This window comes from Enoplosus armatus, chromosome 7 (genome assembly GCF_043641665.1).
Source record: "Enoplosus armatus isolate fEnoArm2 chromosome 7, fEnoArm2.hap1, whole genome shotgun sequence".
Lineage (NCBI taxonomy): Eukaryota > Metazoa > Chordata > Actinopteri > Centrarchiformes > Enoplosidae > Enoplosus > Enoplosus armatus.
In genome coordinates, this window is record NC_092186.1 from 21,479,458 (window position 1) to 21,720,783 (window position 241,326).

The following is a 241,326-nucleotide window of genomic DNA, read 5'->3' on the forward strand; positions in this document are numbered from 1 at the left end:
GCCCATCACAGAGTCCCAGGTCTTTAAATAGCTCACTGTGTCCCACCATCAACCAAAAAAGATATTCAATTTACAATAATATAAGACAGAGAAAAGAGGAAAATATTCACTGACATTTTAGCTTTAAAAGTGACTCAAATGATGAATCGATTATAAAAAATACTTGCAGATTGATCTTCCATCAACGAATCATTTCATTTTTAAAGCAGACCAAAGTAACTGCTGAATGCAAGACAGTTGCATCACACATGTATGTAGGATGGTGTCTCCTGTATCTATGACTGCACATGGTGTATAGGCACAGGCGATAAAGCTTTAAAGGGTGCTAAAAAGTCAAATTTGCAGTGTCATCTATAAAAAGTGTTCAGGGAGAAAGTGTAGAGAATGTAGTGCCTCTCGTGCTATGACCTGCTTTCTTGGGTATAAATAAGGCGCAAATTATGAGTCTGGGCCCATAATAGAGCACGTATCTTACTTGAGTCCTGTGCTGAAAATTAAGGAGGACCCCGGGCCTCGTCATAATAAAAGATTCAAATAAGAGGAGTCTGGTCGTCAGCATTGCGAGACAACAGCACCATGCTTTGTCGGAGAAAGGAAACTCACCCTGCATCACAGGGAGGTTTCTTAGCCTCTACTCGACTAACAGTGGCCTTAAATGTTAAAAGGCTCTTTGTAATGTAATTCAAGATTTTTTTTATTTTAGCTACAAATTTGTAATTGTATCTCCACTATTTGTGTAATGACCCTGGATCCATGGAGGACAAAACGCTGACCACTGATGGCATGGCATGCTTCCTTCCTTGGCCTTGTCCCCTGGCAACGGAAACCCTGCATGGTTCTGAAAAGAGGACATGAGCCTGGGAAACTCTTTTAGGAGAGCAGACGGGAGCTCAAAGCACAGCGGGAACGGAATGTCCGAAAGGGAGGAACGATACCCCCACCATAACCGGACGCAAAGTGCTGCCGCTCCATTGTTGCAGCGGAGCTTCCTGGCTTGTTCCTGATCGTGCCTACCAATATTTACCCCCTGATGCCCTTATGAGCGTGACTGCATACAGCAAGCAGGTGCTTTAAGGACACCACAATCTCTGCCACCATCAGAGGTTTACACATGAAGACATGACAAGCCCGGACCCAATCAAAAACGTAAATAGAGCTAAGTATATTGATTATTAAGTCCATCTGCAGAGGATTCATGATCATTTATTTTGTTTGTCTGTTTATTATTCTGTTCATTTTTCAAGCAAAATTGCCATTCATTAGTTCCAGCTTCTCCAATGGGAAGATTTGCTGCTTTTCTCGGCCTTATATGATAGTGAACTGAATATCTTTGGGTTTTGGACTGTTGGTCAGACAAAACAAGCAACGTGGCTATGTCACCTTTTTTCACTGTCTTCTGGATGTTCTACAGACAAAAAGATGAATTGAGAATATAGTCAGCACATTAATCAATAATGAAGGTAATTAGTTAGTTGTAGCCCTGAAAGGAAATGTTGGAAACATGATATCTTCCAACTTGAGCAACATTCCAGATTTTGCATTAAAGAAAAGCTTATAGAATAATATTTTGGCTTGTACATCAGACTCTTGTTCCAGAAGTATTCATATTACTATTGCATAAAACAAAAAGTAAATGCCCACAGTAAAGCTAGTGCAGCATTTGCCTTAGCGACCTGTTGTGGTATCAGGGACGCTGTAAAACAGATTTTCTTACGTACAAAACAAACCAAAGACACAAACCGGCTTCACATGTTCCTTGGATATTGAGTTATTGGCATTGATTCTGTATTTTACACCAACATTGGAAGAGATTTTATGATGACTTTTGAGGCATTCATTTACATCTCTCTTTTAAGAATTCCTGAAAGGTCTTTAAATGCAATGCTCAGTGCCATTTTAATTGTTTTATGGCATTGCTGACCATGATATGACCATGGCCTTGTATCTTAAAAGAGGCAGTGTCACTATTTTCATTGGGTTTTTTTTTTACCACCACTCTCAAGGATAGATTGAGGATTAATGATTATCCCCATGGCAGTTAAAGCAGAATCCAGGAATCTGCTGGATCAGCTGTAGGACTCACTTGACAAGGCAGACGGGGGACTTGATTCTGTGGCTAAATCTGTGAGACTTTAGATCCTGTAATCCAAGGATTCTTGTTCTGTGTGGTAAAAACGGGAGCATAACAGACACAGGATCACAGTTTCTATCCTGTTGAAATGGTGCTGAGCACAACACAGATTCTCTACCTGTTTACCTGTCTCTGCCTTCAGCCATAAAAAAGGCTTAAACAGAGGCACTACGAATACAATAATCTATACATTTAGTAGGGAGATTCTACTTTAAAGACACAGTGAAATGCAAAAGCATATTTTTCCAAATCAATGCACCAGCAATTTTAATCCAGTTATAGAATATAGGCCACATTATTCTGAAATAATAGTTATGACGACGATTACTTTTGGTACTTTAAGTATTCCAACATTTTGATGCTAATACTTTTGTACTTCTTCTACTTACTTTTAAGTAACATTTTGAATGCAGGACTTTCACTTGTAACAGAGCAGGTCTACACTCTGTATGCATGTGCTGCTCCACCCCTCCCCTCTTCCTCCTCCTCCTCCTCCTAATCCTGACAACACAGGTGAGGGTAAACAGTGCTGTAGCTGCATGCTCCACATCTCTCAACGGCTGTATGCGATAAGCCACGCCCACTCTAGAGCGATCCAATAAGATCTGTAGGATTTTATCCACTGGCAACTAAACCCCGCCCATATGATGCGTGTTACTTATATTACATCACAGAAGACCCCTGACTTTCATTTCACTGCGACTTTAAAATTGTAATTTTTTGTAAATATAACAAGTCTGACGGGTAAACAAAGGCACGACCAGAACATGACACCACACCGAGCTGGGTTAAGCTGCTCACGTGCCGTGCGTGACGCCGGCGGTGATGTGACGGCGGACTATTGGACAATCCAAGAGAGGAGCTGTCCTCTCAAGGTACAGCCGGACCTGGACGACGGAGATGGTGGTGACTCTGATAACACTGACGGTCGAGATACAGGAGACCTCAATCACGTCCGCATGCCACACCACTCAGATTATGTTTCTGTCCTTTGAAATAACACATCGATTTGCAGATGTGTGTGCCCTTAACTGGTGTCCTGACACGCCGTCACCGAAATCATCAGCTGAAGTGGCAACCTTCACACTGTTCTCTCGGTCTGGGGATGCCATTCACAAAGCAACAGTTACAGTAACAATCACCATGCAGGAAAGACAAACCGTCTCATCACACAGAGGCGACGTTGAAAAAAAAAAGAAATAAAAATCGACACCTGAACGAAAATAGCCCAAATGATGTCATTCATGATGCTCGTGCGCGCATCTAGCCACAAGAGGCCCCGAGCACAGAGACGAGTTTGTGATTTTACATGAATTTGCCTCCTAAGTGAGAGCGAACAAGTGCATGTTGATGATAACCCCTCTGTCCGCCGGAGGGGGGGGGGGGTGAATTTCCAGAGGTAGCCTGGTATTATGTAACATCCACACACCGATCATGATGCTCTCTCCCTCTCTGCCTGCTTGGAGATGTGTGTGTGTGTGTGTGTGTGTGTGTGAGAGAGAGAGAGAGAGATGCCAAGCCAACATAACGAGCCTCATGAATCACATCAAATGAGTGGAAACGTGAAATCCTGCGGATGCCTTTACCTTTCAGACCGCTGTCTACCATTCTCCCGGGAGCCCCGTCTGGTGCCGTGGAGGAGATGCGCTCTGAGCCCCGGCTCCGCGCACAGACTCCGACCTTTGATTTGTCATTCGCTGCCAGTCAAAGGTCAAAGCGTTAAACGTCCCGTGAGACACACCGTCCTGCGCGAGAAGCTCTCCCCGTAAACCTGACGGCAAATTTACACGGGCGCAGCAGCAGGATACGGCACCATCACATAATCACATATTGGCATAGCTATGAGCAACAAACAAGGTCCCGCGATGGCGATTGGTAGATCTGTAGATGCTGTGGATGAGCCAAAGCGGGGCAGCACAAGGCGGAGCGGATGTTCGCGGATCTGTCCAGTAGAAACTGCGCCGCTCAGCGCATCCTGCCTGAGCTGCCGGTGCGGCTGGGCCAGCCTGGTAAAACCTGGGCTGGACTTCAGAAGCGGGCTGAATGCAGGAAAGATCTGTGCTGCCAGTCATCAACGGCGAACCAACAGGCGGTGATAAGCTCGCGATAGTCTCATACAAGAATTCTTTAGAGATCAGAAATATCTTTAAATGTGTTTGTATCGTGTCACAAAACGTCTGAGCACCGCTCGCCTACAGCAGAGGTCCCCATAGGAACAGGGATTGTGTTGGGATGCAACAGTGACCTCTGTGTTTCAGGTGTTTGGACAACAAGCGTCTTGTTGTGCAGGTGAGAGCAACGGCTCATCTGAATCCGCATCATGGTTCATGCGTCCACAAACTGCAGCAGCTGCTGTCAAAGGTAAACACGCAGCAGATGAGACGGTAATCCGTGACAGTGGAGCAGGAGTTCCACCCAAGCTCTAATGCACATGGGGTTTATTTACTGATCTGAGAGGATTATAGAGAGGCGATGTAGACAGCACTCCTATGTGCGTGCGTGTGTTTGAAATATCCACCATGGCTTTTTTCGTTAAGTGCAAGTTGGCGCGCCCTCCCGCTGCTTCCTGTTTCCTCACGTGGTATAAAAGATCAAGGGAGGAGCAAAGCCTTTCAAATATTTGGCTTTTGTTTTGTTTGCTAGAAAGAAAGAAAGATGAAGCTTGTTTTAGCCATAGATTGTAGTGAATATCCAGAGATTCTTCAGAGTTGTCAAAGTAAGTTTGGTGCAGTTTGAACAAGGCAGACTACAAATAAAACTCAAAACTTCACATATACTGAAACAGGTTTCAGGTATGAAACTAGGAATTAAATAATGTTTCTTGTTTTTGTTTTTGTTTGTTTTTTTTGTGGCTACTCTGCCCTCTTGCTGACGGTACGTTTGGACTGAGAAATAAATGTTAAAAGCATCCACAGAGAAATCTGTCTACACCCAAACAAATTAGTATGAATTAGCTGGTCGTCTCCCACAAAATACTAGCTGATCTTAAGACACGGTAAGTGACCAACACAGATGTGCACATGTACAGTAGGTACATTGTGTTGGGTAACAAGTGCGGGATTAATTACAAAACCACCATGAGAAAATAGTTTTATTGTTCATGGAATGTAACATGTTTGGACAGCATGGTTTAAAAATAGGGGGGGGAAGAAAAAATCCACTGCGGTGTTACACAACAGCAGCAGGGTGTGGTCATGTTCAACTTAACCCACCATGCCCATTCATTCAACAACACACAGTGAGCATCCAGGCGTGCGTCGCTCCCCAACACGACACCAAAGTGTAACTCAGACGCTGTAAGAAACACAACTCCTACAGACTCATCCTACTTAGACACAGCCCGACTTCATCAAACTAACATCTGTTGTTTTCATACTTTAGGAAAACGCCACGAAAAAAATGGTACGAGGCACTTTTTACCTCATAAAAGAACTGATTGAAAGTGTTTTTGCATGTGACGGGTTATTTTTTTTCCAATCCCTGAATTAGTGCACGTTGCTATTTCGAGGTTTCAAAATGAATTCAGATGAAATCATTTTACTATAAAGTTTAAAAACTGCAAAGCACGATTAAAGCCTATTTGTTGGCATTTATTGCACAGGTTAGTCAATAGTGTGCTAAAGTTATTTTTGTAACTTCAAATGATGGGCCACGAGCTATTCTGTAAGTTGAGAAAGTATTACAGACATTTACCAATCACTTACATAAAACAAATTAGAAACATTTTACATGTTGTTCACCCAGCAACAGTGATTTATACATTCAAACAATCTGAAAAACAAGACCTTTACATATAGGATCACAAAAGTGACCTGTTACTGACTAGATCTATATCCAGCAGTATTTTAAAGTTGAGCAAACACTGCAAAACATTTCAATTTATGAACAATAATCTGATTAGAGTCTCAAGGCAGCCTTATATATTTAAAGGAATGTAACAACATGGAAGGCACTCTATATTCTGTGCATTGGTCTTCATCGCAGCCACAGAGAGTGCTGCAGAGTGACTGTGAGGGCCTCCTACCGCCCAGTAGATTCTCCTGCATGTTGACAGTCGCATATTGCTTAATATTCTGCAGCACAAAATTAAAGAATAGCAGTTTATGCAGTGCACATTGTTTGCATAATTGATGGGTATATCCCGGAAACACTGAGCTGATAAAACCAAAGAATTAAAAACTGGTTCTGCATGATAGTGACCTGTAGGCATGTTATACAGCATATTACACAGCACCCAGGCTCAGGTTTCAACTTTCTGGAAAAAAATGGACCCAAATAAAGCATGTCCAAGACTGATTTTGGCTTTAGATGCGACACAATGCATAATGTCAGTATTGCCCTCAGTGAGATTAAGGCTGTGGTGAGACTGAAGCTAATAAAAATGACTTTGTTAAGTGTAATCTGCTCAATGAAAACTGCAACTCCTAAGTTTCAGAATGTCATGAAGTACTTGAAGGGAAATGGAAGAGTTTCACTCCAAAATTATTCATAGAGGCAACAACGTGATATTGTTTGCTTGATTATAAAGGTGTCATTTAAAGTGCAATTAATCAAATCTGTAAAGATAACTATTTAAGAAACATTTCCTATGTCTACTTTCATCAGTTAATACGCTTTATTTTCATGACAACAATCATTTTATAGAGCTGATAGAGTTTACACCTCAGTTGTTGGTCTCTAGACATAAACTCTTGATACTGGAGAGCTCCTTCTCTATTTACTTTTTCATTTGCTTGTAACCTTCTAACCGATTGTACCGCAGCGTCCCTGAATGAGCTATGATTTAAATTCAGTGTGTGGGAATTAGAGCAATTGCAGATATAAAAACCCAAAAGGATTGCTTGATGGTGAGTGCTTGTGTAAATTTAAGATTTATAAGAAGAAAAAAAACAAACATCCGTTTTGATAGTGCCTTGAAGGATCTGAGCATTTCACTATGATAATGCAGAAATCAACACAATCAATAAAGCCCTTGAAATAGTTGCACACGACCATTTGAGCATTTGAAAAACCAACAAGTAATTGAATCACAAATATGTTGGATGACGACGATCAGTGTCCATCTCTCTAAACTTCACTATTAGCGAGGAAACTGAACGCTGAGGCCAGCAAGTAAAAACATCACCCCACTTCCTGATGTGTCCCTGTGGTCTCTTCATTCAGAGTAGAGTCAGGGCGTCTGGGTTTGGAAGGCATCTGATGGCTGCGCGTGCATCTTGGTGCTGAGGAGAGAGTTGATATAAGGCCAAATCCGGTCCGTCTCTGTACCGGAAAATGAGTGCAGGATTCCCTGTGACCTGAGAGAGTTAATAGGAGAACCAATGAGAAGGCAAGATGGGTAAAAATGTAAATATTGATTGATGAATGTGGCTGAGTAATCCCTACGTGTTAAAGGAGCACTCCACTGATTAAAACAGTTTTTTATTCCACACATTCTTCATCCTTGTCAAAAACTGGCACCTACATTACGCACAATGCAACTTAACCGCCAACAGTTCGGTCGGAGATGCAGGTGTGCTATGCTAGTAGCGGCTAATGTAGCCCCGAGCCGCTAGCATCAAGCAGGGATGAGGAGCGGGCTACATCGGTCTGGTAAATTCACTTCTTTCTTAGTTATAAAATAATAAACTATTGGTCACAGAAAAACATTAGTTGAGCGTTGACTGCTGAATGAAAGCATTTTCAATGCATGAAACTACCAAATTCCCATGATCCCTTTCATGACACCCATGCTTTGTTATTGTTTGACATCTGGGTTTGATTTTCCATGAATGTACACGAATGTACTGCTACTTAACTACTGTAAAGACCACTTAATGTTTATTTTGATGGCTTATCCGTCTCAACAGAGTTTCAATCAGATATTCATAAAGTTGGCAGCAAGAACTGACACTACTGGCTGCCTGTAGGAAAATCACTGCTGAAGAATACTGTGTGTCGACTATCCCAAGAAAGGGAAGTATTTACTGACTTGTATAAGTTTATGACAGGCTTGGCCACATCTTTGTAGTGTCTCAGTCTGGACATCAAGGCTTCTGGTTTGTCATCATCATGCTGAATCAGTGGCTCCCCAGTGAGGTCATCCTTACCCTGAGGAACGCAAGACAGGGTCACAACAACAAAGGTCAACTCAAGACAATGCACTGAAATCTCATGGCAAAGGGGATTACAACACAACGCAGCAAAATCTAAATCACACTGCAGGTAGACACATATCTACAGTCGTTCCTGTGTCAATATCAGGATCTTTTTGTTCATATATTATAAAAATATCAACATTGGCCATGAAATTTGGTGTAATGGTGATATCTTGGCTTTAAATGCCTCCTTTGTCACATAAAACTGCCACCATTTTGTCTCTTTTTCTTTTCTGCATTGTGTTTAACAACGAAAAAATGCTGCAAAACAACTTTATTATGTGACTGATTTCCTGTAGTGAGGCCATGCAAATCGATGCCAATGGTACATGACCTCACAGTCAAGAAGCATGTGAGCAGTATACTGGAGACGGAGGACATTTGCTGTCAGGCCACCAAAAGCTCTGGAGTAGCTTCCATTGAATACGAGGCGTCCTCTTTTAACTCCACTAAAGACGTATTCACACAAACTGGCTTTTACTTTAATTGCAGACATACAAAAACACTCAAGACACAAAAGATCCAAATGCTAACCAGAATGTTTTAATCACTGTAACTATACTGTCGCTTCTAGACTTTTGAGACCTGCACTCGCGGCGGGTTGAAGCCCATGTTGTAGACTCTACCACTGGCTGGATGGATCCAGCGGTCGCTCAGTCTCTCCCTCAGAGTCTCGTAGGGGATGTTGAGGCTGATGACCAGGTCGAGCTGACACAAATCGTTCAGAGCTCGGGCCTGCGCCAAAGTCCGGGGAAAACCTAGACAAAGACCAGAGGGAGAAGGGGGAACGTGTGAGGCATCATCAACCAGGATCATTCTGAGTCAATAACACAAGGAAGACATACTGTACATGAATAATAGGCCATTACATGGTTTCTTACATACATACATACGTCCTGTTTGCTGTAAAAGTTGTCAGCAGTTGACAGCAAGTAAACTTATTATTATGTACATGTGAATGAACTTACTGAAAAAACAATGCCCTACATGACCTGGATGAACCACCAGTAGTAATGAGTCTATACTGGTCCTTGTAGAAAAGTCAGATGATCACCAAAGTTATCACAATTCATCCCGAGGGGGGACGTGAATGTGTGAACCAAATTTCAATCCATCCAATAGTTGTTGAGACATTTCACTCAAAACAACAAATGTATGTCAACCGCATGGTGGCACAATAGATAAAGTCAGGGGATCACTTCAGTCATTAAGAGTCATCATCTGGGAACCGTGAATGTCTGTATAAAATTTATGTCCATCCATCTATTAAATATTGAGATATGTACTGGATAAGTGAAAACGTTGTCTAATTGATGCCGCTAGATGGAAAGTCAGGGCATCACCAAGGTCAACAGAAATGATCGTCTGAGGACCATGACCATCTGTACCAAATTTCATGGCAATCCATCCAATAGTTGTAGAGATATTTCACTAAAAAACAAACATCTCATGGTGGCACTAGAGGAAAAGTCAGGGGATCACTAAAGTCAGTAACATTCATCCTCTGGGGACCATGAATGTCACAAAATTTCAAGGCAATCCATCCAATAGTTGCTGAAATATTTAGTAGTGGTAGTAGCGTGGTAGTAGATTCACAAAAGCAGAACTATTGTAGTCTTCTATTCCACTTTTGTTATGAGTTTTGTTATTCAGTGTCTTGCTGAAGGATGCTTCAGTGTGGTGGGTGTTCATATGGCAATCTCACTGTAAATGTAGTTCCTTCCGTTTTTCTCTCAAACCACAAAACCTTTTTTTTTTTTTTTGCTTTAGTATGCTTTGGAATTTAAGCCTTTGTGCTTGTCTTCAGTTTATTGCTTCCTTGTGTGTTAGAGCAGAAACTGGCATTCACTCTGTATGTTTCTTTGTTTGGTCACTGAAGAGCTGTTAAATCTCTCTAACCACCGGAGTGTCTTGCCGCCCACAAATGAGTGACAGGAAGGCACCAATCAAAAGTTACAAGAGGGAAAGAGAATGAGAGCAGGCAAGAAATTATGTCTATACAGTACTGTATATTTTGGGGGGATATATATGCGTAGATGTGTCTGTGTTGGGGGAGTGAAAATGAACAAGTATGACATGTACGTTTGAAAACTCAAAAACGTGATGAATACCATGCAAATCAATATGCTGTGGACACTTATAACCCAGCCTATCAGAGTCATGAGATAAACATGATGAAATTAGATAAAAGAAGGCAACAGTGTGTGTGTGTGTGTGTGTGTGCGTAACCTTGATTTGGTTGCCCCTTTCTCCTGCTAAACAACAATTATTTGTTTAGTGACCATGTTTCAAGGTCAACAACAGCCAGTTTGTTTCATCAATGTTTAGCATCTCCCTTGAAGATCCTGGATAATATTTAACTTGGAAAAGGACATCTCATATGTTACTAATGGCTCACACTAAATATGTTACCAGATAACATCTTCCACGCAGTTTTGCATTTTATAACTTCCTAACCCAACTCACTTCTGAGGCCATTTCCAACCAGTACCAGCGCTGGTTATGTGTCACATGCACAAAACCTGTGTATTGGCATGTAGAATGTAATAATATTGCTGCAGGTGTTGTTGTGCCTTAAAGAAAGAAATACAAACCTGTTTTTTATTGACTTACGAATGTTGTCACAGAGGTTGCTGAGTGCGAGCTTGGCACTGAATGTGAATAAATTAGAAATGGTGAAACTTGCAATAAAGATCAGAAAAGCACAGGGAGCCCTCCTGATATTAACAGCAAAAAAACATTTTTAAAGGATATCTTCTTTGATTTTGATCTTTGATTTGACCTTTGATTTGAATCCTCTATGACTCAAGTTGGATAACAGTCGAGAGCACGCACAGACCTGCTGGTGCTGGATTCAGTACCCCAGAGTACTAATTACCCCCAGATTTAGGATAATGTAGAGCATATTTTTCCACTTACTTGCTCCTCAGACTCAAGTAAAAGGAGGGACTGCATATGGCACTACGGGGGCCGTGTTGCTGAACATGCAGAGGGGTAAAATAATGCTTGCCTGATGGCCCTGTCTCTAACTTGGCAGTCTGGGGATTGTGGGGGTGGCACCTGGGGTGGCCAATCAGATTTGAGGGGTGGCTGGCAATTCCCACCACTGGCCATGACGCTGCATTATGAAGAGCATATTCCCTCACTACAAATGCTCAAGACAAAGGATGGAGGCTGCTGTAAGATGAAGAATGCAAAGCTGGCGCATCAGCGTGCATCAGTAGAATAAGGCACAGACCATGCACTCTGATTGTACCAAAAACAAAAACACTATTTTTCTTACCGTCCAGCAGCCAGCTGTGGCCACTCAGCTGTTCCAGCCTGGGCAGCATCAGTCTGGTCATCACATGATCAGGCACCAGCATGCTTCTTTCTACGTAGGTCTTCACCAGCACACCTGCCTCTGATACACAACAGACAGGTAAAGACAGTAAGTGTCATGTCTTGTGTCTCCCTCCTGCTTCTGAAATTCAAAAACAAGACAGGCCAGGGCCTGTTCAATTTATCCAGGCCTTGAAACACACACAAACAAACACTCTTTGTACCACTGCAGAGTATCTTACCTGATCAGAGATATCAAATGGTTAAAAATGTCACTGCAAACTCCTGCCTGTGACCTCTCCTCTCTTATTAATTTAAAATGACACTGGAAACTGAGGCCTGCTGTGGATAGTTCAATCAATATTCATGCCAAGTTACTAAATTCATTAAACACACACCAGTTTATAGAACACAAAACTTGTTTTAAAAGAAAAAAAGGGGGGGGGGGGCTTATTTATCCTCTCCAGCAGGTCACAACTTTACTGAAACGATTCAGTAACGGCAACCAAGCACACATGTTTCTACTTAAGCTGAACTCCAATTTTATTATCAGTGTAGTGAGCTTGGCACATGCTGGGAGTTAAATTAATACCAGTTGGATAGTCATAATGAGGAAGTTTAAAGAGACACAACCAGTGGTTTAAGGTGTGTAGCCTATGTTTTGGAAAGTAATTGTAATAAATGGTGGAGTTGATGGTGGAGTAACACTGAGTCTCTGTGGGGTTGGACACTTGTGTGCAAGTAGCTACACTGGACTGACATCAGATCAAGGAAAATGAAGTTTCCCGTCATCCATGTGTCTCACAGGTTGGATAGAGGGATGAAGGTTTACTCTCGAATGAGCGTCTGGGAAACAACCAGACAATGCACACTGCTCACTGAATTCTGCACACCTCCCATTGTTCTTCAGCTGTGACATGAACATTTCACTTGTGTTTGATGTTGAGACAATTCACGCATGCAGCACAGAAAATGACGCGTGTGACCAACTCCTTTCCTGCAGACTGGTCCGTCGTGGTAGTGTTGGGGTCTGGGCTACAGTACATGGGCAGATGTGTCCTACCTGTATTTGCCGTTATGCTCTCGCGTAGGTAGTGGCCGCTGGACAGATACTGCAGGCCAAAGCTTTGCGCAATCCTTTTGGATATCGTCCCTTTCCCTGATCCTGGTGGACCCATGATAGCAGCTCGGAATAACTTGGCCATGTCTTCCTCGAACGCAGGCTGCGACTGTAAAAGCTCTGGGGGTGCACAAATGTTGCTCCTGCTCCTTTGTGCGCGAGGGGACGACGTGAATTACCTCTCAATTCAACTCCCCAAACAAACAGTTGCACTCATGGGCGATCAAACAGGTCCACAGCCTGGATGGCTTATAAACTTGTCTTGCCAATGTCAATTTCAGCTTATCTCTGGAGTCTGCGGGTCTTCACGCAGAGCCCATCGGGGCTACGCTGCTCTATTACTGGGATCAAGTCAAAACGCCTTTTTCCTTTTTTTCTTTTCTTTCAGCTCTCTGATGGATACATTACGCTCGTCTACGTCTTTAAGGACAGAGACTTTTCCCTGCGAATGAATGAGGGAGTCGCCACAACGCCCTATTTTGCTGCGTACATCATCCAGAAAAAATGCGGATGACTGACTCGCACGAACTTCGCAGGGTAAACTGGTTACTGTAGTTTTTATACACGAGTGATGCACAACAACAGCAACTGCAGTTAAGACACTGGCTATAGTTTCCATTAAGAGAGAGAGAGAGGGAGCTGGGGGGGCTGTGATAATCCTGATTATATCTGACAAACACATGGATGTCACAGGAAAACGTCCTCACAAGAATATTCCATCTGTCTGTCTATCCGTCTACCTGTCTGTCTGTCTTTCTGTCTAACAAAAGAAGCAGAAGTTCTCAGAATGTTGTAATTCTAACTCATAAGTAGACTGTAAGGACAGTATGGGAATGCCTTACTGTACAGCAGGCTTTGGCTAAATCTTTCCAATTGCACCCTGGGTGGGAAGCCATTGGCTTTATAAAGTTATTTCCATGGGAAATCAGATAACCCCACCTTCAATACACGTTGGGGCTTGTTACAAAAAGCCATGCCACTCACTTAATCTAATGTCACGTGACCTCATAAAAAATATTGATATTTTGTTTGCAGTGGAAACAGAACTTAGAAAATAGATAAGTATCCCTCTACAGTAAAACAACTTTCAAATTATTCAAGGGAAGTTGACATTTTGAGACTCGGTTCTGCTGTACACAAATGACTCCGAGAGTTATTGTGGGCCTACATCACGCACGTTATCCCACTGATTGATAAAGTGGATTCCAACACTTGTTGACAGCATCTCTCTCAAATCAGAGCTTTGGGTTTTTTGTTTTTGTCTTTTCTCATGGTTCACGGGGTTGTTATTTCTTATGGTTTCGCACTGCTGGCAGCGGGCGCACAGAGAGCACATGAGTCGCTGTCATTCCGCGCAACGTTTGCGGACGGAGGGGAATCGAGTGAGTACTTGTTGCGAGCCATACGGCGGCGGCAGCGTCCCGGAGCTGTCAAATGTTGCGCACAGCCTTCAGTCTTCAGTCAGTGGAGTAACCAGACTAATCCACCAGACAAACAACAACTCGGAAAGATTAACCTTTTTTAGCCTCGCGAAACTAGTTTTTTTTTTTGTCTGCACACCCGGAAGCCTGTTTTTAGAACCATTATCAATTTGTCACATGGCTTTGGAGAATTCAATAACAACAAAAAATGGCGACAATCACGTTGCTCTGTGTGGTCTTGCTGCGTCATTAAAAATATTCATGTAAACACGGGGAATTGAACGGGAAAATTGCAGGTAAGCGAGCGAAACATTTGTCATATATTTAATGCAGACTGAATGTAATTAAGAATAAAAGATTATATTGGGATCCTACAGCATGCTGTTTGTTTTTGGCTAGGAAAGGGGTGTGTATGCAATGCTGGGGCGTTAACGTTTGGCTGCACAATATTCATTACGAACACTGCATTTATGTTTTGCCTTTAGTCGCGCTTTAAAGGGCACATTTAGCCAAACTAAAGCAGGTGTGTATGTAATGGCATAGATAACGGCGTTGTTTAGAATTGGCCAACTTTTGTTTATTTGTAGAGAACAGCAACAAGCGTTGGCACAGCCTTCCAGTTCTCGCTGTTGCCCTTATTCCCTGACATTAGTATCGGAGCCATTGGTCTGTGTTGCTGTCTGTTAGCTTCACTGTCAGTAGGTTATAAGACGTTCGCCAGTTATTTACATTGAGGGTTTATACAATATGGACGCGCTTTCTTCACGGGGTCTCTTCTTTACAGACACTGGTGACAACAAACGGAGCAGTCAGCCCTGACGGTGGGTTTGTCCTCTGACCCTGTTTAGTTATTTGCACATGTTGTTTTGCTTTTCACGTCCGACATGAACATTTTTGGCCAGTGCCCTGTGCAGCGGGGCTAATGGAGTTGTTTACATGAAGTGCGGAGGGCGGACTGACGAGGAGGAGGAGCCGCTACGTCGGCCAGCGACGCCACCGGACTGCTCGAGAAGCTGCTCGCGCCGAGGGGGGGGCGGAGCCCGCTAGGAGAATCATAACAAGTCTGACGTCACTCGGCCTTGTGGTTGGTATGAATAATATCGCCTACAGAAGTTTGTCTGTTTAGAGTTTATGTTTTGTGCCTTTTTCACTCTGACTTTATTAGTTAATTTTCTAGTCGTCTTGTTATGTTTCCCCAAAATGTTATGGAATTTTAAAGGTTTGAATGCCATGGTTAGAGGGCAAACGATTTCCTGCTGGTGACCACTGGCGGGAAGGATATTTCATAAACTATGAGGGATTGTTGGCTTACATAACTATATTACTCTGTTATAGTATTAGCTAATGTATGTTACTTAAAATTCTGTATATGGAAACAAATGCTGGACATGAAACTCGCATATGTTTTGTATGAGATGCAAATAAGCTGCAAAAATACAAAAGGTATGGTACGTATAAGGTACGTATTATCTTTGCACCTGTTGACCTAGAGACCTACAGATATTATGGGTGGACAACGAATGGAGCGCGAAGCCCCAGACTGCTAGATTTGACAGGCTGCCCTGGTTCAGTTATCACAGTGCTGATGCTGTCCCCATCGAAGGTACAGTACTGTGATAACTGAAGGATGGCTGCCAACTAGACACGAGTGCAGTGAATCAAAGCACGTTTGGCTAACGAGCCAGAGGACCGAAGAGAAGAAAAAGATGGTTGTGGTTTGTTGATTTAGAAAAGTTTAATGGGATATCCAAAAGTCCATGTGTTTTTATTTACAAAATACTTTTCCCTTGTTTCCCATGATCTGTCAGTAGTTTGTGGCATGCTCAATGACAAATCTATTAGGCTGTTATTGTGTATTTAAGTATAAGAAACATTCATCTCAAATTAGTTAGTATTATCTTCACTACTTATGTAACTTCTGCTTAACTACAAGAAATAAAGTGAATTTTCTTTTATTGAAGTGTGTACATTCTTTTATTTATCTTTGCTCTTAAAAATTCAGTGAATCTTAAATAGACAAGGTTGCAGCCATAAAACAGTCAACTATTGAGTGACAGAAGTTTCCATCTGATCATTTTTAAGATTCAATTGAATACTTTATGACAGCTTCTAAATTTATGCTACTTTCTACTATTGAATGGGAGCACTGGTACTGTATAATTTCCCCCTGGGGATCAATAAAGTATTTCTGATTCTGATTCTGATTCTCATTGACAATTAAGTTCCAGTTGCATTAAAACTAATGTAAACCTGCCCACATTCATTTCCTGCATTGCATGTCTTCTTTATAGTCAAGCCTGATGACTCCAATGCTTATGAACCTTGCATTGCAACATAAGTCCTAACCTTATAAATATCAATTATATAATAACGCTGTGTTCTTCAACTTATTTCTTGACTAAACTATTAGGATTTAGTATGTCCACAGGGCGTGTTAGGTAGTCCTTGGTTGCTCCACATTGTTGTCAACAGAGGGAGCTAAAGATCCATTATTGATGTGCTTCGTGGTCGACATGACAAGGTCCCATTGTGTAATCTGTTTCTGAAACCTGAATAATGAATATGTTGATGGCAAAGTTGTTAAAACAAATTAAGTGCTCCTTTGTCATGATTCATGTCAACTATAGCCTGAAGGCTTGGCTGAATCCAGTTTTGATAACACAAAAAAAGGAAGCTCTTATTTGTTGTTCTAGTTCTATGTGAATGAGAATTTCTTCCAATAAAACAGAAAAGTTGAACATGATCCAAGACGCCTGCAGTACGTACGATTCACACCAATGACAGCCACACTCTCCATTTTTGTATAAATTGCTATGTCATTGTTGTTTTAGTGAATCTTAGGTAATGTTCATTGTATAATATCAATATGTCAGATCAAAACACACTTGTACTGTGATCTGTGATGTCAATACGCTGAAATGAATCATATTTTTCAGAGCAGTGTTTTGAATAATACATGCACTGTTTGAGTCATGTCTGATAAACCACAGGTCACTCTGCACCTGTCCTTAGAATGTTTGCTACCGTGGAAATCCCCCAAGAGTCATGATACATATTTTGTTTTTGTCTCACTCTAACCTCAATCTGCTCAACTCCCCTTGAATCACATGTGTTTTTCTGACTCACCATGTGATATCTTGATACTTTGTGGTAAAGTGTATTTTTTGATAATAAAGTACGAAAAGTCAAGTGAGGTTTACATTTCTTGAACATCTATCTATATATGCTATCATATACATCTCATGATAGCATACTCAACTACTATTTTTGCTAACATCCAAAACACTTGCCATGGACAGCCATGATCATGGGGAATTTCTGCCATATTTCCTTTAATGCAAGAGAACAAGTGATTACTGGGATTTGGCATGGGAAGTCCCACGCTTAAAATGAACCACCCATTTTTATGTGTTACATAAACCTCTACATCCTTGTTCTTTCGTTGAGGAAGTAAGTAGTTTTCCCTTTTTCCACGCAGGTCCCTGTCTATTCCCTAAGCTGCTGGAACAATAGACTTGTTAGAAGTGACTAATAGTTGATGACTGCAGTGATGTGATTCGGTGCTGAAGGCCAACCCCTCTGTGTAGTACCCACCCACAGCTGGAGAAGAACTGTTGTTGACACTGACCACTGCACACTGGGAACTGATGTGAGGAAAAAGGGAAGGCAAGAAAATACAAAAATAACAAACCCAACTTGGGAACACTTCACCGTAACAGATAATGAATGACAATAAAGTAAAACACAACAGTAATAATGTAAGATATGTCTACAGTGGAGAAGTTATGCTTCCTGACAACATTAATGAACACTTAAAAATGTCCTTATAGCTGCGCACAAATACATTATCATGTATTATAAACCATTTATTTAATGTTTGTATACTACATGGATGCTACATGTAGCTAACCTTACTAATGATCATCAGTTATAACTCAACCATTTGAACTGTTTGGTTTCACATTCACAGAGCCATTTATTACAGTACCATTTGTAAACCAAATCATGAAATATGTATATCTACACATGAGAGAGAGAGAATAGGTCACATGTTTTTACACACTTCCTTGACTTATCTGTCTATGATTCCTGAATTCCCCTTTGTCACAAATGTCCCTTTAAAAGCAGGAACTGATGTATTACATGACTTGTCGCAGAATCCCTCAGTATGTATTATGAATTGTGGTGCACCTAAACACATTTATTAGGATATTGGAGCTGATGTGCCACTGGAATGTGTTCACACTGTTTCCAGTGAACAACCACATCCAAAAGGACAGTTATGCAAATTGGTTGCAGTGGTTATTGCAAACAGGCTATGACTACATGCCGTCAGGTTTGGAAACACAATCACAAAGATGTTTTAGATAGCTCAAACAGAGCCCTGGAAGGAAGGAAGGAAGTACCTACATTTTTGCCACTTACAAAATGTCAAAGATGAATGATAACCCCTGTGCACAACTGTGAAGTCCATGAGGGTGAAAAGTCCTCATTTCTTCCCCTGTCTTTGTGTTGTTTTGTAACTTGAGAGGACATTGCATTGACCTATGTTCATTCCCTGGAGACTTTTCTTCATCTAAGTTCTCCGCCTCTCAAAAATGTGTTTTGCTTATTGTTACTGCACTTGGATGTTTGACCTTCATATTGCAGAATGATGTATATGCAGAGTTTGACACTAAAAGGCTGTTTTCAAAGTCACCTGCTGAGGGGGGAGCGTTTCTCTTTGCTTGCCTAAAATATGAGTTAAAGACGTGTACCTGAAAGCATCATTTTGTGACATGACAACTTACGTGGCAACATAATAGCTCTAGTGCACATACACTGAGAATTGAATTTTAGAGTTAATAGAGTCAATAGAGAGACATCTTGTGTCCTTATAAAATTAAAATATTTGCATCTTCATAGATTCCAGATTTTCCAGTGACGGAGAAGAAGTAGTTGTAATAATTAATGTTAATTGAGCTTTTTTTGGTAGAAAAACCACATCAGACACAAACTATTGTTCAAAGCACATGCTTTTTTTTAAAGTCTTCAAACATGTCTGGAGAGGATATTTAACCATAAACATTACCTGATTTTCCCCAAACCCTCCCCAAGTCTTAACCTTAAAATGTTGTTGAAATTGAAAGGAAACAGCAGTTGACAAAAACGAATGCCACCACAAGGTCCATTCAGTAGATGATCTGGAGCTTTTGATCCTATCACACGGTCTTCCTCGGCAGATTGAGTTAGAATAGAATAGAACAGAAAGCCTTTATTGTCATTGTACACGATATTAGGTGTTATATTATTAGGAGCGCTGCTCTTGATCAGTGTGTTAAAAGACACAAGTAAAAGAAATAAAACAACCCCAGCAATAGAAATAACTACAGCCAACAACACAGGCTATGACATAATAAATAAAATAAATATATGATTTGTACAAGCTTGTACAAAGTTGTCCAGTTGTCATGGGTATGTACATGTAGATGTTAAAATTTCCTTTTTTTTTCCTGGATGCTTTAAAGACTTCTCAACCATGTTGGATTGAAAGTTGAGATTGAATGTTCATTCTTGACCTTGGAAATAGCATTTGACAAAGGAAATGTGTTTTAAATGGTATGGTTAATCATTTGGGCACCACCTTATCTCTAAATGAGTGAGTCCTCATTGCGTGAATACATTTCTGTCCCCACAACATGAGTAATACAAGTAAAAATGCACACATACACATAGTGTCGAACCTGAGTCCAATAGAGGGTTAATGTCGTCATCTTGAGTGACGGGCTAAACAGCCAATCAGCTGCCGCATTTTACACAAGGCCACTGCGTTGTTTTCGGGAAAGGGGACGTTACTTGTCAGGAAGGGCTAGCAAGAACAGAGGTGGACTGCGTCTCCGTTTAAGTTACCAAATATCAACAAATTCCGAGGAATTAACCCAATATTTCTTTCGCTCTGGATACTGGATATTTTTTAGAATCAAATAGCCGACAAGCGATACTTAAAATCCTTCGAGAGAGGATCTCCAACTTGGTTGAGGCGTCTAATGTACTAAACGAAACGGAAGTAACTTGCCAGCTGTCTGGCTAAGCTTGTGAGGTGAGTAGTTGAATACGCGTTTATTAAATGTTCCCATCGAAAAAAACGTCTGATTCTAGTCAGCTGAACACATCCACTTGTTTGTCATCTGTCTCCGTTGTTGTCAAGTGGGGGAATATCCAGCTGCTGTTTGCTTTGGCCAGCTAAGTTAATTGGCTAACAGGCTAGCTAATGTCAACCAACGTTTACCCACTTGGCATGATAGCAATGAGACTCCATCCATGTTCAGTGGCAAAATACATGTTAGACCAATGTACGGTGTGATTCAAATGTAATCTAAACAAGAATTCAGTCAGGAATTTACAAGATTACATTAAACAGACTGAGGATAAAATATTAGGAAGATCTTGTCATATGATGCAATCCAATACAACAACGCCATTTTATAAATTGTAAAAACTGTATAAAAAAGTTTCTCACCGTGCTCCAACACAGTCAAGATGGATTTAAGTAACACGGTTTGATTTTATTTTTTATTTTTCTGTTAACTGGCAGATTATGGCTGTTTAGGCCAAAGCTACCCCTTCTTTAATTTAGAGCTGTGACTATTACGTTAGTCGATTAATCCGTTATCCCATCCAGACAGAAAATTAATAGTAAAGATTTTGATAAGCGATTCAATATTTAAGACATTTCTCAGGCTAACGTGGCCAAAATTCACAGGTTCCATCTTCTCAAATGTGAATATTTCCTGGTTTTCTTTCTCCTGTGTAATAATAAATGGGATATCTACTTCTTCTATTGGGGTTTTGAATGTCGGGCTGACTAAATATGACATTTTGACCACGTCACCTTGAACTCTAGGAACTTTTCCTTCAATTTTCTTTTTTTTGACAATTTATATACCAGGCAATTAATTGATTAATTGACAGAATAGTCATAAATTAATTGATAATGGAAATGTTCGTCAGCTGCAGCTGGCTACAGATAATTCCCTGTTGAACAACAAAAAAAAAAAATTGCATTCATGAATCGAGCCACGGCAGGAGAGTCTCAAAAAACCCACACAAGAATGCAGTGAAGTTCACACATGACAAGTAGTTTGTAAATGCAGGTTCAGCTGTCTACATAAATGTGACAACATCCAAATATGTTTTTGATGGCAATTGCAAATACTTTTAAATAGCTTACATGTATTTGTTGATTTCTACTACTTTTGTTTAAAGCAAGAAATATTTGTGTGTGCATCAAAAAGACATTGTGAGTGCATTGAAAAATATTTTACCACAATACATTTGTGAATCCTTCTGTGCTAAATCATTAATATTGAGACTGATCTGACTCCATAGCCCTACCTGTAATGCAAATATTGTACGGAATAATACAAAATCGCGACAATGATGGCTTCACACATTTGAGGTCGACAAAAGTAGGTACTTCCTCCTGAGACCAACACACACACACACACACACACACGCACTCGCACTGTTTCTGGCCTTACCACCACTCACTAAAATTTTTTTAATTTTTTTTTCATAATTATTCACCCAAACCTAGGCTGTGGCTTATGTAAAATTTGTCCAAGGAATTGACATGTGAAATACTAAATGCTAAGCAGAAATGATTATTAAATTGGAATAATGCAGATGTGGATAAATAATCTGACATTTTTAATGTACTTTGATATGGGTTAGTGATCATAGTTTAACATTATTAGTAGTTTGATCTTCAAAATGTTTAAGCTTTGAGGTTTATTTCAGTTGAAGAAGAGAAATAGGCCTGCTTATTGGTATTCACCATGATAACTTGATATTTAACATGACATTTTTAATGTACTTTGATATGGGTTAGTGATCATAGTTTAACATTATTAGTAGTTTGATCTTCAAAATGTTTAAGCTTTGAGGTTTATTTCAGTTGAAGAAGAGAAATCGGCCTGCTTATTGGTATTCACCATGATAACTTGATATTTACATGACATTTTTAATGTACTTTGATATGGGTTAGTGATCATAGTTTAACATTATTAGTAGTTTGATCTTCAAAATGTTTAAGCTTTGAGGTTTATTTCAGTTGAAGAAAAGAAATAGGCCTGCTTATTGGTATTCACCATGATAACTTGATATTTAACATCAAAGAACACTAAATTATCACTCACTTGACCTTTTCTTGTAAAAACCAAGTGGCCTCTGTGATGTTGCTGTACCAGCCTACTGTCTGCCCACTGTATTTTCATTTTTTTTTTATTTCCTGCACATCCAGATTACAGCATTTTAATTTAAGCATAGCCCTCTTTCCCCTGCTTATATTTAAGTTTATAAAATTCAGTGGCAATGGAATGTTGAATTGACAGTACCTACTCTGAATTGACATTACCTGCAAAAAAAAAAAGGTTGAAGACTATGTTATTGCCTTCATAAAATGTAATTAAGATACCTTTTCACTTGGTTGCTTTTCACTTTGGTTAGTTTCTACTTTTCTGGTTTGAAGTAGGAAATCAGTGAAATTACTTGTCGCCATACTAGAATTCTTAATGCAGAACCAGTGCTTTACTGTAAAGTTAATATTTAGATTATTGTGGCTATGGTGAAATTAAATTATGTCTGGATGAAGTATCAGATGTTTATAGAATATGCCACTGAATTAGAATTAGATTCTTTTGCCCTGGAAACTCAATAAGTGCAGGGAATCAATAAGGAAGAGCCCATAATGAAGATAAAGAAAGTTTCAGTCCCTGTCCATTAAAGCACTTATTCATGCTTTTGTTAGTTTCATTTTCTTTTGCTGTAAAATAGTACAACAGAGCCAATTTAATGAACTTCTCTACTGTATATAAACAGTTTCAGCTTTTGAGTGCCTGTGTCCTGACTTTGACCAATCCACAGGGGTACACCAATAATGTATTGATAATGATTGAACACACTTAATGTCACTATGCTTACATGGGTGCTGAATTGTGAAAAACGGGTACAGAAAAATCCCTGGTAGGCTATTGTACTAATTCAATGATTTATTAACACTGACACCTTTCTGGGGATGTCCTAGCTCAGCATGCACCCTTGCAGCAGTGTTGCAGCCAAGCACTGATCACTTTTGTCACATTATTGCAGTGCAGCAATGTAGCCATGTTATGGACAAAAATCACAGAAACCGATCTGAACAAAACATAAGATCAAGAATGAGACTGATTTGTAATGTACTGAACATAATAATAAAATGATAAGATTATCATCCTGTGTCGCAACTGTCAGTGTCATGCAAGAAACACATCAATGACAAGGCGGCGCCAGGTGGCATTAAAGTACTAAGATAATAAGTCCAAACATTCTTCTTGTGTCTGAAAGTAAACAAACATGAACGACTAACCTTAGTCCATCATTCAGTGTAGCTAAATCCAAGTTAAATATCTATTTGTTCAATGTGTAAACTCCAAATTATCATCACATCAAACATGAGGGCCGGAGGGTGTGAAGGCTTAAAATATTTTATGAGTTTTGCATTTCTTCAGCCCTGATTGGCTACATCCCTTTTTGGCTTGCAAACAAGAGCAAATTATTATAGCTAATTGTTTACTTGGGTTTACATTAATACGTGGGTGAATGTAATTTCACTTGATCAAAAATATTTTTGGATCAAACCCAGCATCAGTTACGGGTGTGGTCACAAGTCAGAGTTAAAAAATAGCTTACAAGCAGCTATCATTGTACCTGAGTTCTACTCTTGTTTAAGACTTTATGAGTTTTGTGATGTGTTTCATGCTGCATAACAGAAAATACTTGTGTCATTATATGGCTAGTGCTGAGTTCTTCTCCTGGATGGTTTTGACTTTGACAATGTGAGAAGCTGACTGTCACCTTGTTTGCTATTGTCTCCCACTGTTGGGCACCTGAATGCCTGTGTAGCCTTGTTTTATAACCCAGAACAGGATAGTCATTGCTTACCTTGATTATTGGTCGTGGTGCTTTGTATATGGCCACTGTCTGCAGCTCTTCACTTTAGCAGTCAGTGTATGGAAAGGAAAAAGTGAACTCAGTGAACACAATAAAAGTCGTACACAATTGTCTTTGCTGGAAGGGTTTTATTGTGAAAAGTAGCTACAGGAAGTTTTGTATAAGAGAAGGTTGAAATGGGGAAAAGGAGGCTCATTCTATTTCAGTTTCACTTTCTTGTTCTGCAGCAGCACTTCATCCTCATGATGATTGCGGTCAGCTTTATTTTGATATCAACTTTTTTGATGGGCTACATACCTCAGACAGAACTCTAAGTGATGCAGAAGAGCTTATTTGTTTGTTGGTGTAATATTTATTTTCCATTGTTTTAGACCACCCAATCAACATGTATATACATTGTCCACAGCATATATTCATTGTATTCGGTCCATGTATGAAAGCACTAGCACCAGATGATGCATTTATAAGAAAAAACTACAAAACCCTGGAAAACATTCCTAGACTGAAGATTGTTAGTTTTAGGATCTAAGTGACAACAATGCACGTTTCGAAATGATGCAGTGAAAAGCTGAAACGATTAGATGATTAATCAATCCGTTTATCGACAGAACATTAACTACCAACAAGTTTGATAATTCCTTAATCATTGAAGTTATTTGTTAAATAAATAATGTAAGAAATTCTCTGGTTCCAAGTTTTTATGAGCATTTATTTTACTGTTTTTTGCAGTATTTCGTTCTTTATTTTTATGGAAAACATACGCAAATAAAGGCAGTATTCGTTATGTCTTTTGTGTAGACTTAATTTTATCCACACCTGAATCACCTACGCAGCTGTCGGGATCAGTTGTCAATCACTAGTTACATTACATTCTGCTCCAAGGTCTCGCTTTTGTTTGCCAAATATAATAATTACATTTCACCTTCTTCAAAACAGCAGCATGCAGACAAAGCAGGGTAGTGTCACTGAGGGGGAGAGGGAAGGACTGTCAACATCTTTTTTCAGCTGAAGTGGACTAATGATTGCAAAACGAACTCTAGTGAAACTGGCATTAGATCAATGCTGCCAGTCGCAACCACTCCCGATCATGTTGTTTGTAGCTTTATTAATATACCACACACAATTTATGAGACATTTTTACCCTTAACTATAGTACACATAACAGCTGTAAAAGTAGAAAGAGGAGGAGGGAGGGACATTGACACACAGGCTGATTAACTCAGATGAATCATCGAAAATCTCTTCTCAAGAAATTCAGCTGTAAAAAATGAGAATGATGACAAATGATGACTGTTAGAAGCTAGCCCACTTGCCAGGCTGACGACTTTGCTTACCCATGGTTATGTTTGAGAATTGGCAAGATGTGAATGATTGGAATGGGATCAGTTTAAGCTTAGTGTGAAACGGGATGAGCTTAGCAGGGTAGAGTGAATATCTGTCCTAAGTGCAGTAATTTCACAAAATGTCTTTGTCAGCTTACTAGGAAGTTAACAGGAGTTATGATGAGCAAGAAGGGACAGTGATGAAACGGATGAGCAAAGACTTATCAGTCAGACTGTCGCTGTACTGTAGCTATTTAGGTCAGAGGGCCCAGGATGTGTCTCTGTCTCTTTTTATGTTTGTTTATATACACTTGTGTATGTTTGGCATCAAGTGTGAACAGATGCCTACGCAATCATTCATTCATCATCATCATCATCATCATCATCATCATCATCATCAACGTTTGCTGCTAAGCTGTCAGGACATTGCATTGTTACACCTCATTGGTTTAAAGGAAGAACTTACTGCATAGTGATATGAAATACACAGTTACGGTAATGAATGGCTGTGTATGTGTGTATAGTTGTTGTGGTCCTAGTCTTTTCATATTGTTATGTTCATGAGTTCACTGTTGAAAGCCAGAGAGCCTTCAACTAGACTTAATGCTCACTGAAGTCCATCTCACCTACAAAAACTAGTAGTATTAGTCCTGCAACAGGCCTTAAAACCTGTGTGCATATTCCAATAACATCTGCCTAACATCTGCTTGCGGCTAAGGCAGAGTCTGTTCGGTACACAGAGATAAAGTAAACAAAGTTCTGTCTTATGTCAGTGACTTGCCAAGATTTTCCAATTGCCAATAACCCTTCTGTTCTTTTCAAAGTTGGTTTATCATGGTTAACCAGAGGCAGACAGCTGATGATGTTGAGCTGATGTTGAGTTCTCCAACGCAATCAATCGTTGAAATGAGAAAAACATGCCGGTCAGTTGTATAACGATTAACAATTATGATTACAATTACCATTCATTTATTATCATTTTAAAACTAAAACGCTGGCTGACCCACAAGTCACACACTGCATTATAGGACTGAAATTTGTGTCTAGCATTACTGAGTAACAGTACAGGAAGTCCAGCGTCAGTAAATAGTTCAGTCTTATTGTCTAACAAAACTTAACCATGTAAATGCTGCAGACTTTAGCTTCAATAAGCGAAACCCCCTTATACTCTGTACAGTGTAGCCAGCAGCTATTATTGTTTCATTGGCTCTTTTTGTGTGAAGATATAGAATATTTACTAAGTAGTGTGAAGGGTAAGGAAGGTTTACCTGCTGTCTACACCTGATGTGTTTTTTTAACTAGTGGCATTTTGCCTTATTAGACAGATCCAGTGGAGAAATGACAGGAAATGAGGGGACAGTAATGGGGAACGACATGCAACACAGGTCCTTAGCTGGATGTGAACTGGTGATGTCACAGTTCATGGTCGACGCCCAAGGCGTCGCATCTAAACCAATGCGGCTGTCTACACCGGCCAAATAACGCCTTGTATTCACATGCGTGAAGTGTCTTTTCTGGCTTTAAGTACATTTTTTTCACTTAACTACATGATTGTTTATTTAGCTGTAAGTGCTGTCAACACACCATTGAGTGAAAAGCAGTACTGTGAGTGAACGGGTCCAGTGTGAACGCTGATGAAGGACTCACAGCTGCTGCTACTGTGCTGCTGTTGACATGCTGCTTTTGCTCTGCAGCCGGCGTAGACAGGCTATTAGACTCATCTAGTAGTGAAGCCCGAAGTCCTCGTTCGCAGCCCCATGCGCAGCGATCATCTGTCTTCCATGTTGATGTCATCGGCTCAGTTGAGAGGCTGATGTAATTTCAGTGGGACAGCACTGTATTCTCTGTGCTTTTGTGTGTTAGGGCTCTGCACAGTCTTGACATGAGTCATCGGGTTAATGAACATTGAACTCAGAGTCTCAGCTGTTGTTTACTTAGCTCACTGCTCAATCAATACTTTTGCCTTACTGTAACATGCGCGTGCGCACACACACACACACACACACACACACACACACACGATGTTGATGTTAACTACACAGTGGTCACACATTTCCTCAGAAATCGTCGATTATATAATGATATAAGAGTGGGACAGGCTGACATAAGTGAACTTGGTATTAAAAGCCCTTGCCAAGTTTCAAAAACAGCCTTTAGACTGTAAGATAATAATATTAATGCTACTTAGTAGAAATCACTTCAAAGACAAGGTATCTGAAGTTTGATTTACCATTCCACTAACCATTAAAATACAGTAAGTTATGGGTAAGAGAAATATGAATTAGGTTGTTTCCCATGTTTATGTTTTCTCATTTGTCTAATTGATCCTGAATTGAATCAACTGCAAATATGGTACACAATACAGTGCTGTATGCAAGCCAAAAAACGTTGACCTTTAATCAAAAGTTGAATATAACACGCCCACTTCCTTCATTTCTCTTTTTCACTTCACTTATCCAGCGTCTGAATGCCAACTCTGTGGGTGATGGAGTTGAGCAGGCAACTCTGCGGGAAGATGAGGAGGTCCAGTAGGAGGACCCAAATCCCCTCTTCTCCTACTTCCACTTTAGGCCTGGAGATCTACTTTTACACACCGGATGTGCAGCAGCTAGAGTACCTCAAAGGCTGCTACACCGTGGAGGAGCTCTGCGTGGATGCTGCCAAGAAATGCTGTGAGTGACTGAACTGTTGGCTAGTTGGCAAAATCAAGCTGTGTTGTAGATTTTACTGTGAATATAGTATGTGGTATATGTGCCAAATCAATTGGAGATAACAAAATTATATCCCCACTCTTAAATGACATTGCATAAGGCTTAAAATTATTATTTATTATTTTTTTTTTTTAAAGCAAACAAACACTTTTATAGCATGTAGACAGAGAAAGAGAAATATGAACAGAGGGAGTGTAAACAGCTGGTAAGAGAGGTGATCGTAAATGACATGCACTGATGCAAGAACTCAGATAACGTACAAGAATACAGTTTAGCGCTGGCTTGAATCAAAGACAAATCAACTGATTACAACACATTCATTGTGGGTTATTTGGTGATACAGTAAACTCTGTAGTGTTCTGTAATGATGTTCTGATGTTCTGTAAAGATCTTATGTAGATAGGTTTGTCTCCTTTACCAGACTTCCTGACTAGAAATAAACTACTGTATCATTTGGATGTCCTGTTCTATAACAATTGTGTAAAAACCGTTAACGTCTTTAACAAGTCATTTTCTGCTGGGTTCTGCTCTTTTTCTGATTAACGTCATGAGTCTAAGTTAACTGTTGAGCGAGAGATAGGTGTTAAACGACACTCTCACCGATGAGAACTTCTCCCTGTCTGTTACTGTTCTCAAATCCACATGAACATGTATTACTGCCTTACCTCTAAGTGCTACCATTCGGCTGTCAACATGTGAAATAAAATGCATTAGATTCCAAAGATGGACATAGTGGTTACTAGAGAATAGATCGCTCATTTCATCATTATATAATCAGTACATGGCGGTACTGCAAATCAATTGCAATCACAGTTCGAAACCCATGAATCAGTTATTGTAAAACTAGACTAAGTGCCACTCTAGGGGCTCTTAGAAGAAGTGTCTCTCGATCTCTACCCAACCATTGGTCATTTTAACTGACTGCTTATCTGTTTAGCTGACTCTGGTGAACTGGGCTTAGATGAAAATTTTAATTTCAGGTATTTGAAGACTTACATTTAATGTAGAAATGTGCAAATGTTCTGTATAACCAGAGTCCTACCTTTCATCTATGCCTAGGTGTAAAAACATACACTGTAACCAAGTGAAATTGATATGGTGGAGCATGTATGTAGATCTTTCTGTTTGTCTTGTTTTATAAGCAGATTTTTTTGCTGTTGCTCTTAAATCCTCTTTTGGTAGAGCCTCTGTCCCAATCCAACAATTGATCTGAATATTGATCTTTTTTTCTTCTTTTCTCTTTCCCTTCTCAGCAATCTCTCCCTTGTGCCATAACCTATTTGCCCTGTACAATGAGACAACTGGCATGTGGTACCCCCCCAACTATGAGTTCAAGATCACAGAGGAAACCAGTATCAAGTTGCATTATCGCATGAGGTAAGAATGGCATCACAGCAGAGCTGACTACATTGGTGTTGAATATTATGATTTTCTAGCTGCCATATATCTCCATAAAGTCATTTCTTAAATTGAAAGAAACTGTGTTTTTCCTTATTGAACCCCTTAAAATGTAGTGTAGTCCAGAGTAAGAGCAATTTAAAGACCTGTATGGAACGCCCACCTCAGGAAAGAGTAGCCATATTCTGGACTTTTGATACTGGGGCACCTTCCTCAATCGAGCGCCTTCACCAAACCTGCAAGATTAGGTGTAGGGATTTGTGTGTTGCCAGTTGGGCAGCAGAGAAAGGCGGGTACCTTGGCATGCTGACTCCTGGCTATGAAAACTGGGTCCTGGGATGTGGAATGTATCTTGTCTGGTGGGAAGGAGCAGGAGGTGGAGCAATACCAAAGAAATCATGTCCCATGGCGAACCAACGTGCAGGCCACCCCAGAAGATCCAGTTGAGCTCACTTTTGCATAAAGCACAGCCTCTGGAGCCAAACTCACAGAGAGGGGCAGGGCTGTTTGCTTGTTTGGGGTTTTCCAGGGTTAGAGGAACCCTGGGAGAGTGTGAACAAGGACTCTGCCAGGGGATGTAGATGGTCATTTGGATGACATCAATAAAACTAGGAAGGGAGTGTTCGGGAGAAACGGCCTGCTTTGAACCCAAACTCTGATTTGAGCCAGGACCTCCAAGTCAGAGGCCATGATACTCTATGTAAGTGGGTGAGAGTTTCTGCCATGAGTGGAGAAGTTCAAACATCTTGCTGTCATTTCATGAGTGATGGTAACATGGCACGAGAGGATGACAAGTAGAGCCATGTACCACTGTCAGTGATGTGGGGTTTGTTGAGGGAGCTGGGCCTGAAGGCAAAACCTTTGATTTACCAGTCAATCCACATTTCAACTAGGGATGGGTACCGAAACCCGATATTACATCGACCCTGGGGCTAAATTATTATTATTGATAAGCTCCAACGTTACCGGCTCTGCTCACAGTATTGGAGGGAATGAGCAAATAGATTTCCTATTTATTTAGGCTGCATAAGGTCATCTTGCACCTTTTATCTCACCAAGTCTGTTTCTAAGTTGCAATAAGATTAGGACATTCGTTCTCCCTGGGAGCCTGTCATATGTAAGAGGCGCGGGACACACACACACACACACACACACACACACACACACACACACACACAGGTAGAGAAATGCACAATTTTTGACTGCCTCGTTGCCCCATCCACCTCAGGTATGTTATGTATGCTAGCAGCCTAGAGCTACATCTCATCCTGTCTCTCTCCCCCCTGCCTGTCCTGTCTCTCTACTTGAAACCAGGATTCAAGTGGTTGAAGTGTGTTCGCTTGAAGTGCTGTTCCTTTGTGTTGAAATGATCTGCTTTGGATCAGGATGATTCCTGTAGGCCTCCCTTCAGAGGAGACTGTGGGACTGACTGTGAATACACTAGAGGTATTACATATCCTACATCGATACATGGAGCTGAAAGGTATGGCAAGGTGTATGCCAGGGCTACCTTGCTTATCCTGCTGCCATCATGACATGTGCCACAACATTTGGTGGAAAATTAATGGAATATGGCGTCTGTTGGATATATATTTGTCTTGAAAGCAGTTTTCTAAAATAGACACATACTGGTCAAAAGGATACTTGGGGATGTGAAATGAATAAGAGAAGGAGCATGTCAATTAAAACCTCTGCATTGTGTGAAAGCAGTTTGCTGAAAATTGTGTACGTGTGTTGTAAATGAGCAACCGTGGGTCTGGTTGTAAAAGATCATAACATGGCAAAAGGCACTGGGTGGCTTGGCAAGCTGAGACACATTCCAAGTTCCTGCAGGCTAGTTGGATCTTGATTCTCGCTTTGGCTTAATGCGAGGAAAGACGAGGGAAAACAGCAAAACAAACAAACAAACAATGAATTCAGCAAAAGATGAAGGTTAGCAGTACTTCATAGAGAGCTGTTTTAAGACTGGCTATAAACTAATATAATCTCAGAATAGACATAGAAGACAATTAGAATAATTATAGAAGAGTCACTGATGTCTTACATCCTTTACAAGTGATGGCAAGAGTAGAGTCTAACTTCATACTTAACTCAGTGATATGAGACTAAATTGCTCATTATACCCAGTTTTATAGGTTGTGAGAAGTCTGGAGGGAAAGTTTCTTTGAGACCAGCAATGTAGTATTTGTACCTGACAGGATTACTTTGAAGAGAGTTAAGCCCCTCCTCAGATAATCCATTCTACAAGTTAGGTAGCATTTCATGCATAGAGGGGGAAAAAACACAACTGTGGTGTCAATTGCACTTCCTCTTTCTCTGTGTTCTGCTTTGACAGTAGCTAGTGGAGAGAAGAGGGAGTGTGCATAGAGTGTAACTGTGGTGTGTGTTGTATGTCTGCTTGTGTGTTTTTTTTCTTGCTGCAGCCTGCTTTGCGTACTGAAGTGCAGTCTGACAAACAAGCAGGGTATTGTGGTCAAGTCTTGATATGCACACAGTCTTTAGCATAAACAAATGTTCAACACAAACACACAGTGATTAAAGTGGCACCAGGATGGATTCCAATCAGATAAAAAAAAAAGAAAGAAAGAAAAAGGACTAACGACAAATAATAAAGAGAGAAGAGTCTACAGCCACACTAGCGGCTCTGTGAGGCTGTACTTAGGCACAGCAGTGCTTTGAGCTGAAGGCATGCTAACACGCTCACAATGACAATGCAGCATATTTATGTTCAGCAGGTGTAATGTTTACCATGTTTATTATCTTCTTTTAGTGTGTCACCATGCTGACATTTGCTAAATTGCACAAAAACACAACTGAGGCTGCTCTGAATGTTAACTAACCGATACATCGTCTGAGAGCCATGAGTGTCTGTGCAAAACTTTGTGCCAATCCAAATGTTAGGATGAGAGACCCCACTTACTGGACTTACTGTCAGTCCAGTAAGTGGGGTCCAACCGCCAGACAGACCACCCGTCATTACCACCCCGAGAGCCACGTCGCTAGCATGGCTTGAAAAAAAAAAAAGAGAAAAAGGTCAGCAAGGTGGCTCCTTACGGGTAACATTGTTGCCCCAAAATGGTCCTGGCTTCTGGTGGCCTGCCTTTCTGTGTGGAGTTAATATGTTTTCCATGTGTCCCATGGGTTTCCTACCACAGCCCTCACTCTTCCTGACATTGTCTTACAGAATTTTCTCTCTGGCCAGTAAAGTTTCAGCAGTCCTATCATCAGTATGTGCATGCCTGTTGGCTGAATATTATTTTTGTATTTTTGTATACCTTTTTGCATGTTTTTCAAATGTTCTCTTGATTTGGATTACCACATCACCACTTCCCCATGTGTGCTGCTGGTCTGGGGAGGGTATAGACAGACGTCTGTGACGCTGAACAAACAGAGATGATATACTGTATTTCCTCTGAAACGCACAGGCTAGCTGAACAATTGCATTATCTCATAGAAAACAGGAACAAAGAAAACCCTAAAGGAATAAAAACGTAGATGTTGCCCAGCACTGAAATTCTAACTGGCTGGGTGATCTTTGCATGAAAAGTGAAAATGGAGATGACAAAATGAGGGAAAATGGGCAAGTGTTTTTTACACTTTAGTCACTGCATATAACACAGGAGGCAGCAGAACACTTCCTGTTGTATTGTTTCACTGTGCACACTCAGGTGCATGACAAAGCCCATTTATGATTCAGGTTGGTGTTATAAAGCTTTTGATTTCACTCTTTCATCTTCACTACTTCAGACACATGTGGACCTTTTTGTGTAGTGGATACCAGTAGTTCAGCAGCACACATATAATGATCCAGAGTTCAGCTCATCTTTTCATTTAGAGATTCCACCACTGGCAGGCATCTCTTTCACTAAAGGCTGAAATCCTTCATCTTGTTATTCATAGAACCAACATCCTCCTTCCTTTCAGGCAATAATTTCAAAACCAAGTAGTAAATTGAGATCTAAATCGGTGCATTCAAGAACAAAATGGGTTTCTGGAGTTAATTAACAGCCCATGTTATCTTGTAATGCCACTCTGTATTCTTGTGCTTTTTTTTATTTTTATTTTTTTTTTAAAACCATGCATACTCTCTTGCATGAGCACCCTGTATTCATTCTGTTGCCTTCTTCCTCTCTCCTGTCAGGTTTTATTTCAGAAACTGGCATGGTACCACTGAGGGAGAATCTCCAGTTTGGAGACACTGCATCAGTAAACTCAGAGGAGGACTTAGCCCACAGAAAACACCAGAAGGAACCCCCCTACTGGACGCTGCCTCCCTCGACTACCTGTTTGCCCAGGTGAATAGATAATTGTACTCATTACTTTATATTGTCAGGGGAGCGTTTTAGGCATCGCTGTCTCATTGTTGCCCAGTTTTTGAAATATTTGTATTTATTATTTGTTTCTTTGAAATATCTTTTGAAATTACATTTTGATTAAAAGCTCAAACATCAACACACTTCACAATTGAGTTTCAAAAAATCAACTGCTGGGAGGAAATGTAACAATATCAGGAAGTGCAGCTTTAAGGAGAGCAGCAGATAATTCAATTCTTTTAGTCCATTAAAATATAAAAAGTCTGAAAGAAGTTGTAACTCAGCTGGAATTGATGTTTCCAGACTTCAAATAACATCTTAATTGTCAATTGTCTAAAATATAAGAAATCTATCTGAATTTCCAGTAAATAAGACAGTCTGCTTTTTCTTTTTAAGTTCTTTTTCGGTGTTCATGTTCATGTGTTCAGTGTGTCCATACCTGTGCTGAATATAAATGTGTGTTTGTTATGCAGGGCCAGCATGACTTTCAGAAAGGCGTGATTCCACTGAGGATGTCCCAGTCAGAGGCAGAGCAACACGAGATAGAAAATGAGTGTTTGGGCATGGCTGTGCTCGCTATCACTCACTATGCCACAAACATGGATATTCCTCTGCCCACTGCTTCCCATGAAATCAGGTAACACACAATATGGCATGGGCTTGAGCCATTCATTTTCTAAAGAAGTTTGGAATGGAGCGGCTTCAACAGACTTTTGATTATGATCTTAAAATAACAACATTGTTAAATTCAAAGCACTATCATAATTGCTGTCAGGAAAGGAGTGGTGTTGTCTTGTTTATAGTCACAACTGTTCACAGTTATCTGATTAGATTTGTTGACAAGCTAGGGGGCACTGGGTCATGAAGCTCCAGTGGTGGCTTTGATATTCTAAGCTCAAGTCCAGAAATAGAAATGCTCTCCTTCGATAGTAGAGCAGTGCAAAGTGTGTATTGAATGAATGGACACGCCCCAGCGTTTTTTTTGTAGGCTGAGAATATACCATATTTTTGATGTTCTGCTTCTGTGGCAGGGAGCTCTTTCATCCAATACTTAGCTGCAAGAGCTGGCTAACCTTTCATTTGGTATTTTTTCTTCTTGTCCTGTGGAAGAATTCATACATTCAAACACTTTAAAGTACATTTCCAAAGGAGGAAATAAATATATATATATATCTTTTTGAGGGCGATATCCATTATATGGATCGGTCTCTATACAGGGGGAATACTGCACATGCATGTGGCACTTCATACATCATCAGCCCATGTATCAGTTGTACAGTTGTACATACCACAGGAAGTAACTAAAGAATGATTGCTACTAATCGATGGCTACTCTTTAACCCATAGTTTCTGAGAACACATTATTTTTCCTCACCCTCAAAACACTTGCACAAAGCATAGGAAGTACGAACTGAAAGAAAGTGTTCATACATTTCCATCTATCTTTCCATCTTAATCCCACCAGCTACAAGCGTTTCATCCCAGAGTTGCTGAACCGCAACATTAAGCAGCGCAACATTCTGACCCGCATCCGCATCAACAACGTCTTCAAGAAATTCCTCCGTGAATTCAACCACCGCACATTCAAGGACAGCAACATCACGCTGTACGACCTGAAGATCAAGTACCTGGCCACGCTGGAGGGCCTGACCAGGGGCCTGGGCAGCGAGCTGCTGGAGCCCAACTCGCTCAGTGTCACGCAGGAAGGAGAGCTCTGCAATGGCGGTTACAATGGTAAGATTTCAGGGGATGCCCATGATTTAAAATTCTCAGGCACTGTTGCATGCCAGATTTGTGGCATGCAACAGCTTTGAGTGGGGTTTTGTTTGAGATGTAGTTTTACTAGAATTACAGATTATTATAGATGACTAAAAAAGAGAACTATTTAGATAAATGTTTGTTTGTTTTTGTGTTTGGTGCTTACATGTAGAGTACCTGTGATGTCCCCACAGAACTTTGTTGACATCCAAATATACCAAAACAGTGTGAATTTGTGCAGATGCTGAAAACCAAAAGTGAAAGGAACAAGATGTTTACATGTCACATTAACCCACTTATCGCAGAGTAGACCACACCCTGTATGATTCTAACCAATGTGTGAAGTTCTCAAGTCCTGATGCAGAACTGGATGGTTTGAGTAACCTGCTTAAGATCAGAATCTTCTTTCAATGTAAACATACAGTAGCCAAAGCCAAGTATACATTTCCCTGTCTTCACTCGTCACTGTTGTGTGAAACCAATTAATTAACGCGTCAATATTTTTTCAACGATCGCCGTGTCTACAGTTTATGTGTCTTGTAGCTACAGCATTACAATTTGGCTGCATGTGTAACTGCTGTGGTATACTGTTTGCTTGTTGTTTCTAGGGTACTACAGCCACAGCCAAAGGCAGAGCCAGAGTCAGAACATGGAGACAAGCCATGACATGCAGGTCCTGGTTACTGGCACCACTGGCATTTCCTGGAGGAAGAAACCCACTGCAGTGAGTGAAACTGTGTGTATGTGTGCAAGGCGGTGTGTTAGAGAGATGATGGCAAATGACAAATAACTGTCAGACAAATGTCTTTGCCATTATCTGGAGAGCCAGACACAAAGGTTATATAAGAAAAATATCATTAACACTCTGTGGAGTAGCTACAACAAAACACGTTTGTATATGGAAAATTAAGATTAATTAAGTTGGATAAAGTCACCTTTATTCAACTGATATCAGAGAAAGTTATCAATATTAAAAAAGAAATTAAGCTCAATATAAAGTCACGAAGTCACTTCAAAGCATATAATAGGAATATTATACAGAAATGAGAAACTAAGTGAACTAGTGATCTCTTTTTTTTTTATGTTTAAGGGGATGCTACTTAACAGTGTGTCCCATCCACATACTGCTGTCATTTTCCGTACAATCCTGCTGAATAACATAACACATCTCCTGCTGACTGTGTGATAAATATTTGGCATAATCAATAACATGTATCAAATTTCATGTGCAGAAATCAGATACTGAGAACACATTTCCTTATATTTTAATGAGGACAGACAGACAGAGGGTGAATTACTTTGGAAGAGCAGCACAGTTGTCTTCATTATGTTACAGTATTTCGTATTTTGCACTAGTGGTAACTAGTCCCAATGTCATGGTACTGCATATTACCTCGGGCAAATCAGACATGATTTGAAAATACTGATGGTTTCTTTTCTTACATAATTTGTGTGTGTTTATCTGCTTTGTCTAACTTTAAAACAGGCACCTGTGATCTCGAAAGAAAAGGGCAAGTCAAAGAAGAACAAGCTGGATGGAAAACAGAAAAAGAAAGAGGCGAACGAAAACTGGGTGGTGTTCTGTGACTTCCATGAGATCACACACGCTGTCGTCAAAGAGGCAATGGTCACCATCTATAGACAGGACAACAAGAGGATGGTGAGACAGACACACATACAAACAAATCAAATAGTGGTGTGTTTCATGTGTTTTTGATGACCCCAACTGTAACTTTGCATGCTTGTTTTGAGCCGTGGATTGTCATTCACAACATGTGGGTGTGACTGCATAGCAGAGTCATATTCTGTGATGTTCTCTGTAAGTATCCAAAATATGTTTGAATATTTGTTCTGAAGCCTGCTCATAATTTTAAAGATCAATTGTCAAGTTCTTCATTCATTCATAATTACGACCAGAATTTGCAATCATCGTTCCACAAATGTGATCTAAAAGTTTTGGTATTTAAAAAGGCATTTACTGTACAACATTCCTGTGGCTTTGTTGCTGCAATGGCCTGAAACCTACATGTCAAAGTAAATACCTTTTGTGATGTGTCTTCATACAGTCATAATCGATCACTCTCTTATTTTAGCAACCTGGACTACTGCCTCCACTTAACGTGACCGACGGCAACATTTGTTTGGATTTACCTCATGTTGAAACAAAGCCTGCTTCTCGCTACATGCTATTAGCTATGACTAATGGTGATATCATGCTTCATCATGAAAATGGATTTTGAGTTTTGTAATACATCACCACTCTTTTAGACAACCCTCTGGAGTATTGAGGCTTTCTAAGAGCTCCTATTCTGATCACCTCTTTCCTCCTTCCTTCTCGTCATCTCTTCTCCTTTCAGGAGTTACAAATGGCTTCTAGGGCTGAGGCTCTGTCCTTTGCAGCACTTGTGGACGGGTACTTCAGGCTGACAGTGGATGCCCACCACTACCTGTGCAAGGAGGTGGCCCCTGCTTCAGTGGTGCACAACATCGACAACGGTTGCCACGGACCCATCTGGTTTGTACTGGCAGATTTATCTATGGAATGTGTGTGTGCCTGTTTCCTCACAATAAAGCAGTGTTACTGGACACATGCTATTTTATTACAGATAGACCATCTCTTACTGAGCTTAATTTGTATTTGCTTATACCCTGTCTGCCTCCTACATGCACAGATATCACACACTGCTTTTAAAAGCCAGCCTAAATGAAGGTCTTATGATAAAGGCTACTGTCATCCTCATTGTTAACCTACCATTTTCAATCAACCTTTCCATTGTTGCAGTTTAAGGTTTGTCTAAATGTTGTTTTTGTGACTGCAGTCACCAAACCAATGTCTATGTGTCTCTGTTATTCTGTCGTTGTATTGTTTTGTTGTTCTGTCTTTGTATAGTTTCATTTTCAAAATGTTTTAGTCACACTAAATGGATCAATGATAGGCAGACGGATCACCGTATTAATCCGTAGAAACTGGTTTGGTCACCAATGTTCAGGGAAAAACAAGTAAGACAGGTTACGGAAAACTGCATACAGTATGAAAGACATGCAATACAATAGTAATACTAACAGACATACTGTCTTTCATTGAAGCTTGTATTTAGTCTTTTGTAGAACTTAAAACCTACTAAACCTAACTAAACTTCTACTTGATGATAGAACCCCTTTGCTGCCCCCACTTATTGCGTTTTCCCCTCCCCAGTACGGAGTATGCCATCCACAAGCTGCGTCAGGAGGGCAACGAGGAGGGCATCTATATCCTGCGCTGGAGCTGCACTGACTACCAGTACATCATCATCACTGTGGTCTGCAATGAGGTAGTGTAGACTTATTCATTATGTGTTAGGAAGTTACAGTTAAATCGGAAGTCAACAAATTAACCCCACAAATTGTTTTACAACTATCCCTTCCTTGTTGGACTCTGGAAATAGGAAATTATATGCATTATAGTATTGTAATTAATACATTTTAGTTGTTACGTGTGTTAGTAGTATTGTAAGTATTATTGTATTATTATACAGAGTATTTTCAGAGCCTTGTGTTCAGAGCCACACACACACACTCTCTCTCACACACACACACTAACATTCACAAAGCTGACCAACTGGATCAGCTTAGCCACTGTTTACAGACACGGTTTATGCAAGGAATGAAATATGGTTAATTTGTTACAGCATTGACACACGTGTGTGGTGTTCCGTGTCTCTTTAGTGCTTTAACTTTATAAACCTTTTGTGAAGAAGAAACTTTCTAATATAAATATAGTTTCTTTAATAAATGAACGCTTGAGTTCATTACTCTTTTACATTTCTCCTTGCACACTCCCACTCTCTGTTCTTCCCTGCTCCTTCTCCCTTTAATCATTTTTTCTCTCCTAATCTAATTGTTCTGTTTTCTCTCCGCCAGTTTCCTGTTCCTCCATGTTCTAGTCAAAAACTCTCTCTTTCTGCATCTAGCTCGACCTGAAGGAGTCTCGTCGTGTTCCTCAGTACAAAAACTTCCAGATTGAGGTGGCCCCCGATGGGTTCCGCCTGTACGGCACTGAGACGGTTCGGTCTACTCTTGAAGAGCTCTTGGAGCACCTGGAAGGCCAAAGCCTTCGCACCGAAGACCTCCAGTTCCAGCTCCTGCGTTGCTGCCCTCCACAGCCTAGAGGTAAACTTAATGACATGTGATCTACTCAAAGACACATGCAATAACACAGAATACCCAAATAGAGAGAGGCATTAAGCTAGAAAAGGTTCATTCTCGTCTTAAATAATAACTTGATACAAAAGAGCTGACTGACAGCAAAAATGTTGTATTTCTGGAAAACATACAATATGCACCCCTGTTCAGTTTATTCAGCCACAATTACACCAAATAATATCAGGCTGTGTTTCAGATAAAAAATAATCTATCAAACAATTTGCAATGCACATTACACATTACATTAGAGCAATAATGGAGTTTCTTGGAGATAAGACTAATAGAAATCAGTATGTCTGAAGTGTTGACTATTCAGATCCAAAGTGAAAGGCCATTTTGAATCCAAGGAGAAAATAGTTTTTTGCTACACGTTTAGAATAACATTTAAAGCTATTTAAAGCTATTGTGGTAGAAAGTGTCACAAGAAGTGTGATAGATGTGATAAAAGACTGGTTTCTGAGCGACATCATTATGCATTATGAGATAGAAAACAAGCCAGAATGATGGAGAACCCATGATGATAAACAGCAGGAATTCCATATATGCCAGTGTTATTTTATATGTTAACATTACTTGTGTGAGGTGGGCTTTCTTGATTTATTATACATAGGGAATCTGTCTGTTGTGATGGTTGTAAAAAGAACATATTCCTCAAACACCACATTATTTTTATTTTGTCAGGTCGTGGCTAAGGTTAATTGATACTTCGATTCCATGGTCCTAATTGCAAGAAGCTACCACAAATGCTTAAGAAAAATGCTATGATGAGTCTGCAGTGTTCGCACTTTTCAAATGCTAAAGCAGACTGAAAATCCTGCATGCTCTGGCATCTAGCAGTCTCTGCGTCCTCAGTCCACGCCCTGTGCAGTTCAACACTTCTCTGTGCACAACTACAAGTACAACAGACCACACCTAACTGTGATATTGGGTGGGGTTAGAAGTGCAATAGACCTAAACTTTTCAACCCTTAGAGGTCAGTGAAACACAGCTTTCTCTCCCCACAAGATTTAGAGTGGAGTTTCTCTTTACACTAAGTGTGTGTGTGTGTGTGTGTGTGTGTGTGTGTGTGTGTGTGTGTGTGTGTGTGTGTGTGTGTGTGTGTGTGTGTGTGTGTGTGTGTGTGTGTGTGTGTGTGTGTGTGAGTGAGTGAGTCTCACTAACTGAGGGTAAGTGAGGCTGGCATGAACAATGCGTGCGTCTGTGTGAAATGGTGTCAGGGAGGAAGAGAGTTGTAAATGTGGGTTTCCGGAGCCAAACTAGCACCCTTGTGTTTACTTCACTCAGGGAAAGGTGGAGCCATGTATTCAATTCAAAACAATTTTATTTATATTGCGCCAAATCATAACAAAAGTTATCTCGGGGCACTCTTCATATAGGGCAGGTCTAGACCGTACTCTTTATAAGATTAACTGCAAAGACAACAATTCAAAACTCCCTTTTAACAGCCTGACTGGTTTCGCATGCCATGTATGCATGTGTGCATGTGTGCATGTGTGCATGGAAGCTGTTTTTGTTTGTTGGGGTTGTGTGGTGTTGATTATTATCACAAGGCATGACTGTTTTGGGTTAGGGCTTGTGCTGTGTCTGCTTGAGAGGAAGATAAAAGACTGGAGTGCTGCTGTTAAAATATTTATGATGTATTATACAACATTCATGCTTCAACAATAACACAACGATATGCCCACATCCCGAGAATATGATACAAACAGTTTACTTTTACTTAGTGTTGTTTTGGGCCTATGCATGGTTTTTAACTATTATGAAAATGATGTAAAGTATATATGAGAGTGGCCAGGTGTGTATACCTGTGTCACTAGAATCTGGGTTTTTAACATAAGAGGTCAAGAGGTTAACGAGTGGGTGCAGTGTAATATCTGCCATGGTAGGTGTGGGTACGTTACATTTGGGTTTTGCGTAAAAACGCAAATTGCATGTTATGGAACAGTGCTCTTAACACTCTTTGGCGGTTAATGCAGGGTGATGCTGATAGAGTGGAGATACCTTTTTCCCCCTTAAACCACGGTGCGCTGGTTTTGTCACAACATTAGACACCCACAGACACGCACACACACAGACACAGACACAGACACATATGCATGTATAGTACGGGAACAGGCACAAAGACACATTTTCACTTCATCCTCCCACACACAGCTCCGTATATACAAAAAATTAACTGAATCAGTAGGGTAACCCAACCTGAATAGCTGCTCACATCATTGCCACATTGACGTAATTGTTGAGAGCCTGTCTCCCACATGTAGACACAGTTTTGCTTTCATGCCGAGTACCAGTGCATATATAAGCATCTGTAGCATTCTTGTGTGCCGCGAAAGACATTTCAACCCAAGTTTATCTCACATTGAACATTATCTCTGCTTTTATCGTTGTCAGAGTTCATTGTTTATTGTGTGAATGCAGTGCAGACAAATCAATCTAGAGTTTTGACAGTGTTACAATAACATGACCTTGACAACCATACAAGCAGACATGACAATTCTCTGTGAGGGATTACCCCACCCAAACAACTGTCAAGTCTCCGCAGCATGATTTTGACAAAGACGAATCTAAAACACTGTCATACTTTTGAAAATGCTCAGCAGTAATGTAGATAATATACGCTTTTAAAGTTTGTGTGTGTGTTTGTGTTGTAGAGATTTCTAACCTGCTGGTGGTCACTAAAGAGAGAGCACCGGCCCCTCAGACACCCATGCAGGAGAGTCAGCTCAGCTTCCATCGCATTCTCAAGGAGGAGATTGAACAGGTACACCTTCTCTTCTTCATGTGTGTCTCCTGTGTTATGATTATAATGCGGTTACAGGATATCTGTAGATGTAAAGATGTAAGATGTAAAACTCTCCATATAAATGATATGAAGTCCATATAATGTATTAATAAGATTTTGTATTAATAAACAAAAATGATTGTCGGTGCATTTTTTCTGTTGCAGTTTAAGCTTCCAGTGTGCTTCATGTTATATATGTAAATGAGTGGCGACAAAATATTAGAAACACCCTTTTAATATAATGCAGTTTTAAGTACAGCCTCAAAACATACCGCAGTTTAGTCAAACAGCTAAAGTGTAGCGCTGTCGCAGGCCATTGCATTTGCATTATCAAGGTGTTTTTATTTCAGAGATTGTACAGTATGCCAATTATTATTTTTATTCTCATACTTGCATTAATCCACTCTGTTTAACTTACACCCTTAACAATAGTTTCGTTTCATTTCAAATAAGGGTGCACCAGCAGATGTTGACTGTCCCCCATCACACATGGAATAGATAAAACTTAAACTAAGACTCTTTTTCAGGACAGAAATTTAATTTAACAATAGTTTCAGAGTCTACATAGCTGTGTTCAGCTGAAATGTAGTCTTTAATTTGGCTACAGAAACCCTCTTCTTGTAGTAGCTACAGTTTGGGTACTGGATGTAACAATTTCATGTAATACTGTGTTTTCTCTGCTCCCTGCTGTGTTCACCAGGAGGAGCACCTTGGACGGGGCACAAGAACCAACATCTACTCAGGCACACTGAGGGTGAAGAGTGAGGAGGAGGAGGATGCAGGTTACTCATCCTTCCAGGAGGTCAAGGTGGTCCTGAAGGTGCTGGGTTCTGGACACAGGGACATCTCCTTGGTGAGACACACTCACAGATCCTGCACATCCTTGTACACCTGTTCTTATGAAGACTTTGACTTCTTTCTGAATACCTTTGACTACAAACTGAAAGATGATACTTTTTAGCAGCAAGCTGGGTCAAAAGCTAATCAGACCATAAAGGTTTCTGTAATGTGCTATGTGTTGAGTCATCTTTGTCTTTCTGTTGACAGGCCTTCTTCGAAACAGCCAGTATGATGCGACAAGTGTCCCATAAACACATAGTGCTGCTGTATGGAGTGTGTGTCCGCCACCAGGAGAGTAAGTGCATGTTGAGAACTCTGTGTTTCCATGTGTATGAGAGTGTGGGGCTGTTTCTAACATCTTTGACACGTGTCTCCTTGTGTTTGTGTGGAACAGATATCATGGTTGAGGAGTTTGTCCAGCTAGGACCACTGGACTTATTTATGAGGAGACAGCAGAGCCCACTCAGCACACCGTGGAAGTTCCAGGTGGCCAAGCAGCTGGCCTCAGCTCTCAGCTACTTGGTGAGACAGCAAAACACACACACACACACAAACTATAAGAATGTAAGTATGTAGGTCCTGGATGCATCCATGGGATTATGTGCACCATGTTTGATCCATTTAATCTTTATGTTTGCCCTCTCAATTGTGAACTAAGGTTTGTTGTATTTTGTGTGTGTTTGTAGGAGGACAAAAAGCTGGTCCATGGCTTTGTGTGTGCTAAAAACATCCTACTGGCCAGGGACGGACTGGGCACCGATGAAGGAGGGCCCTTCATCAAGCTCAGCGACCCAGGAATACCCATCACAGTGCTCACCAGAGAGGGTGGGTACAAAGTGCACACATATTCACACACACTCTCTCTCTCCCTCTCTCTGTCTCTCTCCCCCTCTCTCTGTCTCTCTCCCCCTCTCTCCCTCTCTCTCCCTCTCTCTGTCTCTCTGTCTCTCTCTCTCTCTCTGTCTCTCTCTCCCTCTCTCTGTCTCTGTCTCTCTCTCAGGGTTACTAAAAGTGAAACCTAAATGGTTACAAAACAGCCACCATGGAAAATTTCACAATAACTTCGACTTTCCTTCGCAGTCAGCTGTAAATAACAGTGAAACCAAAATGAGAACACAAATGAAGTGAAACTAAAAAACTAGAATCATTTGTTTATATTCATTTCCATACATTTTTAAAACTAACTAGGACCCCAAAGATATGGTATAGACAATTAAAACGAATTAAAAAACTTAATTAAACACGTGAAACTATTTTGACCTTGACTCACACTTCACGGAAACAGAAACACATACTGACACACATTGACGTTGGTCTGAGTCTGATGATTGGCCACATCAAACTCATTTCAAAATATGCTTCTTGCTTGTCTCCTAACACTTTTAACTGTTACGTATAAACTAATAAAATGCTTGTTGTAGCTTCTTTGCTTGAAAGTCGTCATCTGAAGCCTAATTTCTTCCCACATAAAAGAAAAAGAAAAAGAAAAAAGAAAAAAAAAAGGAAGAGCATTTCCGATCAAGCAGAGGTTGTCAGTAATGGGAATCATATTTGTCACATGATCAATACACATTGCGCTGGGCGCATTTCCCTCTTGGACTGTAATTTGTCTTGTAAAAGCTAGATCTGGGTTCAGGGAAGATGGCACAACAAGGACATTTCTCAGATTGCACAGTTCCCCTCAAATGGCCGCCTCATGTTTCTGTTTGTCTATAAGAGTCAGAAGTTGTGTGATATAACACAGTGCGGCTGTGCAGATGGATCGGCCGAACCACAGTACAGACTGGAAATGTCTCTTTGCAAATGTCTATCACCACTGGCCCCTGGGGATGCTCCTCCCTCCCTCGTTGTTCCCAGAACTCTGAACATTTCTTCTTCTGTCTCCATCCCTCTGCAAAACAATCAGTCTTCCAGTTACACATCGATGTCCTTGTACATAGATTTGATTGAACACACATGGTGGATGAAGTGCTGAGAAACCCACTGGGAGCGCTCCTCTCTTCTTCCCAGCAATCTCTGATCACTTTACTCGAACCCTCAAATCCCTCCCTCACTTTCTCTCTTTTCTCTATTTCTTTTGTCCTGACACTCAATCACCTTCGTCCCAGCTCCTGCTGCTGTCTCCATCTTCCCCCTTCTCTCCATTCAGCCCCTCCACTGCACTCTTCCCCTCTTTACTCCTCCTCCTCTTTCCCCAAAGTCAATCAGCCCATGTCCAGTCTGAGCTGCATGCACTTACCATGTTATAGATTTATGGAGCCAAAAAGCCAACTGTGGAGGTCAGCCAATCAGTTAGCTTCTTCCAGTCAGAGTAATATATTTTAGCCAGTCGATGCCCAGGCTTTTTAGGTCCAGTGGATGCAGTCAGTCAACATTTTAAGCCAGCTAGCCACCCAGTCAGCCTGTCAGAGCTGTACTGTATTTTACTGCTGTTGTTGGTTCCTGGTATTTGGGGCATTGTGAGAGAATGTTGGCTACGATCCATGAGGTCACGCCCTAACCATTACTTCCAAATAGCGTTCAGCACTAGAGATTTGTTCAGCATTTGGTCAAATCTTTACTCTTTAGAAATAACAGTTCTTAGTTTGCTACTTTCTTTAAATAAAAGAACTTGTTTAACAATGTACTGTTGATTGATCTGAGATATCTGAAGTGAAGTATAGATAGTCTAGTCAAGTCAGTTTTCTTTAGATAGCCCAAAATCACAAGTTTTCCTTAAGGGGCTTTACAGTCTGCACAACACACATTACCTCTATCCTCAGACCCATGACGTGGACAAATCAGAGATTAGGAGAAACTGCACAAAAAAACTCCAACAGGGACAAAAAGGGGATAAAACTCAGAGGAGCAACATAGGAGGGATCCCTCCTCTAGGGCAGAGGGATATGCAATGGATGGTGTATGTAAAGAGAAACAACAATAGTACATAACAAAATTACAATACATAGAAAAAGGACAATACTAGGACAATAAAAAGCAAACAAATATGAAGAATATGGATCAGAGAAGACTGGAAGTGCTGCCGAGCACTGGTAGGACCTGGACCACAAAACTTAAACATATAGATTTAAGTATGAATGTTACAGCTTGATGAGGACAGGGCCAGTATGGTGATTATGTAGTTTATCAGTTATTATTATATTTCAGTCTGTTGAGGGCGTTTGGGTGTAAGAAGGTCAGTTGGATATGTTTTCTTTCGCTTGTTAAAAAGATTATGTCAGTATTTCACATTTGGTATTAATATTCCCATAGTCACGTCTTAAAGGGCAAGGTTTGCCTTTGACGGTCTCATCGCCCAGAGCATCACTTATCATCACTTTGGTCAAATTATTTTCCACTAATTAGGTCGAGCCCACGTTCCGTGTTTCATACATATCCAGTAATCATCTGTAGTTTTTACAGAGACACCCAGGGACTGAAACAAATCCTGTGCTGAATTGATTTACTGTTGCTAAAGTTGACTCTGTTTCTGCAGAGTGTGTGCACCGTATCCCATGGATCGCTCCGGAGTGTGTGAAGAGTGCGTCTTCCCTGAGCGTCGCAGCTGACAAGTGGGGTTTTGGTACCACCCTGTGGGAGATCTGCTATGATGGAGAGGTCCCCCTCAAAGAAAAGAGACTCACAGAGGTAGGGGGCACACATAAGAACTTCCTATGACGATGACTGCATATAATCATACATACAGCTACACTAATGCCTTTTATTCGAAATCTGAGGACTATCCTACACTTCCTTTTTATTCCTGTTCCTTTTCGTACTCCTGTTTGCATGCACTTTCTCATTCATTTGTATGTCTTTGTGCTGAGCAGAAGGAGAGGTTTTATGAAACAGAGTGCCAGCTGGCCACCCCAGACTGCAGAGAGCTGGCCCAACTGATGACCCACTGCATGAACTACGACCCCAAGAAGAGACCCTTCTTCAGGGCTATCGTCAGAGACATAGACATGCTAGAGGAAAAGAGTATGTACATGATAATATGTATACAGTAAATATGCACATTAAATGTTAGGTATTTTCATGTAACGGGGTGGGTCCAAATATGAAGTACAACCTCATTTTGTCATTTACCTCATTCTGCAGAACAGACTAAAAGCAGGTACAGGTTGAAAGTAGTTGTTTACAGCTGGAATATGATCTGAATGTTTTGCATGGTTTGTATCTCACCGAGCAGCAGCCCAGTAAGCAGTGAGAGAGAAAGAGAGAGAGGGAGAGTTGTTTACTCAACTCAGATGTTCATGAGGAAGTTCACTGGGTGCATTATCACTGATCTGCCCCTCAGCTGGGCCCCATGGCAACATAATACTCTGTTCTTCCATCTGCCGGCCAGAACTGGATACTGCAGTCAGGCGTACTAATGCTAAAGCTTATTTGACCATCTTATATTAAAATCCCAAGAGAGCCACAAACTCACCTTAACTTAACTATCAATCTCCTTATAAGTTGCACCTAAAAAGGCTTGAAAGTCAGATTAAAAACACAGTTTTGGTTAAATAAACTAACGTAAGTTATTTATTATAATGGTGATACAGAATAAGTCTTGCATGAATAATGAATTGTCTTACTAAAAGTAGCCATTTGTGTGGAAAACAGAGCAAGCGGACGGTTATGTAACCACAGAAAATTCTGGTGAGAACTTTGACACTGTCAACCACAATAGACTTCCTATGACGCAAGTCAGCTTATGTTGAAGAAAAGACATGTTTTACCCAGTATGTTTAATGTATTTGCTTCTTTTTCCATCTCTCAGACCCACTCATCAAACCCAAGCCCACACCAGAGGTGGACCCAACTGTGTTTGAGAAGAGATTCCTGAGGAAGGTCCGAGATCTGGGAGAGGTAAACTGTTCCTGCTGTATTTATGCCGGTTTTGTGCTTTTGGGTTAATCTCTGTGCAGCAGACCTTACCATTTGTAAGAATGACCAAACTGACCATTTCCAAATGCACAAATAAAACAACTTTTAGTTTACATGCACTGGTAAATGTTTTGTCTTAAATCTATGATTACCTTCAGTGCATTGCACTGTGAGTAGTGTGGTCATTATGGTTTCTTATTTTATAGTTTACTACTATTAAAAAGATGCCACCTGGGGTATAAAAATCCTTGTGGTGCTTCATGTCCTAAAACGAGCCGTAGGGATTTGACAAAATACACAAGACAATAATCTACAGACCAAAGATAAGCAAGAGCCAATGCAGAACTTCAGTAATTTAGGCAAGGATAAGAAACAACTGGTCCCCACACAGGAAGAAGACTAGAACTTGTTCACGATTGTCTGAATAACTCAAGTTTCTCACATTCCTCATGCAGGGCCACTTTGGTAAGGTGGAGCTATGTCGCTATGATCCTCGGGGAGATAGAACGGGTGAGCTGGTGGCTGTGAAGTCCCTGAAGCCTGAGAACCGGGAGGAGCAGAGCACCAACCTCTCGCGTGAGATCGACATCCTGAAGGCACTCTACCATGAAAACATTGTTAAATACAAAGGCATCTGCCAAGAGGAAGGTAAGATGGAAACATACACTGTATATATTTATTCAGTTGGCGACAGTTAGAACCCCATTAATACAAGTATTGTTGGCTCTGTGCTCACTGAAACGCCCTCCTGATGTTTGATCAACACAACTAAGATCTCATTACATCAGGTTATATCTTTTTAATTCAGGTGTAGCAGACATGTAGTATTGACATAGTTTGGTGCTTTTAGTGTGTAAAAGGCACATGCACTACAATTAACAGATATTTAAGTGTTAAACCAGCCATCTGTACCTATATTTTCATATATGACAGAAGACATAAATGCTTCTGCTTGCTGCCTACAGGAAGCCAGCAGAAATTAAGCTTGGGTGATTTAACTTTCAAAATAAAAGCATTGTAAACAAGCTGAATAAAATGTCACTTGGATGTCACTAGATTCTAGTTAACAACATTCGCGCCTGTTCTGAAGGTATTTCCAGAATCCTTCAAGGATTTTTTAAATATCTAGATGATAAAATATTCCATCCGCAGAACAAAAGAAAATGTTTTTTAACCTGTTTCCCAAGTTTTGTATTCACAAGCAAAATAGAAACGTCAATCATACCAATATTTTTTTTGATTTTGGTTCAAGCAAATTGAGCTATATGATATGAGATAGATAAGATATGTTGAGATATGTCATGTCCAGCTGGTCAGAAAAAAGAGGTGCAACTTGGGCAACAGCTTAAAAATCATTTTTATCGTACAGGGAACAGAATGTATTTTCATCCAGATGGTTAAAAGTGGTACAGTGGAATTTGTGCCCGTCTCTGAATGCTTTTATGTGTAAATCTGTTTGTAGGGGGTCAGGCCATCAAGCTGATCATGGAGTACGTTCCACTGGGCAGTTTGAAGGAGTATCTACCACGAAACAAAAGCAAGACCAACCTCAGCACCCTGCTCAGCTACTCTGTCCAGATATGCAAGGTAACGGTTTATTTTCCCTGAGCTGTTTCCTCAAACCAGCTGGTGCCGTCAGGCATCTTTTATGGCATTTAACTGACAGTAAAGTACCAGCCGTTGGCCTAAAGCATTTAACACCTGACCACTCTGTAGTTATTTAAAATTTTAGCACACGCTCAAAGTGTTTTGAAATGTTTTAACACTTCCTGTTACTGGTGGTGAGCTGCCTTCCAAAACAGTAGTCATGTGATTGTCACATGGTTTTAATAAAGGCATAAACAGGAACCTTCAAATGGTTGTTGTGAGTTCATGGTGTTGGTATTGGATATTGCTTACTGGCCAAAAACACTTCAGAAAAGATGACGTAACTCTTTGTGTTCTGGTATATTTGGCCAAAAAGCTCATTAAAAAATAGAACTTAAAGCTGAGGGGTTGCCGTTGATGGAAAGGTTTAGTGTTGAAGATGTCTGACAATTACTGAACCAACATGACTGGCAGTGTTTCAATTAATATATAATGCATCAGGTATGAAGTCGTAGGCTGTTCCTCTCCCACCAGGTGTAGCTTTGTTTGTCTGCATGTTGCATTCAAAATCACACAAAGCCCCAGGCTGCCTTTCAATCACTCTGAACCCGTTGAACAGTGGCCCTGTTTTTGTTTTGTTTTAGGGAATGGACTACCTGGGGTCTCAAAATTACATCCACCGGGACTTGGCTGCCCGAAATGTGCTGGTGGAGAACGAGAGGACGGTGAAGATCGGAGATTTCGGTCTCACCAAGAGCATCAAGGACAATGACGGATATTACACAGTCAAAGACGAAAACGACAGCCCTGTTTTCTGGTGAGTCAAGAGGAGGAAAGGGTGGCAGTTTGAACAGCACTGTAATTTTGATTCTTTCAGACCCGACTATGATAGCTGAGGTAAAGGAATTTGTGAAGGAAGGAGAGAATAAAAAGGGGAGACACTGTGAAGGAGAAATGTGGAAAAATGGTGATCAATTCAAGAAAAGGGTGAAGGGATTTCATTCAAAAGTCCTTTTCATCCAGGAGGTACTAAATTAAAATGGACTCAGGTGTCAGTTGTAGCTATAGCTAAAGGACTTGGTAGCATTGAGATGACAGAGAATGAGGTAACGAACGGAGAGGTTTGCATCAGGCGGTTAAATTACTAGGGTCTGTATGTATACTATATATATCTGTATATATATATATAGATATAGATATATATAGATATATATAGTGCATGGCACTGGTTTCCTAAAAGCATTTAGTGTTTTTAGAAAAAAATGTGCATTTAGTAACATTAGACAAAGACCATCCCTTTTCCATTGAGGACACTTGTATGATTTCATCACTAATATTTCTTGAAACAGTCACACACATAAGTTCCATAAGTTCTGTGCGGGAGCTGAGTAACACAAAAAGATGAATAAATACACTGCTGTTTCAATCCCAATCCTTCTTTTCAACCACAAATGCTCCTCCTCCTAATGTTTCTTTAAGCAAATATGTATTTTTAAAAATTAGACTTAAATCAGTAAGAGAGCCTGAAAGTGTATGATACTGTGTATTAAAGCGGTATATGTCAGTAACGACATACTGTGTGTGTGATATTAACATTGAAAGCCTGCCAGTGCAGCATACATGCCTGACACAGGGAAAGCATGGTCACAATGTTGAAACGGACAAGTCTTCATGCTCGTGCACTTTGTTTTTCAGGTATGCTCCAGAGTGTCTGACTCACTGCAAGTTCTACCTGGCTTCAGATGTTTGGTCCTTCGGGGTGACACTGTACGAACTCATCACCTACTGTGACTCCTCCAAGAGCCCGATGGTGGTCAGTATGCGCTACTCTCCTTATTATCTTCACTCCCACACAGGCATCCAGAAGTGCTTCCAATACTGGTTGGATATTTTTGGAAGCTTGGATAATGATTCCACATTAAATACATATAACACACAAACACACACACGCACACACAGTCATTTGTTTGTGACAGATGGTGTCGGTCTTTGGCCAGAGACTCCGCCAGCAGCTGTGTCCAAACTGCAGCCTGTGCCAACGCTAAGAGCTTAGTTTACCATGAAGATCTTTCATTTACATCCGGCTTTTTAATCTGCCACTGTTATCGTGACTGACCTACAACTATTACTGGAAGGCAATTAGTAATAAAGACAAGTGAAGTGAAGGTTAAAAATGAGACGTGTTAAAAGGACCTGGTGTGACAGAAGCTAAAAAGAAAAAGCTATTACAGTACAGTGTTGCATCTTCATTCAAATGTACTTATCACTGTCTTAAGCCCATTTCATGTCTAAATAAAAAGTATTCAGTATTGAAGTACGTTGTTCCTTTTGTAACCCGTCCTCATCCTCGCCCACGCAGCTCTTCCTCAGTATGATTGGTCAAACTCACGGTCAGATGACGATCATCCGATTGGTGAAGGTGCTGACAGAAGGGAAGAGGTTGCCACGTCCAGACGGCTGCCCTGAGCACGTAAGAAACTGTCTCCTCGTTACCAACATAACACAACACAATAATGACGTGGACATTATGAGGTGTGTTCTGAAGAATTGTCTTTATTTACAAAACGAGTGCAAAGAACAGCAAACAATGGTCAGGTTGAAGAAAGAGTAGCTTCTTCTGCACAATAGGTCTTAAGGTTCAAATAAACAACCTGTTGGAGAGGAAACGGGGAAGAACAAGGTTCTCTTCAAAGGAGGGCAATCTCCAACATCACTGGTTTCTGTAGGGACATCTGAAAATACTGTGCAACACAATCAGTGTCACTTCTTTGAGACCCTGAGTGACACAGTGAGTTATTTACCCTTTCACATGGAGCTGCTAGATCCTTAAAGTCTATCTTAAAATACTTCCTGATGGTCTTTGAAAAGTGTACATGAAACATTGCTAGTAATACCGGCAATCTTACAGTCTCCAGCACTCGTGGCTCCTGCAGGGAACACGTCTTATAGCTGCAGTTTTGTTTTTTTTCCCTTTGTCAGGTTTTACATTTTTACCACCTGTTATCTAACACAATTCATGTTCGACAGTTGTACGAGCTGATGCGCAAGTGCTGGGAGACGGCGCCCGACAAGAGAATCTCCTTTAAGCGCCTGATCGAGGAGCTGACCATCCTGCAGCAACTGCAGCAACCACGCAATGACCTTTAAGCCTCCAACTGTTCGAGGCTCTGGGAGTGAAGTTGACTTTGCGTGCGGACTTGGGACCAGATGCAAACAGCAAAACTGACCCCAGGTCAGCATCTGCTTGTGCCGCTTCATTGTACTGAGGGACAGTCCTGAAGGATCAGCACTTCACACAAAGCCATGCTCCTTCATACTCGCATATAAACCTTCCACGACTTTTGGTCATAATCAACTATCATTTTAGTCTGCCATATTATTCTAAATTTTTATTTGCCCTCACATTATGTATTATATATTTTTCTGTTGTTTCCTAATTTGAGTTGAATTTCGGCTGAAACAAGTCAATCCTGTCGAATGTTGTAGCCTTAGCGCCTCCTTAATGTGACCTTATATCTTACAAAAGGACTTCCAGGTGTATCTAACGTACATTTAGCTGTCTGCATTGAGAGAAATGTTAAACTCGCGTGGACTCGTCAGCCTTAAAGTTGTGTGGATATCACTGATGGACGCTTGTAAGATGGAAACCGTGCAGAGCAAGTTCAACGCTCACTTCCACGCAGTTAAACGGTTGCGTGGCGGTCTTCTTTGCAATGGACACCGAGTGGATCACTGGTGAATCGTGTCGAGAAGTGGATGGATGGGATGAAGAAGGTGGGACACAGGCATTAACACAGATACTGAAGATGTGTTTTCTTTGAACATTTTATGCCACTGCTGTTTGATTCATGGACTCCTCTGTTTGGGAGAAAGTCACCCGATTTGTGTTTCCTTCAGTTAGAGAGCCGTCAGACGATCTGTGATAAGTGTCTGGATTTTCTGTTCACGACGTGCAGATGTCAGCAGTGTTCCCTCACTGTCGTCATGGTTTTAGAGTTTGGTAATGGTTTCATTGTTTAGGTATTTTTTCCTTTGGTTTAGACTGTTAGTTGGACTAAACAAGCAATTTTAAGACATCTTTAGGCTGTAGGAAACTAATCGAGAAAAAGAATGCACAGATTCATCAATTATGGACGTAATCTCTGTTTGCAGCCTGCATTGTTTAAATGTGTAATAAAAGCCTGTCTTACAGTAACCAGACACCAAGGAGAATACTTTCTCTGTGAAGGAGCTGTTTGAGCTGTATCTGCACAGGAACAGAAATCTATATATTTTTTTCTTTTAGGGGTTATGGCTCTGTAATCATCATGTTCATGTTTCATCCTCTTCCAATCACCAGGAGCGGATCATTTACCCCCCCCCCCCCCCCCCCCCCAAAAAAAAATCACATCTGTCGCACGGTGTTAAATCCAATCTTGAGATTTTTAAGGTTGTGATCGTTTCAGGTGATTCTGTTTATGATCTCTGCGTTTTGTCATTTAAAGAATGTGACAGATGTTTTAATTAGGACCTGTACGCCTCTGATTTCATCGCGATATTAAATCCTTTAATATTCAGCACTTGTTGAACATGTTCGTTCAGGAGGGAGAGATTAAGTTTAGTACCTGTGAGAGACACTTGAGGGCAGTATTATGTCACTTTTCCTCTACTGTACACACTTCAAATCTGTCAAAGCCACAATTATTTTATGAACTCTATATATTACACATGCACATACATAATAATGCAAAAAAAGGAGCCACTTGCCATTGTTGCATATGGAAGGACTTCAGATGGTATACAGAATATGACTCATCATATGGCATTTTATGTTCATTTGTTCTGGAAAATATATTACTTCTATTGGTGACATGAAACCCTCATAATGATATATATGTGCATTTTATTTGTATCGATTACTTTTTAATTCTCCAATATTCCAGAAGTTTATACAAGTGTATTTTATCTGTGTGTGTATGCGAAACTGTTTGTGCAGAGGGCTTTTTTTTCTGTTTGAAATCCATCAGGAGATGTGAGCCGTGTAGCCGTAAAATCTCGCTCAGTCATATATTATCGCAATGAAATGAAATGATCAGCTCTACGACGCAATGCAACTGTATGGCTTTTACTGTGAATGTTGGCAGAAAGGCAAAAAAAAGACTGTCAAGAAGACAAAGTTGCGCTTCAGTCCACATTTTATTTAGGAATGTAAAAGACAATTCCTTCTGCTCAAATTAAGAGAAAAGAAATATATATATTTTTCAAAAAATAAGACGAAAGTATGACTTATGGAAGGTAAAAGTATCCATAAATACACGATGAAAAAATAAATAAAATCAATGTTTGTTGTGTTCTGTCCTTGTCAGTCCAAATGCAATATATTATTAACTACTGAAAACAGTTTGTTCTATATATTACAGTTGTAAGTAGGCATGCTAAAATTGCTCTAGAAATACCTTATTCACAGTAAAACAATAGCAATGTCAGTGTGATATAAAATGTTGCAAAATCTACAGTATATTTCAGGTCAGAAAAAAAAAAATCCACATACTTTACAAAGCAAGAAGCACAGCAAATCTAAATTTATCTACAGCCAGTACAATGTGTCAGAAAATCGTAAATACTTTAGTATTGCAAAGCTTTGTGATCAACACACTCACACACATTCACAGTCATTCACTATTGCAAAGTCCAGCCTCACCACTGACCTTGTGTAATATGCAGAATACATACTGGTACAATGGCAACGCACTGAAGCTTAGAGGCTCCGTTTACACAAGAACAGAAAAGTCTGGATTTTAACCTGAAGTGATTCAGCGGTTTCTGTTAATCCCACAAACAAAAAAAACGAAACGACACAAGACTACAAATACGATTTTCTGTTCTGATGTAAGTGAACACTTAAAAATCAAACCAGCTGCATTTTCGTGTCAGCATCATACAGTAGTTCTAGCAACTGAAGACCAAAACATGAGCTGGAGGCTGCATTTGCACAGAAACAGAATTTGTCCTGAACTCTCCGAGGTGATTCAAGAACATCCTTCGCTTAGTGTGTACGTATATGCAGGCTTTGCTTGTGCTCTGTTAATTTCGGGGAACCAGGCCCCGTTGTGTACAATCATCATGAGGACGTCACGTCTAGTTGTTGGCACAGAAAAAAATAATAAGAGATACAACCTTTTCTCCATCAGTCAACCACTCAGGAATACACAACATCCCCCAATCAAAAAAGGGCCTGATATTCTACAAAGGTAAGTAACCACAGACATAAAATATGTTGTACAACTATTGGTATTTCATACTGAAACTGTGGGAGGCAGTTTTAAAGATAATATTGCAAAATGACATATTCATCATCTGAAAAAAAAAAAAGAAAAAAGTCAAGGCTTATAAAATTGGCAACAACAACAAAAAAAAAACACGATGGAGACTGAGACTAGACTCTATTCAAAGAAGCAGACATGCGTTAAGAGAAGCTGATCATTTGGGGACTTGCAACCCAGAGTGACCTGTGAAACCAAACTAAGCTTGTACGACTTTCTCCTCACGTGACATAAAGCTGTGTCCAAGCCTGCGAAGGTATGTCCTTTTCAGACTGAAGGCTGGTGGGGCTCTACGCTGCACCTCCTTCCCAAATGACACTTTCTGGCCTCACCAAGACCAAAACTAACGGTGCCAGGAAGCCAATGCCAACATATACACTTGTCAAGTTTTCAAAGGAGTTTAACTCAGGCCTGAGCTTCACTTCGATACGATGCCAAGCATATGCCGAATCGATAGAATATCTAGATTAAGGTCTTCGACGTCTATATGAACACTTTAACATCTCTGCTGGTAAAAACGAAACACTCCTGGAGAAAGGAAGACTCCTAGTGTAAGGGACTGAAAGACACCAGATCAAATCTGCCCACAGCATCGACAGTGGACGGCTGGAGGAGGATCAAGGAGGACGTCCACCATCAGACACCAGAGATCGTCCTTGAACAGAGACACGGGTTACCATCAAACTGTTATTTTACAAGGTCAAGAATGAACACTGAACTAAATCGCATCTGTACGTCGCTGCCTGTGTCGAGAACATGTCCAGGCTGCTAACAAGAACAGCCAGGCTTTTATCATTTACATCCTGCAGGGGCCCTCACAAACAACTGCTCACCAGAGTTACAAAAAAAACAATCTGCAGTGAAAGGGACACAGAGGGACACCAACTGTCCTTCCAAATTCAGTAAAGGAAAAGATCACATTTCTCTTACGAGTGGAGGAGTCCTCTTGGCCCCTTTGGTCAATGAAGTATCCAGTTTTGAAATACTAATGCTAATGTTCAATCGCAGAGGCTAAACAGTGTATACTGATGCAGCTGTTCGGCAGATGTTATGGCCACATTGTCAGTCTGACTGTCCCAAAAAAAAAAAAAAAAAAAAATCCCATGAAAAGACAAAATCAACAAAGAACTGATCTGATCTGGAACTCATTCTGTGCTGTGGAGCTTTACTGTTGTACATAAGCATTACAGACACATCAATGAGCCACACTGAGGCTACATGTTCCTTCATTATGATGAACGTCACACATACATACATACTCCACAAAGAGCCACCAAATGTGGAATAATCCGCAGCAGAAAATAGTCCCAAACAAATCAGAATCAGAATCAGAATCAGAAATACTTTATTGATCCCCGGGGGGAAATTGTACATATTGTACAATTGCAACATGTACAAATGCACTAATTACTACTCCAGTGCTCAGCTGTTTTAGGAGATGTTTTAGGAGATTTTAGGAGATGTTTTAGGAGATTATTAAGCCGTGAAACTATATGATTGTAATCTTTACTCTTCAGTGGGAGTAAATGAGTTTGGGGCTGAAAACCACAGACAGGTTACGGACTAGCACATTGTTCGTTTTGGTCTTTTCCTGTAATCCCACTAAATCTGCACCGATCACATTCATTCTGCAGAAAGCCGCCCCGTTTGTACGTCCCACGACCGACGGGTTTGGAGGCTCGACGGCAACTGTGACCTTATGTGTCTGTATTTGAGCGGCTACAATTAGACTGCTGTCAGGATATCTGCTCACCAGGGACGGAGGACTGACGTTTGTCAGCTGGCCTCCGATTAAAATGCATACTGTGATTGTTTTTCCTCCGCTGACATCGAAGAGGCCGGACAATTTACTCCACAGGGGGGACGATAAGAAGCATAAAAAACATGAGGACAATAAGGTATTCATGTAGATTTGGGTCACACTAGGAGAGTTGTGTGAGAGCGGAGGGGGGAAATGGTCTACGAGAGTCCAACTAATACAAATACCAGAGCTGAGAGGAGACGTTTCCAGTGTGTGTGTGTGTGTGTGTGTGTGTGTGTGTGTGTGTGTGACAGCTCTACAGGTAAGTGCAACGTGCAGGAGTCTGGCAGACATAACCAACACTCCTCACTGAGCGAGCAGACAGAAGAGGAGAAAGCCTAAAAAAAAAAAAAAGAAATCCCTGCAGGCTGAGCGACAGCTGGAGTTGTTTTTCCCTTCCCCTGTCTTTCTTTCTGCCTCTCTTCACCCCCATTACCTGCCAAGAGCACACATTCAGAGAGCTACACACACACACACACACACACCTATAGTACCTACAATTACTGGTTCCAGCACACACAGAGAACCAGTCCAAGTAAACACCAGTTCAGCTCTCTTCTGGAACAATCCATTGTGAGCAACCGCTCCACAAATAAGAAGCTTGCGGTGGAAAATATGCTTTTGTAATAGTCACTCTCAACCTGTCAATAACACATCAAAGATGAAGCCCACAAAAATATAGGAGCAATTAACAGTTAATTAGCGTCATTTTTTGTTTTTTTTCCCCAACGTAAAAGCAGATGGACCACACTGGGAAGAGGAAGACAAAGTCGAACAGAGTGACACTTCACTTCCAGCAGAGGTGGTTCTGCTCTCAGTCTGTTTTTGAAGGTTGTGAAACCTGGTTAAGTGACGGGCAGAGGAAGGTTCGGTTACACTCCTGGTTTCTAGTTCTATGTTTAGGAATGTGTGCTCTCGAATCTGAACTTGCGAGATTAGAGCTTAAATTTGATCAATAGTTTTGACACACACACACACACACTGTAGAGTCGTGGCTCTACAGCAAGTGAGAGATAATGCAGAGAAAACGCTGACACAACTGTTGGAATACCGCTAAAATAATTCAGGCCTGACTGACTTTAGTACTTGAATACATTGTGGCAGACAGCCGGACTGGAACACAGGCAGTCAGGAAGACAGACGGGAAAAAGCGACGAGCAGACAGTGCCGTCTAAAGTCTGCTGCCTCAGCTGTTCACATCCACAAACACAGAGCCCCCCCCCCTCCCCTCCCGTCTCTGGTCCGAACACACTCACTCAGACATCTCCATGTTGCCCCTCAGAGAGGTGGAGGTGAGAGCAATCACCCGGCACAAAGAGAGCACTGGAGCCCCGCTGGCTGCTTCTCATCCACTCACACCAGAAAGCAAGTCAAACTGTGGCTCGGAGCCAGGTCAGTGGTCTGAGGGACACGTCGCCATGAAATGTGTCTAAGTGGTTACAGCGGATTCGGGGGGGGGGGTTGATAAGCTTGATAAGAGTGGTATGAAATAAAAAATCAATTAAAAGACTTGCTTAAGAGGGGAAAGTGCAAAATGGCCACGGATGTGGAGAGAGACGTTGGTGAAAGTAGATTACAGACACAGACTCCTCAGGACAAGCGGGGGCTCTGTCCCCCCTTTTAACACAGGGACGTTAGCAGGCCGGCCAACTGGATCTCTCGCCTTCTCCCCCAAAATGACTTTCTTTTGCTATTTCAAGACAGAAAAATCAACAAAGCAGACTGAGCACACAGACAGTTCAGGTGTCGGAGCAGCACAGCGGAGGTGGTGTTTGAATTACAGACCTACCCAGAACTACTGCAACATATTGATAATTTGTCTTTGTGCAATATGACAGTGATACATTCATTCAAACAGTTAATTCAATTGTGCCGTTATTTAGAAGAAAAAAAACTGAATTCGCAATATACATAAACTCAAGTTTTAGGTTTTAGGATCTGAGGGGAAAGCGAGACACCATCAACGGTCTGGATTTAGATTTTGCCCTCACACAAATGTCATGTACGAAAATGAGTACGAAAAACAGTGTCTGGGATAAGTTGTAATTTTGTCTATATCCTCCATGAATCCACGAAAAACAGTGCAGAAACGGGTCAATGGTAACATGAAAGAAAAAGGAAGGGAGCCATTGAATGCAAAAAAGTGATGAACTTCATTAGACTTAATATGTGCCCACAATGAACACAACAAATGCTCTCGCTTGTTTTGCAATCGAAGGCTCCCCTTTTCTTCTTTGCGTTGTTCATATCCTGCATAAAGTCTTCTATGGACGCATGCTTCAAAACAGTGTCACAGTTGCACGCTGAATACCATTCACTGTGAACTGAGAGCGACACTCGACACCTTGAAACGCGTCGCAGTAAAATCGAGTCAGAAAGCATGCAACTGGATACAGAGCAGACAGCAAGAGGTTATGGAAAGATACATAGAATAAAAGGGTTTTGGGTGTATTGCCCTCAGTTTAAACTGAAGCCATTTTATTAGTACTTAATAAGCGTACCTGCACACCACCACTGTGACTGTGTCAGCGCGGGCGAACGTCATGTGCATCCTGTTATCCCAGAAACTCACACCACATATGTGGACTAAACGGAACTGAGCTTACCCGCTATTGGGCTTGACAGTGAGTGTGGTTGCCATGGCGATGCAAGTGATATTCTGCTCTGTATCATACAGTCAGTCAGTCAGTTATAAGCAGGATACAAAGACACATACAAAAAAAAGAGCTTTTACTAAGCGTAGGAGTATATAATGCTGAGTGAATGGCAGAACATTTACACTAGCAAAGAAACACTTTACATTCAACTTTCTACAGTAGTAGGAGCCTTAGTTATTGCCGGTTTGTTAGACAAGAGGCGTGTGCACATAACAAACCTAAAGTCCAAGCTGTAAAATACCAAGCCCTCTCCTTAGTAATGAACAAACAAACCTTCTGGACATGAATTATAATTCAGTTCACAGCCTTTGCTCCAATATTAATAATGGAAGTGGTAAAAAAAATCAGCTCTGCAAAGATTAGCATGAATAGTTTACTATTCTCTTTTTCTGCTTCCCCTAAAAAATGAAAATAAAAATAAAAGGTGGGGAGATTCAACCAGAGGCCATAAAAAACACACGCAGAGTGGCTTGTTGTATAGTGGCATGTGATGAGCAGAAAACAACTAAAAGGCCAAAAGGTTTTTGATTCAGAGAATCGTACAGTCCCTCAAATGATAAAGACTGTGTCCCAGTCTCATACTACACACCAACGTATACAATGTATACTAATCTTTATAGTAACTGCTTTTTGCAGTCGGCATACAAAAACAAATCAACATATTTTACTGTTTAAAACGGTAAAAAATGCTTTTTTTTATCCTCTATTCCCATCAACAGCACGCTAAAAAAGATTTGAGCAATCTGTCTTTTGACACTTTTGCAAACACACTGCGTACTCAAAACCTGCTTTGAGTTAGCATGTAGTATGGATTCGGGACTCACTCCCGGTCTGAAACCTTTGTGATCCAACGGCAGCTGGAAATGGAAGGAAAGCTCCTGTTACAGCCCCACCAGACCAAAACACCCTAACGCGTTACAGCAGATAGAAGAGAAGAGAAAAGACTGTGCCCTAATATTTGGCTTGAATATTAAAAACCAAACTACATAAGTACATTTAAGTCAACACATTTTGATTCAATATTAATAAATGACTTGAATTGCCTTGGAATAGTATTATAATCATATTACAAATATATAACAGTATAGATTGAAAAAAAATCAGACACGTAGTAAATGCTTTCCTTTCATTCATGTTGTACAATACGCTCACAAAAGGAGCTGGGAAACGTCCATTATATACGATATTGTCTGTTACGCATGGCTTTATATATTCTGTATTACACACTGTATTTACACCAGCCTTTTATTTTCTTTTCTAAGAAAGGTCCATTCATTGAGAGAAGCTATTGTAAGTCACCACAATTAAGGGCTTTGATTGGTTCAGGCCCTTTTTTTCCTGATGTGCTCCCAAACCTTGGGATTGAAATGGCTGACACTTCCTACAAAAACAGCATATCAACACGCATAAACACACACACACACACACACGCACGCACTCTAATTCTCCGCGGGGGGAGATATAAAAACCTGGGCAATAAAAGGAAAAGAGAAAAGACACTGAAGCGGGAACAGAGAGACGTCAGTCCGACTGGCTAATCAAAGAGCGAGTGTGCAACATCAGACACATTTTGTCTTTTGAAAAGCAGACAGAGAGGGAGAGACTTGACTGTAAGACCAGTCCTAAGACAGTTTCAGCAGGCAGGCAGACAGGTCGCCTGGCTGCAAATACAAAAGCAGCTTATACGTACAGATACAGTATACTTTAGTTTACATTATATTAGAAAAGAAAATGTACAAGATAATATCAGTTAAGTACAGCTGACACACTGAGAACCAACAGTTTAAGTTTAAGAGTTAAGGCTTGAACAGGACAAAAGCAACACCATGTTTGTGTCTGTCTGTGTGTGTGTCTGTCTGTGTGTGTGTGTGTGTGTATGTGTGTGTGTGTGTGTGTGTGTGTGTACATAAGTGCCAGGATCAAAAGAGCACTATGGCTTACTTTCACTTGAGCCATTTGCAACCCCAAATTCTATTAAACTCAATACCTACTGTAGGGATGCAAAATGGCCGCCACAGAAAGGCCACTAGAGGGAGCCGTGACATCCAGCAGGCGCTGGGTGTGTGTGTGTGCCTCCCTCCATAAGCTTGAGGCTTTAAGGTGGTTTTGGTTCATACTAGAGCCTCTTCCTCTTAAAGTAGTCAGCGTACTGCCCTCCCAGGCCTTGGGAGTGCTGCCCGATGTAGGCACCATCTGATGATGTCACTTCCTGCACCGCCAACTGAGGGTACTCCCTCTTGTGGCCCCTCGTCTGGTTCTGAAGAGACAGGAATGAGACGAGAGGGAAGAGTTAGAGGTGAAGAAACGGCACGTCTTTCGTGTTAAAGGAACAAGATCATCTGCTGTTGCACTTGGAGGTCCTAGAGTCACATGTCAGGTCATTACAGAAGTCTTGTTTTTAGATCGTGAACACTGGAAACTCTTTAAAAGATGGTTCCATCAAACTTCTGTGCCTTTTTGGAAAGTTGCACATTCACAAAGTCGAGACTAATTAACTCTAAGCCAAACAGCAAACAGTTGTTAGTAGATCATAAGACTATCCTGGAAGAAAAGCATCCAAAACGTCCCTAATTTTACATTCAATTAAATGCACAGCTCTATTTCTATTTTTATTTTGTCCTTTTATGTTTACCTGTTTTAATGCAATTATAAAACTCAGATATATGTAAATAAAAATAATAATTTACTTTTTTTCATTTTCCGATGTTCAGTAAGAGAGAGAGAGAAAAATACCCGTACCACAGTATATTCCAAACATTTTTGTATTTGCCGTAAATGGAAGTTTGATGGATTTGAGGTCATTTAATGCTGCAAATCAAACGCTTGGTGTTAAAACATCTTGACAAAGTTCCATTCTTGCAATTTCTACTTGAAGGGCCTTTCACAGCCAAAGTCTTGCACTGACTTCAATTTAGTAAAAGACTGGTCACTTGACAACAGTGTTTGTTTTGTGGTGTGTAGCAGATTACTGACACGAGTGCACGCTGCTGTTCATTGCTGCACTGATGGACACCTTAAACTGCAGATAAACTGAAAAGAGAGATTGGAAAAAAGAAAGCTGGAAATAAAAAGTGACTGGCTGTGGAATTTGACAACAAAGCAAACTTCCTGTGTTTGCGTGTGTGTTTTTAGGTCCAACAGTCTAAAAGGTCTTAGCTCCAGTGAGAGAGGACCACAGAGGCTGTCTGTACAAACAAATGTAAATCTTTCTAGAGACAAGGCTTAGCTCAGGCGTCTGGATCCTGTCTGCTCACGCCATCATGCTCTCTGTCTCTCTCGCAGTCCTTCCCTCCTCTTCTTCTCTCTATTGATTTCTCAGCTTTAAACTATGAGGACGACATTAAGGCTGTACTGTACAGCTCTATTGCCGCGTGTGCTGTACATGTACATTATACTGAATTTGTCAAGGAGGAATCGTTGGCTTTGCATCGACAGCAAAATAAAATGGAGGCATATCAGAAAACAGTCACGACGTCCACAGTAAGACGTCTTTCTTCAGATATGATCAAATATACTTCAGAAAGACCAGACAAGGCCTGTCACTGATGTATCCCTTTTTAAATTACGACCTGCTTATATCTGCAGTCAGGCAAGCCAAGACCCTGGCCACTATTTCATAATTTACAGTGGTGATGCATTAACAGGAGCTAGAAATGCAATACAACACTTCCTGTTGCTGCAAACCACTTTCCTGTTTGTTTGCTTTTATTGTGAAGTAAAACAAAGGCTGATTTATACTTATACTCTCTCAGTTTCAATGACTCATTTTTTAACGATATGTAAGATAATAGTCTGTACTAATATTCATTACATTGCTTTGGCCTTTGTTATTACACATAAAACCATCCAGTAGTGGTTATTGTAAATTTCCCCGCTGTGGGATTAATAAAGTCTATCTTAATCTTAATCTTATTCTGAATTATAACTTTGAATTCAACGAGCTGAATGGTGATGTTCACCCCTGTGTGTGAGTGTGAACCTCTCGCTACTCACGTAGTAGTACGTGTTCCAGTCAGTGGCGGCAGTGTGTGTGTGCGTGACCGGGCTTGCCGTGGCTGCCGCCGGGTGTGGCGCCCCGAGGAAGCCGGGCATTAAGGGCAGGGTGCTGTAGGCTGGGAGCACAGCAGCAGCTGGCAGGACGGCCGGTGGAGGGGCCGCGCCGTTACTGACGGCGTGCAGAGAGACTCCTAGAGGCTTACACACATCTACCTCCTAGAAGAGACACACACACACACACACACACACACACACACACACATTGACTACAGGTGGTAAGTCAGGAAAACCACAAAGGAAATATTCCCCAAAGCCCTGACGCTTCCATCACGTCCATTTTGTTGTTAGGTGGCATATTGTTGTTGAAAGCACATTCTTTCATTTATTCATTCATGTTAACCTTTCTGCCCCCTAGTGGCTATAATGAGATGTACAGCCATCTACAGATGACGCACTCAACCAGGATCACTCACTCGCCCCCTCCTGGCTGCTGTTGCATGTTGTGTTCTGTTTCCTGAGGACAACCAGCCAAAACAAAACACTGCAACGTCCCGACGGCACATTCTCAGTTCAGTTTAAAGCCAGGAGGAAACTTTATGTCTGAAACCCACCGTATCATTTTTTCGGCCTACCGTGACCTCAGAATACCAGAATGTGACTGCCAGGCAATGAGATCCATGGCTGCATCTTCAAGCAAATACTTCACACACACAGCAGCTGATAAACCTGAACCTTGCTGCTCAGGGTGTGTGGAGATGTCTGGTATCAGCTGCTGGGTGCAGAGTGATGTGTTCCCTCTAACAGGGTATCAGTGTCTCAGAGAGGGGTCACTCCCTCCAAATAAATAAATACTATCTCTGAGGTCAGTGAGTGTTGTGTAATCCATGTGTGAAAAGGTCTACAGTGTGCCCTTTGCTGCTATGCGTCAGGTCACGGACAATCTTTCTGTCAAACACGACGGTGCATTATCTTGTATCGTACCAACTTTATCTTTGTACCATTTGTAGTCACTAATCTGACTAATTTGTATCAAACTTCTCTCCCTCTTTAGCTCAACTGCCTTTGTCTGTGATTTGAGTTCAGACCTTGAGAGGCATTTTGGCATTTTGTGCTGAGGGTTAAGACCTGGTTCTGGGGGTTATGGTTTTGATTGGGTCGGTTAGGCATGTGTGTGTACCTTAGTGGCGTAGGCCTGGTTGGCTGTGGCAGGCTGGGAGTAGTACTGAGTGACCGCCTGCATGTAGGAACTGTAATCCCCGTAGGTCGACACTGGCGGAGCCTGCAACACAAGAAGGTTGTTTGGTCATTGTTTAAAGTTTTTAATGTATTTTAAGTTAAAGTTAAAGTTTAAGTTAAGGTCCAGGATTGTATCTGTATTTATTATGAATAACTTAAAAAGGTTTAAAAATATCAGTTTCAGTTTTTTTATATTGTGAGCTGCTTGTCACCACCAGAGGATCCTGCTTTCTGTGACTTTAAGTTTCCCACTTTGGTGTGTGGGAACATGAAAAAACACATGCAAACCCACGCGGTAACACATGAGTGTGTGCGTGTTACCTGTGTGTGCTCCTTGCTGTAGTCTGCGGCGGTGCTGTCCTGTGGAGCAGCAGTGCTGTAGTTGTGAGCTTGTGCTGCTTGGTAGTGCTGGTACCACTGCTGCATGGCCTCCTATGACACACACACACACACACACACACACACACACACACACACACACACACATCAGCAAACATCAGGTGCAGAGCGGCTGGAGCAGACAGATGAATGTTTGCTCAGTAATTTTCTTGTCTTTGCTGATTTTTTGCCTCCTTTCTTTCTCTTTCTTTGTCATTCATTAACTATTGTTCCTGCCGACGGCCCTCCCCTGTTCCTCTCCTTTGTCTCGTCTTTCCAGACAAATTAAACAGGCCGTTTTATTGGTTATCTAATCATGATTCATTTGTTTGGATGAGTAGATTGTAATTAACATTTAAAATTGGGTTTGTATCACGCTGCAAATATCAGATATGTCACTTGCCGCCAGAGGAGGCATAACTACGAGAGAGAGAAACAGAGTGACACAGAAAGAAAGAAAGAAAGAAAAGAGATGCAGACTAACTGCCAGTAGGGAGGATTCATGACTTGTTCAGAGTGGAGTGTTGAGAGAGAGGAATGGAGCAGGGACAGATGGAAAGACACAGCGCTCTCTGCCAAATCCTCTCTCATTCTGTCTGTCCAAATATCCATACCCATCCTCATCTCTTCCCCCTCCCTGCCTCCTCTAGTCACAGCTCACTCCGACACTGCTGCACTCATCCATCCACTCATTATGCATCCATCCATCCATCATCTATTCAGCCGCCATCCGTCTCTCACACATTTCGGGCCGAGTAACACAATTGTGAACAGGCAGACCCACATCACACATGCATCTCTCACCATATTTCTTCATTTGTATCTCCGTACAGTGTGTGTGTGTGTGTGTGTGTGTGTGTGTGTGTGTGTGTGTGCGCGCGCGCTCTGCAGTACCTGTGTGTAGGCCTGGTTGTATTGGCTGTAGTCAGTGGAGGTATCAGTGGTGTATGGAGCTGTGGTTGTAGCTGCCGCGCTGTGGGAGAAGGAGGCGGAGCCCTGGGAGACGACGGGAGCAACCGAGGTGCCGTACACCCCGGAGCCGGGCTGTCCTCCCTGGGCTTTACTCCCCACTGACCCTGAACAACAGGGGAGGGAACCATGGAGGAGGCTCAGCGAGATAGGTAACATTGTGGGTAATCGCACTAATATGGGCATTAAGATCGCAAAACATATCAAAGGAATACTCAAACAGTCGTGCCCCTGAAACAGCTGTATTGTGTGTGTAGATTAACAACAGTTCCTGGAGCATGATCCCCTTCTCCAACGCTGACCTGTATCTTCAGTATGTACCAGACTATCCGCGCTCAGCATGTGGGAGAGCTTCAGAGGTATGAAGAGGTGGCAGTGTGACACAGCAACAGTGTATTTAGGATACTGAACATACAGACCAACATGGGATGAGTGATTCTGCTCCAGGAGGGAAGACTTCAACATTTTGGGAAAATACGCTAATTGGCTTTCTTCAGAGAGTTGGAGACTGATACCACTCTCAAAAAAAACAAACAAACACACACAACACAGAGGAATCGATATGCTTTTGCCAAAGCTAAGCTGATTGCACATACAATAGGATAAGATAACAACGTGTTTGCTTTCGTTTGTTGTGTGTTTGAGTGCTCACCTTGCAGAACCACCCCTGGCATTACACTGGCCAGGTTCAGGTAAGGATTGGAGGGCAGTCTGACTTCTTTAGGAGGATCGCCCAACAGAGAGCTCTGACCACTGCTTACCTAAAGAGAGAGAAGCAGATTCATATGGTATTATTCGCCGTATCAGTACGACAGTAGCAAAACAGACTTCAGTCTGTAAGTTTTCTGGTGTTTTTTTTTTGGGGGGGGGGGGGGGGGGGTAATTACTGTGGCCTGTGCTGCCAGCTAAGTGAATTCACTGCTACCACACCAACCTCGACAAATGTTTTTTAATGTCGCAAAGATTCTGATGAAGTGCTGAAGAGCTGGCAAGGCTGTGCTAACCTGGGAGGATTGTACTCTCGGTTAATCACACTTTCCCTCTATTAAAGAGACTTTAGAGAAGACAGCGCTGGGACTGGAAGCAGTTCCCCTAAGAACTTCAGCGCTGTGATTATCTCTGTACACTGACTTATTATGGATGATGATGTTAGAATAGCAGGGCTTTATTTAAACCAGGCCTAGTCAAAGACATGTAGAGGAGCACAAAAGTAGACAGGTATTCAGCGTGTACAGGAAGGCATACAGGTGAGCGGGCAGGTAGGCATGGGGCAGGTAGACGGGCTGACAGGGCAGAAGAGAGACGGCTGGGCAGGCAGAAAAAAATGTCATAAAACAATGGCCATCGTAACTGACCGCACACTAAACCCCTCCATCATCCAATCGTATGGAAAACAGTGACAATCTGCAGAGTTTGGAAGGTGGTGCCTTTCTACAACCAAAGACACAGGAAAGTGGCAGGAATGGATGAAACAGTGTTAGTGTTTGTCTGCTTTAATGTATACGCTAACTCCCGACAGTGATTCTAATAGTTACTTCCAGGGCCAAGGAGCACATCATTACCTAAAGACATCAGAATCAGAATCAGAATCAGAAATACTTTATTGATCCCCGGGGGGGAAATTGTACAGTACCGGTGCTCCCATTCAAGAGTAGAAAGTAGCATAAATTTAGAGCTAAAGTATGTACAAAATATAAAAATAAGAAATAGAAAATAAAAATATACACATTTACGTAAGTGAAAAATAAAATAAAAATAAATAAATAAATAAAATAACAGTAAAAAAAATATATACAATAACAATGTATATGTATATATATATATGTATGTATTGCACTGGAACATTTAAAGAATAAATAATGAAGTAGTATATGAACAGGTGAAGTAGGTCCAGATTTCCAGTCTGTTTCTTCTGAGTGTCTGACACTCAGAGGGAGGAGTTGAACAGTCTGATGGCCACAGGCAGGAATGATTTCCTGTGTCGCTCTGTCGTACATTTGGGAGGAATGAGTCTCCCACTGAAGGTGCTCTTGTGCCTGACCAGTACATCATGGAGAGGATGTGAGACATTGTCCAAGATGACCCGCAGCTTGGACAGCATCCTCCTCTCTGACACCACCCTCTCTGACATACATATATGGAAGTAAGTTGGATTCTCCTTTTAAAACAAGTCCACTGAAGTCAAACTCATGAAACGAGTGTTGGCTTAATTAGCTAGCTAGCTACAGCCGAAAGTGCAAGAACGCAGAGCTTGACAGGTGTAGCAACAGTAACTAAGGGGGGGCGGGGCTTAGCCATCAGTTCATTTCCAAGTCTTCCTTGAATATTTTAAATTGAAAATGTTTTTTCAACAGAGAAAAGCAGAGAGATCCAGAGACAGATAATGACACATGGAGAGTGGGGTTATACAGCACAGTGGTGTGTATTTGCTGTGTGTGTGTGTGTGTGTGTGTGTGTGTGTGTGTGTGTGTGTGTGTGTGGATTTGCGTTCGCTGTGCTCACCATGCTAGACATGGGGCAGCCATCTGAGCTGTTGTGCTGGCCTGTTGACGTATAAACTCCTCCAGGAGGGATCGGTGGAGGCGGGCCAAGGCCTGAGTTACTTATACCCAAGGAATAGCTCTGTCCCTGCGGATGGGCGCTCACCATGGTCCCAGGAGGTGCCGGCTGCCTGTCACAGGAGGTGGAGGAGGAGGAGGAGGAAGCACAAGGGTTTGTGGAGATAGAATGGGTGCTGTTTTGCTCTCCCCCTCCAGCTCGACCCTGGAGGTATGGCATCACACCTGCTGCTGATACCACTACTGTGGCATTGTGGGTAGATGACGGTACTGACTCCTGGCCCAACTCTAGAGGAGAGGAAGGAAAGAGAAGGGGAGAAGAAGACAGAGAAGGGAAAGGAAGGGAAGGAGGAGAAAGGAAACAAGAAGGAAAGAAAAGGAGAAAAAACACAGGAAAGTTAAGGAAAGGCATAAAAAAGGTAAGGACAGAGAAGGAAAGGAAAGCAAAATATGGGAAAGACATAAAATACAACAGAGGAAAAGGGGAGGGAAGGGAAGGAAGGAGAAGCACGGAAATTAAAAGGAAGGGAAAAGAAAGCAAAAGGATGTCAAAGGAAAGGAAAGAAAAATGGAGGAAAGACAGCACCGAGGAACAATGTAAAGGAAAGGAAATTAAGTGAAGGGAGATGAGAGCAAGGAGAGGAGAGATGCCAGATAAACACGAGAAATGGCTTCTACTGATGACCATCAGCGTCTCTGTCTCCTCTGGACAGAGTGGAATCACTCAGACGGATGGAAACTGAGAGCTCGGCCCGAGCATCTCTCTCCAGAGCCAGCTGTAATATTTGAGAATGGGTTTCCTGCTCATACATCATCACTTATCATGTTTATTTACAGCCCGGCACTTTGCTCCACACTCCACACATTACATATACACAAGCACAACGAAGAAAACACAGACATAGAAGCATGCGCGCACACTCACACACAGAGTCACACTTATTATATATCCAATATTGCTGTGACAAATGGCCTCCACAGCACAATAAGAGAATCAGCTCTAACAAGCCTTAAGCTAACAATCCCAGCAGACACATGCACTGATAAAAGCCTCACATTACACACACAAAATTGCAAACTCATGCGCACACACACATAAATACATCAGCACACTTACACACAACTGCGTGTGTTTTCTGCACACACAGTCTGTGATACGTAATTTCCATTTAAAACAACACAGCTTTTCTCAGCTGGAGATTTGAATTGGAAATGCTCTGCAGTTTCCTGGGTGTGTTGTACAATAACGTACGACTGTGAGACATTCAGGGATCTGCACAGAGGCAACTCTGACACTAACATACCCTAACATATTATGATTGAGGGTTATTGAGGTTTTTTTGTTTTTTTTACACCAGTTACTGTTCAAAAATACTCCAGCTGTTTCGTCCCCCCCCCCCCCCCCACACCCACTTTCAGAATAAGTCCTTTTTTTTATTTTTAAGACATACCTGAGAAAACTGAGGCATATGTATTCTGCACTGCTTGAAACAGGCGGTCTCAGTTTGGGTTTATGTACGCTTATTTTTAAAAGCAGAATTTTGGCTTGAGGTCGGATGTGCTCATCTTAACAGCCTTAACAGGATATTGGCCGTGAGTTGAGGCACATTCAACAACAAGGCTGTCAAGATTTAACCACGAGGGTAAACCTAAGAGGTAAACGTTCTGGGGTTTTTTGGCGGAGGTGAGAGGGTTACTTGCTTTTATTCCCCCTGCTTTGCTTTGACATTGACAAAAAGCAGTCCTCATTTATGTGCTATGCCCATGTTTGGTGAAAACAGTGTACGCCCTGCTAACTGTCACAAGGCTAACTGTCGAAATGGTGTTGATATTTTTCAAGATCTTATTTGAAATCGTTTTTTAACATCAGTAAATCATGACTACATTCATTTTGAGAAAATAAAGAAAAAGTAGGACCATCACTGAGAAGCTGCACAGCCACTACCAGCCTTGATCTGACATCACTGCATGTGCCACTTTACAAGAAGTCATGCGAGATTGTTTGACTGCATAAAACAGACACAGGGGGCTGATACGTACTGTAGGTCTCAATATGGTCTCATTAGTTTGCAGTAATTACACCGAGTCATTTGACGAGGCCATACTGTGATACTCTGCCCTGCTCACCTGTAGGAGAGTCTCCCAGGAGGCCTTTCCCCAGCGGCACAAGGCCTGGAGGCCGCAGAGACAAAGCTTTCTGCATCAGCAGCCTGGACGGGTCCCCGAGCAGACTGGAGACCTGAGAGGAGGAGGAGGAGGAGGACATAGAAGAGCATTATGTAAAGACAGAAGGAAGACACAGTGAAGGGAGAACGTGGGGAGAGAATGGCGATAAGGGAGAAGATGGCGGAAAACAGTGGAAAAGAATGAGCCAAGCAAATACACATTATAAAAAGTGGCGGAGGGTCAAAAAAGAGAGAAAGAAAAAATATACACAGCATTTTCCTTCTCTGGGTTCTGAATTGTCATCTTACAGTTTCTAAAACAGCATCAGACATTCCAAACATCAGTCACTGTGACTTTTAACTTTCACTTCAGCAATTAAAGGAAACAGCAGAGACATTTCTAAAATATGCAAATCAAAATGAGATTTCAACACCTCGAAGTTGCCTTTTGAACAGAAAAGAGGCAATTAGGTTGCCTGAGTTTGGGGCTGTTTGGTTTCATTATGCATCAAGTGCTGAAGATGAAAATATACGGGCTCATATGCACATGCCCACAACTATGTTTAACCCTCACCCTCACCTATGCAAATTATAAATCTCACACACACACACACACACACACACACGTGTGTCTTACGCTGCTGATGCGCTTGTCTTTGATGTGTAGAAGCTGCTGCTGTGCGAGCTGCATATGCAAGAGGTTCTGGAGGACTAGTCCATTCCCAAGCATAGCACTCTGTGAAGTGAAGGAAAACAGACATTATTGCAACAAACACATCCACACACACACAGACACGCTGAAATATCCCACGCAGATGTTGATGTTATTGTGACCTGGTGTGCTTTTCCCAGTGTGAGCAGAGCTGTGGTGAGAGGAGGTCTGAGGAAGGGCAGGCTGGCGTGACGCCCGTACTTCCCTAAAAACACAGCCGAGCAACAAATAAAAACATCAATCAGTGCTTTTTCTTTGTGACTTTCTTTTATGAGGTCTGTTTCCACTAATGCATTCATCAATCATCTTCTCAACAGGCATACACAGGCAGGATTATTAGTCAGACAGCCAATCCATCAGTCACTTACAGCACATTTCAAACAATCACGCAGCCTTGCTTTATAACAAGCACAAGTAAAGCAATATTGGGATATTATGTTAGCACAAAGCACATTACCTCCTTCAAAACGAACTTTTTCCAAGTTTAAATTACATTTTGATGCTGCAGACAGTTACGAAGAAGCTCGAACAAAAAAAAATCAATTGAGAAAAGAAAAGCAGTAAAATGCAAAATGTAAACTCTGTCGATGGTACTGACAGTTTCCTCAGAAACAACACAACTAACTTCAACAGCTCACTGATGTTTTTCTCAATTCAGAAAGTGTTTGTGTCTGACTTGTGTTGCTCACACGTCACTAAATTTACTGTTGGGGCTGACTCTTCTGTATTTTACTCTTTTGACTTTTACTCTTCAGGATCAAAGTAAAAAAGTAAAAGTACTCATTATGCAGAATGGCCCATTTCAGAATCATATATATTATAGCATTATAATTATTGATGCATTAATGTGTAGCTGCGTCACTTTAACGTTGCAGCTGGTGAAGGTGGGGCTAATTTTTATTACTTTGTATACTGAAAACTTAAAAATATTTCCTTCCGAATTGTAGTAGAAGTATAAAGTTTAGAGCAGTTATTTTCCACCGCTGACTTTCTACAGGCATTTAATGTTTTGTGCTTCGACAATAACAGTTTTACAGTTAATCTACACTTTTTTGAATCCAGTTTTCTTGTTACTCATTTATAAAAACACCTTTGCTCTAACTCTTGTTTATTGTATCTCATCATTTTCTTCATTTGTCGTCACTATTGCTGAACTTGTTGTCCAATAACATTCCCTGCTTCACGTACAAACCTCAAAGGCCAGCTGCTGCCTTTAACTTTCATTGGCGGCGCGTTGAGCTCGGCCGCGCGGCTGTGATAAGGACAGCCTGGTTGGTGAGAAATGTAATGAAATGGTTCCAGCTGTGCGTGTTTGTGCACCAGTAATTGTTGTCTTTTCTTGCACGTAATGAGTAAACAGCAGTTCCCTTCTGCTGTTCACGCTGATCAAGTCTGGCGGAAAGAAGAAGCATCGCCAAGTGTTGGTTTGTTACTATTTCTTTGTAGTGCTGAATAATTTGAATTGAACCGATGTTGAAAAGGAGCAGTTACGTTGTATTTTTCCCATCAGTGGACATATATCAATCCTCTTGCTTACCTAATCACCATGGCAACAACAAGAGGTCAATTTGTGTTGACAAGCATTTATTCATTCCGACTAATATGGTTTGTTGTTTTTAAGCTACAGTGGTTTATTCAATGGGAAAACCGTGTATAGATCTCCAAAATTTTGGTGGGTTTGCCCACATTCACACGCATTTTCCCTGTTCGGGATTCATATCAGCAGAATTGGTCACAGGGCGTCTCGCTGGCCTTCGGGCAAGTGCCACCCTACAGCTACACACATACAGTACACACTCCCTTTCTTCGGCTTTTGTGTGCGTGTGTCTTACTTCTCTGTATCACAAGGTCTCCTCATAATAAATGTAAGCGTCAATGCTAATGGTAGCTTCCACCAGATTAGGTAGAGAAAGTTTAACATTTAATCAAGGTCCTAATTTTAGACTTTAATTGTGCGTGCACTTCTTTAAGAGAGCTCCCCCACCTCCCCCATCTTCTGTCCTTCCTGTTCTCATTTGTTCCGCTAATGTCACACGATTTCATTTTAATACCTGATTAGCCATTCATCAAATAATGAAGCCGTTGAAGAGGTGATTACAGTATATAGGAGGGCCTAACAGAGGGGCAGACTCGTACAGTGGATCTTTGATAATCATCCAAGCCCCTCAGGAGGGGAATGACTACTCAAAAGGACGAGTTCAGGATGCTGATTTGCTTTAAAAGATTATTCAAAATGTGCAGCGCACATGCAAATTATATATATATATATTAGATATAATATACCATTTTCAAGTTGAAAGTTTTTAGCTGCGTGTTTCTAAAGGGAACTACAGGCAAGACAATTTATGAATACTAAAAAAGCATTTTAAGAGACGCCCCCATTTAAAAAAGTCTAATCACAGAAACTGGTGAAAGCTAAAGATTATGATGTTGAGAAGATTGAAAACAATCTGGCGCTTAAATCAATTTACTTGAATTCAGCAATTATAACGCTGTGTTTGGTTCACAAATTCAACACGAGGCGTTTTAAATTTGCTACCGCTCTGATTTGTGCCTCTGTCTGGCTCCTTTTCCATAGCAACAGAGGCCGAGGCTCATGGGTAATGTGGTATTTAGACCTGTCCGCCATTCCAAAGTGAAGGTCATAACATAAACCTATAGGATCGCAGCATTATCCAGAGTCCTGTGTGTCTGAAGTAACATTAGAACATGAGAGCATTATTTTTTATTTATTTTCTGACAATCACACTGCTGTCATTTCAGTGTACAGGCAGCTATCTGCTCTCCAAACCTTTAACTTGATGTGTGACGTCTCCTGCTGTGCCAGTCATTCTCTATCAACTCTCCTCTCCAGTGCACTCCCATCCATTTCAGCTCTTGATACAGTATGTTAGGGCCACCTATGAGACTACCACTTTTTCCAGCACAAGGTTGATGTACACTACTAGCCGAAGGTGTTGTACACAACATGATATATTGATGATGAAAGCCATGATGTATAACTCAGTGGGCTAAAAGAAATATTACAAATTCAGACTGCGTTAAAATCACGTATGTGTATCATAACTTCTGGGGTTTTAGGACTCGAAACCAAATGAAAAGCTGATCCATGCTTCATGCAGCAGCACATTTACAGTCGTACCTCCTCTTTTCCCAGTGTGGTACGGTCTCATGAGGATCTGTAGGGCAGCAGGATTGGTCATGCTGGTCAACAGCTGGGCCAGGTTGGGTTCTGGTAGCAGACCTTTCCTATTACTCAGAATCTGGAGAACAACAAAATACACACAAGTTAGAGGAAGAAAAGTGAGACTGTGTGTGTGTGTGTGTGTGTGTGTGTGTGTGTACAGTATGTGTTTTGATCTCGTCATTAGGAGTCCCTGATGGCTGTGGTAATCATTACACTAGTTTACATCATTGGGAAATGTCTGCAATGTCAGCAGCGGGGAGTCAATCTGGGAGACAAAAGAAAATAAGCAAGAGAGAGAGAGAGAGAGAGAGAGAGAGAGAGAGAGAGAGAGAGAGAGAGAGAGAGAGAGAGAGAGAGAGAGAGAGAGAGAGAGAGAGAGAGAGAGAGAGAGAGAGAGAGAGCTGTTAGAGAAACAGAAAAGGAGCAGGAGGGGGAAAGAGACAAAAAAATCTGCTGCAATATTGCCATCAGGCTGAGGTGTGAATACAATTTTTTTTAAAAAATCACACTGCGAGTAAAAGCACGAACAAGACAATCTTGTGAGGATCTTGCACACAACAGTTTAATGTACAAACCAATCACAAGAGGAAAGCAAGTGACACTTTGAAGCCCCTGAAAACATGGTTTCAAACCATTTCTCAAAAAACTGTACATTTGTTACCAAATTCGCAACAATCAAAGTTAAGTTGAGAAAAAACAACATTGTTAAGTATCATTTATTAGGAGTGTAACACTAATCTACTTAATAAGGACTGTGTGTGTGTGTGGTTTGATCCCATTTCATTGACAGTGGTCTGGCAACAGAGGCAAACAAGCCAACAACTGTCCTGTCCTTTTGATTCAAATACTGCTGAATCCCACTTCCACACACTTCAGACCAATGAGAAGAGCTCAGAAAAACCACAAAATACTGAAGTATCTCGTCATAAAACGGTTTGAACTTTGGCATAATATTGTGTGCTTATGGAGAATGTCATGGTTCATAATATAAAGAGGCTCACAGAGATTTTGAAAGCTACATAACGAGGACCTTTCCGTAAAAAAAACAACCAAAACACATTTTATAAGAGATGAACCCAAAAATGTTACAGATTCCATACTTGAACGGGGATACAGACTCTCTTCCAAGATGCCGTTTGAAATTGATCTCTGTGATCAAGGCGCAGCACTGTCAGCTTTGATCGTGTCTCTTGTGATTGACTTGCATACTGTGGAAGAATGTTGTAGTCTTGCAAAGCTACCGTTTTTATTGCATTTCTTAAAGATTATTCTTCACCTTTATTACAACAGTCTTAAGCAGGTCTTAATCATTCATCTACCAGGTGTTTAAAATGTTACTGGGTCCTACTGTAAGTAGAAAGAGGAAATACGTGTCTGTACAACTGCTGCAATAGATATTAACTTGTGTTTTCAGCTTGCAGCAACCTGTAACCTGACAGTATGTGTCTATTTAGCACTGCTCGCTTACTTGTGTTGCGCCAGTTTTAGTTACTTTGTGCATTTAATGTGTCCCACAGTGTTGCTGCAGCTGCATGTTCCATTTAATTCTTTTCTGAGCACACATGCAAGGCCAGTTTTACTCTTTGTGCGCGTCCCCCGTTAATAGCAAAGCTTACGTTTCATTTGAAATGAGCTGGATTTCCTGGAACTAAACGGATCTCCGCTGACTCGCTTTTAATCGAAACACATAGTGTAAGGCACGTTCCCAAATAAGAATTCAATCACCCATTACGCTGCGAAATGTAATTCAACGGACTCAAATGAAATCCTATCGAATTAGACCGCGTCCGATCGAATGGAGCAGCCCTTGCTCTGGTAGATTCTCCTCAGCACTGACAGTGTGCCGGCAGTACTCGCTGGCTGGCCCAAAGACACGGCTATTTAAAACAACATTAGCAGGATGGTGATATTTCCTCCTCGTCTGCCCCTGAGCTACAGCATGACTTCAGCTCAAGTCAACCTTGTTTCCTCCCTGTCACATCCTGAAGAGAGAGCATTACTGACGGGGATGGAGTGGGTCTGACTCCAGCCTGTCAGCAAGAGAGGAAGAGGAGAGAGTCTGGTGCACACATACAGTATGTGTATTTGTGTGTTACAGCAAGGAAAGCTGGCCTGTGTGTGTGTGTGTGTGTGTGTGTGTGTGTGTGTGTGTGTGTGTGTGTGTGTGTGCCGGTGATGAACAAGGCCAGTCATAGCTGACAGCGTCTTTCAAGGCAAGAGAGAGAGAGAGAGAAGGAGGAGGACGGCAGGAGGAGGAGGAGGAGGAAAGCTCTCTCTCCTTTCTTTTCTTTCTGTTGGGGAAAAATGTCATCATGCATCAGTCTGTTTGGCTACTGGCACAAAATCCAGCCACACACCCACGCACTGACACACACGCCAGGGAGGTAAGGAAGCCGCGAAGAAGGGAAGGCGAGAAGTAACGCGCAAGGAGAGAGATGGAGGGAGAAGAAAGGAGGAGGGAGGAGGAGGCCATCTGGTCCTCAGCGTTCACACTCATATTCACTGACTGGAGGAACAAGGCCTCAGAGGAGATCTGGAGCCAGGAGAAGGTCTTGATCTCTTTCTGAAGGTCTGATGTTTCTTTTACCAGCTGCTCACATTCACTGCAATAATCTTAAAACGGAGACTCGGGGTGCTAATGCAACCTTGCAGTCCTCACAGGCTCAAACGTTTTCTCTCTCTCTCTCTCTTCCTTGTCCTTCCCTTTTCTGGTCTCTTTCTCTCGGCCAGTCCAGTGTGTTCTTACCTTCCTTCCATCCTCACGTCTGCCTCCTCTTCCTCAGCTAATTCATTCACAAACACATTTTCTCTCAGTGTCTTTCCACCCTCTTCGTTGCAATTCAGACTAACTGTGATTGTCGCTGCTCTGCTTTTCAACCTGTCATTTTCGAACCCTCCATCTCAAGGCCGCGAGCGCTTTACTTGCACCTGATCTTTCTTGTTCTGTAACAGCTGCGAGTACAGCTGTCAGACATGTACGCATGTCAAACGTGGCAGTTTGAAATTTAAGATTGATTTTGACTTTTAATTGTAGCCCTCCATAAGCTCAATTAGTGTAACCTGAAATACTTATCACCAAACGAGCACGCTGTCATGGTTGTCCATGGCCTATGGGTAGCTCATAATGAACCATAAACCTGCAATTCATGTGAAAATACAATAACAGGAGCAACATTGTTGTATTTTGAGCCTGTAGGCTGTTCAAGGGAAAATATGCAAAACACAAATTACTACTGACATTATTGGAGTTTACTGGTAAAGCCATATTAGAAGAACTCAAACAAGAATCTACTAAATCCACATTTTACTGTATTGGCTATTGATAACAAGACCCCACTTTCACAATATATACATACAATAAATCTATCAAAATAATGTATAAAAATGTGAAATAATTCACAGTTTCATAAAACATTGTGTTAATTGAGTGTAGCATGACAAACTGCAGTCTATTGGGGGGTTTTATGGTTTGTTTTTTTCTGCCTTTTTACATTTTAACATCTACCCAGAGAACCAGCATTTATCAGTTGATTGGTGTATTAACAACCATCATCAACACTCGTCTAACCGGCTGGTGAAGAGAGTGTTCATTCAGCTAACTACTAGTTTCCCTCGCAACTACCACTACCCTCCTCTACAGAGACACTCAGAGACAAAGCGACTATGAGTCATGGAGAGACACAGAGCAAGAAAGACAGACAGAAGTGTGTGAATGCATTCAAGACATTGAAGTTCTTGTCCTCAAATGTAAGACAAACCTACTTTTTAAATGCAATTTCCATTATCCAATATTTTTGGTCAGTATGGCAGTATTCTTAAACCATTCACCACATCGTCCGTCTCTCACTCCCTTTCACACACACACACACACACACACACACACACACACACACACACACAGCATTGAGACTCAGCGTGAAATGTTTACCCTTTTTTGTCTAGATTTTGTACCTGTGAATATATAAATGTGAAATTACATATATAAATCCATGTACCCATGGAAACTAGCAAGTACTTTTCCTTTTCCACAACTGATTGGAACTCTGACTTGCATTGACATCATGTGTGTGTAAGTCTGCTGGTGTGTATCCATTTGAATGTCATTTGAATGTGTGTGTACGAGTGTCACACTGGGTGTGAGTTGGGTGTGAGTTGGGTGTATTTCAGGCAGCAGGAGACAGTGGAGGAGCCCAATCAGTCTATAGAACTATAATTATCATGTCAGTGCCTCTCTGCTACCACAGTACAGTGTAGGAGGGATACCACAGCTACAAAGACTATTTCAGCCAGCGAGAGTTCACGCATGTGCACCACGTCAAACGTCAGTGTATATGAACGCTGGATGAGCAGTTACCAGTTGGGACTGGCTTCACAGTGAGATGTGGCTGCGAGCATGTCTGCTTGTTTGTGTGTTTACATGTGAGTCTGGGAAGTCCGATGTGTTGGTGAAACAGTGTGAGGACTTCGAGATTTGAGGAAATCCAGTTTTTACGGAGAAGATTCTTTTTTTTTTCTCCCCCAAAGTCATCCCTGTCAAAACAGACATGTGTTTGCATGTTTTTACTCACACTTCTGTCTGAGGTGGAGCTGGATTTACCAAAGTCAGATACTGCTTTCACTGTTATTTTGCTAACACTGCAGCACGTGCACTGTATGCAACAGCTCCATGCGAGGCTATTCAGCATATAATAAGCTCTTCGCGCAAAGGCAGTGAAGTCTGCAAGCTTGTTAAGCCTGTGTGCTGCTACGCTCACCCATAACAAACTGTACTCAAAGCAACACACAGTATATCCAACGCACCCCCTGTAATTGGATGAAGTGATGCTGCCCTGCTCTTGTGTTCCTGTTTTGCTCTGCCATACATGCCAGATGCTACACTGCTCACCAGAAAATGCTGCTATAATTGCAACACTCACTTCGGTTCACACAGTATTTCATGAGCCCCGCCTCCAGCCCACCAGCACCACCCCCCTGTTGGCTCTACGCCTAAAGACCCCCTGTCAGGGAGGTCTGCTGTGTGGAGTGACGGGTTTAGTGCCGAGAAGCCAAATATAAAGCATAAATATAATGCATTCACATAATAATCCGTTCCGTGGCTGACTGAACTACTCTGCACTTTATAGGATTAAACCTCTGACCAGAGGGCAGCAGTTTGTCCTGGTTGTTCAGTGGGTTGGAGCCATCATGTGTGATTTGCTTGACCTTGCTGACGGCTGACGGTTCTATGGGCGGAAACTATTATTTGGCACGCATTACGACAGACCTTATTCGCTTTGTTACATTTTTTACATGTTTTTTTTACTCATTCTTTGGGAAATTAGACACTGAAAAATACCATCAACAGCATCAGAAGGTTGTTCCTTTTTGTGTTATAAGTCATCTTCACAAAACATTAGCAATGGGGAGATCCCACTGGAGGACATATTTGCAGTCCAACATGTAGATTTGGTGCCTGATGATTCCGTAGATTGATGATGAAGTAACCTGATGTCCTCTAAGATCACAATTTGTGGATTAGCACATCGGTCTTTGACGACTGAACTGGGACTGTTGGCACGGCCTGTTTGGAACATTTCATTGTGGGTATAATGCAGTATGTGTGGGTATGCGCCTTTAATATGATGGTTTGTGCCGCTCTTGCGAGCACCATACTCACCATACCCTGGGCGGCGATGAGTGCAGCCAGGGTGCTTCTCCCTGAGGTTCCGGGGGAGCAGAGGGACAGACGGACCTCCTGTCCTCCCACCAGTGTTCGGTCCATCTCTATCAGCACAGCCTCTGCCTGCTCTGCGCTCTCATACTCCACCACGCCGAAGCCTCGGACTGGGCTACCCTCATCCTGTGCAAGCTGGAAGAATAAGGATATAGCTTTTTTAATTTTTGAAATTCAAACATTTGTGCTTCAGGGCAAGAAAGACTTCACTTATTGACCATTTTATTTAACCATGAGGATTATTTATGCTTCTGCAGCAGCTTTGCTCCAAGAAAAGTTGAATTAAACCTGCACTGTTTCATGGCTTCATTTTCTTTACCTCTGCGAGATCTGTAGTTTGATGTGTGTTACTGGGGCACAGAATAATCTTATTATTACTTCATTATGTAACCCAAAGTTATGCACACAAGGCACTTCCTTTTGTCACTTACTCCCCTGCTCAAGTGTCTGGTTAAAATCATAGGACGTTGGTTGCCTCCTCTTATTTGTGAGCTGCTCCTGTTAGTTCACAGGAAATACTACTTCAAGGTTCACGGTTCATTCGTTTGTCATTTTACCACATACGGTTGTACAATGAAATTAAAGTTGTAGCCCACTTCACGCTACACACACAGAACATATATACAAAGATTTAAAATGAACTATTATTACTTAATAGACCTTCACTAAAATGTGGCATACTTGGGTTATTCCAGCATCCCTCATACCAGCATGTTACCCCTCTTTTGATCACGTTGAAGAACTCCTGACAGCAGAAAGGTCCTGGGTTTGAATCTGCCATTTCTGTGAGGAGTATTCATGTTTTCCTGCTGGGCTTTTGGTTGCCTCACATACTCCAAGAACATGTAGGTTAAGTGAACTGGAGTCTCTAAAGTGTCCTCAGGAGTGAACTTGTTGTGTGTCAGTCCAGTGAAAAGCTGGTGATCTGTCCAGTGTGCAGGATAGCTAGCTCCCTGCAACGCAACCCTGACCAGGATAGGCATGTACAGGTAATGGATGGATGGATGGCAGTGGTGGAAAGTAACTAAGTCCATTTACACATTAAAATGTTTGATAAGTGTATTACACACAATGCCTTGCTACAGGTTAAACCAGGGGCTCCCAACCGTTATGGCTTGTGTACAAAAAAGTTATACAAATGTGTGTTAGAACTTTGTTTTTTCATTCTTTCTACTCCCATTAATCATCTGACAAACCATCAGATTTATCTGGTGACCCTTTGGAGGGGCCCGATCCCCAGATTGGGAACCACTGGGCTACAGTACAGTACATTTACTTTTGATACTTTAAGTACACTTCAGTACTTTTACTTAAGTAGGATTTTGAATGAAGTACAATGTTGAACTGGTACTTTCACTGCAGTAAAAGATCTGTGTACTTCTTCCACCACCGCTCACTGGAGATGTTCATATTCAACAGCATGTGGGCCAATTGAAACCTGTAACCACTGTGGCTGTTTACAGCAACACCAATGATGCTAACTAACTAATACACCACCAAAGGCATTATCACCAAGAGCTGTTTTAATGGAGTGAATGTGCTTTAGAGTGGCTTTTTTCTTCAATATGCAAGAGGAAATGTACTCACTGATAATTGTAATCATCTAATATAAGCTGCATGCTGTTTAATAGAAGCCCTCTTTTTTTCCCTCACCAGAGAGGGCAAAATGCCTGGAAACATTACTTTAATTTATTCTATCTTTTAATAAATCACCGGGGCAGGCAAAGAAGGCCCCTGCAAACAGTCTCTTTTCTATTTCTGCATCAAGTTCATGGCTCTATCTAGGAATAGTAAAACCATTTATCCAGAAAGCTGACTGGAAGGGCACTTCACACATTTGGATTCAACGGCCCAAAAACGCAATCTCCTCCAGAGCAAGATATTTATGCAGTCGAAGTTACCATGGTGACGTGCTCCGCTCAAAAGCTAGTGACCGGCGTGAGACTGCAAAGCCAGCAACAAGTCCAAAGTTGCTAGCTCATTGCTAATTCAGTCATATTAAGCTCACAAATTAAAAAAAAAAAAAAAAAATCATCAAATTCATGCAAGCACGCCAACAAGAACTTACAAGGAGGATCAAAGTTAGAAATGTAACTTTGAACAAGAACCTATACACTTCCTCTTTCAAGTGTGTGTATATTTCTGTGTGTGTGACAAGGCAGTAACTGTGTGTTGCAGTGGAGGTAAAAGAGCTCGTCTCAGCTTCTTTTGTCAAAAAGGATAGATAAAAAAATGACATGATGTAAGAGATGCATCCTCTTCCTGCATTGCTCCAGGGAGTGACCACACGCACATAAACACACACACACACACGCACATACACACAACCAACGGCAAGTGTCCGTATGTGTGTAAAAGCAACCAAAATGGCGGCTGATCTAAACCAAGTAATCTCCTGCTACCAATTTAAAGGCTGCATCCAGTGAAACGCCTGGTCTTTTCAAACATGGACAGTTGACGGAACAATGTTGTGTCACATTTTCTTTACGGCTGCTGGTCAATAAAGGGATCTCTGCCGGCCAACAGTACTGCTGACCAGTAACATTACATCCGAAGGCGATAGACTTTTCTGTCAAGAGGGTTCAGTCATTTCCAGTGTGTGAGGAGCAGCTAAATAATGCAGGCAGGCTAATAGCTTTAAGCTAATGGATGATATTGGATAATGACAATGGCTAAAAGCTAATGGCTGATGGTTAAAACACACCACTTGACTTATTGTCGGCTGTGGCTGAATTCAATCAAAATACTGAAAAGATACACGAGTGTTTGATTTATCTTTCCGTTCAAAAGAATGTGTCCACTGTGAGAGACTGTTTCTGGTGCACGGATCAAAAGCATCTGAGCCGCTTTAAATGTATCCATGTCATACTTCCATATGTTTTCTTGTAGATTAATATTGAAGTGGCTAATTCAGTTGGAGACACTGAGCATTCAGAGTCAATTCAAAGCTGAATTTGTGTGCACCTTTTCTGCTCTTGAGGTTCGTTTCGCTTGTTTCTATTGTAGTCAAAGTACGCGCGGTCTGAAAAGTGATTGCCATTGTTCTCAAAATGTCTACTGTGGAAAGGGCCTATTCTGCCAAGTATGAATGCGCCTTACAAGTTCCAGACCAGACTGTGACTTTAGTGCTCTGCTCTGAAATAAGGTGACGCTCCATAAGCACAACAGGGAGGGTTCATAATATTTATTCAAGCTTTTAATGTGCTAACGTAAAGCAAAACATTAAAGAGGTTTATAGCAACACATACAGATAGGATGGTCCATGTTTTGTCCCTTTCCCCAATGCGTCTGATGTGGATGCTTCATAAGTAGACGAGGGCTAAGACTAACGATTATTTTTAATACAGATAGAATAATCTGCCAATTATTTTCCTGAGTAATCGTTTGTTCTATGAAATGTCAGAAAATAGTTTCTCAAAGGCCATGGTAATGTCGTCAAATAGCGTGTTTTGTCCAACCAACAGCCTTAAATCCAAAGATATTCATTTTATAATCAAAGAAGACCAAGAAAAGCACCAAATATTCACATTTGAGAAGCTTGTACCAAACAATTGTTGGTGTTTTTGCGTTTTTAAGAAACGTAAATGAATCAGTTATCAATATTCTGGCCTACTAATTCAATATTAAATGTCAATAGCATTTACAAGAAGGCCCAATATAGTTTCAGAGGATTTGTGATTGCAATTAAATATATAAAACTATCATATCATCACACTTATTAAATATAATCACATCAGACATTACGTATTATAAAAATTGACAGAATACGTATCAGTGGGAGAGAAATGTATTTGTGCTTTCTCAGCCTGAGCGCTGACGCCTGTTTCCATCAGCGCTCAGTCAAGTGGTCCTCCACTTTCTCCCTCCTTCCATCCCTCCTCTCATTCGTCTGCTGCTCCCTCCAGTCTGAACAGAGGAAGGATGGATGGATGGAACGAGGGAGGAAAATGGATGTATGTGTGGAGGAGTATTGTCGATAGGCTATTATCATCAGCACACATTAAGCAAAACGTATGGAAATGGCCTGAACCTCTTGAGAGATGGATGGATGGATGGATGGGTGGATGGAAGAGCAGGAGAGGCTGGGAGGGTGGAGAGAAAGAGAGAGAGGAAGAGGAGGAAAGAGGAGAAGAGGAGAAGAGAAACATCAGTGACTGAGTGATGGAGGCTGACGGAGGATATGAGCCAGAAAAGACAGAAAGGAAAACATCTAAAAACCTTTTAACAAATAAAACCGGAGTGGGAGTGGGCAAACTGCGAATACATACATTATATATTAAATTGGATTCAAATTAGATTGTGTGCAAATGGTATTCAAGCCATCATCCACTATATGTGCGTATGAGCATGCGTGAGTGATGATGATGTGAAGCGAGCCTCTCTCTACTCACCGACTACACTCGCACGACAGAAAATAATCAATCATTATTCAGATCTGCGTGGACACGTGCCTGCTGTATGTGAGCCTTGTATGTGCCAGCTGTGTATCCTCTAAAAAATACAGATAAATGCAATTTTTTCGGCGTCCCATCCAGGCAGAAAACAGCAGCTTCCGCACAGAGTGAACATGTAACGTTTGTTGTAACCACAAAGTAGCCTTGACATTTTCAAGAAAGGTTTGAGGACGGCAACGTATGGCAGGGAGAGAGTCAATAGAAAGTGATTGAAGCACTGTTCGTGAGTCGTTACAATGAGAAGCTTCCCTTTATTGGAACCCCTTCAGTATCACAGACATCTTTTACTTCTTATTGTAATGTCTGGCGGTCGCTCTACCGAGTCCTCAAGGAGTAATTAACTGCATGAATTTGGTACTTCAGCCTTCATTCTGTAAATGATCATTGATGTTGAATCAAAAACAGATCGGCCCTCCCCTGCAAAGTGTAATTACCATTAACAGTCTAATCGACAGAATATGTTTTTCATGCTTTGGCCAACAGGTAGTAAAGTTGGAATAACTGAACTAACCTACTGCAACATACGCATGATCATAGCTGGTTTTTCGGTCATGATGGATGTGGCTAGTATGTCATACTGTGGCCTCCACTCAATACTGTATATTACATCAACAACTATAATCACTGTACATGTTGTTGGTCATATGATGCATTGTGATTACTGCTCTCCGTCTCAACAGAGTGGCTTTTGTGTGTACTGAAGCTGATTAATGAGGCATTTGTGCAAACTTTGTTCAGCTCAGTTCTTTTAAACATCCCAACAACGTGCTTATGAATTATATTGGCCTTGTTTTTGCTTTTTATAGTGGTGTCCACTGTCCAGTGACTGAATATCAGCTATATGTATTTTACAAGAGAGAAAGAGGGATATCATGAAATAGACACTCATTTCATAGAAACTCTTTAGGCAAAAATACCAACTTAGCAACAGACCTAAGACCTAAAACCACGAAAAGTACATGCTCTTACATGTCGATGTAGCCTAAAGTGCATCTCACCTACATTTAAGTATTCCTGCATCAGAAGACACCATATTAATAGAGGTTCCTTGGCTGACAGTAGGAATAACCTTCGTCTATCATCATCAAGTACAATTGGTTCAACAGCAGAAAAATAAAGTGTGAGTGAGGACTCTTCTCCGAAGTCACCAAGGCCTGAAGGCTGTTTGATCGAAGACTTAGGGTGCTATCAACACAGTAACACATAAAAGGCAGCAGACGTTTGTGAGGAGAAAACAATCAATGTGTCAATATTCTGATGCCACAGCTCAGGTTTACAGGTATTGACGGATATTTAGAAAAACAAAGGAAACTTCATAATAAATGGTATTTTCCCAAATGCATTGTGTACAGTATGTCTCTGCATGTGTGTGTGTGTGTGTGTAAGAGTGCAGAAAGATGCTAAGCTAGCTATCAGTGTGTCTGACAGCTCTTGACCCCAAGTCGTGGTCCCCAGCCAAGACATGCTGACTGAGTCACTGGCAGGTCGAAGACTGTGTGGATCACCCCTGTGTGTTTGTGTTTGTGTGTGTGTGTGTGTGTGTGTGTGAGACGGAGTTTAAATGGCCACATCAGCTGTCTGAACTGAGTGATGAGGTCACGACAGCCCTGTCCCAGCTGTCTGTGAAGAAAGGTACATGACCTGTCACAGTGACAAGTTTAACTGTGAAGATCTTTATGGAAAGAGAGCTGGATGAGAGTGTGTGTGTGTGTGTGTGTGTGTGTGTGTGTGTACATGAAAGTGAGGGAGAGACTCAGTGGATGAAAGTTAAAGTATCATTAAAAAAGATCATTTAAAAGTGGAAGAAACTTGATAAAATAGTCAAGAAATCCTTGGTCTTAAGACTGGGTGATCTCGCAGGAAACAATTCCGCTAAATCGAAGTTGAAATTCACCAAACAACAAATGTTTGCGGAGGTTTTTTTCATAATCTTTGTGTGCTGCGCCGCCATGACATCTTTCTTCTTTGCAAGTTATTCTTCCTCTGAATAAAACTTTGAAAACACCGCACGTTTCACCAAAGGGGGGCAATAATTGTGTCAAGCATCTCAAGATTGTACTTTAAAGACTTTAATTAGCTGTGCGACAATCAGCGCCGATGATTTCGGAGGAACATGTTTTTCAGCGTAAATCACATTACATATTCAAAATCAGCTTTTCTCTGCTGCTTCTGAATAAAACAATGCAACTGTCTACGTTTTCTGGCAGCAAAATAAAGCTCATTATGTGTTTTTCCTCTTACAGCCTCTTTGGTTCACTGTCGAAAGTGCTGATTTGTACGGTGGTTTTTATTAATCTTTATATTCTTCCCTACTTTATGATTTGTTCTGCAATCCATGCTATGCTCTTAAGAGTTCTTAGTCCACCTATATTTACACGTATGTAGAATTATCTCTGATTCATCCCACTGTTTTTAATGCCTCCTTTTGTTTCCCTTGTTGCTGAGAAAAACATTGCAGGGCCTGTATGTTAGATTTAACTGACACCGTCTCAGTTGTCGCTACTATGATACTTTTTGACTGTACTTTCAATTAAACACCGTCGCCAGTGACTGGACATTACCACCATGGTGGCCGCTGTGCTACCTGCCGCTCTTGCTCTGTTCCTTTTCCAAACAAGCATGTCGACGACTTACAAGTCCTACACAGCAGCAGCCGCTGAAAACAGCGAATGTAAAAGCTCGTAATTAACTCAGGATAGCATGGTAAGAACTGCATACTGTCCTCAGTTGAATAAGAATTACCTGCAAGAGCAGCTCTACTCTAACTCCTCCCCCCCTTCCCTTTAAGTAGCTTCAAAGTGAAAAAAAAAAATGACACCGTATTTAATCACATGTATGTGCCTTCTCTTCCTTGGAGCTAAATAACACCTACAGTACGGCGCATTAGGTGGAATCTGTTTTTGTAGTGGCTGCACCATAATATCAAATGGAGTAATTCTAAATGTTTGGTGCATCGTGCATGTATATACATTATCATGTAACATGGCCAAATCTATTGTGTATCGTTGGATATTATAAGCTCTTTACCAGAATGAAGAAATGAAGTTATGTTCTTAACAGTGCTTGTCTGTGCGATATGGGACCATAATCTGCTGCACAAACGGTGGCGAAAGAATGCAGCTGTTGCTAAAGAACAAACAGAAAAGTAAGTCATTGCTCTAACATATGACATGGACAACCTTATTGAGCCAGACAAGCATAACCATTTCTGCTCAGTCTGCCATTCATTTGCCTTGTGCCCTGTAACATCTATCCATCCTTATGTCCCTCCCTGTTACGCCATCCATCCAGTTTTTTACTTGCCATCAGCCATCATTATTATATTTACAGTTGCAAATATGAAAACAATTGTCTACTGTGGCTGACAGTCTACCTCTCTTCACCAGTTCACTTCAGCTCTCCATCTCTCCCCGTCTCCCTCCCTCTATTAGGCCTGATACTGTCAGCCCTCTCCTCCCTCTAATAGGTCTGGCATTCTCAGCACAGCCCTCCCTCCTCCCTTCTTCCCTCCTTACTGTCTCCATCCTGCTGTCCTTCCCTCTAATACGGTTGACATTCTTTACCCTCTCCTCCATCCACCTCTCCTGGCTGACTCAAGCTAAAGTGCTGCCTGGAGGGCCCTTTCGTGGGTAGCAGAATTATAGCGCTCAGGGCCAAGGCCACAGGTTAAGTGCACTCTGAACAGAGGAAAAGTGACAAGAGGGCTGAGTTCCACCTGCGTGCACAGGGGAGGAAGAAGGTTTACGTAAGACAGACTGCAGTTGACGACAGCAAGACATTAGGTAATGATTTAAGACAAATGAAAATGCAGCAAACAAAGACCAACTTCTTTCTAGGTATCATAACTGTTTAAGTGTCCATGAACGATAGATCAATGCGAGAGAAAGAAGGGATGACGTCCAAATATATCAATCTTTATGGTGGAAAATGGTAAACCGGACAGACTGCACTAAACATAGCCGGGTATGTCCCTTAAAACAGAGCCGGCGCACTGGGAGTAACGCTTTTCACACAATGTTTGTATTTTCCTGCTTTGAAAAAAAAAAAAAAAAGTGAATCCCCAGCGGTATCACACTTGACTAGCTGACAGTATCTGCAAGCAAAACAACATCAGCCACTGTGCTTCCAATGAATGCAAACCTCTACAAAACCTTCCACAACCGCGCTGCCGTGTTTGCAGTCATGCAGAAATGTGAAAATGTTAATTTAAGTATATATATATATATATATATATATATATATATATATATATATATATATATATATATAAGCAAATGAGGCTGAGATTGTACATACAAAATAAAATAAAGACACATGTTCACAAAGATTTCCATGGACTACCTGCCCATAAATCCCACCTCTCAGCTATTTGCGAATTACAGAAAATCCAAACTGTCCAACTGTTCTGTCATTTTAACCCCTTGGATTGTGCTTCATAAATGAATGACACTCTCTTTCCCTGACAGCCACAAAACAGCGGCTCAGTGTATGAAAGGTAAAACAAAATGTACCAACGGGCAGGAAATAAAGCTGGGTAATAGAGAGGTAATGAAATTGTGATACAAGACTGGATATTCAGTGGCATGTTTTTCCGAACTTCACATTAGAATTGATTTCATTTCTGCATCCTGTTCATCGATGTACAGGGTTTCATAAGCTTTGTGCCTTAAGTATTCTAGTGCACACACATTGAAGAGCAGTAACACAGGCAAGCACATACTGTACGGTACATAAAAAAAAAAAGCTGAACCATAGGTCAAAGCCTGCTGGCTCTGTAACAGCAAAGCAACATGAGCTAAACACCCACAAAGCATCATGGGACCAGGATGATGTGGGTGTATTGATTTCTATGTGGGAGTGGGGCAGAGGGGTGGAGCTAAAACTGGAAATGCAGCAGATGACAGACACCCATTGAGTGATGTCTAAATGGGCATGTGGGGGAGGAGTGGATGCAGTGGGGCAGGGTGGTGTACAACACAGCTGAACTGGGCAAGAACAGAGCAGAGCGGGAGGGAGAGAGGGAGGGAGTCGAAGGGTGGGGCTGGTGTCACCTCACCATGGAAACAGTTGCTTGGTGATGCCGCAAGGTTGGCCAATAGGGACGGAGCTGACCCCTGAATTTTATATCAGCACCACTCACCTGGTGGTGTTCGATTGATAGTGTGTGTGTGTGTGTGTATGGTGTGTGTATGGTGTGTTGAAGGAGGGAACCATTTCAAAGTGAGAGCATCATACATATCATGAAGAACAGATCCTTGTGTGACATATTATGATATGAATAACATGCTCTTTACAGCTGCTGCTAGACTATGAGACTCTGAGAAAATCAAAAACACAATTTGGGAGCATTTATCTCTTACACAGCACGGACATGTTCAATCATTTTGCAGATCTGATCTTGCTCGTATGAGGTGTGAAAACTAAATGTTCACGTTTTTGTTCGGCTGCTATTATACTTATGCTAAACTGCCCGTCATATGCGGATGTCTTGGCTTCCAACATACCATGAAAGGCTACGAATTAATAACTGTGTGTCTATATGTCTGTATGTCTATCAGAAACACACACTCACCTGGCAGAAGACAGGTTTGTAGGTTTCAGAGAAGAGCTGGGTCAGTTCTTCAGAGTCGCAGAGGTCCAGCGGCAGCCGGTTCACGCACAGACACTTGGAGTGCAGGTTCTCCTCTTGGCTGAGCTGGTTGACGTCCATCCACTGCACCATCAACGAGCGGTCGGCCTGCACAAGTAGTAGTAGAGTAGAGTTATACAGAGTCAGACTTTTAAGACCCTGAACTAGCTTCACACTCCTAAACGACACAAGTACCCTCTAAAATCTGCATGTATTATGAATAAATATTTTCAAATATGGCTTTACTTGATATTATATATTCATGCTCTTGGCTCTCAAGTGCTGATTTGAAAGCTTGTCAGCCTTTCAGCTGCACTTCCAGCAACAGTTTCACTGCTTGAGATGATCACAAATGCAAGGTCAGACAAACTGATTTTGGTGCAATAAAATAAAATGAGGACGTTATTTTATTTTTTATTTTTTCTTCCCACAAATGTTTTGAAATTTTATATTTTATACTCAGCCAATAAACTGTCAGAAGCTGGCAGAGCCCGTATTTGTATGGATGATCTGTTCTCCCCTGTTTGGTCAGGTTCTATCAACCGAGACTGATGATCACTGATGAAGTTTTGTGGGAGTAAAAAACTCAATGAGAGGATGCGGCCAAAGACTCAATCATCATTCCCCTTTCTGCTCACTTTTATGTTTGAATCAAATCAGGCCAGCTGGTTGCAGTTTTGTTTGGAGCTAAATTAAATAAAACTAAATACGCACATAACCTGCTTTGTGTTGGCTAGTAGTCCAATCTAGTATAATCAAATCCTTTGTTACAATCTGGGAACTTAGAAATAAAATTTGAGGTAAGAGTTTATCAAATCACGAAAAAACACATACGTTTAACTGCAGTCAAATCGAGCCAATTCAAGTCAAACCAATAAGGTTTAGCCCAGGTTTGGCTCGGCAAACTAAAATGCATCCTTTGTACTCATCCCGTACTCATCAAAAAAGGGTTCAAAGAAATAGCCCTTCGACAGAGCTTCCTGTCTTACAGATAAACGTAGAATCATCATCATCAATAAATCAAACATGACAGGATTATTTTAACCGCCGCTCTAACGTACCAGCGGTCGGCCCAGCAGCTCAGAGCGGGCCCGTGATGCGGAGTCCTTCTTCATGTACTCAACGAACCCATATCCCTTGGAGTGGCCCGTCAGCTCGCTGTACACCAGGAAGGAGCGCTCGATGTTCCCGTAGGCGCGTACCAGCTCCTCAAACTGCTGGGCAGTAAAGGTGTGCGGCAGGTTGGTGAGGCAGAGCAGGGAGTCGGTGGGCTGCAGCGTGACGTTGATCAAGCGTCCCCGGACAGTGCTGTGATGGAGGGAGCGGATGGCATCCTGAGCCTGGTCCCCGTTCAGCAAAGTCACAAAGGCTGGAGGAGGGGACATTATGGAGACAGCGACGAGAGGAAAAGACAGACGAAGACAAGAAACAGACACAAAGAAAGTGACGCACAGACATAAATGGACGGGGACGTGCGAGAGACAAACACAAACATACATTTAAAGCGGACATTCAAAAAACAGGCAGAAAGCAGTTTGTGGCGAGTGCAAAATGGAGACACACAGTCAGAAAACATGCAAAAAAACAACTCACATGAAAAGCAAAGAAAATAAATGACAGGCCGAATGTGGCAGAGTGACGAACAAAAAAGGGATAAAAGAGAACATTTGGACACAAACAGCCAAAACCACAGACAGACAGTCATAAAGACAGACAGACAGACAGACAGACACACAGAGAGAAAGACATCACATTAGCTAGAAAGCCAATAGGGAGCCACTATGTAGGGGGAATCCACTGTGACACACACACATACACACTTTATCTCATTTAAAAAAGACAACCTGTCTGCTATATAGATATATATGTCAGAGAAACAATAATGCTTAAGTGCAGGTAGCATTTCTAAACAATTAAATAATACTGGCAATTTAATTGCGATACCTTAAGACAAATGTTAGCCTCTTTTTCATGCCATGAATAATATTCCTTAATGTCACAATTCAAATACACACTACTCCGTATGATTAAGAGTGTCTCTTCCAACCACTGCCCGAGTTTCATGATTGTCTTTTCACTTTTTCTTTCCAGAGGATGATCTATGTCCCTTTCCTGAAACTGAAAACGTCAGCGGTGTTCGAAAGAACCGTCGTATTTCATTTTAGTCCCGTAAAGCAACAAAGAAGATCACCTGTAAAGAGTCTGTCAGCCTTTTCAGGGAGCCCAGAATGAGAAAATCCTCCTTTACGTCCGGTAAGTCTATTACGAAGGCTTTGATATTTTATGATAAATTACAACCCAGTCAGCGAGGCCTTAGTAAAAAAATTCCAATAGGCTTCCTAGCGATACCTAACTCAATGCTAAAAACTTATTACAAAACAACATAATGTGTAATGTTCCATTAATAAAACAACACACACACACACACACACACACACACACACACACACACACACACACACACACACACACACACAAACTGGTATTAGGCTGAAAGGGAGGAACAGAGTGAATGTACATAGCATTAGAAGCCTATAAGGCTTTAAACAGCCATGAATGGATTCATGAGCTGTGAAATGAGGTGCTAATAAATTGATCTGCAATGTGTAGCTAAAAATCCCAATGTGTGTGTGTGTGTGTGTGTGTGTGTGTGCGTGTCTGTGACTGACAAAGAGAAAAAGAGAAAATGGTGTTGCACAGGTTGAGTATTTAAGAAAAACACACTACATGTGTAGAACAACAGGCTCAAAGGATTCAAAAAGACACAACTTAACAGCCAAAACCAAACCACCAAACTCAACATGGAGGGAAAAAACAGAGCTCTCTACCCAACACTGATCTACATGAGCCGAGGCAATGCCACCAAAGACCCAACACATAACGTACACAATGCTGAGGAGGCGAGTACACTGGACTCAACTATCCAATAAATCAAATGTACCTTCCAAGCAGATAACACTTTGTAACGTCAGGCGGGCGCTCGGTGGCTATAAACTCTAGAACTAATCTAAAACTACAGCACCTCCTGGCACCCTGAGTGCAAAAAGACTAACAGAATTAATTTGAATCGTGAACATCTAACCATGCTACATGATACTGAGAAACAACTTCCGAGGTCCAATGTAACCGTGGTGATGCAGTTAAGATGCTTTGTGATAAGCAACTTCTCTCAAAACCAGTGTTCAGATTTTTAACTGGATTGCATCACTTCTTAGTCCCCAAAGGAGATAAAATAAAATGCATTACTGATTCAAGGTTTGGCTTTCCATGCTGAACCAAACGAGAGATTTCAGGGTTGAGCTGGTCAAAATCAGGTCTAATCAAAGTGAAACAGGACAGGCTGTTTGTGTGATTTTGGAGAGATCCATTAAAGTGCACCTTGAACCACTGCAGACAGGTACGCCTTGCACTATGAGCTTTTGACCTGCGGGAAAATATCAGCGTGCCTCAGGACAATGCTGCGCCCTGCGGCCTCACACCTGTACGAGAGCACACCGTCTTCTACGAAAGCTCCAACCTCACCCGCTGCCGCCCTGACCCTGAAGTCTGCACGTATTGCTCCCAAAACAGTGTTTCACCACCGTACATCCCCACTCCCACCACGTAGACACTGACTACCTGTTGGGGAAACCACTGAGCCCATGATGGAACAAAGTTTTTCGTCAAGAGTGTATTTCAAACACACATCTAATACAGAGATTATTTCCTGTTGGTTGAGATGTGTTTTGTCATTCAGAGTTTGAAGCTGCTGCAGCCACTGCCTGCTCTGTCATCAGTGGGGCTGGCCAATCAAGTCAAAATGAAACATAACTATATATTTTTGTCCAAATACCTCGACATTAATGTACAGTATATTGATATAATGTGTTGACGATTTCAAAATGCCTCGGCGGTTCAAAGATATTTACCAAAATCATCAGTTATGTGAAAGGCAGGGTTTGATTTTGGGTTTTTTCCTAAACGTACATTACATATTAGTATCCTGATTATGGATTTTCATGTGACCCATTTCTGTGTTCCCATAATTATGCTACATGTTGGAAGTGAAAGTGAAAGCCTGACAACAGGCAGCGTGTAGGATAATTTGAGTATCACTTGAAGCTCTTTCCTTCCATTACTGGTGATGAGATTGAGAAGCCAAACCCAGCACCAGCACAGCGTTAAAATTCAGCATTGTTCAGGGAACTGAAGAGGCTTCATCCTAATATGCTGAGAGAAGTCCCTCTGTGGAGCGGATATCCAAGAGTCAGAGAGGAAACCTGGGTAACGTGATGATATGTATATACATAGAGACAAAAGGTTACTCTTACATTTCACACCCAAATGTGAATGAATATCTATTTTTGATCATTTTCTGTAATGAGGTGGAAATAAAAACATCTTGGCAGCTTCAGAAGGATATGATACGAGTATAAAATGATTGCATGGGTCATTGTGAATATTTAAAGACATTACTAGTGTGTGCACATCAAGCACAAAGTAAGCTATGCCCAAAACTGTCATCGTTGGTATGTTTTGTCTTGGGCTTGACCTTTATGGGGGCACTATAGTCGCCCTCTGGCACCATTTCAAGCATTAATCAGTGTGAAAAATCAAGGTATGCATATGAGTTTGCTTCGACACCCAAAGGGGACGAAATTGGGTATTTTTTGAGCTATTCCAGACTCAGCTCCAAACAACAGGTCATTTACCACCTACACTCTTCAATCTGCATAAATGTATGTGTTTGTGTTTGAGCCTGCTGTGTGTCAACGTGTGCACACTCCAGCAACCAAAGTACCATCACATAAGGCCAGGTTCTATGTCTGATCCTGAGTGCGCAACAAACAGTCAGGCCCCCGCAGGAAAGAGAAAGTTGAATGCTGGAGTTTAGATTCCAGGCCCACAAATCACTGAGCGATTGTTAAATTATTCAAATGAAAACATTGGCATCTGGTGTCTCTGCCTCTCATCAGGGGGAGCAGCACGGCCAGAAAACATGACAGCGATGAGTGATTTTTGGTACTAAAAAACTAGTGCTTCAATCACAAACTACGATTGATGAGTCGAAGCTGGTTACATATATATGTGACTTCAAGACAGCAGCGTCAGCGCCTTCACAACCTGAAGGCATGGCAAAAAACTTCAATAGAAACCTCTCAAACCACTCCTGATAATCCACTTGTCCACCATTAACTGCCTATGTTCGGTGTGTTCCAAACAATCCCCCCTTCACCAAAGCTAAATTTGCCAATTCAAACAGAGCTTCAGAACTATGAGGAGGAAATGGCACAACACAAGTATTGTATTTAGCTCTGTCGAGGAGAAACTGTGTTTGGAGCAAAATTAACATATGAATCAGCGGTGGAGAAGTGGATTATGCTGCAGAAGTGATTTGAGAAGTTTCTAGTGAAGTCTTCTGGGCCGTGACTCTGGGTCATTATTGAAATCTATTGTAGCTGCTAACAAAAGCAGCCGTTCAGAATCAGAATCAGAATCAGAAATACTTTATTGATCCCCGGGGGGAAATTGTACAGTACCGGTGCTCCCATTCCAGAGTAGAAAAATAGCATAATTTAGAACTAAAGGTATGTACAAAATATAAAAATAAGAAATAGAAAATAAAAAATATACACATTTACAGTATTTACAGTTCTCCACAGGAGCAAGCTACTAACTTTTACAGCCATCTTTCAAACCTAGAAGAGGTAAATATTTGATTCTCAAAAGGGAGATTTTTGATATCAGACTAAGATAGTTGGCACAAACCAGTTGCTAAAGCACTGGGCAGGCTTTACGGCGTCATCCAGTTTAAAATCAACCCACACAAGGCAAAAAGTCCAGTGGACGTTTTTATGGCATTGTGGAAAAAATCATATAAAAACAACTAGATTTGAATATATATATATATATATATATAACAATGCAGGTAGGTCTTCAGCTAACAGCAATTTACATTATCAATCAATCTGCTGCTTGTTAAGTCTATAAAATGTGAGAAAAAACAGAATTCCCAGGTTTACGTCTTCACATTGCTTGTTTGGTCTGACCAACAGTCCCAAATCCCAAAGATATTCAATTTAAAATGATATTACACAAAGAAAAGCAGGAACTCCTCACATTTGAGGAGCTGGAAACAGAGAACGCTTTTCCTTGATGACAGACTTCAACCATTAATCAAAGTCGCCGTCAGTCAACTTTAAACTACTCAGACAATCATTTAAATGAAATGTGAGTGAAAGGCAGAAAGCCGTTACGGACAATCGGGACATTGTCTCAACGTTGGCACTATATGTACGTTCCCTGTCAACTCTGGTGCAGGCCGTCAAATTACAATGTATTCCACAGTAAAACATACAAGACAGGAGACCTGTAATGCAGGACGCCCCCACTGACCTGCACACGAACACCACCTCTTTCATCTTACATCAGAGCTACAGTATCAGCTCCACGTCCTTTCAAAACCACAGTACAAACTGCTCCTCTACATGTGCAGACATCTCTGACTGAGTGTGTGCAGATCAGGTAGGCGCTGCATGGAAAATATTAGCCAACAAATGTTGAAATGAGCAACAATTGGGACATCTGCTCCACAGGCGTCTGACTTTTCACAGAGAACATCAATGTCGGCAGATCTAATGCAAAGACAGGATTGGGCTAACACACACACACACACAAAAAAATCCATCCCCACCATAGCCTCTCTGTATCTCTGCGTCTTCATCCATCAGCCTTTCTCCCTCTACTGCATCTGTACCTCTATTGATCTCCCTGTATTGTCTTTTTGTTTGTCTTTGAGTTTTCTTCCCACCATGCTCCTCTCTGACTGCCGTATTCCTTCATATCTATTGGCTTTATGCCTGTCTGTCCTCTCTCACAGTTGTTCCATCTCCATTTCCATGTGCCTCTGCCCGTCTTCAGATACAGCCTCCACCCAAATCAATTACCTCAAAGCCCATCTAATACTCTTACACATACACACACTCACACACACTCTGTAATGGATCTCTTACACTAAGCTGAGGGCCTAATCTGGTTTTAACCCGCTAAGTATGCTCCCTAACATTAGGCATTACAAGGAGATGGAGAGAATATGGTTTGGGTTTTATGCTAAAGCTCTCTCTCTTTCTATTGCCTCTAATGACACACGGTGCAGCCCAAAAAGCGGGGGCTGACGTCAAATCCTGCTCAATAGTTTCTCCAGCAGTGAAAGGGAGAAGTCTGACGCTCTTAAATAGCTTACAAAATAATCTCATAATTCACAGCCTGGCAACCAGTGAGTGGGCTACCAAATGAACTTTGTCAAAAAAAAAAAAAAGAGAAAACATGAGAAAAAAAAATTGCACAAAAGCGCCAACGTCCTAATTATGGGTCTCCGCTTCTGAACATGTCGATTATTCCCCTCGCTCCTCTGAGGAGTGTGTAGGGGTGCGGGAAAAGAAAAGAAATCTTCCGTTGAAATCACCTCGAAGGCTGCAATTCTGCTGCCACGTTCCCTGTTGAAGGAGCTAATTAAAAACAGGGGAGTTACGAACGGCGCGGTGGACCCCTTAAACCCGAGGGGCTGGTCCTCATGCTGTGTGGAAGGTGGTCCTGCTGTTTCATCTCGGCCCCGAGGCCTAGATGAAAGTCTCAGGTGGAGAGGGGAGAGTCTCCCGGAAATAAACAACTCAGTGGGCTGACAGGGGAACACGCTCCCGAAGTTCAATGTGTTGTCGCCGACTTAGTCATTTTGAATTTCAGGCTGATAACTGTGAAAGAAAGTATATAATGTTCACTTCTAAGTAAAACACAACTGAAGAGCATTCCTACGGGCTACCTGCATTCAGATAATCAGCACTAATCATAAAAACCATTCTGTGTTTTTGCATGTAAAGACGGAACAAAGTCGGACTATCGATCCACCACTTTGATCCAGACTGAAATCTGAAACTGTTGGCTGGATTCATTTTCACTGGGTGTAAGGGGGGGGCGGGGGGCACGTGCAGCCTCACTTTCACAGTTTTAGTTTGAGTCATTCACTAAAAGACGACTAAACCGTGCCCTCTTACTTACTGTCCAAACATACGAAAAAAAAAAAATACGAGCTGCCCTACCGCCTTAGTGGAGGTTGTTTGGGATTGTATATGCATCGTGTGAAGAAGCCTGCAGACACTAGAGTCGAGTCCCCCGACTCCTCTGCATAAGGTACGAAAAACCTTTGCCGTTTTCATTGACTGATAATTGGCCTAAAAAGAACCTAGAGCTGATTTTAAAAGACGGTGCTCGCTGCAGTAATGGTCGAAATAAAACATTTGACTTGTTGACATTGGATATGGTGGTTTGAATTTCTTTTTTATATAACAATATTTATAAAAAGGTATCGGGTCTCTATTAGGGAAATCATAGCCGATTATTGGATTACTGGGTTTACTTTGGTTTATGACCAAATACCTGCAAAACTAATTCCCATTCCCATTCACATTCCCTTCAGTCTCAGCTGTACTTTGTTTTTCGAGATAATCAGCAAATGGTAGACTATGTTCAGCGAATGAAGAGTCCCAGGCCTCTCAAACATTAGCCCTTCATGGTGTGAGGATCTACCAGACAATAAAAGTGAAATACAAATAAAAGATACTTGGACCTTAGTTTTTTCTGTTTTTCATCTGAGAGCTTCCACCTTGACAAGACGGGTTATTTTACCAGTAAAACTCAAAATTTTGATCCAAGGGAAACATTACAGAGCAAGTTAAATGAGAAATTTCACCAACAACCAGCCCGGAAGTCATCTATTATCTTTTTTGCGGTACCTTCATCCCTTACAGGCCATCATGTGATAAATTATAAAATCGTATCCATTTCACTGATCCTTCTTCTTCTCCGCTACAGGTGAAAAGTTGCTTGAGTAATGATGTTGAAGATTTCAATTTGCTTTCGAGATGAAAGGCAGATAAGAGGAAACCAGGCAGCAGAGGACGGCGTTTAGAAATTACATCATCATTGCAGCCTCAACCTGAACTGAGGTTATAATATCTGTGGGCTGACGGGCCGGGAAGGACGAGCTCTCTGTGGATCTGTTGCTCTTTCTTTACCAATCTTCCTCTCTCTCTCTCACACACACACACACACACACACACACACACACACACACACACACACACACACACGTGTGAGGGCACTGAGTTTCCTCTGAATCATCCTAACAATGAAGCCCCCAAGGATGTTCTTGACTGCGAAATGCAAAGTGTATAAATCCTCAGATCACAGCAAACATCATCTTTGAGAGGATCACAGCTGTGATCTGAAAGGCTGTCCAAAACATTTGCATTGTCTGAAGCACACACGTTAGAAGAGAGATTCCACAAATAAAGACAGAAAGAATGGAAGAATCACAAGTGGCTCCTTTGACAGACTTAGTGTACCTTCAACTATAAAAGCACCATCGGCAAGTATGACTACAAGCATAAACACGCACTAAAACAGCTATGACACAGCCATGATTGTGCCTCTTAGTTCTGAAACACCAATAAAATCTCATCCTCCTTTGCATCTCAGAGGCTTTCTATTCCTCTCCGCTACAGTATCTATGTGAGTAAACACTTCAGACGAGCTGCATCCTCCTCTCTCACCCCCCCCCCCCCCCCCCCAAGCGGTCCTCTCATCCTCAGAGCCCTTTGTCTTCCAACACGTCGGCCCTCCCACACTCTCCTCTCCATCGCCACCACCTCCTCTTCTTGATTCTGTTCGCTCTTTTGTCTCTCAATGTTTCCAACCATAAGCATCCATTTTTTGGTCTCTGTCCTTGGTCTCAAGCTCCATTTAAACTTGATCTTGGGTTGGGTTTGATCAGAAGAGAAGGGCCACATTCTTCCAGCATACATTTTTAAAGTTTAAAGTTTTCAAAACTGAGACACCAAAAACTCTCTCCAAGTCCTCATTCTCAAAGAACAGACACTTGTGCCGGATGCAGGAAACAGGGGAGTGAGAACTATCCTGAACTTCGAATGCAACATGAATAAGGACATACAGCACTTTGCAAACGTAACAAAACGTGAAATCACTTTTGAAACTTTACAAAGGAAGACATTAATATCTAGAAGCAGTGGCTCCAGAATCAAACATGATAACCCTCAATCTTACTATTGTGCTTGTTGTTCTCCTTGTTATCAGTTGCAGTAGTAGTATTTCATTGTTATAGTGTGTATAGCGGGTTGGTGGGTGGGTGTTTGATGTATAGACGGACAGAGAGACGGAGATATGAAGGGATGAGATGCATAAGAGGCAGCGCTGAGTGGATCTAACACTCGGCATCTCTTCAACCAGCCGCCCACTCTCCCGCCCACAGCTACATTGTTCACTCAGCCGCTCTGTCCCTCTTTGAAACATTTCACTCTAAAAATGGATGCAACACATCCACAAACATAAATTTGTGTGCTTATGTACAGTTTTGTAGTAATTTGCATCTCCAGTGGAAACATGGCCTTGAAGAGGAAAATAACCGATTCTGATTTACTTCTGAATTTAAACAAATGATCAAAATCAAGTGCAGCTACTCGAGCAGCCAGAAGAAAAAGCTCCAAATCATTTTGTTCAGTACACTAAATAACAGTGATAATGCATCTAAATTGTGCATGTAAGTCCTCCACTGCCGGCCATCATTAATCCATCATCTATTGATCCTTCCAGTGATCACTCCATCTCTCTCGCCATGCCCTCCCCCCGTCCATCTCCCTTTCTACCATTAGTCACACAATCTGTCATTTTAAGCCGATGCTCACCTTCATCTTCCACCCGTCAACTCAGTTCCTTAACACCCTGCCACCATCCATTCTGCGGATGTCTTTCACTCCTCTTCCTGTCCTTTCGGCCACGCCTTCCTCCTCAGTCGTATGCGTATGAACTAGGATCTGACCAAATGAAATCTAACCTTAAATCACAAAACTGGCTGACAGGGTATTCAAAAGCAGACGTGTTACTATGTGCATATGGACACGATGACACAACGCAAAAAAGCCAATTTTTTTTCTGGTTTCGGCTTCTTGAATTAGTATGTATTACAAAAAAAAGGCGTACTCATATTACTAAATAATACATATGTCGGATAAAACAAGGAATTTGAAGACGTCACTTTGGACTCATTCTGACTTTTTACAGAATATATTTTCAATATAATCTTCAGCTCTCGCACACATTAGTGAAACCATGCACCTGTGAAAACACACATGCAAACCAGTGAAACCAGAAGGTTCTGTTTTCTCAGGAACTGCAACCATTGCATCGCGTTATAACTCACTGGGTGTCTCACTCTCTTTCTTTCACTTTCTCCCTCTCACAAACAACAAAAAGGAAAACACTGGGACAAACAGCAAAATATGCAAATTCAAAACTACATCCTGACAATACCTCAGGGAGGCACACAAAGTATTCTTCTTCTCTTAACTCTGGAGACTTAAGACCAGCTGTGTGTGTGTGTGTGTGTGTGTGTGGTCAGCTGGTTATCATAAGCCCTTCTTATCTTTTCTGAGCATTTGTGTGCTCCTTAATCATAGAAAGCATGCTTGAGAGCCCCGATAACACTGTGACCCCAAGAATCAGACGAGAATCTATGTGCACACTCTAGATTTGTACAGAAGCTTTCAACCAAAAGAGTCAGACCATGTGTGTCCGTGTGTGTGTGTTTATGACATGTGCATCGGTGTGAACCACAGATAAGACAAACATCTGACACAAAACTCCTACTGCTGCTACTGAGGAGAGAGACTTGAGGGTTAACACACAGTAAGTGATTATGTTAATGAGACATCTGCATTTTTTCCATATTTCAGAGATGCCTGCACTGTTTTAAAAACATCTATTTGCCACAGCTGGTTTGAAGTCATTTACATGATTTCTACTTTTCCAGCTCTTCTTGGTTGTGTGAAGATAAAAATATGCCGCATTTTATATATACGGTCAATTATATACAGTCATTGCGGATCATAAATCAAAGACCAAGCTTCTGCAGTGTAATATAAGATGAATAAAAACTGCAAAATTATAGAAGGCAATAATGAGCAGGGAAAATTTGCACACCATCCCGCACAGCAAACGCTTTTAGACTCCACATTATGTGACCCCCTGCCAGTGGCATAAATATAGGTACTGCAGCCAGTCCAACTGCACTGGGGCCTGTGGCCTCAGAGGGTCCGTGCTTTGCTTGTTTTTATAAAATGATCGCCCACCAGTGAACACTCCTGCTATACCTGTTCCCAGTAGCATCAGCAAAGATGCACCCAAAGCGCGCACCAGCAGGACATCGCATCCGTGTCGCCGGGTCTCTCTAACTTGTGGATCACAATTCAGCCACATCTACATTCAGCGGTTATTGTCCATGACATTACCGTCACTGTCGCAACGGTGGATGGATCCTTTTCAAAAACAAATTAAAAAAGTACTTGCACCGTGGCAGAGGAGACACTAAATAGACTGGCTCTCCTGTCAATTTGGGAGTTTGATTTAACCTCCTAAGACCCAAGTTCTATCTTAATTTCTCTTTGCTATCTTGGCTTATTGGGACCTGATAAGTATAAAAACTAAGCATCATCTGTTGACATGATGTAGTTCCACATACAGGGACAATTTTGAATTTCCATATAAGCAGAATTAAGTATTATGGTATAACCCAAAATGTGATGTCCACGCATGTGGATGCCAGGTCCTAGGAGGTTAAAGGATATTTAAAGGTCCCATATTGTAGAAAGTGAGATGTCCATGTTTTATTATAAAGCAGGTCTAGGTGCTGTATAAATACTGTGAAACCCCTAACCCTAACCCTCAGTCCACGGAAAAATACACACAGCCCGTATTCAGACGCTGTGCCTTTAAATGAGCCGTCAGGACTTCCATAAGGTTGTGATGTCAGAACTACACTGTCACCGCACTCTGCCACGCCCCCCCAGCAGGTCATCTGCTCCAGGCACAGCACCACCCACCAAGTACAGAGACGCTCATCCACCCGCTCACTCACCCGTTATTGGAGCGCTCTGCTCAGGACTACTCTTCAAGTTTTTGCAGGCTGTCCAGTTTGTCTAAAACAGCTTGGAACTGAGGGGCTGCATAAAGGGCCAGTAGAAGATAAATAAGGATTTTTTTTGTACTGTGAATCATGAAAGCGACTCTAGTGGAATCCCTGCATAAAGACACAGTGCTGAAAAGAGCATAATATGGGATACTTTAAGAATTTTGCACAGAGCAAAGCTCGTCGAATGCCGTTCAAATATATTGGGTGGGTGGGGCTTTAAGTTTGGTTTGGAAATGTGTCACTGTGTTCTCATTCCCCACCGTGCCAGTGTCATGTTCTCATGGTGTTGTTTGTGTTTATATATTAGCAATCTATTTGGTGTGTGTTTGCATGACAGTGCACGTATCTCACGTTGAATCTTGCGCGTCATTACTACCTGACGCCGCTGCACCCGGCACATTACTGTGAAAGCACTCAAATGATGCAGCTCCAAGAAGAAACACTGACGTTCGCTACTTATGTACGCTAGCTAGCCTCTTCTACACTGACAAGCTCCAAATCTGACAAATCTCCCCTACCTCAATAATATCATGACATGACAGTTTGATATTATAATATGAATGGCAGTGAGGTCAGCCTGCAGCTATAGTACTGTTTTACATTTGTCCCAGAAACAAATGTGATGGACCCCATTACTGACAGTCGCTTTGAAATGAGCAAATACAGGGAACAATAATGCTGGTGAGAACCGGCAAAGGAAAGAGAGCCATCACAATCCTCCTCATCATCATCATCATGTGCCAAACCTGAGGAGGTGTTTTAAATAAGACGAGGCGTGTGCGGTACTTCATTAGCTACCCACAGTGCACTTGGCCTAACGAAAGTATGAAGGATTTAAAACGGGGAACGCACACACACGAAAAGGAAAGCACACGCACAAATATGAAGCATATTCAGTCAGCCTGAGAGCAAGAGGCACAGTAACAGGGCGTGTGTGTGTGTGTGCGTGTGTGTGTGTCACATTGTGGGGACTCGCCTTCCTTTTGGGGACAAAACGCAAATCATTAAATTGTAGGGCGAAGACTTGGTTTAAGGTTAGGTTTGGGTTAATGTTAGGGCAAGTCTCGAGGAAATGAATGTAAGTCAATGTAATGTCCTCTGAAGTGACGGAAACAACTGTGTGTGTTGCATGTGATGAAAGATAACAGCCGCATCACATTTGCGTGGTCTGTGCTGATTTACATTTAGTGATTCATAAGGAGACAGATGGACAGATGATGACAGAGAGGGAGAAAAAGAAAAGAAAAGAAGAGGGAGGGGTGCAGAGAGAGAGAGAGAGAGAGAGAGAGAGAGAGAGGGTGAGAGACAAGCTGCTGTCCAGGGAAGCAATTATATGGACTCGGCTGCTGTCACTTAAGACAGGAAGACGGAGAACAAAAAGTGAAAAATAGAAAAAGAGCAGCATTGAGTCTCATATTGGCTCTGTCAGCTAGCGTTGCGCAGTCCTGTGAGAACTCCAAACGCACACACACACACACATAAACAAAAAAAACACACAAACGCACACGTCTTACTCAACTGACCGAAGAGCCAAAGCCTCAAGTGCAATTACTAATGCCCTCATTTAAATAATTGCTCTTAATGTGCGGTAAAGCAGAAGCACAGTTATATAGTGGAGTGCTCACAGCTCTTCAGAATACTGTTCCCCTAAAATCTTCTTCAGCTCTTTCCAATTCTCCTCATATATTTATGAGTTTGAAAATAATCTTATTGTCATATTGTGTTCAAAGTAAGAGACACCTTTATTTTCAGCCGATTTACACATCAAAAACAGAAATCTGGCATAGATGACGAGGTATTTTGTGGCTCTTTCGGGTAAAAAAAGTACAATATTGATATTCACTTCTGCCTTGCACAAGTTGAACGTTTGCTGTTTTGCGGAGGCACCGCCCATGAAAGCGACAACGCAAATTCTGCAACATTTTTTATGATCGACTAAGTGGCTTCCCTTCACTCGAATTTTGAAACCGTGATTCCCAAACGATGCTGCAAGAAATGCCTCGTCAAGTCTGACTTACTTCCAAATCGTTTCTGTGCGGCAATTACATTTTGCTGCATCACCCCATATTTTTGTGAAGCTTAGCCACAAATTGACAACTCTATACATGTGCTTTGAGACACGCATAAGCACCAATAAAGAGGGAAGTGCAGTCAGACCAAAACTCTGCAATGAAAAGAGACTTTAAAAGGAATTCATGAGCATAACTGAGACATATTGAGCAAATACTTGTCCTTTTCAATACCCAGCCCTAGTGATGCTGCACGCAGCATGTGAGGAGCTTAATGTTTTTCCAGACATTGCAGAAACCCCAAGCAGTGAACCGCAGCCATTTCTCTGACCGTCAACTTCCGCGTTCTGCTTCTAAACTAAATGCACCCTTCCAGACATCACAATCAACTAACCAACTCTCCACTCAGCAGCGTCATTGCCAGAGAAAAACACAAACCAACAGCAACCCAAAGACAAAGATATTTGTCTTTGTGAGGAGTGGTGAAAACAAAATAGGGCGAGAGAATAGCTTATTGATGTTAACACCAACAGAAAAAAAGAAGGCAGTAAAGAACAGAGTGTTTTACTGTGGAAGTCACAATAAAAACTGAACAAGTGATGGATGGTGTTACTTCTCTGCCACTGAACCCATACTTATCCCTCGAGCTTGTGCATTTTATCCATACCATCACACACACACACACACACACACACACACACACACACACACACACACGTACACGCACGAAGCGTCAGGCCAATGAGCTTTTTGCCAGCATGTGTTGTTCTTTATCACTGGACAGTGCAGCGACAAACACAAAGGCCTCCATTGAAAGGCTGGGATTCCCAGGATAAACCCTGCCATTGTAGTCCCAGATCCCCGGTTCCGCAGCACTGCCGAATTAGTACGCATACCTCTGGACTTGTGGTGCGCTTGGGACTGGTGGCGTCAGGTGGAAGCGGCTGGCTCACTGTGGCTGGTTGGTTGGCTGACTGGATGGATGGATGGATGGATGGATGGTTGGTTGGTTGGTTGGTTGGTTGGTTGGTTGGTTGGATGGATTGATGCCTGCAGATTCCAGGCTGGCAGACAGCTTCATCTGCCTGTCTGTGGGTAAATGTGGGCGTCTGTGTGCCTGTCGAGCTGCCTGTCTGCCGTTCTGACTGTCTGTCTGAGGTTTCAATTCAGAGCCGGGTATCTTGAAAGTAAAGTTCACCCAAAACCTAACTGTCTTTCTGACCTGCATTTTAAATTGTTTTCAGATCTACAACATTTGCTCTTGAGAGAGGAATTATTATGAAGCTAAACTTCTTTTCGGCTGGTCTGTGATCTCAAATGAGTTGTGGATATAAATAATAATTAGTTGATTAACATGGATCGCTGCCTGAGGCCAGTGAAATGATTGGCAGTGGAAATGTTAGACAGAATCTGATAATGAGAAATAAATAATTTAAACTCATTAGGCTATGAATTTTGTTTTGGCATCTTCTGATAAAAAACCAAGAGATATCCACTGTATTAAAAGTAAACATGGACAGTGGACAGGCCAAATTAATGACAAACACACATCTTCATTTATCAAAGGCCTCTGGCAACAGGTGAGCTGAAACATTCGGGACGTGAAGCCCAGAATTTAAATCAAACGCCAACAGAGCTGGAATATGAATGTGCCAGATTTGCAGCCAACTCATAATCTGCTCTGATAATGAGATTTTATCCAGCGCTGGCAATCCCACCAGATAGTAATGTGAGCACGGAGACTGATAACGATGATGGATGCTTAACTTTTTGAACGCGGGCCATGGGCCAGCTAACAAGCTGCTGGTAGAGTGCCTCCAATTTGCTAGTGTTGAGGAAAGGACGTAAGGGAGGAAAGATGCAAGGGAAGGAAGGATTGAGAGGCTGCAGGCAGTAAGATGTGGGAGGCAGGCATAGGTCAAAAGGACGGTGTGAGGATTAGATACTTGTTGAGGGAATATCTCAGCTATAAAAAGCATGTTGGTGAAAGAAAAAAAACCACATCATGAGTGCAGGAAGGACAGAGGGAAAGAAGGACAGATAGGAAGCAACAGAGGTGCTCGTACTCTGCCTGTGTGTGTTATGGATGTGTGTTTGGGGGGGGGGGGTTCAAGAAAAAAAGTCATCATTAGCCGAGGAGCTGAAGCAGCAGCCCGAAGCAAAGCCGCAAATGGAGACACGGAGGTATGTATACACACACACACACACACACACACAGCAGGACACGCTTAAACACACACGTTAACACAGATACGTGCACTGCAGGACACACCGACAGACACAGACACATAAACACTCCCGTCAGTATGACCTAATAAGTCCAGCGGTGGAGGCCAGCTCAGTGAACTGATATGGTCATGAGGTGCAGATCTGCATGCCAAAGCTGCTCCGAGCAGTACGTTTCAATTAGAGCAGAGGCCCGGGACGAGCCGAGAGAGGTTCCACCGACTAGTTACCACACAAACAGTGAGGAAAACACCCCAGAGGATTAGAGGACAGACAGAGGACAGCAGTTTATCATCTCTTCTGTTGCACCCAGGAAATTCAATTAGAGCAAAGGCAGCGAAGAAATTGTGTACTAAGTAAAGTAAATTACCATGGGGGTCAATTACTAATGCATCCACAGAAAGAATGATCTCGAATGTAATTAACATCTATATCCCAGGAGAAGCCAGTTACATACAGCTCAAGGAAAAGGACTCTTTACACTGAAGTAACTTTATCACGTTTAAAAAACACTGACCAGACGGTGAGTCTTATTAAGATGACTGATAATTAGCAGCATTAGGAAGCTATAGGGGAGGTCTGGTAGATGAGAACCTTTCAAAACAAAGCTCCTCCTCATCATCGTTGTTTGCCTTCAAGGGGCATTCACACATAAGAGCAGTTTACCCGTCATGAGTATCAGGTTAGGCTGAGGGACTACAGATTTATAACAGAAAGCCTGCATTACCAACTAGGGGCATGATGTTTGAGGCAGGCAGGGCAGCGTCCATTGAAATGATGCTATTAGTTGCATGTTGTGGATCCTCCAACTTCTTGGAAGCGCAACAATAAGCATCCCTTCAATTGTAGTTACAGTGCATAACACGATGAATCGACGAGGCCGATTTATTGGCTGATATTGGCCTATCGCAGATATATCTGTTTGGGCGTTTTGTTGGCCAATAAGCAACAAGAGAGAAATTCCAAACATGTGCTTGAGGGAGTTTCGAAACAGTGCCGCCATATTACATACATATATACAAAAAAAGAAAATGAATATCGTACCTGGATGACTTGAGAATCTTCACAAATACTTTCAGCCGGTTATCATATTCTTTAAACTCTCTTGTATATTATTATATATATATATTATGTATTAAGGTATTGGCTTAAAAACCCAGTATTGGTCAGCCTGTACAGTATATCTGTCAAAGAAAGGGTAAAATAATTTCATATGGCCAGAGGAATAGCTGGAAAAACAGGCTGAAACCAACCAACAAGGATATGACGGCTCATATCTCTGAAATGGCCGCAAGCCGGTAAGTAAAACGTGTTCATGACCGATAAGAATGATCACCAAAACTATGAAAATAAAGAACAGCAGTATTTTCTTTTAACGAGAGTCTGTTACAGGTGAGTCTGTGCGTATTTATTCCTTTATTTGTTATATCTAATGATGATAAACACCAGAGTTTCCTAATTGGGTCCCTTGCACACAAACAAAGTGAAAATGAAACAGGTGGAGCGCCTTGGTAGCCGATGGTTACGGCGCATGCCACATGGCCGGTTCGATTCCAGCCTGCGATCTTTGTTGCATGTCACACCCGTCTCTCTGCCTCTGCTATCTCAGAACGGACTTGTTGCTGAAAGGAGTTCCCACAAACACACACACACTTTACCGTTTGAAACAAACACACTCTCATACTCCGCAAGTGACAATCTTAGCATCCAGAACATTTCTGAGTCCTGTGCTCGACTGTGTTGCCGCTTCTGCATATGTGACACACTCAGCTCAGGGAATATTTCACACCAATTATAAAAATCTCTCCGCACACAGTAAAACCACGTAGCCGTTTTCTGTTCCCCCGGGGAATTATGTCATTTTTGATCCACAGCTACTCGACAGCAGAGCCTGACCCATATGGGATTCTTAAATACCAGCTATTTATTTTAGCTCATCAGTTTTTGCAAAAGTGCTGTGACCAAAATTAGCATCTGTTAGCATATCTACATATTTCTGTGTAGTCTATGTCACAATTGTAAACCTCTATTGTCTATAAATCACCAAAAAAAAACAATATTTCCATGTTGGGCCACGTATTCAGAATAAAGCATTAATCCCATAAGCTTTGTGACATTACAGATTCATTTATCTGGTAACACTAAAACCTTCACAGAGAAAGTTCACAGAGGGAACTTTCATTCCCTTTGTATGATTAATATTTCATTGTGCGTTTATTACGGAGCCCAGGGGCTGATAACAGCAGAAAAATATAGAAAACCAATAGAAAACCAATTTCACCCTTTAAGGTAATTTGATTGATAACAGCTGTGGTCTGCTGTAGTTCCGCCTCGCAATGACAAAACACAGCTTCTTTCCAGCGTTGTGATATGAAATGTGCAACAGGGCTCAATATTTTCTCTATTAACAAAAGAACCAGTTGAACAGATTTTGTAGGGGGTGTTAATTCATTAAATTCAAACTGTGCCCGATCAAAGATCAACCACGCGGCATGTTTTGGAGGCAAATAATTCCACATCATAAGAAATTGAACGTCATTGTAATAATTCAACGTTGGGGGGGGTTGAGCGGATTCCTGGCTCAGAGCTCAGCAACGATATGAGCTGAGATCAATTATGCTCCCTCTGTCCATCCTCGTCTCTCGCTCTCCCCACCCGCTGATACAGCCTAACATTCTTTTTGGCTTGAACCCCTGCCCAAAGTCAATGTTTAATGTAAAAGCAATTCAGACACGAGAGGATTAGATTAAATTGTGCAGCAGCAACAATAGCAACTTTGCTTAATAAACAGAGAAGGTGATATGTGGGTGGCATGAGCAACAACAGCAGCCACCAACAGAAACTCAGGTGCATAAAACTCAAAATTCAATGAAAAGGATGCCACAGTACTACAGCACACACTCCAATTCACAGGTGATCTCTGTTAAGTGCAACTCAGAAATACCTCTGCAGTGAGCACCCTGCTCAAATAAACATCATGATCTCAAGGATGAAGCGGAGAGGGAGGGATACAAGGAAACCTTTGAGACACACAAAAGTAAATAACGAAGCAAAGAAAACCTCTCATATCACACTTTCGGAAATGAACAGAACGTGACAAAGAACCTTCAAAGAACAACCTTCCATTTTCCCTTTGCCCCGATTCTTCTGCTTCAAAAGATTTAAATTACCGTCCACACTCAAGTGGAATTTGTCAAAACACACACACACACACACACGCACACTGTGGATCTCCGAATACAATGTTGACATCTTTTCTCATTGGTAAACAATGGAAAATATACACACCTATGTGTTCCCAACAGTGCTGAGGGTCTCAGCACATTCACTTCAAGGCCTTCACTTTTTACACTGTTGCACGGTGGCAGAGACAGATAGAAGCATAACGCTTTGTTATTTTTCAAGCTGTGAGACTGGAGAGGCAGAAAAGGTGAACCAGACAAAGAGACAGAGGGAGAGAGGAAGGAGAGAGTGACTCAGACTGTAAACACTTGGTTGGGGTGATGTTATCCAGCTGCCATGAAAACTGATCCAATGGCTGGCGAGTTCAAGCTGACCGCCGTGTCTCACACACACACACACACACACACACACACACACACACACACACACACACACACACACACACGCTGACCAACACTACTCACACACTCATGACACACGTTAAAACACACACACACACACACACACACACAGGCATGTATACATAAGCAGATACATACAAACATACACAAAGATGTTGAGGTTGGATAGAGGTCTGTGTTTGGGGTAAGTGAAGAGGCGACAAGCCACGGGGTCACCAGATCATGTCAAAATATTCAATCCTTCAGCACACACACACACACACACACACACACAAAGTGCAAAGCTACAGAGGCTTGAAATCAATCCTCCACACCTCTAACTGAAGCAGTCGGGGATCTCCCACCACACACACACACACACACACACACACACACTTACACCAGCTCAGGGAACAGTGTCCACCCTGCCTGCTGAGACAGCACCTTAAAAACAACCCCATCTGTACTCATTTCAATAGGGTGAAAGAGTTAATGAGCAGTGTCACCAAGTTCAACTGTTGCTCCAGTACGAGCCTGCCCACATCGACTAAACAGAAAACGCTGAGAGACAGTCAACAGCCCAGCTCCAGCGGAGCCTATGGACTGAAAAGCAAAATAATCTCAAAAAAGACTGAAATGTCTAGAGGGCACAAAATGTTTTCTGTAAGTAAAATAAGTTACAAAACACTGAAAAAGCGTCTTTGTTTGCCATTTCTATTTAAAAAAGGCTCTCTAAAGTGGATACATTCGATACCAGAGGCCTTGCATTGTACAGTAGGGTTAAAAAAAATGATAATGCACAGCCGGGGTGGTCGGCAATGTGCCATGGAGAGTTAACGAGTTAGCAGTGCGCAGGTTTTCATTCCAACCGATCACCTCAGCAGGTGAGTTCAAGTTATTCACCTCTACCTGCAGGAGTGCTAATCGGAGTGTTTTGGTGAAACCCTGCAGACTGTTGGCTCTTCATGACGCGTACTGTTGGCCACAGTGTGAAGGTGACAATCGCACGCAGAGCTGGTCTCTAACGTATAGCGGCAGCATTAAAGGAACAGTTCGACATAATGGGAAAGACGTTTCTTCTTTTTTTTTTTTCCTGACTTGACTTGACTGAGAGTCAGCAGACGGCAGGTTTAATCATCTGGGGTTTATTTTATTTTGATTATTAAGTGAGCTTTAGATGTGCTATTAGACGGAGATTTCACTGAATTTCTATTTTTCTGGCACTTCAGGTTAAACAGCTCTTGGAGTGTGATCTGAAAACACTGTATTGCTGCTTCTCTCTCTCTCTCTCTCTCTCTCTCTCTCTGTTTTTCAGTCCCTCCCTCTATAGAATTAAACAGAAACTATCAGCACGTTCCCCAAACACTGATCGGCCTCGAGCTCAAATGTGAGGCCAACAAGCTGCGAAAGCCCCTGCTCTTGCCTTGGAGCAGACAAAGCCTCCCACAGCCACACTTTCCAACTACTGCAATGTTCTTAACATAGTCCTTAATGACGATATTACCTGGAAAAACAACTTCCTCCCTACGTATCTTGCTTTCACCCGAGGCGCTCAACACACAGGCCTCTTTGAAGACGCATGTAAATTCCACTTTAATCATTCTGCATCTTAATTCAAAGAATAATAATATTGAGACTCCCAGACATTACCAGATAATGTTGTCAGACTGATGAAATAAGTCCTTGATATGAAACGAGTGGTGCTTCACTGAAGAGGAAAGAGATGGAGAAAGGGGGGAGGGTAAAAGTGTTGAGGGAAAGGGAGAGACTGGCAGAGACCATGACAGTGACGGGTGAAGGTGAGCGAGAGATATAGAGACCATTAAGTGGGAGAGAGAGAGAGAGAGAGAAAAAGCCAGCATCACTATGGGTTTGTTAGGAAAAATTTTACTTTTTCCTTGAAGGAACCTCTGATGTTCCCGACGCTGGATTCCCGTCCCACTCCACCCACCTCAGTACGTCAGAGCCCAGCACCCAACGCCACAGCAGCTGCCTAATTAGTAGAGTACTGTGGCTGCCGGTCCGATGAGAGCAACAGTTTCATCAGGCTCTCATTTGCTCTGAAACCCCATTAACCTTTTGGGCAGGCGGGTGCTTTGATATCTCAGCTGTTTACAGCTCCCCTCTACTTTGTACAAGCGTTATGTTTCAGGTGCTTGGCTGACTGCACGGACTAAATATAGGCACTATGTGAGATTTCCCTGGAAAGGGACACACTCTAGGGGCATGGGGTCTGCTCTGTGTGTGTGTGTGTGTGTGTATCCTCTTGTATTTCCAGACTTATGAGGACCAAATGTACTCAGAAGGTGAGGAGGATGTGGAAAAGGAGACGCTCACTTTTTTAATTTACAGATAAGATTTTGGTCAAGGATTAAAACTATAATTAAAATGTGCCTAAACTAAGATTAAGAGTTCATTTCGGTATGTGGTGTACTATGAGTGAGTCTTTGAAAGTGTGCAAAAATATATGCCATTAAAAGTTGTGAACCCATCATTTGTGCAAAAACTATAAAACCAGATTTTACAGTTTGAATTCAGTTAATTTGAACCTCAGCCACCAAGTTGCGAATCAAATGCTTTATTGTACAACCACTTGAAGTGAACACATCACTGACTCCTCATGCAAGTCCTCTACCAGCCAGCTAGCCTGTTTTTAAGTATGTTTCACTGCCTGACGAAGAGACCAATCCTCTAAACTTCAACTCCAAGTGATGCGGTTACAGACAGTTTGATTCCCCTTCAGGGGAAGGCAAGGTGTGGTACAAAATCCGTGACTAAATAATGCAAGAAATGTTTTTGTAGAAGTCAAGTCAATCAAGTCAAGTCTAATATCACAAACTTGTCTCAAGGGGTTTTTCACAATAAAAACATTTAACAGGGAAAAAAATGGAAAGGGAATCTTTGAAAATGGTGTTTGCCAGTAATATAATCACCCTCACTGTGCTAAAAAGGAAACAGACCTTGGTCACTGGAGTCACAACAGCCTGACCCCAACACTATTTCTACAGTATGTAAATCTATTACCATCATGCCTCCAGATATCACTACGCCGCCACTTTCCATAGAACTATAAATACGAATTTGCGACGACAGATATGACATGGCTGTATGTTAAGGGTTTCGTTTACAAGATCATCTGAGCAAAGCTGCTTGTGTGTCTGTGTTTGTATATGCTCTTGTACATCCATCTTTGTGAGGACCAATTGGGAGTTTTAGCCTGAGGACATTTCGGATGGTCCCCTATTCTTCAAAAGGCTATTTAAGGGTTAAGACTTGGTTTAAGGGTCAGAATTAGGTTTAGTTTAGCAGTGGTGACTGAGGTTAGGGTCAAGGAAAGTATTATGTCAGTGGGAGTCCCCACAAGTACGGGAGCACAAGCGTGTGTTTGTGTGTCTGTATGTCTGGTTAAGTGAGAGTTTTACCTGTGCCTTTGTTGCGGTCCACAAAGCAGTACTTCAGTTCATATTCTTTCAGAATTTCATGGACTTCCTATAAAGAGACAGAAAGAGACACACAAGATCATCAAAATCCAAATGTTTAAAATCAACTGCAACTTCTGCATTCGTCAACTAATTTGCTTAATCAATCAATTAATTATTTAGTCCCAAAATGGCCATCACAGGTTACCAAAGTGACGTCCTCAAACTGTCTATTCAGCATGACCAAAATTCAAAACTTTAATAGATGAGAGAATCTCTGAATCTATCACCAGCCCGTGTTGGTATTTCTATGTGATTATTCTGAATTGTTATGAAAGTCGTCAGTTAATTTGAGTAAATCAAGTTATTCGTTGATCAGTTCCCCATTTTAGCAAAAGACAAAATGCATCACTTTTACTAAAAAAAAAGTAAAAGGATGTGCAATTAAATGTGGTCAGCAAATACAACACATACATACATTGCCAGACTTTACAGAGAGCCAACTCATGACAGTACTATTCAAACAGCAAGACAGTTCTTAACTAGCCAACTGCTTCCAACAACACGATGGGTATTCAAATCGTCACTATGACAACTTGAATTTAGATAAATCTTATAAAATTGATTTTTGCTCGTCACACTGATGAACACGTATTTTTCGACACTTGAGCTCTTTCTTCTTCATGATTTGATGGGAGACTTCCCCAATTGCAGTAATTTGTCTCTAACGGGTAATTATGTTCTTTTTTTTTAAAAAGTGTATTTTCAAAGATGAAAAGCTTTCCGTCGCCTGTCAGGTTTATAATAACAGCAGCCCACCACACTGCACTCAAATCCACATGAGGGACACACACACACACACACACACACACACACACACACACACACACACACACACACACCTGCAAATCAAAGTAATAAATCTGGACTGAAGTGAGACAGGAGAGGGAGCAAAGAGAGCGATGCGATAACACAGCAAGAGATATGAACTCCGCTGCACACCGCTAACGCTGTGAGCCCTGGTACCTTCCTGATGGGTTTCCCTGTTACACAGCCACACAAAGTCTCCACTGCACACAGGTAAATGACAGCCCAATCAGTTCAGAGTTCAGAGTTCAGGCAACAAGTGTCTTTATTTAGATATCCTCCTGTGATATGAGCAACCTTTGTGGATCCAGTCACAGTCAAACCTATCCAACGGCACAACTGTTTCAGATGGAAGAGGAACGCAGTGTAGGCGGCACGACTGAACAGTGAGCAACAAAACAAAACAAAACAAAAGAAAAAAAACCCACAGTGCTAAAACAACCTGCGAGCCACAGTCTCAACTCTGCAATTATTGTTAAGTGCCACCAGAGACGAGACTAATGGCAAGTCTTCAGTATGATGCACATCAGGCAGGATCCTCAGGTGCGGACACACTGAACTCACTACGATCATGTATGTGTTACTTTCCACTTCTCCCCACCCCCCCCCCCCCTCTTATAATCCTTTCCAATTGTATTAAAACTTTTGAAATGCAGTACATAAATGTGAATTGCGTGTACTTTCAATAAATAGGCTTCATAAATGAGCCTGAATGTGAACAAAAGAGAGAAAAAAGTGGAAACTCTTTTCAAGTACTGATTGGGATCTGGGTGAATGCAGCTGTTCTGTATTGAAAGCTAATGTTGCCCAAACCCTGCGCTTTTATTCACTGTCAGCTAATGCTAGACATGTTTAATGCTTCCATTCAAAACATGAAGTGAACTTTGCATTGTTGTAATTCACCAGCTCATGGCGATACAATGGCCACCTTTTTACATGAGTGAAAGCCAGGTTTGGCATTTCCGGGAGGCCGCGTGGACAGGCACACACAGCAAGCGTCACATTATTGCTATAAAGACACAACAGTGCTCATACAACCACTGAGGCTTTCTAATATGTGCTATTTTTTTCTCTTTTTCCATCTCTCTAACCACCTATCCGGCCCACTCGTGTGTGTAGTGAGCAGTAATGTTCCTCATCAGTGAAGGCCATGCGAGGCAGCCCACACAGAGGGTCAGCTCGCTCGCACTTAAAATCGGAGCGAGCTGTTATCGCTGAGGGAGGGGGGTGAGAGAAAGAGATTTTTGCTCTATATCTATCAGAAATCTATTCCTTTGACGGAATAAGGTAAACTGCTGCACTAGAATCCAAATAAATTTTACTCGATTTTTTCGAAAATACTCATTGATTTACTTTGAAAAACAGGTTGAAATACTTGTTACCGCACAGGCAAGTAAACAAAGTTTTAAGGGTCTTTCCAGACATTACAATGGCAACACGCACTTGTGCCATTAGAACACAGGGCTGCCGGGGATTTAACAACCAGGCAAACACAATAAGAGTAAAACAGGATTAAACAATTAGGATCAAAGCATGCCTGGACAAAAGTGGAGGATTTAAGCAAAGTGATGTAAACTGTTATTGCCAACCAAAGCTCTCCTCCTTCTTTCCTATTTGCTTATCCTGCCGTTTCAGCGCTACATGTTTCTGTTCTCTTAATGCACTGTGTTTCCACTGTATCAAATTTCTCTTTTTGTCTCTGGCCACAATGCATGTTTTCTTGTGGGATGAAGGCTGTGCTCTTGGAACAACTGGAATTCTGACATAAACATAATAGACTAAAAAGGAATAACTCATTTCCTAAATGCAAGAAATAATGAGAGGAGAGGACGAGCAACAAAACAAAAGGAAAACAAAGAGAGAAAACAAGCTGCACAAATAGCTTCCAACTAAATGACAGTTGCTGCTGCAGTGGACTCGGACATTCAGACAAGGTTGAATCATGCCACTCAGTGTCATTCTCTCTCTGGTGGTGTTTTATCACTCGTCCCTGCGCTGCTCGGCACTTAAATGGAGCTGAAAGTTTGTTTCTCAGAGCACTGGCACGTTACAAGACCATTTCTAGGAGTCCAAACTGTCTTTTAATGACCTTTTACTTTCACTACATCCCATCACGCTGCTCCACTTTGTTTCATTGAGATTCCCACGACACTATTGCAACACCTTTCTAATTAACACTGTCGTAATAGCTAAGCGATGCTCACCAGTGTTTCCAAACAGCCACTGGGCTCAGTAAAGAGATTACAGCAGCACACTAAACCCACAACATTCAAATCGTAAGACCCTGATTTTATGTTTTGAGTCAAATAGAGTCCCATTTTTTTGCCTCGTACCACTACAGAGATCAACATAGTTAACATAAACCTTGGCAGACTTTTAATATCTAAAAAAAAAAAAAAAGAAAAGACACCTGACTTAGTCCATTGCAAGTCTTTATGACCAACAGTGATTAGAGAGAGAACCTGGACAGTATGTGGGCAGAAGCTTCACTCCTTTTCCTTCTTCAGTCTGACATTGCCTCCACTCTAACTGATTGTCCCTAACCAATGACTAGAGATCAACGTATCCGCCTGAATCTTGACGACAGCTTGACAACAGCTTGACAACGGCATCAGTCCCGCCCGTGGCACTGATTTACTAATCATTAGTCCCGCCCATGGTGCTCATTGGATCATCACTTTTCAACCAAGGAAACGATGATGCCAGACCAGAAGCAGTCAACTCGGTGGAGTGGGCAGACTCAAAAGGTCTGGACCCAGGCAAGGCAGAAGCAGCAGGACAAGCTGCTATTGTGTTTCCTATTCAAGACCTTTCCACAGTATGTTGCTCTATGTCACGCTGTTCCACAATATAACTAAGCATGTCACTCTGTTCCATGCTGTGCTATACTGTTCCCTCTGCGTGTTTGAACGCTTCAAGAAGCTGACATTTCCAGCAAGTCCAGTCAGTACTCCAGCACCAGCCTCAAGCCCAGGGCCAATTTCTGTGTATGCATGTGTGGCTGCACACTTGGTGTGGTAGTAAAGCAAACTGCCCTGAGAGGATGGACTTGATAAGGAATGTGATAGCAGCCCGGTCTGACGCCTGGTAAGACTAAATGGAGCTCATGGGCGTAGCGAAGGTTCATGAAGGAACGTGAAATCACTCAAACAGCTGATCATCAGCTTGACACGCGCCCACATAACGAAACAGTGAGCGCTCAGCTCCATACTCTCCAAATACTGCCGCCAACGACTTTTGTTCTCTGACCAGCAGCTGCAATGCAAGCCGAAGCACAACACCAGCCTTCAGCTACCTTATGTTTATTTAATTCTAAGTTTCTGCTAACTGCAGTCCACAAGCTGACAGCACACACATTTTATTTGAGCTGATTCAAACTATTGTCTCTTTATGATATGCAAGGCATATTTCTATTATTTAGTATACTGTCTGTACCACACACACACACACACCACCCGGTGCATCAAACAAGCTGATTGGTTCATCCAACCACCTAAAAACAGCTCATGTCACTTGTCATTACTCTCCACTGGCTCCATGTTGCTGCCCACCTTAAGTTCAAGTCACTAATGCTCGCCTATAGAGTGGACACAAGCACAGCACCCACCTGGACTCCCTCATTCAGGTTTATAAGCCTTGCCGGTCTTCACGATCTGCAAATGAACGACGACTAGCCACACAGTCAAAATCTCAATCCAAACTCTTGCAGCTGTAGCAGCACTTGATCTACTGGATCTACCCTGGAATCCTTTTTTCCAGTCTTGTCTAATGTAAGTTGGGCAGGAAAGGTGCCTTGAGCAGATCCATTACGTGGAACTAAACTGCATAGTCGTGAACTCTGATAACAGTGTTGCGGATTAAAGCACAGCCATTAAGCCAAAACTTGTGTGTCTGGTGTGTGTATCAGCATCAGGACCTGCATCATCGCAAAGATACGCACGTTGCTGCGTCAAAGATACACCACTGTTCCACTTCCCAGCATAGGCACAAGTCGATGCTCCTGAAAAGCAGCAATTTCATCAATTTCTTATCCGCTGTGTGCAACAGGCGTCAAATGACACTGAGCCGTTTTCAGGACAGCAGTTTGGATAAACGGGGGCCTTCTTTCTAACATCCATTTAGCCTCCACCCTGCTTTAGTGTCTTAAGCAAGATACTGAATCCTTAGCGGCACTTCTGTATCGAACTATTTCGAACGTCCCAGTGTGTCAGATTACTGTAATTTCAATGCAGTGCCGTGTTTGCAGCAACTTTCACTCACACCTTCTGACAATGTCCTGCAAATAAAGAGCAAGCCATCTGTCTGCTTCCACCGTCTGCCACTTTTGGTATTTCTAATTCCCCTGTTGCACCCTAGAGCGAGTCATATTCTGTACAGTGTACAAGGTAACGTAAATGTAAGGTGAGAAAGCCGAACGAGACTGATTGATTTATTTTTTTTTTTTATCTCTCTCAACAGGCAAAGAAGAACAAGAGGGGAGAAAAATGTGTTTACTCTGACACCTGTTCATTCATTACACAAACACACACACATTCTCATTTTGTCCTGCAGTCATAAATGAGATGGCTTACAAACACAAACGGGGCCACTGAGGGAACGTGAAACAGTGGGCTATCATTTCATCTCTGTGTGAGAGAGAGAGAGAGAGAGAGAGAGAGAGAGAGAGAGAGAGAGAGAGAGAGAGATGGAGGGATAGGGGGATTAGGGGACAAACACACTCTGCATGGCCTCCTTACCGGCAGTAACTGTGTCCTTGACCTACTGATAGAGTGATATATGCTACAGAGAGAGAACAGAGGATGAAGCCCAGGTCTGCCATCAACCTGAATGCTACTCCCACACACAACACTACCATATGGTTTAAAATCAGAAGCATCACAACAACTCCATTATTACTGACATTTATATAGCAGTATTAGCAGCACTGCGTTCAAACAAGGGATTTTAGTGGTCCTGTTGTGGAGGTTTAGTCATTTTTCCACTGGTTTTATTTCCAAGTTTGCCTTCAGGTGTCACACACACTTTGATGGAAAACAGCTAATGTTGTCGATAATGAATCTATGAATGGGATCAATCAGGCAGAGTCAAATGTTTCCATTTAAACAACATAAAACATTTATAACAGCCAGTCATAAAACAGTTAAACAATGTAGTACATATTCATCAGAAATTCAGACAATGCATCTCTAATAGATCCAAAAATCACTGTTTTCCATATTTGGTGCGAGCCAAGCTTTCTGTGTGTGTGTGTGTGTGTGTGTGTGTGTGTGTGTGTGAGACAGGTGGCTCAAACCATGCACAGCAGAGATCACTGGACTATCAAATGCCTGCCAGGAGAGCTTCTTGGAAAAAAAAAACGTGCACACTCACATATTGAGAGCAGACAAGCATAAATACACACGAGTGCAGACATCTCTTTTTCTGTCATCCTTCCCTCCTTTCTCCTTTCTCTCCTTCTTCCGCTCTCAAACACATTCACACTCAGAGTCTTCTTCACACCTTGTATATGCTAGTTTAAAACACCCTCGCTCTGCACTGGCACTGGTAGAATTTCTCGGTTTAACAAGTTTGTTTTGATTCCTCTCCTCTTCAGGTACAGTTTATCATGGCTGTACTGTACCTAAACATACACTGACTCATAGAGAAAGGATCTGGTCAGTAGCTACACAGAAGTACTGCAATTAGTTTGGGCCTGAACCAGTGTCCATATATTAAGTGCACAAAACACCAAAACATACATTATTTATCATGTTTTATGAAATAAAATGACACCAGATTCATTGTTCTGTGGCTGATGCTTTCCCAATGGAGCTTGGCCTTAGCATCGATGCCATTATTATTATTATTAATGAGTTTCTGAATAAATGTTTTGAAGCCTGGAGCTCAGCATACCATTCGCTACCATCTTCATCAGCTACGAGAGTCAGAAAATCCAAATTTCAGGGGGGAAAAAATGGGGCAAGTGTGGGTGGAGCTGTGATGGCAAAAGCAACAAGCAGTTATCACCATTATGTGCGATCGACTCAATCTAACAAAACATGCCTCAAAATAGAATTCCCTTTATGCCTTAATAACTCCACAATATTATTCAAAATCACCACCAAGACACCAATTAGAGGAAATGAAATTACCTATTAAGACTTCATTTGTCATTGGGAAAAGGTACTATCTTTGTACTTCTTGTGGGAAGTTGGGAGCTTTTCCTGTCACTTCCATTCTGTCAGAGATACTGGCATCAGAAGAACTGCATCTTACACATCAGCTCCACTTCAGCATTTAGCTGCAGTTCTTCATTTTACTTTCGTCTTTCACAGAGAAGTTGGTTAATCTGATTTTAGAAAGGACAGAACCGGTGGGCCGAGGGAAGCAGGTGGCTCGCCCTGAGACAGGACCGATTCTGCCGTCAGCCAGTGTGACCACACCTCCCTCCCCCACCCACACCCACCCGTCTCTGCTGGGCTCTGGCCCTGAAGCCACAGAGCTCAGATTGGAGGTTATTTTCCCCACTGAGCCGAGAGTCACTCCTCACATATCTACAGAGTCCTGCGGACACTGGGTCAAAGCATAATTCGGAAATACTTGTTATTTTTGTTCGAGCTGGCTTGCAGTACCTGATGTGTGGGGTCTGCCACATAATATAAATTAAGAGGTGTGCAAGTGTTTACGCAATAACAGTGACGTATCTGTGCTTCATTTATCTGCAGTCTACACTTGTGTAACTGTGTTGAGATGGGGCAAATCCTCGCTTTCAGGTAAACTAAGAAGAAGATAAAACAACCTCAAAGCATTATTGTACGTGGGTGTTGAACGCTGCTGAAAACTTTCCGTCTATGGGCATCTATTTTTCGACATGGTCCAGCACTTTGTCTTAAGTGTGGCTTTGCATTAAAGTCAGAAAAAAAAACTACACTATGCAGCTGCAGAGATGTGTGGAGGCTGGCAGAGAAGCTCTCAGACATAAAAGCTGAATGGCCTCTCGGAGTCATTTGCACTCCTACACCAAGGCGCCAGTGAAAGCATAACGCACATCAACAGGCTGGATGTGCAAAGGTTAATGTACTTCTGCACTTACATTACACACATTTTTGTTTCATTACTGACTTTTAAACCGTCAAAAGAAGCTTCACATTACTGGACTCATGGACGAAGCATTTGTGTCCCAGCACGAAAAATGGTATTGCATAAAGACAGATTTGAAATATAATGTAAATATTACCTTTGTAATAGCTTTATTTAGAATATCTGTAAGGTGATAGAAAGATACTGTTTTAGAATGGATATGCAGTTACTGAAATATAAGCAGCTAGATCTGACCAAAATATGTTCAAAAGGTTCTTGATTGGAACATTACATTAATACTCTGTTACGTATAGCTAGTGCTGAAACAATCTCATAATCCAACACATTAAATCCTTATTTTGATATTTCATTCATTTTATTATCTAATACATTTGCAAGTAAACACACTAATGGGCTGCAGATCAGACTAAGCAGCACATAAAATTCTGGCCTCTTGTGTCATTTTACATACACTAAAAGATTAATTGATTCATGACAAAATAACTGGAGATTAACTGAACGCATACGTAATGGCAGCCCTACACAAAGTACATAAACGCTCCTGATTATTTCATTCAAGATATCAAGCTTCAAAGTCATAACACAAACTGAATTCTTCTCCTAGAATCTGTCCTGCAAGCTAATAGAGGCATTTTCACAGATGGACCTGATTAATAAAAGGCATTTTGGGAAAAAAAAATTTCATGAAGGCTTACAATAGTGACATTTTGTCCCTTTTCTATTTTTTACCCTGACAGAATGACATTGTTCCCCGTGAGTAGAATGAAACTCCTGAAAGCCATTTATGAAAATAATCCATTGACTCCAGGGAGGATGGATGGATGGGTTCACGCCGGTAACTCTGACTCGGCCACCAGCATCTCGCAAGAGGAATTCAAATCCATCAGACTGAGCTACGTGCGGTTTTTACACTCTAGTCTAATCACTTGCTGGATTTACTGTGTGCTTCTTCTTTTGTTTTTTCGTTCTTGGGTAACAAAAGCTTGTTATGGCTTACTCTTGTCATTCTTGTGTGACCTCTCTCACTATGGAGGTGTTTGCCCCCACAGAGCTGCCGCTGAAAACTGGATTTTATGTTGTTGACTCTGTGATGGATGAGGTCAGGTGTTCCCACTTTGGCAGAACCTGCACTTGGGACACTAAAGTCCAATTGTCCAAAGTCATTGTGCCGTCGTCTGTGTGATCACGAGATGTCGATCAGTGTCTCCGCCCACAGGAGGGTTAAAACATGCAGGTCAGACACATAAGAGTGACCTTCTCCCAGCTCATTATATCTCACTTCCTCTCTTTTGATTTGTGTATCAAAAGCATCAAACTCCAGTCCTCTGCTGTATGAACGTCAAGGATCCAGAACTCTAGCAAACAGGGACCAGCAGGATCCCGAACCCCTCCACCTGCTCCATCTCACACACACACACACACAAATGGCAGCAGTTGTGAACAGCAGGCGCACATAGCTTGCAAAGTCCAAACACAGTTTAACCAGCGCTGTGAGAAAGTCAAGAGGAGGAGTAATAATAGAACAGACACTAAAGATATTTTTCTTATTGGAAGTTAAAACGCTGTGTGGAGTGGAGTTTCAACCAAGAAGGTCACACACTCATTATTTCTCCTTAGCCTTTTATCCAATTAGTATACACCACATTCTTACTGTACTTGTCCAGTCAACGCAGTTCACTCTCTTTCTAGGTTTCTCCCGAACCTTTTATCCAGCTGGCGCAAGTCTAGTTTACTCTGAAACCATTTAACCAATCACAACCTTCCTGCCAAATGCATGCAATTATTATTACTGCCTGTCAGTAGCCTATTGTCCAAATGGTCTTGTATCAACTTCCAGTGGAATCATGTCAGTCTGGTTATTTTACATGTGATTATGCATACATTTGAGATATAACTTGATACTGAAAACATGTTATTGATACACTGATATTGATTTTAACCATATCACCCAAGTATATACAGCACAGCACTCCCCCATCGCTCTGTATTTCAACTGGCTCAGCATTTGAGGTCACGTTCAACATCTCACCGATATGAATTTACCTCCATGTTTGAGTCACTGCCAAATTATGCCATATTAAAAAGTAAATAAATAGACTGTATGAACTTGTTGGTCTGTCCTGGTTGTACTAACAGTAGTCCGTGAAACAAGTGTACCTTGAATGCCTGCGGGAAAACTGCGCCACAAACATCTGCAAAACTTCAAGGTGACTAATGCCACAGTAAACAGCTAAATCACAACAAGGCGTGTGTGCATGCAGGCTCTTGAGCGATGAAGGTGATGAAGGCTGCCCCACAGTCAGGAGGGGCAGATTTTACCAACATCTGCTACTGACACACACACACACACACACACACACACACACACACACACACACACACACACACACACACACACACACACACACACACACCCCTCACAGCGTGTAAAGTGAGACGAGGAAGTGGGTGGAAAGAGAACAGCTCAGAAACACACTGCTTTGTGACATTTACATGTATTTGTGTTTACCTCTACATATGCAAACCCAACTGCATGCATGCGCGCGCACACACACACACACACACACACCCACACACTATGCCTATTGTTCAAAAAGAAACATATAAACATGTGCACATACACATCTTACATCTTGTTTTTGTGTTTCTGAGAAACTCTGAATAATTCAAGAACTTTGCAGAAGTCCTTGGAAGCTAACCTCCTCCCCACGCACGCTCACATGCACACACACACACACAGACACACAGACACACACACACACACACACACACACACACACACACACACACACACACACACACACCTATTTTACCCTTCAATGCATCTGCAAATATGTTTTTACACTACGTCCTTGGTGAGGGAAAACGTCTAGGAAAGTTTTTCCAATAGTCTATTCCATTTTTAAATCAATTTTCCATCTACATAAACTCATATTCACTAAACTCTGACTCTCATCTCTTATTAAACCTTTCATCACTCTCTTTGCTCAAAGAGCAATGCACAAAACATTCAGGTGGCAGCTTCTCATTTTTGTAGCCGCCGCTGCATGTCTCCGGTTAAAATGCCACACAGTGCCCTGATTTTACACAATTTAACAAGTCTGTTTGCTGGCCTTGGGAAGAACTAATACTGTACATGTGGCTCCAGAGGGAGTTGCGCAAAGTCGGTTGGCGCTGAAGACGACAAGTTTGAAAATGCAAAAAAATCAAGGGGTGCAGAGTTAGAGAGAAGTGAGTTTACCAGAACTCTGAAGCCCTCTCCTCATCTCTATATACTCTATACAGCTCCCAGTTTAACAATTTCCTACCGAACTGTTGGCGGGCAACTTGCATTGTGGGTAATTCACTGTCCTTCAAGGGTCCGACGTGATGTTTCCTATTTTCTGCGGCTCATCTCGTTTACAGGTTGTAGCTACAGCTTTTGAACATGAATCAGGCTGCCACTGCGTTTCGGCCTTCTCAGCCAACAAAAGCTCATTACAGATCTCAACTGAATCTTTGAGTTTTTATATAAATTTAGTTACTTGAAACCTAAACTTAATTATAATCAAGAAGTTATTCAAAAGGATTTGGATTCATTAGTGGATTTGTATTCAGTAAAACGCTACAGATAGCTATAACATAAGAATCATTAATGGCTCCTATTTGAGAGGGATACCGTGGACATCAAAGAGAAGAAGAATCAAAGTCTGCCTCTCCCGTCCTCTTTCTATTCTCTTACATCTTTACATTCTTCTTTCATCCCTCCTTTCTCTCCTCTCACCCAACTCTTCTGTCCTCTCTCTCTCCTTTCACACTGCACCCTTCTCTCCGTTGCCTCCTCCCCCACACACTTTTCTCTCTGAGATGAAGACTATCAGCAGGGCCATATATCTGACACAGTGCACCATGGACTCTATACACACACACACTTATATATCCAATCTGCGATATAGTGTTCACTAATGGGGCAGTGGGTATGAGGGGAAAGGGAGATGGAGCTGGCTGGGCATTGTTTAGTCCATCAGACAGGTTATATAAGACAGTGACGAAGCCTTTCCTTTGTCCATAAATCTATAACCTCATGGAAGATACTTTAACATCACCACCAGCTCTATGAATATCTCTGGATTCCTGTACAGGACCAAGCCAGAGTAGCTATGGGTATTAAGCCCTCTGCACCACACAAGAAAGAAAATCAGCATAGATATAGATTACTCGACTGATGATTATTTTCATTTCTGATTCATCTTTAAATAGTCTTTAGATGAATCGATTAAATCATTTATTCCATTAAATGTCAGAAAATAGCGAAGATAACTTTAACTTTTTCTATCTTGCTGTTGATTAGACGGATCTTTTAAGCACTAATGCTGATATACGGACATTAGCTCAGGCAACATATCTCAGCAGCCTTTCAAACAGAAGTGAACGCGGCAGTAAGAGCATTTTCAACCGCAGCACACCACCAAAATAAGAAAATGTTAACTATCCACAGCGACGTTTTATTCTGTCAATGATGGTTATAATATTCTGGAGTGCCGAGACGTGGTTTAAAAGGTTTTTGTTAACTGTTCATTCCTGACGAGCAGCCTGAGCTGATGTCAATTCAACAGTATCACCACCAGTCAGCAACTCATACGGAGAAACGTCAAAGAGTCTGAACTGCTCCTTTATATGGATAAATTCATGGGGCATGTTCAGCAGCGCAGGCTTCATGCAGCTCTGCTCAGGCTCACTAAACATATCACACTCGTCCTGACACATGAATGATGTGGAAAATACAGAGAGAGAGAGAGAGACTTCTGCTGCTTCACCTGATCCAAGCGCCTTCTCCACTCTGTTTCTCACTTCTCACACACACCATGCAGTCGCACTCTTTCACACTCCCTCTCTCCTTACACACACACACACACACACTTCAACACTCAAACACCAGGCAGAGTGCTGGTTCTCCTTGGCAGTGTGCCTCTTTCTGAGAATGTGTGGTGCTACAACCCTGAAGGAAAACACCACCACCACCACCAGCAGCAGCAGCAACGCCTTCGACAAGTGATGAATGACACTTAGTAGGAGAAACCAAAAAGGTCTTAAAGTTATAAACAGTGAAGTCACTCTGTGGTCTTTGACGTGCATACAAACGTCTTGCGTATAAATACACAAACATAAAAGATAAACTGACTGGTCTGCTGATTACAGCGACATGTAAATCATGGATTCTACCAGTCATGTCTTGAAAGCGTAGTCTGACTTGGCTGAAGTAGTTGTAACTCTAATAAATAACACCAGTGGCATGTGTACAATATTTGTGTTGTATTACAAACTGATGCTGCAATAAGTTACAAGGAGGCTGAAGAAACAGCAGAATCACAACAGATGCTATCTGACAACGGCAAAAAAACGTAATGTGCATATCAATGCACTGCTCCATGCAGGGAAAATATCCAATAATGTTGTGATAGATGGAAGTGTGGATACACTATAAAGCCAAGCTGCTGTTCATAAGAAATAAGAAATAATCCTGCTTTCTGACTTGACTTGACCAATCTCATGTAGCTCACACGTTTTAGATGTTGCAGGGGCATCTGAATGACAGATGTAAGGGGGAGGGGGGCATCATCTGCAGTATCTAATAAGGAAAGCAACAGATTTGCAAACCGCGGACACTGGTTTGGAAACACACCATCACTTACAGACTGGTCGCATTGCTTTGGAGAAACACAGGGACATTTGTAAGTTGATTCAGATGAATAGTTTTAATCATGTTTTCTGATTAAGGTTTGTTCACGTCACTCATTTTGTCAATACAAACAGAGCCTTATTCAGTAGCCACACTTTATGCAACTATATGTATATTATAAATATGGTCGAGCAGTTAATTAAACCTTTAAACATGTCAAATGAGTTGGGGATCCCTTCCCTCACATCCATTAGACGGTATGCAAAGTTACATGGTGTTGAACAAACGACACTCCGGCTTATTTGTTTTAACTCCACAAGAGATCTGACACAGTGAACACTTTTCAAACTGCACATCGCTTGGGATCAAAATATTTCCTGTCACGGGTTAAATTAAGGTCAGACGCCGGGTCTCCATTCTTATCAAATGATAAACTAACATATTAAACGCATTTTAAAAGTGCGAGGGTGCGTGCAAACTAAACTATTGCGCACCATATGCGTGAAACCTGAAAACTAAGTGAACCACCCGACCTCAGCTCGTTTGTGGTAAACTGCCGTGTACCTGGTTAGTGGTGTCGGGCGGCAGGTTCTTAATGAGGATTTTCCTCCTGTTGCTCAGCTCCTGGCGAGTTTTGGCCAGCCTCCTCTCGATCTCCTCCGGCTCCAGGTCCGGCAGGTCTCGGAGGCTAATCCCCGAGTCGGAGGGCTGCGCGGCCGCCGCCGCCGCCGCCTCCTCATCCTCCGGCTGCCGGCTCTCGGGGCTGTCCATCTCCGGGGAAAGTGCGCTCTCCCCGGCCAGAGAGGAGTGAACGCTCGGCGGCTGGATGGATGACGCTGCCGCCATCTTGGGTAGCTGAGTGAAAAGTGTGAGGGGAGAGAGAGAGAGAGAGAGTGGGAGAGAGAGAGAGGGAGAGAGAGAGCAGGTGGGAGGTGTGTGTTAGTGAAAGAGAGAAAGGTAAAACATCCCGAAAACAACTCAAAAAAAGACTTAGTCGAGTCAAATAAACTAATTTATTCCCAAATGTGTGTATTCATTTTGGAGTCAAATGTCCATTGATGTATTTACTTATTTAAATGTATAGATTTGCCTTCATAATAAAAATTCTATCTTGTGCAATCTAAACTTGCGCAAGCATCTTTTGGTTTGGTTTGTAGCTCGTTCCTGTGTTTGCTGGACGGCGTGCAGCTGCCTCCAGAGAACAGGGAGAGCTCTATTACATACGCCATTTATTTGTTTTAAGGTAAGAGGAGGAGGACGCGGTGGCTGATAGGTGAAAGCACTTGGTTTAAATGGGGACTTTAAAACGGCACACGTGGTCTCTAGCGTGTGAGGCTGCACCTCGGACTCCTGGCGACCCCAACTGTCAGCTGGATGTATAGAAGCGCGATGAAGACCCGGCGGTGTCACCGTCAGATGTGGTGTGTTTAGTGCGTGTGCAGGCAGCTTGGGATCAACCACGCTGGAGGATGCTGGATTTGTTCCCTGGCATCAGTGTTTGTCAACCTACTTAAATCGTGTAATCTCCAGATTTTAGGCAAAAACAAGAGGGAGTGAGTTTATCATCGGCCACATGTTGAGTCTGACAAGTAATGTGTGTCTTGTAAACTATGTAGGCTACAGTATATTTTCTATATAGATATATGCACAGCCTCAAGCACAACAGAAACTCAATTAACACGTTTATTCTTTTGGTCAAAGAGAGGGAGGCATTCATTGGAGAATATCTCTACAGCAACCCAGCTTTCCTGTTCCCCATGTGCATAATGTGACCATGAATGGCTGTGTGCCTTCCCTCCTTTCTACCCAAGTCATCCAGTGAATGCCAAACTAGCAGCCAACCAAGCCTGCCTGCCTGCCTGCCTGCCTGCCCACCGTGGGTGGAAAGCTGCTCCTGGCAAACACAAAGGGAACATAGCTCCCTGCCGAGTCCTCACAATGCCTATGTAGCTTCCGCAGGCTGCATGAGTCGCTGACAGACACACACACACACACACACACACTGTATACTCACACTCGTAAGATGCATTCACACTCATGTAGGCCCACAAACATGCCAGCGAGCACACATCAACCCACCAAGGAAATATTTAGAGCGCGATTATGCCGAGGCCTGTAAGAAACGGTGAAATCAACCTCCATCATCCAAACTCCATGTTCTCTCTCTCTCTCGCCATCTGTGTGAAGCATTTCTTGGCAGATCAGACTCACAGACAATCACAGTTGTCAGTGGGTGAAAATTATCTCACATTGCCAAGTGGCTGAACCAGTGTAACTGAAACACACACGACTGTACATGGACTGTTTGTACGAAACGCTTCAGTCCAGCTTACGCTCAGTGCACTCCGGAGTGGAAAGGCCAAAGAAAAGGGCATTTTGGGTAACTTCAAACATGCAGTAGAGTACAATAAACAGCATTTTTCTTTGTCCTGTGAAAGACTCGATATGTCTTCATGTATCAGTTTGATTCTACTTAGTATCGTATGGGCTAAAAATCCACGTCACAAACATATGTCCTCCTGCAAATCAAAAGATGACAAATGCTGCTCCACCAAGATGAAACGCCTATAAAAAGGCAAAGATACCAGATCTCAGTCATTTTCCAAGCAAAAATGCCAACTTCTCGAGCTTCTCAAATGAGAGGACTTGCTGCTTTACTGTGTCAGATAGTAAACTGAATATTGTATCTTTGGGTTTTGTACTGTTGGTCTGACAAAACAACACGTTTGAGGACGTCCTCTTTGGGACGTCTGGGAAATTACAATGGGTACTATTAAATGAAATTGTATAGAAAAGGCTGTTACTTGATTTATCCGGGGTCCAGTTTGGGGCTTAACTTGGTTCCCGGTACATCAGGCTGCAGGCCCCTGATCAGGCGGTTTACTGTTAAGACTCTACCATGTCCTCATATATACGCACAGCATTACTGTACATGTGCGGTCACAAACTGCAAATCAACTGGTGAGAAATGCTCCTGACCGAGCATTCATCATATAGACAAGAAATGTTTTATGTCCAATTGCAATCAGCTGAAACTTAACCCTTTAAAAACATTCAGGAGAAGTCAGGTTTTGATCTAACTGCCTGCTGACAGATTGGGCGACATGAATCATTGAGCAGTGGTTCTCTGAAAAGACAGCAAGGACTTGTCTGTCACTTGCACAGGCTGATTTTGTAGACGCATGAATCACTCCACTAAGTGCTAAACAACGTTTCCATGAGAGAACAATTAATTTGTTCTCTCAGTCCCCCTGGCACAATCGCATGCCAGCGCCGTGTTACACTTAGAGACACACTCTACCACACACGTGCATTAACTCACGTCAGCCCACAGGAGCCCTGCACTGTTACACAAACTCTGTCTTTCAAAGCGTTTTACCTATGTGCAAGGCAAACCCCATACTAACGGGCTATGCTTCACAAACCAAGGGGAGAAGAGATGTTAGTCCCTCTCCATCTAAAAACACAAGAGCCCTGCTGGTGCTTCAGTGTGTCAGCCAGTGATTCACAGCCAGTTGGAGTGGGTGGGAGTAGAGAGGAGAGGAAGAAAGCGGGAGAAAAAAAAAAAAAAAAAACCCATAGCCGCTGCTCGCTGGGACTGAGAGTGTGAGGGCGTGGGTGGGTAGAGTGGCTGAACGGGCAAAGCAGGCACCTGGGATGAGCTCAGTAGGCGTGAGGATGGGAGGAGAGGTTAGGGATGAGGGAGGGGGTGAACCCTAAATGGCAAAGTGGTTCATTGCGCGTGGGAGTTGACGGTGAGCACATACACGTGTGTGTGTGTGTGTGTGTATCCTGTGTGATTCTGCAGTGTGATTATGGATATCTCACTCTGAAAATCCTGTCTTGGATGCAGGAGGAGATGTAAAAATGGACTGTAGGCTCTCCCTACATTTACAAGCGGGTGCTGTGCTCTCATAAATGAACACAGATGCAGTCTGGTGGCGTGGCTTCCTTTCTTTTGTAGCATAGAGGAGATTAAGGGACATGTGACCCACTAAAAACAGCTGACCTGAACCCATGGGGACAATATTCACAAGAGTTCCCTGCCCAATTCATGTCCTAATTACAGTGGTCGTAAGCATACCTCTTCACCAGAAGCTACTAATGTGGCCAGCAAGTGGATCAGTAATGAGAAAATTGTATCTATTTTAACATGAGTCCTCCCTGTCTTCAACCCATAAGCATAACTCAAGTGGGTAATTTTTTTTTGTTGTTATACTTTTGTTAATTTTGTCAACAGTAATAATGTACGGTTGAACGTTGCGGTCAAATCCCTCATGGCCAGATTTTGCTGGAAGGTTCAAGTTGTTTTATTCTCCACATATTTTTTTTAGCAAACCCCCATATGATAGGCTAGAAAGCACTGTCTGTCAAAGTGATTTCAAAGCACCATAAATTGCTTGCATGCAAGGCTTAAGATGATTACACTGCTAAGATGCGCTTGGGAAACCGGGACTCTGGACTGCACAAAATATGCTGCTAGTGCATGTCTGCTGTACCAGTTGGCAGAGCGAGGACTTACTGAAATGACCCGAGGGTGCTTGGACACCGAGCTCAGTGCTCTAGTTCACAGCGTTCGCCTGGCAGGGACCAGCAGACAGCTCGACAGAAAGAGGGAGAGTGGAGGAGATACAGTGACAGTGAAAAAGAGACAAAGACAAGGCCATGTAAGGGGGGGGGGGGGTTGAATGCTGACAAACTGATCAGGTTTGTGGGATGCAGCGACAGCTCTCAACAGTGCTGAACTACTTACCTGCTAATGATTAGTAAACTGAGAGCCCGGCGTGCCTCCTCTCCATTTTTGCTATCCACCTCAAGGAGAAACAACTTAGCTGCATTCTATGACCTTCTCTTAAAATAGACAGAGGTACAGTACATTTTCAGAAACCACCTATGCTTACCTATTCTATTATGCTTGTGATATCTCAAAAAATGAGATCAAATGAAATAATCTAAGGAGACTGACCCTGCAAATTCACAGATGCAGTTTTTCCTCCAGTTAAATCCTCTCCGTATGCTACAAACTGTCTAGGTGTCTCTTTCAATATTAGAATAACAAACGTATTAACTGCACTGATGGCTATGGCTCATATTGACATACCTTAAGTTAACAAGAGTCAACCTAACCAAAAAACCTGCAGCACAATTATTACGGTTTCCCTATGCTGAATTGCACAATCAAATTACAGCCATTACTGTTTGAATGTGACGAAAAGGCAAATTATTTAAGAAAAATGAAAAAAAGGATTTTTCTTATTGCTGATAAATTCCCTGAAAAGACAAACCAACCCTGTATTAGTCCCTCTACTAATACTTTTCCACCTCCAGAGCCCACCAGTGGCATTGACGCAAACCTTTAAAAAAAAATGGGTTCCTTCCAGCATCACGTTAGCCTCCGACAGCTAGTACAGTGGCTAGCTTGGTTTGCTGTAAACTAAATGAACAAATTACAACTCAATGATAACATAAAAGCTATAATAAAAATAAAAAAAAGATTACCTACAGAAAATGCTCCAACAAGGGCAGTTGGGGATTACGTAACAGATGGCTGTCGATACTTGACAAAATGGTGGACGCAACAAATGTCAGTTAAACTGCTATAGAGCTGAGTCAGTAGTGGTTGCTACTAGCAACAGAATGTTCAACCAACTGCTGCTGGCAGAATGAATAATTTCCTATAACAGCTGGTCACTGTAGTTTTTAGCAAACATCACTGAAACAGAAGTAGATTGTTTGTTTGTCTGGGACTATTTTCAGCTGCAGATTTGGTGCACTAGTGAGTATTTATGGCAGCAGGATGATGTGTGTGGAATTGACTCCAAATTATCTACAGTGCTCATTTTCATCAGAGTTACGGAACATGTCACCCAGTGCAGCAGTTTTAACAATGGAGGTCTGCGGCACAGAGGAATTAGATATATCAGGATTTGGCTACACAGACTACACTTGTTAGACGGATCTGATCACTGCTGGTTTTGGTCTTTTCATGGGATTGTTTGTTGACAATAAAACTAAATACAGAATGTCACCGGATTCATCCCGACACAAATGCTAAACTGGTTGACAACATCAGAGCGAGGTGAAATTGAACTTCAAATTGCATTTCAAAATGTAATAATTCACCCCCCCCCCTTTCTAAAAGTAAAAACCCATTAAAACACAACAGCATACTGCATACCCCCCCCCCCTCCAAACCAAAGCAGCCTCTTGTTATATTGTGTCAGGACCATGTTGTCTCTCCATCTGTGGTCATTTCCCAGGTCCCCTGGCAGGATGTACAGAAAGGCCTCATAAATAACTGATAGGGTCTTCCAGGCAGTATGTACCACTATTCTTCCTCCACCCACAAATGGTATGACCTGAGGACAACAGCTTGAAACACATAGAAAAACACACTTCTCTTGTGGAGCTAAGTGCAGACTGTGGCTGAATGACCATTTTACTCTGAAATGCCCCATTTCTTGAAGTAGGGGTCATGGGCTAAAACAAACTTAGGGGGGGGGGGGTGGATAGCTTGAGGTTTACGAAGACGGCAAAGAATGACGTTAGATTTATACAAATATAAAGTGAACTTCTCCCTCACTACAAAAGGCCACAAACCTCTGGTCTTTTCAGCACAAAAAAAACATGATTAAATAACTTTGTGTTCTCATCTTTGCAGGAAAAAGAAGCATGACTTTTGCTGACCCAATACTGGGATTTAACCATTGAGTGATAAATTACAATTGTAGATAGATCTCATGTATTGTTGTGACGGTATCCAGCGGGGTGGATACTGGCATACATGGTTCTTATTGCTGGAAATGCATCTCCTCAACTACTGGGTCAGACAAATATCCCCAGTTTGACATAGTAGCAGCCAGTTCTACATGTCATTAAAAACACTCCCTTCCAAACAAGGCCAAAAAGCCTCTGAAGAGCAGCTTTTTTGAAGTGTAGGTGTCCTATATCCCTGCGTGAACCACAGAGAATAATGCAGGCTGGAGAGGCATCAGACAATATTACTGTGGTGTCAGTGAGTGTGAATGCTGGGCCAGCTATGAAAACAACACACACAAAATCCCCTGCAGATAACTTACTGTACGTGAGGTGGTTTGTGGGTGACCTGGTCCATGACCTCCTACAGTAAGAAACCTACTGGCCCTACTGACAATAGAAAAGTACAATTATCAACACGTGGACCTTGATATCAACAATGACAATAATGTTTAGCTACGTCTATTTTATTTCACCTACTAACTTTATTCTAGTTACCACATGTATCACATGCAGGGGGGATTGGGATTTGTGAGGAGGGGGGAGGCCTTGTCCAATGAGGCTGGGGTGGTTTCCACAGACCACATGGTCTATGATAGACTCTCTCTATGCTAACTGCCCAGCAACAAACTATGGAGTCATAGGAGGGGGAATAGGAAAAAGAATAAGGAAAAATAAAAGAAAGGGATAAAAAATAATTAAATTACATTATATAAAAAGACATTTTTTAAATATATTGAAATAGAGCAATTTATATGCAATAAGTTAATATGTTTTTTTAATATATACAGAAATAAATGTGAAGATAAATCAAAATGCTTATAATTAGTCTTATATATTATATTTTGTTATTTATTTATATTTCCATTTATTTCCCTTTACAACCTGAGAGGCGAAAGAGAGATTAAAGATAAATGTTTTTCACATGAGTTGAGACCAAGACATGGGCTAAAAGGAGAGTGAATATTGGACTTCCATTCATCAAGTGGCCAGAAGCACGACTAATGATCTTGCCCCTCCCTTCAAGATGTGGGAATTGGCAGTTGTTGGCTCGCATGTTAGCCACATCCACTTCATAATGGATTAGCTGCCCGTGAGTTCTTGTGCCAAGTTTTAAAAAGTAGATAAACATAAATAAATAGCTGACTGTAGCTTCACGTGTTGCCTCAACACTGGATAGATGTTTTTCACAGCAGGTGAAAACTGATAACGTTGATGATGGCTCCATCCCATTGTAGTGTCCTAAGCAGTGCCAGTGAGGAAATACGCATGACCGCAGGTTCATGGAACTGGACCAAACAAAGGGAATGAAGCCAACATTAATGCAGTGAGCGTCGTCTGCACTGTGGGTTCAAACTTGAAGGCTTGCTGCACCTCAAGCCACACCCCAGTGTTTGCTGATGGAAAACACCTGTTGATATCTCTGAGGCGACCTCAAGTGCAAACAATTAAAAAGAAAAAAGAAAAAAGAAAAAAAAAAAAAAGACTACAATAATAATAAAAAACCCAGACAATTTAAGTGTAAAATGGACTTTATCACATTCACATTGCAATAAATCTCAAATTTGATAACTTTATATGATACATGAGGGGGGTGACACATGTTCCTTCAGTACATTAATTAATGCGATTCAGAGTGTTCTGTATAGACACACACACACACACACACACACACACACACACACACATATACTTGTTTACAACAGCTGGTAAATACTGTTTAAAAGTTCTCCAGAAAAAAAAAAAAAAGCTTTTAACAACAAACTCAACTTGGAGACACACACACACACACACACACACACACACACACACACACACACACACACACACACACACACAATCACACAATCACACACACACACACACACAATCACACACAATATACTCCCGAGACTGCATTTGATCTAAAGATTGCCCTGAAATGCTACCAAGGCGGCTTCGACTTGAGCTTTGTTTGTGTTAGGTAAATAAATCTGGTTTATATGGTCAAACTTTCAACAATGACTGGTCTGACGGCATAACTGTGATGATAAACCTTTCTGTAATCCAAGTCTTGAGTGGAATATTTAACCCACGACACATCCAATGAGTTCAAGAACAGTAGCAGGCCTACTTCGAAGATTTTCTAACATGAATGTGTAGCCAAGATAAAACCAGTTGTTTTTATCCCTCTGCTCTATCGGGTGTCAAATCATTTAGCACTTTTGCAGTTTAAAGTCTACTGAGCTCACACTTGTTTGGTTGTGCAAATGTAAATATTCTACTAAAGTGACAAACACGCTAAAATAACTGTAAATGAATGAATATGGCTGACAGTCTTATGTAGCAACAGAGCCGTAGCACAGCTTAAAGCAGCCTGCTGTAAACCCCGAATCCAGTACAAGGGTGTTGTTTTGGTCATTACTCAGTGAAAAGGTATAGTACCGTTTTCTTTTTGCAAATCTAAAATTAGTTCATGGAGCGATAAGCTTTCTTAAACATTTTGAAGACACGTGATAAAACTTTAAAAACTAGAAGTCTCTCAAATGTAAAAGTGTGTATTAATTTTTCCAAGTACTGACTTCCATCCAATATGGACCTAAAGAATAATAAATCTAAAAAAAAAAAAAACATCCAAGGCATCAAAAATATAGTGAGACGCCATGAACAGACAATTCAAAATATCAACCCGAATATCTGAGCGTCATTTGAAGCATACATCATGTCTTACCAACATAAAAAAAATAATATGGAGTGTACAGGTAATAGCTATTCTGTATTTACACTTCATAATGAATCTCTGGAAAAACAATAGACATTTTCTTTGCACCCAGAAATAAGTGGATGCCACGCTGATGTGATTTGACCAGTTGAACAATCAAACCCACAAAGCACAGATCGGGTGAAGTGACTCTTCATCAGAATAAAAATAAGTGGATTTCTCAATCATGATCATTTCGCCTATAATTCTCTAATACTATCTTGAAAAAAAAAAAGAAAGCAATAATGCACTCATTGAAAATGTTCCGATCATCATCATTCTTTCTTCACACACTCTGTACTCACACACACACACACACACTCATCGACACACAACAGTTAAACAAGAGACGTGTAGAAAAGACATTTTGAGTGGTTAACCACAGAGGAGCCGACAGATGGGTGTCACCTCTGTACAACAACAGCAGCATCTCTCCCTCTTTCACTCACTTTGATGAGAAGGAGGCTCCATCTTGGGCATCACTGGATAGTCAACTGGTTTTGCACCAAATCTAGAACACAGCCTTAACATACATACAGTATCAGCTTGGCCTCAGAGGCAAAAAAGTTGTGGCAAAGTGAGGGGGGGGGGGGGGGGGGCAGCATTCTGTGCTGGTTTTTCTACTCAGGCAGATAGAGGGGACAGCACTTAGTCTCTGTGAATCTCTCAGGACCTCTGTGAGGGTCCCCAATTATCCTCTCACACCAAATCCCCAGCAGCGACTAAAGCCAGGAATGTTTTGCTGGTGTGAGTTTCTCTCCTCCCTCCTATATCCCCAGGAGGCTGCCTCCTGATACCGAGGACACGTCCAGAATGAGGATGTTCTGCACAGCAAGTCTTACCTTACAAGAACACCAAGACCTCAGTGATTCAGGACTGTGAATACACAAAGAAAAAAATGTGCTATATGTCAAAGACCACTTCCTCCGACACAGGACGTGATTAAGGCTCATTGTTTTCGTTATTTTACCAATATTCACAGAAAAATGTATTGTTTTTGAAAGGAGCAGATTTGATTTTAGGTCCCTGCTCATCCAAAAATGCTTCCTGCTTGAAGAAGACACTGTTCACCTCTCTGTATAGTAAATGGGATCCTCTGGTGGAGAGGATAGCTCAGAATACGCTTCTGGTAATAAAGAAAGTGGGGGAAAAAAATAGAAGGAAAATCCGAGAGTCTCTCTGTGTGGAGAAAAATAATGTCGTATTACTCATATTCTTAAAATTCAAAATAAACACAACTGGTCACAGATTTTTAGCGAAACAAAAAAACTGAAAATAATGAGCCCTAAATATGATGCATTGGTTACAGGAAGTGGGTGGCTACGCATCACTCATCCTGACTACTTTCTTGTTTGTTAGCGGCAGCTGCTTCCTCATCTGTCCCGAAAATCTACCTCTTTAATAAATAGTAGAAAAATAATCTTTTCTTCTTTAAAGTGTTTCTTCCTATATTTATGTGAATAACTGAAGATTTTCTGTACTTTGAAGTTCACAGACACTCGTGAAAAAGTCCAAAATATCTTCCCAAACCATGCTGTGTGAGGCCAGCGGCTGCTCCTTTGGGCAAAGGCAGCAACTTTCAGAGAAAACCAACTGTGGGAGTGTCTCTCTGCAGAACCAAGGAGAGTAGAGCTGGAGGAGAATCCATGATAGAATCCCACATTAGATCTTGGTCTGTGTGGAAATACACATTTTTTACTCGTTTTCACAAATGTAAGGAGTGCTCTGCTCCCCAAGTGGGCTTGGTGGGGAAACAACCTGCGTGGAGGCTGGGATGGAGCCCTGAGACAGAAGGGGTCCAATCAGCATCTAGATTTCTATGGTAATTTGATTATTCTCTGGCCTTCTGCATGGAAATGAAAATGTTTGTCCTCCCTCGAGGCTTTCGGGTTCCAGTTGTGTCCTCTCTCCTCAACGACTGGGCTCAAACAGCGTTTTTGTTTGCTCCCAAAAGGTTGTTGTGTGCTCTTATGGAGTCCTGAATGCCAAATTCCTTCAGACCTTCAGAAAACAAACAAAATAATCTCATTCGGTTATTTTTACTGGCCCAGGTCTGGTCATTTTCAGTGTGTGTAAAACTGTGTACACCTGCCAGGGTTTTGGACTGGGGTAAAAGATAAAAAAAGGGGGGGGGGGCTGAGATGGAGATGTTGGCACAATGAGACCATGAGGCTAATACCCATGTTAAGCTAAACATCCATTCATGGAGGAAGTCCAGTGACACTGTGGGTTTGAGTCTAGCTGTGGCTTCTCTCTCCCTCCGTCCATCCTGACAGCACCTACCGTGTGCCGTCTAATCAAGCATAAATGTTTTTAAAAGTAGTCTTTAATAAAAAAAAGGTGGTTCCATCCTCGGCAGGAGGGCGAATGCTGAAGATCAGCACTCTGCGTCCACACTGTGCACGGTGACCGCGGCCTGCAGGTGGTGCGTGTGCGTGTGCAGCGGGTGGTGGTGTGTATGCGTGTGCCGGTACGGGGGAAACTTGTGGCTGAGCAACGCGGCCGTCTGAGGAGGCGTGTCCAGGTCCAGGTCGTCGTCGTGGTTACCAACGTCGACGCCTGCTGAGAGCGGGTCGTTGTTTCCGGGTGGATTCTCGCTGTCCTCCTGTGGACTCATGGTGCTGTAGCCTGGAGACAAAAATACACTGGCTTTACTGGACATGCCACAAAATAAAACCTTTAAGTGACGACACAGTCTTTTCGGTTTGCGCAGCCCTGTTGTAACCTAGAGTTTCTTAAACTTTGAGTCGGGTCCCCATGTGAGCCTTCCTACTATGCAGATAAGGCAATGGGAAATTTGTAAAACTGATATTTGCCTGATCATTGTCAGATTTAACAGGTTTGTATCAGGTTTTCTACTGTATGCCATTGAAAACAGAATACAAAAAGGTATGCCACACTCAAATTTACAACTTGAAACTATGTGATTGGTGGGTCAGGTTTAAGGTTGAAAGGTGGGTTATGAGCCGGAAATGGTTGAGAAACCTTGCCACAACCCCCAACGTGGAAATTGTTGTGCTCCATTTCTGGACTCTCCCCTTTTTCCTAACGAGGCTGCAAGTAATGATTATTTCAATTATCCACTGAACTGTTGACTATTTGTTTTAATACAGTAGCCCAATGAATTGTTTAATCTTTAATATGTAAAAAACAAAGAAAAAACAATCACAATGACAAACAACACAGAAAAACACCCTACTCTCGCATTAAAGAGGCTGGAACCTGTCAATGTTTTGCATTTTCGCCTCATAAATTACTTTTAACAATTAACTGATTATCAAAGCTGTTACCAACTCATTTTTATATCGAGTGACTCGACAACTGGGGCCATTAGAACTTACAAGCCTGAAAGTTGGGTCATGAGCCAAAGAGAGAAACCATACTTTCATTAAAAGTTAATACATAGAAAATAATTTTACCCTAAAAACTAGACTGGAAACAAAGAAAACATCCTTGATTTGAAGATTTTACCTAAAAACCCAACAAAAGGGCAACATAAAACAACAACATATTATATACTGTAGGATGTCGCATTTAGGAACTGAGTTGGGGGTTAAAGCAAATATAAAGAACTTAACATAACTGGTCCACATAACATACTGTAAATGTGTACCAGCTTAGCACAGCTGCAGAACATTGACAAGAAAAGGGAAGACACCATCAAAGAAACTACTCAGCAAATGACGCCCTCCAGTCATAGACATTCAACACAGGAACGTTCCTGCGAATACACGCTAACACACAATGTTTCTGAAAGCAGTACAAGCTCTCTGATGGCACACTGACATCTAAATATCCCCACCGGGCATTTTGTGCTCCTCGTTTTCAGCTTTCTCATACAATGTGAAAAAAAACCCCAAGAAGCATACATATTTATGACCACTTTCCTACACATCGTGCACATACGTTCAGCCTGAGGGGATGGAAACATGAGCCAACATGGCAGCGAGGATACATCGGTAAGTGGAGCAGTGGGAGGGCAGTACTGCCGTCATTACTGGGTCAGAGAATCAGTAGCAATAGCAGATTGAACATAAAGAGGCCAATATTTTGTGATACTACTTCTAGCGATGAAAGAAAATGTTTAAATCATCAATCACCAACTCAGCCAAATGCACCTCCAAGTTCGTGATGATGGAGGTTACTAATCAACGCTGCTAAATTTCATGAAAACCTTGTAGGCTCTGGGTTTATTCAGTTTGCTTAATTATTGGCTTTCACCACCTTCACGGCCATGAAATCCATCTGAAACAACTATCTGACTATAAAATGAAAGCATTTGGAGTTGATCTGGAAATGAACCCACTTTGCTCAATTCCTTTAGTGCCGTCTCTTTCAGATTCTGAAGTGATACCAGCAACATGCCGCACGACGGGGAACATCAGTCTGTTATTACAGTCGAGCAAATAACCCCGTAAGCCTGAGCGCCTCGGCGATTACATTTATAGAAAAATCACTACCGTTTTGGATGATGAAACATTAAACCTCCAGAGATACTGAACCTAGTGATTTCGGAGCATGTGTGTGTCAGTGGGGGTTCATATGTCTATGGCATGTAGGCAGAAGGCAGTAGGTTGGAGCGAGCGTGTGTGTGTGTGTGTGTGTGTGTGTTTGTGTCAAATGTATCTCCAAACAACAAACAACCTCCGACAAACATCCAACAGTTAATCATGTAAGCCATCAAGTAAACATGTCTGATCCCGCAGCATTCTTCTGCGGGCTTTGGGAGTTCATTTCATCAGGTTTTGTATTGGCTATCTAGCAAAATGCTGAATAAATCTTGCACCAAGCCAAACTATTCATAAACAAGACGAAGAGTCTAGCGGCTCTGTGAGGATGTAGTTATGCACAGTGGCGCTTTGAGGTAAATGCTAATGTCATGGCGTGCTAACAGGCTCACCATATAAAGGAGACATGCTGTTGCTCAGCAGCGATGTTTTGAGTACCACCTTTAGCGCGTTAGCATGCTAACATTTGCTAATTAGCACACAAGGTACAGCTGATGCTGGCGGTAATGTCAGCTTTCCGGGTATTTCGGCATGAACCAAAGTATTGAACAAATGAAAGTTTTGACCTGATGGTGGCGCTAGAGAAAAAGTCAGGGGACCACCAAAGTTACTGTAATTCCTCCTTATGGGGATATAAATGTACGTTTGTGATGTAAAAGAAGTAAATGCTGCATGTGTCCTAAAATCCGGTCCTAGAGTCAAACTGAGAGGTTTGCTCAGAAACGTCCCTCCCTGATCCTCAGAAGATTAGCCGAGCTTTGACACCAAACGAAAGAAAGCTGACAAAGACGAGGAGAGGCAGAAGAATGAGCAGAGGGAGTGACAAGGAGAGGAGCAGGGGAGAGGGACGAAGAGAGGACGGGATTAAAGGAAAGGGACGGATGGAGACTTCAAAGAAGGTGCCATCTTCAGCACAGTTTATCCCTCTTTTCCCCAAAGCAAGAGCCAGAGTTTCAGGCAGGTCTACAGCAAACTGTGTCCTGTTGACAACAGATGTGGACAGGCAGGGTAAACTACCATGGCATCGCACCTTGGAGACTTTTCTTTTAATAACAGCTGGAGATGAGTCCCGGAAACAAATCCTGGACAGTTTACTGACTGAGTTAAAATACAGAGTAATTAAGTCTGTGACAAGCTGAAAGACATTGAAGACGAAGACGCATCTATTTATAGGAATTTAAACATTTATTAGCCTTCTTGCCAAGAGTTTGAGGAGAAGATCGATACCACTCTCATGTCTGTGCATTGAGTATGCTACCGCCAGCAGCTGGTTAGTTTAGCTTAGCATAAAGACTAGAAACTCACTAATTAACACAGTGTATCTTGTTTGTTTAATACAAAATGTCGATTTGTGGTTTCACGGGGATTACGTGCCGCACTACGGCATTTCTTGGCCGGGCGGGAGCAGTGACTAGCTGAGCTAAGCTGAGCGGCTGCTGGCTGTAGCTTCAGATTCAGCATTGAATCAGTGGTATCTGTCCTCACATCTAACGTCCCACAAGAAAGTGAATAAGTGCATGTCCAACATGTCAAACCACTGCTTTAACTCATCTTCAGGATCTCTAAAAGAGTGCCCCAATCAAGAAATCATAATAAATGTGTCCCATTAAATATCCTCAATACCATTTCTCCTTTCATGTTTTCATAATTTGGTGTCAAGATTACATTTCTTTGTTATTTTGAAGGTGGAATGAATTATATTAGTTTGTTGCACAAAACAAATGATGATAGCTGCCTCTTCCTCTGTCTAGATATGAATTATACTGTACAGAGCAGATGCAAGTATCAGCATGAACTGCACAATGGTAGGGGGTAGGGATATGTATGTATGCAGTATGTACAGTACTCATTATTAAACGGGTAATTCAAGGCATTGCCTGGAAGCTAATATTGCAGCTCAAGCCAGAACTGCCAAACAGCACTCGGTATGTGTGCGTCACTCACTCAACAGATTTAATGCTCTGATCCTTCGGCGATCTGCGTGCAGCTTGTGTGTGTGTGTGTGTGTGTGTGTGTGTGTGTGTGTGTGTGTGTGTGTGTGTGTGTGTGTGTGTGTGTTATCATGCCCTTCAGCAGAACGAGTGAGTGGATTGTGGTAGGAGGGCACCTTTGACCGAGCAGAGAGGAGCAGCAACACTGAAGCGTCAACTTGGTAATGAATTTCTTTTAATCCCTGACGGACTAACACCCCCTCTTTCCATTATTTCAAACTCCTCTCTGTCCCTGTCCTCTTGCCCTTGCATTTCACTCTTATTTCCCCTCTTTCATCATGTTTGCATCTCTACATCTCTCCATTTGTCCTCCATCTTCAGTGTTTCTTTACCATCCCCAGCTACACAACATGTGATAGTCTTTCCTGTCCACGTATCTAAGGCTGCTCCTTTTATTAGCCTGTTCGAATCGCCGCATTCTGCCCTCTCTCTTTAAATACTTACAACACGTGATAGAGAATTCGGATGTGCTTCATAAATGGATTAAAAACTTTAATATATTTGGCACTTCTTCCTCAAAATGTTCCTTCGAAAACTGTAGTTTGTAAAAATAAAAAAAAAGGTACGTGATATTTAGGATTATCTTAAATTAATCTGTATTGTATACATATGTTATGCCGGAGATGAAGTACAGAACGCTGGCGTCACTAAAGATGAACTCTAAACAAATTTTTATCTCACATCTCTTTATCCACTCTGGTTTAACAGCTACTGTACATGCCGCTGACAAGCTGTTACTCGTGTCTTTGTTTCACTTTAGCCCACTCTCCTCTCTTCATCCTTGTTCTCTCTGTCATCATCGGTTATGCAACAAGTATTGGAGACACTCACTGCCAGGAAGTGGAGTGATGCCATATGTAGGTGGTAAGAGCCCGTGTGGGTTGAAACTGTCCATCCACGCTCATCGAGTGTCAGACTCACCGAGCTCTACAAGCGGTTACAGTGAACATGAGCAACTCTCCCGGAGCTAGAGACGAGAGAAAACACGGTTCTGAGCTGTGATATAATGAAAAGAACAAGCCCGGAGCTGAGCCACTGCCAGAGAACTGAGTGCTAAGCGTGGATTTGAGACTGTGCTGTAACAGTCATTTAAAATGATGATACCTGAGCCCCAAATATGATTTTTGATAGTGTAGCGAAATCTTATTATCTTGATAAGTTATGTTATGTTATACAAAGAGCCTACTTTTAGAGAAAGTAAACTTAATTTCATGTTCTGCCCACATCTTCCAGCTCTTCCCCGGGGATCCGGATGGTGTCCCCGGGCCAGGTGGGATACGCACACTCTTCCAGCATGTTCTGGGTCTACCCTGCGGTCTCCTCCTCAGCTGGTTTGCTCGGAAAGCTTCCTGATTAGATGCCTAAACCTTAACTGGCTCCTTTCAACGCAATGCAGCAAAGATCCCCCTGAATATCAGCGCTCCTCACGCGGCCCAAAACAACGAGCCCAGACAATCCAGGACTTTTGTTCCAGAGCCGGTGCTGTGTGTAGAGATGAGCCCCCCGTGGTTGTATTTACATCATCCTTTTAAATGTACAGTTATGTAGCTGTGCTTATGCTGCAGAACTCATGTGGTTGATGCTGTCATTTCATGGAGTGCAGGACGGGCCAGTTTTGTAACCAGTGCATGATTCATTTTCCAGAAAGCAGATGATTTTAGACGGAGCTATCTGTTGTGTAAGACTAACATGACATGGGGGCAGTATTTACAAGTATTTACAAGAATAACGCCCGACAAAATTGTTGGTGCTTCTTCTTTTCACTTAGTTGTCACTAAATATCAACTTCTTCGACAAACCACGGGGACTTCAGCTTGACCAGCAAGCATTTGTAAAGTACATTCAGTCAGGTTTGACAGGATGTCCTAACCTAAACCTACAGAGAAACCATGCAACCATTCCCGAGGAATTCTATAAATAGTTTTGCTGCACAGCATTACTGGCATTTCACATGCAACCTACTCAATTCCTCTTTCCATCAGTGCTAATGTACTGCATGACACAACTAGTGGCTTTGAGCCGTTTCTGTACATTTCAATGCATGTAGAGTGTGTGTGAGAGACAGGTTGTTTGCCTTACCATGGTCACTCTCTGTCCCAGATCGCCCCCAGTACCTCCGTCTCCGTTCGGGAGTGTGAGTGTGCCGCTCAATCACAGCAGCAATGAATCGAGTGTTACTGACTGTAAGTGAACAGAACGCACCAAGGCCATGTTTAGTAATCAAATACTTGCGCTGTCACATAGCAAGCCCACGGCAAATTAAAAACAACACTGTAACTGCTTCATCGTTAGTATTCAAACCCTACATTTAAATGTTCTGCAGCACGGGAGTTGTTTCTATCAATGAGATATCAAACTGTACTTACTGATTCCTCTGTCCTCATGGCTGTCGTCATCCCTCTCATCTCTTTCGTTATCCAGGTTGGACATTCTCACGGACATTTCTGAGGCAGCATGAAGGTAAAGGGGAAAAGAATAAGACAAACGCAAAGATGAGATAGATGTTCATATGAAGTATTACAAGCAGGAATGATATGTGAACAGGGTTTCTTTATCCGAAGCCAGTTAGTTTAAGATGGAGTTGATATCCGTGTGGGGGCTGCAGTTGATATTCCTTTTAGCTCTTTAGCCCAGATAATAACCTGTGCACATGGGGATATCAGCCAGAAGGAAGGCTTATTTGTCTACATGAGTGCATGCTTATATAAGGGTTCAGTTTGGAGAAAAGGGGTGCTACACATGTTTATCCTTTCCTGTGTGTGTGTTGCTGGCACAAGCTGCAGCTGCAGAAGAGACTGAAAATCCCCTCCCCACCACCACCACACACACACAAAAAGCGAAGTAGAGCGACTTTATGAGCCAATTCCTCAGCCTAATGCCTCGTGATAACGTAGCCAGTCTCTCCACCATCCATTCCAAGTTGTTTACCAAACTATCAGACTGAAAGTGACTTGGACGCAAGAGTTTTAATGAGGTTGTAATCTCGTTTGATGTTTTTGTCAATAACGCTGAGTAATTACACAAATCATGCAGCACCAGCTGCTGCCGCGTGATGCTAATGTCAGCTGTTTAGCTCCAGCAGCCCTCGCCACACTGCTCGTTAATCACGCTGCTTTAAAACTGTTTCTTCCTTTGATATTTAAAGAAATGCCAGTATGTGAAGGTTAATGCAACTGCTGTACCAGACAGTTTCCATTGTTGCTCTCACAGAACAAAAATCACAACAGATGCAGAAAATGATGCTGTGGGATTATTTTGTTCATGGTGCCGAAATGCATTAGTGACAAAAATGACAGTTAAAGGTCTGTTAAATGTCTCTGCCTTACAAGTTGTAAGGTTTCACTTTAACTCTATAAATGTGTGTATTGGAGTCCATCCATCAGTCTTACCCTGTGCTGCCAGCGGTGACATGTGCTGGTGCGAACGCCTGTGGATCTGGTGTCTGTATGCATACACGGCCAGCACCAACACCATGATGCATCCCATAATGCCCCCGGCGACTGGACCCACAGGGGCGCTCTTGATCATGTTCAGAGATGCCACCTCCTCGTCTGTGGAAGAAAGAGAGGAGAGGAAAGGATAGGCAGAAGGTTGTTTACAGAAGTTACAAAGGGAGCTCAGATCCTGACTCACGCTGCGACGCTGAGATGTTTTCTACTTCCCTTCTATTCTCTCATCGGAGTGAAATGCCAAAGAAAAATGATTCGACTGCAGGCAGACGACCAATTCTCCTTGTGAAAAAAAAATGATAACAGAACCAAAAGAAATAACCAAGCAGCAGAAAAGTTTCAGTCAGTCTGAAATATCAGTTATCTGTGATGTACAAAAGTAACGTTTCTGTCGTCCCAAAGACCCTGGAAATAATTACACTTTTGTTGTTGCTTGTTTGTTTCTTTGCTCTGCTCGCTGACGAGGTACACCACAGTACATTTAGGAAAAATGTCTCATAACTGCGGAACCAGAGTCTGCACAGACTTTGAAGGACTCAGCTGCTTTAATGCCTGAAATAAATAAATAAATGAGCTTGATTTATATCCGCATTTGACTCACCTAGGAGTCCCAGGCCATCCGCATAGGGACTCTTGGCGCCGACGATTCCCCCAAAACACTCTTTCTGCAGGGCGCAGTATGGCTTGTCGAGGTGAGTCTTACCATCACTGTCCACCATGCACCACTCACAGTCCAACACGCCGAAGCAGTCACTGAAACAGGCCGCAGAATACAGAGATCAAAATAAGATTGTTGCCGATTTTAAGAGACGGGCCAATAAATAATAATCTAAATAATCTTTCAGGGACAAAAGGGATCATTTTTCTGTCAAAGAGTATTATCAATATAAATGGACAAAAGCCTGTGATTTTCTGGGTGAAAATGTTTTCAGAGAAAAGGACACTCTTTACACTTCCCATTCATTACCACTGGGTGGCACTGTGCGCTTAATGTCTACCAATAACATTCTCATGGTTGGACACGCTCAAGGTCTGTAAGAGATTATATTTCATACATGCACTGGTTTATTCATTATACCCCGTGTACTGTGCATGTGTGTAGTTTAGCGTGTGTAATACCTGCTGGTGTATCTCTGGCTACAGCGAGTGTTGATACACTGGGGCAGAGAGTCATGCAGACTGGGATCAATCACATTCAGACTGACAGGCTCCTGATGCACCTCGCAGCTAGGGTTCCTGTACAACACACACACACACACACACACACAATCATAAAACACACATCTTCTTTGTCCAACTACAAACATTCAGCCGACAACATCCCTTCAAATCCTAGAATGAAACATGATTAAACTTACAAATACAATCAATTCGACATCAAAAGAAATCAAAGCATGAGGCCTCGAAGGACGGAGTCTTCAGCATGTCAATTTATGCAAAGCAGCTCTTAAAGGACAAACTTCAATGCGGCTTGACGCAGCACACAGAGGAAAATCTGACAGTGGAAAAAATGATAATTGCATGTCTCCCTGAAATAAAGGAATTGCCATTTGAAACACTGACGCGCTGTCAAAGGCTGCCGATGGTTGATGAAAGAGAGAGAGAGAGAGATGTGAGAGACACAGGATTAAGACGGAGAGAAAAGTGAGGAAACACCCACAAACTTTTACACGGCTCCCAGAAGGTTTGCAGGAGAACACACACATCCCCAGTCCCAGTGATCGTAACAGGGATATGAAAGGGACTTTCAGACACTGCCATCATGTGCAAGGACTACGGAAATGTGTGGCAACTGTTTTCACCTGACACTGAAAGATTAGTGCAAAGTACTACTGACAGCAAGTAAAAGCAAGTTTACTTTATATCTGAGAGATATCACATACTGAGCATGTGATGTTGAGGCTGCAAATAGTTTGTTCGCATTCATGATACGGGCAACAAAAAAAAATAATAGAAAGAGTTCAACGGAAGTATGTTTGTAATGTGAATGCTCTACCATTCAATCTGGCCTTAAGCACGCTAACTCTTAGCATTTATAACTAAAATCCCGATTGTGTGAGTCAAATAGCACATGCCAGAGGTTTACACCTGGATATTAATTGAACAGATCTTGAGCAGAACCCTTTTTATTTGTCTCTTTGCTTTTAGTTTTTAGGGTCATCCTATGGAGACTGTATCTACCTGGCGTGTGACTGACCGCTCGATCACTGCAACATGGCGCGACTTACACACCAAGAGTGGTAAGTTACAGCATTACTGTTTATAATTAGATAAAAAAGCTCAGCTCATTTTCCATTTCACAAGGAGTTTGAGTTGTTTTAATTGAATGTAAACTCCTTGTATTACCAACGAATGGTTTCCCTCTGGACTCTGTTGGAATGTGCACTCATGGTTCGTGACATGACTACACTTCACACCTTGCTACACTCAATGTAATTCACAAGCAATGCAGAATTGGTGAATATAAACGTAATGCAGTATGCGGCTCAGACATGTCTTGCACTGACCTGTTTTCAGCATTTGTGAGGTTGCCAGTGCACTCATTGACCTCCAGGGGGCACTCACATGGACACTCGCATTCATTTTGCTCCATTCTGAAAAAACACCCGACAATAACGAGTCCAGTGAGAAACATTCATCAAAGTTCACTGTAATGGCATACTATGAAATCCATTGAAGTTGTTTTTTTGGTCAAGTAATAACTATTTGCACACACTGATCCACAGATGTGATGTTTCATTAGCTTCTGTTTGATTATGAACACAATTCGTGCATTATATAATGACTCTGCTGCAGCATTATACGGTCAGATCTGGATCTTTACTAAAGTCGAGAGGTTTGTCTCGTGATCTTGTTACAACAGGGGTATCATCTTGTGTTGGCAAGACATAAAGCAGTCGATCCCTGATGGGTGTGTGGGTGAAGGAGAGACCTGTGGCAGTTGAGACAGAGCCGGTCCACGGTGCTGCAGGCACAGAACGCCAGAGAGTCACACGTCTCGTTGACGATACCAGCAAAGGCGTTGGTGCCAGGGATTCGGGTCAGACGGTACTTAGAACAATGGCTGCCATGGACCAGGTTGGTCAGGTCCCCCTAAGAGAGAGACATATCGTCAACATAACGTCCCACATGGTATCTTGAAGAAGTTTACATCCAATCCAATTTATCAAAAACAAGAAAAGAAAAAGGTAGATAATGAATAGATAAAGAACAGAGAACATAAGAATCAACCAGACATCCGTAAATTAACTAATAAGGGAGATGAGGCACTCAGACACACTCAGATTTGAATTATACTCATTCTGCTCCTTGTTTATTAAAAGTGGGCATGAATGAAATAGTATGAAATGTTGAAATAAAATGTACCTTAATAACTTTAAGCATTAGACCTTAAATTGGGACACTGTCAGACTCTCTGACTACACAAAAACACACAGCAGTTTTCATGAAATTACAGTATATAGGAATAATTCAAGGTTGCAACACCAAGGATCACCACAAGGTGGCAGTGTTATACAATCACATATTCACACATTGCTCAGTAAGGCCTGAAGGGTGTTTGTGTCCGTCTGTCTGCCATTGAGAATCATCTGTGTCCCTGTGCAGTCATTCATGCTCTTGTGCCTTACCATTATGCTGGTGTTGAACTTGTAGAAGCGCTGCACAGTGCGGTCACTGAAGCTGTTGCACAGGTTTTTCTTGACAAAGTTGGGATGGTTCAGGATGTCATTAGCCACCAGCGGCTCCTGCCATCAAAAAAAAAAAAGACAGGATGGATGGCAAAATGAGAAATGAAAGAAAAATAAACATGGAAAGAAGGAAGCTCATTGCGATTATTAAAGGGTACATTAAGTTGTGTTTTGTCACATTTGTATATTAGTCCCTGGTCTTTTACCTTGTGTGTGATGTGCTGTTGCTCTGCAGGGGCATGACCTTTGGGGTCAATGAGAGTGGGGTGTGCGACCAGGTATCCTCTGTCCTCCATTATGAAGCACCTACAATGTACACACACAAATATAAATAGACTGCAGACACAGTGGCTGTTAATCCATTGAGGGTTGATGACAGAGGATCAATTAAAACAATATATGCCATTAGTCATACTAGTACTCTCTCATTGACCACTATTTTTTACTCTGTTTCCCCCAGGGGTTAATTCAACTTCAACCTGCATAATATGGCTCCATTCTACCCCCCCGCCCCCCCTTTCCTTAAACATTCTGCCAAATACTGCTCCTCTCCGCCCCACACCCCCTTTGGGCTAATCCTGTTTTATATGGCTCCTGAACACCAACAGAGAGAGCACGAAGGAAGTGGAGAGAGAGGGAGAGAGATGAGAGAAAGACAGGGGAGGAAGAGGGGACTGGGAGAGGAGGGGGTGGAAGAAAAAGGATGAAAAAAAAAACAATAAGGGAGACATAAAAGCTGGAGAAAGTACGTAGGACTGAGACAGCAGCAACGTCACATCTCCTGCAGGAATGCCATGATAATAAGATTACCTCTTCTTCTCTTTTGCTATTCTTTTTCTCCGTCTCTCGGAAAGTTTAATTCTTGATCAATAAAGCAGACGTTTAGCCACCCTCCGAATAAATTGGGGGGAAAAGGCAAAAAGAGGAAACAGAAGAAGAAGAAAGAAGGAACGATTTGCATGAAGAACAGAAGATAAAGAACGACAACAAGACAACCATCCATCCTCTTCCTACCTGATCTTGTTGCCCTTGTCCTGGTTGCAGATGGGCAGCAAGTCCAGCAGGACCTTATAGAAGTAGCGTAGAGTGAAGTCTATACCCATCACTGCAACTGCATAACCAGGGGCCATCTGAGAGCTAAACAGAGAGGGGGGGGGGGCAGAGCAGAGGAAGACAAGAGACTTTTCTGTGAAATGGTTTGCTGTGATTGTGTGTTAAGCTGTATGCTGACAGTTCAGTTACATTGAACAGCTCACGACTCTACAGTCCTTTAAAAAAAATAAAATCCCAATAAACACATAAACATAAACACACACACACTCTTTAAACCTGTGTTTACAGCGCAATGCAATGTTATGCTCACTGAGCCGGTCATCAACACACTAATCCCGGCTTATCAAACACACTGATAGTGAATGTTTATGTGTATACTGCACATTTGCATGGACCATAGTAAACAGTTCCTATTGTACTACTGAGCGGTGTTGTGGCTATGGTGCATTTGGTGCTATGGTGGCAGTTGCATTTTAATCTCAGCCGCAGTTACAGGCTTCTTCAAGCGTCCGACTCAAAGAGGCCGCGTCCAAAACATTCCGCTGTAACGTCTATGAAACTTGGCCGAGGCGCCGGGTGTAACCCTCCACTCGTTCTCACCAGGGCTCGAGGAGGTGGTTGGAACACAGTGGCTTGCTTGAGGACACTGGAAGAGCAGATACTTGAAGACAACTGTGACTGAACCCGGAGCATTTGGTTGGGGGATATTCGGTCGCTCACTACGCAGCACTGGAGCAAAAATGGTCAGAGGTCTCCTTCAAATTGTCTCCCATCTTCAGAGGCCGTGCGCTTCCGGGCTGAGAGCCTAACGGCCCACAATCACGTCTTGGCTCATAACGAGAGTGAATCTGTTGATGAGTAATATCTCATACGCAGAGATGATCATTTTATTGCCATGGTGTGAAAATTCATATAAATGTGTTAATTGTGAAATGCTTAAACCTGCAATAACTGACTTTTTTTTGTTGGCCACTTGGGGGCAACGGAAACAACAACACTGACATATCATCACCGTTCAAGTTGATATGGTGAACGTGTTGGCAAACAGCTGTTTATTTACACATCCAGCAGTCACAGAGCAACATTGTCATTCATCTGGAGTCCATCTAATATTCACTCTCTTGCAGCTCAGTTTTTGGTCTTTAGCTGCTTAATGCTCCTCTAAGTTCACCAGCTGAGCAGGAGGGGCACAGTGGGTTTTTAAGTGGGCTGAAAACATCCCTATGAGGGCGGTGAGAGTGAACCAAAACAGTGAAGTTGTGGGTCGGACGTCTTAACAATGAGTTGAAACTCAAATACAGGATGGTGACACACACATTGCTCCTTCATTTCCACAGGTTCTCTTGAGACCGTTGCTTTAAAGACATCGTCCTAGACTGAGTCGAAGGCACACAGAGAGGAGCCATGCAGTCAGTGATGCCAAGTTTTGCATGTTTGCTAGAATTAGCTAACATTAGCCACCATTAGCTACTGGAGTGTATTCAGCTGAGCATGGGTAAGTTTTATTCCTGACGACTTCAACTTTCCATTTGTAAGAGGGAGATTATGTTATTTCTTCTTTCAAAAGTTATATAGCCTCGCTGTAAAAGTAGTACTTTTATTAGGCAGATACTTATTCAGGGAAATACTTGACTCGATTTCCTCTGGCGCAGTAAAATGGAAGATGTCAGAGAGGGTTTGCTGCGCACTTCTTCTTACCTGGAGGCATGGATGGTGTGGCTGATGGTGACAACGTAGCCCGCCCCGCCCACATCCAGGTACGGTCCCGTGAAGGTGATGAGGCCAGGGTTAGCCACAGCATGCTGGTACCTACACAACACATCACACAGGCAGAAGGTTATTTTGACCGTCTTCATTTCTCCTGGCTGCCGAAGCAACATAGTGACATGTTTTATCCAAACAGTGTAACTGTGAATTTTACTTTTTATCATCGACTGTATACATACACAGCTGTGGATTATATCGTCTTATTGACGATCACTACTTTGGAAAAGTTTGGATTCACTGAATATGACAGGAATTCTTACCTGATTAATCCAATTGTTATTTTGACAAAATTTCAGTCAAGCTTTTCTAGTCTGATTATATATTTCAAATACATTGCATCCAAGCTGAATGTAAAAACAAGTTTACATGTGTGTGGTTGATTTTTTCTATGTATATATTTGTTTCAAGAAAGTAGTAAAAAATAAATAAATAAATAAAAGGTTGAAACTCTACAATTAAAGCAGAGTTGACATCAGCAAAGCAGAACACGTGACATGGGCTGATCTGTAAAAGTGGGACTATAAATGTAATTTTTTAATGATATCATTAGTCATAACATGACTAAAAACGTTTAAAAAAACATTGTGTGCGTCATGTTGGCTATTTGACAACTCATCACAACAGTTTGATGAGAAATCTTAACTTCATTCAACTCCACTATGGCTGGTGGCCATTTTCAGCACAAACATGCACCTCCAGTTTACACACATGCTCATTCCCTTTAACTCACACCTACCCTACACACCCTACACACCCCCACACACACCCACACACACACACACACACACGTCTTCACTCATGTCTCCCACTTCACACCCTCCAAAGTAAGCCTCACCATTGTCTGCGGGTCGGGTCGAAGGCTTTGTCCATCAGTGATCCTGGGTAAATCCGGAGCACCCCACTGGGCGTTGCTATGTAACGGCGCACAATGTAGCAGTTGAGGCTACTCATTTCCATTAGTGTCATCCACTCATCCGTGACGTGACTGGTCGCCATAACCTCGTTCCTGACAGAGGACTGCAGAGGAGAAAGGATGAAGGGATGCAGGGAGACAGAGAGAGACAGAGAGAGAGAAGACAGAAAAGGAAGAAGGAGGTAAACAAGGAGGGGAGAGGAAAGTTGAGACAGGAGAAGAAGAAGTGAGAGTCTTAATCTGGGGTTGGCCTGAATTTAAGTTGGATAAAACTTTTGGCAAGTTTGCCTCCAGTCTTCCCACAAACAAATAAAAGATGACTCCTGCCAATTCAAGCACACCTAAAATGATTCTACCGTTTTGCTGCTAAAGATAGTGATACATCATTTTTAAAGATCCATTGTGAAAGTATAATCTAGATAATCACAAATAGCAAGGCTCAGGAAACCAGTATTTAGGAATAAGTGGGACTCGATTAGCCCTAAAGCCCTGAAAAACACCCTGAAAAATCACATCTCAGTCCCATTTTCAGAGAAGCTTGCAAGTTTGAAAGGGGTGATGAGGTCACTGGAGGGGGCCTTTAAGACTAGCCTGGGAATCAGAGCTGGGACTGGGGGCTTAGAGTTCAAACTCTCACCCCCCCCCCCCCCCCAGGACAGGAATGCACACAGACTGCCAAAACCACGTGCGGGTTTGTCCCCTTCTTAAAGGTGCAGAGCGTCATTTTAAAATGTGTGAGCTTGTAGCTGTAGCCTGAAAAGTTGCTTGTCAGATGTTGTAAGAAACAGAATTCAAGTTGCACTTAAAAAGTACTTCTTAACACTTGAACGATCTCGGGACGCCTTAAAATATGTGAATATTTGTGTACATGTCTGGGACGGGGCCGCAGGGCAACATGAACCCGGTGTGTGCCTACAGGCTGGTCTTAGCCGTGAGGTGCCTCTGTGTGTTCCCGTGCTTGTGTACCTTGAGGCCTGGGTTGGCTATGAGCCTGGTGTTATCACTCAGGTAGGCGGTGTAGTGCTCCACCATGCGCTTTGTTTCTGGCTGACTGAGGTGCTCGTAGGGAGAGGAGAAACTACCAGCTGCCAACATCACTGTGGGGGACTCTGGGAAAGAGACGGAAAGGGGAAAAAGCGACAGTCAGAGATGCTAATCAACGTTTTAGAGCTGACTACGGCTAAAAATAAAGTTTGTGGACTCATTTATAACTCCAAGATATCATATATTAGTCCAGTGCTGTGGATTTGGGGCTTTTTCCTTACCAACTGTTGCAAGCTGTTTGAAGTGCAGGCAGGAGCTGGGCTGACCCAGCAGGTCTAAACGATGGTACAGTAGCTTGGAGCTGGGAGCTGTGTTCAGGTTCTTCAGGTGCTTCACTGGGATCTCCGGCTGCACATACACGATGCACAGGATGAACGACGTGTCCTGAACCTACAAGACAAGACAGGAGTGGAGGATGAGGCTGATGACGTGCAGTGTTTTTGTTACTGTCAACATATTCCATGAGAAGACCAAAACCAACTCTGCATCAGTCCGTTCCTTAATACTTTCCAACTTCCTGAGCCTGTCTGTGGCTTTCAACCCCCCCCCAAGCCCATTCATCTTACTTCAACAAAAGACATAAATCTTTATGGTCCCAAGTATTTCCTTTCATTTTCAGTCCCTTAAATTTCCTTAAACTGCTGGACACTGTAGTTTTAAGCAAACACTTTTCACAGTAAACACAGCATTTGCCGGCGGATTAATACACTTTTGGTGTGCTAGAGAATATTTCCAGCAGCAGGACGACACATGTTGGATCGACTTGAAATAAACTACAGTGCCCTCAGTTTTTGGTCTATGGCACAGAGGAATGAGCTTAATATTTAGTACAAACAAACCATTGTTGGATTTTGTCTTTTCATGGGATACTTCAAACAATGCTGCAGAATTGAACTGGTCACAAGCACAATAATGAACAATACGATAAACTCAGGAAGGAGCCCCTGGACATGATTTGTGCTCCAAAAGGACAGAATCACGCAGGGAAAAAAAACAGACTCTTCTCGCTTTTTCTTTCTGGGCCAATTAACCATTTCTCTGGCTCTGGAGAGTTCATTTTAAAAAACAGAGACAGCTGCCAAACTCACGGCAAAGGTGACGTGTTTGAACTCTAGCGCCTGTGTGAAAAAAGAAAAAAAGAAGAAAAAAAAAAACAAAATGTCAAAAGCTTTTTAAAAAAAAGGCTAAAAGCGAAATGCCTAAATTAAGTGTGATATTTTTGCTCCTGCCAAAAATCTAAATGTCAGACAGCAAAAAGACTCAATATGGCGTGATGTTATTGCTGTTCTGTTGCCATTTGCTCCTAAAACATGACACTTCTGGGCCTGAGAGGAAAAGCAGATTCGAGGGACAGACACTTTCTGGGTGTGGGAGCACTTGGTTTTTATTACACCGACTAATTTAAGGTGGCGGAGGTTTGGTGGAGACATAAAGGCTGGGAGCATAAATCTCAACACTGCTTTCAGACAGCGGTGCAGTAATGATAAAGAGCTATGGACAGGAATGGAAGATAGAGAGAAAGTATATGAGATAGTTATTCTCCCACCGCGACAATGGCTCATTGGCCCAGAGCCAAAAGATCATCATTTGTCTCTGCTCTGACTGTGCAAGTAAGTGCTTGTTCTGCTTCAAATATATACGATCCTTTTGCTCACATTTACTCAAGACAACTGGCATTCAAGTGAGGGAGAAAAAAAAAAAAGACGCAATAGCCAGTTTATAATCTTCACGTGGGATAATTTACAAATGATTCTCTGGAAACTGCATCATTTATTTAACTCCTCTTTGTAGCCCTATATTTCTTTCCTTTGGGTATGTGTAACTGTAAGGACTGCAATTAAGTCTTGATCAGAACTTATCTCATCGCATTTATATGTATGTACGTTTGCTTATTTGTGTGAATCTACAAGTGTAAAATAGTCTACAGGATGTTCATTGTTCAATCTAGGCTGAGGGCAAAGTGCTGGACTTCACCAGTGAACACGTGTCGGATGTTTAGTCTCTATTTGGACACCTACCAGTTTCCAGGCGTAGCTGACGTTGTATGCGTCTTTGCTGTTGTCCCTGAGTCGGTTGGCGTGCCAGGACAGAGAGGAGTTGACCGGCACAGCGATGACCTGACTGCCCAGGGGAAGGCTGCAAGAAACACACAGCATTGAACGACAACAACAAAAAATATGCTATGCTACGTATGTATCCACGGCTGGGAAAATTCTGGTTTTAGATGGTGAAGCTGAAGTCAACTTTAAAAACAGTTTGCTAAAACACTTCCTGTCTTACCCGAGGATGTTCTGTCGGACAGCAGGGAACCCTGGGATATTCTCGTAGTGGATAATGTCCGTGTGCAGGGGAGGCTCGGTCATCAGGTAGGGCCGTGTCAGCGATGGATGCATCAGGGTGTAACCTGGGAAATCAAACAAGCAACTTTTTTTATCAAGTAACAGACAAAGACAAGTGCTGAATTTACAGCAGCCATTAAATGCAACACAGGATGAAGTGACGAGGTTTGATTCCAGGGGACACCACAGGTAGGGCATTGACGTATGCAGCTGTAGGTTTATATAAAAAAAGTAACTTTAAGTTTTCATTTTGACCATTTCTGAGGACACAGTCATGAAAAAAATATCAGAAAGGCTGTGAAATCCTTGTTTTTGCCACAGTGAACACACGCAGTGACGTTATATCGCCAAGAAGCTCAGCAGCAAACAGTACTCTGGTGGTGCAAAGGAGTGAAGCGCTGTGATAAACACAGCCCTTAACAGCAGCAGTAATCATTTCGGGAGAGCCAAAGAGCCCTGAAGACACTGGACTGAAAGCCCATCTGTTTTGAAAGAAGTAAACAAACAAAATAATGTGTGTGTGTGTGTGTGTTTTCTTTTTTTTTTTTAATGCAGTTCTAATACCCTGCGTATGTTTGAAAAAGAAAGTGTGTCATCTCTGTCCTCACACGGCAAACTGCAGTACACATAGAGAGGACCAGCATACATAAATCTATATACATAATCCAGTTCAGGTGCAGGCTTCTTACATACACACACACACACACACACTCAAAAATATTTCCAGTTTACTCATCTGCCATTTTGACGTTCCAGGTCCGGAAGCCTCTCGTCAGTGTATTTACCTGCACTGTAATTAGCAGCAGACGACTTGAATGCCAGCTCATAACTTTAATGGGACTCAATCGTCAATGTTTACCGAGTTGCTGCGCTAATAAGCACGGTGCAGTAATGAGCTATAATTTGACGGCGTATTTATTAGAATAACAAACATTTTAGAGGGAAAGAAAAGAGAGACTCACTGAACGGCACGGCCCGAGGAGCACAACTCACACGGCTATCACGAGGTTTAATAATAAACACTTACTTAAACCATCCAGGTGAGTAAATGTCAGCTGTCGTCTGCCCAGGTTTTATGTTTTGCTCCACTATACTTCACCTCTCTCCTCCCTCCCTCCCACCCTCTCCTCTACACGTCATGCAAGCCTTCATTTCGACTTCGTCTTGTTCCGGCTCATTTTAAAAATCATCCCTTCTTCTTGCCTCCTATTAGAATGGCACTGCCTCCCAAAACCACACGCGAATCAAGTCCTGTGTTGTGGTGCCAGTCGTCATGTCAGGTACACCTGTCCTCCCTGTCGCCTAGCTCAACATTTCAAGTCTAGTTTAATTTACCTTCAGGCTCTGCTGTGTTCAGTTTTAGTTGGGGTAATTTGTAGTGTTTTATGAGGGGCGGGGGCTTCTTAAAGGGTATTATGACAAAAGCGGAGGGTCAGTTACGTGCAAAGATGTGAGAATGGGCCGAGCTCTTCTCACCACATTGCTGACATTCCCACTTCCGCCACTGTCTGTTTTCCCTGCTGAACCGCACTGATGGCTTCCAGAAGAGAGAGCCATCTGAACAACAGCTGGGACATATATGAGCCGACAGATACTCTCAATTCAGTTGCACTCACATTTACGTTTTTCAATTAAACTCTCACCGCTGGCATTAGATGAATAAACAGCTTGGTAGGAGGACAATGTCACCAAGACCAATGTTATTGCAGCCGATACAACTCATTATAAGTAAGGGGAACCAATCCGTAGCTATAGCGCCATCTAGCAAAACCCCCGCTCTCCAGACCTACAGGGCACAACTTACCTGCTACACAGCACCAGCGGTTTAGTCTAGACCCCCTCAGCTAGGCCAAAACAAACCAAGACCGGACATGAGCACTACCGCCCTGTGTTGTGGCAACGCACTGAGGCATGGCTCAACACAGAATGAAATGCCAAAGAAGTGCCAGTGCTACCAAGAAGATGTCAATTAAGCCTAATAAGGGATAATGGCTGTGGGGGAAGTTGAGACAAAATAAAGCGTAATTCCACTTGTATGTGAAACAAGACCAACGAAATACATCCTTCCAACTGGAGTGTTTCTCTAAGGCTGTGATTAATAAAGACTGATACCCTGAATACACTCAGAAATGTTTTGTAGACCACTGGAGTCTGTTGGACCTGCAGGTCAGAGCAAGATTTATCCTGATTATTGTTTGTTTTGGTGCTGGCTTAGAAATCTAAGCAGCATGCAATGGGACTGGTTTGTGTTTCTGCTGTGTTTGTTGTATTACCCAGTAGACCTGTTAGTACTGCACACAGGGGGAAAACTTTATTTGGAGAACAGGCTGTCATGATTCACACAACCACAAGTTAGAGAAGGCACCATTTCCTGCTCACTCTTATGTGATGAATATGGGAGTGTGCAAGTGTGGGAGAGTCAAGAGGCCAGCAACAACGTTTTGCACCGTGCGTCTCTAAGTGACTGACCTTTGTTGTCGATGAGGAATGTGTATGAAGCCAGCGAGTCTTGGTAGTAGGTGACATCCTCCAAGATGTAGGCCAGGTTCACGTCCACCCCGACCACGCCCAGGAGCAGGTTACCGAAATAACAGGGCCGGCTCACGGTCATAATAAACCCTGGAGAAAGAACAAGACGCAACATCTGGGGTTAGTTTAAGTTTGACACACTAAGTTTATCTCTTTGAGCTCATTGTGTGATTGCAATTTAGTTCTGGTGAGCTCATTTCATAAATTTCTGTGCAGAATAAAAAAAACAAAACAGTTTTAGTTTTGCCTTCAGTAAAAGTGTTTATTACAAGGAATAGTTTGACATTTTGGGAAATAAATGTATTCACTTTCTCGCCGAGAGTTAGATCAAGATCAAGACTCCTCTCACAGCTGTACAATGCAAGCAGGAAATTGGCTGAGCTTAGCATAAAGGTAAAACAATCTCATAAAAGCTCATTAAATAACATGTTTCCAGGTTTTATGCTAAGCCAAGCTAATTGTCTGCTGGCTCTAGCTTCATTCTGGCCAAAAACCTTCATGTCATTCAATATTAGCGCAGACTGTCCAGTTGTGTCCAAACCACTCACCATCTCCCATGGGGTCAGAGTAGGGCAGGCTGAAGCGGGCCAGGTCGATCATGCGGTTGGGCAGGTTAATGTAGAAGCGGCCCACCGTCGTCTCCAGGTTGCTCAGCTGGTTTAGTACCATCATGCTGCCCTTCACCACCGGCATCATGGAAGCTCCTGCTGATCCAGACGAGGACGCCGCAAAGAAGCGGTCCCTGTCGGACGTTCGGTCGACGCCGTATTTCACAGAATTCTGCTCTGCAAGATCCCTCAAGAAGGCCAGCTCCTTCAGGCCTGTTACTCCCTCTGCAGGAGGAGGGAAGGGGATAGAGAATGAGTTCAGGACAGGGAGGGAGAGCCGATGACGGAATTTGTTTGATCTAATCAAGCAGGGATATTAAGAACAAATCCGTAACTGACGGCATGGCTAAAGGCCCATTGAACAGGGTAACTGTGCAAATGAGAAAAAAAAAAAGTAAACAGCTCCTCACTTAAGACCGCATGACTCAAATTCCTGTTATAAAAGGAAACCCAGTGTTCACTTTCCCCTCTAGCTCTAAAAAAAACAATTCCTTCAAGGAGCTGGAAAAAATAAATCACACTCCTGCCACCAAACCTGAATTCTTCAAGAATCTTTGAAATGAAAGATGTATTTAACCTCATACAGTTCACGTGGTTAAGCAGCGAGAGGCATTGAATCATAATAAGTACATACTATACATTGCCACATGGATTTCCCAAACTTACTTGGCATTAGCAGCAGAGATATTTCATACATTCAGGCCCTGACTTGTGATCCTGCGCCATGATCTCTATAAGCTTTATCCGTACAATCCCGTGCATCTGCTGAACCCAATTGTCATCTGTGAAGCTCAGAGATTATACGACATGAATAAATCCCTCATCACTTCAAAAGAAAATATGCAGCTGAGATGTTAATGCACAGCTCAGACTCTATCTTTCCGAGCCTCGTGAGGTCATTTCGGGGAGAGCGGCTAACCGCGGCTGGCCCCTACAGCTGTCACCTGGAACATTTGGCATCCCACAACCTATTGGGATGGAGAGAGCACAGAGTGTCTGCCAGTATCCAATCATTGACTGGATTACCGCAGAATCCCGCTTTAATGCCAAGGCTCTGCTCTGCTGATCATCACGCTGGGCAACTCGCGGGTGGCAGCGTCGTCATGGGTGGCAATGTCAAACGAACATAAAAGGAGAAGTTTTGCGGACAGCACAGGTTTCTGTTCACTTTAATTTATGAGGGAGTATCTATTCCCACTCTCTAGGATATGCAAGCCGATCCTTCATACCAAAATAATTAGCAATTATTACGAGTTTTTAGAAAAGTCTACCTCCTCAAAGATACCATGTGAGGTTTTCTTGTAAGTAAACGCAGTCACGTTCACAGTCAGTACATAACAACATAAGAACATACGCAAAGGTCATTTTCAGAATATTCTGAAACCTGCAGTGTGCAGGCTGGGAACCCCCGAACATTTGCCAGCCGCTTGCAAGGAAACAAATGTAATTTGCCAAAAAAAGATGAATATTAACTATATGACTATGTGCTATTATAAGGCTATTTTCGTGGTAATTATGTTGAACCTTGCACAGCGGGTCATCAGTATGCAAGGTCACCCGTCTGTCGTCACCCACTTTCTCAATCTGTGTGCGCTGAGTTTGAAAGTCACTTCTGAGGAGATAAAAGACTTAAAGTGTGTGTAATAATATCGAAAACTTCTTAATTAGCCTAAGTTTTATCTCAGTCATTTATCAAACACAAAAACACCAAAGATTTGCTGGCTCCAGCTTCTCAAAAGCGAAGATTTACTAATTTTCTCCATTTTATATACGATTATAAACATAATATCTTTTGACCGTTTTTCATATAAAACAATATGACAACATAGTTTTGTGCTCTGGGAAATTGTGATGGGGGGTTTTTCACCATTTTCTGACATTTTTATGATAAATCAAAAATACAGCTATATGCAAAATAAAAGGGGTAAGCAGGTAATGATCAGCATGTAGGGTAGAAATCATACTTAGCTGACAGGAGAGCAGTTTATTCAGGCTACCATACACTGCTTTGGTTGAGGGAGGTGGGCCTCTCATCAACACACACACACACACACACACACACACACACAAACGACTGTGCATTATACTGCCGAGGGACTGCTGATCTCCTTGAACAATCAGTACTTCACATTTGGCAGGGGATGCAGGGAATAAGACACACACACCCACACACACATTGGGCCTTTCAGCTGCGTGCAACAGTGTCGGCAACAAAACAAATGTTTTTTTGGATATGCAATGCTAATAAACTCAGATTTCTGCATCCTTTTCATCATGGAGCTCTTTAAACAGCCAAGGTCCTCTGTCAGTCACACACAGAGTGAGCAGTTCGCCCTTTGAAGTCTCACTCTGTCCTCTCTTAGATGTGCCTCATTTCCATTCTCAGATGCAAAAACCATTTGTATTAATGGTGGACTAATGCATGCACAGTGAGTGAGTGTGTGTGTGTGTGTGTGTGTGTGTGTGTGTGTGTGTGTCTGTGTGTGTGTGTGTGTGTGTTGCAGGTATTAGATGAGGCAGATGGATGGACAAGGACAATAAAAGAGGAAAAGGAAGCATACACACCAACACACCCACACACACACAAAAGCCTTTGAGGTTTCTGAGCACCTCTCTAACCTTCAGTCTTCTCTTGAGCACACTGAACCCAAGAACACAGAGAAAGGATATCTAACACACAGAAACAGCTCCCAGCAGAGCCAAAAAGGAACAAAGCTCTAGAGATGTGCAAGAAAACAATTAATCAACATTAATGTGGAGAACATGCAACTAAAAAAAAACCAGGATGTTCAATGGCCTTTGACTATTTTGTGCTTTATTCCTAAAAGATACGATTTTTCAACTGGGCTGCTGTTCATGTTCAATTTATACAAGTGTACAAATAAGTGTTGTAATATGTGAGATAACCTAGAAGGCTTCATTTAGTTTATTTTACACTGCAGATATTTAACAACACTGTGAAAATGAAATTGTAAGTAACATGTTGGTCTCACCCGTAGTTAAAGTACAAGTAGTATTTCTCAAAACAAATCTTGGACTTTATTTGGGTTTTTTGTTGTTGTGAAATTTGGATAAAAAAAACAGAGAAGTCTCTGTGATAAAGATATTTTACAAATTCCTTTCGTAGCTTAAAACGCAAATTTCACCTGTTTCTGTTGAGGGAAAATCAGCAGGTAATTTGCATTTTGTCATCTTTACTCCTTGCTAGATCACTTGCTGCAACTCTTTTTTTTATCATGGGGACATTAAATCCAGGTGAAAATCAATTCAAACTACTCCAAAAAAAAAAGAAAAGAAAAGGTGAATCTTAAATAAGAGAGACCTACCGTTCATGAGAGCGTAGGTGAGGATCATGACAGAGTTGTTGAGGTGTCGGTTCTCCTCTCTGACCACACTGAGCGTCGCTCTCTTCTCCTGCTCCGACGACTCTCGAGACGTGATACCAGACGACAGGTAGATGATCACCATGTCTGTGGCTGATAGGAGACAGAAACAAACACGGCGCGCACATCAGTTAACGCACAAGAGCTGGAACTGATCACTGGGACAACTGTGCACATTCCTAATACGCAGCGTCACCGCAATTTCACAATATTGTTTCCTTACTGGTACTCTGTTTGCAGAGGCTGCTGGTGTTTCGCAGCAGCTGGAAGGCTTTCTGGAAGCCCGCTGCGTGCTGCGTGGCTCCATCAGAGGCCTTGATGTTGGAGATGAAGGTGCTCATCTTCCTCTTGGTCTCACTGGTGGCTGGGGAGAGCAGACTCTTATAGCACTGGTCCAGAGAACAGGAGCGAACCGTCTCTGCCACCGAGAGAATGGAGATCTGGAGAGGAGTGATAATGAGATTAAATGGAGGGGAAAAAAAACCAAACATGACTGGTGTCACTAAAAGCTGGTGGCTTTTTTTAAATTTTATTTTCCAAAGCATGGAAGCATATTCAAGTCTACTCCCTTTCACTAACCTTGTCATGTTCGTCTATGGCGTTGAGGATGACCAGCGCCGAGTCCCTGGCGATCTGCAGCTGGGTGTCAGTTACAGACGCTCCGTGGTCCACCATCACCACGATGTGTTTAGACTGGGGACGCACCGCAGACACATACACAGGCCTGCAGGAATACACGCGCAAGCGTGCATGTCGAGATCAGACACTTGACTGCACAGCGATATGCATACAATCCTCAACCCAAGACGATATTAATGAATACTGTAACAGCATTCGGACAGTGAGTGTAAAATGTTGAAAGAGCATCAACTATGGAAACACACGATGCAGTTTTGGTGCAGAGTTGGGAGTAAATACATTTGCACTGCTAAGCAACTGTCTCACGTATGCGCCAACTAAACATTATGGCCTTGTTTTTCTCCTCGTCCCTCGTCTTTCCTGGGTGGCTTTTGTCAGAGCCTTCTTGTCCAGCCTGCACTCAGCTACAGTTTCCATAAGAAATCCCCTTCCCTTAACTGTTATTTTTGGTGGAGGTTCAAAACGTGTCTGTCATTGCGTAATTAGTTATCCAAAACCATGTGTGCACGACTTCCCACAGCTATATGGGAAACCTTCAAGCTTCAAAAGTTACAAAAGGGATTTTACCTTTCAGTTTATTCCAATGTGTTTTTGAATTATAAAGTAACATTTCAGCAGCTTTTCAGACCATGATCCTACATGGTGAGCTAAAAAAACGAAAGTAACATGTTTAACTTCCGGCTGAAGTATCTAACCCCCCCCCCCCCCCCAAAAAAAAGAAAAAACTTGACCTTATCATGGTCCCACAGTGTTAAAAAGACTTGTGATTTTAAAAAAGCGGACTATGTACTCACTGTCAGCCTGCTGTTGGTCTGATATATGTGGTGTATGTGTTAATGTACGTATATGATCAGCTTGGTGGGGGTATGGAGGAGTGCAGAGGGTAGGAGGGGGTCAGCGCCTGTGTGTGTGTGGTCTGCTGGACAAGGAGACACTAACACAGGGCAGAGAAGGGGAGTGATGTACTCACAAAGCCTCATTCACGCTTGAAGCAAGCCAAGAAACGTCGTTTCTCTCATGGCTGTATGCCAGCTCACTGACTTGAACAGCAAGAAAAAAATCCAAAAGACATGATTAAAAAAAAAAGTGAAGAAAACTGAGAAAATGGACCAGAGAGACAAAAAGAATATAGAGAGAAAGAGATGTCTTTCAGCCGTGGCCACAATAAAAACCCACAACACTGGAGGTGTGAAATTCCAACAGGCTTTAGTGGCACGGAGCCACATTCCTGACAAGGGCATGTGTGGCCAGGGTGTGTGAGGGGCGGCATGCCATCAACGTGCCCTCTGGGCCACCCCACAGCAACTGACAGGAGGAGGAGGGGCGAGGAAGAGGAGTAGGAGAGAGGGTGAGGAGGATGAGGGCAGGAACCTCAGCCGGCCTGTTCTGAGGCTTCGCTAAATGAGTGATATCTGTTGACAAACCGTGGGTTTGTAACTTTGAGCCCGACAATGAAAGGAAGCCGAATGTTAAACAAAAAGGAGAAGCTGGTGTGTACCTGCTGCGGTGCTCGTAACTGCCCTTGCATTGGAACTTGTGGGCGGGAAAGACCGTGAAGATGCCCTCCTCTGAGCTGAAGTACTGCCACTTTATCCCCGGGTTGGACTTCAGGTTGTCTGCCAACACTGCAGAGAGAGAGGAGACAGAGAGGGACATGTTGAGAAAACAGGGAAGGATAAAGGGAAAAGGCGGAGAGAGACAGGCAGAGGAAAGATCACACAAAGTGGGAAAGGCAGGAGGAAAGAAGGTACAATATATGAGTAAATAAGGACTTCAGTGCTACTGCTTAGATGTTAACCTTTAATGTTACTGACAACCAAAACCTCTTTCAGGAGTTCAGGGGTCAACTGTGATTCCTGAGTGAAACCACTCACATAACAAGATCAGGCCAAAAAAACAAAACAAAACACACTCCATGTGTTCATGCTCAACATTATAAGTTGTTTGTGGTTCATTTCGTCAATCAGACCTACAGTTTAACACAGACCCACTGTTTTGACAAGAAGGTAAATTTGAAAACATCTGAAACCTGGCAGCAATGCACTCGGTTCTGTTGTGTGTCCGTCCACCACGGGATGAAACTGCAGTGACGTGATGCGGTTTCAGACCAGTCCGATGAGCTGCAGCATGCGATCAGCAACGCATTTCTAATTAAAGGGTGTGTGTCGGCCGGGTAAAAGGCTTCAGCGAAGGTTGATCTCTTTTATCCTCACTCACGCCTCCTCAGGGAACCCTCCTCGCTCCTCAGAGCAGAAATAAGAGCATTGCAACGTCCTTTCCCGGTCAGGCGAGGAGCGATCAAATAAGGGAATTGTATTCAATCTCTAAAATTCGCTTCACGCTCAGTCTGAACACACAGTTGGAAATAACATGAGGATTACTGTTAAGGACAACTTGCAACATGTTTGAGTGAAAATAACGTCTACGACTTAATTTGGAGAATCACAATTCATTAAATTTGCGAGTTGCTGCACGCACACGGCCTTTTGTAACTTGTCTACTTTTTCGGACAAACATGAGTGCTTTGTTTTCTGTTATTGGCCTTTTAACACCTAATTCAGATCTATGCAAACCTTCCTATTCAGGCATGACAAGGCATTAAATACATCCCTTTCTGACGGGACATTAAGTATGCACATGCAAATGCTTTCCCCCATTCACACCTCTCACAGAATAAATTAACTCCTTGAAGAAAAAGAAGCGTGAACAGTTCAACTACTGGGAAGTATACAGTACATTTCTTTCATGTGGATACCGGATGTCGATATCTGCGTGTCATAACTGTGACTGCAGGTCAAGCTGAAATAACAGCCGTAACTACAACCTCTGCAGAGACACTGGGCCTGAGTATTTGCTCAAAACTAACAGAGATTTTTTTTTTTTTTTTACTGGGTCACAGAGTCAACAGTATCTTCACAGAGATCCCATCACAAAGCCAGCAACTTCCTTTCCGCTCACTGCAACACAAAACAGCCTTTCACAAAGAGATGGGGAGAGAGAGGGTGGGGGGTGGAGTTAGAGAGACACAAATAGAAACTTTGGGCCCTCTACCAGGCAAAAACAGAGACAGGGAGGGAAGAAACAGCAATCAAAGTAGGCTTTATTGGAATAACTTGAAACAATAATGCTGCTCTTAAATCTATGTTTTCGTTAAATACATAAATGCTGACCAACCATGGGTAAATCCAATCACATTAATAAATATTGATGGAGAATATGGCACAAACCAGATAGCAGGCACACATTTCTTAAATCCTAGTAGCCACACAAGACTACTACTTGTTTTTGAAATTAATCTATAATATTCAGTCTAAAGAGAAAGTTTGGTTGGATTTAGCCAGCTATTACAATGTTTAATTTCTTACTACTGATCCATTCCATTGTGGTTTCTGCAGGTCATTAGCAGCTGTATGCATTCACCGACTATTTTGCCATTTCGCTATTTGTTATTATTCGGATGGAGGTTTCCATAGACAGGGGCAGGATTTCAAATACCTTGTTAATTAAGTCTGCGGTCTTTGCCAGACATGCTAACCACCATCCGTGCATGTCAGCTGGGTCTAAATAGTCCCATAATGTGGTTCTTGGCTTGTGATCACATTGAATTAATCACCTGCTAAAGAGAACCTGTTTTGACCTTTTCCAACCTTCCAGCGATATTACGAGCCAAAGCCAATTTTTTTCCCCCCCTATATGTCAAATAAACAACTCACGCTACAATACACTAATAGTGAAGTTACAGAACAACTGTGCAAGCGTCCAACTGCCAAACATTATACACAGCAACAAAATGCACCTCTGGCCTCCATGGACGTTGCAACGAACTACTCAGAAAGACGGCAGGCTCTCGCACACCAAGGTCGCCCATCATAAATCATCCCTGCCCAGGCACCCCATCCATCTCTGAGGCTCATAAAAACAGGAAACACTCAGTTGTGTTGACAGTGGAAGAAGGGCTCTGTATACATCTGTCAGGCTCCAGTGCTCCACTCTGCCACCGATGTTTAGATCTTCCCAGAAACAGATGGACAAGCCAAGAACCCAAAGGACCCAAACGACACCCATTTCCTACAGCCTTAATACTACTGAGTATTTGTAATGACCTGCTTTGATACTTCTGCAACTACGTCCATACATAAACACACCATATGGACAGCTTTAAGTGTTACACGCTAGTAGAGAATGATCCAGATATTGCAAAACAAAAAAAAAAAGCCTGGAGAATTTAGTGCCACCCAAGTGTATCTTCATTCTGACCTACTTTTTAAAAAAGCTGTTTTATGGGTTAGCCTAGGGACTGCACAGTGGTAGCTCTCGCTGTTTCTTTCATTTCACAAAAGACAGTGTGAACATAGTCATTCAAACCCAGGGAGCATGATGTTCTTGACCAACTTCAATAACAACAATGACGCAAAGCAGTTCTATATACACATTTAACTTTAAAATACGGTCACATTACGTCATAGTTTCCTTCTTTTTTATTTCTGTCTACAGCCACGCTAGCTACCCTGTGAGGTTGTTCTCAGAAAAAGCAGTGCTTTGAGCTAAATGCTAACATCAGCAAGCTAATACGGCAATGTTGACTAATGTTGCTTAGCATGCGAGTTTACACCATCTTAGCTTAGCATGCTAACTTTAAACTTTGCACAAAACAGAACAGCTGAGGTTGATGGGAATGTCAACGGTTTTGCAGGTATTCGGTCAAAGTATTGGACAAACTAAAATGATGACCCAACAATGGCGCCGCGTGGAAAGTGAAAGGATAACCAGAGTTGTTAAAATTCATCCTGAGGGGCACATGAATGTCATGGCGATCCATCCAATTGGTTGTCCAGACAACTCACTGAAAACCAGCATGAACCTAACGCTTTGCCTACGGGAGAAGCCCTGGAGCATTTTGGGAAACACTCAAGACAGAAGATGAGATGTAACATAATAACAAAATAACATCTCTAAGCCACAGGAATGGATGAACTTGCTGGAAGAAAGAAGACTAACAAACTAGTCCTCTAATCACACCGCACTCCACCCGAGTCATCACTATCGATGCCTCCCACATCCACTATCTCTCTACTATCTCCCCCTTCCTCCCCAAAAAAAAAGTAAAATGGAAGATGAGAGGAGAGAAGATGGAAGGAATACAATACAGTCTTGATACAATTACTCCATTTCAATCAGCTCTCACCCCTCCTTTCATCATTCTCTCCCCCACAATTATCCCTCACTCTCTCACCCGCTCCCTCCCTCCTGCCCCTCTGTAGCTGCTTGTTTAGACTGGGCTGAGACAAATGGGAGAGAATGAATACGCTGGGAACGTGGGGGTCAAGGAGGGCTGAGTATGAGGGACAGGGAGAGGAGAGGGGAGGTGGGGGGGTAACTTGAACTTGCCATGACTGGCTTGTAAGGAAAATAAAACCCAGCCGATGGTGACGTGTTATGAATGGCAGTCATTATGAATGGTTTGCAGAGAGAGGAGCAGGCTGGGATGTCTGGAAAAAATAGGAGGGGGGGGGGGGGCAGCAATGGGATGGCAGAAGAACAAATGATGTTGGAGGTTTCCTGTAAAAAGGGAAGGAAAAGGGGGACAACTGCAATAACCAGGGTGCAATGAGAGTAAAGGGTTCAGTATGCTTCAAATAAACAAGTTCACATTAAGCGCCTGCGGAACACGTCTAAAGGCAAAAGTGCTTATCTTTTTCTTTTTTTTCAAATGGCCACACAAGGCGGGACAAAAAACCTTGCAGTCATAGAGGGAAGTCGTACACACTTTGAGATAGTCTGTCCTCAAAGGCAGCCAAGGCATTACACTTGGCTGTACACACAAAAAGAGAGCTTGAGTGGGAAGTCTTACTTTCTCACCTCCGAACACATGGCCAGTCACTATGGAAAGTGATTGTTGGATTGTTAAATTCTGATGGAGGTCTCAGGAGCCGCTCGACGATCCGACAAGCACTTCATTTGAAGCATACCGACGTCTTTAAGCAATCCCCCCAGGATCTTGTAGAGTTCTTTTGGGAGTATTAAGCCCAAATGACTCAATTTGCAGCATTTCTTTTAAAACCCTGAGCTATATTTTGCAACAATTTTATGTTATTTTACAATATACTGCGGTAAGTAAGCTGGCCAAGTAGTTGAACATGCTTGAGTAACTTTTTCCAGCTGAATTCAGTCTATAAGCTAACCTTAGTGCTTCCTTATAGCGCCAAATAGTGCAGTCAACATGCCCTGCAAACCAAATGGTTGGGTTTAGGTTTTGGATTACAAATAAATATGTTTTGGTGAGTTAAATAGCAGAAGTTTGGTTAGAGCAATGATTTGCACGGGGGCAAGCTGTGCCTGACAAGACATGATATAGGGAAACACAGTCCTTCCCTATGTAGTTAAAAGGAAACGCTTTCATGTAAGAGTTTTAGGCAGAAAACAGCCGTGCTTGGTAAAATAAGCAACAATCGTCCAATTTTCACATCTTCCTTGAGGACGTACACGATCTTCCTAGCAGATTTTACAGGGATTGGTAGAATGCATGCAGTACAGTTTGATATTTCTTCTCTGGAAGCAGAAGGAACACACCGCTAACCAAGTGGTGGCAGCAGAACAGAAAAAACAGCGGGGGAAAATTGGCCTTTGCCCGGTTTTTAGTCAATTTGGTCCATTTTGCTCCTAATCAAATGCAGACCGACATATGTGGTGCAGACACATGTGGGTTTTACATGGTCATATTCTGCAATGTGCTCACGCAATCTGGAGCCTCAATAAATGTATTGTGGGAGCCGTGAGAACACCATCAAACTGTTTTCCGTTGCTCTCTCTCGGGGACGACTTGTGAGGACGATGTTGAGGTTACACGTATGTGCTATAACAACGTCTGTGACAACCGATTCAATTTCCATTTGAGGTAAAGTGAGGACAGAAACAAAGAACTGACAAAGCCCTTAACAACAGGATGATAAAAACATATACTACCTGAACACAATTGCAGACAGTGTTCAAAGTCAAACAAAGTGCGTTTGATCTCAGGCTATAAAAATCTTTTTCTTTTTTTTTCTTTTTTTTTTAAATCAAAGGGAGGAAAAAAACAGAGAGGGGAGACAGACAGAGAGGAAGGGAAGAAAGTGTGAGTGAGGGAGCACAGGAGAGAATGTAAAAAACATCTCCTCCGACACGCACAGCTAATTATGTCCATCTCAGATCAATGTCCTCTCCTTTTAACATTTCAGAGGATAAGAAGAATAGAAGAGATAATACAACTTCTTAATTAAAAACCCGTTGCCATGGCAACTGCTGTAAAATTATTCAGCATTTGGAGTGCAGTCAACAGTATAAAAAAAAGAAAGAAGAATGAAATTGAAAAGAATGAATTCCTAAGTTTAAATGGTGTGTGTCCATGTTTCATTTGTTAAACCAGGTCAGTTTGTATACCAGCAAATTATTGTAGCTTCATCTGGTGTGTGTGTGTGCGTGTGTTTTGTGTCTAACAAACCTGAGTTGAGGTCCCGTCCAGGGTTGAAAGCGCGGCTGTTGACGGTGGGGGAAAGTCTGTCACAGCAGATGGTCTTGGAGACGTTGGTATTGAAGTTTCCATCAAACCTAAATACACACAAACAGGCAACATTGGAGACATTTATAGAGCGTGTCCGACTCATTTGTTGGTGGAGCAACTCTGACTTTTCTCTCCAGCACCAACAGATTTACGACTTTACAGCTTTACTTCCAATAAAACCAAACTCACAGGTTTCCAGATACCTCCGACTTTATGGTTAACGTTCACGTCAAAGCTACTGACTGAGATCTACACAATATACACAAACAGTGAAGAAATATATGTGAAAGCATGAAGTTAATCCAATTACGGGAAACATCTGTTGAAGCTAATAGACCCCGCTTGTTTCATTTGAGCTGAATTGTATCGCAGGCTATATCATCTGTTGCCCAGACCTCATATTAAAGTGGGAGTTATGGCAAGTGAATAATATTTTCCATGGGAAACTGCTTGAATTCTGCTCTTCTCCCAACAAAGCTAATACCCAGTTCCCTGAGTGCATCCGAGTGTCCGCCCGCTTAATTTGATTCAAATCATCTGTCACAGAGCCCCGATTGTATTGTATTATCAGTCTCTTTGTCAAATCTTCTACCCCCCCCCCCCCATTCCCTCAGTCATTTTCAACACGACAGTAAACTGACGACAGAAGATTTGCAGGACCATCGCTGTTTGTCGCTGAGCCATTGTTTCCTCAATGTTTCTATGAAGATCTTGCAGATGTTGAGAGTACGGCATATTTCAAAAACGATGTTGTTCATGTCGTCAGATTCTTATGTTGAGAAGACTATTGCCGTTACTAAATCTAGATAACATATGCACTCATTTATTAGCTCTTCCCATCTAAAATTACAATGGAGTCCTGATTGAATGGTACAGGACGACTCAGTCTGAAGATAAGGGCACTAAATACCACTGCTATGCAGTTCCTGAGGTTTTGACATTTAGATTACTATTATTCTTAACAATATATGTATGAATATGATGTGCGGGGCTGACATTTAGGGACACTTCTATTGCCCAATTCAGGTGTTAATCAGCTGTTCTCAGCCTGGTTGATGAGGAAGTTTGGTGAAAGGCTTCACAATATTTTCTAATATGCTCCTTCTCTCGTGTGCTGAATAATGTGACTGTTAGCACTGAGGATACGTCTCCTGAGAGTGGCTTGCCTGCACTGTAACTGGCCTGTGTAACCGTAGTGTAAAAGATGTGGACCGGTAATGCAGTGTTGTCCGTGAGTGTGCACACACACCCTAATGTGTTAAAGAGGTGTCATAAAGGTGAGACATGTCGGCACATCTTTACACGTGGCTTTTCTACGAACATCTTCACACATCGTTTTTCAGTAATTTGTTTTAGTGTTAAGCAGCAGCATAAGTTATTTTAAAATGTCTTACGTGTGTGTGTTGATGGTAAAGCCTGGTTTCCACAGCCCATATCTCTGGAGCTGACAAAAAGGGAGGTATGCAGAGGAGCAGCCTGCACTGCACCAAGCCTAGGTGCTTTGATCCTTCCATCCCTCCAACTAGACTGCCTCCCCCCCTCGCAAGATACAGACACACACGTGTATACATAAACGCACGTGCACACACACACACACACACACACACACACACACACACGCAACACACTCTTTGGCTCCCTCTGCACTGGCCAGGTTTGATTGACAGGCGCTGTGATGTACAGGCTGCGTTTGAACTTCACTCATTTGGAGTCCCATAAGGCCAAAGTCATTACCATTCTCCTTCAACCCACTTTGCATAGAAGGGGTGGGCAGGCCGCTTGGTAAAATATGTGCCAGATAAAAAATACATTTGCAGCCCCTTTGAATTCCACATCAAAAAAACATATGAGATGGAGAGAAAGGAGAGAGAGAGAGAGAGAGAGAGAGAGAGGGAGAGAAAGGAGAGAGAGAGAGCGAGAGAGAAAGGAAGGAGAGAGAGAGTGAGAGAGAAAGGAGGGAGAGAGAGAGCGAGGGAGAGAGAGAGCGAGAGAGAAAGGAGGGAGAGAGAGAGCGAGAGAGAGAGAGGGAGAGAGAAAGGAGGGAGAGAGAAAGGAGGGAGAGAGAAAGGAGGGAGAGAGAGAGGGAGAGAGAGAGAGAGAGGGAGAGAAAGGAGGGAGAGAGAAAGGAGGGAGAGAGAAAGGAGGGAGAGAGAGAGGGAGAGAGAGAGAGAGAGGGAGAGAAAGGAGGGAGAGAGAGAGCGAGAGAGAGAGAGGGAGAGAGAAAGGAGGGAGAGAGAGGGAGAGAGAGAGAGGGAGAGAGAAGAGAGGGAGAGAGAGAGAGCGAGAGCGAGCATGCAGGGAGGAGGGCTTCCATTCCGATCAGACATCTTAATGAGGGCAAAAAAAAAAATCTGTTTTGCCAAAAGGCTGGACTCACAAGCACGAACAACAATACAAGAGCTGATTTATGGAATATGAAGAATAACTGTGTAAATCCAAACTCTCATCCATGAATTTTCCAAATTGAATGCACACGGTGCTTTAAATAATTCTTCCACTGAATGTGCATATCAATAATGTATTGCAGGAATGCTTGCTTGATTACCATACCTCCCAAAAGGGATTGTTCTCTATGCAGTAATTGGAAATGATCCTGAAGGACAATTCAACCGATAGACCACTCCAGTAATGGGCCTGTGAGCGTCCTTGAGAAAGATTCAAATTACAATTTACCAATGTTTCCCTGAAGTTTGACTGAAACCTTACATTTCTTATTTGCTTTAAACCCAGATTGAAGTCTAACAAATACATACAATGCATCAGTTCTGAGGAACCACAAGGGGTCTTGCGGGGGAAATTTTCCAATTTTGGAAATACAAATCTACAGTAAGACACTGGAGAAAAGACATGGAGCCTTGTAGCACAGAGTGAAACAGGCAGACGCCTCTAAATAAGGCAGCACACCTGCTGTGTTCAGCAGTTACTAGCCATCCACTGTTTATAAAATCCATTATATTAAGCTGTACCCTGCTGCAGGAACCATATATATCCACAGAGGAGGCAATCATACGCCATTCAAAAAGCCCAGTGAGTACAATTACCTTGAAGAGGCTTGCTGTTGTGCGAGCTCCAACGTCAAGAGTAATACCCTTTCTAATGTGTTGGCAATCCCTCAGTGAATAGCAGCAGTGCTGCAGGCAACATGCTAGCTGGAGAATGGTGAGTGCTTTTAAAAAAAAAAAGCTCTATCCAAACACATTCGATTGTGATATCAATATGTAGAGTGGATTTCGCAGTCGTGTTTGGTATCCAGCAGCTCTTTCACAACAAGGGAGACACCAGAGAAAAAAAACACTTTAGTAGATTGTGATCCTGTGCTCTTTGCAATGCGTTGACTGCATTAAACTGAGAGGCGTTCCTAATATTCTGGCCTCCCTCGTGTGTGTTTAAAGGGGGCGGACGCTGGGTAGGGATTTCTGGCAATACTTCACCTACTTCCAAGGTGCATGGCGACAGGGGAATAAGTCCGAAGGGGTCAAAACTCCAGCAACGCTTAGTAGCATAAAGAACAACTTTATTGTTTGCTAAACGAGTGTGGACACAATATTAGCAACACCTTTCAAAATCACGCAATCTGAAACACTAACCTCCACTAACTAGGCCTCAACAATGTCTTGTTGTCTTAAATGTTTTATTGAAGGCTGCTGTACTGAATTGCATTAGATTGTGCAGCTATGCATAATACATCAATAACTCAGTCAAGACAGTTGGAAAGTACTGCCAACAGAAATGCCATACAATAGTAGCTGAGATAACGTCACTGAAGGAATGCTTGTTGCTATGTTGTGAAAATAACTGCCTCAAAACATCACCCAGGAGGTGTATCTGAGCCTGTTACCAGTTCCAGTATGTCATGTTTGCCGTCCTTTCTATCCCCTCCTTCATTTAGACCCTCACACTACTGTCCTGTCCATAAACCTACCTACTAGAGAGGGCAAGGGAGGATCAACTAGGATTGGAGTGGGGGTATCGTACAGGATGGATTACAGACTGGTCCAATGGGGCCGGAGCCCAGAGGCTTCTGACAGTAGGCCCCTCAGCCCTGGCTGACCTGAGGGCGACCCTTGCAGTCAGAGGCCCTTTAAGCATCTCAAAAGTAAAATGCCTATAAGCACTTGAATCTGGTCCAAGTCATTACACCACAATGCAAAATTAGTAAGGAATGTTGTGAGGGCTTCTGGCAGCTACCACTCAGGTTATTCTGCCACCAGCAGTTGGTTTCAGTTGAACATTCTGTTGCTGTTAGCAACCACTACTGGCAGAGTTCCGTGGCCGTTTAACTGACATTGTTACATCCACCATTTTGTCAGATTTGTGACCAAGCAAATATGGATAAGCATCTATAATCGAATCCCCAAATACACTTGTTGGAGCATCGTCCGGAGGGACTAAATTTATCACAGCTGTTTTTTCTGTGATCAGTTTACTGCTAACCAAGCTAGCTACTATACTAGCTGCCCGAGGCTACTTTGTTGCTAATACAACATGAGTAACTGTTAAATGACTGTATAACTGTTGTGTGCTTTACTTTTTGTACCGTTACTCTTGTGAATATGTTTACTAGATTCATTCAAGTGTTGTACTACCTGTGGACACATTATGTTGTTCTTTCACTGATGATACTTAGTTACCTTGTGCCAAGAAGGGACAAACGTAAATAATTTGAGAGTAGTCTATACTTTAGTACATCTAGTTCTCTTGTTTCTGTACTTTCATATTTACAATACCTTTGGGGCTCTGTTCTGTAATCATGGTAGGGTTGCTCACTCTTAGTCTCCTTGTCCAGGACGAGGCTTTTACGGTGAACTACAAAACCTTTTTATTTTATTTTATAGATTTATGGACAATTTACTGCATTACTCAAGCTGGAAATGTGTGCCGCATACCAGTAACATTTACATTTATGCTTGGGTCGTTAATAAGCACTAGATTTTAAAGAGATCTCCCTGCATAGCTGCACGTATGTGCTGGGGGACAATAATCCTGGAGAAACAATGTAAAAGATTTATTTTGTAGGTTAAACCAAGTAACCGATTAGTCGAGGGGATCCTATGACTTTCATTTGACTAAAAACGTTTGGATTGTGGGTGACTGTTAACAGATGGAAAGAGCACTATTAAACATTACGGTGCTGAGATTTGTATAAAAATAAATAAATAAATAAATTTAAAAAAAGCCTTGGTACTGCATGCATTTGATTGAGATATTGGATGATGACTGCTATTGTTTAGACTCGTCAAAGTCTGAATGGGTATGCAAGTACCGGAAACAGGCCAGACAGTGGAGACGCAAAGACTGCTTAACCTGTCCTTGAATATCAACGTAGGAGGGGAAATCAAAAAAAAGGGACGGATTTGAAGGAAGGTGAAGAGGAAGGGAGTGTGTCATGCAAGATAAACAGAGGCTGGAAGGAGGAATAAATAAATGGAAGCAGGGAAGGAAGGGAAATGTGTAAGGGAGGCAAGGACGAGGAGCGAGGTAGGAAAGAGGAAGAGGTTGACATTAACAGAGGCATGTGGGGAGAGAGAGAAAAAAAAGTTGTGATAGTGGCCCAACATTTACACCTGTTAAGGTCACTTAAACAAACCCCCTCCCAACCTGCCTGGTATTTTGGCATCTCCCTCTCTAATGTGCAAACAGAGGTATCATCATCGAGCTGACTGAGCGACCAGAAGATCAGCTTGATGTGAGGCTCTATCTCGGAGTAGCTGCTCACTCACGCCACATGTACTCTTGATCTGGACGGTAAATCTGCCAATAGCTCAGATAGTGAGAATTCCTCATCGGAAACAGGAGCTCTGTATTAGCACTATGCTGTCTGTAATCTTTATGTTTAATTTATGAGTGAAGGTATTGGAAATTCTGCAATATCATCCCCACATATGATATTACTACATATTGTATAGCAATCCTGTGATCACTGGAGTGGAGTTAAGCATCTGGGGTTCTGTTCAGCAACGCAGGTGCATGAAAAAATAAATGCTGGTGACTTTCTCATGTTGGGACACAGCAAAAAGGAGGTGTGCAACCCAACATGCGTATAACACTTTCAGCTGAGAAACCTGCAATTAATACATTAGATATTATCTCGGTTTTGTGGTACGAACTGGAGCCACACAACGCACATCTCAGTTGTCTCGACGATATACTGTCAAGACTGCATTCTGAAAGGTTTTAGTTTAAAAGAAAAAGAAAGAAATCCTCGATATTTACATGTATAAGTCATGAGGCTAGAAGCAAAACTCTTGTCATGATTTGTGATTCCAACTGTTTTTTTTTCCTATTAAAAGAAAATCTTCCTGTCCCAAACAGAGGTGGCATATCTTATGGTATTGGAGAGTATCTGTCGAGGTTGGAAAAAGTATTTCTTCAAATTGTTGTCAAAAGGTAAGTCATGGCAGAGGCTTTATGTGAGGCGGCACCATGAGGGTATTTTTGAGCAAAATACCTGGTGTGGGAGGGAGAGCCATGAAATTTGGGACAAACATTCATGTTTCCCTTGGGATGAAATGTAATAACTTCAGCGCCTTCACGTTTCATTTGGAAATACAGGTGCTCTTTAGGCTGAATCATGGGACAAACGTCAGACTCTTGACTGAGGTCAAACACTGTGATGTGGGCATGCCTGCAGGCATCTTTAGGGAGACCTTGCCATGCTTTGTTTCCCTCCACCTTCCCTTTACCTTTCTCTTCTGCTGCTATTTTGGTAAGACAGTCATTTGTTTACCTCTTCAGGATCATATGAATAGCATTTTCCTTGCACAGCTTATCTCTTCCAGAACTACTGGTGAAATGAGACCGCTAAGTGCCATCTGGGCTGCTCCCAAGCACACTTCTCACTTTTACAGCTGCATAGCAATGGGACTGTTGAAATGAGTTTGCACGTTAAAACCATAAACATACAGACACACATGCACACACACACCAGCTCTACCCGTCACAGACATTTGCTATTTTCAGGTACAGCCTGTCGCTGAGGCCGAGCAGTGATTAAAGCATACCACTGGGCGCTAAGCACTGCCCTCGGTGGCCTCCCTGTGAAATGATAGCCTGCTAGCTTGACGGCTAACAGACACGGACACCCTGTGAACCACCTGATCCCCCTCTAAACTGGCTGACCTGACCGAGACCCCCAGAAGCAGCTGATGCCTGAGACTAATGAAGGACACTCTGAAGTGGACTACAGAGAGCTTAAGTCCCGTCCCAATTCTGGCACAGGTCCCCTGAAATGACTATACTAGCCATTTTAAGAACAACAATGATTTTGTTTTTGCCTACAGTCAGTTTCAGACACACAGCAGGAAAATATCGAAGCGTAATCTAACCTAAGAGGTGCTTGATTCTTCAGCTAGCTTCGCTGATGCAGAGTGCTAAATGATTCGGCATACTGCTCCTAAAAGTATCTCACGGTCCTGCCTAAACCCAAAAAAATAAAAGCGAGAGAGCTCCGTGCCTTTTTCCTCCCCCGAGGAAGATCCTTTGAAGTTCAGGGATCCGTCAGACTCAGCTTCAGTTTGGTATGTCCACCCCCCGCCAACCACCACCACGTGACCTCCCCTGCATCATTCCATCCTTCCTACCTTCCTACATCCTTCTTATATAATCTTTTTCTCAACAGTTTCTGCCTCAAACTGTCTCTCAAAGCTGTAAATCCTTGGGTTTAGACTGCACATGTCAGGGCATAAATACAACACGTTTGCGTGTGAGCAGCTGCTGAATGTATGTACAGTATGTCGTGTGCATGATTCGGCTACAGGTGGCCGGCGGCCTTGAGCCAGGCAGCCTCCTCTCTGCACGGCTGGAGAAAAGACAGGTGACCTTGCAGCCTGTGAAGTCTGCAGCGCGAAAACTTCAGAGAGCAAAAACTGGTTACATCGGCTGATAAAGGGGGGGGGGGGGGGGGGGCAGAAATGGAGAGAGAGCGAGAGAGAGAGGGGATGAGGGGTAGAGACAGCTGCTGCTCTGTAGATTAGAACTGAAAGCAGCTCTCTCTCTTTCTCTCTCTCTCTCTCTTTCTCTCGGCTTTGAACTGCGTTTTCGCCTGCTGGAGTTGGTGATTGGCTGAAAAGCTGGGCCTACGCTACAGGCTGGGGCAATTTCAAACTCTCTCAGTGGAGGACTTCCATCTGACATATTCAGTCTCACACCCAGTTTCATAAAAATAGACACTTTTGTCATGTGGGCGCCCTTTTCACAAACCTCATTTTGGTCTGAAAATCCAATTTTGTGTCATTTTGACATTAATAACAACATGCGTGTTTCAAAAGGTTTAGAAGTTTTGACATTTCATGATGAAATCAATTATCTAGTGAATATGAGCTGATGCCATCAAATCTCCGGGCTTTCAAAAAAAACATCATTATCCACGAAAAGCCAATATCTCGCTGCCTTCCTGGGCTCCAGGTACCATAAAACGTTTTAATGTCAAAGTGCACTGCAGCAAAGCAGAAACTGGCACGACTACTGACTAGGTTCTGAAATAGTGGTTAAGTTTAACGCTGCCCAATATCAGAGCGTGCCAGCACCGCTCAAGGCTGTACATTATGTGATGTAATCCAAAGACGAACAAGGGAGGCATGGGGATTTGTGTGCGTGTGTGTGTGTGTGTGCGTGTGTGTGTGTGTAGTTGAAGCATAAAGCAATGTATAGGGAGCTGAGTGCAGGTGCTAACAGTGGGAGGCGGGTTCACAGACAGAGAATAAACCTCCTGCAGAGATTTTTGTGGGAGTGTTATGAAAGAGTATTATGAGAGAGACAAAGAAAGAGAGGAAAGTGTGTGTGTGTGTGTGTGTGTGTGTGTGTGTGTGTGTGTGTGTGTGTGTGTGTGTGTGTGTTAAGGAGAAAGTTACTCACTCCATCATAGACGCAGGTATGGAGCAGCAGTCCTGTATCGCAGTGAGTGGAGAGGTGAGGTGAGCGGTGTACGAGGCCTCCACCACCTGTTTGTTCCTGTTCACCACATCCAGGTAGCGGTTAAACTTCTCACGGATCTTTTTGGCCAACTGCAAAGGGGAAACACAGACGCATTATAGAGACAATGATTAGTTTAGTGGTGACAGGTGAAAGATCACAAGTATTGCATCAAAGGATCTGCACAAGGACACACACACACACACACACACACACACACACACACACACACACACACACACACACACGGGTAGATCAATGCCACCAAGCCTGTTCAAACTCAATTAGTACTGACACCCAATAAAAGCAGTGATTACAAGTTGGGTTTTGTTAACTGTGGTTCTAAGGTGTTGCACATTAGTAGCACATGCTGTGGGAATAGTGGGAACCTGGTGACACCGGAATACCAGAAACACACACCGCTGGCTTCCTACCAGGGAAGAGGGGATCAAGTTAAGCAGTTCTTTAAAATTATGGGCTATAAACATTATGCAAGTCTTTCTATAAATTCTAAAATTTCTGTAATTTGGTCAGCTCGTATCTTATGATTTATGTATATACTATACTATATCATTTTAAAAAAAAGGTTACAACCCTCATACACAATACTTCACTTACTACTAACTGTACTTTACATTACATTGATGTACGTCATATCAAAGTGAAAAACTGCAGTATCACCAGGTGCTTACAGAAAGGACACATAAAATACACACAAACACTTTGTGTCTGTTTATCACAATGTTAATATATTTTAATTGTGTATTTAACCGTATTTCTGCAGGTCAGAACAGTTTACTTTCAAGCCTTTCCATTCATTTGTCTTTTGTCCACACTGTATCTTATTTGCTGCCAACTCAATCTATTTCTATTTTTCTTTTTTTAAATAAATCTCAATTTATTTTCTTAGCTGCTTACTTCTCAAGCGCATCTCCTTCGCTCTTTCTTTTTGCTGCTTTGTTCTCAAACAAGCTTCCTTTCACTGTGACCCCTGCCTTTATTCTGTTTTTGAGCTTTTAATATAAATAGCTGACTCCTAAATTTAGCCCTCTTTCCGCAACAGTGACGTGATGGATCTTAAGGTAACACTAGAATTGTACATCGGTGCAAAGCACCCAGTGCTGTCTCTGTCCTCAGGTTGCCAGAAATTTAACTCTACAAACCTCAACACCTAAATTGTATCTGTGCTTATAATTTCCTCAAAACTACAAATCTGGCAAATGAGTGACTATAGACTTTTATATAGACACACACACACACACACACACACACACACACACACACACACACACACAATCAGTCAATTCTGAGCGTCCAACATCCATGCATACACAAGTACACACATACAATTCAATAATCACAAATGAAGCTGAGCAATATTAAAGACCTCAGGCTGTGTGAAATCCATCACTGTTAAAAGCAGAGCCGTGTGATGGATGTCTGAGGCTGCAGAACCAAAAATCACTCTCCATTTCCACACAGCACACCCTTCATCATCTTAATGAGAAAATCCACCCTAAAATACAACACAGGGCCAATATAATGTGAAAGTTGGGAGCGGAGGCATTGTAAATATTTGTGGAAAAGCTGTTTTTAGGTTATAACATTCCAGTTCTTATATATGTTAAGATGGTTCTACCGCCTGCTATCTTGTGTAGTGCATTCATGTAGGCTGTATTTCGTTTTGCGAATGCCTTGCACAATTCACATTTTAAATACACTATTGAGAAAAATCTAGAGAATCCTGTTTTATGGTGTAAATTACCTTTAAAATGCATGAAACCCAGGAAGGACAAAAATGGTGTTTCTAGTTAACAAAGGCATAACAGCTAATTCAGTCTGTGTTTACTCGGGCCCTTCATGCAGGCCCCTGGACATGCATACATTATACTTTGTCTTTCTTCCTCTGAAGGACTGGGTTCTGGTTGAGCACACATCTCACAGTGCTCTTTGAAAATGGGGTTCCAGCTCCTTTGGGGAAACTAATAACCAGCTCTGTAGCAGCCTCCTGGGGGACATTAATAACCAGCGCACCAGCAGCTCTTCACAACAGGTTCCTGTTCTTGCTTTCTTTTGCCAAAATGCCTTGAAAGGATGTTATGGGGAATTGTGAGGAACTCACATCCACTTAATCTGAAACATCACATGCATGTAATCTGTTACAGATTATCCTCTTAACTTGAAAACTGTCACACCATCCATTGGTTTACTCAAGATCTTTCAAAGAACTAATTACTAGTTAGAACTCGTCTAAAACCTGTGACATATTTCAGAAATGATGTGGTGAGCACTGAGTTGTGATGTTTTGAGACACCTTCATGCATAGAAAAGGAGTTATTATGGTTCTGAAAAAAATGGAAACTGGATTTTTTGGGGTACATAATGAATGTATCACACATCCACCTAATGTTTTCAGCAGGTATCTATAGCTGGACATCAGTGAAGTATATACTGTGTTCTGCCACCAGCAGTTGGTTTCAGCATTCTGTTTGGGCCACAGTGGCCATCCAATCAGCTTCTAAAGAACTCAGGGATGATTCAAGCAAAAGGGATGTATTGAGAAAGTCGCACCAAAGCGTCAGAATATGTGCAAATTTGCAAATGTGCAAATCAAGTTTCTTTCTTTCACAAAAATTCATCATAAAGGTATTATGTGTGCATTGATGGCAACATTAACAGAAAAAAATGTAGGAAAATGGCAGTGGTCTGAATACTTTCCAAAGCCATTGTAAGTTACCTACTCAGCCTAGTTGAATACAGAAAAAGGCTTATTTCCACAGTAACTAGACCCCCTTTGTTCACATCCCATAATTACCGGTGCCTGCAAAAGGGCTGCGATTCAAGCCAGGAACAGGGAAATGCACCGCGACCCACTGACCGCTTGTACACCTAATCACCCGTCCGCTATTCCTATTAGGGGTTTAACAGGGGCCTGAGGCACAGCCCACAATTACTCCTACTCCACCACAAGGAACACACACACACACACACACACACACACACACACACACACACACCAAGACACTAACATGTGCGCTCTCACACACGGACATAAAGTTAAACACATAAACGTGGTACTCCCCCACACACAGTACGGTCCATGCATGGCAGCATGGCAATTAGCTGCAGTGGACTTTGTATTAAAAAGGGGAAAATGGGCCAGTGTTCAGCGGAGGAGTGTTTCCATAGCCGGGGGAGAGAGAGAGGCAGAAAGGAGAAAGTAAGACTTGACTTTTAACAGAGCGACTAAAGAGAAACCAGAAACTCCGAGCCGTGCAAGTTAAAGCTTCGGTTACAGTCTGCCACAGTTCAACCAAAGCAAACCTGCGCTCTGCAGATCAACCACACTCTCCAAAACACGGGGCTACCTCTCTCTCTCTCTACTCTCCGACCCATCCAACCAGCTTTCAGGGTTTGCAGCGCCCAGTGGGGTTGGTCCAGCCGCAGAACGGGAGTGAGTCGAAAGGGCGCACCCTGAAATCTTGAGCTGGAGTTATGAGGTTTGCCAGCCAGCCTTCAACCACAGCCACTGGCAGTAGTGTTTATGGCAAGCCCAAGACCTACTTTGCAGTGCAGGGATGAGGTTATAGTAGGGATGCGTACGAACAGTGGGACACTAGTCGAGTTCTGCAGAGCTTGGAAGCTGTGAGCACACAAGCGGACACTTGACTGCACATTTTGTTATTTAATTAGTGCATTTTCACTGGTGTGAGAAGTGGACATGTTGCTTCCACTGATTGTCTAAAAGGTTTGTTAAAGTGCTGACGCTTTACCGATGGTGATGTAACTATTCAGCATGATTCGATAAAGTAAGACAATGTCTTTTAATGCAAAACTGGAAAAACGTCCTGCTAAAAAATGTGTCTTACAATAAGATAGATGATTACAGCTAGATACCACACATCAAGCTGAGGCTGTGGGTTGTTTGCTTAAATGTAATTTTATATGTTAAGAAAAACTGACTAAATGTATTAGATTTACAGTATATGGCAAGATCAGAAATTGCAAAGATGACTGCACTGGCTTGTTGTAGGTATTAGTGGTCTTATGCCTACAACTGATATCCTCAATGCAGGAATACATGCAGTAAAACAATAACAATGGTGGACACAACATGTCAGCAGTGTAGACCTGACGAAATGGTGACATAATCAAAATCTCATTTTTCACTTGAATGGAACCACTTTTGGTTGTCCTTTTCCTTCCATTTCTCTAAATGTCACCTTGTGAAGGCTGCATCTACCTGGACTGAGGCTGACGGCCGTAACACTCCCTCACACACAAAGCCGGAGTGGTAGACTGAGCTGATGCTGAATGCCACTCTGTCAATTTGAACACCTCACGTGGGTTCATAAACAACTAGTTGAACTGGTTCAGTATTACGTGTCTCTAAAATGTGTTGAACCTTTCTCACGTCAGACCACGGCAGGTGAAGCAAGTGCATCCAATTATTGAGGCATTTCCCTCTTTTGAACACAATTTCATCGCAATTCATCCTATAGTTGTAAGACTGACAGGCCCACATTGCCATTTCTGAAGCCACGCTGCTAACAGGGCGAAAAACTGAGCATGCTTCAGAACTAGCTGCAAGCTGCATTGCATGCATGTGAATGGTGGACCAGCACGGAAACATTAACAGTCAAGCAGTTCCCCCTCTGACGGCACATGTCATCGGGTAAAACAAGCAGAATAAATCAACAGAATAGACTGATAGACAGCAACAGACACAACGACGGAGACAGACAGAGAGAGGGACGGCTTGTGTCATTAGAGAGGGGCAGATGTCTGCGTGTCTCTCTGAATAATGAATTTCCAGGGGAGAGCCAGTGGCTCCTCTCTGCAGCCCCTTGCCCTCGCTCCCTGCTCTCTCCCAGCCCTCTCTTCCTCTGCAGACCCACTCCTAATTGAGCCTCACTTTGGCTCACGGACACAGCCCCTCTGCCCAGAGCTGTCATCTGAATTAGTTGGCGTCTCCCTCAGACGGGGTGCAGCTAGAATGTATGGCCACTCTTTGAGCTGGCCATGGAAATAAAATAGTTCAACTATTCCAACAAGGACGGACTGGGACGGATGCTTATTTCTGTGAAAGGAGATGTTTTTTGAATACGCTTATTCCATACCGAGTGAGACTTGCACCACAGGTTATGGTTATTGCAATGACTCTACAGCCTGGAAACACTCTACAGATTATTTTTGTGCAAGTAGGCAAAGAAAAGGCTACATTTCCATTGAGAAGAAGAAGAAGAGGCGATGCTTCGAGGCCAATATGAGCTAGCTGCCTGCCAGGCGAGAGATACTATACATTTCACACACCTGCAGTGACACAGATGGATACACTAGTGCACACACAGAAACACCGTCACAGGAGAAATGCAAACAAACATCAACCTGTCTGTTCTTGCTGGTGGCTGTTTACCAGTCTGGTGTTTACTGTCACTCTTCCAAGATCCCCGAGTGCAAACACACACACACACACAAATATACGCCATGCCTGCACACACAATCATGTTTGACTTGACGCCGGACGCCAGAAATTCTGAGCATTGCTTTTCCGATCTAGGAGCAATATGGCACACGCGAATGTTGGCCTGTGGATTTAAGGTCATTTGAAACAAATCCTCCCAATTTCTGGCGCTGCTCCGTTTGTTTCCAAAAAACATGCCATTCTCTCCTTCAAGCTCTGCACTCACATTGTGAGCCGAGGGAGAGAGAGAGAGAGAGAGAGAGAGAGACAGCGCACAGACAAGTGGAAAAACAGACAGAGAACTTCAAAGCCAATGAGACAGCAGCCGTAGAATTTTAATAAACCCCATTTTTCCTCTGATGTGTGAGTGTGAGTGTGTCCGTTCATTGCTGCGGCTGCTGAATTGAACACTACACAAGGCCACAAACGGACACCATCCACTGCACATGCATGCACAAACAGGCAGATACACACACACACACACACACACACACACACACACACAGGAAAGGAGAAGCCTTTGTTACTCACCTGCTGCACTTCTGTCTCTCCGTTTGATGTCTTCTCGGTGTACACAAACGAGTTGAAAATCCTCTGCAGAGAGACAGAGAGAGAAGGAAGCAGAGACGGTGAGGTTAGACCAGGAGGGATGCTGAACATTCGGATCCAATAACTGAAAACCATCACTTGAGGAAGAGTATTGGCAGAGTTCCTTTATAGAGATAGATTTTGGTTTCGGGTGTTGTTGAGCAGAGACCTTTGTTATCGACACTCGGGGATTACGTCGACAAAAGCTGGCAAAATTGGGGATCAGTGAAAAGAGGGCATTTGCAAAAGTCCCTGTGGGCATCTGCAAACGATTGTATTATTATCACAAGGTTACCAAAGAGTTCAAGCGTTCACACCTTTGCGTGTTCGGCGCCATGACTGCACTTCCTCACTTTTGTAAAGAATCCTGTCAAACCGGGACCTTTTTGAAGTTGCATGCCATTAATTCTAATTAAGCATGCCAGCTATAATGAAGCCGCCACCGGGGCTGCTGGGTACCGAACTTTGAGTGCAGAATGTGTCAATTATTCATGGGCGTCACAAAGTACCAAAAGTGGGAAATGAATGTGTTTTAATCAGTCCTGTTTACACTTTCTTTGCACAAATTGTTCCTGACAATTTTATCCTGTATTTTAGAAATCTACATTTATTATTTCTGACATTTTGAATGATATCCTGCCCTGTCCCAAAGCAAAACACACACAAACAAACAAGCAAACCTGTAACAGCACTTTCATGTAAATCAACGCTTTGCCCATCACACTTGAGCAATTTCTGTCAGACACAAGCTCTTTAAGGAAGCGACGGTGTCACCCTTGCACCCCCGCACAATCCGTATTTATACATGCTTCAGCCAGTGGTTTTAGAGTTATGTGTCCAAATGTGACAGCGAAACAGTCAACACACAACACGTGTGCAAATACATTAAAACATGTCAGGTTTACAACTGAGACAAATGATCCTCTGTAGTAGTGAAGAGAAATCCAGTGAAAATGGCGTCACTTATTTGTCAGTGAACTTTGCTGGCTTATAAATAACTACTACTACAACCCAAATGTGATGTATTTAGAGGTCCCCAGGGCGTGTGGGTGGTGTTGTATTATGATAATGCCTACAGGTAATTAATAACACCCAAACAGACTTCACAGAATCAGACGGAAAAGGCTCAGAGTTACCGCCTTGATTCTAGCTCCAGAGCGCGGCAGACGTTAGCATTTCTCTGCTCAGACAGGTGCATCTGGAGCCGTTTTATTACTGGTCCAGAGAGAATGATGCACCTAGTGATCTGCCAAAACAACTAACCCACAGACCCAGACAGCATGGTCCTGTCGTTTACATCAGCTCCTGGGTTGGGGAGGAAAATGAGTCACCTGTCGAAATCGGAGGGTCAGCCATAACACAGAATGAAGGTTTTCATAAGCCCGAATCACAAGGCGATGTTAAATTTCCCCCTTCACCTTCCAGACTGAAACATTTTAATAGTCCCTGATTTATATTGTTAGGTGAATGGGAAGCGGAGCAAATGAGTCCTGGTGTGACCTCAGCCTCAACACACGCTAAGAGAGCCCCTGAAAAACATTTTAAGAGCTGCCTGAATCAGACACACACACACACTTTTATTCAGATGGTCTCCGGGGCCCCATCAGCTAAACATTCTCTCTCTTACTTCCTGACACACAAACACACACACACACCCCTCCCAAACACAAGCAGCAGTACTGTGTGGCAGCTACAAACAGAGTCAAACTAATGTTTGTGTTGAGGCAGCAGGTAGGCAGGTGTTTCACTGTAAGCCGCCCCAATGCACACAAAGCCTTAAATTACCTGGTTCCCCACGGCAACCATTTCCCCGCTGCCTGTCCACACCTTTTGTTTGACACATTCCAGAGGACACCAGTTACCCAGAATGCACCACATCCAACTAACCTGGAGCTGATTCACAATAGACTGTTATTGCCTAGCCATGGATACGCCTTTCAACAGATCCCTACAAAGCATCGCAAAACAAAGCACGGTTTCACACCATTAAAGGGAACAGTGAGCAGTTCCTTTAAGATACTGTAGCCTCCTAAACATCAGAGGAACCTGACTTATACCAGGATGCTGAAAAAGTATATATAGTAGTTTTGCACCGCCTCTGCAACTTAATGGCACCATATTGAAAGTAAGGCCGTAACTACTGATTATTTCCATGATCCATTCATCTGCAGATTATTTTTGATTTAAAACTGGAAGATATACATAGCTGTTTCATGTGCTTCCGTCTGACCAACAGAACAAAACATACAGATATTCAGGTCATTATAATGCAAGACAGGGAACAGCAGCAGACTCTGACATTTGAGAGGCTGAAACCAGCAAACGTTTTCCCATTTTGGCTTGAAAATTGACTTTTATCGATTATCAAAAAAAGTTGCCAAACTATTTTCTGCTCATCAACGAACTGATTAGTCGTCGTAGCTCTAACTGACAGATACCTTCGTGGAATAAAACGGGGACACGCACACCAACACAGAGAGACACAAAGTCAGGCAGTAACAGATGCAGCCATGCGCCAAACTCTCCTTACAATGCCCTCTTCCGAGACATAATCTCAAGCCGGTCAGTTAGTGCTCTTGTAGAGTAAGTGTCAAACGTAATTTCTGAAAATTCAATTATGCCTAATGTGGCCCATAAACGCCAGCTGGCATGAAGGGAAACACAGTGCTAATTGTCAATCTGTCCTCCACAGAACTTAAACAAAGTGCTCAGTTTTAATCCTGATTGTCTAAATGGAGTCAGCGGTCCTTGTTATGACTGTTTTCGAGCATATTCCTTTCATTTTTACAGAGACCAACGCAAAAGTGCGATACAAACAGTTTCATTATGTTATTATGACACACACACACAGCTGCATATTTCACTACTGGGTTATTTACAAAGTGCAAAACCAAGCCCAGACAGTCTACTGTTCCACACCCTTCTTGGTGGAAAAAAAGCGAGAAGGTCCAAGATGTAGAACTGTCAAATAAACACGAACAAGCACACACACACACACACACACACAAACAGAGCTGCCACTACTTAGCAGGAGTCGTGTGCTTTCAAAACACTACACTAACAAAACACAGGGAATGGGAGGGGGGGGGGGCACTGGTATGGTGAAATCCTTTGTTCCCATTAAACCAGCAATCCTGAAAAATTGGGAACAAATCCCGAAGAGAGAGAAAGCTCCTGTTGTTGATAAGCCACAGGTTAGCTGTCTTTCCCCCAGTGCCTCGAGTGTTTGTTGTTAGAGCTGCTTTGCGGTTTTCACAGCTATGTAGCAGCCAGGGAGGAATGCTTGGCTCTGAAACCTGAGAGGCCTGAGGCTGCCTAGGCCACCGTGGGCCTGTGGCCTCCGCTGACCCATAATCAAACACTGAAATGTACACAAACACATACACACCGGCACAAGAGGCGCGCACACAGGCTGACTGCACAGTGTCAGGGGTGCACTCAGACTTCCGTACACAACACCTTACTGGGCTGGGCAGTATAGAAAAAATAAATATGAGAGATACCAGGAGATGAGAAAAATCAACATTTACATTATCCAGTGGATGCCCAGCACACTGATGGGAAGTCAGATATTCTGGTAGAAATTCGACTTTGTACATGTGTTTTAGTTTTAATTTCTTCAAAAAAAAGAAAAAAAAATGTGAGTCACAACTATAAAATAAAGAAATCCCACGAAATCTTAAACAATATATAACATACGTACATCTGTATATTCTCCATCTGTCTAACCCATAAGGGCAGCGGGAAACAACACTCAAAGGCAGGGAAGAAGACCGCACGCCAGTAAACATAGGATGTAAACAACACCGGATTTAAAAATCGGCTTTGCGAATGTTTTATGGAGGAGGGAGATGCACTCAACACGTTTGTTAGAACGCGCTTTGGCGAGTAACACTGAATGCCAACATGACTTTTGTTTGTTTACATGAAAACTCCACAATCAGAGACATCTTAACAGACCCTGGATCCAAATAGGCAGCTTTCTCAACGCCAAGCTCACAAGAAATGCATTCAAACGTCCGCCCATTGATCACAGAGCACCAGCCGTTGTCTCGCTGGGCCAGCTTTTGAATCCGTCCACCTTGGGGTTAACCTTAACCACCACAGACGAGTGGTTCACATGAGCGACTAAACCTCAGTGGAAGCTCAAACAGAGATAAATACCAAAACCTGTGTTGTTTCAACCCCCGAAGCATATTTGTTCTGACGATACAGGGTGGTCGGCTGTTGCATGTATTCGAGGAACTGGCTTATCATTGAAACTCTTTCCAGCTTTCTCCAGACTTATAACTTAACCTGCTCCCCCTCTCAATTATAGGAAAACAGGAGGATTAAGATTGAGCAGATTTACACATGACAAGAAAAACTTGAGCTTCAGTACATGCTGTTGATGTGTGGCTTCTCCCCCCCCCCCACAATCTTGTTACAGCAGCTTAATTCAGTGGTTAAACCATGGGAACCCTCCGTGTATGTGGCATCCATTTAATTGGGCCTGCCTCTTCAGCTCTTCTGTCAGGCTCTCTTGGGCATGCCATAAACTTCCCACAAGAGGCTCTTCTCCTTTAAAGAGACTTCTTTTGTTCTTAGTGGGGAATAAAATCCAGACAGATGACTGACGATACCAGGCCTAAGACAGAGACGTGTTTTTGTCAGGGGAAGCACGTGGAGAAACAGGCACAGCGTCACAGCGTAAACGAGAAGTGAAGGAAAGATGGAGCAGACTGTGGAGGGGAGGCAGGAAAGAGGAAGTGGAGGCCGACTGCAGTGGTGGGGCTGAATTGGGAATACACCTATTAGCAATTCCTCCATCTTCAAAGGCCAGAGTGGAGCCGTAAGCCACACCACTTTGGAATAGGACTGAAAAGCATGCATACGCGCACACACACACACACACACACACACACACACACACACACACACACACACACACACACACACACACACACACACACACACACACACACACACACACATTAATCCTGTCTTTAGGGCTTGTTGATCAGTGGTTCAAGGTTTATCTGTGAACACACTGGAGGGCAAAATGGGAGCATCAATTTGGGTGGGGCACAGCTCGAATGTGTGCGTGTGTGTGTGTGTGTGTGTGAGAGCCAAAGTAACAATGTGCCCATGTGCAGACTGTGAATGCAGGCTATGCAAAGGAAAACATGCACAGGCCTAGCGCACATATGTGTAGTTCATCTGCTGCTCGGTCTGTCACTACAGGCTTCTCATTGTAGGAAATTTCTGTGAATGTGAAAGTCACACACACACACACACAAATTTCACATCCACACATTAGGCTGCAGTGTAGATGTTTGGGAGCTGTAGGGCCAGAGAGATTGGTTTCCATACAACTGACAGATAAAAGCCTAAAGCCCAAGGGAGAGTAACTGCTGCTTCCTCCATGCTGCTGGTATACAGCTCAGCCTCGCTCCTTCCTTCAGTGCTTTATCCCCCCCCCTTGGCTTTTCCGCTCACCCTCCCCTCCCTGCCCCCAGCCAAACTCTCCGCTCAATGCACTACAAAGGGCTGGAGCTGGGGATGCAGCATCAGAGCTTCGCCTCTGATGTGCGTGTTGTTGTTTTTTTTCCGAGACTCTTTGCCATGTCTCAATCCCCAACCTCGCCCTCCCATCTCGATTTTTTCCTGAACACTACAAAGCAGAGTCAGGAAACAGGCACCTGGGAGTGGAAAAGCGGGAGAGGGGGGGGGGGGGGGGTTGATGGAGAGCACACTTATTTTTCGCAATACAACAACAACAACAAAAAAAGTCTGAAATAATTGCACCTGCAGTTTGCAGCTCCATGACTCATAGACAAGAAAAGAAAAGAGCATTTGCATTCATTTATTTTTCTACGGGGATAAACCTGGTGAACTAACCTCGAAAACTCAGAAATGCTTTAAAAGTATTCCGTGTTTCCTCTCAATTATAACTATGCACAACACAACCTCGGCTCAGTTAGACACCAGATAACAGATGCAATTCTGGTTCTGGTGAATGTCTTTTACTTCGCTTAAAACACAACTACAGTCACGCCAGGAGGACGCCGTGTGTATGGCTGATGAGTCTCTTTTAACCAGTGGAACATTTAGATGTGGCTATTGTAAAGTTACAGTTTTTACTACTACTACTGCAGTTCCCCTCAGCTCCACAGCTCAATGTTTTGGTTTCACGGCCTGCAACATTGCTGTTTTGGTTCAGTCTCTCTTGTTGTGGCCAAATCAATTAATGCAGGTTTAAGTTTCTCAAAACTAAAAGCTGTCAGTGAAGTTGTTTTATATTTATATATATATCTATATATATGTGTCTCTCTTTGTTGCTAACATTTATCATTGGACATAAAGCAGGTTTGTTAGCTTCTGCCGGGTCATTGGCACGTCCCTTGTTAGAAACACGTTTTCGTTAGCTACAGATTTTAGGGGGAATATAAAGGAATCAATATCTCGTCTTCCCATGAATTCAAACAAATCTCACCGAAGTTTGATTGCTTGCTTAATGCACAACACAAGGCAGGCAAATCCAGTGCAGATTTCCACAGCATGCTTTAGTGACTGTGGAATGAATCTGAATTCAAAGTTGTGACAATGGCACCATGACAAAAAGAAAAAAGACATGTCAAATGTGGATCTCTAAATGTCACTATGACGGCCATAGCGAAACCAAACCCTTGCTAATTAAGTGGGTCTCTATTTCAACCCAGCGGAGCAGGTTCGCTAATTAAATGACTAGCCGTCAGTGTCTGCCAACTGCTTGCTGCTGCATTTAGGAGGGTGCTGGGGGTCAATTTAATTAGCTTGAATCTAACTAACGGACAACCGGAGGCAATGGCTCCAAAGCCCCGGCCCACACACTGCGTTAGAGTGGGGAGTGCGTGTGTGTGTGTGTGTGTGTGTGTGGGCAGCTCTCATCTACTGTGCTCCATTTTCAATCCTCTATACGTGTGTTTGTGTGCTTGTGGACGTTCATGTGCACTTGGAAAAGTGGCAATAAAGAGGGAGGACTGCTGCCACATGCGGAAATGATTCCTAGCCTTTACATCTTCATGAAAAAAAAACAAAAAAACATAACTTGGTTGTCATAGTAATGTGCCTTAAAACTGTAATGGATAAAACAGTTCAATGTTCTAAATCCCAGGCTGCACTGGGTGCTTCACTGAATGATCACACTTGTGATGTCCATCATGAACCCCCCACTTTTACACCTCACTGTCATGCTGCTGATGCTGAACTGCTACTATGCTGATTTCAGTCATAGTACCACTGAGAAAGAAAGTAAAATGATTGGAGCTTCAATCAGAATCTGATGTGGTAATATGAAAAGCTGATGTGGCCACATTGATGTGCTCCAATGTGATCAATTGGCACTTAGGGGGGAAAAAGAATTAACTGATTTTTTTCTTTTTAAAAGTTATAACGAAGCACATTGCAATTGCGTGGGCCCTGCATCCAAGCACTGAGGGCGTGGTGGTGGTTTCAGCCTGCTGTCATAGTATCCAGCGTTGGGACATAAAGTGAAGACTGGGAACCCTTTCAACATCTGATAAGTCCAAGACCGTGAACAAATGTGTCACACTGACCACATATGATGGCTGTGCAATATGGAGCAACTTATAAAAATAAAAAAAAAGCAACACAAAACACACCTTCCAGACGAGGCACGCCACTAAAAGAGGAGTAAGTCAGTATTTATTTGACATAACAAAGCTGCTAGAAAAGGCAACAAGGAAAGAGACCTGGAGTTGCGAATCTATTTTAATGCTTCTGAAATATTTCTGGAGATGCTGTGAACCGTAATTTCACCTTTGATGCAGATATCAAATGAACCCAAATACAAAAACACACGACACAAACGTTCAAAGCAAGGATTTGTTCAGCAGCTGTTTGTTTTTTGGTGCGAAATTTCTTTCTTTCTTTTTGTATCCGGGCTGCAACTAACAATTATTTTCATTAAAAAATCAATCAGTTGGTCTATAAAACATCAGAAAACAGAGCAAGGCGATGTCATGAAATGTTTTTGTGACCAACAGTCCAAAACCAAAATATTCAGAGTTTACTATATTGAAAGACCCAGAAAAGCACCAAATTCTCACATTTGCGGGCCTGGAGCCGTCATATGTTTAGCTTTTTTGCTTGAAGACACCTTAAATGATGAATTAATTACCAAAATAGTTGGCAACTTCTTTTCCTTTTGATCGACTAAGAGTTGGGGGTTGCATTTATTTAGCTTGGTTCTACATATTATACTGCTAAAACCAACTACTTTTAATATTTTATTTCTGTTTGACATATTTATTGAACCAACAAGCCTGAAAACCCAAAAGTGCTCTCCAAAAAGTTTCAACAAAACAGAGTCATAGCACTGCCACATGTTAGCGACTGTAACCAACTCCCTAAAGGGGGACAAAGAGAGAGTTACACAAGTGGTTTAAACTCACATCTACAGATGCTAGAGATATTATTCATGCAGAATCAGTGCAAAGACCTCTAACTGGAGTTTCTTTATCTCCCTCTCCCTCATTCAACAAGGGTCTCGTCCAGTCCAATGTGGTGGGAGGATGAAGCTTGTCAGCGATCGGGTGCTGTGGTTCTGAAATAACAAGACCCCCTTTTGTCCAAACAGCATCAGAGCCAAGAGAGAGAGAGAGAGTCACCGCCATGCAGATCCTAACAGCCTCTCCACCACCCCCTACACCTACCCGAGAGGCTCTCGGTCTCTCTGCCTGGGATGTTTGCTCTCCCTCTCCACCAGACAGGATATAATGCTTTCCACATGTGAGAGAAAAAAGGGAGGGAATGCAGGGTGGAGGAGAGAAGAAGGGAGGACAGGGGGGGACGAGGGAGCTGTGGAAAAGTGGGGCGGGGTCTGACTCGAGCAGTAAAGAAAAGAGAAAGATAGCAGAGCCGTGGTCTGATAACTTCACCACACCAAAGTCAGACTTCTTGCTTATTTGAAGCTGTGAGCACTGATGTAAAATTGGAACATCCACTGGCCTTTATTTGATTGTCGGGCTGCGACTAACGATTATTGATTCTTTTGTCCAACAACAGTCCAAAACCCAAAGACTCTTCATTTACTATCATAAATGACAAAGAAAAGCTGCCAATCCTCACATTTAAGAAGCTAGAACCAGCAAATGTTTGACATTTTTGCTTGAAAAAAAGACTGAAACGATTAACCGATCATCAAAATAGTTGGCAATTCATTTTCTTGCGATCGACAAATCAATTAATCGACTAATTGTTGCAGCTCCAAGGACATCAGAGGTACAAATGATCCATCTTGACATCCATCATGATTTTAATTTATTTACTTTTTCCATCCATTTTCTGCAGTTCAAAATGCTGTTCTGCAGCCAACTCCAGACATTCATTGGTGTTCAAATAAAAAAAACATTAAGAGTAAACATGACCGTAGAAGGCCCACGTTGTGGACATTTTCCCTTCTTGTCTCCGTGAAATCAAACATCTAGCAATGTCTGGTATTGCCCCATTTAGCTCTCCTCCAGGACAAAGGACGGTAATGAACCGTCTGAATTGTGGCTCCGCTACAGTCCAAAAATAAGGCATTGTGACTCAAATGAGAGACATAATCTAGCAGCTTAGTGAGAGTAAATGAGGCCTCCGCCTTTCTCTCTCTCTCTACTATGAACACACTATGAATGTGTTTGGGCACTCAACATCAGACGGTGCAAATTGAGGGTAGAAAGCAGAGTGAAGGACGGGTGGGCACACAGAGAGACACTGTCTGAAGTCCTGTGACACAAATACAATCTATGTACATGTGCTGTCATAGGCACACACCCGCCACAGAGAGCACGTGGTAACAGGCATGGGCTTCACAGTTTTCCCCACACAAGCCCCTTTGATGTCAAAGCAGTTGAGTCATTAAAACAAAGCTGCAGGCCACAGTAACCATGCACTAATGACTCATTAGAAACACTACAACTTTATGAAAAACTCAGTTCTTAATGGTGGCATTCTTCATTTTTTATTGAAAGTTTACACCATTTTTTTAGCACAATGCAAAAATTCATGATCTGAAAACCCATTATATATATTGGAATATGCCATACAAGGCTCTAATGGAATATCAGACTGACTGTCTTTTTGGATTTTAGCCTGAAAGCAGCAACACACACAGTGTGCAGTGGCAGTAGCGCCAGCCCAGCGGTGCATTATGGGAATAACAACTTGCTGTTAAAGTGGAGCCAATGTGAAAACTTTCCAAAGACAGATCAAAGCTGCATACCTGAGCACCTCCATTAAGCTGATAAAATCTGGGAGTGAAAGAGGACGAAAACAAAACCTCACACGCTGCGGTCAAATAACTTCCACGCAGGAATGCAAGATAATGAGAAAATGCTGTGTTTTTATAGGGGCTTCGAATGTTTCTCCATATCAAAAAAAGGTCCGTAAATTGTGGTGTTTGTGTTCGCGCAACATAAGTGAGCCTGTAAAGCCAAAGGATGATTGTAGTCCATCACGCAGTGTACGGTGGTGCACTTTAAGTCATCGATGTGTAAATCTTGTAAATAACCGGGGACTACGGCAATTAGTTAAGATCCTAATGGAGTACAGTGCTCATTTCATATGACCAACTTCACATGAAGAATGCTAGTAAATGACTGTGGGGATCGGGGTGAGGGAGTTCAACCTAAAAAAAGAACCTCTGCTGCAAATCATGGCTGGCTAATGTGTACTATACATTCCTTTAACTATTACTTGAGGCCTGCGATACTTCATGTTTGCTGCTTCTCACTTAAAGAAAGCAGGGATTTACGCTTTCAAATTCTTAATGACAGAATTGGAAGAGGTAAAAATGTTTGATTTCAGAACATGCTCGGATCGTGTGCGCGTTTTTTTTTTTTTTTTTTTTTTTTTTTACAGCTGGAGTTGATCACGAAATGCAAAACCTCTTTCAGAACCCGCGGCTTAAAGTGCGATGACAAACGACATGAGTGAAGCAAACAGGCGGCACAGCAGTGGAAACTAAGAGTCTCACAAACACTTAACCTCTGGACTGGGCTTCAGCCACCTCAGGGCCCGATGCCAGCCTGCCAGCAGCCTCTGGCACCACAGGTCCCAGTCACACCCTAGTGGTACACCCTGCCAAGGCCAAAACTTCATACTGACCCCGGAGAGACGTCAGAAAGAGTGTGTGAAAGAACGGAGACTGATACTGACTATAAATCAAGGGGCAAAGAGAAGTACAGAGAAACACACAACGCAAAGAGCTGTTCACCCAGCGCCAATAAATTCAAAACTTGATATACGCTTCCTGCCAAAAGAGCCCCGCTCTCAGCCAAGTGAAAGGATGTTCAGATGGGGCGCCTGCACTGTCTGCACAAACTACCCGGGATTATCTTCACATTCCTGTGCTGTGGACTCATCCGTAAGGCTTTTACTCACAGTTTACAAGCATCACTGTGTACACACGAGCCACGCTATAGATAAATCAGCACAAACGCTGTCACCCTAAGAATGAGAAAACAAGACACTGTGTTCTTGAATATGTGACACGTGACTCAAGTTTCATTCACAATCAAGAGGAGCTGTGCTTTTCATACATATACAAATAAATATGACGTTGTGCGTGTGCGTCTCAGGAAGATGAATGTGAAGTGGCAGCAGAAAAAAAAGCAGACAGGCAGAGGAACGGATCGGAGAGATGGGCGAGAGATAAAGGAGAGGAAGGACGAAGGACGGAGGAGGAAAAAAAAAGTTCCCGTGGTGGTCTCCCTCTCAGGTTTCTGAACACCATGTGAGATCATGTCTGGCCACCGTTATAAGGTCTCTCTATAGACAGGGCGCTTTGTTCTACTTCGTGTACTCTTGGGGCAGTTACACGCACTGATTAATAGAGGCATGGGTCGCTCTGCAGAGGGGCTTAAGTTACATACGATACTGGTTTTGCCTTTGCCAAGCCAAACTAGTACGGCCTGGTCCTGCTGACCCTCGTGTTGACACCAATAACCCGGAATTAACCAGTGGCAGAATGCTGAAAGAAGTGGGTCAAATGTGGGTTGACGCACGTTCATCGTCGTGTGTTAAACATGGTTTGTGTGTTTGCCAGTTTATTAGATACAACAAATGGGGTGGACAAATATTAAAAGCAGTTTCCAGCATGACGCGGTAAAAAGTCAACAGCACGATAAATGTAGCTGCCAATATGACCCTGAAACTGAACCAGCACCTCTCTGAACATTATAACCTTCATGACGGTCCGATTTATTACAGGGCTGTTGTGTTAGACAGCATTAGATTTAGCGAGTTGTTTCTAATAAACTGAGTGTAGTTACCATGAAAGGGCTAATGCAGCGGCCTGCCGATAACCACTTTAACCAAATCGGTCTAGGATAAGTACAGAAAGCCTTGTTGAAAAAAATGTCCCTTCCTGTGTTCGTAGTAGTAGTCTCTAGCCATGCGGGTAGTTTTAGGTTTATTTACAAATGTACAAAAGATGTAAGAGACTTCTGCTGCCATAGACTACAAGTGAATTGAATTTATTTGTGGTTGCCAAAGCACAGACAAATTGTTTCTGAAGGTCTCTCTGGAAAACAATGTTCCAGTTAATCGGGATAATCCAGAGACTTCCCCATCAAAAGTTTACACTGGGACGATTTCCTCTATTGAAAATAGTTCAGACTGAAGTCTCCAAAAGACTGAGAGCCAACAGGTGTCTGCCATAACACGTAAATGACAACGTGGCAAAGGGAATTCTCAAAACACGCGGGTGACTATTATGAATTTAAAATGTCATTACTGAGCAGAGGAATGCACGCCGCAGCGTAACACAGCACAGCATTAATCTCCATGACATGAGATGATTAACTGGACGCAGGATTTGTGTTGGCTACTCGGCGTGCCGAGGGAGGCAACCTGGGAGCTGTGGTGAGGAAGGAAAACATCAGCCCATGCTTGGCTAATTTACAGAAATACATATACAAGCACTTTTATGCACATGCTCATCTAGACTCACATAAAACTGAGGCACTTACACAAATGCATCATGCATCTAATGGCAAATAATGGCAAATAATGGCTTATACAACATGAAACACTGAAAAACGTCTATTTTTTTTACACCTGACTGGTCTACTTGGCCAATACTGCAACTGCACGAACACACACACACAAGTGAATTATATGGGAGGACAGTTTATGAGTTGTGACCCTCACTTGCAGCAGGAAACCACGATGCCAAAGTACACACATAAAATACACGCACATACACAACATCTCCTTTTTCTCTGCGCTATCGTGCAGATGCAGTTGAGTAACTCCCAAACACAATTTGTATCAGAAAGCTGTTTCCGAAGTCGGCCGAACCACTTAAGAGACATACATAGAGATGGAGGAGGTGCAAAGGGGGGGGGGGGGGGGGGCACCTGTGGGTTCAGGTCAGCATTCCCACAAACTCACACATAGAGCTTTTGGTAGAAACTAAATCGTCAACAAGAGTATGGATAAAAAGGCGACTACAGTAAATACAGTTCAGTGTCTCAGTTTAGTAGGGGAAGCCATCATTACAGTTATATTACGTTCTTTCTTTCCCTAAGTGCACCTCTTGTGGGCCGCCACAGTGCTTTGCACAAGCCTGCTAGAAGGAGTGTTTTAAATATACAGGCATATAAGCACATTTCAGGTTCTCTTTAGTTTGAAGTTACACTAGAAAGTGACACATGGTAAAATAAATCCTGGCGGGCGGGTGGAGCCATGTGAATGAACACAACTGCCAGCAAGGACTACTACACTCAGGAGGAAAACAGGCGCTCCTCCCCTGCTATCCTGGGAAAAATGACTGCGCCCTGGACCGACTGAGTAAAGACAAAACTGGAACCACTGACAGATTCAGATGTTTCTTGTCACGGACACGGAGTACTAAATTTTCCCACTATACGCCCCGAAAATATGAGTTTCCAAGCATACTGTCTGCATGATAATATAAAGAAGCATGAATTGCAAGGTCAGATTTACAGAAAAAGACGGAACCAGAGGCATCGATCTCAGTTTCTCACTCACTGGAACTACAGGTCTGCAGCGAAGCCCAACAGCAGAGAGGCTGGTTTTGAAGTATCACCCTCCTCCCCTCATTAAAACACCACACCATTGAGTGCAGGGTGTCGCACACAGTAAAGCACAGAGCCATATGAGCAGCCTCAGCGCTGAGTGAAAATCTCTAATAAAAAAAAGAGCCTAAATGTATGATAACTTACAATTAACTGGAAAAGTTTGTAATAGGGCTCAAATCTCAGTTAGCGTTTAAAGGCACATGCACAAAAATACAGCGGGGAAAAAAAAAAGTATTGTTTACATTCATTAACACACACACACACACACATAGGGTCTGTTTCACAAACGTGTCAAGCTGAGCTCTCAGACAGCAGGCAGGCCTATGGAGGGTGGGGGGGGGGGGGGGGGCAACTGAATATGCATCAGGTTTCTTTCCTATGCTGTCTAAACATCGGAAACCTCTCCTATTCAGATTCATGAGTCGATCATCGCTGTGTGCAGAAGCTCAAGTGTGAATGCTTTCGAGAGGGAGAGGGAGAGGAAGGGAGGGAGAGAGAGAGAGAAAGAGAGAGTTCCCCAAGGACATTCACAAGTTTCTGGTATGTAAATGATGAGTGGCTTTGCTGCTGTGAGTATGAGGAGAGGGAGAGGCAGTGTTTCTGCTCTGAAGTATGCAGGAGACATATGACAGCTCCTCTCAAAAGAAGATTCTACCGTTTGGCATTCCTGCTGTAACGCTCAATCACAATGCCTGATCTGGGACCTCATTAAACCCTTAACGATATTCATATATTCACATTCACTGACGGCATGTCATTTTACACATAAATACACATTAATAGCATTATCCTAAAGAGTCCTATTTTCTTTTGGTACTTTGCAAACTATGATGATTTAAGAGAATACATTTCCCATGACATGGCTCGACCAAAACCCTGAAATACTGTGGCGTACATATTTAAAAGGCTGGAAAAGAAGGCAAGATGGAGTGTTTAACTAAAATGTACTCTTGATTTCTCCAGTATTGTACAGTAGATGTCTTTATTGCCTACAACAATTTGATTGTGATAGTTGTTTATGTTGTTTTTCTATTTTTTGATAGTATTATTTGAAACTGTAGAAACAGCACTCTGGTTCAGGCTAATAAAAACAATTACTTTTCTGGCGACTAAACTAGTGAATTAATACCAGATAAATGCAGGCACTTGTTCACACACTGATGCAAAGCTCCTGTAAATAGCAATACTACCATAAAGCGGCCCTGGTCTTTTGATTTGCTACAGTGTCCGCAGTGGGAGGAGTCAACAAGAGAGGGATAGCTCCAGCAAAATCACAGCCAGTTGACGGATTTCGATTGTCTCACGACATCCAGCATGTCGTCATTCCACGTAACCCCTATCACACATGCAGGCAAAGGAATGAAAACCAACTGACTGCTACCTGTGCAAACACACACAGGTTCCCGTTCCCACAGATCTCAGTATCAGTCTAAGAGCCTTTTCACACACAAGCCAAGACGCACTGGCGGATTAACGTTGCAGGAAAAGGTAAGAGATCTGGCTTGTTCACACGATCGTCAACTGCACCTCTCTTGACTGGCAGGTTGAGGCTGCTGCACCCTAACACCAGGTCCGGTGGTGCCTTTATGCTGAACATGTTGTAAAACCTGGATGCTGTTGAGGTCCTGTTTTGCCATTGTTTCAATTTTAGTAGCTGTTCACCAAGTGGTTCACGCTTGGTGTGCGTTTGTGATCATTATTGATTTAATGACTCTTCCACACATGCAGCTTCACCCAGGATTTTCTCCAGTAATCGTGAAAAAAGGAGCCAGAGACTGCAGGAACCTGATCCAGGAATTTCTGCCCTCAAGACCACTATAAATTCACACAAATGTTACTTTGTGACGCGACGGTGAAATAAAAACTGTGTGATTTCCACGGGTGGGACGTGTTTGGTGCTACCGAGTGTGGGAAAGTGTTCAAAACTGCTTGTAAATTGCAAAGATGTTGTTATTGTTATCCGACATAAGAAGTGACATCTTTAGTAATATACCAATTCATTCAAATGCTCATCATAATTTCCCAGAGCCCAAAGTGACGTCTTCAAATTGCTTCTTTTGTCCAACCCACAGTCCAAAACCCAAAGACTCTTCATTTAGTGTCATGTGTGACAAAGAAAAGCAGCAAATCCTCACATTTAAAAAGCTGGAACCTGCAAATGTTTGACATTTTGGCTTGAAAATGACTGAAACGATTCTGAAAATAGTTGGCAAATAATTTTGCAGCTCTAATACCATGCACGAACGAAATGTTTATTAGTAGCTAATAATGTAAATAGGGAAAGCCAGCATCGACACTTAAAACAGAAGATTCTATGTTTGAAAAGGTATATACGCTAATGTGGAACTTCACGTAAAAAAAAATACATAATTTTAATGCACTGCATGGCCAGAACACATTTTCTGGAATTTTCCTCGGCAACATTTATTCACAATAAGCCAGTTCCGTAAAATGTAGAGAAAAGGCTGAATGCGTAGACGGGGTTTGTCTCCTGTGCAGCTGCCAAGAGATGCCAGCAGAAACCCCAGCTGGCTGACGGTGCCAACGCCAGGGCTAGGAAGACTGAGAAAATCTGGCAAGGCAACAGCCGGCCAAACCTGGCAATGAGCAGGCCTTCTGGAAAGAAAGAAAGAAAGAAAGAAAGAAAAAAAAAAAGTCTGGGAGATAGAAGTTTGGAAGGATACGAGAGGACTGGATAAGACTGGACGGAGTGAGAATTTAGGTTTCTTGCAGAAAGAGTTAACTGGGCTTCTGCTCGAGAAAAACACAAATGAATGCTCAAGAAGTGAGACCAGCTTGCTATTGGCTGAACATTAGACCTCTCAGCGAGACGACCAGAACTGGTTTCAGACTGGACGAGCGCGCGCACACACACACACACACACACACACACACACACACACACACACACACACACACACACACACACACACACACACACACACACACACACACACACTGACAATGGGGTTTCTCTTGGACAGGACACAGGAGGGTGAAATTGATGCTGCTGCCAGAAACATAAAAAACACAAAATTTCCTTGGTGCTCGAGATTTTTCCCTGAAAATCTGATATGAAATGTAGGCAGCAACGATAATTGTTAAGAACACCTGGTTTAAGAGAGAGAAATAAAGGATTGATTGCTGCTCTACATAGGGAGCCCAGGGTGAAACAATGAGGTAAGAAACACAGAGGCCAGACGATCCTATCTGCCTTTTTAACCAAACAACCAACTGTTTTTTTGTAACTTAGCAGTGAAATCAAACCAGGGGCACCACAAGGAGAACCTGCACCCACGGACTGAGACCCTGAGAGAGAAGAATGATGGGAAAACTGGCCAGTTTCTTAAACAATGTGCTGCAACGTGATTTCAAGATGGTCCCCACGCAACAAGGGCAATATGTTTTTATGAGTCTGGAACGCAGCGTGGGACATTACGGTTATCATTTTGGGCACTGAGCTGAATACGTTTAAAACCGAAGCACTCAGTTATCATGTGTTACCTAAATGAGCTGTCTTCTCTGCTGGCCTGACGTCCCAAAGGGCAGGAAATGTCCACTGCGAAGCGGCGTTGCTTCAGCCCTGAGTGAAAAGCCACCACGCTCACGCGCTTTAAAAAGGTGGAGGTAGTGCAAGAGTGTTCCTCTGCATTGAAATAATAACGTCAAAATTATATTGGATCCGAATAAACTAAGATTGCAAGCAGGACACTTTTTTTTCTCCATTACAGCCAGAAAATTATGAGCTGTATTCTTTTGTGATCTGGAGTCGTGTTGGCATGCCAGCAGGAGAAAATGTTCGTCTTCCGTTACTTGTGAGTCAGTCCAGATCAAATAAGCCACTCGTTTGGCAAACACATAACTGAGCTCAGAGACACCGATAGCTAAACACAGCTGCAGCCGCTGCGTCCATGTAGCTTTAAATGAGTCTGTGTTTATGCGAGGTATGTGTGTGCATACATAGAGATAGTGTAAGAGTGTGACTTCGGGTGTTAACATGTGTTTGGAGCACTGCAAGTGTCTGAAGCAGTCTTCCCATTTTTTTCATCTCACACTCAAAAGCCCTGACACTCCTCCCTGCCTCATAATTAGCAAGCTGTATCACCCGCACCCCGTGCCATTTTCTCTCCGAGAATAAAAACACTGAATCTCTTTTCATCTTCCGACCAGCCTCGTCTTACAGAGACAGGGAGCAGAAAGTCCAAAGTTCAACTCATTAGCCCAGGTCACTTCCTGACTTTTCTTCAAAAGGCGGCGCACTGGCAGAAGACAAAAGGCACAGGACAGCTTCACATACCACCACCCACGGACACAATTACACAGAGAGATGGGAATAGGGAGCAGAGAAGATGAGAAGATGAAGATGAAGATGGCGGGGAGGATAGACAGAGGAGAAACTACAAACTGTAGCGCAGACAGCGTCGTGTCACGGCTGCTCAGAAGACCTCAAGGCACAAAGGTTCATTCATCTACCTTCTTTTAATATCACATCATACGATTACTTCCTTATCAAATGGTATGAATTACAGAGCTTGGGAAGATAGGCTAGCTGTTTCCCTCTGCTTCCAGCCTCTATGCTAAGCTAAGCTAAGTGGTATCAATCGCATCTAACTAGGAAAGCGAATAAGCGCATTTCCCAAAATGTCAAACCACTCCTTTCAACTCTTCAACCATCATTATTTCAAACTTCCTTTAAGAGTTGGAGGCAGCCCATTGAAGTCACAGTGAGTAACGTACCCACTAGTACAGCGTTAGGTGTTTTAACCAAGAGTTCTTCAAAAAAATGGTTGGAGGCAGACATCTGCAAACCTACACTGTCTAGCTCATATGACTAATGTGAGCTACATCACAGGCTGCTCATCTGTCTATCAAATACACCAACTCTACATCCGTATTCAAGCCTCCAGAGTTCAAAGCTCCCTCTGCCAGCGTCAGCCCCAGAAAGTGCTCGGAGAGTAACAAGCGCCACAGAGCGTCAGGGGGCGTTTCCCGGCAAATGAACCTTACGTTAAAACGTCATTGTGTGTGTGTGTGTGTGTGTGTGTGCACGAGACCCAACAATATGAGAGAGTGGCCATTTCTTGGCTGCCATCGCTGCACAGTCTCTCCCAGTCTCTGCACCTATTTTAGCATGTTCCCTTGCACTCTTAACAGCCCTCTGCCTCGAGGATATACTACATATTCAGTCAGATCTATGCCCCCTCCCCCCCCCCCCAAAAAAAATGCACCTATCCAAAATACAAAAATACTGCAAACAGGCATAAAAGCATGGATGGAAATTGGAGACAACTTCAGAAACGGCACTTCTTAACAACTGTGAAGTTTGGGTTTACGGCGAGTTTCTGTATGCAACCCAGAGCCCTGAGAGAGAGAGAGAGAGAGAGAGAGAGAGAGAGAGAGAGAGAGAGAGAAAGAGGCATGACAAACAGTCTGATCTGCTTCTCCACAGCAGGAGCTCCAACTCTCTCCTCATCGAGAATGCAAAGCCTCTTCTGCAGGAGTGTGTGTGTGTGTGTGTGTGTGTGTGTGTGTGTGCATTGTGAGGGGGATGGGGGCCTTACAAATGCAATGTGTCTGGGGGAGGGAGCTGGTCCCACTACTCTCCTTGCCCTCCCAATTGGGTATTTTGCTCGCTGCCCCCTTGCCTTCACCACAAGCCCCCGCCCCCTTCCCTTTCCCTCTCTCTCTCTTTCAGGGGAGAGTTCATTTTGAGTCTTGCCCATTGTGGCGAGTGAAGGGACCAACTTGCTAAGGGGTGGCCTGGGGTCCCTTGGCTCACACTGCCAGGTCAGCCCTGTTGGAGCTAACTAAGTAACACTGGCAGGAATCTGGAGGGGGGAAAAAAAACACAAAGCCTGGATCACCAATAAAGATCCTTTTCTCTCTCTCATTGAGTGCATTTGTTATCGCTTTGTGTGTGTGGAGTGTGTGTGTGTGTGTGTGTGAGAGAGAGAGAGAGTGAGTGTGTGAGGCGGTGTAAAGAAAGACCAGGCAGAGGGGGGTGATAGTAAATGGGAGATAGAGAGAGAGAGGTAACAGAGAGGGGGAGAATCATTAAAATAAAGTGAGAATGAGCTGATTAAACACAGCCAGTTAATTAGTTCTCCTGTTTAATAAGCAGAGAAGAGAGTTAGCTACTTTCACTGAAAACCTGGAGTCTTGGCTGTACGCTGATGCACAGAGCTCAGTTCAATACACAGAAAATGAGTGCGGAGAGGATTAGTTGATTAATCAACAGGCAGAAAATGAATCGATTAATCACAGAAGCCATTATATATTCGCAGTGAGGATTCGTTACTTTTCTCCCTTTTCATGTCATCTTAAAGTGAATATCTTTGTGTTTTATGGGAATGTATGACGCCATGTTTGACTATTATTTGACATCTAAAAGACTCAACGGATAATTGTAACCTGTGATTAATCGATAGTGATAATAATCATTAGTTGCATGTCTACAGAAAAAAACATTGAGCGGGCGCAAGCAGACAAGAATTGTATCATAAAGAAATCGTGCCTTTTCTTAACGGAGCGTGAATTAGTCAATCGATTAATCGTTCAATCTATGAAAGGTCCAAAAAATAGAGAAAAAAATGCCCATCGCAATTCCCCAGAGCCCAAAGTGACGTCTTCAAATGTCAAATTATTCTCCGACCAGCTGTCCAAAACTCACAGATATTCAGTTTACAATGATATGAAACAAGACGAAGCAGCAAATCCTCACATTTGAGAAGCTGGAACCAGGGGATGATTGGTGACCAATTGAGTTTCTGTTGATCAACTATTCGATTAATGGACTCATCGTTTCAGCTGTAAAACCATTTATCTTCATGTGAGGCACGTCATCTCCTTTTTTGTCTCACCAACTTTCCAAAACCCAAAGACATTCAGTTCACAATTATTTAAAATCAGATAAAGGAAGCAAATCCTCACATTTGAGAAACTGGAACTGGGGAGTATTTGGCATTTTTTGCCTGATAAATGAGTAGATCGTTTCCAATTAATTCAGCTAATTAACTCATCGTTTCAGCTCTGTACATCATTATGATACACAGACAAATGCATGCGTGCACAGCTGCAAGTAGCATTCTGATGTTTATCTCAGGTAAAACTGATGTTTGCAACTGGAGAACATGTTATTTTCCCTGATCTGACCATGTTTAACTCCAGTATTTTGCAGTTAGATAGCAGCCACAGAAACGTTCCGTCTAGATTCTTAACAGGAGCTTAGCATTGCCGGGCAGGTCAACGCGAGATACAAGCGGAGAGAGACTCGGAGCAAACAAAAGCAGGCACAAAAAGGCGGAGGCTGCAAATCACTGCAAAACCCATTTCAGTCAAGGCCAAACAGAAAGAGGCCTTCTTCAACTGGGAGATGTTGGAAACAGATCAGAAAGCGGTCAGATAAATGATCTGGCCACGACAGTACAGACAGATTTAAACCACAACAGCTGGTGGAGAAGGGGAAGAACATCAGTTTTATGCTCCGTCCTGACCGCAGTCCAGCAGGAGCCAAGAGACAGTGCACAAGGCTGTACTTACACAAGCAAAAAAAATTAAAGGGATTTGATTGAAATGAACGCCAGTCATGCTGTCCAAAAAGCTGTGGAGAAAGAAAGAAAAAAAATCCACACATCCCTGAAAATGTTTCTCTCCCCATGCGTTTCTTCCGACAGGCATCTAGCACAAGGTTAAAACATGGAAGTGGGCGGCAGGTAGATTCAAATAAAGACGAAGACATGATGCGTGTTCAGGTCTCTGTGGGGGTAATTTGGCACCTGACAAAAATGGACATGTCAGGTCAAAAGAAATTTCACGGGTGAATAGGAAATTTCACAAAATGAACTGTGACTTGTGCTCAGAACACGAGACATTTGCCAATGGAAAGAGCACGTTTCTCACTATTGTTGACGAAACAAAGTTTGCATGCCCTAAAGCTAACTTTTGTTGTTGTCACCTGGGATTAAATCTTTAAAAATAAGACTAGTAGGGGTGGGCAATGTGACCAAAGACTAAACATATTAAACCAACTAATGACCACTGCACTGTCATGAAGTCTTTTCACCATGAAGCAGCAATGTTTCCATCTGACGGCAGCCCTTGAATCCCAGTTTGGTCCAACAGGTCTGGGGACTTCTCCGTGCCTGCTGTGTGTTCAGTGTGGAGGTTAGAGACGCCGCAGTGCAGAGCAGTTTGATGCGAGGGGCGCCTGAGCCTCTCAGTGTCTGGATTCTGGCCAACACATACAAGCAGCTCCACATTTAATGAAAACGTGGCCCTTTGCTCTGCTCTCTCCTGCATTGTAGTGGGATGATAAAGGTAATAGTCGACAGGACTGGGCTGTTTCACCGGGTTTTGAACAGGCCAAGAATTTTGAAGACCGATATAGAAGCCATTCCAAGTTTTAAAAACATTGCAGATGTCGCTGCGGGACTTTGCAGCTGTTGGCAGAAAGCCCTGATTTCCCATGAATAATGGACTCAAGAAATACAATTCTTAATTTCAATTAAGAAATACGGTCATGTATACCCAGCTTATACAACAGCTTATCACATGAGTTCCCCATGTTCTTCTTCAATTCAGCTGGGATAAAAATGAAACATTAGAAGGACATAACACTAAACAAGCGCACACGCTAACAGAAAAGTATAACCTGGAGTTGTAAAGTATTCATGCATCAGCAGCAACTTGGGACCAAGAATCCAATAACTGTGTGAAAGCAAGGAAGTGTTAAAAAAAACACTCCCTGCAATAACAGTTTGGGGGGGGGGGGGGCAACAGTTAAAATGGAAAAAGAACAGAGGTGCAGATAGTTCAGCACAGCCTCCAATGGCTCATAAACCGCAGAGGCACATCGCGATTTATGGTCGGACTAAAAACCAGGAGTTGTGCCATCGCAGTGCAATGCAAGGCTGACTAATGCAAAGCACCTGCTGCTCAGACAAGCTGAACATACCCGCACGAGAGGGGACAGAGACACAGACGAAGACAGAAATCCCCACGACTTTCATACAACAACATGAGGGGTGGAGGTGGAGGTGGAGTGGGTTAAAGCAAATGCCAAACCACCAGTCTGACCATGCTCATCCTTGGTATGAAAATGTGGGTTACACATGTTAGTAGATCTATAGAAACTCTACAGTATATGCTCTCTGCTCTCTTCAAGGGCTCCAAAAACCCACTGTACACTGCTACAACTAGCTGGTGAGCATAGCGGAGCATAAGGTGATATTATGTTGATTTTTGTATTTACAACTTGTTGCGCTGGCTCAAAAGTATTGACCAGGAACCGAGAGTTTAGTTCGGTATCCTACAGTTTGAGCTTGAAAATGGCTGTTGCACTCATGACAAAAAGGGAGGGATGAAAGAAGGTATCCATCCACTGTGATTGGCAGCATTGGACTAACTGACTAGCATGTAACCTCTGTGCCCTGACGGGTGGACAACAAAAAAAAGAGCACATGTGACACCTAAGTGTTCATTTGGCCTTTGGATGAGTGTTATTGTGAAGAAAATTATTATACATGCACTCTTCTTTCACAGAACCGGGGTTATATATACACACTATAACCTCCTATGCAAATGAACGCGTAGTCAAGCCCTGCATGGAGTGCTGCAGCATGTCAGACTGGATGTACGCTGGTTCATACATACACTTAGCTTCATGTTATTCACTGAAAGGAAGTTATGCTTGGATATGCACAATGTTGGACAGCAAAACAGAGGAAGTCAAAAGAGAGAATGAGCGAGAGAGTAGTAGTCCCGCGTGTAGCAGAGGGCCTGAGAGGCTCTTAGAAACCTTGACTGTTTGAGCACACAGCCACGCAGGCAATGCAGTAAGAGGCAAGACGGCTTTGAAGCTGTACTGCAGAGAACCTAGCAGGAATTCTGATGTCCTGCTGCATATCCTCTAACCCCCCCCCCCCCTCCTCATCCTCATCCTCTCTGCTTTTCTCTGCAACCGATTCAACATAAAGTGTGGAAAAGAGAAGAAACACAGCATGAGCAGCCAAGAGACAGACAAAAGAGAAATAAAGTAAAGGCAGGCGGAAACAAAGAGAGACCGAAGAGAGAAAATATTTATATATGTTAAAAACGGGCCAAATCAAAATGTCTAGTCCAAGTGAAAAACCAACAAAGCAGGAACTGGGGCTCTGATAGCCCCTCAAACTGGTGTTGCCCTTGGACCAAACCCAACCCAGAAAATCGCAGCCTAATGACAGTGCCAGAGCTACCCCAATTTTCTCTTTTCCTGCACAAACCTCCCTCAAATTACTATCAGTATTCAATTAGGGGGCCGGGGACACTGGACGAGCCGGCCTCAACAACAAACCACGCTTCTCTGTGGATTAAGGCCCTTAAAACTAACACAGAGAAACGTCCTTTGTAAATAATCAGCCAACAGGATGTAAATACCCTCTCGGCAAAGGCAAGTGAACCGGACTCTTCACACTGCGACGAGTGATTGGCTTACCATTAGTGACAATCTATGCGTGCCGGTTCATTACACCTTTACGTTTCTCCTCGTTCCCAACAGCAACAACATCAAGCATGTGTTGTTGTAACTGCGGCTGGAAACATGTACCGTGGTCCTGGCTCCAGCGGGCGCCCGCGTGACAAGAGTAGCACCCGGCCCGTGTTTTAATAAAGGGAAAGGAGATTAAATGTCATATTTACATCCAAGGCGAAGTCCAGTTTGCCGTGTCAAAAACCTCCTGCTTTAAGCCGCACAAGATCTGACATGAAATGCTCTTTATTACGTCAGAACAGACTGTCTCCTCTCAGAAAAACCCACTGAGAAATCAGCTTCATAAATCATTCAGAAAGACGTGAAATAATTTCTGGGACTATTCTTAACTTCCTGATTTACACACTGAAAACCTGCAAGGTCTGAGAGACAAAGCCGGGCTGCAGCGAATCAGAGATGCAACAAATAGCACGCATTAGCAGCAACTCAGCAAGAGCCACAGTAGGGCTGTTTCACATAAATAACACATTAAGTATGTGTAAATGATGGAAATTGAATGCAAAACACTTCTGTGCTGACAAACAGTTGGGTGAATTGTACTAGAGACACACACACAATGTAGGGAAAAACTGAAATACGTCTCCAATACTGAAACTGCGCAGAAAAGCTGATAATTATAGTCGCACTGTTATGAAACCATCAGTAAAGAAGAGCTGAAAACATCAGTCGATCAGTCGACAAGTCAACTGAGAGAAGATTTATTTATTTGATTTATTGTTTCAGTCTTTTGTCAAACATTCACTGCTTCTGGCTTCTCAAATCGGATGCTTTTCCTCGTCATATATGACAGTTAAACACATTTCTTTGGGTTTTAGACGACTGATCGGACCGAATAAAGATGTCATCTTTGGCTCTGCGAAAGTTTTGATAAGCATGATTGACATTTCTTGGACTAATCCAATAATCAAATAATCGAATAATCGAGGAAATGATAGATTAATTAATAAGGGGAATAACATGCAGGCCCGCAGCAATATTTACAGTTTGCAGTTACAATACTCGGACTGAAATCAGCTGATTTCACAAAAATAAACTTCCTAAACTAAACTATCAACTTCAACAAAGTGTCAACTGTACACCCCCATGTCCCCTGATAATGGAGTAACTCAATGACAGATTCCACCCAGTGACTCAAAGGCACTGACAAGGTAAGCCTCAAATTACGCTGCCGGAGAATGAGGGGTGGAGCAGACGGGGGTAGAGTTACGTTTTAAATGGGGACGGCGGGGTGCTAGCTTGATAACAAAACCTTCAGATCTCGTCCGAAATGGTACAGCGCGAACTTCAAATGTTGACGTCTCTGTGCCAGAAAAAGAAAACACACACACACACACAGAAATGCAAAAAAGAGATGACGAATGTCAGCTGCAACTCCAGAAATCAGAACTCGCACCAAAGCCAATGGTGCTGTTTGGGGGGGACCACTGCCTCCCCTCACTGCACAGGGGAAAAGGTAAAAATGCCAAGGAGTCAGAAGGATGAAGTGAAATCCAGCTCGACTGACACACCTGCAGACTGCCAGTCAGGCCACATCTGAGCATCAGAGCAGGTGTCCACACAGACAGACAGCACGCAGACAAACTGCAACTGCAGTTGTTTTCATGGGCAGATGCAGACTGTTTTTACTGGACGCACATCTCTTACACTCATGGAAAACCGCTCTGACAAATCCATGAAACATACCACTTCAGTCTAACTCACATTAGCTTCGTGCCAAGTCCGATTTTCACAGCTTGTACAACAACATGATAGCCTCAAAACCAGTGAAGGACGCTGGATGCATATTTTCATGAATAATCTGAAAGGGTTATATGAAATCTGAATGGAGTCATGGAAGAGTGAGAGTGACAAAAAGCATTAATTACATCTCAGCAGCCGACAGAACCATTTCACTGTGATATGAGAGAAGACCAGAAACAAAGACTGAACTAAAGAATAAACTAGAAAAAGTAAACGAGGGGTGATTCATTAATGCCGCATGCACCAACAAGAGCAGAAAACAAGAATTTATTTAAAAAAAACAGCACCAACAGCAGAGAAAAGGGTGGAAAGGACAGGAAGGAGACAGAAACCGAGCACAAACTGGAGCTGAGGGAGGGATGAGCGGTGACAGAGGCGGATCCAGGGGGATCAGAGGGAGCCCTCAAAGCCGACTCCCAGAGCCGGGATGAAGGCGGCTCAGTGTGGAAGCAGAGAAGATGAAACACCATTTGGGGGCAGCAGCCCCCCGCCCCCCCCCGCGTCGCCTCGCCGCTGTGTTCAGGGCCTGAGAGCGCCTCTGCCTCTGAAGTGCAAAACACCCCCCCTCCACACACACACACTCACACACACACACACACACTCACACACACTCACTCACACACACACACACACTCACTCACACCCTGCAGCACCCAGCACTGCACCTCCTGCCATTTGGTGACTCAACGTAGCTCTGAGCGGACAGACACGGCAGCGTTTGTGTTCACATAGTGTGTTTAAAATCAATTAGCTGCAACCGATTATTTTCATTTACTACTAAATCGATTTGTTGTTTGGTCCATATAACAGACAATAGGGCGCAAAGCCTGCCCCAGTTTCCTAAAACAGTCTAAAAGGTGTTTCGTTTATTATCACGTTGGACAAACACAAACAGCAAATCCTCAGAATGAAGACGGTAGAATATTTGGGACTTTTTTCATTGAAAAATGACCCTCATTTCCAACATGTGTGTCAATTTTCTGTCCACCAACTAATCCATTCATCGTTTCAGCTCCAACTCAAATTGCTTGCTTTCTGACCAAAAGTCCAACACCGAATGATTTTGAGGCGGTTATCACAAAATACTTCGAATAAACCGGCCAAGATTCACATTTACAGGCTAGAACCAGGCACTTTGGCATATTTGCTGATCAGGGGCATCAAATGATCATTTTATCAATCATCAGATCGTGTCACGGTTCGTGTCAAGGTTCATATCATTTAAATATGGAAATACATGTGTGTTGCATGAACCATCTCGCCTCTAAGAAAAACAAAAACAAGTCAGCTGCAGTCAGAGCTGCAGCCATGAACTAGTCGATGACAGAAAATTCACTCACAGCTACTTTGACAACAGAGATCATTTGAGCCATTTATCAAGCAAAAATGCAGCTATACAGCTTCTGGAATTTGCTTTTCTCCTGTTTGTCATTGTGAGCTGAACATCTTTTTGGGGGGGGGGGGGGGGGGGGACATCATCCACAATCATCACCATGAGCTCTGGGAACTTGTGATGGCACCCTTTTCACTGTTCTCTGACGTTTCACCAACCACGCTCGATGGATCGATCACTCAAACCAATCAGCAATAGATGAACTGAATATAATAAGTTACAGGTCCACGTGATGTGCCAACGGCGTCTGATCTGATTCGCTGTTCGTATCTGATCGATCTCCTCGTGCCCAAAAGGCCGCTTCTCTCTGATCAACTTGAATGAAAACGGATTTCTTCCTGTTATTTCCTGTCGGGGGGGGGGGGGCGGCTGAACTACAACAATGGCACTTGTCCATCTTCATAACCAGCACTACACGACCACAGCACACAGTTCACTGCGTCAAGCCGTCGTTGTTGTTGTTTGAGGACACACGAGGGCCGGTTTCATTTGAAAAGAAGAATACAACGAAACGTTGCTTCACTGCAGGTGACAGTTTCTGCGCCCCTCCCGGCAGACAGCGCGCTGAAACAAGTCATCTGCAGCAAAAAGGCGTCTATTTAAAAACAGATGACGGGATGACGATGATGATGGCGGAGCAGCAGGCAGCTCAGGACCCCCAAACCTGCAGCGTGTTGATGCCCCACATGAATGCGTCCCAACTTCAAAGCGCCTGTTGTTGCGCTGCTCCACTGAGCGGCCCGACGCCGGCGACCGGAGAGCTCATTGTTTCATAACATTTTAACATTTCTGTTGACAAAAGTTTCCCCCCGTGGTCATTGCATTCATTTGGCCTATTTTGACAAGCCTCTCTGTGCCACTTTAAATCGGCTCTAACTCCCAAGTGGCACATGAATAAATACCTCTCAGCACAACAATGTTAGAAAACATGCCTCCTCCTCGTTGTTTACCTGCATAGTGAACACCCCCAGCTCCTGGGAGGACAGCTTCTTCATCTGCTCGGACAAAACTTGCGCCTCTTCCAGGATGGAAAACTCCGCCTCGGCTCCGCAATATCCACAAGAAAGAGCCGAGCAGATCAAGACGAGGCTCCACGGGAAAGCCAACGAGCCCCCGTGCAGCCGGAGGTGTTTATCCCGGAACGCAGCGCGCGTATTCGGCGTCAAAACCAGAGGCTTCTCCCCCGTCCGCCTCGCCATGATGGCCGTGGGTCTGCAAGCTGGAGAAACACCCGAGTCTGAACTGGTGGCGGATCGAGAAAAAACTTCAAGGGAAACTACTTTTACAACTTTGCAGCGTAGAGTGCGTGAGCCCTTTCTCTCCGGTACAAGTCTCCACAGTTCCCAGCAGCGCAAACCATCGCAACTCCCTGAAATCCCTCAAGAGAAGAAAGTAGATCCATGCGTGAAAGCGGATATGGCTCTTCTTTTAAAAAAAAAAAAAAAAAAAACCTTGTCGGTGTTCCGTCTTCGGTCGGTCGCTCCAACTCCTGGAAGTCTGGCAAAGTGTGTGTGAGCCGAAGATTCACCACAATGGGGGTGAAAGTGGGAGGCGTGGAAACACAGGAGTCGCTACCCGGCGCCTGGATCTGCGGATCAATGGATCAGGGTTTCGTGACGCCTTCAAATGCTGCTGGGACGAAGGCGCCCCGGGTAAAACGGCCGGCGTGGAAAGACCCTCCAAACAGGCAAATACGACGAGGAATGTTTTTATTCTTCACCCAGCACGTGTGTGCATGAAGCAGGCAGCAGGACTCAGCAAGGAGTTTAGAAATACAGAGAAGTCCAGGTCCCCTGAATGCACCCACCCACTATCGCCACCCCTCCAAAAATGTGTGACACCAAAAGGAAAGTCTCTGAAATGTTTGCAAACATTCTTGATTATTGTTGTATTAATTACATTAGCTGTAAATACACCTTCAAAGCCTTTACACTGCCAGGAAAAAAATGCTGGCGTGGAAATACTGAATTATTGATTCATGTTTAATTGTTGGCTTAAAAGTCAAGCCAGTTTTAATTATATGGCCAAAAATCCCACACTGGCTTCCAAGCATTCAACCCCCCTCTAATAAGGACAATCTCCTTTAATGGGGGGGGGGCAAACCTCATCAGAGGAGGGATCCCTCTTCCAGGAAGGCCTGATAAGCAATCCACATTCAATATATTGAATCTAAAAATTCTGGAATCAGCCAATAAAATGGCCACCATATGGGGAAAAAAACCCTAAATTCTCACAAATAAATACAGAGGACATGACCTCTGTGTGTCATATCAGTGACTGACCATCTTGTTCTTCTAAATGGTGACTTTTAATTCTCATACATGCACATAACTACAGGCGATTTTGGAACAAAGGCATCTTGAATGTAATTAGTGAAGCAGTTTAGAAAGATCGATTTGGCAGCCAAAGTGCCCTCAAAATCTTCTATTACCTTTTATATTGAAGCTGAGTTTCTATAGACACAACCTTTAGTTTTACAGCCGCTGGTGCAGTTCACACAGTCCACACAGGCGCACAGAGGGATCCTCTGCTTTTAGGGATTAAAGTAATAAACTGGTGATGTATGTGGGATCATTGATTTCGCCTGCAGGTACAACTGTGGGAAAAATAATGAACATGGATGAATGCAGCACCCAATGTGGCAACCCGGCAGAGACTCCACTCCTGCGAGAGTCCAGCTCTTGTTTTGGTTGCAGCTGCGATTGCACTTTGGCTGAGCTGCTTTGAGGAAGATCAGAGGTTTGTGTATTTGGGCAATTCACATGATGATTGCTGACTGCAAAATGAAAAAAAGAGAGAAGAAGAAACTATGGCAGATAGCTCATTTGTTAAAGAATCTTGGCGTCACGGCCAATGATGAGAGGCTTCGAATTGTACCAGCACTCCAACCCATCCAACAGCTGACCTCTAATCAGTGCTCTCTCTCGCTCTCTCTACTTCATTGGACTGCAGAGTGTACTTGGTTTGCAGCTGCACAACTGGCTTCTTCCCAGCCATCTTAAGGCTTCTTGATTTTCTGGTTAACCAATGTTGCATTCAGGCACAAAATATCTGTTTCATGGCTGTTTGATCAGGAAAAATTCAGCCCCCCCCCCCCCCTGTTTTACAAACAGAAAAAAAATCACATTACAAGCTGTCAAAGAGAGAAATGCACTGGTGCGTTTACTTCACACACACAAACAAGCACACACTCTACAAAATGAATGAATGTGGGCCTGCTGTAGCCACATCATATTAATTCTGGTTGTTTGCTGTGTGACTGTCAGAAAATATGAGCTAGATAGAAACTGTAGGTTTCAGCGAAGACAGAGTAAAATGGTGAGGACAAATTATTTACATACATTGCTGGGGGGTGACATGTCTCCGTGTCTGTAAAATTAAACAGTTAACAGTTAGTTAGATGCCACAGTTAAGCTCGGTACACATTTTAGATGTCCACCAAAGAAAATGTTATTAATTCTTTACCCAATCTAACCATAACTTTTAGAGACAGCCTGTGGAGATGGACGGATGGAATCGGATGAAAACAAACCTTCCGTCCAGCTCTGCCGGTCGTGTAATGAGGGCCCAGGTGGCGTTGTATTGCTTGCTTCATTCATTTGCACGTAGAATAGCCCACTTCAACTCAGTGACACAAAGGTTTGCAAAGTAGATGTCTTTAAGCGTCTGTGGAAGCTGTTTCTGGCATGTTAGGTTTGGTTTAAGATCCTGATGAGTAATTCAATTAAACTCAATTTTATACAGTGCCAAATCATTACAGAAGTGATCTCAGAGCAGTTTTCATATAGACAAGGTCAAGATGGCACTCTTTATAATATCATTTACAGAGACCCAACAGAGTCGCCGTAACAGCAGTCAGCTGTAAGTCCTTTTAACATCAACTGTGACTATTTCTTATTTTCGTTTCTTCATTGTGCATCACTTGCTGGAGAGTCAACATATTATAAATATATAGTTTTTGTGTTTTAGTCAGTCAGTCAACTGTGTTTAGTTATGGTCTTGATCATGGTGAGGATAGAGCAGCCTGCCTGCCACGATCGTCTCACACTGGAGCCAAAATAATTTCTATGCCTTTTAACTGAAGTATTTGTGGGGTGTGGTATTTGGAGAGGTAAAAGTCAAGGCTAACAACATCACATTGTTACATGGATTGCAATGAAGCTCAATGTTGCTGTGGAACAAGTCATTTTACTGAATATTCTACCATAAACAGAAGATGATTAGGACAAATGTTGATATTATGGCTACCAATGGAGCTTTTTCAGGATGCACCACTTCTTTCTTTTACCAAGAATGACATTTGTTTCTAATTGTCCTCTCAAGATTTAATTCGAATGGAAGGCTCTGCTTGTGAAATACAAGTGTGATTGATGCAGTGGGCCAACTCTTTGCAAACCAGGGATTTGCAGCACGAAAAGTGCTCCTGACTCCAGACTTTGCCTCGCTCCTGAATGGGTCGTCTGTCTGTGTCTTTGGCAGCAGACGCCATCAGATGTTTGCATGGCCGTCAGATTCTTTTAGACACTTACAAACACAAGGGTGTTTGTTGAGTGGTTAGATGAAGTGTGTGCACCACATACATGATCAGCTCCCCAGAAAACCCCTGTTTTCTTGTGTTGTTTCCCCTTCAACTCTCAGGCATTCTTTGACATGGCACAAATGGGAACTGTTTTTGGAGGGAGGTTCATTTCCTGTATTGGTTGCAATATTTGCACAGGAGAAAATATATAAAGATCCGTGTGCAAACATTAGACAGAATGTATAAATTAACATCATTCAAAGCAGACTAAAATAACTCAAAGTAAAGTTTAAATACCACAACCTTTTAAAACGATATGGTCAATTCCCGCTCTTCACCTCTCAGCCACAGAGCTGAGCTGAGCTCATCACAGCTCCGGTGTCGGTGAGAGAAGTGTTCGCTCCACACCTGTTATCTGTGTGTGCATGTGCATTGCTACCACAGGTGTACTCTGTTCTGAGCACTGATGCAGAGATGTTCAGAGAAAGGAGTCAGAAAACAGAGGTGTAAATGTGGCGCAAAATGATTCACACTCTGTCCCTCTGTCACCTGTTCCTTGCACCCAGAGCAACCAGCACGATCCCTCACCGGCTTCCCACCAGCAAACAGGTTGTGGTCCTTCAGAAGCACGACAAAGCCGGGGGGGGTACCGCTGCCAGGAGTCGTGGGCAAGTGAGTTGTCCCTGCACCACCCATGTGCCATGTTTAAAATGGTGTTTGATTTCTTAACCACAATAATGAGCTTTTCCAGTAAACACACGGTAAAGTCACGTTTCATTTCATTTGCGTCATTCACCAAGGTCACTAAAGAGCTCATGTTTGACTTCTGAAAAGGCAACAGCAGGCATGATTAACACAACATCTCCAAATCAATCCTTCACTACAGAGATCGTTGTCTCGTAAAGCAGTAAAATGTGACATTATTTATGAGCGAACACAGCTGTGGGTTCATGCCATGAAAAGCAACTGCAACACCAGTTTGACTTGCACTCATTGTTTCTTCACTTTATCTTTTGGATCGCTTTCAGGCTACAGCTCAGCCAAAGGAACGCGTCTGTCTGTAAAATCACTAATCCTGACTGGCTGTCAGACGGGCATATCTCTGTGGAGCGAGCGCTGCCGGTTCATTCAGAGCAAAATATTTCATTACACAAGAAAGCAGGCAAGGGTCTTCATTAACAGAGACAGAAGGATTTTGTTTTACAGGATTACCCCATTTGCATTATTTTAATTACTGCACAGACCCACAAAGCCACCTGGTTTGGGAAGATAAAGGGGAGAAGAGGAGAAAGTGAGGCTGATTAGTCCAGGATTCAGGATTTGTGAATATATTAAATGAGATTTGGGGTGAGATGCAAGGAGGTCCTGTTCAAAGCAAGACAGGAAGACTATGTGGTTTCACATCTGGCTTCAAAGGCAGCCCTGGCTGAGAGAAGGAAACAGGAAGTTCTTGGCTCGGGATCTAATATTACCTGTTACCTGTCGAGACTAGATTTGAAGCCCGACTCAGTGAGGTTACACGGCGTCTAATATAAGAATACCGTTGTGTTAGGGAAGGTGTCTGTGCGTGTGGGAAGTAGACAATGCAACAAGCATGCTGTGTAAATAAAGCCAAAGTCAAATGCAACTGACTGAGCTTGACAATTCCCCACTGCAATAATCAGTAAACCCAGGGGTTGATAGTGACACATGGAGGCTTGTTAGACTTTTAAGCAGCAACACTCCTCCTGGCACAACAAGGCCCTTACATAACATTAGAAGGTATGGTGCTCAAGTAAGATATGACAGGTAGAAATGATACACAAGACTATCCACTGGAGAAGTCACCCTAAAAAAGAATGAACACAAAATCGACTCTCTTTACAGCTGCATGTTACGTTACATGACGCTCTAATGTGCATTTTTATTGTCAGTTGTATGTTATATTGTATACAGACTTCCCTGAAGCTCTGGGAGGAAGGAGATGCTCACATAAAAAGCAGTATAATTTAAATCCGTCCCGTATAGGACAGGCACACAAATCGGAACGGCATCTTTTTATACAGGCAGCCCATTCAAAAAGGACAGGGTTGCTTTATTTCTGTGGGTTGGTCGGTGCCGCAGACACCCGTATTTATGTGCACAGGCACTGAAAAGGTGACGTAAATGGGATTTCAGTTTTTTAGGATTCCGTTTAACATCTGGCTGGTTTAGATTACAAGATTTTTTTCGACATTTTGGGGAATATGCTTATTCGAAGATTGATACCACTCACACGTCCGTCCGTCCGTTAAATATGAAACTAAAAAGCCAGCAGCCGATTGGCTGAGCTTTGCATGAAGACTGGAAGCAGGTTCAAGTTCAAAAATATGCCTGAACCAGCACCTCTAAAGCTCACGAATTAACACTTTATATCATGTCCATTTAATAATTTAAAATTGTCACTTTTTTAAAATACGGATTGACTTCATTATGTTTAACATGTTAATTAGTGAGCTTTAGAGGCGTGGGTTAACTTTGAACAGAGCCATGCTAGCTGTTTCCCCACTGCTTCCAGTCTTTATGCTAAGCTAAGCTAACCATCTCTTGGTGGTAGGTTCATACTGGTATCAATTTTCTCATCTGACTCTCAGCATGAAGCCGAATTGAAGCCTATTTCACAAAATGTAGAAATATTCCTTTATCTCTTGCCCTTGTAACATCTGTATCTGTTGATCAGTTGCTGTTGTCCCTTTAAACTAACCAACTGACAAAAAAAAATGGCATCTTTTATTAAAAATTGAGGTGATACTCTGGATTCACTGTTGTTTTTTGCTCTGTGGATCTTGCTGTCCTGTTTCTTACTACATGTACGGCATGTGGACTACAGCCCCACAAAATATCCCTTTGATGGACACAGTCTGGTTACGTTTTGCGTTAAAACAGATTCATAACACAAGTCACACCTCATGGCAGTAAAAAATACCACAAAGCACTGTCTGTTCAGAGCATAAACGATATTCATCATCATGAAAGTCAACCAGGCTTTCATTAATTGTTGGTAAGTTGAATGACTGGAGGTATGAGGTCACATGACATTGGTTTTGATACACTGCATGAATGTCCTCACCACAGCTCTTTGCCATCTCTTTCTTCCCAGCTGGTCCTGGGTCTGCCTCAAACCACTCGGAGGAAATGTTTCGGGTGCAGCTGCTCCTAATACTCCTCTTTGGTTTGGACAACAACATCATCATGTTGAGGAAAAACATTGTTCATCCTCTCTAAATGTCTTCACGGAGGGATGAAGGAAGGAGAATAAAAGCAGCACAACAAACCAGTGAGTTAGAATAAGTTCATTAATGGACTACTGTGACATATTGTTCAACTCTAAATCGTCCACATGCCTGTGGTTGATAGCTGTTAATATAATAAACAGTCAATAGAACCATTATAACAGTATCTGACATGATATATAGAAAATGACCCTCTCACGATCTATAAACAGCAATTATCTCTGACAGCATAAAAGCATAGAGGACTGACTAACCTGATTTTCTCTCTTGATGACCACGGCGCCTTGCAGATCACGCCGTGGTGAAAACAGAAATCATTTTAGACGTAAACAACCTCCCAGTTCCCAGCTGACATGAACTCACTGGCAGCATCAGAGCTTCAGCTTCAGAGTCTCTGGGCATCCGTCCATCTGCAGACAGGAAACGCTCCGGGGACAAACTAGCTAGACCCGGTTCTTCTTAATGCGTGACAGACCCTTGTGCTTCACATGGCCATAAAAGAACGACAGAGGAAGAGGGGGGGGACAAAACAAAAACAGAAAGAAATGGATAATCAAAAAGGCTCATATTGTTCAGGGTCACAGCCAGACATGAAGACACAGCTGTGCATAATGTTTGTTGACCTACGTGACCTTGAAACCTTTACAACATCATTACCAGTGACCTTCCTGATAACAATAACAATAATAATAAAATGTATCATCTTTGAACAGGGGTGTAGCATTAAAATTTGGGCCCTGTGCATATGCAGTCTCAGTGGGCCCCTTTACCTGCTTAATACGTTTATACTCATGCATGTACAATCAACAACTAAACACATGCATCTGTGGGGCCGTTATTAACATAATAAGTAATGAACTGCTTACATTACATTACATATTATATTACAAGCAATTTTTAAAAAAGAAATCCGCGATATTAAATACTGTCTGCACATTTTAGCCCTCATTTCTCAACATAACGTACAACTTTTATTATGAGGTTTGCTTTAAGGAGGATTATTTCCTCCATGCTTCTTTAATTCTGTATTATGCTCTGGGCATGACCCAAAGCTAAAAAAGAAAAAGACACTTTGCTTTTGAAAACACTGAACACGCTCCTTTTCAGACTGTCATCAAAACATTTAATGGAGAGTCATGGAAGTAAATTTTATTCATGGAGCAAATTCTTGTGGCTTTTACTTTATTTATTTATTTTTCTCTCCCCCAAAGTCTCAGTTTGTTGTTGGAGCAGCAGAAAACTGCCCAGGAAGCATATCTTGTTAAAACTGGACAAACGTATGGGATCTCCTGGACAGATTTCTTGGCCAAAGTGCTTAAACACGTGAAATCCTTTATAAACATTACAGTGTTATACGCAGGTTTATAAGTAAGGTGCTACGGCAGTAATGGCGGCTTCTCTACTTCCGCCAACAACGATATTTCAGTGTGGACCAACCAACTCACAGACTGACAGGCAGACCATCATTGTCATCCGTAAAGCTATGCTACTAGCGTGGCTAAAAATATGAGAACGATCGTATCAAAGCAGATCAAGTTATTTGACCTGTCCATACAACAAGGTCTGTGTCTTGGTGCTTTACCTTTGAAAGGATGAAGGTTTAGCTCCTGTTTAAGAACCCATTTAACAGTCCATAAAAGAGCAGCAACACAGAAAGAGGAGAAGAGAGACTGGGAGATGGATCTGATTACAGCTGGATTTTAGATCCACTGGCTATGAAGTGATAGCATGCCATGATTACAGGGAACAAGCCCCAAACATCAATACAGAAAAACATGAAGGAGCAACTGCCAGATAAGACGAAACCAGTGATTTCACACAGCGAAACTGTGCCGCTAACCCTATTGGGTTTTAATTAGCTGCAGCAGTGCCCATCACTACACACACATCAATACGATCTCTGCTGGATATGGAGAGCAACATGAAGAAGAAGAAGAAGAAGAAGAAGAAGAAGAAGAAGAAGAGGAAGAAGAAGAAGAAGAAGAAGAAGAAGAAGCAAGGGGTAGAGTAAGTCTTCAACCCGTACACACTCTACCCCTCTGCTGCCATCAATTTTTATGAATACATTTGCTCCACGTACGTCTGTGTGTGTCTGAGCAGGGGGTTGGGGTGGGGCTTTAAAGCAGGCACCATACAGTTACCATGGCAACGTGAGTCTTTGAAGTTTTTTGCCCCCATTTTTTTTTTTTTTTTTTTTACAGCTGGATATACCAACCAGATCTGCTCTGTTCTCCCCTCAGTTTTCTCGCTCCCCTCCCTCCCTTCTCTCACCCCTCTCCCTCTCACTCCCTTTGCAACATCAAAATTTTCTCTTTGAAGACTTAAGCCGATTCCAAGTCAAACCCAATGCTATTTCTGGCTCCATTCAAGACTGGGGCTGTGGCTTTGTGCAGAGCTGTGTTTGACATCCGTGTGTGTGTGTGTGTGTGTGTGTGAGACAGAAGAAAATATGACTCAGTGTGCTTGTGTATGAAAGATGTGTGTGGAAAAAACAGATATAGGTACACACGAATGAGCGTGTTCGCAGCACATAAACAAGCAGTCTGATTAACAAGCTGGTCGGGACCGATAATGAGAAATGTTGTTTCATGTGTTTGACTGTGTGTGTGTGTGTGTGTGTGTTGTATGCAAGTACAGACACAGACCTTTAAAAAAAAAGATATCAAAAGAGAAGGAGGGGAGAGAGGAGGGGACAAAAAGAGAAGGACGAGGAGATGAAAGGAGCAGAGAGGGGGAGGAGAGGAAGAGGAGAGAGACAGGAAGAGGAAGATGGGAGGAGGTGAATAAAAGACACAAGGAGCACTGAAATATGCCATGTTGTGTCATCATGTTTCCGATTCTGTGCCTCACACAGATAAAGATAAAATATTAATTTGAACACCCACACACGGCTCACACTAAACTACACCCACAGATTTTCAAAGCCTGGTGTCGATCCTAGACATTCAAATGGGCCCAGTTTGATTTTTAAAGCAGTTTGGTGTTCACAGTTAAACAGTACTAATATATATCAGAAGCCTGCAGCTGAAATTGCTCAAATAGCCTGCAAGATGTCCATGGAATAGTTCAACATTTTGGGAAATACACTTATTTGCTTTCTTGCTGAAGATTAATACGACTCATATCTCTGTGCTAAATATGAAGCTACAGCCAGCAGCCATTAGCTTAGCTTAGCATGAAGACTGGAAGCAGGAGGGGAAACAGCTAGCTTAGCTCTGCTGTTTTTTGTATGGATTAAACACATTAGATAAAACGTGCTAATTGGTGAGCTTTAGGGGTACTGGTAGGCGGGTTTTATAACTTTTGACAGAGCTAGGCTGGCTGTTCCCCGCATCTCCTGTCTTTGTGAGGAGCCAGCTCAATATCCTCTTAATATAACTCATGAAGGAGAGCTTTCAAAGGGTTTTATGTTCTCAGCGATGTTTTTTCCTCAGGTATCAATGTTTCCCTGGGTCAACATGTTAAAATCACCCACCTACAGCTTACAGCCTATTGATGTGGACAGTTTCCTTGCCTTTAGACATTGATATCTCCACAGTGGCAGAGCGGATTTTTACCATTCAAACTGCTTTTGAGATAACTGGGTGCTGGCTGTTCATCTTTTGTGTACAGACATGTCAATCAATCCTCTCATGTAAGTCTCAGCAACAAAGTGAATAAGTGTATTTCCCCAAAGTATTCCTTTAAACCATCAAATTCATTATATGGGCTTTTTTTTTCAGGCAATTCAAGCTATTTTCTTCTAAAACTATCTGCTGGCTATCTTCTCATGTTACTCTTGGAGGAAATAAGCACATTGCCCAAAAATGTCGAACTATTCCTTTTAGAATACACTGGGCAGTGCTGCCGCAGTCTCTTTGAACACTGCAAAGACATCCATTCACACCTTTATCACCAGGAAACGGGAGAGCGATCATAATCAGATGTGTGATTATGATCTCAACAGTGATTCTGCACAGTGGAGTTGAAAGAGACCATGGGCCCAATGTGCACAACACACTCACCGCCTTTAATCCAAATCAGGACTTTTCCACAAAGGCAGTTTTGTTGAGGCTGCAGTATTTGCGTCGGCCACAGTGTAAGATGGAAGATAAAAGAAGGAGCATTTCTCAGAGCACAGCACTGTATTGATGTCTCACTGCCAGCTATACAAAGCAAAATCTCCCTCAAACCATTTCTTCCATTAATTTGCTAAAATGGATGACTTTTGTAGCCACAGAATTACTGCAGAATTCCACCCTAAACAAGAATTCCCATACAATAGTTTTGTTAAAAACAAACAAAAAAAAAAAGTCCAGCTATAGTCTCATCATCATCATCATCATCATCATCATCACAGCCTCAAGTCCTGCCTCTCTTGCCTCCAGATCTCAGGTAAGTTCATGTTCACGAACTCTGATTAAAGTGTCCCAAGATTAAGGGGAACAGCATGAGGCTGCATTCAGTTTTGAGGTGGACTTTCCCTTTGATGGCACTAGTGCATTCCTCCACCATGACAAGATGTATTATACTGTTAAATCTCCTGCAGAGTTTGGGCTGCCCTCTATACAATTAGTCTTTCTTTAAACTCTGTCACCATCCACATGCCACATGTAGTCTCACTGGGTGGTCCGCGTCTCGCCCGCATCATTTATTGTACAGTACGAGCAGATTTATAAGGCTTTTTATTAAAAAACTGTCTGTTTTTCTGACACACCTCTCCCAAAATAAAAACAGCACTTACACTGCAGTGCTAGCCACTCACTGTAGAGTGCTTATGTCTTCTTGTTAACAATTATTATTACAGTTATTTTCATTGTCTGTTGTTTAACATGGATCAACAACTCATCACCATTTCCGAGCTGAAATCTTCAAAGTGCCTATTTTGTCTGATCAACAGAAATGATAGAAGAGTAAAAGAATAAAGATTTAAGATTTAAAGATTTAAATGATAAATAACTGATAAATTAATTATCTAAATTATTAACTTCGTGTGGACTGACTAATCAATGAATTGACTTTCCTATGAAGACATGGATGCAGGAGTTCTTCAACAAGTGTCTTTCTTCTAAAGTTTCAGTCGTTTTAGCCTCTTCCGTTGCCTGACACCCGATTCATTTATTGACTCATTCAAGTAAATGAAAACATCAGTTGAACCAAACAAAAAAAAAACCCCACATAAAATCTCGTTAAACAAATACAGAACACAAAGTCACCCTGAATATGACCAGAGAACAACTTGTGTCCAGATAAGATCTGTCATGAGATCAAGACAGGAAGTTTCTGTGAATAACATATGATCTGGATTTTTTTAAACGGTGTGATAGGAGTCATGCTTTTTCATATGATGTGAGATGAATGTTCTGATTGTTGCCTAGACAGTGCCTCTCAGTCACAGAAAGCTGTCTGTGTTATACATAATATTTCTGATATCCCATTCTTTCTTTTTGTCTTTGTTGTTTTTTTCTTTCTTCAAGACAAAGTGTTTGTGTATTGCGTTTGAGCAGTTAAACAGCTCTCTCGCCGATCCTCCGAACTAATCTTGTCATTTTCACACAATGCAAGCCTCATACTTTCTGTAGAAATCTGAGAACTGTCCACATACAGTCAAAATGAGACACTTCTCCACCTCTGGACTGATGTGAGGTGAGAGTAGGTGTGATTTGAAAGTTATGATCTAACTTCTAATCTACAGGTCATTAAAACATTTTTAATTTTGCTTTGCTTCTATGCAGAATGCTGCGTTTTGTAAGAGATGTGGGCTGGGAAACTTTATGTACGTGATTAACTGACTTGTTAATTCATTTCAGAGTGAGCCAGATGCTCCAGGATCCAGGGTCCACAGATCCAGGGGCCTGGTCGACCTCTCCCCTGCTGCCTCAGGCCAGGAGGGGCCCCGGCGTGCAGAGGGATCTTAAGACTTTAAGGCTGAGTGGAACCAGACTCGGGGGTTTTGTTGGAAAGGAGTTGAAGTGGAGAGGGGGGAGTGAGTAAAGAGTGGCAGGCCTTGCCCTTGGAGCCCCAACACTGACGCACACAGATGGAAAGCATTAGACCTCCATTCCAGCACAAAGACGGATGGATTATTAGATGGAGAGTCTGAGTGCAGTGGGAAGAGAGGGACGGAGGGTAAGAGACTGAATGGAGAGGAGAAGTAGTGTACACGAGAACAGTGTATGTTTGAGAGAGGAGGAATGAGAGCTTTACGCTGAGTCAAAGCCCAACATTTCGGCTTCATCAGAGGCCAAACGGAAGTTCATTGACATTAATTGTCCATGAACTTCAAGGTACAAGGTATCCTTTAGGATAATTACATTATTCAGTAATTTAGTCAACACCTGTGTCACTATCTGATGGGGTTAGGGTGCTTCTTCACTGATACTGATGAATGTTTAAAATATCCCAAAAATATCCAGAAAGCTGGTTTTACATGTTGATGACACATACAGGTTTTATTTTTCAGCCAAGCTAGCGGTACGTGGCTCTACTGAAATATCTCAACAACTACTGGATGGATTGCCGTTAAATTCCGCACAGACATTCCCCAGAGGATGAACCACGATGACTTCGCTGACATTTCCTCTCGTGCCGCCATGAGGTTGACAGTTTTTGAGTGAAATGTCTCAACAGCTATTGGATGGATTGCCATGAAATCCGTGTGTAGTGAATTTCATGGCAATCCATCCAATAGTTGTCGATGAATTGTAATAACTTTGTTGATCTGTTATCCTTGTCCTTTAGCGCCATCATCAGGTCAAGATGTCAAGTTTTCCAAAACTGACCAAATGCCTGAAAAACTGATGACTGATCAGCCTCAGCTTTACTTTGTGTGCTAATCAGTGAATGTTAACATGCTAAGAAGCTAAACTAAGATGGTGAACATGGTAAAAATGATACCTGCTAAACATGAACATGTTAGCATTGTCACTTTGAGCATGTTAGCATTTTGCTTTAAATCTGTGCTAAGAACAGAGGCATAGAGGTGCATGGTTGTAGATTCTTAGTCTTGTTATATTATATACTCTTTTTGTATGATTTCATGTTATTGACTTTAATTGGTATTTTCTATGCTGATATTATCAAAGATGATGCATTACAAGCTGTGCCAGTGGTATGAAATAGTCTACACTTCCTGCCTCCTAAGTGGGCGTGGTCACCTCCCCGTCGCCTTATTTTGCCGCTCGTTTTATTATTTCATCTAATAATATTGAGTGTGTTGCTGAAACAGAGACAGGTCTCGAACAAAGTTAATTTTCTCCTGATTTGTCCGTCTGAAAAATACAATTTAGTGTCAGAATGTTCGGATGATATGTGGCTTGTGAAAAATTGGTCCTATATTTACTTGGGTGCAGATGGGGCGAAAGAATCGGTCATAACAATCGGTGCTCACGTTCACTTCTCCCATTGGAGTGAATAGACTGAGGACCTGCTGCTAGTCAGAAATACGAATTAACGATAATGTTGCTCCATAACTGCTGGAATTGTAAATAAGCAACTGTTTGCTAACAACTTTAAAGGCGATGATATATCAGTGCTGTGTTCTCAGCTTGTTTCCACTGCCCCCAAGGGGCCAAAAAAATTGCAGCTTTAAGTGACCAAAACATATCTTATGATATAATTGAATATACGTGCTTTTTAGGAGAATAACTTTTTGTCATTGTCCACTCTACATTTATCTACAGCATGATACAGTCGGCTCTACTGGCACATTGTTGAGAACTTGCTGCGATGTTTTTTAGAATGTTGTGGAGAAATATGTGCACACATCCTCCTTTGTGTACATGCGCCATTTATAGGTATGGAACTGGCTGCGGGCTATTTATGTCCTTAATACCAGAACTATTTATACACTACCCCTCTGTTCATAAATACACACACACACACACACACTTTACTAAGATATCATCTCTTAACCAACAGATGTTTGTCCACTGAATGTGGAGTGCAGCATTTAACACACACACACACACACACACACACACACAGTTTAACGACCCATGTGGTCTCTCAAGTCATTTAAATCTCATCTCTCGCAATCCCATTAAGCTGTTTGGAGTGGAAACTGAACACGACTAAACAAATCACACTTACTCAAAACATTAAGGTCAAGTTGGTGCCATTACAGGCAAAGTGGGATCATTGTTATGATGTTACTGGAAAGGACAAATCAACGGATGAATGAATAAATAACAATAATAATACGAACATGTTCCCGAAGGTCTTCTGTCTGACTCATTGGACGTTCAATATCCACGAGATGCAGGACGTAAGAGTAGTAGTCAACTTCAAAACTAAGGAGTTTAATATAGCTAGGGAAACAGCAAGCCTGGCTCTGTTCAAGGTTGAATAAAATCAACCAAAAAATGTCTCTAAACCTTCACATGTTTGAGTCATCCAGTAGGAAATTTGATTCAACTCCACCATTTTCTTTACAGTAATAATCTCATCATTTGCTTCCAGCTCCAACACTCTTCAACATCCATTTTCATGTTAAGCTGATGTGGCAAATGTTATCACAGCACACACTGGCCATTTTGGGGAGGGGTCATGTGATCTCAGACCTGTGAGGCATGAATAGAGAGAAGGAATGTGGATCCATCTTTCACTCTATTGTTCTCCTCCCGTCTTTCCGACTCTGCGGCCGCACGAGTATCTGCCTGACAATGACGAGGACTGTTAATGTTTAAAACAGCCGAATGCTTTCGACCTCAACAAAGAGTTTCAGCTGTCAAAGACACGGCTAGCCCAAGGCCGTGCTTCAGCACGTCGGCAGATAGTGTTACTAGCAGGAAGTCAGGGATTTAATATTATGTCTGCAGCCTTGTGTGATTGGTTTTTAGACATGCTAGCAGAATGGCAACGTCAGTCTCTTGGGCCACCATTTTGGTCCAGACTGAAATATCTCAACCATTAAATGTTTTACAGACATTCATGGTCCCCAAAGGATGAATACTACTGACTTGGGTGATCCCCGGACTTTTCCTCTTCATCATCAAGTCAAAAGTTCAATTTCCCCAATACTTTTTTTTATGATGAAAAAAACGCAACACCAATGACATTCCCATCAGCGTCCCCTTTGTGTTTAGTGCTAATTAGCAAATATTAGCGTGCTAACACAAGATGGTGAACATGGTGAACATTATAGCTTCTATAGAAATCAGCATGTTGTGCGTTGTCATTGTGAGCACGTTAGCATTCAGCTCAAAGCACCACTGGGCCTGAGTACAGCCTCACAGAGCTGCCAGCATGGCCGTAGACTCCTTGAAATAAAAATAAAAAATGAATGACCCTAACATGAAAATAGATCCAAATGTGTGATCTGTTGCTGTGTTACCGCCATTGAGACTCGGTGATAACTATCTATGTGACACTATAATTCTTTAAAGCGTGGGTCGAATACAAAATGGGTGTCGAGGTGTTAAGAAGATTAAATACGTTTCTCAAACGATCCTGGGCAGATGTTAAAAGTTAATACTTTTCAGGCTGATTTTTACAAGCTATTTTAAATAAGATACTTCAGCTCAAGTACTTTGCTAATAAACTTAATTTACGGTCACAAGGAAAACAAAAATTGAAATATGTTTCTTTGGAAACGACAATTTGTGTGAACCAGGCAGATAACTATGGAGTCCTCATGACCTATCCCAGCTCTGTCGAGGCCCCCGGGGGAAATTAAACAAGGCAGTGATAGTTCACTTGACAGCGTTCAAAGGCTTCACTTCACTTCCCCTCTCCAAGGTCAGCATGTGGCAGCACGGCCATCAGAGGTCAAGCGCCTGTCAGCCCCTCAACAAAAACAGCTCGTGTTCCCCAACAATCAGGGGCTTGTTGGAGGTTCCCAGCGCCGCTACGACAGAGCGAGAGGACGCTGAAACTGTATCCTCCTCTCGGCCTCTCCCTCCCTCAACATGTATCTGTATCTCAGTCATCATATCGTCAAAGTGGACTTTTGTTTGGTACTTTTACTCAAGTAAAGTATCTGGATAATTCTCCACTAATACTGAGTACACTCAGGCTTAATGAAGTGCATTAAGGAGGTGAGGGGTAATCTTGTCGCTGTGATTTCGGTTTTTAAACCCACATTGATCACAGAGGAGGATGGACGAGGAGTTCCTGAAGTAGTTTTACACTTCAAGTGACAGTTGAGATAAGGAAAATGGAAGATATTCCCAAACATTTTGTTATGTGCTGTGGGTCAATTGTCAAGTAGATTTATATTTAAAGATAAGAGCCGGTGTGAAAGCCAAAAATTCCACTCTTGACAATAACAGAGTTGGTTTCTCGTCTTTCAGTTGAAAATATACCTTGTAATTTGGGCTGCAAAGAGCAATCTCCCAGAGCCCATGGTTTCCTGGTGTCTTGTTTTGTTCCACCAACAATCCTCAAGATATTTAATTTATTATGACATATAACTGAGAAAACGAGGAAATCCTCACAAAACCGGCAGATGTTTGGCTTATGCTTTATTTTCTAGGTCCGTAATTTAGTTCAACAAGTTTCAAGTTCAAGAAAGAACTATGTGGCTTGACACTCATTATATGGAGAATAGAGACAGTGTTCAATTGGTACACTTACGATTAATCAATTCCAAATAATTGCTTCCATCACTTACAGAGTCTTTAAGTCAGCTGAGCATGCAAAAAAATGTGAAATATGTTTACGATTCAATTCATATAATTAAGCGTGTGTAGAATAAAGTTTTCAATAATGAATGACTAATAAAGAAATACTTACTGAGGTTCAAGGGAATTCTTATTTTCCCTGGTTACTTCCTGAGAGTTTCCAGAAAGTTCACAGGAAAAAGCCTTTAAAAAAAGAAGACAAGAGAAAAGGCATAACCACATTTGTTCTTGATCGAAGCTGTTGAATAACTAATCTCTTTTCACTAATAACTCATTTCACTAATCCTCTGACAATTGTTTCCTACATTCAATCACATATCTTACCGCTCAAATAGTTTCATGAAGGGTCATAAAACTCACATGCGAGTACTCCAATAGTACTTCAAACAGTATAAACACCCGTGTACAGCTTGTCCTCAACAGGCAACTGTATCATCAACACCTATATTGCATGAATTTTGTGAAACAACCATGCCAGAGCTCTCTCTCTCTCTCTGACTCACTGTTTACGTGTTGTGTCCATGAAGACCTCACGGTAAAGCCGATACATCTCACCTCGACGACCCCTGACGCTTTCTGCTGTACTTTTCAATCATGCACAGCCCCTCTCGGCCATTCAATGCACTTTGCCTGTATCCCTCTCCTTCCACCCTTTATTTGTCCATCTCTCTCTCTCTCTCTCTCTCTCTCTCTCTCTCTCTCTCTCATAGCCAAATGCACGATCACTCCCTTCTTAAACCTCTCCTTTACCTTCAAAGCCCATTACATCCTGAACTCAAGAGGCTTAATGAGGCTCCTTTAGCGGAGGGCGCCCTCGGGCCTCGGCTGTCATCGGAGGAGAGGGAGTGGTCATCCTCAGTTACACGGTCTGGTCGCAGGAGGAAGCCTCGCTGGCTTTGAACCAGACCACACCCATCCCCACTACACCTATCATTCAGACTGGTCTGTTTATGTCCATTTAACAGTGGTGGAAAGTGCATTCACTCAACTGTACATGAGGTGCTTTTTATATATATTATCATACTTCTACTTCACTGCATTTAAGAGGGAAATATTGTACTTTTTACTCTGTTACATTAACTGACCGCTATGATTACTGGGTACTTCGCAGATTAAGATTTTACATAAAATGCGCGAGCTATATGAGTTTATAAAACACAGCGCATTATTACAGATTAAACCAGTGGTTCCCAATCATTTTGGCTTGTGACCCCTTATAAACAGACATTGTCCATTAACAGTTTCATTTTAAACAGTTTCAGGCCCAAAGATGTAAAACGCTCCAATATTTCACAAAATAGACAAGGATTAGAGGAACATGAAAAATATGAATACAACTTTGTGTTGCTCAACTTTTTGTGCTCTCTTCTTTCCCTACCCCATGTAAACGTCTCGCGACCATTTATGGGGGTGCAAACCCTAGGTTGGGAACCCCTGGATTAAACCACATAACTTTATGTGAAGTACTTCAAACTGTAGAAGAGTAAAATGCTGCCTACACATTGACGCCTCACTAATAACTTAATGGCAAAACACTCACAGGGGGCCGTTTGACTGCAGAACCAGAACTTTTACTTTGACATCTCGCTGGTAATATTTCTGCACTTTGACTGAAAGAGAACTGAGAAGGTGGACACAGCGTGACAATGTGAAAGGGGGCCGCTGGCCGGAAGTGTCACCTGAATCTGCAGCTCCTGCAGAGCGCACGCGGGGCTTGCGTTCATCAGGTAGGCGGGAAAAAAAACCGACTCCAAACGAATGGTAGTGTTTCTTATCGTGACCATCTGTAACGTCCCTATATTTTATTTGGGCCATTGGCTCCGCGATACAAACGGGCTTGCCGTTTGCAGGCCACTTCATCAGCTAACGTTACGAAGCAACCGACGTCAGACCCGCGCCTCGTGGCTACGTTACAGCTAGCTGGCGAGACCCCGGCTGCAGTTAGACCTGTCCCCTCCGGCCGCGCGTCGCTCCTGGCTGGTACAAAGCCAACGTTAGTTATAACCTGGGGTGGGCGGTATGTTAACTTTATCCAGCCGGATATATTCACGCAGGCGTGTGTGTGTGTGTGTGTGTGTGTGTGTGTGTGTGTATGTATGCTTATAGCGAGCCGGTGTTTCGGTTTAACGAGTGACCGTGTCAACTGGCGACTTTCAGCCGAATGCGTCAGTTGTTGAAAGCGACTCGCTCTCTTCCGGTTTTCAACAAATTCCGCAACAACAAGCAACGTTCAAAATGCGACAGAGTGTCGGTGTCAAACAAGACTCGGCGTGTTTTGATGAAAAACAAACAAACAAACAAAAAAGAAACTCTTGCTGTTTTCAACAGCTGTCGTAACTACGACAACAACTGAGGCATCCGGCTGAAAGTCGCCAGTTGACACGGTCACTCGTTAAACCGAAACACCGGTACTGAGCTGGCGTCTTTACATTCAGGCGAAGAAGGCCGTGAGACACTGCTAAAAGCTTCAGAAAAAGCAAGGGGACATTGAGTTTAGAATATTTTATCTCAGATATGAGAGATATATTTGGCTTTTTACATGGATGTCAAGAATCTAAATAATTGTAGCTTTAAAAGCATTTAAATGACAATCTTTCAAGGTGAATCAGGTCCTTACTATACATTGAAATACAGTCTGAGAGAGATCTCAAAAAACATCCAGCTTTCACCCATATATTTTAGATCCGTTTGGACGCAGATGCCTACATGTAGATGTCTTCTGACCTGCTAGTTCATGCACAGGAGGGGGAGTTTCAAATCCTCAAAGATTCAGCCAGGGCAAAGGAGCAGCAGCGGACTCAAGAGTCTCTGTGCTGGATGTGAGTGACTCTAGAGTCCCTGACATGGTCCTGACTTCTCACATCAGAACAGATGTGTGTTTTCTTGCTCTACCAGAGTCTATCAGCTGCAGATGCCTCATTTATTTCTCTCCTCCTTTCCCCTCCTCATCTCTCTCCCTCTCTCTCTCTCTGGCAGCACTCGCAAGCATAGCAAATGATTTTCGTTCTCGCCTTGGGAGAAATTACATCCAATAGTTTCAGAGCTCTCTGCCTCTGATGAAGAAGTCATGGGAGTATACTGCTCTGTTGCCGCTGCTCGCAGAACATTTTCATAAAACAAACTGTTCCAGAACGGCAGCAGAAAATGCTTTCAGGACTCACTTCAGTTTCACTACTAATAGCTTCTCTTCTCTTCTCTTCTGTCCTCTTTTCCTGCCAACACACACACATATTCACACTTCAGAAGAGGGTGAGAGGTAATGAAGGGCTCGGAGTCTTCGACATGTCTTGCACAGAGACTGAGCTCCATATTTTTTTTAGGATATCTTCACCCACATTTCAAAAAACAAAACAAAACACACAGTTTGTTCCCTCTTGTGGAATGCAGATAGTTTTGGTTTCATGTACCCAAGTTGTGAGATATCTGTCTCTTGCGATATCTGCTTCCACTCAAGTACAATAGTAAAAATGGAATTTCTTTTCTGAAGAAAAATCATACAAAATCACCAGTAGCATAAAAGTAACAGAAACAGTGTCCCAGTTCTTCTGGAACAGAGTACTTTGATTCAAATGAAACAATCTTTTCTTAAATTTTTTTTATTTTTTTATTATTTTAAAAGAATAAATGATCTCAGGGTCATTTTAAAAGGTGTCAAAAGCCAAGAAGGAAGCAGTGCTCTGAACTATTTCTTAGTAGAAAGTAATTAATCTCAAAACCTGCTGGAATGAAACCAAACTATCTGCATGGCTCGATACCATTAATAATAGTTCAGGAATATGTTCTCTTGTCATTTGTTTAAACGAAAACCAAATTATTTTATTTTGGAATACAATAAAATGATGTTTTGATGTGGTGTGTGTGGTGAAATGTGTGTGCAGACTTACCAGAGGGCCGAGTGCACATCAAATCATCTGAATATATGTACAGCAGTTACATCTTCTTCTTCTTCTTGGCATGTATATACAGACTCACAGCCATTCTGGTTCATTTTAAGCTGTTTTGGCTCCGTTCAATGTGCAAAATGAGAGTTTGAGCAGAAAATGAGAGAAAACACACACACAAGCTCACAGTGATACACACCAGTACAGAGGAACACTATACTAGAGTCATTTTTCCATCTTTTGCCAAATTCTGGTTGCGCTAATATTATTCCCAGCTGTTATGAAGCTCATACCGACACTAATCAAACAGCTAAAGGGCACCACCACCTGGTCAACAATGGTCACTACGATTACGAGGCACACAAGTTCAAGAAAATCCACAGAAATTGTGATTTGGTGACACCTAGTGGATTCACACTGCCATTACAAAGCTGATCACCAAGCCAACGCTGGGAATTCCTTATTACAAAAAAAACAACACATAAACAAACAAAACCCCACAGTTAATGATCATATTGACTTCGAAGATTAACCAAACAACATCATTTAATAAATGATTTTGCAATACAAAACATCTGTGCAAAAATGTTCAGACAAAATACAAAGACAAGGCCTCTCTTGGTCAAAAGGATCAGCATGTAAACCTTCTGTAATGGGTACACTGTTACTGAAATATACATTTACTTGTATTTTGTTTTTATTTTTTTAAATGGATCTTGGACAAAAAAAAGGCACAATAATGATTTTTTTTTCTCCAAATACAAAAATACCTAGACTTGATTGAGATTCACAGTCTTTGTGTACAAGTGGTTTTTGCTATATTAGTACACATAAATCCTTAACATGCTGGAGGTCACCTGCACAAACTCAGATGCCAAGGTAGTTCGATCTGCTTCAGAGGAACAAAAAATATGAAGCACCAAAGACAGCAATGAAATAAAAGCTCAATGGGAAAGTTCACTTAAAATGAATCTCGGGACTAGACTTGACTTGGGGAACAAATCTCTCTTCATCTTGCTAATGGAGGACAATCAGCTTCTGTTGACCGTATTTGGTTTGAATAAATTATCTCAGGGTAAACTAAAGCTCTAATGTAAGTCTGATTGATTTAGATTTTAGCCTACAGTGAACTGGAGCAGCTGCACGTTTTCTTGTAGTGACATCTGATAGTAGATTTACAGGGTCGAGGCTTTAAGGGTAGATTAACTAAATACTGAAGTGAAAAGATTACAGTCTTGTCTATCTACATTCCACAAATGTCATCTTAAAACTTAACCATTAAAAAAAAAAAAAAAAAAAAGCACTATAGGCAACACTTCACTGCGCTTTATGCTCTGTGCATCCACAGCGAAATGCCCTTGTGTCATGCTGGTTAGTCAATACAGCTGATTGATAGAGCGATAGTCTGTAAACAACAGCAGAGTGCAACACATGCGTACAGTCTGGGACACTTTTACGACCATTTGAAACCAATGACTGTCTACTACACAGGTACAACTAATAGGATCACAGACTGTTCTGTCACTGCAGCTGGTCCTAGATTATCATTCTTTTATAACAAAAGCTTCATATTTTAAAGCTTCTAATCAAACATCATCAAATAATAACTGAGGCATCATTTGCTTGATGACAGGACTGAGAGTGAATCATTTACCAAACACACAAATCTCTTCATATCACAAAGGGATATTCGAGTAAATGCATCCAGAACCGTGTAAGATCGCCTGCGACTGGACATCGGACATGTTGAAATACAAATACAGCTGTAACAAAATAGGATCACCTACATGTCAGCACAGCTGGCGGCAGGTGTTTACTGATAGCACACCTACCATTGATACCACGATACCGAGCATTTAGTGATACAGAACCAAACAAAAGCAACATAAATCTCTCTGCACACAGTGAAACAATCTGTCCCGATCTCATGAAGTTGATCCATACTTAGGTCGAACATTCTTCCGTTTAGGCATCATTTTAAGCACAT

The 241,326-nt window shown here is 42.4% G+C and overlaps 4 protein-coding genes across 7 annotated transcripts; 1 reads left to right on the top strand and 3 right to left on the bottom strand.

Moving 5' to 3' along the window:
- Positions 1–5,207: 5,207 nt before the first annotated feature.
- Positions 5,208–13,144, bottom strand: ak4 (adenylate kinase 4). Of its 2 annotated transcripts, XM_070908445.1 has the most exons (5): positions 12,653–13,144; positions 11,552–11,671; positions 8,854–9,026; positions 8,103–8,221; positions 5,208–7,428 (listed from the first exon to the last, which is right to left on the bottom strand). In XM_070908445.1, the coding sequence occupies exons 1-5, from the start codon at positions 12,792–12,794 to the stop codon at positions 7,302–7,304; spliced, it is 681 nt and encodes a 226-aa protein (XP_070764546.1). In that variant the 5' UTR covers positions 12,795–13,144; the 3' UTR covers positions 5,208–7,301. The 2 variants fall into 2 exon arrangements, with proteins under 2 accessions (XP_070764546.1, XP_070764547.1); XM_070908446.1 differs by lacking the exon at positions 11,552–11,671.
- Positions 13,145–15,135: 1,991 nt separating this feature from the next.
- On the top strand, positions 15,136–54,116 carry jak1 (Janus kinase 1). Of its 3 annotated transcripts, none has more exons than XM_070909417.1 (25): positions 15,136–15,214; positions 27,882–28,093; positions 29,386–29,509; positions 33,672–33,825; positions 34,317–34,480; positions 35,309–35,577; positions 36,210–36,325; positions 37,088–37,261; positions 37,959–38,116; positions 38,798–38,912; positions 39,552–39,750; positions 42,438–42,547; positions 43,269–43,421; positions 43,616–43,703; positions 43,803–43,930; positions 44,095–44,233; positions 46,884–47,035; positions 47,218–47,368; positions 48,156–48,244; positions 48,718–48,910; positions 49,725–49,849; positions 50,494–50,666; positions 51,545–51,662; positions 52,209–52,319; positions 52,877–54,116. In XM_070909417.1, the coding sequence occupies exons 2-25, from the start codon at positions 27,889–27,891 to the stop codon at positions 52,994–52,996; spliced, it is 3,528 nt and encodes a 1,175-aa protein (XP_070765518.1). In that variant the 5' UTR covers positions 15,136–15,214; positions 27,882–27,888; the 3' UTR covers positions 52,997–54,116. The 3 variants fall into 3 exon arrangements, with proteins under 3 accessions (XP_070765518.1, XP_070765519.1, XP_070765517.1); XM_070909418.1 differs by lacking the exon at positions 15,136–15,214 and adding an exon at positions 19,978–20,209 and having other exon boundaries at positions 38,798–38,915; XM_070909416.1 differs by lacking the exon at positions 15,136–15,214 and adding an exon at positions 19,978–20,209.
- Positions 54,117–62,725: 8,609 nt separating this feature from the next.
- raver2 (ribonucleoprotein, PTB-binding 2) lies at positions 62,726–130,293 on the bottom strand. Its single transcript, XM_070909383.1, has 16 exons — positions 130,012–130,293; positions 115,845–115,911; positions 92,668–92,975; positions 91,550–91,714; positions 81,467–81,658; positions 75,766–75,886; positions 72,746–72,828; positions 72,549–72,647; positions 71,874–71,985; positions 69,691–70,034; positions 67,841–67,949; positions 67,114–67,295; positions 66,163–66,273; positions 65,783–65,884; positions 64,603–64,821; positions 62,726–62,866 (listed from the first exon to the last, which is right to left on the bottom strand). Exons 1-16 carry the CDS (start codon positions 130,291–130,293, stop codon positions 62,726–62,728), a joined length of 2,637 nt encoding a protein of 878 aa, XP_070765484.1.
- An 11,027-nt stretch (positions 130,294–141,320) lies between these two features.
- On the bottom strand, positions 141,321–218,286 carry cachd1 (cache domain containing 1). Its single transcript, XM_070909157.1, has 27 exons — positions 218,038–218,286; positions 189,301–189,363; positions 183,249–183,397; positions 174,336–174,442; positions 168,354–168,480; positions 166,796–166,940; positions 166,440–166,656; positions 166,160–166,309; positions 162,774–163,058; positions 162,166–162,315; positions 159,638–159,761; positions 159,376–159,493; positions 157,579–157,747; positions 157,280–157,422; positions 156,236–156,417; positions 155,332–155,442; positions 153,595–153,717; positions 152,787–152,886; positions 152,521–152,637; positions 151,824–151,984; positions 151,399–151,485; positions 150,011–150,127; positions 149,493–149,644; positions 148,832–148,993; positions 147,809–147,886; positions 147,522–147,623; positions 141,321–141,571 (listed from the first exon to the last, which is right to left on the bottom strand). Exons 1-27 carry the CDS (start codon positions 218,284–218,286, stop codon positions 141,321–141,323), a joined length of 3,939 nt encoding a protein of 1,312 aa, XP_070765258.1.
- Between the last annotated feature and the right edge of the window lie 23,040 nt (positions 218,287–241,326).

What these genes read in the sequence shown, in the direction of transcription:
- ak4 (XM_070908445.1), bottom strand. Translation starts at nt 12,794, where the DNA reads ATGGCCAAGTTATTCCGAGCTGCTATCATGGGTCCACCAGGATCAGGG. An exon ending in CCACAGCTGGCTGCTGGACG is followed by an intron (nt 9,027 to 11,551) that starts GTAAGAAAAATA and finishes GTCTTTGTCTAG; the next exon opens with GTTTTCCCCGGACTTTGGCG. An exon ending in TCAACCCGCCGCGAGTGCAG is followed by an intron (nt 8,222 to 8,853) that starts GTCTCAAAAGTC and finishes TGCGTTCCTCAG; the next exon opens with GGTAAGGATGACCTCACTGG.
- jak1 (XM_070909418.1), top strand. Translation starts at nt 27,889, where the DNA reads ATGCCAACTCTGTGGGTGATGGAGTTGAGCAGGCAACTCTGCGGGAAG. An exon ending in AAGTTGCATTATCGCATGAG is followed by an intron (nt 29,510 to 33,671) that starts GTAAGAATGGCA and finishes CTCTCCTGTCAG; the next exon opens with GTTTTATTTCAGAAACTGGC. An exon ending in TCAAGGAGGAGATTGAACAG is followed by an intron (nt 42,548 to 43,268) that starts GTACACCTTCTC and finishes TGTGTTCACCAG; the next exon opens with GAGGAGCACCTTGGACGGGG.
- raver2 (XM_070909383.1), bottom strand. Translation starts at nt 130,293, where the DNA reads ATGGCGGCAGCGTCATCCATCCAGCCGCCGAGCGTTCACTCCTCTCTG. An exon ending in CCACACTGGGAAAAGAGGAG is followed by an intron (nt 72,829 to 75,765) that starts GTACGACTGTAA and finishes CTGTGTTTTTAG; the next exon opens with GGAAGTACGGGCGTCACGCC. An exon ending in CACTGGGAAAAGCACACCAG is followed by an intron (nt 72,648 to 72,745) that starts GTCACAATAACA and finishes TTCACTTCACAG; the next exon opens with AGTGCTATGCTTGGGAATGG.
- cachd1 (XM_070909157.1), bottom strand. Translation starts at nt 218,286, where the DNA reads ATGGCGAGGCGGACGGGGGAGAAGCCTCTGGTTTTGACGCCGAATACG. An exon ending in ATTCCTCATCGACAACAAAG is followed by an intron (nt 159,762 to 162,165) that starts GTCAGTCACTTA and finishes TTGATTTCCCAG; the next exon opens with GTTACACCCTGATGCATCCA. An exon ending in TCAGCTACGCCTGGAAACTG is followed by an intron (nt 157,748 to 159,375) that starts GTAGGTGTCCAA and finishes CTTGTCTTGTAG; the next exon opens with GTTCAGGACACGTCGTTCAT.